The sequence below is a fragment of the Molossus molossus genome, unplaced genomic scaffold (genome assembly GCF_014108415.1).
Source record: "Molossus molossus isolate mMolMol1 unplaced genomic scaffold, mMolMol1.p scaffold_m16_p_4, whole genome shotgun sequence".
NCBI classification, from domain to species: domain Eukaryota; kingdom Metazoa; phylum Chordata; class Mammalia; order Chiroptera; family Molossidae; genus Molossus; species Molossus molossus.
The window spans coordinates 106,743,208-107,031,565 of NW_023425377.1; the positions used below are offsets into that span (position 1 = coordinate 106,743,208).

Here is a 288,358-nt window from a genome sequence, read left to right on the forward strand (position 1 = left end):
CTCTCTACGTCCCAGGACGAAACAGGGCCTAGAATCAAAGCAGTGGTGGGTTTTCTCCATACCTGTAAGAGATTAGCTTTAGTCATCAGGGATGATGCAAGCAGGAAAAAAAATGCAAGAAAACAGAAATGAAGCCAAAAAGGACAATTTTTGATTGTAATAGCTGGTTTCTGTTTCGTATCACTGAGTGAAATGAGAAAGTTGTGCAGGGTTTTGTAGGAACAGCTTCCACAGTACGACAGGATGACCTCACCCTCCATGCCCTGGCCAGGTGCTCAGCCCCACTGTGGAAAACAAAGTTGATTTTCAATGTGAAACAAGCCAGAAGTGTGGAATGACATTTTCAGGTGACAGTTGTGGTTCTATTGCCTGTAATTAACACCTCTTAACCCTCAAACTTGCCCATGCCTTTTTCAGGCTGTTGAAGCTCAAATCCGAAGCTTTGGACAGACGCCTTCGCAGCTACTCATAGAGCCCCACCCTCCCCGAGGGTCCGCCATGCACGTGGTAAGCGCTGCTTTCACTCTCCTCACTTCTTGCCTCTGAGACCAGCCTGACATTCATACCGGCCTTGCGTTGTGTTTGAGATTCTCCACCACGCCTGGGCCTGTTCTCATGCAGTGCTCGTTAACCTGCCAGCAACCAGCCAGCAAGTCCGCGTGCTGCCCAGGAGTCTTCGGGAGGCAGACGCTGCAGCGTCTGGTGCTTCCTCAGCTCAGGTTTTGTGTTACAGAATTAAAAGGTCTGTGTCGTAAGGTAGCCTCACTGCAGGATAAAGACTCAGACGTAGGGGTGGTTTGTTTTCTGGCTTGATCCTATGAGTTTCAAGACTCGTTTTGTTGCTTATATTCTTTATGTCCCAATATGTTTTCCAGTTTGGGGATTTTAAAACGAACCCTATCATGGAAGATATTGTTGCTGAGAGTCAGGGACCTCAGGGAGAAAAAAAGGATGGTTTGGTGTACGCAACCACCCAAAGCTTAGTGGCGTGAACAGGGATTTGTATTTCTCGTGATTCTGAGGCATTTCTTCTGCTCTGCTCACCCTGGCTCCCTCACACACTGCTGCAGGGCAGGCTCAGACGTCAGGGCCTCTCTTTTCATGGAGTCTTTCAGCCTCGAGGACTTAGCCCTGGCCACCCCGTGGAGGAGCAGGCTGGAGCAGAACACCTTGCCAGACTTGCTGGAGCTCACCTTGGAATTCATGCAGCATCAGTATGCCACTTTCTACTGGCCAGAGCTAGTCGGAGGCCAACCCAGAATCAGGAGCAGGGAAATAGACTCAGTCTGCAAAAGAATGTGGCCATTCTCCTTTTAGAGTTTCTGAAATTTCAGGGGTTAAATTTCTCAGATTAAAAAAGATAATGTCTGTAAAGAACAGACTATGGGTGTTATATTTTTTTCTTGAATTGTCCCTCAATAAAACAGGTTGCTCGTTACTGTTTTAAATTAAGACTAGGAACTATACAATCTGTTTCCGTACATATAACGAATAATTTGAGATAGAATGACTCCATGTTGTAGCAGCATTTTGACAGATACTGGGAAGGAGGGAGAGAGCAGCAGCCCAGAGGGTAGAGAGAGGTCGGTCCTTTCCACCTCTGGTTCTGTACAGTTTTTCTTTCTCTTCCCACTTCACCGTCTTTGTGTCCTTTTCCCTTTTACCCTCTTTGTCGTCATCTTTCTTCTTCCGAGCCTTTTTTACCTTTTTTTCTAGTCATATGAATTGGCCATCACAATAAACAAGCATTTAAAAAATTATTTGCATTATCTTTTCCAAGTGATTTTAAATGGGTGAAAGCAGATTTAAATGAACATACAGGATAACTTTAGTGAGCAGAAGACTACACAAAAAGCGAACATTTAGCAAGAACAATGAAAGATAATGCCATAAAAATAGTAATAAAAATAGTAAGAATGATTTATGTTCGGGGTTTGGAATTAGTTTTAGTAATAGCTTGTCAGTGAGACTCCGGCTGTGGTGCTGGCTGATGGAAGCACCTCTGCTGGTCCATTGACTTTCTGCCTGGGTCACTGCACAGCCCTGGTCACTGGGGCAACCCAGGTTCCTGCTGCCAAGCCTCCCTCCCTGGCAAAAGGATTACTGGTTCATCGGGGCAGATCAGCTTTCCTGGCCCTCGGGCGGGAAGGCACATGTTCATGTGAGGATGGAAGACTGTCTCTCCCATCAGCTTTATCCCTCTGAACTGAAAACCTGAACTCCTTTTCAGACATGTGCAAATTGTTTCATCTTACACATATGTGGGTGGGAAAGAAAGGTGTCTCAGAAAGAAACCAGAGTTGTCAACAGTGTGTACACTTAATCTGGGAAAACTGAATGAAATTTGCCTCGTAGTTTCCTACTTCTGCCTCGGACTTGGCTCATGGAGACGTGGGGACTAGATGAGGGTCCGTTTCTGTCATCCTGTTTCACCAGTCAGTGGCCCTGCTCATCCGCAGCCGCTGCTGTCGCGGTAGACGCGCCCCGTTCGCCGGGGTGCTGCTGCTGGTGTGCTCACTCCATCCCGTCAGCCAAAGGCACGGTGGCACTTCCGAGAGCCTCCTGCTGCTCGCTGCACGGGGAGCCCCGTGGGGTCCGCTCGCATGGGGTGCGGGGGCAGTTCCCCACCTGGTGTCCGGGCTCTGGGGGTGGCTCGTCCTTACCATGTGGCTAAGAGTTGCCACTAGAATCACTATGTAAACAAGACATTCTTTCTGCACATTAGAGATTTTTCTGTTTTTTTAAGAGTATAAACATTGGAATTACTTGACTTGAGTCTAATTGTATTTATAGTATGAGCTGTTGAGCTCAAAATATGTACCAACTGCGTTGCAGTGAGGCTTTATGGTGTGTGTTGTACTCTGATTTTCTCAGTCTGTAAATTGACTTGAGTAAGTATTATTTTAAAAATTGCATACTTGAAAAATAAAGCTCGGTAGTCTGAAAGGACGTCCATTTCCTTTTCCTAGGACTTCTTCAAAGCTAACTTAGATTTTGTTTGGTGTTGCTCATTGTTTCTCATTTTTCCCAATTTCCCAGAATTCCTTAAAACTGTAAAAAGGTCCTTTTATGACAAAGATTACTTACTGATATCAGAGGTTTAAAAATGAAAGGCACAAATGTTTATTGTTTTTACTGCCATTCAGATGAGTGCCCCCATCAGCCATCAGTGCACCCCAAAACACAAGCACACACACACACAACCACGCACAATATAGCAGAAATTAAAGCCACCTCGTGCTGCGTTAAGTGCATGAGCCATAATATACACCAGGTGTAGTAATTAGCAGGCACACGAAGGCTGCCTATTTGTCTGGTTTTGCTGCTGTTGCTGTATCCCCCTGTGTTTTCACACCATCAGATAGTTGGATTTAATTGAGGCCACATCAGATGAGGCATTACTGACACCTTTAATTGAATGAGCATCCAGGGAGGATTAACTCATAATATTGATTGGCTTTTAGCCACTTGCTCAGAAGGGTGTCTGGGTAGCTTATTAGTTGCCTTTATTTACACCTTTATGCAAAGAGTGCAAATAGGAATTCTTAGTGCAATATGTTTTTCTAAGTACTCTTAATAACTTTTTTAAAAGGACTGATAATAAAAATGCAAATGTATTTAATTTTTTATTAGCAGTTCTGAATAAATACGTGTTAAATACATGTGCTCACACACATTTACATATACCTGGTGTTTTGAAATATGGCGGCAGGAAAGCAGCCAGAAGCACTTCATCAAAGTGTTTCGGTTCTGAATGATACTAATCAGCTATTAGAAAATGGACGCGGTGGAAGAGAATTGCTGAAAATGTACAGTGCAATTACTGCATGTAGCCTGCTCCACGGAGTATAAATAAAGCCAGTAAATCAGAGTGGGGTTATATATGTCTTGGATTATGACATACGGGTTGTAGAAATGTTCTAAATCCTTAGTAGTCTTCAAGATTTATTTCATTGCTAGTTATTAGAACAGACAGTGTTTTATGTAACATTTTTAATCACTTTCTGTTTTTTGAAAGAGAAATCAAAGGTCTTGAGTTTTAGTTTTTTACCCAGAGGGATGAGGGACATCTCTGTATTGCTCTTTATTCTTGGCTACGGCAGAAAACAGTGGCATTTGCATTATAATAGGGCAGCGTTTATGACTTGGTGCACTATATAAATATATTGTTTTTACAAGTACATTTAATTATGCATTGCTTTGAAACACCTTTATAATTAAGTTTGTGTATTCCATTCATAAGTTATTTCTCTGCTGAAATAATACATGAATATTGCATAACTATTGTTTATAAATATACTTGTTTTAATTATCTCTTTATTAGTTGTCAAAATCTTCATGCTAACTCAATATAATTTTTGATGATCTTTGGGAATTACTTTGGCTTGCTTTTGTGCCTGTTGCCTGTTCTCATGCTTTTTTATTTATTTATTTCTACTTGACACCTAATAGCAATCGGAATGGTTTAACATGATCCCCAATACTTTGCCTGTTTAGAATCTAAATCAAATCATTCTTGTAGTTCTTCGTGGGAGTGGGGTAGGGAAGGGAGCCCATAAAGTTGATTGATTTTTAAAGTGTTTCTGTTAATGTATTCTCCGTCAATCACCAAAAATTCAGCTGATGACGCACATGAGAACACGCAAGCCCTCGGTGCTGTTTCTATGGGCCTCTCTGCTCCCTGCGCCCGCACTTGCACCTGTGTCAATGCGGCCTTCTTCTTCTCCTGCACCCTCTCTCTCTCGTCTTTCTTTGTCTTTTCCTTCCTGTGTATTTGCGTCTTGTTGTGGCCACTCAGTAGTGTCTCCTCCTGCAGAGTCCACTGATGTTCACAGACCAGGCCCAGCAGGATGTCATCATGGTCCTGAAGTTCCCCTCCAACTCCCCTGTCACTCACGTGGCAGCCAACACCCAGCCTGGTTTGGCGACTCCTGCTGTGATCACAGTCACTGCTAACAGGCTGTTTGCTGTGAACAAGTGGCACAACCTTCCTGGTGAGTAAACAGGCATTGCTGTATAAGGCGTGGCAACTGGTGAGCTCTGGATAAAGTATCTGCTTACACGTATATCTCAGCAACTGAGCTTTCTAATTTTCAAGCATTAATCTGAATAAAAATGTTTAATAGTTTGAAAGGCTTAAAGAAGTCCCATATGAAACGTTAAAACAGACTGTTCTTTGGCATCTGGCGGTTTGTCTTTATTCTTAACGAAATAAATATTATTTCTAAGATAATAATTTATTATAATTATATTTTACATTATGTCCATAAATAGTATGTATTTATCACATGTTCCCCTTTTTTCCCCACTTACTCATTTATTCAGTATACACTTCTGATCGTCTGCTGTGTACCTTTTGGTGCATGATGTGATAGTGTTGTTGTGGATGATAGAAAAAAGAACACTTAAATTTTCTGCCTAAACACTGCAAACTCTTAAGTACATTCTCTTCTACCATTAAGTGCTGAGTAGTTATGGTAACTAACGGCAAGATACTGAAATAACCATTCGAACCATCAGAGTATAAAGAGACATGACAGCTCCTCTGGTCCAGTCCCACGCTTCACCCATGAAGACACTGAGCCCAGGAGCTCGCCTTGTTCAGTGTCACATGTGGCCAGGCCGTGGCAGGGCCAGGTTTGAGCCCAAAGTTTTCCGACACAGACTTTATGATCATCCCTCTGTGATTTATTGCCTCTCATTAGAGCAGGAATGTTGGGATCTGGATTTAGCACTGTTCTTTTTGGCCACGAGTTAGAAATTCTTTTTTTAAGAAGGAAAATCTTTTAAAGTCCTGGAGATTATAAGCCCCACCCCCACCCCCGTCATTGTTTTAGGTGGGAAGTTTTTAAAAATAGCTTTTAATAGTCTGTTAACTTGTCATTAAATCTGTGAAGTGTGCACAAAGCACTGCTCATTATAGTACCTGAAATGGTTGCAGAAATGTAAAGTTTTGAACAAGGGCCTCATGCCAAGTTAAATGGCAGTTTTTAGAATGGGACAGAATTGAACTGACATTCAGACAAAAATCAGGTGCACTGACTATGCTCAGTAAGGTTCCCATGATGAAGACTCTGTGTTGGTGTCAGAATTTATTGGATATAAGACATTTTTCTGGCCACTAGACATGAAATGAATGACAGCATTTGATTAAAGACTAGATTTCAGAAAAAGTGCATAAGGTAAAAATTGAGGCAGGTAGATATTGTCTCTATTATTAGGTCTTCTTACTCCTTTTTCTTCAAGTGAACTTACTTTACACAGGTAAATACTCATTCAAAGGATGTATTTTGGAACCAAAGATTGTAATTTGATTAACAGATGTGATTTTTGGATTCTCTAAATGGTGCTCATTAGAAGCACATGCTGGTGGTGTGTGTATCAGATACACTGGAGGGTCGGCCTGCTCTGTGTGCAGCTACCCTTAGAGCTTGGCAGGGCCACCAGGATGCTTGCACTGGTGGCTGTTTGTGGCAGCTCGGAGAACTTCTTCAGTTTACACAGTGGCACCCTATGTGGGGAGAAACCACTTTTCCTCTGCTGGAGAGGCCTGCCCACTCCTGCCCACGTCTATGTGTTAGCAGAGAGCTCGGTGGGAGCTGAGCTGGCTCAGCCAGAGCACTGCCAGGCCCACAGCTGGCCCGCAGTCTGCTGGGCACACCGGCTGAGCACTGAAGACCGAGCTCCTGACTCCCCTTTGGCGCAGGCCCCCTTCCTGACTGCAGAGCTTGCTCCCCTTGCTGCTCGCTGGTCAGGTGTCCTTCTCCCTGCTCCCAGGGTTTCTATGGCTGTGGGGCCAGCACCCTGTGCGGAAGTACTGCTCGCGGTGCATCCGCTGTGCCCAGCCCAGCCCTCCTTCCTGTAAGATGAGCTTGGGGAACTGCATATGTTTTGCCCATTTTTTTTCCTATAATTCTCCCGTGAGCCTTCTTTGTGCCTGTGCTTTGTGTCTCTCTTGGTTTCTGTCCCCACCCTCCGGCTTCACAGTATGACCCAGCAGCTCTTCACCAGATAAACACAAAGAATGGCAATGTGGTAATACGCAAGTGCTTAGCTTTCCACGGTGTGCTCTCCAGTTCTGAACTACACCTACACCTAAAGAAATTAAGCTTCCGTCTTATTAAATCTGTGCCTCATCTCAGGTATGTTTACATAAATTCGATCTTTCATCCTGTCCGGTGCTGCCTTCACCTGTCAGTGTGCCGTGATTTACAGTCAGTGTCAAAAATCCCTAACAGTTTTTCTTCAAAGAATATCGAATTATTTCATACTAATTTTTCTATTCAGATTCTGATTCTTTCCTGAGAGCCTGTGATTTCCACAGCTTGTTCATTAGATAGCTCCTGTCGTTCATTTCCGTCGTATCTGAATCCTGATTTAGAAAAGAAAGTCATCTTCACCCCTCCTCCTCATTTAACAGCCCTTGCAGAACCTCCAGGGAGGGAAAAGGAGCAGCTAACATTTATATTCTAGGTTCAGAATACTGTTCTGGTCACTTTACATGTACTCCCCTCAACAACCCTGGGATGTAGATTCTGTATTTAGGTTGAATCTTATGAAATTGCCATTTTTAATCAGTCAAGATGTCAGGTATTGATATTTCCTATGGTTTAACCTGATGAATCCATCCAACCCATTTTACAGATCAGGAAACAAACACAGAGACTGTATGACTTGCCCAAGGTCACACAAGCAGTCACTGGCAGAACTGGGGTTTGAGACATGACCAAAGATCGTTAACCTCCTAAACCTCTTTCACTGACAGTTTGCTTTTAATATTTCGATGAGCCCAGAATCTCAAGAAGTAGAGGTTTCTCCAGGTGTTAGTGTTGGTGGGCACTGATATTACTGGAAGTCAGTGGCCCTGTTGGGTAAATCAGAGTCTATGGTACATTTTCCCTGGTCGTTCCCTGTATGTGTCTTGTGATTTCGTTACTGGCAGAGCCAGTAATCAGCAAAGAGAACACCTTCAGTAAAAAAAAGAGTCATGATTTCCTTTCTTCAGCTATGTTAATTTCTTATAAACACTCAACTATAATCTTGAGTGCTGTTACTGGACTCGGTTATTTTATTTTCCGAACATCTTTGAAAAGTTGGTGTTTACTAACGGGGGAAATGGTGACATAATAAATTTAGAAACTAATGCACTCGTTGGAATGCACCCTGTTTTTATGTCCAGCCCCTCAAGGACAGTCAGAGATTTCCTAAAATCTGATGGTTTCAAGCAGAGCTCTGATACCAACCAAGCAGTTTAAATGCTTGAGTCTATAAAAGGCAGATACTGACCAGGACGAATGACTGAGTCATTGGGGGAAAATGATTTGGAAAATGGCCCAGAACTTAACTATCAGAATTATGAAGCTGAAAGCATCATCTATTCCAGCCCTTCATTTTTGGGTTTATGACTTGCCCAAGGTTGCATCGCTAGCCACCAGCAGTACACTTCTCTACCTAAGACCTCTGCCCTTCACAGGGAAACAGCCTACAGAATCTCTTCTCAATTACCAAATAAGCACGGCTGAGTCTTAGAACCATTTAAGAATTGAACAAACTATTCTTGGTGTGGATTGATTTTTGTTATGCATTTGCTTCCTAGGGTATTTTAAAATAGAAACCGTGGAAATATTAAATATTAATAAAACTTTTTTTTTAAAAAACCCTCAAACCTTTAGGAAAATATTTCAGTCAAATGCATTTAACTAAAACATTTATCTGCAGATAGCTTTCTTTATTTTTATTCAAACTTTCAATTGATTGATTTTAAGTGATGGATGAAACAGTAAATGTTCCCTGACGTCGAGCCTTCCCTTTCTCCATCATAAATTGACGTTCTGGTGGATCCTTTGTGTTGCAGCATTCAAAACTGCCTCTTAAAGAAGTAACGAAAAAATAGTATTTGCTACAGTCAGCAGATGGTTGTCACATTTTGTTTTCAGCGCACTTTACCACTTAATTTTGTTTTGTTGCAGCATCAGAGGATGCCAGTCAAGCATCTGCTGTAGCTTATGGCCCAGGACTGGAGCCACTGGGATGGCACAGGTTCAGAACAGCACTCATCTAAAATAAATGTTTAATAAGCTTGCCAGCAAAGCACCTGGATGTTTTTTCTTTAAATTTCATGAAACTGTATAATTTGAAGGTTGGAAACAGTTGTACCTAAGATTTGACTTGTGCATTTTTATGTAGCTTATATATGAAAAATAATGCTTTTCTTTTTTTAATATCTTTTGTGAATTCCAGCTCATCAAGGTGCTGTACAAGACCAGCCATACCAGCTGCCAGTGGAAATCGATCCTCTCATAGGTCTGTCACTTCCTTCTCTCTTTGCGATTCATTAAGCTCTGTATGGTGGCCCTGAAGTGTAGATTACAGTTGTTTTTCACTTGCTGGTTGCTGGGAATGGAATTTTCCTGATAAACCATTTGCATGCAAATTGGAATGCAATGAGCTGTGGCTATGCTGGTATTTCATCAACTCCCCCTCGTTGGTTTGCCTAATTTGAACAGGCCTAGGACGCGTGTCACTGAAAATTAATATGGATGCTGTAATAATGTGTGATTGAGAATGCGCATGAAGTACTGTCAGGATAATATTGGATCTTTTCATCACTCAGACTTGTTGATGAGCAGGAGCGAGGCACGTTATGATGAATTGGTGCACCAGTAATGTGATGGAGCTCCTTTGCTAGGGAAATTTTCATAATAACAGTGGGGTTCTTAGCAGTACTGTGCTGTGAAAAATAAAACTGTAGTGCCAGGGTTTCATCATTAAAGGAGATCAATCCTTTCTTCCTGGACCCTCTGTTCAGTCTGAGGGGATTAATGGGCAATTGCAGAGCAGTTTCAAAGTTGAAATATATTGCCTAGCCAATGGCAGTGTTAAGATATTCGTATTCATTTTCCTAGGGTCCTACAGCCCAATAAATTGACATTGGAGGTTAAATTTGTTCAGGGGGAAAGAAAAAGAAAAGGGAGGAGACCAGAAAGAGCCATTGGGATGAAATGAGTATTGGCAGCAGATGACTTAGAATACATACTCGCTGTTCTGCCTTTTGAGTAGGTCGGTTGAATTCTCTAGTTTTAGTACTTGTCATCTTCATGGGTGGGGACTGTAGATGTGGCCTCACTAAGAATTTAAGCCTACATATTGAAGATGCTATTCAATAACTTTTAGGACTAAAAAAAAAAATGTAATTGCATAGCGTAGGGGTGTGCTACTAGCATGGATGCTTGCTGGTGACTGTCAGGTTTTCCTGGCACAGATACATCTGTTAGAATTTAAAGTCTTTAAATAAAGCTTATAAGTAAACTGATTTAGTATTTTAAAATTCAAGTTATTCCCTCTGAGTATGTCACCTGTTTTGTGTTTAAAAACCATTGTTTCACTAGAGAGCTAAATGGCTATTTTCAGATAAACTATCAAAATGAACTACAAACCAAGTCGTTTATCATTTCCCCAAATATAAGCAGAAATCTAAGAAGTATCTCCCTATGTGTAAGATAAATATTACTCATTCCTAAATATTATTTTATTTTGAGTAGATATGATTTACCATATATTAAAAGTTAAATGCTCACTTTGGTAAAGTTTTAAAAGTCAGGAAAATAATAAAGCCCATTTGCTAAGTCACATAAAGCATTTTTTTCTGAAGTGTAGACTTATTGTTTGCCTTAAAACTTGGCAGTGAATATTCTATAGTATAAAGTCTTTAATAAAATGAGTTTAGCTATTATAACCCGTAGGATTGGGCATGGATAAACATTTTTGTTAAAGGATCAGATAGTGGATATTTCAGGCTTTGTAGGCAATAAGGTCTCAGACACAACAACTCAACTCTGCTGTTACAGCATAGAAGCAGCCATGTACAGTATGTAAACAAACAAGCATAACTGTGTTCTAATAAAACTTTATATAAAAAACAGACGCCTGTGGGCCATAGTTTTCTTCCGTGCTCTAGATCACTGGTCAACAGATGGTTTGCTTTTGCTTTTATATCTCCTAAAATAATTGTTTAAAACCATGTATCTTCCCACACATTTTTAAGTTGACATCTGAAAAGTTTTCATCACAAGTTTAAATAGCTGCACAATGTATAAAAATTTAAATATATCCAATGGAATTTAAAAATGAAAGAAAATTGGTACATTTTCTGTTTTTAAAAAATGCGTAAAAATCTCTAGTTGAAAATTTTACATTATTCCTTTTTCATTTTGAATTTATATTTTCATTTTACTTCCTCTACACAGTTCTAACTTTTGAAAATTGATTAAAATTTATGTTTTAATAAACATTAAGCAGAAAGAAACATTTATTAGAAGTACATATTTAATGAAGTGGCGCCTGTGTTCATGGATGAACATTGTTGCTGAATGAGACAGGATTGTCGACAGTTCTGTTTTTTTGATTTTTATAGATGGGAGCTCTGAGGAATGTCATTCATACAAGAAAATAAATGGGAAAGGAAAGAGTTTTGTTTTAATAATGTCACTCAAATCTTTGAGCTCTTTCTGGGTTATGTGAAAACATTCATATAGTGGTCTATTATTAAGAATTATTTTTATGGTCTATCATTCAACAGTCATTTTAACAATCTATCACTGAAACTTATTTTGAACGATCTATCAATTGACAGCCTGATTCGACCCTCCTTCCATTTGATTGAAAGCAGTGAATTTGCTGCCTAAGCATTCACTTCTCAGCATCACGTTAGTATTTTGAATTGTTCCTTTATTTGGCTCTCAAAGAATTTTTATACCTTGAGGTGAAGCACCAGGTAAGATTCTGGGTAGGAGAGAGATATGCCTTCATTTTATCCAGTAGGAGAAGAGCATGCGAAAGGGGAGGTGAGAAAGGAACACTCAGGAGAGTTCTCAGGCAAATCGGTTTCAGGCAGGAGAACATATGAGAGTTGAGGAACTAGAAATTGATTCCCTTAAAAACCATCTGTGCCTGTGTGTCCCTGGGGTAATCTTAAACCCCCAGGGGTCTGCACACCCCAGTTTGAAGACTGCTTCTCTAGACAAATATACCTAATTTTCATTAAATAAAAATACTTTCAATACTGAATCTCAAGAGGTTTACCAGAGAAAACAATTAGATAAAGGAAAGGCTGTTGTGAGATACGTAGGCTGTCTAGATTGGATGGATGGATGGATGGATGGATGGATGGATGGATGGATGTTGTGATGTTAACTTACAGGTGAGCACTTACTTGGAAGAAAATAGACCACTTGAATGCTCAGGGGGCATCAGCCTTTGCCCATGGGCAGTTTGTGTGCACTTGTTTCAAAATTATGCACATGCCCAGATCTATCGAGCAAGGTTCTCCCATGAGATCACACCCCAAAACAAGACCAGTATCAAAGTTTATATCACAGGAGCAAAAGTCATATAAACACTGATAAAAAGGAACATATTTACAATTTGCATGTGGAATAAAATACTGTAATAACCAGTCTAGAAAGTACTACATATCTTGTTTTTAATTGCTAGGTTTCTTGGAATTAAAAAAAAAAAAAAACTGAATTGGATCACACAGCTTTACTCCAGTGGGTACTAATGTCTCTGTGATACACTATGATACCATAAAAGTTTTTCTCATCTTTTGAGAGTTGAGGGAGGGAGGAAATGATCCTAAACAAGAATTCTGCCCTTTTACCTACTGTTGTCACTTTCTAGCCCATTAATCACCCCCAAAAATATGAATCTTATTATGGAACAGTTATCTAACAATTTTACATGGTTAAGTTGTGTGGTCAGACAATAGCAGAATCTTGCGGTAGTTTACATGTGTGTGTATATGTTTGCTATGTGTGTATGCCCTGAGGGCAGGGAAAATTTTATTTCTCAATGTCCCCAGGGGTTCCCAGCAGCGCATTGGAGAGTATTTTGAACAGATTTTTCTTCTGTGTGTTCTCTAAGCCTTCAATTAAATTGGCCACATTAACTTAGTTATTATAAACAATGAATATAATATAAATATTTTCCTATTTTTATTTTATCAATAATGCATTTATGGTATTTTTAAAACTGAAGACAGTGGTACAAAGTACATAATAATCAGATCATAGATTTGTTTTGTTTGTTCCAATTTCTGATACAATCAAGATTCTTTAGCAATATAAGAATCATTATTTATGTTGGAAAGTTGGTGTAAAATACCCCTTAGATGACTAGAAACAAAGCTTTCTCTTGGGCTGGCCTTATCATGCCAAAAAAAGGCACCTCAGTGAAAAGTCTTTTCCTGATAATGACACACTTGATAGTGTGTTTCTAGAGGATTGTTACTCTTCCCATGTGCTTGGTGTCACTCTGTGTCCGACCTTGTGCCTCGTGACAAACCCCATCTCAGGTGCTCTGTAGCACTTTGCAAACACACTGCTAGGCTGTCTTGTTTTATTGCTTACACAAGGGGTAAGAAAGTGGCAGTGTGCTGTGCTTTGACTTTTTCAATTACAAGTATCTTTAATAAATAGTGTTCTCCCCTTTCCTCACATGCAAGTGTGGCTGTAAACAGGAGAAAAGGGAGTTCACATCTAGTCAAATTAAAGACCTATTACAACCAAAGTAGTACAAGATGCTACAGTATTTCAGCTCTATGACATTTAAATTCTGATATCTCTTCCTTGTGACAAAAAGTTAAAGGTAATGGATTGTCACAACATGAATCCATTCTCATGGCAATAGATGTAATGAGATTGTCAGAAACACAAACCTGACTGTGATACAATCTGCAGATTGTAATCTAGTTTGGTCCTGCCCAAGAGCTAGGAAGCGTGTTCCGAGAGTCATACACTATTTTTAAATTGTAGTGTGTTATTGTTGCTTTCCTCTAGGCAAGATTTCTTGCTGAGATGTTGAATTTAGGTGCCCACATTCTTCCAACAAGCAGATGTGTTTTTCTGTTTGGTTTTTCAAATATTACTGAATTTAAAATTAAAGATCAAATATTCTTACCCTGGAACGTGCCCCCTCTTTTCCCTCACCCTCATCCCCAGTATGACAGACTGCAGGATTTCTTTGCACACAGGGGTTTTAGTAAGCTTATTTTTTCTCTCCCTCTATTCTCACAGCCAGCAATACAGGGTTGCACAGGAGGCAGATCACTGACCTTCTGGACCAGAGTATTCCAGTCCATTCCCAGTGCTTTGTCGTCACTTCCGACAGCCGCCACATCCTCGTCTGTGGCTTCTGGGATAAGAGTTTTCGAGTCTATTCTACAGACACAGGTAACTGATTTTCTTCACCCATGAACTGAAGTTTACTACAGGTAACATTGAGACACTTAGAATGCTTTCTCATCTTCTTCCTTTCAAAAAAGAATTCTAACATTTATAAAATAAGGAAAAGGCGCTTTTTCCCAATCTGCCCTATAGTCCACCGTTAACTTCAGCATGTTTTTAAGAGGCAGTTTTTTACAATAGATTTGTTCCCCAAGCATGTGATGATAAGTAAATACCATATGCACATGTATTTGTATAAACCTATGACAAGTGCGTGCGCGCGTGTGTGTGTATTTTGCACTTTTGTGTTATTTAAAGGATTTTTTTTCCTTACTGAAAATTCTCATTAGGTGTATTGCTTAGGAGTAAAAATCTTCCTCCACCCAATTCTGCATAGAATCTTGATGAAATCTACACCATCATGAAGAAAAGTAGTTGACTCCTTGATTTGCTATGACGGCTCATGTTCAACTATAAAAATTTAAGTCTGTGTATTCATTTGCACACCATCTGAAGGGTGTCTCCTTCAGATGAGCCAGGCTCAGCTCCGTGTTATCACAGGAGATGCAATCTAGTAGACGTCTGTATGTTTTTGCATCGAGGAAAGTTAGAAACATTGAAAAATTTAATGGAGTCTCTAAAATATTTTAGAAACTATTAGAGAATTAAATAAACTTACAGTAAATATATAGCTGAATATTTAAAAATAATTAAAATTAGATATTAATTCATTAGAACTTAATGGATACTGTGGAAGTACGTATTTCAAGTAAAACAAGTCTTTACAAATATCTTGATTTAAATGTGGGAATAGGAAATTCTTTTAATCGAAATTTTTAATTTATTAAATGTTTTAGAACAGATCATCTTTCAGTCTTGTTAATAATGTTTATAAAATGTATGAGTCCATTCTCCTGCCGTAGTAACAGTATATTGAAAAGTTAACTTCTGGTTAGTGAAGGAGTTTGTTTTGTCCTAAGCGTATTTTGATGACAGTACTGTAACAGCTATGAAAGAGTAGGGGAAATGGTTGAACATGGGCTGTTCACAAAATAAACCCTACAAGTTGTTTTTAGGAGTGATCTTGTTCATTTTTTGTTTATGGAATTGATGATCCAGGTGTTTGTTTTTAATAACTTGCATCTTTATTCTGTGGGTCTAGAAAGCAAACATCATCCCTCAAATCATTCTGATTAATTAGGTTTTTATTACATGTTTAGGTGTATGAGGTTGATTACTGTTGAACCTAAAACTCCTTTAGAATTTATTAAAAATGCAATGGGGATTGATACGTTTTCCTAAAATATCTGTATAACTATAGTGAATTTCCTCCGATGTATTAATTAAATTTAAATGTTAACCTTTTCTTTCACTACATGGTAATGACAACCCTAGCATTACTTGACCTTAAGTTGTACTTCCTGTTTGCACGAATTTTCAGATTACAATTGTTTCACATTCTTACAAGATTTTCTTAAACATCCATTTATAGTGCATATGATTTTTTTACACATTTTTGAAAATTATTTTTAATTGGATAGGCAGTACAATTCATTCTTTGGTCTACAGTTTCATTCGTTGGGGCAAACTGCAGAGTTCATAACCACCGTCAGGGTCAAGGTGCACAGCAGGTCTTGCCCCAAATTGCCCTGGGCTGCAGCTCTCCTCCCTCCTCAGCCTCCTCGCAGCCCCTGAGCTGTGCTCCTCCCCAGGGTTCTCTAGACTCTGCTCTTTCCACAATGTCATGTTAATGCAGTTATATGTTGCGGCAGTCTTTAGTTTTGATGTTTGAGGTTTTTTTAGTTTGTTGTCTATTCATATCATTTTTAAAAGGCAGTGAATATTAATATTTGTAAAGCTAACCTTACATTATATAATAGTTAGGATTAAAATACTTCTTCTTACACACACAGTTTTTTAGAATTTACAAAATTATTTTACATGCATATTGTTCCAGCCTCACAATAATGCTGTGAAATAGAACAAGTGCCCTATCCTCATTTTCCAGATGAAGAAACTGAGGTTTAGATAGGTTGACTTGTTGAAATTTGTGTAGATGACGGTGACAGAACTGGGCATTGGAGCCAGCTCTTCTGACTTCAGATGTAGCATTTTGTCCCACATTATCTCCTCTAGGTGTTACCTGTCGCTCATTGGCTAATTTGGAAAACACTGAAATGTACAACACTAAGTTCTTAGTGTGTGTGCCGTGTTACATTAGACCTAATAAATGAGATAACATTTCTTCCCCTCTTTCCAAAACCTTCCACTTTACTATTTTCTCAGGGTGTGTGTGTGTGTGTGTGTGTGTAAAACATTTTCATCATATGTAACCTTATTTTAAACTTCATGTTAATGAGACTGACTTGGCTTGTGCAATAAAAATATTTACATTTGCCAAAAAGGTTGTGAAAAAAATTCTCTAATGATAGCCCTCGTATCTTTCTTCATATCTTGTATACAAACTCAGATGCTAGTTTTATTTAAAATAATTTCAGTTAGCATACCCATGTGCCTAACAATATGTGTATATGACAATAGGAATATTACATATACTCCCCTAATTTTGGCAGAGAAGCTAGAGAAAAATTTTATGATCGATAATATATAATGGCTAAGCCATCATAAGTGTTCAATTCAATTATATTTTAACACATAAGGCCCCCCTCCAAAAAAATCCTTCTCTTACTAGGCTTGGGAGGGGGAGGGGAAGAAACAGGGTTGTAACAGGAAATTCTTTTAACATAAATCATGTTTTCGGAACACAACCTGAACAGCAGAGGCAACAATAAAACCTTCCCTCGGCAGTGGGAATTATTTTCAGGCCACATTTTAGATTCAGTGGCGCAGAGTCCTGAGCTTGAATTTTTTTTATTTGTAGCACAGCTGTCAAATAAAACATTAACTAGAAAATTTGTTCTGTCAAAAAAGGGATATTCTAGTGCTTGTGGTAATATTTGATATTAGTGTGTGGAGAGGTGGACTGGTATTAAAGGAAACAAAAAATAAAGGTAGAGGAACACTTATGAGATTATCAGAAAATAATTTACCAAAAAAGCAGCAGGTATTTATATGCTGTGATTTATTTAGGAGTGAACCTCAACCTCGTAACTATAACAAATATTACTGAGGAAGGCTGCCAGACCAGGAAAAAGTAAACTTAAAAAAATAATGTTTTCCAGAGTTTAGCCCAAAGTATAAATTATAGAGAATAAAATTAATTTGATTAATTTGTATTAAGATGTGAAACCCTTTAGATGTAAACACTTAAATGTCACTTGCTCATTTTGATTACCCCTGACACCCATTATACATTTGTTCAACCATATTGTTCTCACTCATCCTACCTTACACTTTACTTTTATCAAGTAATCACTGTTCCTAATTATAATATCTGTTTGTGCTTGTTTAATGTCTGTCTGTCCCACTAGACAGTAAATACTCTGGGGGCAGGAACCATGTCTGTCTGCCATGTCTATTTACCACTACACAGATGTAAGAAGGCCTCCTGCTTGGCACTTAGTAGATGCTCAGTAAATGTTTGCTGAATGGAAAATCACCGTGATAACTCTTGGGGTGAAATTGAAAACACTAGGAAATTTTAGTTGAAAAAGAAACCACAACGACTGAGTATCCATTTCCCTAACCCTGGTGTTCTAGGTACACAGTGATGACTTAACTGAGAGAATTAATACATGAATCTTGGGTAACTCTGTCACTATACTTGCTCCACCCCACTTTTACAGATTAAGCCTTTCACTTTGTCTTCACGTAAATTCAAAATTACACAAGTTACCGAGTGAGTAGCTGCTCGTTTGCAAGTGTCCTGGTGCATGTGGAGGGCTCGGTCCCTCTGCCCCACGCTCCTCACAGACCTAGTTGTAGTTGTTTCACTCCGGCTCACTCCTGCAGCCGCTGCATTGACTGGCATCAGATCTTAAATGAGCTGAGCCTACCCTGAGTGCCCTACTTAAATCACTCCTCGTTTACACACGCTCAGCCTTTGGGCACAGGCTGAGCCAGAAGTCGCTGTGCATACTCCGTGATCAAACCCATCACCATGCTGTGGTTTTGTTGCTTCAGTAGTTAACACTCACTGATGGTAGCCTTCAGTGTTCTGACCTATGCTGAGAGCACCTTCAGCTACTGACTTCTCTCTGTCCTCGGAAAGGCCTGCCTGGAATTCAGCCCCGCCCATTTCACCACCACACCTCCACTTTGTTCTGCATGTAAATTGGAAATGATGTGAAAATTATTACATTTCTTTCATGTTTAACTTGCTCTTTTTCTTTTCCATTTTTTATGCTACAAAGTCCTGGATTCTCCTTACCATATTCTTTATTGATACAGCTAGTTTTTAAAATGAAATGGTTTGGTGTCAGTTTAAAAGTCTGGAGAAATTTTAAAAATGAACGTTTTTAACATTTTGCAGTTAAAACACCTGCTTTGACTAAAGTATTCACAGGAGAAAAAGATATACTTCATTAATTTTTCAATTTGAGATGGAAATGAATCTGACGTAAAGTTACCAGTAGTAGTCTTTGAGCAAGAGTGAAAACACTGAATTTGACTTGTCATCTGATTTAGATAAAGTATATCTCAGTATTTTATTTCTAAATTTGTAGCACTTTATAATAAGCTTTGGGTTTATTACAATAGAAAAACTAAAACAATGTAAATGCTTTTTAGTTATATTTATTGTCATCTTAAAAAGTTAAATACACCTAGATGCCAATACTTAATTGAGACCTTAAGCTTTTGAATAGGTTATGATGTGTTCCAAATTAGGCACACAGACTTTTTAGTCATAATAATTTTTTTTCAGCTTAGTGGTCTTTTTTCCATGAACATTTGAGTTATATTTTTGGTGAGCCCACTAAACACTTATAAAAAATAAAGAAACTCATGATGAATATTAAGGGTAGACTTTCTGAGACATTCATTTTTAGATTGTGGACATTTCAAAGGAAAATATTAGCTAGAAACTGTAGGAATCGAAGGGAAGGTTTGCTACAGGTATTTAATTGTTTGGACAAGTTTGTGTGAATTATAAATACCATATTTGATTAAACAAAGAACCTAAGAAATGGGGCTTTACTTTTTTCTGACACCAGTACATGAACAATTTATCCTGTGTTTGAAGCCCTCGCTATATATTAAGTTTGCTGGGTTCCTCCCTACCACCCTCAGTCATTACTATTAGATAAACACATCTTAATTTCATCATCACCCCTCCTAAGGAATTTTCATTATTCAGATGAAATTAAAACAAAGAGCCCGGCCAGTGTGGCTCAGTGGATTGAGCGTCATCCCATGGACTGAGAGGTCCCTGTTCCATTCCTGGTCAGGGCACGTGCCCTGGTTTCGGGCTTGATCCCCAGTAGGAGGTGGCATGCAGGAGGCAGCTAGTCGGTGTTTCTGTCTCTCTCTCTCTCTCTCTAAAAAAATCAATAAAAACATAACACACATGCGCACACACACACACAACAAAACAAAGAAAGAATGACCTGGTTCAAATTGCAATCACAATGTATTAGTCCTTTTCTCAAAACTTAGTTCATGTAATCCTGATTTTAAAAAACAGAAGCTCTTCAAAGTGACTTACATTGTCCTTTTATAGATCACTTTAAAAAGTAGAAGAAGCCCTGGCCAGTTTGGCTCAGTGGTTAGAGCGTCGGCCTGTGGTCTGGAGAGACCCGGGTTCGGTTCCCGCTCAGGGCACGTACTTCGGTTGCAGTTTGTCCCCGGCCCTGGTTGGTCATGCGGGTGGCAGCCACTCGATGTGTCCCTCCACGTTGATGTTTCTCTCTCTCTCCCTTCCTCTCTCTCCCTCCCACTCTATCTGTACAAAAAATGGAAAAATATCCTCGGGTGAGGATAAAAAAATAAATAAAAAAAAATAAAATAAAAAGTAGAAGAAATACATTAAATCTGTACTAATTCAGAGATGGGTTTGTGTTGGTGAAGTCTGAATTGTAAAGTACTACAGAAATGCACCTAAGTTTTGTTGTGTTTTGAATCATACACAGTAACTTACGGTAATGTTGAAATGCTTTCCAGGGAGGGCTCTCCTGGGCCGGCTTTCATCAGTAGATGATCCACTTGTAATTTATAGTAGCTGTTATAATGCTGTGGTGTCATGGTCCTTAAATAGTATTTGAATTGAAAATAGTTTTTGCCTTTTAAAAAATTATTATCACTGTTCAAATTATTTATTTATTTTTTGTTTGTGTTACTATCCAAAGAAAACTTTCAGACTGGACCAGATCAAATTTTATTTTAAAATCTGAATTATCAGGATCCGTATTACAAGGCTTCATTATCTTATAAGCGAAATGGTCGCTGGAAATTTTTTTAAAAATTTATGACAACTTTAAAGAAAATTGTTTTGTGTTTCAGGAAAATTGATCCAAGTTGTGTTTGGCCATTGGGATGTCGTCACTTGCCTCACTCGTTCCGAATCATATATTGGGGGAAATTGCTACATTCTCTCCGGGTCACGTGACGCCACCCTTTTGCTGTGGTACTGGAATGGAAAAAGCGGTGGGATCGGAGATAACCCAGGCAGTGAGTACAGTCCGTTTAATAAGCCAGCTCTCACAGCGATGTGCAATAACAGTGTGCGGTGCAGTTATCTTTTTCATCCTGGTGACTGTGAGGCTGAGTCACCAAGTAGTTTTAATTTCTTAGTTAAAATTTAAGAAAGGTCTGGAGAGCCTCGTTATTGACATTTTGTGACCGCTGATCATTCAAATCCAAGTGTGAAACCTCATTTTTCATGTTATAGGTTATTCTTATGACCTGAAAATACTAGTTCTTCATTGTAAATGGCTGTCATCACATAAAATAGAGGTGTTTCATTCACAAACAATAAGATATAACATAAAAGGGAAAATCACATTTTCTTATTTATTGAATTCATATTTTAAAAGAGCAAAATTGTAATTTCGTGGAAGCAAACCAGTCTTTATAAAAAAAAAAAATGCTTTCATTTACATATTAAAAGGTAATGCAGGTCATAAAAGGCCAATATGGAATATTCAAATAGCTCTTGGTTTTTCAGTTGGGAAATGAAAATGTTCAGCAACAGCCTTAAACATCTTTATGAAACTATGCTGAAGGCAGTAAAACAAAAAATGTGTAACCATTTAAAATTGTAATTCACAGAAGGCAAAAAAGGAAGCAGCTACCATTAAAACCAATCACACACAGCTGCAGAAAAGAAATGGCTTTAGAAAAACACATTAAGAAGTAGGAAAAAACAATTAAAGGGACCACCTGAAAAATGAGAATTTAATTAAAATGATTATGACAACACTGAAGAGTTCCTGCAAAAATAGCTTTAGATTTTTACTTCATAAAGTAGAGCTTTTTAGCTGCTCTTAAATATTTACAGTTTCTTAATTTAAAGCAAGTTGCAGTGTATTTGGTTAAGGAAGGATCAAGTTGTTCCTGATTACTTTACCTGAATCCTACGGTACTTCTGTCACTCAGCCCCAGGTTATGAAACAGTCTGAATACATTTAAGTCCATCGTATTTTGGGTTGACTGCTTTGAGTTGTGCTTATTAACTGTGTAATATTTGTATGAAAGTGAAACTTTATCATTGAAAGCCAGTACAATTTTAAAAGAAGTATATGCAAAATGTTTTATCAAAGCTGGTTCTGCTTTGTTTGTGTGTTGTTTGGTGTGGTTTTTATTCATTGAACCTCTACTATATATTTCTTACTTTAATCAAAACACAGATCGGCCCCTGTGCAAATAGAATATAAAAAAAAACTTGAAGGCTGCGACGCTATGGATAATACAGTCTTTGTGATCAGATCAAACTTTAGTGTGTGTCCGTATGTGTGTATGTCACATAGAGAGTGTACATGTGTGTATTTCACGTATTTACACAGACATGTCCAGTTTACATATAATTGTGATAAAATTTTTAAATTTTAAACTTAAGGGATTTTTGTTTCTCACTTTCTTTAGAACAGTGCTTCATGTTGCTCTCATTGTGGCCTCTTACATTCAGCTCCTTTTCCTTGCCGGCCTTTTGGGATGAGGGCTGCCTCCGATTTCTTTTTCCCCGTATCTATGAATTCAGTTACCGAGATTCACTAAATGTACGCAGACCGACCTAGATTAGACATAGATAATGAATATGCCATTTTTTTAATTATCAGAAAATATTAAAGAAGACTTTCTCTTGCCTTAAAATAGTGTACAATGTTTCACGCACGGAAAGCAATCCAAATGCAAGAAAAAAACTTGTTTTTTTACTTGCTTCAACGTAATTGTGTTCTGTATGTTGTTATCAGTGTGTATTCTGAGAAGTAGCTGAAGGCTTACTAGCTATACTTACAGGGAATTATTGTTACATTTCACAGATTTAAGTATATTTTAAAGCTAGAAATATTCAGCTTTTCCAGAAGAGTGAAATATATTTTTACATATTTAAATACCTTATGAATCACCCTAGAGATGATTTTTATATACATGTCCTCTAAAAAAAATGAATCAAGTAGGATTGATCACACTCTGGAGTTTGGTGTAAAACATATCTGAGTTCTAAGCTTTGCTGTGGTTCTTGTGTCTTGTCTGCAAAATGAAAGCAACAATAGGAACTGACTGTAGGTGTTATCAGAAGCACTGGATGCTTAGAGCAAATAAATCACCACACAAACACCATCTTGTTGGCATTAGAGTATATATTATAATGTTGTATTTTTCCTGAAGCACTTCATCTGTACCCTCTCATTGTCTGCAGTATGGTGACGTTAACTCCTAGCACTACTGCAGTGCAAAGGAAAGTAAAAGAAGAACATACCAGCACAGCTAATAAAAATTTTAGGAAATTGTAATGTATCTTGACTAAATTAAATTACCTTTCTCCAAGCGAACCTCATCCTTTCTGGCCCTTTTCTAGTATCTGATGTTCCAATTTAATTTTGCTTTAGTTTTCAAGGGTGAATCTGGGAGAAAGACAAATAGGCACTTTTTCATATGATGAGAATTTCCACACATTAGAATAGAAAAATGAACAAGGCATTCTAAGCTTTTCAAAACAAAATGACCAAAAAAAAAAGAGGGACATTTTTACCGTGTGTTTTAAACATTCACCAAGCTGATTTGGATTTTCTAAGCCTCGGGCTCGCTGATGGCTCCGCGATGCAGCCGCCGAAGTCAGAGCCTTTCAGTGAGGAATTTTAGGCGATGCCTGTTCCTGCATTGTATCTCTTGGATGGATGCCGTGTGAACGTCCTTCAGGAGATGGTCAGGCTTCTACATATATAATTGCAGTGTGGTCTATAGAGGCACACAATGCCCCAACTTAAAATTCTGAATTTACACTTTTCTCACTTGAAGGGAAAATAGGTAAATTAAAGAAAACTAGGCTGTTTCTTTTGCTGCACTTCATAGGTCTCATTCAAGTATTTTGTTGTTTTTTTATTTCAAAAATTATAAGCATAAGTTAGTAATTTTACTTGCTAGGGTCACAAGCGTACATCATTTCCTCCTAATTTTAGTACTTTAGCGCTAGATATAAAGTTGATAGCTTAATTTCTATTTTTAAAATCATGTTGCCCAGTATTAATAACTGGTTGGGCACAGTCAGGCTAATACTGACTGGATGAAATCTACACGTAGCCAACTTGGGTTTGCGAAAGGGTGCACGGGTTCTGTGAAGTCTCCGAGACTGGGGAGAGCCTGTGTCCTGCACACACAGGCTGCCCTCCGAGTCCGCGGCTCGTGCGAGCTGTCTCCTGCGGGGTGCAGTTTTCCCAGTGAGAATAGCATTAACCTAGGGTTCCGTTCAGTTGTGAGGTGTTGAAATAAAATCGGCCAAGAACATTTCAGTGAAAGATGTTTTTTGTTTGGAAGCATATCTCTGCCCAAGCACTCTGTATGGTTTTGGACTGAATCTTGTCCACCAAAATGCTTCTCCTGAAATATTACTTTTTCCTTCGAAATAAGGCTGTCCAGATTGTACGTTTCCAAATTTTGGAGAAAATGTATCCCAATGCTTTTCATTGACATTTACTTTAAATCTTTGAAATAATATTATAAGCAAGATGAAAATTTACAAAATAGTTATTACTTATCCACCATTTTTATACTGTATTAATAGAGCATAAAATTAAAATTAAATGCTCATTAAAAGTAAGTACTTAAGTATGTTTAGGTATCTGAGTAATTTTTTTTAAGCCACAGTTGATTAGATCTAGAAGCAAATGGTTGCTGACTGAGGGTGTTGCGTAGATTTGTGTGTGTGTTTCGGCAAAGTAGTTTTCCATCCTCACATTCTGTTTTTGATTTGATTGAAAGGTGGCATTTTTTTTCCTCTTTGCAATCAGACATGCTAATGTATGTCAGCTTTCTCCTTTATGGGAATGGCGTCTACTGAAAGAAAAAAAAAACTACGTTTTTTTCATAACACCAGGATTCTGTTCTTTAAGAATATTTCAGCACCGTTAATTAGAAAGAAGGTTTTATTAACCATAAGGCTAGCACTAACAGACCACAGAGCTGCTTTTTAAAGTACTGTGTGCCATAGCTGCCCTGCTTTTTTTCTCTGTCTAAAACTTCATTTTGTTATACTCTCATCAATCACTTAAGTCATTACCGTAAATCCTACTGTTGTTAATTTTACTAGTATCACCCTAATGAGACATTCCTGCTATAATTAAAAATGAATTCTAACTTTAAGGCATTCTAAATTTTTTTTTTAATGAATTTAGAATGATCTTGCCATATGACCATAAATACCACTGATATACATGGACTACTCATCAAGTCTGTAACAAAAGTAGTGTCATCCAGGTGTGAATTATTTACTGGTTGCCTCTGTGTACAAGTCTTATGCATATGTATTTTTTGTGCACATATTTAGAAATTATGTTCTTTTTATCATAAAGCCTAATATGTTTTACTGAAGCCACTGATAAATCCTTACTCTTTGTCTTGCCTAAGTAAGGTAGATGTAACACAAACTGTAGGTGTCCTAGAGCACCATCTGCTGGATGCATTTGGGGACTTAATGTTAGTAAATCTGAAAATCAGTACATGATAAGACAGGTGTGCTTTGTTTGTGACTGCCTGTGATACATTATTTATGGGTCACACTTGTCAAGATATGTGCCTTTGTGTTGAACCACAAGAGTTTGTAAAATAACTCTTCCTTTTGCCCCACACTGACCTGGATTTGGAACTTGATAATAAATATTATGTTTAAGGAAAAAGTAAGCGAAATATATGCCTAACGAAACAAAGCATCCCAGTGTGTCATGAGATAGACATTTTTCTTATTGATTGCAGGTCTTCAGTAAGCGACAGTTGCAGAAAATTGTTGGGATGCTATTTTAACTGTCGGTTCCTTACATTCATTGTGTTGTGAATAGGAAAGCAGTGCTTGCAACAAGTAGCCTTTCAGTCCTGGGATCTGAGTCTTGATCCAGTCTTTGTCAGGAGCGTGAGTTCTGGTGTGTATCTCATGAGCAGCTTCCCCGTGGCCGTTTTCGGTGTGCACCGCTGCACTAGCACTAAGACCGCCCTGGGGTTTATTTCCCTTGAAGAATTCATCAAGTAGGGTTTGAAACAATATGTTGGCAGTGTTCGAGTTCAGGTGACATTAAAACTACGTCTATGAAATTCTCCAGAAGGTCCAGGATGTTTAGTGCTCCATGATGTAATGCAGGCCCTCAAGTTCCAGCAAAACAACTCTGTATTTACTGCTTGTAACTAATAGTAGATGTGGTAAAAGGAATTATATTCATATGGCAAATGAATACAACCTTAATGTGCACCATATGCAGAGTGGTGGGGTGATGTGCCAATATATCACATTTATTTACCTTGTTTAGTTGCAGAGAAAAATGACTATACCATTCAGCCCGTAGGCTATAGCCATATAAATATGAGAACAGAAGAACTGATGATTTATGCCCTCAAATTGAAACTGAGTGTCTTCATATGTAGACTTGCATAGTGCCACACCAAAGAAAGTTGTTTGTCTAATACTTTATGCTCAGATGGGAAATTTAATTTCAAACAAGTGCTGGAATTAATCTAAGAAGGTACAGATTCTCTTTGGTCAACTAAGTGTCGTTGTGTAGGCTCTCAAAGAACATTTTGAATGTCTTCTTTCATTTAATTGAGCCTGAATATACTCTGAAATTGTAAGCTACTTCCTCCCCACCTTTAAAGCCTAAAAGCAGGATTTTTCTACTTTTAGAATATTGTATAAGTGCATGTGTGTGTATGTGAGATTATTGTAGAACTACTAATGATACATTCAATTGATACCTCCTGGAAAAATATAGTAGACTGATTTTATCACCTTCAAGAAGTTGGCCTCATCAGAGAAATTACATGACAGCTTTGTGCCTATGTACCTCATAATATACTTTAGATAGTCCTGAGAATTTGTGAGAAGAGACCCATTTTTATATGAAAGTAAATACTTAAATACCTCTGTTGATTTCTCTTACGAAACAGCAGTTGCCCTATCTTTTAAAGTACTTTTTCTGACATTCAGATAGGTTCTGTCAGACTTCCGCGTTAGGATTTGAAGTGTTTTTAGAGAGGAAAACACCTTAGAAGTTGTTATTCCCCTTGTGGCTTAGGGCTTCAAGACTGTTGAACTTTTTTTATTTTAGCCTTGTAGTTTGTAACTTTCTACACCTGAGAGATTGCTTTATTTCCTTGGGGTGAGTGGGTTCAGGATGTTTTCCCTTTTTTTTTTTTTTTTTAATAATTGACATATAACATTATATTAGTTTCAGGTGTGCAACATAATGATTTGATATATGTATATATTGCGAAATGATCACCACAGTGTCATTAACATCATACATCACCACAGAGTTACAGATTTTTTTTTCTTTCATGAGAACTTTTAAGATCTACTCTCAGCAAATTGCAAATATATAGTACAGTATCGTTCATTGTAGCCACCCTGCTGTGCATGACATCCCCAGGACTGACTTACTCTATAAGTGGGATTGTCTGCCTTTTGACTACCTTTACCAGTCCCCCCCCCCCCCGGCCCTTTGGCAGCCTCCAATCCGTAGTCTGTATCTACAACCTTTTTCTTTTTTTCAGATTTCACATATAAGTGTGATTCTACAGTATTTGTCTTTTTCTGTCTGATATTTAGCATAATGCCCAGGTCTCTTCATGTTGTCTCAAACGGCAGGATTTCCTTTTCCTTTTGTTCTCTTGTTGAACAATATTTCCTTGTGTGTTTAAGCCACATTTTCTTTATCCATCTATCCATTGCTGGACACTTAGGTTGTTTCCATGTCTTGACTGTTGTAAGTAATGCTGCATTAAACATGGGGTGCAGATATGTTTTCAAGTTCATGTTTTTGTTTCCTGTGGATAAATACCCAAAAGTGGAATTGTTAGACTGTATGGTAGTCTTAGTTTTAATTTTTTTAGAAACCTCCATCCATACTATTTTCCACATGGCTGCACAGCTCACAGCCCCACCAACAGTGCACGAGGGCTCCCTTTTCTCCACGTCCTCGCCAGCACTTATTATATCTGGTCTTTTTTATAATAGTCATTGTAACAACTGTAAGGTTATATCTCACTGTGGTTTTGATTTGAGTTTTTCTGATGATTAATGATGTGAAAACACCTTTCATGTAGCTGTTGGTCATTTGTGTATCTTCTTTGGGAAAATGTCTAGTTCAGAAACTGCCCATTTTTAAATCAGATTTTCTTTGCTGAGTTGTATGAGTTCTTTTTTTTTCTTTTCTTTTTAAATTAAAACATTCATTTTTAATCTTTATTGTTGAATGTATTACAGATGTTCCTCATTTTTCCCCCATTGACCCCCTCCTCCCCACTCCCGCCCCCCTCCCGCCTTTTCCCACACTGTTGTCTGTGTCCATTGGTTATGCATATATGTTCTTTGGTTTACTTCTTCCCCCCCCCCCCCACTCCCCTTCCTTTGAGGTTTGTCAGTCTAGCAACCAATTTGTACTTCTTAATCCCTTCACCTTTTTCACCAGTTCCCCCAACCCCCTCCCGTCTGGCAACCAACAAAATGTTCTCTGTATCTATGAGAATGTTTCTGTTCTTCCTGTTCATTTTGTTTGTAGATTCCATTGTCGATAGATATGTATTCATTGCCATTTTGTTTGTTCATATATTTTATGTTTTTCTTCAAAAAGACCCTTCATCATTTCATATAATAACGGTTTGGTGGTGATGAACTCCTTTAACTTTTTCTTGTCTGGGAAACTCTTTATATGGCCATCGATTCTAAATGACAGCTTTGCAGGTAGAGTAATCTTGGTTGTAGGGTCTTGCTTTTCATCACTCTGAATATTTCTTGCCACTTCCTTCTGGCCTGCAAAGTTTCTTTTGAGAAATCAGCTGACAGCCTTATGGGAACTCCCTTGTAGGTAACTAGCTGCCTTTCTCTTGCTGCTTTTAAGATTCTCTCTTTGTCTTGAACCTTTTGCATTTTGATGATGATGTGTCTTGGTGTGGGCGTCTTGGGTTTCATCTCGTTTGGGACTCTCTGTGCTTCCTGGACTTGTATGTCTGTTTCCTTCACCAAGTTAGGGAAGTTTTCTGCCATTATTGTTTCAAAGAGGTTTTTGATTTCTTGTTCTCGCTCTTCTCCTTCTGGCACCCCCAAGATGTGAATGTTGGCGTGCTTGAAGTTATCCCAGAGGCTCCTTACACTATCCTCATTGTTTTAGATTCCTTTTTCTTTCTGCTGTTCTGATTGGGTGTTTTTTTGCTTCCTTATATTCCAAATCGATGGTTTACTTCTTGGCTTTACCTACTCTACTATTGAATCTGTGTAAATTATTCTTTATTTCAGTGAGTGCCTCCTTCATTTCTGACTGGTCCTTTTTATGCTCTTGAGGCCCTCACTAAGTTTGCTGAGGTTCTCACTAAGTTCACTGAGCATCCTTATAAGCCGTATTTTGAACTCAACATCTGTTAAATTGCTTATCTCCATTTCGCTTAGTTCTTTTGCTGGGGTTTTGTTCTGTTCTCTCATTTGGGACCTGTTTCTTTGTCTCCTCATTTTGGCTGCCTCCCTGTGTTTGTTTCTGTGTATTACTTAACAAGCAGTATGGGGCTATCTGAGACCAGATGCTGCTCGTTTGAAAGAATTTAGGAAAACTTGAGGCAGGATCTGAGACAGGCCAATCCTATGGTAAAGCAAGTGGCAACAGCTTGGGTGGGCTTGAAAGTTGGGTGGGGCGGGGCCTCAGGGAATCACAAGGGCGGGGCTACCAGTGTGAGCCAGGTTGCTGGAGTCCCAGATATGGCGGCTGTCTGCCGCCCCAGGGAAGGGCTCACCAAAGGAACAAAGGTCTCCGACAGCACGTCTGTCCCGGAGAAAACCCCCTCTCCAGCCCTCGCTCCAGTGCCAAACAGCTCAGTTCTTCCCTGTATGTCTCTGGTGCCCCTCGAGCTGCCTCCCCTCCAAGCTTAGAGGGAGAGAGTCCGATAAGTGTGTACGCGGGCCCTTTAAGGAGCTGCCTGGGGATCCAGCTGCCTCAGCCTCCCTGAGCCTCAGTTCCCGCTGGTTTTTCCAGCCAGAAGTTATGGGGACTTCTCTTCCTGGCACTGGGACCCTGAGTGGGGCGCCTGGTGTGGGACGGGGACCCCTCAGTCCTCAGGGAGGACCTTCCCAGCCGAGGTGTCCTTCTGATTTTTATCTGCCACATGTGGGTGTGGGCCCAGCCCGTCTGCCTCCGCCCCTCCTACCAGTCTGGATGTGGCTGCTGCTTTAATTCCGTAGCTGTAGGACTTCCATTCAGCTTGATGTCAGGCGGTTTTGAGTGATGGTTGTTCTGTAGTTTAGTTGTAACTTTGATGTGGTTGTGGGAGGACGCGATACCGTGTTTACCTACCCGCCATCTTGACCGGAAGTCTGTATGAGTTCTTTATAGATTTTGGATGTTAGTCCCTCATCGGGTATGTGATGTGTAATAGTTTCTCCCATTCCATAGGTTTCTTTTCCACGTTGCTGGCGGTGTCCTTTGTGCAGAAGCATTTCCATCTGATTTAGGCCCCACCTGTTTATGTTTTGCTTTTGTGTCCTTTGCTTTTGGGGTCAAATCCAGAATGTTTCTAACAGCTAAAGATGTGAAAACCTTCTGTACTTCTCACTAGGGCCTTATTCATGTATTTTTAACAAAGGAACCTTTAAAATGTTAAGAGGAGCCCTGGCCAGGTGGCTGGAGCATCGTCCAGCATCAAAAGGTTTGGGTTCTATTCCAAGTCAAGCTACAAACCTAGGCTGTGAGTTCTATCTTTGGACAGGGCGCATACAGGAGACAACCAATTGATGTTTCTCTCTCTCCCCTGACCTTGATCTCTAAAATCAATAAACATATCCTCAGATGAGGATTGAAAAAACAATGTTGAGAACATATTACAAAGAGTTTTATGTGACTTAGGTATTTAGGATAGATAAAAATACTTATTAATTTTAATTACTAGTCATAAAAGTCATAATTTTAAGGTTGCATATCAAGAAATATGAATAAGGTTGCATTTCAGTAACTGTTCTATCTGCACTCTTTATTGGAGGCAGAACTTTATGGTGCTTATGTTGCTAGACACCCATATGCATCTACAGAAGCTATCAATGAATTAAAGCCAAAGATGACCCCTCAGTGGGGGATTGAAAAGAAAAAGTCTCAACAAAGTAGGAAGAAAGAAGTACATTAGTAAGGTTGATATAACCACATAATGAAATACTATATAGCCATTAACATATTTGGATTTGTGATATTAACATAGATACGTTAAGTGTGAAAGATCACCAAACTACATGTATAATATGATATATTTTATTTATTTTTTTAATCCTCATCCAAGGACATTTTTTCATTTTTTGTTCAGATAGAGTGGGAGGGAGAGAGAGGAAGAGAGAGAGAGAGAGAAACATCGATGTGAAAGGGACACATCGAGTGGTTGCCACCCACACGATCCAACCACGGCTGGGGACAAACTTCAACCAAGGTACATGCCCCTAGTGGGAACCAAACCCAGGTCTCTCTGGACCAAAGGTCGATACTCTAACCGCTGAGCCAAACTGACCAGGGCTAATATGATATATTTTAAATGTCTGTGTCTGGAAAGAGAAACTGAAATAAACAATCTCATTTACCATCGTGGCAAAAAAAATTAAGGTACCTAGGAATAAACTTAACCAAAGAAGTAAAAGACCTATTTGCAGAAAACTACAGGACATTGAAAATAGAAATAGAGGAAGATATAAAAATGTAGAAGCACATACCTTGTTCATGGATTGGAAGAATTAACATCATTAAAATGTCCATATTACTCAAAGCAATCTATAGATTCAATGCAATTCCCATCAAAATACCAATGACATATTTCACAGAACTAGAACAAATACTTCAAAAGTTCGTATAGAACTCAAAAACAAACAAACAAACAAACAAAAAAACCCAAACATCCACAGCAATCTTGAAAAAGAAGGACAAAGTTGGTGGGATCACAATACCGGAAATCAGGTTATACTACAAAGCTACTGTACTCAAAACAGCCTGGTACTGGCACAAGAACAGGCATATAGACCAGTGGAACAGAACAGAGAATCCAGAAATGAACCCAAGACATTATGCTCAATTAATATTTGACAAAGGAGGCAAGAGCATACAATGGAGTAAAGACAGCCTCTTTAATAAATGGTGTTGGGAAAATTGGACAGCTACATGCAAAAAAATGAAACTAGACCATCAACTTACACCATACACAAAAATAAACTCAAAATGGATAAAAGACTTAAATGTGACCCATGAATCCATAAAAATCCTACAAGAAAATGTAGGCAACAAAATTTCCGTCATCATACGCAGCAGAATTTTCACTGATACATCACCTAAGGCAACAGAAACAAAGGAAAAAATGAACACATGGGACTCCATCAAACTAAAAAGCTTCTGCACAGCAGAAGAGACAACCGTCAAAATGGAAAGGCAACCCACTGTATGGGAGAGCATAATTGCCAATGATACATCAGATAAGGGGTTAATTTCTAAAATATATAGAGTACTCATACAACTCAACAAAAGGACGACAAAGAACCCAATTAAAAAATGGGCAGAGGACCTAAATAGACACCTCTCCAAACAGGACATACAAATGGCCAAGAGATATATAAGAAATGCTCAACATCACTAATCATCAGAGAGATGCAAATTAAAACAACAATGAGGGCCCTGACCAGTTTGGCTTAGCGGTTAGAGCATCGGCCTGTGGTCCAGAGAGATCCAGGTTCGGTTCCCCCCTAAGGGCATGTACCTCAGTTGCAGTTTGTCCCCGGCTCTGGTTGGGTCATGTGGGTGGCAACCACTCGATGTGTCCCTTTCATGTCGATGTTTCTCTCTCTCTCTCTCCCACTCTATCTGAACAAAATATCAAAAAATGTCCTCAGGTGAGGATTAAAAAAAATTAAAACAACAATGAGGTATCACCTCACACTTGTCAGAATGGCCACCATCAACAAATCATCAAACTAGTGTTGGCGAGGGTATGGAGAAAAGGGGACTCTAGTACACTGCTGGTGGGAATGCAGACTGGTGCAGCCACTATGGAAAACAATATGGTGTTACCTCAAAAAATTAAAATTTGAACTGCCATTTGACCCAGTGATCCCACTTCTAGGAATATACCCTAAGCAGCCTGAAACACCAATCAGAAAGAATATATGTACCCCCATATTCATAGCAGCACTATTTACAGTAGCTAAGATCTGGAAACAGCCCAAGTGTTCATCAGTAGACGAATGGATAAAACAGTGGTGGTACATGTACACAATGGAGTACTATGCAGCTATAAGAAAGAAAGATCTCTTATCCTTTGAGACGACATGGAGAGACCTGGAAAGTATTATCCTAAGCGAAACAAGCCAAGCAGAAAAACACAAATACCACATGATCTCACTTATTTGCAGAATATAATGAACATAACAGTCTGAGGAATAGGGTAGACCCAGAGACGTGGAAGTAGGGTACAGACTGACAACCCTTGGAAGAGGCAGTGGTGGGGGGAGGGAAGAGATAAACCACAGAACTTATATGCATGTACACATAACCAATGGACATGGACAACAAAACCGGGGATGGGGAGGAGGGTGTCAATGGAGTGAAAAACGAGAAACATCTGTAATAAAAATATAAATAGATAGATAAATGTCTGTGTCCGTATGTGTATACCTTGTATTCTGTGCATATTTGTGCATAGAAAAAAGTCTGGAATGGTAGCCAACAAAATGTTAGCAATGGTTTTTTATAGATAGTAGACTTTTATAGATAGTTTTCATTATATTCTTTACAATTTACTAGTTTATCTTAATGTTTTCTAATAAGCGTGTATTATTTTGATAATCAGAGACAATAAAGATATTTTATTTGGGAGAAAAAAATACCTAATTATTGTAACATACCTTCTCTTCCTGCTCTAGGGTCCTAGATATTGTAGTTGTAGCAGAATTTATATGGATTGTGTCAGGTAAGGTTAGAAAGTCTAAGAAAAGGACGAATGGCAGAAATCAAAGCATAATTTCTAGAAATTAAGTTCTCTATTTTTTCCTTGACAAACAACAAAAAACAATGAGAACTATCTCTAATTGGCCTTTGGGCAGCACAGGATTGGATATTATACTTTTGCTGAAAGGAGCGTCTACAACAGAGGGTGAACTTGGCATCGTTCTGTTGCTGCTGCTGATGCGTGATCTTGCTGGGTGCTCGGGTGTGCCCGGCTCCATTCTGAGCACCGACACCAGCTCGGTATGCAGCCCTGTGTGCTGACTGCTGTCACCCTCGTTTACAGCTGAGGCACAGAGGGATGAGAGATATGCCTTTACCTGTCCCCTGACCTTGAAGCTCCTACGTCTTACTGTAAACTTGTCCACAGTGGGTCACAAAGACAGCAGTGCTGGAGGCTGAACTCAGACTCAAGTCAGGCCAGTGGCACCATCTGTAACCAATAAACTGCACTGTGTTTTCAGTTGAGTTTAATTGGGCTATCAGCTGTAGGCAAATTGACGGAGCCCTGTCCTAAAGCTCTCTCAGCATCTGCAAAAGACAGTGCAGAGAGAATTTTGTTATACTGCATTCTTATGCAAGTATATGTCATGATAGGATTTTGGTGTTTTTTTAAATATTACACATGAAGGGTTATACTTTACGTATACAGTTATAGATACATATCTACACAAACCCATCTTGTTTTCTTTCATTTTTTTTTTTTGTTAATCCTCACCCAAGGAAAATTGTCCATTGATTTTTTAGATAGAATGCAAGGGAGGGAGGGGGAGAGAGAGATCAGTGTGAGAGAGACTCATTCATTGGTTGAGATAGAGAGACAGAGACATCAATGTGAAAGAGACACATCGATTGGTTGCCTTCTGCATGGTCCTGACTGGGCCGGGGATTGAGCCTGCAACCCCAGCACGTGCCCTTGACCAGGAATTGAACCCACAACCCTTCGGTCCATGGGCCAACTCTCTATCCACTGCGCCAAACCGGTCAGGGTCACAAACCCATCTTCTAATGTAGTCTTAGAGGATGATTCCTGTGTCATAAACAAAGAGGGAGGGAGGGAGGGAGGGAGGGAGGGAGGGAGGGAGGGAGGTAGATAGATATAAACTATATATTATACATATAATACATAATTAAATGTCATAGAGCAAAGAGATTATAACAATTATAACTGATTTTATACCAACATTATCTTGTCTTGCATTAATAATTTTAATATTATTTACAAGAGGAAGCTACCAAAACTTATAATCTGATGGTTGCCACACCCTGGGTGCAGTTATGGCTTTTTTTCTGTAGTCTTTATGTTTAACCAAATTAACATTTTTCCACCAAAGAGACCATGCTGAATGAAGAGGGAAGGGGAAGGGTTGGTGGAGATAGAATGAATAGAATAAATGTTAAGAGTTTCTCTTTGCATAATTAAAACATAGTATTATAAAAATACCTATTGAACAGTTAGGAAGTAGAACCGACTGACAGCTGTCAGAGGGGAGGGGTTTGGAGGGCTGGGTGCAAAGGGTGAAGGGAAGAAAAGCAAAAACATGCCCTGGCCAGTTTGGCTCAGCGATTAGAGCATCAGCCCATGGACCGGAGAGTCCGGGTTCGATTTTGGTCAAGGGCACATACCTCGGTTGCAGTTCAGTCCCCAGCCCTGGTTGTGGTCATGCAGGAGGCAACCAATCCACGTGTCTCTCTCACATCAATGTTTCTCTCTCTCTCCCTCCCTCCTTCTTACTCTATCTGAAGACAAATGGAAAAATACCCTTGGGTGAGGATTTAAAAAAACACACAAAAAAACCCTCATAGATACAGACAACAGTGTGGTGATAATCAGAAGTGAAGGAGGGTGGGGGGAGTAGTGAGGGTAAAGGTGGGGAAATGTGACGAAGACTTGACTTGGGTGGTGAACACAATACAGTATACAGGTGATGTGTTATAGAATTGTACACCTGAAACCTATATAGTTTTATTAACCAGTGTCACCCAAATAAATTCAATACAAATTTAAGAAAAAGAAAACTTAGGAAGTTAATGGGACAGGTTTAAGAAACATATAGCAGCTAACCTCATTTCCACTCCTGAAAAGTCATTTTCTTTCTGATTTGCTGTTGTGCTGAGCCACATGAGGAAGCTTGGTGTTCAGTTGTTACGTGATTTCTCTTTTCTCAACGAATGTTCTCAAGTAATCAAAATGTAATTAAAATGGGACAAAAGGCGTGTGTAAAACAGAAGTACCATCTTTAGGAAATGAATGGCAGATGATGTATCATACTTAGAGTTTTTAAAAAACATACATATATTTAATAACTTAATTATGTATTTAGGTTCTTAAACATTTTCTTTATTTAATTAATCGTATTTTTAAAATGTATTGGGGTGACACTGGTTAATAGGGCCAGACAGGTTTCACGTGCACCTCTCTGTGACTCGTCTCCTCCCACAGTCGGATCATCTTCCCTCACCATATATTTGGCCCCTTTACCCTTTTCTACCCCCTCCACCTACTTCCCTCCGGTAACCACATTTTCTTTCAAAATGAGTATTCTATTGAAATGATTAAAAAAAAATAAAACCAGGTTTCATATTTTGTTTTACCTAAGAGATCAAATGGTATTGGGTTTTACTACTGTGGAAAATTATATCAGTTCTTTTTATTTGTGGACTTTATTAATTGATGTTAAATATTAGTTTTGTATAAAAATTCAGCTGTAATAAATAGTTTGGACTTTTCCAGCTATAGATACATGTTATTTGTAGGTTTATGGGAAGGTCGACAAAACCTGATTCAATGACCGTTTAAAATCAAGGCACTTACAGATACAGGCCACGTTTTATTCCCCTCCTCGTCTCCACAGGGCACTGCGCACGATGCAAGGGAATGAATGAGGAAAGGAATGAATGAATGAACAAATGGCAAATGTTAGCTTCTGGTGCAGGAATCTTCTAAACTAAGCATTACTTTTTGGAGGAATTAATTTTATTTCTACAAAATAAGAGTAGGGAAATGTTGAACCATGCTTCATTTTATAATTGGTAGCATAAAATATTTAAACTGCTAATGAGAACTTCGCAGTGCACTGTAAGGTAATTTAATTTTCATAAGACTGAGTAGATGATGCCAGAAATACCAGAAACTTTATTCATTTTCAAAAATGTAATTCAGAATTTGCCAGAAATGTGTGTCAGGTCTGTTTTTACCTGGATTATTCTTCCCCTTTGCCTTAATAGAGACAGAGCTTTTGAAATACCTTTCTCATTGGATATTTATGAGCAGATTAATAAAGAAAGTACCGTCTCCTCTCCTCTTCTGTCAGGTGTGACTTGAAGTGCTTCAGAGTCTTTTTGATGGAGAAACACACTTAGTGTTATGAGGGCACCAAAGAAACACATTTAACAAAAACATTTGTTCTGCCTAATGGTGTAAAGCATTTCATCCAACATTTTAAAGCACCGATCCCACGTAAACGCTAACTGGACAACATGGAGATCCTGGGCTGCGTGAACGGGCGGGGGCCTGTCACAACCGTGTCTGTGTGCAGTGCCCACACTCAGCGTCGCACCCGGAGAAAAGCACATCTGTGAGGACCGGTGTGTCCTGGTGTCTGTGGCAGGCTTTGGACTGTCTTTAATCTCCGACTTGTTCATCTTCCTTTAAGGCCGTCCATAAAGATGTGCCGAGGATCCCTTTCAGCCTTCGGCTAGGATTTGCATCAGTGGTCATAAACCTGCTCTCTGGACAAAGGCCCCCTTTCCTTTGAAGTAATTGCGTGAGCTTTTCAAAGCCGTCCAAGAGTCTATCCTCTTTCTCTTTTTATTTTTCTTTAAGATGAGTTTGAAGTGTAGCCCCTTAAACTAGCAGCAAGATAAATTTTTCTCTCGGCTTTATTGAGAGCCATGACGATTTCTCAAGCACTAAGACTTTCAAAGGTCCTTAAGGGGATCTGTTCTGCTCTGTGATCTGGCTTTTGGGGGATCCTGCTATCTCAGAAAGCAACAGTGGAGACTTTGGTATCCATTAACTACTGTAAATTTTTATCAGAGAATTAGCCTGATATTTTCCAGAAGACTTTTTTTCCCTTGTTCTTTATTTGGTTTGGAGACTTCAGTGAGATATGGTGATAGCTTTGGGTGTCTTTGAAAAAGTAATATATGGCCCGTATTGTCTTCTTGGAGCTAATTCTGCACTCCCACCCCCAGCGTTCACCCTGCAGGCGGACGAGCAGTCGGCAGGGCAGGCTTGGTGCGCGCTGCAGGGGAAGTTCTGTGGTTCCTAGATCTTGCTTCTGGGCTCTGCAGGCAGAAATCTACATGGTTATGTGAGGTTTGCCTTTCCTCTCTGTATAAGGTTATTGCTGGGGCTCTGTGATCCGGGGCGAGGTGTAACTAACTACAGCGGAGTAGATTCAGGGAGCCACGTAGAAAGTCTGTATCCTGCCTCCAAGTGTGCTCTCCACCCTGTAACTTCATCCTGAATAGTTCCTGAATACCTGGCGAGCTAAACAGTTTGGACCTGTTGGGTTTAAATCTGATATATAATTCTATTTGCTATAGTGAAATATTAATGTTTAAAACATTTGGTTTCTTGGCATTTGTAAAAATCCAAGTATTTATTTTGAACAGATTTTTTTATGAGAAAGTAAAAAGAACAGTCAATCTACACAGCAGATTATAAGAGAATACGAAGGTCAGTCTTTAAAACAAGACTGTAAAGTTTTTCTTAGAGGAAATGATATCTCCCCTTCTGTTGTAGTACGTGGGTTTTTAAAGGCTGTTAATGTGTGTTTGCTAAAGGGAGGGACGTTAAGTAGCACAATCTTTTTACTGGAAATCCAGTGAGTGTTTGTGAAACCAGTTACCTGAGAAGAACCCAATGATTATAACTCTACCCTTATGCTTTTAATTTGTTGTTTTTCTTTTCCTTTCCTTTTTGCTCCCCTGTATTTCCTGAACTGTCTGACCTGCTTCCTGGGTTAGAGAACATTTTGCCAAACTTTGAAGCCAAGGTCCGAGCGTGAACGGTTCTTTATTTAGAGATCGGGCCCTAGCAAAAGAAAAAAAATTTTTTTTTTTTTAGTTTTGAAATTACACAGTATGTGTGTGTATGTCTTCTGATTTGTGGAGGCAAAAATGATTTATAAGTGTGGATTATGGGAAACTAGTATTTTACAAGTAGAGCATATTTATTAAAAATTTAATTGAGTTTACAAAAAACAATGCTTATACTTTAACCCACTTTATGGGGTTAATTGTGAGGCTTCCTAAACTCTTAACTTTATGGTCATAGAAAGTTCTCAATGTTTAAGCTGCTTTTGCATGAAAGAAGTATAGTTGACAGCAATCTGCTCACTTTCTCCCTATGTACCTGAGAAAATATTCGTAGATCGAGAAAAGAAAAAGCTAACACCAACATGCTTAGGTGACAGTGTTCTCTGGGTCCACCATTATCCACCTGTCCTGTGTTTACTTTGGCTGACACTTAGATCGTTTTCAGTTGCCGTCAATTTTCCTTCCAACCTTCATTTGCCACTGAGGAATTCCGGGACAATTCAAATTAAAACACAAAGCTCCACCACCCCCACCCCCACCATAAAATGGTTGACTTATGAAAACAGAAAAGGAACAGTCACTGAAAATTATGCCTTAGATCTTAATGATTTTAATTCTTGACTTTAAATAAGTTGCCAATAGAATTAGACATTAATTTCAAAAATAACATTGTAGCTATTTGTGTGGAATGTAGAGCATCTTGGGGAAGGGAGAAACCATGAATGAGGGCTAAAGTATTGATATCTTATAAATATAACATCTATTTCTAATTTGTGTGGCAAGGCTGATCTCTAACAGAAAATTAAGTCAATTCAGATTGGCTAAATTGTGTGTTTCTTTTCTTAAAATTTACCCCAAATTTGTGTACTTTTTAAGGGGGAAAAAAAGTTGCCCTTGTGATTTCTTTCTTGTTTGGAAAATGTAAAGTAAATTTTAATTATGGTAGGTTTCCCTCCCCAATGAAGTTTTGAAACTTGGAACCAAGTGAAACCAACCATATTCCCTATACCTTTGCCTTTCCATGGGTCTTTTGAGGTCCCCCTTTGTCACTGGCCAGGCCAGTGTGGAGCTGAGTCTGGTATACTGCCCCTCGACTTCAGACTCATCACAAGGACCAGAGTCACCGAAGCCACAGAGGACACTGCGGACACGGCCGTCATTGTGGGCTCCAGTGACACGTTGTAGTGATTAGTACATGCAATGGCGAGACGTGAATTCTCTGCAGACTCCCGGAGGCGTCTTCATAGCAGAGGAAACCTGTCCCCTCCCCCACCCCCACCCCCCAGAAGATCACAGACATGTGCCTGTAGTTTGCTTGGAATTTCAGAGAACCCACTGACGCACTGTAAAAACCACTGCTTTGGGGTTCATTGCTTTGCCTTCCCAGGACCGACCAGATCCCTCTCCTCAGTGTGTGTGACTGCTCAGGGACAGCCAAGGGTCTGGTCAGGATGACGAGCTCTTCCTTTCCGGAGTTCCACAGCTGGTGGCAGTGACCTACTCTGGGCACGTGTCCCGTTTGGGTTACAGTGTCGCTCAGCAGTGATGTTCTAAAACCAGATCAGGGAAATCTAAGAAACTAACAGTCCCGCTCCCCAGTCCACTTACAAAGGCTTCTATGTCTTGGTCCTCAGTGACTGTAAAAGTAGAGGACAACTTTAGTCTTAAAATAGTATTCTTCGGCTAAATATGGAATTCAGTGTATCCTGTGGCTTGGCACGAATCAAGCCACAATGAAGCCCATTATTGTTTTCCTTTTCTGTGCCGGGGCCAGTCAGGGTGCGGGTTCCTTACCAACCAGTCGGTTTTTTCTTTGGCTGGGGACCGAGGTCAAGGGTGGCTGCCACCTGGGAAAAGGCTCGACAACAGCTCCTGTGATTTGGGTATTTCTCCTCTGTCCTGCTCTTCACCCCTCCCCTAACTTCCAAATATTATCAGTAGAATTACACGTAAGGTTTTGTTCTCTTTGTTGTTGGAATGAATCAGAGAGAAATATACTCTGAGGTTTATATATCAGGAAAATACATAAGCTTATTAAAGATAATATATATTTAGGAGAGAGCTTCTCTGTGACACCATGAATTCTAGTTCAGACTGTGTTCACCATGCCGGGGAGGAGGCGGAGGGGAGGAGGTGAGAAGGCGGCTGCGTCTGTTTGAATGTGAATCAAGCCTGAGCCCTACTTTACGGTCATCCACCCGTAAATCATCTAGTCAGGGAGCCCATAGCCTAGTGGGAAAGTATCTGAGGCATTTTATAATGCAGATTTCTGACTTACTTGACTCGGAGCTTTCAACTGTTGCTGCTTGATACATCGTGTAAGGATGAAAAATTTAACATGTAGTCCTCAAACTATAATGTAAAGTTTGGATCCAGTTCTAAAGTAGAGTTGTTGGACAAACTCCCCAACTAGAACCGAAAGATTTAGACATGGTGGGAATTAGAAACAAGTTGCTGATTATTTCATCTGAGTGGGGGGAGATAATCCCCTGCCTGAACTTGAATTAACTTGTCCTTTTTATTTATTTTTACTAAAGGTGGAACCACCACACCGCGGGCCATCCTGACAGGCCACGAGAACGCGGTCACCTGTGCCGCCATCTGCGCTGAGCTCGGCCTGGTCCTGAGCGGTTCTGCAGGTAAATCTGCGGCGGTTTCATTCCATGGTGGCACCAGCCCCATTTCAAGTACTGGATACTCACACGTGACTGGCAGCTACCATACTGCACACACGGTTCGTCTCACCCAGAAAGGTCTGCTTCACGGCACCGCTCTGCGCAGTGAGGCAGAAACAAGGAGCATCTTTGTGTATCTGTTTGTTCTGCAGTCCAGCTGGGCTGGCTTCCATCTCACACCTGAATGGAAAGTCCTGACCCAGTCTGTTCTGACTTCCAAATCTCAGGACCAGACAGGAGCCAGGAGGGCACCCGGGATGGAGTGGAAAGGTACTCAAGCTGCTCTGCTGGAGGCTTGCCCTGCAGCGCCATGAGGCATGGAGGCCGAGGTGCCGCGCGCTTCCCAAGGGCGCACGGCAAACCAGGGTCCGAGCAGGCACAGAGCTGCTCCCACGTGACAGTCTCTGCACCTCTCTGTCCCCCTGCCCGGAGCTGGTGTGTGTTTGAGGCTTATTCCATGGGGAAGCATGGAGTATCTCAGTCACCTTGTCTGTGTTTTGAACTATAATACTTAGTCTAGGTAACAAGACTTACTAAATAGTCAGTGGATTGTGTTTAAAAATTTGGCTGGTCAAAACATTGAAATAGTAATAATGATAGCAAAAATTCTATACTAGCTAGAAATTTTGCTTTCTTATACCCAACAATTTCTTATATCCTGAGTGAGCATGAGATTCTAGACTATATGTGATCCTAACGATACGTAAAATGAGCCTATCACACCACAGGCTGTCCTAGCTGTGCACGTGGTTTGGGACCATGAACAGTACTCTGCAAACTAAAACCATGCACAGTGAGGTTAATAATCAGTGGGAAATTTTTCTCAAAACATTAAAAATTATACACACATACATATTATATGGACATGAAAAAAGCTAGTAAAACTCATATTTACTTATAGTACACTGTAATTTAGGACATTAGGAACACTGAGAGTTCATGTTTTCTTTCTTTGCGAAACCTTCTCAAGGGTACTTTGAACAGCGCCCACCGCCTCCTCCCCAAGGAACAGGACACGGCAGGAGAACCGGGCTCCCTCGGCAGCCCACTCCCGCGGGTCCGCCCCAGCGTCTGTCTTCCGTCCTTTCAGGGTCAGGAACTGTCCCTGGGCTTCCTTCGGTGGGAAGGGTTTTGCTGGCATCGCCCCTGAGACAGCATCACTTTTGTTGGAACTGCTGTCCTAATTCATGCCAGTGAGTTCACCCCCACTGGTGTCCCCGCTGCACCCTCTCAGTGTAAGGGTTCCCACGCCAGCTGTCTGCACGGCCCAGGGACAGTCCGTTCAGACTGACCTCCCCTTCCGCGCTCTGCATTTCCTGCTGCTGTTTCCTCTGCTGGCCACACCCTGGTTCGATGGTCCATGCCTGTCAGTGTCACATGGGTTTATCCCTGAGACCAGCAGGCAGCACAGGAACTGAGAGAAACACGCAGCAGCCACTCACCGACAGACTTGGGAAGAAGCGGTGTGTTTGGTCACCAGTCCTGACACACGTGTTACCGACAGATCTGTGGACTTGGGAGCTAGCCACGGCATGTGTACCATATGCCGTGACTCTGATAGCTGCAACCTGAGCTGCGGTGTAGAAGGGCTGGTGTCATTGAAAGATGGTGCCTGAAATTCACGCATCCTGGTCCCGTGCAAAGCCTGTGTCTGAGAACACTGCACACTCATCACTTCCCCGAGTGGTCAGGAGCAGCTCCTTTGCCAAGGGCGTGCTTGTAGTGTGCTGAGGGGAACGGTGCGGAGCCCAGTGGCCACGAGGACTCAGCCTGGACAGCAGTTGCCCGGGGTCTGACTCAGACGGCCCTTGGAACCTGCTCCACACGGGCACTTTGGGTTCCCTGCCCCTGTGCGCTCCTGAGGGGCGTTGGCGACAAAAGCGAAGCTCTGCGGTGTGCGGGCTCCTCAGCAGCTCGTCCTCCTCAAGCATCTCAGCCGGCTCAGCTGGGGGCGCAGAGACAGAGGTGCTGCTGTTTGCTTTTGGGGCCGGGTCGAGGGGCAGGAGGGAAGTGGGCTCTGGCCAAGGAGCAGGTCAGAGGGCCCCTCGGTGAGCTCATTTGGGAGGGGACGGGGACAGGGGGGCACAGTAGCGAGCAGGGCAGGAACGCGTAGGCCTCGGGCTGCCTGAGGCTCCCCCAGGGTCACAGTGAGCCTGCTGGCAGCCTTCCTTCCCGGAGCTATTCCAGGACCTGACAGGTGTCCTCCCGGTTCCAGATCTGTCCTTAATCATCTCTTGAAGTAATGAATTTTAGAAGTAACTCCCTGTCTCTTGGGGACACATACGTGACTCAGTCCTCCTGTCCCCAGGGACGGGGCTCGCCGGCATGCGCAGGGCACTTGGCAGAGCGACACGTACAAGATGTGTGCCCCTGAAGGCCTGTGGGACGGTGGCGCTTCCGTGACGCTGTGCTCGGTGCTCGGGGTTCGGGTCACACTGGCTGTTCCGTGTTCAGCATGAGTCTTACTGCTGTTTCTCCTCTTTGCAGAAGGACCGTGTCTCATACACTCCATGAACGGAGACTTGTTGAGGACTTTGGAGGGTCCTGAAAACTGCCTGAAACCGAAACTCATCCAGGCTTCGCGAGAGGGCCACTGTGTCGTGTTCTACGAGAACGGTTTCTTCTGCACCTTCAGCGTGAACGGCAAACTGCAGGCGGCCGTGGAGACGGCGGACAGCATCCGGGTGAGCGCCTCCCAGGCTCTCGGAGGGAGATTTGCTGGGGAGGGAGAGGGTTCGTTCAAGAAACCTGTGAGTCACTGAGACCCTCTCTTCCATGCAGCCCCCCCAAAAAACCAAATCAGGTAGCACTCCGGGCAAGGCCTGTGCGGCTCCCCGCCGGTGCTGAGGGGCTGGGGAGCCGTCCTGGGCGCCCTCGCGGGCGTGGCCCAGTGTTTTCAGCTTTGAGTCTGAGTATCAAACCTGAAGTAACGCAGGAGCGTCACCTCAGACTGTCTGGTCTGGGGCTGGTGGTGGGGTTGACCCTTCAGGGCTGCACGGTCCCAGACCCCTGGGCCCGAGACCCAGCCTTGCCCAGGTGGAGCTGGGCAGACACGCCCACGCAAGAGGGGGTGATCTCGTGGGCCTTCCGGGTCCTGCTCCCTTTTCAAGACAGGGCCCCAGGGGTGTCTGGAGGTGCGAGGCCTGCCCGCGGAGGGGTCGGGTGAGAGCAGCCCTGGCGGGCCGGCTGCAGCCGAGCCTGGCGTCTTCTCCGAGGCTGTTCTGGGTCTGCGACTGAAACGGCCCACTCCCCGATCTTTGCTCCCAGTTGTCGCGAGTGAGCGCTGGGCTGGTCCAGAGACCCCGGCTGGAGAGTGCAGGGTGAGCTCGGCCCTGGCTGCCCTGGCCGGCTGTCTCCCCAGAGCAGCAGGCCAGGGCCCGCTGGAGAGTGCACGGTGAGCTCGGCCCTGGCTGCCCTGGCCGGAGCGCTCTTAGCCGGGGCTGTCTCCCCAGAGCAGCAGGCCAGGGCCCCAGGGCCCCCACCACGAAGGCGGCCCAGCTGCTCTGCATTCATTTGCCCTCCTCCCCGTGATACTTCATTTAAACCAAGCACACATCCGAGGGTTCGCCTTCCCTCTTCAGAATAATAATGCTGATAATCTGTCACTTTGAGCTGCGATTATATTGTCAGCTACACTAATAAATCTGTAAAATCATTTGAAATCCCTTGCTGGCTGAAACAGTTGCTACGGCATGTCGGTACCAGCGGCACCGGGGCTCCTGCAGGCCGTCTGCGCGCTCTCCCGCCCGCAGCCACCGTGTGCCTCCGATGTCCCCACCGGTTCTAGGCCTGAACCAGCACTGCTGTCCGGCTCACCCTGCACTGCGCCGCGCTGAGTTGCCAGTGGGGGTGGGGAGAGGCCCGGACCGTGGGGGCACTGCTGGAGGACCTCCTGCCCCTCCTCCACACCCCGAGGACTTGAGAGGGCAGGTGAACACCTCTGGTCTCAGCCCCACCGGTGCCCAGGGGCATTGCCACTGAGCCTCTGCCTGCCCCTGGCCTTCACGGGGAGTGCCGTCCCTCGCAGGCATCTTCTGCCTGTTAACATGCTTTGGATGCTGATGAATATGTAGTCCTAAAAGTCCAAGTTTAATGTCATTCCAAACAGAACTAGGACTAGAGATTCTCTACTAAAAACAGAGTTAAAGATTAATGGTTTTAATTTATGTTTTTATATAGCACTTATCCAGTAAAAAGCCTCAAGCATAAAACTCAAGTGAACCACAACCAGAGGTTAATGGATTTTCATCAGCTGGATTTTATAAGTGTAGCAAATAATTATCGGCCCCAGGGTCCCTTGCAGTCCGACAGCCCCTAGGGGCAGCCCCGTGTGAAATGAAGGGGGGAATAGGATATTGATTTTTACTTATATTGAAAAATCTTACTGTTTGCATTTGGTTTAGATTTAAAGAATACTTCTTATATGTAACTCTTTTCCATACATGGGTTTTTATTTCTTAGATTTTTTGGTGTGTTCTTGAGAGTAAGCTATATTTAAGAGACCACTAAAAGTTGGCATTTATGTGAATTGAATGGCTATGAGACAGTCCTTTTCTACGATTTAAAAAAATTTGTCAAAGGGTAGATTACAGACGGAAGGTGACTAGACTAAAACGGAGTGTAAATACATTCATCAGCGCAGTTTCTCTCCGACAGTGTGCGCCCACAGTGTGCAGGTCACAGGTGTCGGCAGGACCGTGGGGCTCCCGGGGCCCCTCGCTGCAGAGGGGCTGTCTCAGTGAGCCCAGAGCAGCCCAGGAGGGCTCCCGGGGCCCCTCGCTGCAGAGGGGCTGTCTCAGTGAGCCCAGAGCAGCTCAGGAGGGCTCCCGGGGCCCCTCGCTGCAGAGGGGCTGTCTCAGCGATCCGGGAGCAGGTCAGGAGGGCTCCAGGGGTAGGGAGACATTCCCATCAGGCGGCAGCACATGTTTCCGTCCGGGGACAAATAGTAAACATATTAGGCTTGTAATCTGTTGTAATCACTTGTCAGTGGCCATAAATGAAGGGGTGTGGCTATGTTCCAGAAACCTTCGCTATGGGCACTGGAATTCTCATCCTTTATTTTTTTCAATCGTTAAAAAATGTAGACAGTCCTATAAAAACAGGCGCTGGCTGGCCTGCCTTTGTCCTTCAATCCTGCAAATCGGCACGAGGTCCGTGTCTGCGCTGGCAGGCAGCAGTCCGTCCAGACTCTCTGCCAAGTGGCCTTTCCCACCGCAGCCTTGACTGGGGCTTGAGGCCTGCCCAGCCCGCCCCAGAGCACTTAAAAGGCATTTGTAGAACTGGAAGGTTTGCCACCTCATCCTTTAAAAGGAAGAATTAAAACAACTCAAGCATGGCACAAGTTTTCTGTGACTCACTCCCGATTTTCTCAAAACCCGGGAGCCCACACTGTGTCTCTCTGCGCCGCAGTAGGAATTTGTCCAACTTGGACGCCGAGATGTCCCTAGAGCCACATCTCACCTGAACCTTGCTGTGTCTCACAGGCCATCCAGCTGAGCCGGGATGGCCAATACCTGCTCACCGGAGGGGACGGAGGCGTGGTCGTGGTCTGGCAGGTGTCTGACCTCAAGCAGCTGTTCGCCTACCCGGGCTGCGATGCCGGAATCCGGGCCATGGCCCTGTCTTACGACCAGAGGTAAAACTGCAGAGGGGATTGAAATGGGCTGGGTTGTGGGGCTCCCCTGTGCAATGAAAAAGGCCAAGGGATATTGGGGTTTCCATGATACCTTTCAAAAAGTGTGATTTTCTTTCTGATGGCATGGCCACACGGACAAAGGCTGGATTCTTCAGTAGACAAAACCTCCAGTTATGTTGCTGTTGAGCTTTTCATGTTTCTTAAAGTGCCCTTTTCTTAAATAAAATTTTCAGTGTTAACATTTTAATGTAAAATGCCCGTAGCTCTGGTCAGGAGGGTTCCACTGAGAGAGTGGGCTTATTTCCTAAACCTCCCAAGGGTAAATTTGGGAGTGATCATTTTTATTTGGTGTCTCATTTCCTCTTAATATACAGTCACTTATTTTAGTTCCTAATTTTTTTTTTCCCTGGGGCAAACAATTCAGTGGCATTAGGTGCAGTCACATTGTTTAGGGCGTGTTTGTGGCCCGAACTGAGCTTTCCATGGGCATCGGGCATCCTTGTCGCATCACAGGTCCCGACTCGTCGGTGTGTCTCATAGCGGCGTGGCCAGGCCAGCTCCCTCCACTGCCCCCCTCCTCAGCCTGTCTGTCTGTAGACCCAGGGTGAGTCCTGGAGACAGCATCATTCTGCCTTTGATCCGCGTGTCCAGTCTCTCCACACTTACAGTCATTACTGATAAGGACAGACTGACTTCTGCCCTGTTACCGGGTGTTTGTTTTCTGTGTCTCCAGCCTTTTTTGTGTTAGTTGAGTTTGTGTAGTGACACATTTTAGTTCCTAATTTTGATAGGAAGGGGTAGGAGGGATACTGACTAGCACCTCTACGGGCTGAGAGAGGCTTCTCCATCTGCCCCACGCCACCTGCTCAGGGACAGGGGAGCAAGCTGCGGCTCCCGTCAGGAAGTCACTGTGTGAACGAGGACTCGACCCTGCTCGGAGTGTGAGGGCCACGGAGTGCCCTTCTGCAGAGCCCAGCCCACACGGCACCCCTCACTGAGTCTGCCGTTCCAACCGTGGGCTGCCTCCCCACCAGCAGTTACTTTGAGACTGTGATCCTTTCCTTTGCCTCGATACCTGAGGGAGAAGCCGGGCCAGCCCCCCTCAGAAATCATCGAGCCTGCTCAGGCTTCAGTGCTGGCCCTACCCAGCTGCGGCCTGGATCCGGCCAGCACCCGAGCTCACTCGGGCTGCCCTGAGGCGTCAGGAAGCTCACCCTGGTTCACGCCGAGCGTAGCTCCGGTGCCGCCTTCCGCACTTGCCCCGTAGACCTGGGAGGGCGGTTCGTTCTGTAGGAGCGGGTGCCCGGGGAGTAACCAGGTGTGAGCCCTCCTCTCTCTGCCCTCCCAGGTGCATCATCGCCGGCATGGCCTCCGGGAGCATCGTCCTGTTCTACAACGACTTCAACCGGTGGCACCACGAATACCAAACCCGCTACTGAGGGGCTGCACCCGGAGACCCCCGGAGACGTAGCGAACACATCCGAATGTAACTTACATTTGCTCGAAGCAGCAAAATATTTTTTAAAGTTAATTGCTATTTTTGTAGACTTTGCTTGACTTTGGGGGGGGTATATAGCAAAGCAGAAAACTGGCTGCTGGGTTCTGTAGTTTAAAAAAATCTATATTTTTAGTCATAATAAGAAGTCTATTTTCACCAATTATGGAACTACACAGTGGAGTAAACCCACTTATTCTAGCTATATTATGAAAAAACACTTCCCATTTATCTGTAATCTTGAGAAATATATGATTTTAACAACAGGGAAATGGGTTATAATGCTGGGATAGGGGAATTTTATGATGTACTTTGGGTCCTGTATTTTTCCAAACAATTGTGCTTCTTATGCGCTAAACTTTCTGGGATTTAAATAGTCATGTTTAAATTATGGTAAATATAATTTAACATCTCCGTGAATTATTTCTATCAATATCCTCCTTCAAGCATGTTTTAGACCTAGAAAAGTATGGTTTGGGGGGAAGCTGTTTTACTGTGTGGTCATAGCAAGTGTGACTGCCTACAGTGCTTCCTGATCTGCTGTCCTCCTAGCTCACCCATGGGACGTGGGGTGCTCGGGCTCATGGTAGTTATTTCCCTTAAGTTGCAAGCACCAAAGTCCCCCAAGGCGCCCCCGGGTCTCAGGACGGCTGGCAGGTGCTGGATGGGGCAACACCACCTACCTTTTATTTGTTATTAAATTATCTCCACCCTCCTTTGATCAGCAGTTTGTACTAAGAAACAGCGTTATTTTGGTGTTGTATAATTCTACTTTTCTAGTAGATTTCTGTGTGGAATTCTGTGAAACATATTTGAGAAAGGGTCCGTATTGCATAAATAAATTCTTTGTATGTTGTGAACTTCGACGCCGCGTCTGCTTCTGCACCTCACCGGGGCCTCCGCAAGCACAGGGTTGGTGAGCGGCTTCGTCTGACAGGTACATGAAATACCCTTGTTATTGAGTCGTTGGAAATACCTTTTCACTCTTAATTTTTAAACATTGATAAAACAATTATATACCCTCAAGAACGTCAAACACTATTTCAGTCACAGATTCTGAATAAAAACCTTCTCTGGCCAGACAGCTCCTTCTTTCGAGACATGGACAAACGAGAACAGTAACCCTCCGTCTCACAAAGGACCAAACAGAGAACTTCGTGGACTGTTCCCTCGAAAACCGCCTTTGCTTTATAAGCCGTTCAACAGCAGAGGGGACTGTGGGGAACTAACTGCACCTCAGACGGAGAAGAGCCCAGCGCCCTACCTGATGTTAGCCTCTGACCGCACACTTTGGGAGCGTCAGGAAATGGTAGAAAATTAGGAATACCCAGTTCAACTATCCCATAATATAAGCCCGAAGCACAGTTAACGGAGCCACGTCCCCTTGGCACCCGAGAGGCCACTCAGTGCCCCACGGGCCTTCCGGTTCACGGGCCCCCAGAGGGCTTCCGAGGACGGGCTCTGTACTACTGCACTGGATAGGGTTCGTCAACATTCACTTACCCAACTGAACTCCCTTCTTAAAACACCATGAGTTTTGAATAAATGTACACCAGTGTGGGAAGAGTCGATGTTGACGTGGCCTGTGATTAAACTGGACGGACTGAACAGGTGGGAACGGCGGCGTGTTCACCAGGTGGGCTCGGAATGCGCTGCCTGGAGAAGTGACGGTCCCCTCCCGGAATGGCACCCCGAGTCCGCGAGGCTCAGATGTAAGGAGGACGCTCAGACCAGCACCGCAGTACCTGGTAGACAGGTCACCCTTGGAGCAGCTCAGGCCCACCGCAGCGGACCTCCCTGAGCGTCCTCATGGAGTCGGCCCCTGAAAGGACCGTCCTGCCCTGACGGGCGCCCACATCAGCTCTGCGAGAGTCCCGCGGGGGAGCCCCGAGAAGCCCTTCCCACTCAGCTCCAAGAGCTGAGCCGAAGGGCCAGGGGCCTGGCCAGCCCTTCCCGGGCCAGGTGTCCGCCCACCTCCCGTCAGAGGCTCGGTGAGATGGCAGAGGTCGTGCGGGTCAGGCTCACAGGCGGCCAGGGAATCCCGGACGCAAGCAGACCACACACCCGCTGTGCGGCCTTCTCAGCAAATGCGGGAGAGCTAAAACAGCAGGCGACATACTGATCTACCCGGAGGGGAATCGGGAGAGAGCCTCACTAGGTATCTGAAGACGACTTTACTGGCTGCGATTTCAAGAGCTCCTGGCCCCGCAAATCCACGCAAATCGTGGACCTGGTGGTGTCCTTCCCCCTGCATCAGCCCTGCCCCCATCTGCGTCCTGCGGGAGAACAGCGGCTGATGACGCAGAGGGTCTTCACAGGAGGAAGGCCCCCGCTCAGCGTGGCAGAGCTTCCCAGGGTGCATCCTAGATCACGGGCAACCGGCCTCACGTCCCCGGAGACTTCGCCTGGGACAGAGCACGCTCGCACCCAGGAGGCGGACACGACAAATCCGTAACTCACGCGCACGAGCATGAGCGCGACCAGCCTCCCCACTCACTTCGTCCCCGGAAAGTGGAGTGATGTCCACCCCGCAGGCGTCAGACTTATCCTGCAGGGGAAGCTGGAAGTGCCACACTGTCCTACCTGTGAAAGGAAGGAAAAGACCGGCCATGGCAAGCCGATAAAATAGCAAAATAAAAAAACTGTTCCCTCTCAGATGGGTAAGAGAAACATGTTTTGGATTTTCTTAGATAGATGGGAAAAGTGTAGTCCATGATGCATTTCTTGGGTCCCCCAAAGTCCTAAGGTCACTATTTAAAAAGCTCAAAGCCACTGTTAGCGACAGTGACACATCGCCGCCAGCCCTGGCTCTGTGACCCAGGCGTGCGGACTGCTCACGCCCAGGGACATCCCATTTTTCTCTGTAATGAGTCCGAGGGTGGTCTGGTCTCGAGCTGTCTTCCCGGACAGCGGGCCCTGCAGCAAGGGGAGAAGGCCATCTACGGACGTCTGAGCTCAGACCTCCACAGCCGTACCCAGAAGCACGAATTCGTTTTCTCTCTCAAGTTCAGGAACACTTTTCTTTGCCAAACCAAGATTTGGGGGCAGCTGGGAAGGCTTGTTATTTCCTCAGACCTGGCAGGAAGCAGCTGGCTGTCTTGCAGCTTTGCACTTGGGTAGGTTGAAAGACACTTTGCAGACCAACTCCAGCCTCCGTGCAGGTGCCAGTCCTCCTGGCGCGCCCAGCTCGTCCGCCGGCTTGAAGCCATCCTGACCACGCCACGGAGGCCTGTGGTGCTCGGCTCTGCCCCAAATGGAAGGGCTGATGTCTGGAAGGGCTGATGTCTGGAAGGGGCATGTCAGCTGCAAACGGCTATTGTTATTGTACATACCCTTTCTTCCCTCGGCCATTCTGGAGTGGCAGTTCTCCCCACGGCTAGCCACCTTGGAGTTCGGGCTGCAGGTCTGATCACCAGCCCTTTCCGGTGCCCTGGGCAAGACCCTCCAGAGCCGTCCACATCAGCCTCCCTACGGAGACCCCACTCTCCCTCTGCGACACACCTCACCGCCCCTGCTCTGATGGCCTCTCAGCCTCCTCTGTGTTCTACCACTTTGCCCGGTATGCCGCCCCCCTCCCAGCGCCACCTGTGACACAAACAGCCCCTCCAAAGCACCCGTGACACCTAGGGGGCAGTCCTGGTATAAGGACAGCTGCCCTGGGAGCCTGTCCCAGCCCCAGCAAGTCTGGGTGAGCCCCGGGCCCTTCCGAGTTTCTGATTTAATGAACAGGGATATCCGCGTCGGTCTCTCTCAGGGCTGCGGTGTGGCAGGATGAGTCACTCAGGGGCGACTTCCTTACTGGGCATCTAGGCACTAGATGGTCACTCCTTTCAAAAGCCGCCACTTCTGTCCCTGGTCTGCCCTGGATTAGAATCTTACTCCAACTGCCCTCACACCTGACCCTTCATGACTCTGCCGCCTGAGCTTGGGCATCATCCAGGGCAGCTGAGTCGGCACCCCTGCTGCAGAACAGGCATCTCAGCCAAAGGCGCCTGGCAGGCACCTAGTTTTCCCGACACCGCCCTCGCTGCCCGAGCTCCGAGCCCTCCCCCCTCGGGCTGTGCTCCCTGCACCGCACCGGGAGGGCGATCCGCAGGCACTCCGCAGGGTTTAAGACGGTGCGAACGTCTGAGCAGCTCTGTTGGCTCCTCGTGGAACAGCGACCCCTGAGAGGCTCCGGTCCCCGTCCGCAGGCTGCGTACCTGGGGCCCCCGCAGTTCTGCGGGCGTCGCAGGACTTAGCCCTTGGGTGTCACAGGTGCACCAGTGCGCTCAGCTGCTGCGGGCATTTGAAAGGCTCACCCGTGTGAGACCACGGAGAGGGGCTTTCTGCACTACGTCGGATGCCGAAGACCGAGGAAGAACCAAGCCGCGGCCGCGGCCTCTCGGCGCACTGCCCGCTGCGGCCTGGGTGCGCCCGAGTGTCGGTCCACACCCGGTCCCAAAGGCGTGGCCCCCAAAATGTCACCTATGCCGATGATGTTTGTTCCCTTAAATCCTCACCCGAAGATATTTTCTATTTATCTTCAGATTGAGTGTGAGGAAGGGAGAGAGAGACATGTTGGTGTGAGCGAGACACACGGACGGACTGCCTCCCGCAGGACCCCGCCCAGGGCCGCGGACCGGACTGCAGGGAGGTACGTGCCCTTGGCCGGAGTCAGACCCGGACTCGGTGGTCCCTGGGCCTACGCTCTGCTCTAACCACGAGCAACCGGCCAGCGCCCAGTGCTTTTTTATATTGATTACATGTTGAAATTCTTCTACTTTGGATATATTTAGATAGATGGTATAAAATAAAATACACCATTACTGTCACCTGTTCCTCTACATTTTTTAAATCTGGCACCAGAAAATGTTCAATTATGAGGCTATTGTTATATTTCCATGGAGGGCAACCCGCTCTGGACCCTTCTCTGAGGCATCACCACCTGTCAGCGGTCTTTCTCTCAATGTGGTTACTCTGCTCTGAACCTCTTCAGTATCCTGCTTCTCACGGCACAGTCTTATCCACGAAATACTCTGGGAAAAGTTTGTCAAATGCTTTTATTTTTTTAATCCTCCCCCCCAGGACATTTTTCCATTTTTTGTTTAGATAGAGTGGGAGGGAGGGAGAGAGAAACATCGACGTGAAAGGGACACATCGAGTGGACACAACCCCAACCGGGGCTGGGGACAAACTGCAACGGAGGTAGGTGCCCTTAGCGGGAACCGAACCCGGGTCTCTCGGGACCGCAGGCCGACACTCTAACCGCTGAGCCAAACCGACCAGGGCTTGTCAAATGCTTTTGACATAGATTCCATCCATTTCCATCTCTCAGCCACGGTCACGGAGAAGGAGACACGCTCACACCCGGCCACCGCCCCCTTCCCTGCCCCATCCCGAGGCCCGCTTCCTCCGGCTGGCCCCTGCCCGAGTGGGGGACGCACGGACAGCAGGCGCCGCCCACGTGCGGGAGCTGGGCGCCAGCCGCCAGGCATCAGCTCGCTCTGGTCCTGAGACCGCAGGGGCTCGGTCGGCCGGCGGGATGCGTGGGCGCAAGGCCTTGTGCTCGGGGTGCAGACCTCCCTTCCGGGTCGGTGTTCAGACGGCCAGAGCCAGGCCGACTGGCGTCGGGATGACGGGCCTGCGCACAGGGCAGGCTTCGGCACTGGGCGGACCTCGAACGCGGGCCCTGCCTCCGCCCATTCCCCGCTGGCTCACGTCACCTAATCCTGGGCCGCGCTGGTCGCACCGCACAGTTCTGGGTGTTGGTGGAATAAAGGTAATTCCGTAAGACCTGCCGGCCACAGCCAGGCCCCGCCACACCTGGCCCGTGCTGCCTCCTCCGGCCCCAGCCCCACACGGCCCTGGCCCTCGGCGGTGGCACGGAGCCTGGGAGCCTGTGCCGCAGAGGTGGTGCTCCTCCATCCTGTCACCAGTGGCTGGCACTGCCCTGGCCACTTGTTTCAGTGTCTAGCAAAAGTCTCTGACCCTCACAGTTGGAGGGACAGGGTCAGGTCCTGGTCAGTGCCAGAGACCTTGTTCCATCACAGTCTTCATTTCTCTCGCCTCCCTTGACATTACATCCTCCATTCCATTAACAAAAATACTGCCATTGGGAGCTAGGAGAAGTTTTGCTCTTCAGCCTGCCAGTAAGGAGGCGTGGTCTGGAGCTGCCCATCACGGCTGTCCGCAAGCCCCGCCTCCCGACGCCCCGCCCCCGACGCCCTGCCCGCGGCAGCTGCGGGCCAGGGGCCCAGCCGCACCGCGCAGCCAGCCAGGGGCACCGCGCAGCCAGCCAGGGGCACGCCATCGCGGTCATCTCGTTCACGGGGCGATGTGCACGTGGGATCAGAGCCCATGCAGAGGGCTGCTGCGGACAGGTGCCTGCCGCTGGCCAGAGCCACAGGCCAGCAGACGATACAAGGAACAGAAAACGAGCCGAAAGCTGAGCCGGGAGACGGACACACACAGACAAGGGAAGACCTGCCCTGACCCCTCATGCCCTGTGAAGCCTCACCTTCCTGCCGGCAGCTCCGTGGGGTCCCCTCTGGTGTCTGCCGCGACCTGTTTATTCCTGAGCTTTCCTGCGTGAGTTTCCACACCTGTAAGCAAATCAACTCCGAGCCAGACAGAGCTCCCCAGGCATCTGTGCCCGTCTGCCTCGGGCCCTGGGCTCCAGGGACAGGCACGGCGCCTGCTGACACCTGGCTTTTGGTCATCGTCCTTCGCACAACCACACAGAAACCTCTGCCCGCCCGATTCTTTCTCAGTAAGGAAGAGTTTATTGCAAGTCGGGTACACTTGTAGGGGAAACTAACAATGCGCAGGAACTACAGGGCCCACCAGGTCAGAGATGAGCAGGTAAAACACTGATTATGTACAATTATTAAAAAGGGCAGGTGGTGGGAGCATGGAAAACTGCCAGCAGCCTTCCAGAGGTCAGTGAGGGGCCTGTGGGCACCACCCGCCCAGCCCGCCGCCCGGCCGCTCCCCGCGGCTCTCTCTCCGGTGACCGAGCAGGCGACAGAGCAGGTGACCACGCGGCCGGGCCTTCTGGGCTGGTGCCGCCTGCACCAGGCCTGTCATTAAAAAGCCCCAAGGACAACATCATTAGCGTCTTTAATTCAGGTGTGGGAAGAGTTGGGGGAAGACACACTGTCCAGGGGAGAAAGAGCCCCTCCCCCATGGCCTGTGTACAAATAAATATCCAGTGTTGTCCGGCCGAGCCAGCACCCACGCTGCGGTGCGCCTGAGCTCTGGAAGGCCGGTGGGGCTGGTGTCCACGACCAGACTGTCCTCGCAGGTCCCGCTTCCTCTGGCCCGGCGGCAGGGAAGGTGCCACCTCCTCCCACGGGACACCCACAGGGACAAGTGCGGTTCTGAATTCTTCGTAAGAAAAGGAGCACTCGAGTCTACTTCAACAGGGGGAGGTCTGGGCTCATCTGAAGTGTCTATAAAAATGCATTAAATGCTGGAAAAAAGTTGCACATTCTCCTGGTGACGTTGTATAAAGTCCATTGAGCTGAAACTCAGATGATTTAAAACCAGTGCTCAGTGTGTCACCAACGCTGAGGCCGCCTGTGGCACGGAGGCAGGGAGGGCGGGGCCGCGGGGCACAGCCGAGGCCAGCAGTCGCGGGCTCAGGCTGCATCAGTCTCGGTGGCGGCGCCAGGTCCCTGCCCGCTGGCAGCCCGGGGCAGCAGGAGGGCAGGGGGTGGTGGGAGACTCCGGAGCGGCAGGGGCCTGGACGGCCGCCTTGGGCACAGCGGGCTCCTGGGCAGGGGGGGGAACTGGCGAGGTGGGCTCCGTCCCGGGCCGGCCGCTGTCCTGACCGTGTTTGCTGCGGAACACCTGTCCCTCCTTATCTAGAGCCGTGTTCTAGGAGAGAGCAGCGACACTGGTTAGCCGGGGCCCACGGCCGGCAGCGCGCAGGAGCAGCATGCACGGGCTCGGAACAGAGGAGGAGAAGCAACCTGGGCCCTCCCAGCAGAGCCTCAGTGCAAAGGGCTCGCCCGGCTGGGCTCGGGCTATGGGTGTGGCCCTGGATGGCGGGTGGGCGGCCTGCGGGACAGCCCTAAGCTGCACCTGAGCTCCAGTCCCCTTCCCTGGCCCAGACCTTGGCCCCAAGGAACCCTGGCTAAGTAACAAAGCCCGGGAGAACGCCAGGACCTCAGGCTGAGCTTTCCCAAACAAAGCTCCATCACGGATGGAAAGTTGCTCCCCGCCATCAGTAAGCAGTCCCCTACGACCCCCGAGGCTGCAGGATGCACCACACGCCCAGGGACCCGAAGCTGCCGTGTCTCCTGTTTCAGACCCCCAGGATCCCTCACCCGCTGTTCTTCACCTCACCGCACCCCCAAAGTTGTTAGCTCAACTCCTCAGGGAGCCCCGAAACAGCCACAGGCGTAAAGAGATCGCCCTGCTCTCTGACCCCAGACTAGGAGCGGACACGTCTCCTCCTTGCTCATTTGGAGCATTTCTCGTTTGTGCAGTGAGGCCCAGCGGCTCTCACCCACGTTAGCCAAAAGGCGCAGCCATTGAAGGACTTTGTAACCGACCTACCCCGGGAGGAAGGTACCCACCACCCCATGGGGGGGAGGTACCCACCAACCACCCACGGGGGGGGAAGGTACCCACCAACCCCACCAACCACCCAACGGGGGGGGGGGAAGGTAACCACCAACCACCCAACCTGGGGGGGGGAGGTACCCACCACCCACCCACCCCAGGGGGGAAGGTACCCACCAACCCCACCAACCACCCAACGGGGGGGAGGTAACCACCAACCACCCAAGGTGGGGGGAAGGTAACCACCAACCACCCAATGGGGGGGGAAAGGTACCCACCAACCCCACCAACCACCCAACGGGGGGCGAAGGTACCCACCAACACCCACCCCAGGGGGGGAAGGTACCCACCAACCACCCAATGCAGGGGGGGGGAGGTAACCACCACCCACCCACCCCAAGGGGGGAGGTACCCACCAACCACCCAACGGGGGGGGAAGGTACCCACTACCCACCCCGGGGGAAAGGTACCCACTGCCCACCCCGGGGGAAAGGTACCCACTGCCCACCCCGGGGGGAAGGTACCCACCAACCACCCACCCCGGGGGGAAGGTACCCACCAACCACCCACCCCGGGGGAAGGTAACCACCAACCACCCACCCCGGGGGAAGGTACCCACCAACCACCCACCCTGAGGGAAAGGTACCCACTAACCACCCCGGGAAAAAATGCACCACTGATCCTTCAGGGCTCTGACTGAGAAAACAAGTCTCAAGAAAATCGGAATAAGCAACAGGGCTTTCTGAGACAGCCGGTGGCTGCCTGCAGGGCCCCTGGTCCGAGGTCCAGTGGGGACCCTCCACCAGCCCGTCCAGGCTCAGCCGGAACCTCCCGGGACTCCCGAGGCGACGGCAGCGACCTGGGCAGAGCAGCTGGAGAAGCCGGTGGAAGCAGGTGGCTCCTGCAGCCCAGGGCGCCGCAGGGGCCCAGCCGCCCCGTGGGAACACTGGGCTCGGAGCGGGTTCGGTTTTCTCCACCAGACGCGCTCCGGGGGAGGACCGCCGCCCGCTCCGGTTCCTTCTCCTCCTCCATTCCCGGGGACGCGTGTGCAGAGCGAGGCCGTGCAGCGAGTACATACCATTGCCTGGGACCTAGTCAGGGGCAAGTGCAGCGGCGGGAGACGCAGGAGAGGGGAGAGAAGCAGGGACAGAAACTAGACTTACTTCAAACAGAAGCAACACGGTTGAAACAGTTTTGTCTGTCTTACATTAACCCAAATCATTCCCAGATCACCCCCGAAAGGAGCACGGTCCCCCTGGGCAGAAAGTCTTCGGGGGGTTTGCTGGCTCCTCGGATCAAGGTTCCCCGTGAGCCAGGGTCTTATCGTTCCCTCCTCTGCCACAAGGTGACACCCTCCAGTCCACGGCTGGGAGGAGCCCGCGGGACAGACAGAAGGCCGGCGGGCAAAGGCCCTGTCCTGTCCTCTGTAGGCCTGTCTGAACCCCAGTCTTGTCCAGTCTTAAGTCTCCCCTCCCCCCGGAGGCTGGCTGACGCTGCAGCTGGAGGGAGCAGCAAGGGCCCTCACAGAGGTGCCCTCTCACGCTGTCACTCACGAAAAGATGCTTTTCCACCGAAGGGACAACGAGCATTTCCCGGGAGGACTCCTGGGGCCCTCGCGCCCTGGCCAGCGCTTCAGCTGCGAAGGCAGGCAGGGCGCAAGCTGAGCGTGCGAGGGTGCGCTGGCGGCTGGGAGGGTCAGTGGGCACAGGGGACCGCACCCCGAGGGCCCAGAGGTCTGAGCGGCGTGCGGGCGGGGCGGGGCGGGGGAGGCGGGTGGGGGAGGCTCTCTCGGGCACAGGGCGGTGAGGACACATCTCTGCTTCAGGAGCCCCCCCCCCCAAGTGGGCCAAGACGGAAACTCAGAGTGTCTCTCAAACTGTCAAATGACACGCAGACAACAGCATCAACCTTACTTTCTCGCACCGTCGCTGACCTCTCCTACCCTGGCCTTTTCTCCCTGGGCCCCCGGCACTGACGGGGGCCACGGTGCAGAGAGAGTCGGGGGACAGTGGGCCGTCGGGTGCGTCTGCAGTCGTTCGGCAGGTATCTGAGGCCCCCTCAAACCTCTGCACGTACTCCCTCTGCTACGGCATCTGTGGGAACCCACACTGACCTCACATACTCCAGGTGTGAGAACGTCCAAATACCGGGGACAGTCCTTTGTGATTGATTATTGTAGATACAGAATGCAGGTCAAACTGTTCCCCAGGGCAGGACACAGACGCACAGCCATGCGGACAGGGCGAGGATAACAACACGGAAGCATTGCAAGCTGCCCCCACACAACTGTGCCCTGGGTCACATCCTCACGGGGGGATTAGCACGTCCCGCAGAGGCCTCCCCGCCCTGCTTTTGGGCACACGCCGAAATTCACAGCTTTCTGGCCGGGGAGAGTGGGTCCCTCCAGAGCAGCAAGCCTGCAGACCTCCCAGGGGGACCACACGGGTGCAGTCACAGCACCTGCCCCGCAGAGGTGTGTGGGGAGCGAGGGGCTGGACGGAGCCCTGCCGCATGGCCGACAGGAAAACACACAGCGGCCACAGTCGCCATCGGAAGCACAAGCAGCAGGCTGCCCGCTCATGGAGACATCTGACTCTGGAACTCCATCGACAAATGGAAAATGCCATCTGTCAGCCATGAGACGCAGGTTTTGTCTGAGGGTGTCTGACATCAGTACCCAGAACAGAACCTGTACTGGACCGTGAGGCAGAGGGCTGGAACATTCCAGAACCTCAGCAGGCCACAGGCCATCTTCGGCCAGCAAGCCCCTGTGGGCCCTGAGTCGACAGGTGTCCCAGGCGGTGAGGGTGAGACCATGAGCCCCGGCCAGGTCCTATCCAGGTCCTTCTCTAGACCGTGCACTTACTCAACACACAGCGATTCGATTTTGATTCTATCAAGTCATTCTTCTTAAAGCTTTTCATTACATGTCAAGTGTGCCAATTCATCATGTTTTTCTAAAATGTCCCAGAAGCTGCCTAACATTGGGGCATGTGGTAAGGCCACAGGCTCCTTATCCTGCCCCAAATGAAGTGTTCATGAGAACACTCACGCTGTGGCTCAACCAGGACAGCTCTTCGGCCATTCTGTGTGTCCCCCCTCTGTCTCTCTGTCCCCCAACTCTGTCCCTCCCTCTCCCTATCTCTGTCCCTCCCTCTCCCTATCTCTGTCCCTCCCTCTCCCTCTTTGTTCTCTCTGTCCCTCTCTGTCTGCCTCCGTCCCCACCTCTCCCCATCCCCTTCCCCCAGGTGTATTTTCTTTGTCTCTGTCCCCTAAGCTCCAAGGGCCCTTCGGCTGTTCTTTCCTGGCTCACCGCTCCTACCCTGCAGCCTGGTAAACAAACTTTCCGCTAGAGTTTGGGGGGGGGGGGTAGCCTTTGCCGCGTCTCAGCTGTAACTCTGCCAACTCCGCTCCGGGGCTGGCAGCAGCACACCGCCGGAACGCCAGGAAGCACGCAGCTTGAGAGGCGGCCCCTATTTTGGCACAGAGCACCCCAAGTCCTGAAACGTGTCAAAAGATCCTGTTTGCAGGCTCTGTCTGGGGGGGCGCAGAGGGGAGGGAGAGGGAGGTGCAGGGGCTCCGAGAGCTGCCAAATGCAGGAGCCGCCCCGGGGACCGAGGAGTGACAGGCCAGCGGCGGCCACGAAGGCGGTGGACACGAGAACAAGCAACTGTTTTCCCTCTAGTTGGTCAGGAAACTGATCAAACCTCCAGAAGGCAAGAGGCCGGCCGGGCGGTGAGAAGGTGCAGCTGTGGGGACGGCCTGGGGACCTAGGGGCCGCCGACACCCCATGTTGTCAGGTGTGGCCAAGATGCTAACAACTTAGGCACCGTTTCCTGGACAGTCTGCCTGTGGAGACACCCCGAGCCTGGGAGGGTGTGGGCAGAACGGAGGTCCCAGCCCCGGCGCTGGCCCTGTGCACGCGGGCGCCGAGGCAGCGAGGAGACGCTCGGGGCGGGGACTGCACAGCCCGTGGGGCGCTGACCGCTCGGGCTGCCTCCTTCGTTCGCCCCACTTCCCTGGCTGCCCGGCCTCCCCACTCACCTCGCTGTGTCTGTGGACCTGGGCTGGCCGCCCTCAACATCTCAGAGGACGGAAGGGCTGACAGATACGGCCATCCTGTGACCGACTGCGAGCATTCCCCCAACCCTGAAAATTCAGTTCTTTCCCATTGTTCTGTACTTTCAAAGGTCTGAATGTACTGATTTTTTAAATGGCATTTGTTTCACTGTGGCTGTTTCTTATCCCAAGTCCAACTGCACCTCAAATAATCTACTCGAGTGGGCGGGGAGTGCCTTCCTCCTGCTGTGAACCCCAGCGGGCTTGGGCACCCTGGCGGGGAGCAGGCGGGGCCGCAGCAGCCGGAGGCTCCAGCCCGGGAGAGGCGGGGGCTGCTGGCTCCTGGGCCCCTGGCCGGGCCCCCGCTCTCTGCACAGCTCCCGCCCCAGGACTCCAGCCTGGGTGCCAGCCAGGCGGGTGCTCTCCCCGTGCCAAGTGAGCTCCGAGTAGAGAGAGGCGCCAGCCGCCATGTGAGGGGAGCTGTTGGCTGTTTACTGGGAAAGCGTCGAGGCTGGCTGAGCGGTCAGGCCAGACACAGCGGCCTCCCAAAGGCCGGGGCGCGTCCCACTTACCATGATCACGGAGACCCCGGTGGTGGTGCTGTTCTGCTTGGGGAGCGCATTGTTAAAGTGCTGCTTGAGTTTACCTGTCACTTCAGCTTGCATATTATTCTCCTGGGAGGCATCGTCCTACAGGGAAGAGCCAGATACAGTGGTTCGGGTTTTCTGGCTGACTTGTCTGTTCCTTAACAGGCACAAACCACCCGCCGCCGCCATCTCTTCCTAACGGGCTCATCTGAACCAGAGGTTAGGGGAACAATGACCCATTCAAAACAATTCCCAACCCGGCAGCCCCAGGCCCCCTGCACCCTTCACCCAGCTCCCTGATCTAACCACAGGTTTTCCCGAGGGGGCTCAGGGACCCGCTGCGGGCTGGGGGGGGGGGGCTTGGGGACCCGCTGCGGGCCAGGGGGGGGGCTCAGGGACCTGCTCCGGGCCCGAGGGGGCACAGATGCCATATAACTGAGTGCAGATGCCTCCCAGGGAAAAAACAAAATTCATACACACTTTATTATTTTAATCAACAATTCAGTTAATTGTTAGTCTCTGTTGTTCATAAGATAATGTGAATTCTCAGCTATGTGGTCCAAGAGCCAATTCTCTTAGCAGGATCCAGAGAAGTTGAACCCAGATGTCAAGACCTGTGGGTCACTGTGGGTGCACGAGGGCCCCCAAATCAGCCAAAGTCCTTGGTGGAGGCAACGACCCTCCCTGTCCCGGAGCCTCCGCTTGCCCCCACCCAGAGCACCGCCCAAGCCCAGGGGAACTCTAGTCAACAGGGCGCGGGCCCCGATGCTCTGCCCGGCTCTGGAAGGGTCTGCGAGGTCTCCTGTGACCATGTGCTGCGAAGACAGAGGGCTCAGCCTCTGAAACATGGTCGCCTCTGGCCAAATCCTGAAAATCCTCAGACCCCAGAGCTCAGAAGCAAAGGCTGAAAAGCTTAGAGAGCCTCCCGGCCAACCCCTTCATCCTGCTGTGGAGGAAACTGAAGCCCAGAAAGGGACAGCGACCTGCCCAGGTCCCTCGCGGAGCAGAGTGAACACGTGGGGGTCCTGGGGCCCCCTGCTTTCTCCCAGAGCTGCCTTCCTTGTGCTGAGCCGGGGCAGCCTGACACCCCTGCGCGGGGGCCCGGGCGAAGCCGGCGGGGTGCTGGCCACTGGACGCACAGGGTCCGCCGGGGGGGTGCGTACTTACTGACACCCAGGGGTGACTCAGGATTTGTCCCGCAGTGCACCGAGCTTCGACGTTTACCTGAAGCATGTGGCTGATTAATTCCTGGAAAGAAAAACAGAAGATGACAGAGGGGACAAAGGGGGCACAGTTGCAGAAATCTGCGTTGGCCCCAAGTACCTCAAAGAACAGCCCACACCACCGCTCCGCCACCAGCCCGGAACGCTGTCCGCCTGCACTCCTGGTGCCCACGGGCGCGTGCGGGACGGGCTCCTGCAGGTCCTGATCACGGCCACCAGCCCACCGCGCAGCGCAGGGCCCCGAGTCCGCCCTGTGCCCTGACGGGCTCTACCACCGCTCTCGAATAAACAGAGACGTTTCGGGCTTAAAGGAACTCGGGGAAGAGAGCCAGCCCAGTTTTCGGAACTGGGTTTAGCGTGTCAGAGACCATACTGTGGCGTGAACTTCGAGGACCACCGTTCGGAGGTGAGGCGGCCCTGGGGTGCAGACCAGCACCCACGTGAGGTGAGCCCCTCGGCCCTGACCCCGCAGGCGCAGGCGTGGACGCACCTTTGCGGAGTCCGTGATGTTATCCCAGTAGGGCGCGGGGAACTCCAGCTTCCCGGCCAAGATCTGGTCGAAGAGATCTTCCTGGAGGTTGTTCTCACTGTCGGTGACAAAGAGACGGGACACGGGCCAAGGTCACCAGAGCAGTCAACACACTGTTCACGGAAGAGCGGGAGTCCAGTCGCCGGCTTGGGCATGTCCCATCTCCACTGCATTTTTTTTCTTTATTGATTTTATTTTATTATTATTTTTTTATCCTCACCCAAAGACTTTTTTTTTTTTTGTATTCATCTTCAGATAGAGCGGGAAGGAAAGATACATCGATGTGAGAGAGACACATTGACTGGCTGCCACCCACACGACCCCAACCAGGGCGGGGACAAACTGCAACCGAGGTACATGCCCTTGTGGGATCCGAACCCGGGACTCTCCGGTCCGTGGGCCAATGCACTAACCACTGAGCAAAAATGGCCAGGGCTCCACTGCATTTTTGATGACACATTTTTCTTTTTAGACATAAACTCAAGAACATTTCCACGGGCCTGGGAATCAGAGAGAGAGAGAGGGAGAGAAGCAGGGAGAGGAGGGGAGAGAAGCAGGGGGAGGAGGGAGAGGAGCTGGGGGAGGAGGAGAGAGGAGCTGGGGGAGGAGGAGAGAGGAGCTGGGGGAGGAGGAGGGAGGAGCAGGGGGAGGAGGGGAGAGAAGCTGGGGGAGGAGGGGAGAGGAGCTGGGGGAGGAGGGAGAGGAGCAGGGGGAGGAGGAGAGAGGAGCAGGGGGAGGAGGAGAGAGGAGCAGGGGAAGAGGGGATAGAAGCACGGGTAGGAGGGGAGAGGAGCAGGGGGAGGAGGGGAGAGGAGCTGGGGGAGGAGGGGAGAGAATCAGGGAAGGAGGAGGGGGGAGAAGCAGGGAAGGAGGAGGGGGGAGAAGCAGGGAAGGAGGAGGGAGAAGCAGGGAAGGGGGGGGCACACCAATCTCAGGGAAGGTGCTGACAGGGTGCAGAGCTGGGCGGGCAGATGGAGACGGAAGGGTGGCGGTGACGGTCACACAGCTCTGTGAATGTTCTCAACGCCACCAATCTGCCTGCTTCGAAGGATCAGTTTTATGTTAGGTCCATTTTGCCAGAACAGAAAAGACAAATACACGGACCCTATAAATCGTCATTGCAGAAGGAAACCGTCTCCGCATCACCCCCGCTCAGTGGCTGCAAGATGCGGAAGCAGGGAGCCGAGTGGGACCTGCTGCCCATCCCCTTCCCACGTCCCAGCCACAGGCCGCGAGGGGGAGCAGCCCACAGGGAGAAGGTTCCGAGTCTGGGTGAAGCCGTCAGGACCTGCTTAGCTCCCCACTGGAGCCGGAACTTCAGTCAAGCTCCGTCGAAGAGAAAGAGTCCATCCAAGGCCCTGACCAGTGTGGCTCAGTGGTTAGAGGGTCGGCCTGTGGTCCAGAGAGACCCGGGTTCGGTTCCCACAAAGGGCGCGTACCTCGGTTGCAGTTTGTCCCCGGCCCTCGGTTGCAGTTCGTGTGGGTGGCAACCACTCAATGTGTCCCTTTCATGTCGATGTTTTTGTCTCTCTCTCTCTTCCTCTCTCTCCTTCCCACTCTATCTGAACAAAAAAAATGGAAAAATGTCCTCAGGTGAGGTTTAAGGAAAAAAATAGAGCCCATCCAAGAACTTCAACTAGAATTGCACAGGTTGAGACAAACTCTTTCCGCCGCCCCGGGTGGGCATCGGTTCCCGACCTGTGCCCACTGTACCACCCTCACAGGGGCACTCACGTACCTGGCTGGTGCCTCAGGGATACATGGAGCCCTGCCTGGCCATGGAGAGAGCTGTGGACACGTGAAACCGCTGCTTCCCAGCCACTGGACGCTAGACTCACAGCCACTGCGCCCCTCGCCCACCGGGGCCCATCGATAGCCAGAGAGAGGACAAAGTCATTATCCTTCAAGGTCACGACAAAGCCTAGCAGAGAACTCAGGATGGACCGCTGGAGTCGAGACCAAAGCCCAGAGTGGCGTCCAGTCTCAGGGGCAGTGTGCATTTCTCGGGGCGCTCACGGGAGACCCAGCCTCTGGGTGGGACCGGGTCATGCCTCCAGCACTGTCAGACTGGGCAAGGACAGGTGCGGTGTCCTTAGCGACCAGGTTGTTTAGGGCAGTGTGATGCTGTGGCTGCTTCATTCTCGTCCTATGCAAAGGAGCCGAGTCTGAGCTGTGCGGACACCCGTGACATCTACCCCAGCCTGCTGCGCTGCTGCTGGCCCTGGGGTCTGGGCCCAGAGGCACACCGAGGAGCTAAGGTCAGGCCAGAAAGTCAGGTAAGGCAAGAGACCCCACCACTCCCCCCAAAAGTGGTTTTCTTTGAGTGCAAAAAAACTATTTCTTTCTATTTTTTCTAAAGATTTTTTTAAAAACTGCTTTTTAGAGACAGTGGAAGGGAGGAGAGAGGGAGAAACATCAATGTGAGAGACATCGACCACCTGCCTCCTGCAGGCCCCTCGCTGGGGATCGAGCCTGCAGCCCAGGCTCCTGCCCTGACCAGGAACTGAACTGGCGATGATGCATTGGATGATGCCCAACCCACTGAGCCACACCTGATAGGGCAAATGTTTCTTTCTAGATGTCTAAGCGCTTCCCTTCCTCTTCACGTCTTTCCCTACTGATTGCACTTGGCTCACCTGTCCTTCAATTTGAGTGAAGGGCACACCTAAAACACCGTGAGGTTTCACAAAAACCTTTAGAAAACCCCAGGCCCCAGGAGACAACATTAGAAAATATAAAGTAAATCACCTATTTCCAGGATTGTTCCTTTTAGTCACCCCTCTCTATTACTCCATTCATCTCCCCTGTTCCCCCCTGGCATCTCAAGTGACTTATATTTTGTTAATACATGTGGCTTTTATTTTGTTAATAAACAGCTAAAAAGTTGGAAGTGAGTCTGCAGCATTCATTCGGTTCTTGGCAACACAGCCTGAGTCAACAAACAAAACCGTGGAATGTCCTGGCAATTAGGATTCACCCCAAAGAATCCATGCTGTGAACCGCAAGTGTTTCGGGCTTCCTTCCCTAAAAGAACAGAAAGCTAAAGATTGTTCATCCTTCTCAGTAGTCACACAAGAAAAGCCACTCTGATTTCATCTACGCTGGATTTATGACCACATTCATACTCTACAACCTGGCTGAGATGCTTCAGGGCACTTTTTTATCCTGAAACAAGGTACCCCCTGGAACAAGGTGCTGTACATCTAAAAAAGTGCATTAAGAAAAATCTCGAAAACAACAGAAGAGTTTGTGCCCATTCTCTCCTTTCAATCATGAGTCAAGGTACGCTCAAAATGTGTGTAAGCTAGTCTGCAAATGAGATTCAAACATCTCATTTATGGGGGGGGGGGTGCCCCATTTAAGAGAAAAATAAAATCTCAGTATAGTCATGCAAATGTCACTCTTTGTCAGAGGTCCTCACACAGACTTGCGTAGGGAATAACTAAACTGTCAGCTCCTCTAGAAAACCAACATCCTCTTAGCAACAATGTGTCTGGGGTTGAAAAGAGAGAAGGAAGAATTCATGTCAGGTTAAGACCAAAACTTAAAAAAAGAAAAGTGAGAGACACCAGAGTTAAAGACTCCGAAACTGTAAATTCCAAGTAATCATTTCAATGAAAAAGCTTTGGGTTAAAGTTAGTGCGGGTATAAAACAAAGAAAATGTTTTGAAATACCTGTTCAAAGAATTTTAGATACAAATGCATGTAACTAATCTATTTTATACCATGGTCCTTTATCATTATTCAAAGTACCATTTCCAGCCCAGCTGTGTGGCTCAGTGGACTGAGCGTCATCCCATGGACTGAGAGGTCCCAGTTCGATTCCTGGTCAGGGCACATGCCCGGGTTGTGGGCTCGATCCCCAGTTGGGGGGTGTGCAGGAGACGGCCTATCCATGTATCTCTTTCACATCAATGTTTCTCTCTCTCTCTCCCTCCTTTCTCTCTAGAAAATCAGTAAGAAACATATTTTAAAGTACCATTTGCATAACGTGCTCTATATGCAGTGTATATTATAGTAGGTTCTGGAATCTCTCCAGAACGCCTCTGTGCTGTGAAGATGCTTCTGCAACTAGCATTTAACATAGATTCCCTTCATCACGGCCTACGAAAGAGGGAAACCATTTTTGTAAATTTCAGAAGTAGGCTACCTGCCTTTGTAGGAGCAGCTTCTGAATATAATGTAGAAGGGCATTAGCTTGACTGCCTTGGATTAGTCAAACTTAACTCCAGATCCCACAAAGAAGCTGCTGTCCACTGGGTATCAAGTCACAATAAATACACATTTGTTTAACCTGAGTCTCACTTTTGTTCAAAAGTAAAAAAAGCAGTCAAAGGATAAACTCCCAGGCTGCACTGACAAGTGGAAACACTAGAGGGAGTTGTGAGCACACATTCCTCTAAAACTGGTCCCTCCGGATAACCTTTTCCCAACTGGTCTCAACTTGGGTCACCCATCATGGAGGGGAATTTCGCTGTAACGGGCCCCAAGATCACCAGCTATTAAAATACACTACTCTCTACATTTGACCAGTTCTCAAAACAGGTCACCACTGAAGCCAGCCAGGGCATGTCACGACTGAAAAAAACTGGCCACAAAGTATTCCCCTCCCTCCAAGTACACATCCTTAATCTTCTCCCACACTTACTCTAGGCTTCGCTATCTGACTTCATTTGTTCAACGGGACATCGATCAAACAGACATTGAAAAGTGCTCAGGCCCTGGCCAGTTTGGCTCAGCGGTTAGAGCGTCGGCCTGCGGTCCGGAGAGACCCGGGTTCGGTTCCCGCTAAGGGCACGTACCTCGGTTGCAGTTTGTCCCCGGCCCTGGTTGGTCGTGCAGGTGGCAGCCACTCGATGTGTCCCTTCACGTCGATGTTTCTCTCTCTCTCTCCTTCCTCTCTCTCCCTCCCACTCTATCTGTACAAAAAATGGAAAAATATCCTCGGGTGAGGATAAAAAAAAAAGAAAAGTGCTCAGGTAGAGGAACCCTCCCTTTCTCCAGCTGCTTTTGGGGAATCCTGAATTCACGTCCTGTGAAACTCGGGTAGCCCACTGGAGGCTGAGCGCACACACACGGCCAAGTTGGGACTGTTGTCCCGGCTGACCTGGGTCAGCTGCCAGGCAGGTGAGCGGGCCACACTGGACCACCAAACCCCACTGAGTCAGCCCAAATCAGAGACCCGACCAACTGATCCACAGAACTGACTGACGGCCCAAACTCTCGCAGTCGTTTTGCAGGAACTGTTAACTGACATGTGCAGTAATCCTACAGCCTGTGTAACCCACCTAGACAGTGACCTGGACAGACCATGACATCGATGCCAGAGAGCTTTCTACCTACAGAAACCCAACCCACGCCACGGGACAAGCTTGCATTTCGTGCCACACCTTCATTAAAGGTTTGTGACTCCCAGCTTGCAACTGGGCATGCCCCCAGGCTCCGGATGGTTTTTTTGATCCATATTCTCGTGATGTTGTCTTTACACCGTAAGACTCTGAAAAGGAAAGACTGACATACCTGTCTCTCTCCTGTGTTTACTGTAGTATCGGCAAAAATGTTCAATTCCACTGATCATCAATAATTTCAAAAAGAGAATACTTTCAACTTGGCTGAATGTTTGAAATCTTTCACAATAAGATGCTGGGTGTGGTGGTGAAATAAGCCTGTTTTTCACTTATTAACCTAACACTACACTGTAAATACCATGACCTCCAAGAACAGGTTGTGTTCACCATTTGCTTCCCAGCACTAAGAAGAGCTACTCAACAAATAGCTGTAAAGTGAACAACAAAGGAGATTAAAATGAAAACTCAGAAGAAAGCCAAACCTGCGTCACCAGGTTCAATGCCATTCATGTTCTCTGAAGGAGACGGAACTGATCAAAAGGTGCCATTGGCGAAGCCCCTGCCAACCTGCGCACACATGCTGCCGAGCGGTGAGCGTGTCCTGTGCCCTCCGTGACACAGCCGGACCCCTTGTGCGGCCCCTGCGCCCTCAGACAAGGGGCATGTTTAGCGAAGACTCCATCTGCTTGTTCCCAGCTCTGTTTATGCTGAAAGTGTCCATGCTTCTACTCCACTAAGTGTTATGTGAATGGCCAACATGAATTCTAAAGTTCTCTGTTTCTATGAGAACTAAGTTGAATGCTTTGGAAAATGAGTGGTCAGAAAGCTGTTCCCAAATTAAGTAGGAGAGACAACCACTAAACACTGGAAAAAGGTGATTCCCAGAAGGATCAGACTGCTTCACAAGGACCCTGCTACCTCACTCCCCTTGCCCTGGGCGGCGTGGCTCCGTGGCGAGCGGCGTCCCACGCGCCAGGAGGCGGCCGGTTCGCTTCTCAGTCTGGGCGCGTGCCGGGTTGTGGGCTCCGTCCCCAGTAGGGGCCCTGCAGGAGGCAGCCAATCCATATTTCTCTCTCCTGCTCCCTTCCTCTCTCTCTCTAAAATCAATAAAAACATATATTAAAACAAACTCTCACTCCCCTTGAAAATAACCGAGAGTGGAAGTTGTAGACACGGGACGATGGGTGTGGTGCGCACAATGACATGAGAAACACGGAGGCCGTGCACAGAGCAAAGGCCCAGGCCTCGCGTCAGAACCCAGCTCAGGGAGCAGACACGGGTAGGCTGTAGGTGCAGGTAAACAGTGAAAGGCGCGTTGACAGCCTTTTCGACTGGCATCTTTACAGACCAGCTCTGGTCCTGGCTGCCGGGGGTAAAATCCCGCTTCCTGACCATGGGAGAGCTTGCAGCTCCAACACTCACACAGAGCCACTGACCTTCGGAACGGCGGGAATCCACAGAGGAGGATGTACGTGATCACGCCTGCTGCCCAGATGTCCACCTTCAGGCCATAGCTGGGGAAACAGGTGGGTGGAAGCAGGAGAGATGACCATACCAGCCCGGAACCCTCATCATTACCGCAGCACTTGTCTTTGTGAGAAAAAAGGGTCTTTTGGGCATCAAACTGTCCATTACAGGGAGAGGAATGAACTGCCCTTGGACAAAGGCATCTGCGTCTCTCCAATCCTTACTACAACCTTGGGGACGACTGCCATGTTCCCAAGACCAGCCTCAGGACAGAAGTCCATGCCCAGGGCTCCTGAACCCAGAAGCACAAACTTAAGTTCCTGAGATTAAAGTTATGGTGCAGGTAGGTGACCAGTTTCTCCCTCCACCTTCCCAGGAGTCCCGTGAACACACAGCTGTGCAAGCAAAATGGACCTTTCCCCACCGAAGATGAAGCACTAACCCAAACCACAGGAGTCTCACCCAGTTTCAGCGATGATTTCCGGGGCCACGTAAGTTGGTGTTCCACAGACTGTGTACAGGGGGCCTTCCACCACCGTGGCCAGACCGAAGTCTCCCAGTTTCAAAGACTTGGTTCCATCGGGATATTCACACACCTGAAACAGAAACCAGCCAACAATCAGAAGTTGTTTTTATGCCTCAATGATTCCAAGAGGGCCCTTGGAAATAGGTAGAAATGACGCAGATACATTGACCAATAAACTCAAAATCTCTCCTTGTGACAGTAACACTATGATTTATCTTTGATGCTTTAAAGCTCTAATCTTCTCTTTTAAACAAATTTTTTTCCTTTATTTTTAGAGAGGAAGGAATGGGAGAGAGAGACAGAAACATCGATGAGAGAGAATATCAATTGGCTGCCTCCTGCATGCCCCCACAGGGGATCGGGCCCACAACCTGAGCATGTGCCCTGACTAGGAATTGAACCAGCGACCTCTTGATGCACGGGTCGATGCTCAACCACAGAGCCACACCGGCCGGGCAAAGCTCTTATCTTGCTCTTGAGAGATGTTTGCCTGGTTGTGTGGAATTTGAAAAAGACATTTTCTACCTCTGCAAAAAAGCGCCTTACCTAGGAGTTTCACGGGCACACGTGCAGGCTCACGCAGCATCCAGGATGCTCGCCTGACGTGGCCCGAGAGGCTCTAAGCCTGGAAGCAGGACACTGACCTGCACTGCGTGCTTTCTGTGAGCGAGGTGCTTGAGAGTCTCAGAAATGGTGTTTATTAAGTGCCACTAAAGCGCTAGGTATTCGCTAAGAGACCTGCATGTTTTGTTTAGAAAATAAAATTAGGACTTGTTCTCTGGAGAGTCAATGATCAATATAAATATTACACGGGGGGGGGGTGGGGGGTGGGATTGGAAGTTTAGACATAAAATGAACTTTGGAATCAGACAGCCTGAACTTGAATAACCAACCATTTGCCCTCATTCTCTGGCTGTGTGACCTTCAAAAGTCACTCACCCTCTCTGAGCATGTTTCTGCATCTGTGAAATGGGATGATACGGGGTTGGTGTGAAGATAAAATGAAACCAAGCTCGGATCAGGCTCCATGAATGTTCCTTCCCTCTCCGGGAAGGTCTGGCTGGTTAGAGCAGATAACTATCACAGAGGAAAAGGTCTAATCATGTTGTTGAAGATGTCAATGATTTTTCTTAAACCGAAGCAACCTCTCTAGACAGAATTTCAGCAGTGTGTACATTTATAACCTTTGATACAGTACATCTACTTCTCAGAACCAAGCCTAAAGGAGTAGAGATGGACTCAAAGGTTATATACAAAGACACCAATCTCAGAATTTATTTATGTTTTTAAAAACAGGAAGCAACATAAGTCATAGAATATTCCTGTAATAAAATATTATACAGTCACTAATAAGCACATTTCAAAAAATATTAATCATATGGACATTGACCATACTACATAAAATAAAAAGGTATATTCAACATTATATATTTATGTTATTATATATAATGTAATTACACACACACACACACATATATGATGCAATTCACCAATGTTTAGTTTATCTCTAAGTGGTAACACTGAGGATTGCTTTAACTTTCTCCCCATACTTTTCAGTAGTTTCCAATGGACATGTATTGGTTCCATAATTAGGAAAAGTTTTTTTTATTATTTTTTATCCTCACTCGAGGACATTTTTGCATTTATCTTTAGATAGAGCGGGAGGAAGAGAGAGAGAAACGTCAATGTGAGAGAGACACATTGAGTGGTTGCCACCCGCACGACCCCAGCTGGGGCCAGGGACAAACCACAACCGAGGCACGTGCCAAACCGGCCAGGGCAGGGAAAGTTTTATGGGTAACGCTTCTCTACGGAATCTGGAAGTGGCGTTCTAAACGGGGGGTTCTGGAAGCACCGCTTGCGTACAGGTCTGACGGTACCTGACGTGCTGGTCTGCTCGTCTCTCGGACGTTCCATTTTGAAAACACTGAATTTCAGAGAGCAAATGCAGAGACCTAACCGGTACTCATGTAATGTCTTTCTCTATGTTTATACTTGAGAGTTTGCTTTTCCTCATATTTTACTATGAAGTAATCAGATTTCCACCTACTTATGAGAGGAGGTGGAAAATTTAGAAAATTATGTTTTCTCAAGATAAGCATGTTACCATCGTTCATTAGTCTGACACTAAAGAGGGGAGTGACTTATACAGCCACTGATGGAAAGCATCAGGGACCTCGGGGCGCCCTGTGTCAACGATCCCCAATCTACTGGCATTTACAGAAGGACAACACTAAACGCAGCCTGGGCGTCGTGTCCACGAGTCTGAGAAGACTCTCTCTCACCCAGTCTGATAACTGCTTCCGAGTTTCTGCACCGAACACACACGCCCCGCACACCGCTCTGACCTCCACCCTCCCAGGCTGCGCCGTGGGGTGTGGAGGCCCTCAGATATCCATCATCCTGGGCCAGCCCGCGACGCAGCAGGACCATATTCAAAGCTCCTAATGACTTAGCCTAAAGCAACAGAAACCAGGTTCCCGTCCCGCTGCCTTTCCATCCGTTATGTCTAATGTAAACACCAGCGGAACACGCCGGTGGAGGGAATTACAGCCAGAATTTATGACGCATTCGCCGAGACCCCGGCTTCAGAAAGAAATTCCCGGAGTAACTGCAGTGATAAGAACACTGTAAGCAGCATTATAATTCTAAATGTATCATGAGAATTAAGGAAAAAATGTTTTATTAATGTCACTGTTATTTTGTTTTTATAACTTTAAAATGCACTCATTAAGTACAGTTTTGAAAAATAGCGTTTATTTTAGACGTTCAATTTAGGGATGCCTGGGGGTACTTAGGGGCCGCTGTCAGGCCCTCAGAGGTCCCAGAGGCCCCGTGTTCAGGTCCCTCCCAGGAATCCGGTCAGATGCAGGAGAGAAACAGAAAGGGAGCGAACAGTCTATAATCGCTGAGTTATGTCTGAGCAAGCGGCGCTTCTTGGCCAAACATCAGAAGAGAAATGTCATAAGGGGCAGACCAGCCTGAAATAACATTTTATCCAATTCTTCTCCCCGCAGTGACGCAGAGGCAAATGTGTGAACGACAATTTGAGCACATTTCATATCTCAGCTGGAGGTTCTCTTTAAAGCAGGACAAACATCTGTCTATCACTCCATATATATGCACACACACGTGTGACTTTGATTCTGACACAGACACACACACGTGGTGCTGCTTTAAGAGCGTGACCTTGAGAAGGAGGTAAGTACAGCGAGGCTCCAGGCCCTGGTCCGGCAGAGGGTTAGGGCTCCCCAGTAACTGACATTCTCGCAGGACTTTGGAGATGTCAGCATTCTCCCTGGACTCATCAGCCACCCACTGGGCCACTAGGAAGAGAAGCGTCGGCCCCATTTCACAGATGGGGAAGCAGAGGCACAGAGGACTCCAGTGACGTGTGGACAGCCCGCGTGCATTCCAGCCTGCACCCCGCACCCCGGCAGGCCCGCGACAGTCTGCTCCGACACGCCGCGGTGGGCAGAGCCCCGACGGCAGGCAGCCCGCACTGTTCAGGTTCAGGTTCGGGTTCGGAGTGGGCTCAGGCAGCCCAGCGGGGGAGGGGCGGCCCCGCAGGCTCAGCCGCTCGGACAGAAGTCAGCCGCTCCGAATGCACACATGAAGAATGTGCGGAATGCAGATCCCACAGACCCGGGAACGCCGCGTGTTCTCTGAACAGACGTCAGCGCGATGATTTAGGAAGGCTCCGAACCGCAGAGACCGACCCCGTCCTCGCCGGCGGAACCCGGGACAGCGAATTTATCACCGGCCCCACAGTTAACGTTGACGGGCACGGCCTGGCCGTAACTCACTGCGGCAATGCCCACGCTGCGCCCCGACACGGAGACCCCCGCAGCCCCCGCAGGTCTGAGTTACCCACGGCCACCAGAGGCCGGCAGGCACACAGAGGCCTGCACGTGCGGTCTCTGAGAACTGAACCTGGTTCTGGAGCAGGAGAGGCTGACAGTCCCTGCGGGTCTCCTTGCAGTGCCTCAACCGCCCGTCCTCACCCTCCGCCCGTCCCCACCCTCCGCCCGTCCTCACCCTCCGCCCGTCCTCACCCTCCGCCCGTGCCCACCTGCCGACTCATCTACAATCTGCCGGGTCTGCCGGGTCCACCGGGATTTCGAAGGCAGACATCTACTTAGGTAAGGGCAGCCGAGGGTGTCCGGAGGCTGACCCGACAGCCCTTCTTTCTACTTCGCCATCAGCTGCATCCAGACATCAGTGTGTGTCCTCCTCCCTTCTCCCCCGGGCAGCACAGGTGGGAAGGGCGGACACGGCTCGGCTGGGCTGTACCAGCAGGAACCCGCTCCCAGTGTCCGGGCTTCGTGCTGGGACACGCGGAGTTGGAGACCCCGCCCCCTCACAGCCGCTCCCCTGGGTGCACAGCAAGCGTTCAGATCTGACTGTAGGCACCTTAACGCCTGAGAGCGGAACAGGCGCCGGTGGACCCAGTGGGCTGGGGCATGGACACGGTGCTTCACAGCGAAGGTCACCTGTGTCTCAGGGAGCTTCCTGCAGGGCCTTCACAACTGGAGCTGGGGTTCGGGCTGGTTCCACAGGAGCCCATGGTTCTCGGGGACCTATGGCTCCTTTGTCCACAGAGAACGTCAATAACTGCAGCATGGGGGTGGGGGGCTCACAGCTGGAGAGATCAAGGGGTGTCCTCGCTACCACCCCAGCATCCGTGGCACAGTCCTGTGTTTGTGAAGGCCCTGGGCCAGATGGTGGGGGAGCCTGGGCCTGAGGGTCACGGCAAGGTCACCATGGCGAGAGGCCCGTTCGCCAAGAGAACACCACACCCTCACGTCCATCCTGCGGCCCCGGCATAGCTCGGGCTCCATTCCTCCTGCAAGTGCGTGAGACTGAATCCATGTGGCCTCTGACTTTACAGAGCAGGGATATTTGTTTTCCTAATAGGAACATACAGAAATAGAACACTGTCCCCTCCAGGCAGAAAACAGTAAGAAAAGAAACTCCCATACTTTCAAATGGACGCTCAGAAACCATAAAACGGTATTACCCAGCGGGGAAAACAGGCGCTCCGAAGGGGCAGGAGGCCCCGGCATGGCCCCAGAGCCCGTCATCAGTGCATTTCCTCCCGACATTGCTCGCGCAGCGCAAGCGTGATGCGGGCCGTACAGACCAGTGGGCCCGGTACCCCAGTGGTCAGTCACCAAACAGCTAGTCAGTCAGCCAGCAGCTAGTGGGCCCAGTACCCCAGTGGTCAGTCACCAACAGCTAGTCAGTCAGCCAGCAGCTAGTGGGCCCAGTACCCCAGTGGTCAGTCACCAAACAGCTCCTCCACCTCCGCTGCTCAAGGCGCTGGGGAGACTAAGACAACTGAGACACACAACTTGCCCAGCGGTGCTCACCGCCCAGAGCAGGAGACAGACGAGCCGATGACAAGATCAGCAGAAACCAGAGGTGGCCACAGCTAACTCTGCCCGGGGGTGAGGTCCAAGAAGACGGGCCTTGGGCTCACTGTCCCACGAGACAATGTGTTTGTCACATTGTGGGAGACAGGATAGTGCAAAGAGAGACCAGCATGGACAACAGCAGGCCAGGCATGATGCTGCGGATCAAGTCAAGTCTCAACTAACTACCGAGTGGGGGAACCCGCGTTGGGATGAACATGGTATAGAAGACGCAGGTACCCTCACCTCCCAAGCAGTCATGATGATGACCGCTCAGGCCTGAAGGCAGAACTAGATAATCCAACTGTCCTGGGTGTGTCCGGGGGTAGGTGCACAGCTAACTCCCCGCTCAGCCTCTCTGCAAAGCCTCTACAATGCAGACACAAGGATGGGCCACTTAGCAAGCTTCGTTTAGTTATTAAGGCCACCAGGAAGGTGACCTGAAGGTGACTGCCACCCGGCCGGATGCATGGGGAAGGGTTGGTAACAAAGAGGAGGCTGGAAGGGTAAACTGGGGCCAGATTATGAAGCACTTTGAAGGCCACAGTACAAGCCTTTCTTCTGTAGAACAATGGGGCAAATGGGACTTTTAAGCAAGAAAAGAAACGGCATCTCTTGGTCTCAATTCCCGTGTCTGTAAAGCCGAGGTGAATGGATTAGATGCTCAAAGTTCTGTCCGGCACATAAATGAACCCTCGCGTTCTCATTCTGTCTCCAATTTATTCTTCAGACTATTTTGCCTCAAAATAATATTCCTGCTCACCTTTCTTCCGTCAGTACCATCATCAAAACACAAGTGAAAACACATTTTCTAAAGTCTGGTGAACAATACATGCAGAAATACAGATGTACTGAAGAAACTCATTAATATTTTGTGGCCACTGACTTGCATCAGATTGACTTTTAAAATTTAAACTCAGTCCCTTCCTGCAGGACTGATGTAATCTTTAAAATGTCATTGTTTGCATGTGATTATGATCATTTTATTTTATTTACTTTTTCATTTTCACCTGAAGATATATTTTCCATTAATTTTTTTTTTTAAGATAAAGTTGAAGGGAGGGAAGGAGGGAGGGAGAGAGAGAGAGAAACATGGATGTGAGAGACACACATCGATTGGTTGCCTCTCACACAACCCCTACTGGGGCCAGGGATCAAACCTGCAACCCACGTACGTGACCTTGACCAGGAATCAAACTCAAGACCCTTTGGTCTGAAGGCTGATGCTCTAACTGCTGAGCCAAAACAACCAGGCCTGATTCTGGTCATGTTAAAGGAGGAGCGGCATGAGATGGAACAGAGAAGCAGAGATGACGTACCAGGAGGTTCTCTGGCTTGATGTCTCTGTGCACAATGCTGAGGCCGTGCAGATACCTGAGGGCACTGGCCAGGTTGTACACCATGGCACTGCCGTCTCGCTCAGTGTACTTGGTTGAGGAGGTAATTGCATCAAAGAGGTCTCCACCCTAGAGGACACGAAAGAACATAGCACAGTATCAACAGTGGCAATCCCACGGAAGTAACAGCGAGGGTTCATTGGCCTGGAGTCAATTTTTTGAAAATGCCGCTAAAATGGATGATTATGAATAAAGTTTCAAGGTAGCAAAACACGTTTCCGATTAGCTCCTTCAACAATGTGGTTAAGTTTTGGGGTCTAGCACCAATATAATGTCTTGAGATCTCTCCCCCTCTTACTTTGACCAATTCCATCACCAGGAAGAGCTCAGTAGCTGTTTCCATCTCCTCCACCAGCATGATGATGTTTGGATGTTTCACCTGGCGCAGTATGGACACCTCATTCTCAATCAGGTGTTCCTGTAAGACAAGGGTTAGAGAGTTGCGTCAGACATCGACCCCCTGCCCCGTCGCTGTGTTCCGGAGAACGTCACAGCCCGCAGATCTGATGCCGAAGGAAGCAGCTCCCTGGTGCAGAGACAGACCACACCCTGGCCTCTCGGGTTCCCATGGGGACAAGAGGAGCCCGGGTGACATCTCATTGCCACTAACAAAAGGAAACAGGCATCCTTCAAACACCCCTCAGCATTCTGGTGGCATGGCCCTGGCACGGAAAGCCTCGTCTCTTCGCGGCCCCACACCTGCTGAGGCTGTGATGCCACGGAAGGGCCCACGCGGCGCTGCGATGCCACGGAAGGGCCCACGCGGCGCTGCACCATGAGCCTCGACTGGAACCACGTTTCAGCTCCATTTCATCCGAAACAAAGACGAGGCATATCAGGAACCTCGGCAGCTGTGGCACATGACGTGGGCATTAAACTCTGTTGTTTGTAAACTACTCCTATGAATTTGAAAGCTACATTGAAATTCACGGGAAAAAAATGCTTTCTTCCTCTCCGACTTGCAACGAAACCATTCACCAGAGGACGCGCCTTACCATCCTGTAGTTCAGAAATCAGAAAACACACAGGACCGTGGGGACCCCGATTCTCATGTTAACGTGACTCACTTCCCTGAAAACACCGCCCGAGTGTCAGTCTGGTGGCTGGGCAGCCGGGACCAGCACCGTAGCACAGATCTACCCGCAGCGTCGAGGGGCTGTTCTCCACGCCCCAACCACAGACTGCGACCGCTGTGCTTTGTCATCGGGAGACCTTTCAACACTGTCACGTTTGTTGATCCTTGTTGACTATAATAACAAATTATTTTGCATTTAGGGTACAGTCTGTAAAATTAACTAATTGCCCTCTGACACATTCTAGAGATGGCATTTGCTACCTAAATACACACGTGTATAGATCCATATGTGTGGGGGGGAGCGTCCCTTGTACGTTTCCTTTTGCTTTGCTATCGTGAATTTCAGAGCTAAATTTGCGTTCCACTGCAGTGGGAACATAATTATCTTATCTCCAGTTCAGGATACTAGTTATGGTTCCTCTCCTATCTTCACCCATCCATGTGTCTAGGTATTTTTACTCCAAGCCAGTGGTTCTCAACCTTCCCAATGCCGCAACGCTTTAATACAGTTCATGTGTGGCGACCCCCAACCATGAAATTATTTTTGTTGCTACTTCATAACTGTAATTTTGCCACTGTTATGTCTTAGGCGACCCTTATGAAAAGGTCGTTTGACCCCCAAAGGGGTCGCGACCCACAGGTTAAGAACTGCTTAGAGTCCAAGTCATCTCAAATGATTTTTTATAAAGATTTTTATTTTTTTAATATATTTTTATTGATTGTTTTAGATGTGAAAGAGAAATATCGATCGGCTGCCTCCTGCATGCCTCCTATTGGGGATCGAGCCGGAAACCCAGGCATGTGCCCTGACCAGGAATCGAACTGGGACCTCTCAGTCCATGGAACACACTCAAACCACTGAGCCACACCGGCTGGGCCATCTCAAATGCTTTTTTTTCCTTTCTTTTAAATCGTCACCCGAGGACATCTTTGCATTTATCATCAGACAGAGTGGGAGGGAGGGAAGGAGGAAGAGAGAAGAGACACATGGAGTGGCTGCCACCCACAGGACCCCAACCAGGGCCGGGGATAAATCGCAACCGAGGTATGTGTCCTTAGTGGAAACCAAACCCGGGGCTCTGGTCCACGGGCCGACGCTCCAACTGCTGAGCCAAACCAGCCAGGGCCTCAAATGCTTTTTGACAATAGTTGGAAGCATAAACGATGACAATAAGTAACATGCAGAGAGAATCTGTTGCAAGCTCCTGCCCGGGGTGGGTGGGTGGGGGGCTGTGTCCTGTGTTGGGTGCACTGTGCTTGTCCAAGCAGTCACTCAAACATGCTGCCACATGCGCAGGCAAATGCTGATCAGAGCGGGCTACAGAAAGAACCAAACTTGACTGGGAATCTAGTCACCATTTGTCTGTCGCTGTGTGGGGTACTGTGCAACGTCTTAACACTTGATCCTTACAGCAGACCTTTGAGGCAGAACGCAGACCCAAGGTTTCTGTCTGTCACCCAAGTCCACATTTTCTGTGCTACACAACGTCACCTTTCAGAGGCAATCGCTATGGTAAAAGTCACACTGGAATTTTTCACCTTGGACTTTTTCACAATGGAAATGGTAGGTGCAAAGCTGTACATAATTCCTCGAAGAGACAGGAACTAGAGGTTGTATCACACTGGGTTGGGTGGCAAGGCAGATCCACACCAGGCTCTCAGCAGGAAGGAAAACCTACGCCCCTTCATGAGCAGGGCAGGGAAGTCTTTGTCCAGCTTTGGACTCAGCAAATGCTTCCAAATCTCTTGGAAAAACGGACCCTAACACACCACGCCTGGGAGGCCAGGGACAGGGCCACCTACCTGTCTCCAATCCCCATGTGTGAATTACAGAGCGGCAGCATGTAGGCAGCAGACAGCCCCTGGCCCCTCCCCAGGGACTCAGCCTAGCAGCCAAGCCCCGCGGTCACAGAGACAAAGACTCCGCAAACACTCCACCTTTGGGTGCTTATTTGGATGCCTCTGCATCCTCTGTGCCCAGCACTGAACAGCAGAGTGAGCTGTACTTTTGTGAACAAGTAAAGGCGAGCAAATACATTTATTTCACTCTCTGTGAAGCCGAGAGGACACTAGTCACTACAGCTGCAGTCAAAGAGGCTTAAAACACACACACACACACACACACACACACACACACACACACTAAAAGGATGTATCACTTTGGTTCTCCCTTTTCCCCATTTCCACCAAAGTTGGAAGAGACTGTAAATTTACCTCTGTTTGTGATGCTAATTTAGAGTGACTGTGTAAAATAATCCCCGACACCAGGACCCAAGAACTCTCTCAAATTGGAGTTAAAATAAGATGTCTACCACCTAAGGAGACCATCCCTCCCCAAAGGTATATTTTCCAATATAAGGCACAACAGCAAGTCTTCTAGGATGTTGGAGAACACTCCCCGGGACCACCAGCAGTGTTGCATTTCCAACAGTGCTGCGGATTTTCTCTACATTATTGATGATCTCGGCTCTCTGTGTCCTACTTGACCACAGCTGGTATTCTAAGCACATCGCAAATGTTGTTGGGGTGTGGGTGCCGTCAGCCTTTGTCCCCAGCCTCTGGCTGGCTCGTGAAGGAACAATCCACTTTTTAAACTAATCACCAACAGAAACAACACAAAAGCAATGCATGAAGATCTTTACAAATGTTACCTTCCCATTTCTTAATCTTTCCTTCTAATAGGAAAAATACTCTCTAGATTACATTTTCCAGGAAAAGATTTCCACATACCACATGAACACCACTTTTGTCTTGAACTGCACTGAACTTAGCATTGTCCCATCATCTACCATTATTTATGTTAAGTGATTCATGGTTCTGACTCCGAATAATTTACATATGAATCATTTCTTGGCCCTGTTCCATGGATCTGTGTGAGCGGCAATGACAAAGAAAACTGCTAACTTGGCAAAGGATACCCCTTATCTTTGGCCCTGGTGGTTTTTAAGGTACAAAAAAGACAGAGATAGAGATAGATAGAGAGACAAAAGGAGGAGGAGGAGGAGGGAAGTAGGGAGGGAGAGAGATTAGGGAATAAACAACTCTCCCAAACCAAACTAATCATCCTGTCTCCACACTTCCCAGCCCCATAAAACAGTCCCTGCCTCCTGGGTCCTGACTCACTGCGTGAACTTGGCTGCCCAAAGCGGACCGAATCCCCCAGCCCCGCCCCCTCCAGTACAGCCCTGCCCCCGCTGCCACCAGTCCTACCTTCCCAATGGCCTCTGAGCCCGCCCCTCCCTTCTGTCCCTATTGCAGTCTCTCACCTAGACCTCTAGGCCTTTGCACGGTAGTTTCTCAGCCAGGAACTTTCTTTCCCCACTTCTTGGTGAATTCCTGTTCACTCCTCAGGACCAGATGAGCTCCCACCTCCTCTAAACAGCCTCCCTGCTCAACCATGGCTGGGGTAGGTATGCTGCTTATTAGCTCTCATTGCCCTCTGTGCCAGCTCCCACCACAACTCTCACTGGGCTGACCTGGAGATTTTTATTTATCTTGCTCTCCAGTAAAGGGCCTAGTGAGCCCCCAAGTGCTTGAGTGAGTCAACACATCATGCATTGCTCTTGACCAGCACTGACTTTACAACTGGCATCCCTGCGCCTACCGAGCACTGCCGAGGGTAATACAACAGCCGGTAGCACTGTGCCTACTAAGCATTGCTGAGGATAATACAATCAGAGAGAAAATGTTTAATCGTCATCTGTGATTTCTGTGGTAGAGATATGTAGACCATTGAATAATGGTCACCCAAAGATATCAAGTCCTTGGAACTTGTAAATGTTGCCTTATTTGGGAAAAAGTTTTCACAGATGCGATTCTGCAAGAGATAACTCCGGGTCAGCTGGGTGCTTATCTCCTTATGTCCTTAGGAGATACGAGGCAGAGGGAGATTTCCCACACAGAAGAGAAAAAATAAACACGCAGGAGAGAAGGGATGTGAAGACGGAGGGGGAGGTTGAAGGGATGTGGCCAGAAGCCAAGGAACACCATCAGCCACCAGAACATACTTAGCCAGAGGCGAGGAAGAGATTCTCCCCAGGGTCACCAAGGGGTGTGGACCTCAGACTTCCAGCCTCCAGAACTGTGAGAGTAAATTTCTGTTGTGGTAAGCCACCAAGTTTGGGATAATTTATTCCAACATCCTTAGGAAACGACCACGACCTTCATTTGGATTTATGTCCTGTCTGGGCTCCTGACGCGTGGATAATGAATGCAAAGCGGTGGGAAGAGAAGGAAGGACCACTTCTAAGCACCTAACAGAAGGCTCAGAGCTTCAGACACTGTGGGAATTCAATAAATATTCATTTAGAATTAATGTTATCTAGACTATTAGACATGGAAGAATTCTCAAATTTACAAACACCATAGCCTTCCCAACAGCCTCCATAAATCTGGCCCCACGGCAGATCTTGCAATAATCTCCTAGTAAGAAGAATGGGACATGCTTTCCTTGCTCAAGGCCTTTGCTCAGGCTGCAGCAGCCTGGCAGGCGGTCCTTCCATGACTTCCTGTTGAAATCCTGCCAGAGCCGGAAGTCCTGCCCACTACCGGAAGTCCAGCACAAAAGCTTTTTCTTTTTTTTAAATTTTTTATTTATTGATTTTAGAGAGAGAGGTAGGAAGAGGGAGAAAGAGATAGAAACATCGATGACAGAGAACATCAATTGGCCACCTGCTGCATGCCCCCCTGGGAATCTGGCCCATAAGCTGAGTATGTGCCCTGACCAGGAATTGAACTAGCAACCTTTTGGTGCATGGGTCGAAGCTCAACCACTGAGCCACACCGGCTGGGCCAGGCCAAACGCTTCTATGGCGTCATCACTGATCATCTCCTTCTCTCTCACATGCTTCCCCCAAACTCCCATAACATTTTTTGAAGAACTGCTATTAATCTATATGCTAAAATGCCCTATTCCTAGCACAGTATCTTGCACATGTGTTAAATATTAGGTAAATGAGCAAATTTACCTAATAATGCTCATGTAAATTACAGAAGAGCAAACAGAAGAGCAGAGAGGTTAAGAATTCCTCCCCAGGTTCTTGTTACATGAACACGTGCATGAATATAACTTGGAGAGGGAGCATGACAGATTGGCCAAGGTTCGGGCTGAGCAACCAACTGGCTCACAGTTCCTCTCGCTGCTCTGCCTCTGTGTGACTGGGGAGCTATCGAACCTGAACCTCTATTTTTTATCTGTAGAACTGGTTCATCTGCTTTACAAGTCATTAAAAGTATTGTGCAAAGTTCCATATGCCCAAGCCTGGATAGATTATACGTTTTAATAAAGGGCAGATATTATTTCCAGCATTATTAATTTTCCACATACAATCCACAAAGCCAGTGTGACCAAAAGTACCCAGTGGTTGAATTCCTTACATTTTTTTTTCTAAAAATAAAATCTAATCGGAAAATCAACTTATTTGGAATAGATCAAGTTTTGAATTTATAATTTTATATAGTTGATGTGGAAAAGTTGTTCAGAAAAAAGTATGAGGAGAGAAATAAGTACACGGTCGTGAAGTATAAAAAGAGAATGTCGTCAGTAACGAGGGAAAACAAGACCAGTGTTGGAGTGACCTACGCTGCTGCCTCAGCACTTTGTGCACTAGAGACTGAATTTTTTGCATAGAAAGATTGTTTTTTCAACTAGTCAAACAGCTGCTTAAATTTTAATCAGGTAAACAATATCCCTACCACAGCAATAATTATTTTTTTGACTTTTTTGGAAAAATACAACAGTTGCTTAGAACTTGGCTTCCGAAAAGTCGACAGATTCTCCTTAGGTCCCACAACACCAGATAAAAAGAGCAACACCTACTTACACCTGGGAAAAGACCTGCAGCGGGTAATTTTAACATTATTGTTAGAACAATAAGTAAAAGGCACACAGAATTAAAGAAAGTTTAGAAAATTCTAAAGAAAAGAGGGGCATGCACAGTCTCTGCTTCATCAGCTGTCCAAAGTAGAGAGAAAAAACTACATATGACAAATACGCCTCTTGGATTTTCCATTCTGGGTTCTGAGATTTTTCTAAAACTTCCCCATAATATATTAAGTTTTCTGTTAAAAATACACAAATTTGTAAATGTCTAATAAAGACCAGTTTAGGAGTTCCATAAATATATAATCACTACTATCACAGAAACATCTTCCTAATTATAAATTCTCAATTCCTCAGGCATAGTAATAATGTTAACAGTCAACATGTTATTATATACTGGTATTGTGTACATACTTCCCACACCTTAATTCCATTAGTTCTCACAATAATCTTGTCTTAAGTACTATTAATAACTATATTTTAAAGAGAGAAACAGAGGTGCTAAGTAATTTCTCCAAGGTCACACAGTAAAAAATTGCAGAGCAAGGATTAAACTTTACGTACAATATAAACTTTACGCACAACATAAACTTTACGCATTGTTCAACAGAATTATAATTATGATCCACATATGTAAATCTAAATTTTCTAATAGCCATGTGAATAAATATACAAAACAGGTAAAATAAATATTACTTATGATTTAACCCAATATATCAAAAATATCATTTTAACATGTAATAAAATATAAAATATATTAATAGGTATCTTACATTCTTTTTTTAGGACTAAGTCTTCAAACCTGCTGTGCATTTAATACTCAGAGTATGTTTCCATTCAGACCAGCCCCTCTGAAGAGCCCAGCAGCCACATGTGGCTAGCAGCCAGGTGCAGAGTGAGCGCTACAGCCCACTGTCCTAACTGCCAGGCTACCGGAATGGACTCTAGAAAGGTCTTTGTTGTCACTTATAAAATAAAAATCTTTTCCAACACGGTTAACATACCAGTTCTCCAGCAGCATTCCTAGCCCCAGCTAGAGTGGGACAGAAGAAAAAAAGGTTCATCTGGTTGGGGAGACACATCTTCACCATGTTTCTGCACCGATTTTGTTACAAACTATCTTTCCAAGGATATTTGTAGAACAAACACCCTTGGAAGATAGAGATAGGGTCTCCCACAGGGGCAGAGGGCAGATTTGTCTTCTGACCATGATAATAAACACAATGTTCTCCTCTGGGGCAAAGGCTGGTCAGGGGTGCTAGCTGCTCTCATAAGATTGGGGTTTTCCTGAGCTTGGGGATCCTCTGCTGCGACACAAACCCACTGTGTGCAGGGCATCCGGCTGGGCCTCTCTGCATCGCCCCCTGTGGGACCAGGGGGCTGCGGGGAACCAGTGCCGATGTGGAGCTCAGGCTGCCTGTGCCATGAGCAATACTATTTTCTTTTTGCCTCTGACCTGGGGAGCTTGTGTCTTCTGCCAGCATCTATAAAGCAGGAAGGCTAACTTCTAAATTTGAAAGTAGGGTCAAGTCTCAGACTCCTCACAGTTCTTGACACACCTGTTGTGTGTTGCTGGGTTTTATTTTGAAATATACATCTCCTAGGGAAGAGAACTTAACACTTTTTAATAGTGAGGACCAAGATCAAATCAATTTACTGTTTTAGGATGAAGATCTCTGAAAAACGGCAGGGGAGGGGGAAGCTTCATAGTATTTCCCCCACTATGATCAGAGGATTAGTCCTGCTATGGTCTTGTCACATCTCCACTGAAATGCCTTCGGCACAATACACATCTTACCAAGGCTTTTCTGTTTCTTTTACAAAGCAGTTATATAGACTGTACCTTTCCACAACATTTGGCTTTGTCTATAATCTTCAGGGCAAACTCCTTTCCAGTGGACCTGTGGAACAATCAGAGGAAGGCCATTTAAAGACATACATCGAAGACACCATCATCGCCCCTGGTGTCCTCCACAGCACAGACTCAGGAAGACAGACCACTCCCTCCTGTGCGCATCGGAGAAAACGCTCAGTGGGGTCCGGGAGAAGGGTACCCAAAAGGGGGAAAAAAATCCAAGGCCACCCTGTCAATCTCCTTTTATAAATATTAGTAATTACATCATTCTTAACTAACTTACATATTAAAATCACTTAAACACTGTTGTATCAGACATGGACAAAAACTGTTTTTCCCATAATTAAATCTCAAGCTAGTTCTCGTAGGTGGCAGCATAAAATTAGGAAAAATGAATCACAGCAATGGAAAATTTCCCATTATCAATATGTCTTCGCATTAATCATTAGTTACTAATTAGTCCACAATTCAAAACTGAAAAGTCCCTAGACTTCCAATATCTTCTCTCTCGGCCCAAACTCCTTCTGGTGCCATCTTATCCGCACCTTTAAATGCCCGCTTCTGGTACCAGAGAGATCATTTACTCAGGCACAAGACTCCTGATGCCATTATTGAATATTTAATCACCTTTAGCATATTTTAATCTGCACGTGCCAAAAAACATCCTTGCAGATAGGAAAATGGTCCGGCAAAGACCACGGCAGGATTCTTGGAATCCGAGTTCTCTGAGGGCCGCTGCTTTTGCTAGGTGGTCATAGCAGACATTGGTGCGACCACCTTGGAAAAACAACTTTTACTGCAAGTGCTTCCCCATCACATGAACCAAACCCTGCCTCCGATTTCTAAGGAGTCTTTAGAAGGCATGTTTTCAATGCTTAATTCGTTATTTGGGTGGCAATCTGTGTACCAGAGCTAAGTGAAAGGCTTGGAGGATGGGAGCTACTGGGTGCGCCGATCTAAGAAGCACTAAAGCCTCACTGGAGATGCAGCAGAACAGAAAACTGCAGTTACCAGAGCTTTCTGGAAAATTCCCCAGGAACAGTAAAAGTTACCATTTGGAACAGGTAGGGAAACAGCATATAAACACAAACACTCTAATCGGAGTCATTCCCAGTTTTAATAATGTTTACAAAAGGCCTGGAATTTAAAAGAAGGGATTTCTTACCATTTGAGGATTTAGGACCTTAAAATAAAGCTGGACAAACAAAAATATAACTCTAATATAGGCAGAAGTCTAAGCAACTGTTCTTAAATGGAGTCAGAGCGCGTGTCTCCTGAACCACCGGTGTATGCAATAAGTATTAACTGAGAGGGTTTCTGTGGGGATTAAATGAGTTACTGTTCTGAGAATAGTGCCTGATACAGGTGAAGGCAAGAGGAGATTAAAAAGTGTGTCTTATTCTTTCCCATTTTTCTCTGGCTCATGGATGAGACCTGATATATTAGTCCAAATACAAAGCAGGTTTATGGTCTTTCTGAATACGTGTTTTTCCCTGTGAAACTGCTTGTGGGCATGCAAAACAGCCGGTCCCAAGGGCAGACTCTTTTAGAAGCCTTTGTCCATTCAGGGAAGAACAAACTGCAAGGAGAAATGTATGTGCAAGTGGAAAATGATCACCTCACCACCCACTCACCTGTCCATGCACTCTTTGACGACCGCAAAATTGCCATCACCAATAACCTTTCCAATTTTGTATTTCTCAAGCAGAGTCGATGACTCAGAGCACCTATTTCCATTCACACCTACCAAAAAGGATAAATGCAAAGTCAAAAGAACACATCAGCATTTCATCTTGATTCCTACGTACTTGTCAAATAATAAATTGCAATGCATTTATTTCTAAATCTATGCGAAAACCAAGGAAAGTCTCTGAGCACATTGTCTGAACAGAACACCTGAATCACCAATTTTCTTTTAACTTGACTGGGTAAAATCAGTCATAATCAATAAACATAACAAATCCCTGAAACAGCAGCTAAAATAAGTGATTAGCTTTGGGTAAAAAAGAAGTTATTTTGTCAAAGTTGAGAAAGGGACGATGTTGGGATTTAATCCTAGAAATTTTCTCAAGATGTCTCCTCAAGATTTTCTAGTAAAGAAAATTCTAGCCAGCTAGGATGCCTTATTAAAGCTACTTCTTGGCTCAGAGAAAGACAAATACTACATGATCTCACTTATACGTGGAATCTAATGAACAAAGTAAACTGACAAACAAAATAGAAACAGAAGCATGGGTACATGGAACAGACTGGCCACTGTCAGCTGTCAGGGGAGGGAGGGGGACTGGATGAAAGAAGGTGAAGGGATTGGCCAAAAAACATACACAACTAACATACAGACACAGCCCACAGTGTGTGGTGATAGCCAGAGGGAAAGGGGGTAGGGGCAGGGGGAGGTGGGCAAAGGGGTGAAAAATGGGGACAGAAGAGACTTTGCTTGGGGAAACTCCTACGTACTTGTCAAATAATAAATTGCAATGCATTTATTTCCAAATCTATGCAAAAACTAAGGAAAGTCTCTGAGCACATTGTCTAAACAGAACACATGAATCACTGATTTTCTTTTGACTTGACTGGGTAAAATCAGAAACCAACATAATCAATAAACATAACAAATTTCCCCAAGCAAATGAGTGCATGATGCAGTGTGTACATGATGTTTTGAGTTGTATATTTGAAAGCTGTATGGTTTTGTGAACCAATGTCACTCCAATAAATTCAATGAAAATACACACACGCACATGCGCACACACACACTAATTCTGGCTCAAAGCCTTCTCAAAAAGGTGGTAGCAGTAGGGGATGGGGGACAGGAGGAGCAAATGGTTAATATCAACTACTTTTCACAATGTACCCCCAGTACCTAGTACACTGCAGACACCATATAAAGAAACTATTTTAGGGGGTCGTGGGGGAGAGATGAACCACAGAACTTATATGCATGTATGCATGAACAATGGACATGGACAACAAAGCTGGGGACAGGGCGGGGAGGGAGTGGGAGGGGGGAATCAGTGGGGGGAAAAAGGAGAAACATCTGTAACAAAAATAAATTAATTAATTAAAAAAAAAGAAACAAACCAACAATAAAAAAGAAACTCTTTTGTTAACTGATTGAGAGAAAGGAAAGTCTACACTTAGGAATTGTGAGCACACTGTCACTAAGTAGAAATAAGGGGGGCCCACGTCTAAACTCTGAAATTGGAACAGCTTAGTTAACAACGCACTAAGGCCAAACTGGTGACATGATCACATCCCTGTTCAGGAAGACAATGTAGCACCAGTGCGTTTGGGGCGGCCACCCAGTTCGCAGGGATGCTCTCCTTCACAGAGGAACCAGCAGACTGAGAACTACCTTCGGGGCTCAGGCAACGCTCAAGTTCGGGTCCACCGTTTATGTTGGAAGAAGATCTGCCATGTGCAGAAATCTGCTGAAAGAGGAGAGTGGCCATCATTTATCAGGAAAGCTGGACACATCTTTAGCTGGCTGACCTCAGACATAGGAGCACTCACAGACTGGGAATATGGCGCAGACAGAGGGAGGACCGCCTCTCTTTCCCCCTCCCCCCTCCCCCTACAACACCCCATGAATGCATCTTTTCCTTCCAGGCAGTATTTTCTGTTAGGCTAGACATCAGGAAAACGGATAGTGCGCTACTCTCTGATACTGTATTTTACCTCAATGAAACAAAGTAAAGGAGACTTATATGGCATGAAAGCTTGACGGGTACTTATGAGCGGCAAAATAAGGCTTAGAACTAGAGATTATTCCAAGCCAGCAATGAATCCCCGGATCTCACGGCCAGCCCTGTGGCTGACCCTAGGGAGTCCCTGCCAGGGGCAAGCCCTCCTGAGAAGCCGGGCCCCGTGGCCCCGACCGTCTCCTGTGAGTTCAGGATCCAGCCAGCAGCCCTGGCTCGCCCCTCATCTTGATGACCCCTAAGGTGGCTGGAAATCCCTCTTGAGCACTGTAAGGATTTTCATTACTAGGAACCAGAGGGAAATAAAGGCTAAAACTAAAAGGTAGGTGCCAACTTAACAAAATTCCCATTCTAACGCAGGAATATCTCTAGTTCTTAGGTAAACTGAGAAACTCACATTACGAGTATTATTCATATTAAGTTTATTATCCTGGAGGCTTACAGAACTTTTTCTTAACCCCCAAGGGCTCTTAAGCTTCTGAACTCAAACTTTTCTCATGGATCTTTAATTCATTCTCTCTCTCCCCTCCCCCACCCCCACCCTCTCGATTACTCCTTTCAGGAGCTTGGGGCAAGGACCTGCGCGTCCTGAGAAGCCCCTCGCCGTTCTGCACCACTGCACCACCTGTGCCGTCCATCTGGCAGCTTCAGGCCCACAGGGCGGCCTCGTCTTCCTCTGCATCCCCCACGTGCAGCACAGCGTCTCATTCACGCGGGACTAACACTAGCTACACAAAAGCAGAAAGGACAGGGGTCCAGGGCGGGGCCGGCCTTCCCAGGGCCCCTCGTGGGAGACACTGGGTCTCCCCTCCTCTGGGCGAGGCGGAGGACTTCACAGGAGCTGAGTTTGGTGCAAAACTCAGGAGAGCCCAGTGCGTATAAAACATCCCTCCACGGGATCAGCCAGAAGTCCTGGAGTAAAATACGAGGCTCGAGAATGAGAGACTCGGACAACCAGGGCTGTTTTCTCGGACCCCGAGTGACCGCAGCCGCAGGTCCTGTTAGGAGCCCGAGGCCACGGAAAGGAAGGCTGAGACGCGCCGGGTCGCCCGTCCTGTGCGGCAGACACACGTCTCACAGGTTTCTGGCCTCTTCACTGCACCGTGACAGCAGTCGTGTGGGGCGGGCGTGCGTGCGGTCCCTTCTGGCCACCCGCCCCGATGGAAATGCTGCCCTCGGCCAAACACCCGACTCCTTCGAATCCAGCCCTTTGCTTCCTCACAATACAGGGTAATTGGTCGACATAAACGTTTTTCAAAATTTAGTCTTTTCATTTGTTTTATTGTGTTTGTTATTTTTGCCACTGAAACAGTGGGCAGCTCGAAAGTAAGTAGGAGCCTACGCTAGAATGTTTAAAAGCTGGACTGTTTAAAACCCAGGCCCAGAGCGGGACATAAAGGGAAGGGAAGAAACCACTCCGTCCACGCAGCTCCCCTGGTCCCCGCCCCCTCGCTCTCCGGCAGCTCCTCGAAGCCTCCTAGTCTCACCCATTTCACGCATTATTGCCAGAGAAACATCCACAGGATAGTTCTGGTATCAGCCCTAGGATCCAAAAACCTCAGTGGGTCTTCGATCCAATAGAATAAGCCCCAAATCTCCAGCCTAGCATTCAGGTCGCGATGTCCCTGTACCTACCTGTCTGATTTGTTTCCACTACCTTTTTCCCATACAGTTTATACTTAGCTTAACTCAAATAATCTCCTCTTTTTTTGAAAAGTTGCTTAAACTTTCCAATTCTTATTGTTTGCTCTAAATATAGGGACAGTAGCAATATCTAGCTCAAAGATTTACTGAAGAATTAAAGTTAGCTCATAGTCAGATTCAGTACAGTTGCTCTGACTGGTTTTGCCCAGCAGTTAGAGCATCAGCTCATGGACCAAAGAGTCAGAGTTTCGATTCCGAGTCAAGGGCATGTTACCTTGTTACGGGTTTGATGCCAGCCCCGACTCTGTGCAGGAGGCAACCAACTGATGTGTCTCACTCACACTGATGTTTCTCTTTCTCTCCCCCTAAAAAAAAAAATCAGTGGAAATATTGAAAAATAAAAAAATTAGCACAGTCACTGACATGAAACACTCCAGTGTTAGTTACTAATAACTTTCTTTAAAACACAGAGCCTCTATCCCACATACAACTTTGAAACGAGTGATTGTGACCTGTTTTTAAATGTTGAATGTGCAATGGTTGAAGAGGCCTTTTTCTAAATAATTCATCCCAAGTCTGTTCCTCTTCCAATCCAACCCTTCGTAGCCTGAAAATTGCCCGTCAAAAGAAAAAGAGATCCAATTAAATTCATATCAGCCAAAATGTTAATGGAATAAAGATGAGAGAAATGCCATCCTTTTGAAAGTTGTATCTCAAAAGATAAATGGAAAGATCCCCTTTGATGGCGGCTTGGCCTGGACTCCAGTGGTGAATGAGGTGGACATCTGTGCCCAAGAACAACAGTGAACATGGACCAGCTCACCTGCATGCCTAAATCTCACCACCCGGAAGGGGCAGCCCCACCCCCTCAGGCCAGCTGGCTGGTCAGGCCTGGGTGCTGGGCAGGAACCACCTCCCTCCCAACCCTCAGAGCAGAAGGGAAGTGTGCAGGTGCCACACCCCATGCGGTGGTCCTGAGACCCACCTGCCTTTGCCTCAGGCCTGCTTGCTGACTTCTCCCAGAAGCAGGTAACTTCTCTAATAAGTGCCTCTCTTCAGCTTGCTGAGGTTCTGCAAGCTGAGGTTCTCTGGACTCAAGGGCTCTCTAAGAAGAAAGTCTTGAAGGGGCTAGAACGCAGCATTTTTACCTCCTTGTACATTTTCACATGGGTGGCTGACCCCTCAGAGTGTTTGAGTTTCTGCACCCCACTGTGACTTCCCCCATGTTCACTCTGATTGGACCCCACTCCCACCTGTCCTGGTTCCCTGCACAGCCCAGCAGCGACAAACCTGGTTTGTGTTGGGATTCGGAGGCAGCAAAGAGCAGAGAAAGAGCCCAGGAGACCGGGCGGGCGGCAGAAGCTGGTTCTCTGGTGACTAAAAGAGGGTGGCAACCAGGCTGCAGTCTTGAGCCTCGGGGGCAGGGGGTGGCCTCACAGAGAGAGCAGGGGCGTAGAGTCAAGTGGAAGCCAACTTTCAAGTGTACCTGACAAAGGTTCCATGAAATCACCAGGAAATGCAGCTGTTTTAGCCAATAATGGCAAAAAGAACTTTTTTCAAAATTCTCAAATGGGCCCTGACCTGTTTGGCTCAGCAGTTAGAACATCGTCCTGAGGACCAAAGGGTCATGGGTTCGATTCCCAGTCAAGGGCACATACCTAGGTTGTAGGTTCGATTCCTGGCCCTGGTCAGGGCCATGCAGAAGGCAACCAATCAATGTGTCTCTCTCACATTGATGTTTCTCTCCCCCCCCCCCAACTCTATCTAAAAATCAATCAATGGAAACATATCCTTAGGTGAAGATTAACAACAACAATTCTCAAATGGAAATATTTTTTAAAAGCATTTACAAAAATAGAGTTAACAGGAGTGACATAAAATTACTTATCCAAAATCTGTTCCTTTAGCTGCAAATAAAGCTTTTGTGCAGAAAACGAAAACCTGAAAAGCTAAGGGGAAGCCTTTCATTCCAGCACAGCTGACGGGGCGGAACAGGACTAGACAAGGGCGGTTTTCCTCTCCTCCCTCGGCAACCACCTGTGCTGGGCCTGCAGAGGCCGCCAAGGGGAAGGGCCCTGCCCTTGGCTGCCCAGAGGTGGCCGCTCTCAGGAAGAGGCTGGTGTGTGCATGGAAAACCCTTCCGGAAAACCCCTGCCTCCCAGGCTGCGGTTCCTCCGGTTCCGGTTCCGGTGGCCCGGGGAGCCGGGAGGGCGCCGTCTGCGCAGGTGCAAGCCCGTCACACGCGGCGGTGATTAAGCTCACTTGACCTCCCAGCAATGAGGCTCGGTGATCCAGGGCCCAAGCGAGCTGGGGATTGCCCAGGATCTCTGGACGGAGCCCCGGCATGTGGGGCAGCTATTGTGAGCTGTGCAGCAGCGCTTGCCCGGTGTCCGGGCGACCAGCAGACAAAGAGCCGTGAACACGGGGGACAAGGCCAGGCTGCGGAATTCTCCGGTTTCCCGGGCACAGTGTACGCTTCCCTGTGCCTTGGGGGAGAGAGAATCGCTCTCTCACTGAAGCAAGGACTGAATTAGCTCCGGAGTGATTAAAATATGGCATTCCTGATGAAACCTGTCCCGTTTCTATTGTCTAACTAAGAACTGTTATTAAAATCTCTTAAAATGCTAATGAGCTTTCAGGCTTCCATCAGCAAGGAGGATGCTGAGACAGCACAAAGAAAGTCCTGGATGCTGCCTGTTAGGGAGGTCCCCTTCAATAAGGCATAAATGGATGACAGCATCTGGGCTCTTTCAAGACAGCTTCCATAATTACTAACTGGTTCAAAGAGATGTGATTGTGTTCAGGGGTGGGGAGGAGAGGGGGACTATTTCCGGATGAGGTCCTGATTGGGCCAGGCGGGAAGGTGATGAAAAGCCTGGAGATGTTGGGAGCATGTTCTCTGTGACCTGCTCCGCTGCCCTACCCACTTCCGCCTCTGGCAGGAGCAGCTCCGTTTTTATGAGGAAGCAGGGAAGGGAAATGCACCAGAATCCGTTCTGCTAAGAAGTGTGTGTGTGTGTGTGTGTGTGTGTTTTATAAAAAAGACTTAAAACAGAGCAGAAAAACCTATAAAGTGTTCTCAACGGCCAGCATCATTTAAAAAGGCATTCCTGGCTGAGTGAGTGTTTCAATAATGAGTAACATTCCCGCTTTCTGCATTTCTAGCCCGCCTGTGAAGTCAGAGTGCCCTACACCACAGGTCTTCGATAAGTGGATTACTGCATTTCCACAAACCTTAACATTTAAAGAGAAATGGCAAGTACTAAATTAAAAATGGGACGTTTTGTTCAGAAATAGGCGATTCTTTTAAAAAGTAGCAAAAATGGCTGTATCAATGCTTTATGGCATGTTACTATTGACTTTGGAGGATAATGCTGGACACTATTTGGATTTTTTATGGAAGGAAGAACTGGAACAGAATCTAGGAGATATTCTTGTGTAGTAAGTTGACTTCCTTGAATGCATCTTGGAAAATGGCACTATGATTCCATTTTTAAGTGGCCTAATGCAGGGGTCAGACACATTTTCTCTAAAGGGCTAGAGAGAGAGACTTTAACCTTTGTAGGTCATACGTTCTCTCTCAGCTCTGCTGTTGTCACATGAAAGCAGCCACAGACCACATGCACACACATGAGCATGGCTGTGTTCCAATAAAACTTTATTTAGAAAAACAGGCACTGGGCCAAATTTGTCACAGGAACCCCTCTGGTCTACATGAACTTTCTTGGGAAAGTTTTTCATCCAACATAATACTTTAAAACTCCAGAACAGAACAACGCTCAGGGTATCCATGCGGCCATGGCAGCTCTCCGTCCTGGGCTGTCCATACTGGAAAGATTTGAAAAACTCTATTGCCAGGCTGTACCCCAGATTAAAGAATCCTTGGATGTAGGGCCCAGGCATCAGTATTTTTTTAAAGTTCCACAGAAGGTCTCATGTGCAGCCCAGGTTGAGAACTGTGGAGGAAGCTCCTGGCAGCCAGTGTAATGAATTGTCCAGCTCCTTTAAGTTCTCTCTGTCCCTCATCCAATAATCTAATCGTTGCAAGTCACCTATAGCCAAAGAATAACGTTCTCTTTGTAAGAAAAGAGAATATGATGCTCATTACAATTTATTAGATGCCTACATTGTGCCAAGTCCTGAAATGAATCCTTTCTGTGTTATGAATTATCAGCATTGTACCCATTGATTTATGAAGACACTGAAGCTCAGGGAGGTTATATAACCAGCCCAAACACCACAGCAAATGAATTTAACCAGGGTTTGACTCCAGAGCCCAAGGGCAATTGGGCTAGTCTCACACTATCCCCTCCTCTAAGAACAGGAGAGAAGTCTTACAAGGCTATTAAATTAACCAAGGGATGTCACCCATAGCAGACACACTGATCAAAATATTCATTGTAGTGTGTTTAGAACATGCTTTGAGATCACAGAACTATAGTCACATTCCTGTAAATCTGTCACATAATATACAAATGACAAATAATCCACAGCCTTTCCCCACATAAAGAGAGCTTAAGAAAAATTTTTCTTTAAAAAGACCTCCTCTGAAATGTACTAAAGATTAAAGAATCAGTATGCTAGATATTACCTGCAAATAGATTTTGCTTCCATTGTCATTTCTGTGGTTTAAAAAAAATTTTTTTTTAAACATTAATTCTAATGAATGGAATTAATGTTTAAAAAAAAATTTTTTTTAACATTAATTCCATTCATTAGAAAGAAAGCCAGTGTCAATGACCACAAATGCTGAATTAGGCATGCATTTAAAAAACAGAAAGCTGCCCTGGCTGGTTTGGCTCAGCAGTTAGAGCATCAGCCTGTGGACCAAAGAATGTCAGGTTCAATTCCCACTCAATGGCATGTACCTTGGTTGTGGGTTCGATCCCTGGTCAGGGTCTTGTGGAAGGCAACCAACTGATGTCTCTCTCACACATCAATGTTTCTCTCTCCTTCTCTTTCCCTCCCTCCCCCCCCCTCCCCACTATCTAAAAAACATCGATGGAAAAATATCCTCTGGTGAGGATTAAAAATAATAATAAAAACAGAAAGTTTCATCACTTTTATATTAGAATCTTTGACAATTTACTCTGAAATACTTTAATATCAGCAGGAAAATATGTGAATAATTAATCTGAATCAGCACCTAGGGGTTGGTGATATCCAACATATTCTCATCTGTAGCCATACTGTGGACCTGGATTCAGTTGGTTAAATCAGTGGCCCTTGAGACTTGTGATTGGTTAACAGTGGTGAACAGTGATAAGCAGAGTCCCTCCCTGTGCCTATACAGGTTTAAGACAACAGCCAGCTCACCAGCCTAAGAAATGAATAGGCCGTGGCACTGGTGACCTGTGCCTTTCTGTTCCCTGGGTGTCGCTGCCACCTCAGTTGACTACACAGTCTGCCAAAAGCCAGCACAGAATCTCAGCACATCCCGTCAGGGAGCTTTTCCAGCAAAGGGTTGGCTTGTTAGATTCTGAGCAACAGACAGGTGGTACGGCCATGTCTACTCGCCAACAATGTCTGCCTGCTGTCACTGTGAGGTATCGCCAATTCCTAGGATGCCAAGGTGGTGGCAGAGGTGTCTGTCCCTTCAATTCCAACGATGGAGGCCAGCAGTGTTGGTCATTGCATCAGGATGGTTCACGACAGTAAGCTCTGAATCTGAGCTCTCAACTCTGCCCAAGCTCTGACGCACTGCCCAGAAGCACTGCTTGGTATTACCACGTTCATGAACAGGGGGGCATGCAAGATGAACGCGTGCGCCTTATATTCAAATAAAGTGTTTACAGTTGATTCCATTTATGCACTGATGTGCTTAGCCTTCCCCCCATTCCCACAAAGGGGTGCTTCAGCCCAGCTGAATCATTTACCCACCAAATGCCTCTATTTACTGAGCAGTTACAACATGCAAATCACTGTCCTCAACCAGAGTCTGAGATTCATTAAGATGATTTATTTTGTTAGGGCACTGACGTCTTCAGAACGGCTTAGTCCCGCTTTTGCTTTTTGATTCTGTCAATAAAACCAATTATATTCAAGGATGAAGTTACCACCCAACCTTTCTGGGGTAATAAAAAGGACCTAAAAGTAGTCAGTCTCCTAGTGCTGAAGATTCTTAACTGGTTTTAAATACCACAGAAAAGCCAAAGCTCCAGGGAAAAGCAAAAGCATCTAAGGTCAGCAGCTACTGTGGATTTACATTTCACAGCTTCGAAAAGAAGTTTTGAAGGTCAGAAGGTCAAAGAGTTACACTTAGCTCTGCCAATCAGTATGAGATACTACCAGCCCTTTCATCACACTTCACAAATCTGGAAAATCTTTCACCACCAGCAGACCCAAGAGACACCATCAGATAAAATATCAGCACACCAGACAGTTTATAATCTCAAGATGTTGGATAATGTTCCAAATGTACATTTTTGTTTCTTCTTTCAACCAACAAGAATGCTCGCAGTAGACAGCCTCTGGGCATACACTTCAGCATCAAAATGTGAGACATTTTATCCTTCAGTGTCCACAGATGTGCCCCCGATTCTGAAACCTTAAGTTACTACAGCCCTGAAAGTCTTAAATTGGGACGTGGATGATGAATTAAATTTCAGAGAAGTGCTTTCTTCATGCATCTGGCAGCTGATGACACATTTAGTACTCTTTATTGCCTATCTGTCCCAAAGAACATGCCGTGATTTAAGCATAGTAAATATTCCCGCAGGGGAAGTCATCAGCTAGATGGAAGGGACTCTGAGGAGCTCGGGCAGAAGAAACTGGAGATCATGGGCTGAGGTCAAGGAGAAACAGAGGGTCAGGAAGATGGGGATTAAGAGGAGAAAATGTCAGTGGAGGTGGGATTCTAGGATCTGAAGGGGAGAAAAAAGAATGGGCAGGGAGTGATGGGTCTGGAGAACAAAGCAATAAAATGAATGGGGAGAGAGACTTTTATGGCCCTCCCAAAGGACATTGCACAGAAAGCCACTGAGGGAGCAGGGCAGCCTCAGAAAGAAACTCTGAGTGGCTGATAAAGAGATGAAAGAAGAGAGAAGGGGTGTATAGCCAGCCTCCAACATGGTTCCCATGAGCCTCACCTCCTGCTCGTCATGCCCTTGTGTAGTCTCTTCCCGTGCTGAGCTGATACACGTGACTACTAAGACATTAAGGAAATGGTGGTGCCTGACTCCCAAGGCGAGGTCGAAGAAAGGGGGCACGGCTCTCTCTTTCAGATCTTTTGCTCTAGGGAAACCTCGCTGCCATGTTCTGAGAGTACTCAGCCAATTACGGAGAGGTTCAAACGCTGAAGAACCGAGGCCTCCTGCCAAGTGCCACCATCCACTCGACACTACATGAGTGAGCACCTTGGAAGGGGATCCTCTGTCCCCAGCCAACCTTGAGATGACTGTGGCCCTGGTGTGCGTGTTGACTACAACCTCATCAAAGAGTTTAAGCCAGAAATACCCAATCTGGTCCTGAATTCCTGTATGAGAACAAAATCTTTTATTGTTGTTTTAAGCTGCTAAGTTTGGGGATAACTCATAGCTAATAGAATTATCTGTAGATGACTAGTAGGATGGAATAGAGAGAGAGGAAAGGAAAGCAGAGACGAAAGACAGAGTTGGGAGGAAAATTGTAATAGGAAAGCAGAGGTGGTAATAAAATCTGGAGTCTGACTTCTCTCACTTTCTCTTTTCTTCTCCTACGCGGCTGCATGTCAATTTCTTTTCGAGTGAAATTCCCCTCAGGTGAAAACTGAACCTGGAAACACCCCAAGGCTGACAGTAAGAAAGAATGACAAAGCTATTCTAAGGCCTTCTCTTTGTTTAGCCAGTGAATCTCAACCCTGTGCTACTGGTCCCATTAACCCCCTTGTTATAGATGAGGGTGATGTGACTTGCCCAAGGACACACAGCTAAGTGAATGGCCGTGTGAATACCAATCCCGGGCATTCTGGAAATGTTTAATTGTTACGGAGGACAAAAGAAAAACAGAATCCTAACAAGCTAGCATCCTCTCGATATGGGCCTAGTACAACTTGGCACAAACTAGCCTTACTGCAAAGGCCTGCGGGCTCCCCATGTGCCCGATGGACCGCCGTGGCGGAGGTGCTCATGTCTCGCCTGCAGAAATGCCTCCTCCCCAGGTGACTATCACCATGAGTGGCGTCACCCTTTAGGAAAGCCAGATTTCCTAAATCCATGCAAAAGCAGAGCCAAAGTCTAATACCAAGGGACTAGGGTCTGGGGATGAGGTCCCATGAGACTTGCCAGGTGGCCTCAGCATCTCGTTTCCAACCATGTTTCACAGGCTGGCCTGGCTTTCTCACTGGGTCCTTGGAGGCTAGTCATGGCTGTGAGCGTGACAGAGAGCAGAGCTGTCTTCCTCTCGGGGAAATTACTGGGAAAACTATGAGTGCTTCTGTGGGAGGATGGCTGCTTTTGTAATTCTCATCTTTTTCGATGAGCAAACAAAAATGCTATTGACACTGTGGCCACAGATGAAACATGCCGACATCACTCTATTTTCATTTCCAATGCTTTATGCTCTCCCTGTTCCCACCACAACACCAGCGATTCCCAGAAACTGGTGCAAAGGGGAACACATTGTGTCAGACTTGTTTGCTTAATTCTCTACTATCTAAAACCCAGACAGGAAAAAAGGAAAAAGGGAAAAAAAAAATCTGCCCAAAGCTGTGTCCTGGCAGAGAGAGAGAGAGACATGAGTGTCACACACTGTCCTGGCCTGGCTTGCTTGCTTTCATCAATTCTCTGACCCTCTGAAAAAAGATGATCTAGCTCCAAAGCCACGAAGCCTCCAACTAGGATAAATAGTGGCAAAAACTTTCTGCCCATGAAAAACAGTCCTCCATTGTCAGACAGTCCCCTCTTAATTGATCTTAATAAGCTATTTTACATGAAGGGGAAGGAAAAAGCGTAGCACTAACACGGGGTAATTAGCTGTAATTCTCCATTTGTGATGTTACTGAATAGAGAAAATAATGCCAATGTGGACAGATGCTGACTAGAGCTTTGCAATGACACAGAAATTAGGGTTATTTTGTACAGTAAGTAACAGGACTAAGTTGTAATATTTCAAAGACAGGTTTTCATCCCAACGACAATATATCCCACGGACTGCTGGGAACTGTAATGGGATAAAATCTCCAGTGGGAATAGGCAGGGGTAGTTTAACACTGTGTCCTAAAGCTGATCAGTGTGGCAGAGACTCGTGTACCTGCTAATATTTGATGTAAAATTCAATGATTCTACATCAGCTTTAAAGTGAGAAGAGAAATAGATCGGTTCTTTGGCTTAAAAGAACTATAACCCTAGCATTTTTAGAGGTAATTTAAAATCAAGTGTCCTTATTTGACAGATGAGAAAAAGAAAACCCAGAGGTCTCACAGGTGTTAGCAAAGCCCCTGGCCTCAGGTGTGGTGGAGAACGGGTGGGGGTGAAGGGTCCTAGAAAGACCACTGTTCTCTATCTTACCGATTTCATTTTACCTCCAACAATCAGCATTTCCCTTTACGTTTTTTTGACACCAATAAAGAATCCTTCGGAATTTGCTGTGTGCCCCAGACTGTGCACTAAATGCTATGGTTACCATAATAATTAAGACAAATAGAGTGAGAATAGTCATCTAATGTCTCAGCAATAATCCAAATAATCACATTTTTTAAATTTCACGAATCTTCAATCCAAAAACGTGAGTGAACTTGTGGGAGTGTGTGTACGCATGTGCGAGGCTGTGGGGGTGCACCCGGAGCACGGAGCAGCATCTAGAGCTAGAGGCACCCACAAACAAAGGACGACACTGGCTTTAGAGCTGAAGCTAGACTAGGAAGAGAGGGGAGCTCGGGTTACCAATGGAGAACAAAAAAGGGGAGGTGAGCAAGACCCTGGGTGAGCAGGGACTGAAGCACCAACCCGGGAAAGCCCCAGGCAGCCCTGCATCGAGGACCCCAGCCCTGCGTGGGGGAGGAGGCCAAAGGACTCCTGCACGTGGTTCACTGGAGGGCTCATGCTGCGTTACCAATGTCCAACACTAGGAGCCGCTTGCTTTTGCTTTAACGATGAAACAACTAGAAAAGAGGTGAACCAACTTGAATTAGTTTTACTTTAGTTCTCTTGAAAGTTACTCAAATGAAAAACAGTGCACCTTTTACCAACTCTTGGGAAAAATAAGTTGGGAAAGAGGAGCTGAAAATACTTAGCTTATTGGTGAATTTTAGTTTCTATAACTTCTTTTGGAATTGACGGTTAAGAATCCGTTGAAATCCTATCACGAACTGACCTAAGCCGATTGACAACTTCAGAAAATGCTGGGTTGTTACAAATATAAGGAGCTCCCAGCACTCAGAGTAGGTGAGACCTAGTGCTTCCAATCCCAAACTGACCTCAGTCCGAACCCTGCCAATCTACAGAAGCAATGATACACAAGAACAGTCTGTCTTTTTCTGGAGGAAGTTTCTTTTCATGCATGACTGCAGGCACATAGATGAGAACTGCAAGTTCCCTCAGGGATAGACCCCACCGTCTCAGGGCAGGATAAGCAAGCTTAGAGCTGGGTGGAGAATGAAACCCTTTGGGAAGCGGGGGAACCACAGATCTCACTGATCTGAAGAGGTCAGGAATCCCAGCTTGGCAGGTTCTCCCTCCTCATTCACTCAAAGGTGGGTGGGTCGGTGGGGCTCTCGCCGTGTTATTTTACCAAAGAAAAATATTTTTCAACATCCTTAAGGCAAAGAAATACCTCAGATGATACCAACCAATTTTGGAGAATATATTCCTAATGAGGGTATTTCCACTGTCAACCAAACATGCCAGGAGCAGGGAAGTTAACGTGTACGTACTTACATGGATGGCACTCTGCATACTTCAGCATTCTTACAGAACATGCCCATAAAGACAGTTTGATTGTTTCTACACATTGTTAAAGAAGGAACCTGTCCTTCTTTAACCTCAATAACTTATTGCTGTTTGACCAGTTTGCTCAGTGGTTAGAGCATCAGCCTGCAGACCCAAGGGTCATGGGTTCGATTTCTGGTCAAAGGCACATACCTTGGTTGCATATTTGATCCCCAGCCCTGCGGCCGTTTGGGAGGCAACCATTCAATGTGGACACATGATGTTTCTCTCTTTCTCCTTCCCTCCCTTCCATGCTATCTAAAAAACAAACAACAAACAAACAAACAAAAACAATGGAAAAATATCCTTGGGTGAAGATTAACAACAAAAAATTATTGCTATTTTACCCAGAACATTCTCTTATAGATTTAAATTACTGAGAGTTACTAAGTCAAATTAAGCTTGAAATTTTTCAGATTTGGTTTTGCTCACCATTCTTCTTTCTGTTAGATAAAATGCCTTTTAAACCAACCAGTAATCATGTAAAGTTACTGTTTCTATAAGAACATTTATTTCTAGGTTCTTCACCAAAATGAACATATTGTTCTTGTGTTGTGACTTGTATATATACGTATTACACCAGTATCTCACTCTATTTTAGACTTTCACAGAGTCAAATTACATTAGCAATATTAAAGTCGTGAGTCAAAATGAGATTTTTAAGAAGAATCATAGCGTTCTCCAAGGCTTCATCATTCCAAGTCATTTTGCTAATAACAGGAACACTGCTACTGCTAGTATTTATCCACGTCATATTCAGTCCTAACCACAACCTCAGATTCTCATCAGTTCAGAAGAGTTCATTGAGTTGGCCAACATTACAAAGTGACACAGGACACAGGATCCAAAGCCATGTCTTCCTGGCTCCAAATTCTGACCTTATTCCTTCTCGTTCTGTTACTGCACCCAAGCCCCTGAAAAACTATTGGATATGCAACTCAAAAAATACCAAAATCACACCACCATGCCACATATGCTATTTCATACCTTCAATCCTCTGAAACTTCCTGGGCTAGTTGGAGAGGAACTGGAGGACTTGGTAGACTTAGGAGTGGAGAGCTGGCTGCTGGGAGTTCCATTCACTGACCAAGAGACACAGAGGAGACAGAGGTCATTGAAACTCAAGACAACCAGACTGAGTCCAAACACTAAGCGCATGCGTAAAGCTTTGATTCATTGAAAGCTCAAAGCAGATGGCAATTCAGCAAAAAAGCAAAAGTAATGTATTGTGTTGTACTGTATTATATTACAGACAAAGCGGTAGACAAATAAGGAGTGAAACTAGGATTATTTTTAATAGTAACTTTGCAACAGTGACATAAACAAAGATACAAAACATTATGGAACTAGAGATGTGAACAAGAACTTGTCCATATATCCTGCCTGCCTGCCAGCAAAGGTAGGAAAATGAATGAGTGGCTGTTACCTCTATGAAGATTGTCCCAGGACCTCCAACATCCCCTGTCTTGGTAATTACCATCCTGAATAACCAAAGACCTTCTCTAGCTCTCCCAAATCAGTTCCACCACAATCCAAACACATTTTCTAAGTACATTCTTAACGGAAAGGGGAAATTCATGGTCATCTTCCTTGTAATATCTACTTATTTGTTTGAAGGTCATAAATACCACTCTTCAGCTTTCTTTTTACCTAGACTAGTTATTTCTAATTCATTTTCTTTGCTTCACAGATTAAGTTCCTCACTATTCAGCAAGGTTCATAGTTTCTTATATGCCCTCCTCCAAATTTCCACAGACTTCAAGGTTGAAAGTTCAATTCAGAGCCTATGCTAGGGAAAGTATGTCCATGCTGTTCACGGGAGAAGGCTCATCACAGCCTCTACACTGCAGAGAGCTGGTCAAACAGCTGAACTGCTGGTGCTTACTCCTAACCGCATCACCCGGATCCATGTCTGCTGTAATTTCACAAAGCTGCTACTTAACATCCGACATTGGTGGAATTTTTTGCTCTTCTAAGGAGTATTTAATAACCCCTTTTGTCATGAATCTTTTTTTTTTTGGACATTTTTCCATTTTTGGTTCAGATAGAGTAGAGAGGGAGATAGAGAGAGAGAGAAACATCGACGTGAAAGGGACACATCGAGTGGGTTGCCACCCGCACAACCCAACCAGGGCCGGGGACAAACTGCAACCGAGGCACATGCCTTTAGCGGGAACCGAACCCGGGTCTCTCTGGACCGCAGGCCAACGCTCTACCACTGAGCCAAACCGGCCAGGGCAGACCTTTAATGCTTTTGCCCAAAGTAGATCAAAACTGGCATTCATCTCTATGGAAAGAAAAAACAAAGTCCAGTTTCTTTTCTTGTTTTTTAGTATGAGGGAGCAGATAACTATTACTTTAAAGGATGCTAGTACAAAATACAGACATAATCAGTTCTTAGTCCTAAGTGATTCAAAGAGGTGAGCACCAGTCCATGAGTAAAGGTACAAGGCCTGGATCTGGTATTTGTGATTAGATAAATCATATGTACACATGGGTTTATAGGGATCTAGGAAGTCATGTTTGCTTATTGTATTGTTCATTTTGAAAATTCAGTGAAAATAAAAATTTTTTTCAATTTATTTCTGGATTACCAAACTTTACTTTTTCTCATTTAAAACTTCTCAAAATAAGTATTGGTTATTTACATTTTCTTAGAGGGCTAGTACAACACAAGTAACTATTCAATAAATTAAAAACTTGTAAGAGTATTTAACAGCTCCGATTTTTTTCTCAATTAAGTTAGATTTCAATTAATGTTATCTTTTTTAAATTCCCTTGAAAGGGAACTGGTGGTAGGAATTCATACACAATAAAGATTATCACAGACACTGACTAGTCAACTTGCTGTAAGTCTAGACATTTTCCTTGTATCCCAGACAGCAGTCTGCACGGGTTACCAGGTCGTCCGCAATAAGTGCTGTTCGCTTTCGGTAATATTCAGACACTACTCTGATCGCAAGGGCTTCCTTGGAACAGAGATAGAAAAGGGACTCAAGGAGAAAAATCAATTCCTGCAAATGGTGACCTGTGTAGCAGGCCAGTCTCCCTGACAATACACCCTCTGCCTAAACATAGTTTCTTAACAAAACTCACTGCCATGGATTTAACTGGTGTCAGTAATGATATGTCCGTATTTTCCCCCAGATAACTCTTATCCTAACGAGATACTGCCGTGTCACCCTCTAAATTCCCGAGAGCATTTGGAAGGTTCTAAAAAATGTCCTCTAATGAGTGGTCCTTAACACCATTTACTTGCACATTTGCCCAGAGTCTTTGGGAGGGTATGTGGGACCTGGGACAGGGCTACACTGGGCCTTCTCCCAACACTGCTGCCTCCCCGTGGAAGGTGATGGAGGACCAGCTGATGCTGCGGTGCTCCCCCACCTTCACTGCACCCCCGATTCTCTCTCCCAAAGTGAGGCTCTCAGTCACTCCTCCCCTCAGCTGCAGGTAAGAAATAAACCGGGGACTTGACTGCTTGTTTGTTTGCTCTGAATGCTTTTTAAAACATTTGGTTGATTAGGGAAGAATCACAAGCTAGAAACCTAAAGAGAGATTTGCGAGGACTCCAGTTATGGTGACTATTTAACCACCGTATGTTTTCCGATTAACTTCTCTGTGCTTATTACACACGATTCAGCTAGAGTGTTGATGAGGAATTCAGTCAACCAGAAGACTTCACTTATGGGAGTATTTCTGTCCCAAGATTGAAAAAAGCACAATATTAAGTTTACAAAGTTACTAGCTCTGTTTGAAATTCCACTTAGTTCCCCGGAATTTTTTAAATGGTAAGAGGTAGACCACACCTGAAGCAGTCCATAAAAGCAAGTTATACTTCTGAGTACTGTAGCCTTTAATAATACAGAGCTCCTTCCTTGCTGGAGGTAGGGAGAGAGCACAACATGAGCAAATACATGGGTGGGCAAAAGTAGGTTTACAGTTGCATTGTGACCTTCTTTTTTATTGTTGACAGTATTATAGAAGTCCCTCACCACCCCCCCCCCCCACTTTGCTCTCCTGCACCCAAATCGTGCCCCACCCCAGGACTTCCCCAAACTACTGTCGTGTCCATGGGCTATGCATATATGCATGTTTTTTGGTTAATCTCTTTCTGTCCCCTACCCCCACCCACTCTGAGATCTGTCCATCTGTTCCATGCCTCTGGATCTATTTTGTTCATTAGATTCCACATGTAAATGGGATCAGGTGATATTTGTCTTTCTCTGACTGGCTGATTTCGCTTAGCATAATACTCTCCAGGTCCAGCACTGGAATTTTTCTGAGTGAATAAAGCTGCTGTGATAACCCAACTGCATGTCCTTTGCGCACGCGCCGTAAGGCTCCTCTGCCCTGCGCAGCCACTGTCTTCAGAACCGCACTGAGTCCAGCAATGGACTCGAGCCTCGGCTCCCCATAACTGCAGGGTGTGGCGGACACGCTTCGAGTTCATCTCTCACAAAGAGGCCAACTGCCCTCTGAAAGACGATTTCAACATCTCACAACTTTTACTTAAGATTTAGTCTATTAACCCAAATCCAAATTATGGACTCAACTGAACATTTCGGGTTCTGAAATGCAGAGATTCTTGAACCAATTACTAAGCATTCCAAATTCAACTTACGAGGATGTATGCATTTATTAGACTATGCTATGTAGCAGCTGGTCTGCAAGACAAACGTGTCTCTGAAACATGTTTCAGTTCAGTGTGTTCATCCCTCTTCCAGCCTCATGGAGACAAAGCTGGAATCATCGTAATACCCGATTCTTGAAGCACTTTCCTGTCTTTTATTTTGCTGTTATACTATACAATAAGCACCTGTAATCCTATCACTAAAATGAAAGCTAAGAACCTGACAAAATCTACCTCTTCCATAGGGTAGGCTCAGTGCATTGCATTTATGCAAATGCCATAGCATGTTAGCTTTCTGGGTGCGTGAGAGACTTTAAAGCACAGGATAAGCTTACCAGGAGAAAGATGCCTTCCGATAAAAGTACTCACATTGTCAGCACTTTTGGAAAGAGTACGTATTGAGCCCAGGAAGCCCAGGGTGGGGAGGAAGGTGGGTAGACGAGGACACTTGCGTCTGTGGCCATTTTCCTATTAGCAACACACTTTAGTCTTTTTCAGGAACAGACTATTTTCCAACTGTGACGCGGAAACAAAGCCCGCGAGGCGGCGCGGTCCGGACCCCTCCCCCGGACTGCTGCCCAGGCAGGCACCGGGCCATCGGACCCGCCGCTCCCGCCGCGCGGGGAGCATTTCATGCCGCACAGATGCACACGGTGCGAGCCAGAGACAGCCATGGAGATGGAGCAGAGGAACAGAAACGTGGCAAAAGACAACAAAAGCCCAGCCGAGTGACACAGCCGTACCAAGCGCGGCTCACCTGGGGATCTGGCTGTCACACAGGCACTGGAGTAGTGGCCACCCCTCTTTGCTGTGCACATGCACACACAGGGAGGAGGAGGAGAGTAAGGAGAGCGGTTATTCAGCAGGTCTAACACAGACAGAAGGGTAACCCCCTGGCCTGGAGAAGGGGTGGGAGCTGAAGGGGGGAGCAGCGACAAGGAGGAAGGCCCCCAACTCAGTATTTTATAACACGTTGGATGCTTGAGACAGTTTTCACTGATTCTGCTTTCACATGCTCTAGATTTCCCACATGTGGAATCAGGGTTTGTCACAACCCTTTCCTTAATGGGAAGTAATATTAGCAGTGTTATTCATGATTATACTATAAACAAAGCTTGTAGGATCACTATATCAAGATGTTTGTGGATGCTTTTATGTATTTTAAATGCCCAAATGGTCCAAATGATGACAAATCTGTAGGCATCAGACCTGAGAGAAATGGAATTACAGGTAAGTCTGACTCTTAAATAACTAACGCACTTCTCTCCAAGAAAAGTCGCTGGTACTATTAAATTGCATGAAGAAGGAAAACCTGTGGAGACCCATCGAGTAAATATCGTTAGGTTAGGTGTGTTTACGTGTAAGTTTTAAGTCAATAAGAGAAGAAAATGTCCATGACTATATAGCACAAAATCTAAAATGTGAAACACTTCTATGTAAATATCAGGAGAAGAATTGAGATAATAAGGTTGTTTTTTTTTAAAAAAAGTTTCAGAACAAGACAAATTAGTTTCTTAGAGGACCTAATATAACGTTGAGAAACAGACTTCAATGTTTGGTTTTAAAAATCATGTCTACATGCAGTTCTGGAAACTGGCCGTATATGAGCAATGGAAAGACGACAAATTCATAATAATTGAAGAAAACAAAAGGAGAATGAGATGCTCCTCCTGTGCCCATCATTCCTTTTCCATTACCTACCTGAGGCTGGTGATTTGCTGCGTCGAGAGGGCCCAGGGCTCTTGGATCCAGAGTACTTAGCGGAGGAGCGAGAGTAAGATGACTTCAAGACCCGGCACTCTAGAAAGGAAGGAGAACGTTAAATAGATCTGGCTGCAATACCAGCCAGAGGAAGAGCACGTGAGAACGTTGACTTCCAGACCTTACCTGATCATTCTTCTATTACTGTCCCAAAAATACACCTGAGGCTCTGCATCTGCGACATCACCTGGGTCTTCCAGATCGACACACAAAGCTATCGTAATCTAAACATGTGCAACTTTTCTTAGGCAGTAGCATTGATGGGCAAAGGCTGTACTTTTATTAGTCTTTCCAAATCTTTATCATATGTTGAAAGGGTATGTTAGGCTCTAATTTATGAATCCCTTACTGTCCCATCTTTCCAAACTGTGGAACACGAAAAACGAGGAAACCAACTTTAAACAAATACCTTTGGTCTTCCCACAAATATCCAAATAATGTGTGGCAGATCAGAGCTAATTACAGCTAAAATAAGCATTTCTAATTTGAATAATTAAGAACATGACTTTTAAAGTCATGGCAGATTTTGGATGACTCATAGATTTGACTTTGTCAACAAGGGGACCCTGGTTAGGTTTCCCCTTATAAATATGGAGTAAGAATAAAATCTGCTCCACAGGCTTGTTCCAAGGATTAAATTAGATAACATACTGTCTGTAATCTACATTAAAATGCTTCAATTTATGTAGGAAGATTAAAACGTGGGTTAGTTTTAATGTATGCCCCAAGGGCAATAAATTAACATGTGAAGTGCACTAATCAGGCGAATACACGCCAGGGGAGGGTAGTTAGCATCTGAAAGATTCTAATCAAAACCTTCTGCGGAGGGGGCTGTAGCTACTTCAGCTTAGTTAATTAGCATTATGGATGTTACTAAGTATTCCACTGTGGAGCGAGTGTGTGGGTGAGTTAGAAACACCTTAAAGGCACAGCCCCTGCTTTATGAGCAGGCTGTGTAAACCTGCAGAGCCAGCGGAAGGACTTCAGAATTCAACTCGGGTTTAGGCACCTCAGCCAGTCCCGCTTCCAGCTGTTAGGATTTTGCTACTTGACTAACCCTAAATTAATGAATTTTAATGCAAAATGTTGTCAGAAACCCAAAGGACAAAGAGTTGGGACTTCATCAAGATTACAACACAAGTTTAAAGAATCGATTGTTTTTAAAGTTGCCTTGAAATGTGTACCTGAGAGAGAATTAGGTCTGAGACCTGCTTTCATTGTAAAATTTTATGACCTGACGGTGGTGGCATAACAATAACATTAACAATAGCAGTAGCACATACAATGTAACCAGGGACCCTTCTAACTCCTTTACATACAGAGACTCATTTAGTCTTCACAGACTCTTATGAAAAAGCCACTATTACTATCCCCATTGCAGAAGGGTAAGGAATTGTTGAGCGGAATCGGTCAGCTTTCACTCATCTCTAATGAGTCTGTAGCCAACAACAAACTACCAATGATCCAACTAGCTTAGGTGAGTTTACAACATACATGTAAGCTGAGTTCAATGCCTAGCACATACATAGTAAGTGCTCAGTAAATGTTTCGTTGCTATTTGTGTTGTTATCCAAATTAACTTTATAACCTAGAACACATCATTGAGTTTTAGTATTATTGAGTTTCAGTGTCTCAATTTTCAAAATGAGCAAGATGGACATCAAAGAAATACTGTGAAATGAAATTATGCTAAAATCAAGATGTGAAATGCAGGTGACATGTAAATGCATGTTTCAATCAACCTACTCATCCATGAGCATCGGGGAGAGCATTACATGGGTAATAAGAAAGAACATCACCTGCAATTCTGTAAGGACTTTCCAGTGATGTTACCAGTTTAAAGCAGGACTAGTCCAATAGACTATATAAGGCAGTACAGAAATACTTAAATTTGGCAGCAGTGAAAAACTAATCAGAAAAACAAAAAGAGTAGATCAATGAACCCCAAGCACAAGGTAGATATACTACCCCAAGGCACTCTGGCCAGTTTGGCTCAGTGGTTTCAAAGGGGTGGCCCACTGGCCTTATAAGGCCTGCAAAAGCAGTCCCAGCTGACATCACAGGCCTCACCAAATTAGCCTGACCAAACATAGCAGGCTAATGTTTAAGTTGATAATTTTGTATGGCCTGCAAATGATGTTATAAACATCCAAATGGCCCTTGGCAGAAAAAAGGTTCCCTATCCCTGGTTTGGCCTGTAGACCTAAAAGGTTTCGGTTCGATTTCTGGTCAAGGGCACGTGCCTGGGTTGTATGTTCAATCCCTGGCCCTGGTTGGGGTCGTGCAGCAGGCAACCAATCAATGTGTCTCTCTCACATTGATGTTTCTCTCTCCCTCCCTCCCTTCCATTTTATTTAAAAATCAATGGAAAAATATCCTCTAATGAGGATTAACAACAAAAATCATGCCAACACAACTGACTTAGTGTAATGGGAAAGAATTACACAAGGAAATTTGCTACCACAGGATTGACCATTTTTAATTAAAAAAAATTTTTTTTCTTTATTGATTTTAGAGAGAGAGGAAGGGAGAGAGAGAGAAACATCGAAGAGAGAGAACACTGAACGGCTGCCTCCTGCATGCCCCTCTCTGGGGATTGGGCCCACAATCTGGGCATGTGCCCTGACCGGGAATTGAACCGGTGACCTCATGATGCATGGGTCAATGCTCAACCACTGAGCCACACCAGCTGGGCCATTTTGAATTTTTAAAAGTCAATGGATCATGGTATTTATTTGGTCATACACTTCTCTAATTCTGGGCTGTCAGAATCAGTACAACTGGAAGGGGTCTGCCTTCAGTCTAATTTTTGAAAAACTAACTTTGCTCATTCATGAAATTAAAGAATGAGATTGTATTTCTAATAACCCTCTTCTCTGTGAAATGTTTTGTCTGTATGATTTTACCTCGTTAAAGATGAAATTGACTTTATCAGTGAAAATAATCACTATTACTGTAATAGGTTTAAATTAATTCAAGACAACAGATTAAAGCACTATTTCCAGAAACAGTAACAATTTGAAATTACTGAGGTTACAGCTAAATAGTTGAAAACTCCATCTACTGGCTAAAATCAAGAGAAAATGATGACCCTACCCCATCCATGAAAATTGCCTTATTTTTTCTGCATATACAAACAATGCATGTAATTGCTTTTTAAAAGTTACAAACAAAACAATAAGGAAAAGAGACACCTGAGACAATCACTATTAACAATTTAGTTGCTATCCTTTTATCTATGTCTTTATGGACATATGTATCTCTTTAAGGACATGGAAAAGTACAACTAATTGTTTCAGGTTCACACTACCCACACATTTAAGGTGGCACAGCCAGCCTCCATTTTGAAAGAGGGCAGAAAATGCTTTTCTGAGGCAAAACAATGCAGTAAAGAGATAGAACAAAACTGCTAAAAAATGATTTTTTTTATCCTCACCCAAGGATATTTTTCCATTTTTTGTTCAGATACAGTGGGAGGGGAAGGGAGAGAGAGAGAGAGAAACATCGACATGAAAGGGACACATTGAGTGGCTGCCACCTGCACAACCCAACCAGGGCCGGGGACAAACCGCAACCGAGGTACGTGCCCTTAGCGGGAACCGAACCCGGGTCTCTCTGGACCACAGGCCTAGGCTCTAACCGCTGAGCCAAATTGGCCAGGGCTGAATTGTTTTGTTTTTTACAACTAGGTAAATACTTTCGTTTTACTCTCTACTCTCATTCACAGAAAAAGGGCACAGCCAATGCCACCGTTCCTCGAAGACGACCCGGGGACCACTTAACATGCAGCAAGTGTAGTGCCGAACCCAGGCCCCCATTTCAGGGTACGGAGATGGCCCACGACCGCCTTACCGCTGTGATCCAGGACAAAGTCATCTTGGGCATAACGGAATTTCTCAGGTCCACAAGCAATAAAAACATCGTCGTCACCAAAAAAGTCCTGTAGGCAAGTAACCTAAGAGCAAAAATTACATCCAGGAAATAAATTAGAAACAGTAGAAATGAAGTAAAAAGTCTGCAAAATTAATTACGTTTTTAAACCTCAACTATAATATTGAGTTGGAATGAAAAGCTGTTTGGCATCACATCTGCAAGAATTTTACTCTTCACAAGGTGCGTTCCCGGTGTCCCCTGACCTCAGAACAACAGAATGAGGTGCTCCCAGCCGGCATCAACATTCCTCTTTCCCGGTGAGTCAAAGGCGTGCACACGGGGTAGAGGGGCGTTTCGGGTTTGCGTCAAGGGCGGCAAAGCTGGGCTGGCGGTGCTCCCTGCTCTCGGCGTGCTGGTCTGTACTGCTACCCTCCTCCCTCTTCCAGCAAGGGACCTCCCACCACGTCACCTTGGCCTGACCTCCCTGCACCTGTGGTACAGCCAACCTTTGGATGTTTGGGGGATTCATGCATGGAAACTGCTCGGAATGGGTGCCAGGCATTTAAGTCCAGTTTCCCTCTTTATCTGCGGGGGATACACTTCATAACCCCTCAGTGGGGTCCTGAAACTGTGGTCAGTACCAAACTCTGTATTTACTATGTCTTTTCTATACACACACCCCTTTTCCCTTAGGGGAGGCACTCATCCTTCTCTTCGGCATATCTGAACTGCCAGCATCACTACTTCTGCGCGCTGGGGTCATGATCGAGTGAAATGAGTGTGACCCGAATACAGCACTGCAAGGCCAGCGAAGGGTTTCCTAACCTTGTCTCCACTGCTCCCCTAGACTCAGTCATCCCTGTTCTCACAGGTGTGGAAATAAAGATCGCAATGTTACCTCCCGCCTCCCAAAGGCACCAGGGTGACCACGCACCGCTTAGGGGCTTCCTTCAGACCAGATAATGCTCCTCCATAGGGCACCCAGGATGGACTCGCCCGACCCCAACCTTGTCTTTGCCGTATCTTCTGCATGTGCCCGCCTCAGGCACGCAAGGCTACTCCAGGTCCCCTCCCTGCACAGTGCTGGTGGCTCTCTTTTGTTAAACAGCTTTATTGATATAATTCATGTACCAGATGATCCACTCAAAGTATACAATTTGCTGGGTTTCAGTGTATTCAGAGTTCTGCAACCATCACCACAACCTATTTTAGAGTATTTTCATCACCTAAACAACCACCCCACGTCCATTAACAGTCATTCCCCATGCCTCCCTCTCCTCATCCTGGGACCCCCATAAAATACTTTCTGTCTATGGATTTGCCTATTTGGGATGTTTTGTGTTAATCAAACCCTACACTACATGGCATTTTGCAACTGGTTTCTTCCACTCAGCCTGTTTACAAGGTTCCTCTACGTTGTAGCACATGTTGGTACTTCATTCCTTTCTATGGCTAAATAAATACTCAGTTAAATGCATACACAGCATTCTGTTTTGCCTCAGTTCATGGGCATTTGGGTAACTCCTGCATCAGGGCTGGTCTTGCCACTGTGTTCCCTCATGCTGGTCACAGCCCAGAGTTGCCTTTCTGGCCTCTCTTTAAAAAATTTTTTTCTTTATTGACTTTTAGAGAGAGAAGAAAGGAGAGGGAGAGAGAGATAGAAACATAGATGAGAGAGTACATCAACTGGCCGCCTCCTGCATGCTCCTCACTGGGGATCAGGCCCACAACCTGGGTGTGTGCCCTGACCGGGAATCAAACTGGCTGCCTCCTGGTGCATGGGTCGATGCTCAACCACTGAGTCACACCAGCCAGGCATTCTGACCACTCTTTAGTGACATGACCTCCAGGTGGGCATGGATATTTCCTACTTATCATTTCCTAGGCTCTAGTCGAGTATTAGCTTTGGTGGATGCTTAATGCGTGTTTGTTGAAGGAACCGTGGCTTGGTATGGAGTTGTTCCCATTGGAGCTGGGTTCACAGACACAAAGTAACTTCTCTGCGATCCGTGCCATCTCCATCGCCATCAGTTATAATCAGGACTTCCTGAGCTTAGGCATTGCAAAGGTGACATTTGAACAAAACAGTATACAAGGTCAGGGAACAAGCCACACAGGTATCTCGGGAAAAGTGTTCCAGGCAAAGAGAACAGAATATACAAAAGCCCTGTGGAGCGATCAGTCTCAGTATGTTTGCATGAAACAGTCCTGGAACAGAGTGGGAGAGGGGAGTCGTTGTGGGAGAGAAGGTGAGAACGGTAAGGGGAGGCAGAGCAGAATGAAGGGCCCTGTCAGCCGTTGGTAAAAACTCCGGCCTTATGCTGAGACGGGAAGCACACTGGAGGCTTCTGAGCAGAGGACAGCGCACATGGCTTGGTTCTGAAAGGGTCACATGTGTTCAGACCACACTGCACAAGGGCAGGGACCAAGAGCAGTGTAGTTAGAGGCCATGGTTACTTCAGGCAAGAGACTGGAGTGGCTTGTGCCAGGGTGTTAGGAGCGGAGGGAGCGAGAAGGGGTCACACCACGCCTTGGCATCACTACGCTTACCTAAGCTATAAACTTACACACTAGGAACAAAAAGCAGCGGCAGGCAGAGACGCGAGTTGTTGAGCACGATTAAAGGTGAACCAGGGAGATTTCTCTTCTGTTTTCACTTTCACTGTATAGAATAATGCACTATGGTATTATCTAAGGGTAGGTGTCAGCCCACGAAGCCCTGGCCGAGCATCAGCTTTGGCTGGGAGCAGGGTACCACGTGTCTGAGCCTGACTGCCTCCTTCCTTTAGACATGTGGAATTTGGGGCAAGACACCCTCTCTGAGGCTCAGTTTATCTGCCTACAAAATGGGCAAGAAACCAACTTCATATACTCTTTTTTTTTTTTTTTATCCTCATCTGAGGACATTTTTGCATTTTCAGATAGAGTGGGAGGGAGAGAGGGAGGAAGAGAGAGAGAAACATCGACGTGAGAGACACACATCAAGTGGTCACTACCCACATGATGCCAATCAGGGCCAGGGACAAAATGCAACCGAGGTACATGCCCTTAGCACAGTGGTTCTCAACCTTCCTGATGCCGCAACCCTTTAATACAGTTCCGCATGTTGTGACCCCCAACCATAAAATTATTTTCATTGCTACGTCATAACTGTAATTTTGCTACTGTTATGTCTTAGGTGACCCCTGTGAAAGGGTCGTTCAACCCCCAAAGGGGTCACGACCCACAGGGTGAGAACCGCTGTACCGGAACCGAACCCAGGACTCTCCGGTTCACGGGCTGACGCTCTAACCGGCCAGGGCCAACTTCATATACTCTTTAAGAACTAAATATGATAGCATGTGAAAGCAGTTGGTACCATATTATTTCTTCATTTCCGTTAATTTAGGCCTCAAATATTTCTTTTTAATTTAACTTAATGGATAATCAAAGTATAAACAAAATAATAAGTAATGCTTTCCTATAAGTTTAATAGATTAGATATTTCCCAAAAAAATATCACTGACAACTTGGAAACATTCCTTTGACAGCCTTCACTGGGAGAAAATTACCATAAAAAAAACCAATGAACAAAATACACTGATGAACTAAACAGAAGCAGAGGCACGGATACCCGGAGCAGACTGACAGCTGTCAGAGGGGACGTGCGGAGGGGGCGACTGGATGAAAGAAGGGGAAGAGATTAGCCAAAGAACATATATGCACAGTCCATGGACACAGACAACAGCGTGGTGAAGGCCACAAAGGGGGGCTGGGGACTGGGTGGAGGTGGGCAAAGGGGAGGATAATGGGGACATCTGTAATGGTGTCAACAATAAAAAAATTTAAGATATCTTAAGCTCCCAGAAATTATATATAAACATGATTAATATTTATATATATGTGGGTCTATGTATACATATAACAGACATGTAAAATACATATAAATATGTTTATATGCATATATTAAAGGATAGATTCTACCAACATCCTCCAAGAATAATTATTTAAAAATCTGACTTTAACATATAAAAGCAAAGCATTGGTTTATATCTATCTATGTAAGCTACACATAACTATCAACATTTTAGATAATGTAGATAGAGAGAACTGCGAGCATAGTTCATAGTTCGTGCTAAAATTACATTTGTGTGATATTAGGCCTCCATGTAATGCAATTATTAATCACCCATGCTTAAATTTCACAAGTATATGGGACTACATATTGCATTGTTTCTAGCACTACCTCATACTCAGTTGGTACTTTTTAAAGCGAAACATCTAATAAAATGCCCAGGGTCTTATGTATGCTAAGAAAACTCTCTTACCAACAGGGCCACGTTAATTTACTACTATACATGCATTCGAACTTGAATCAAGTACCAACCATACGTCAGGCATGAACAGAAGACAAGAAGCACACGGTCTAGTCATGGAAATGGACACGAAAATTAACAATCACAGTTCAAAATGTCTCACTAGGAGAATGTTGTAACAGAACATCTGTTATGGGAATAAGGAAATACAAAGAACTAACTTAGTGAAAAAAGCATCCCATAAAATGAAATATTCAATACCTAAGTATATTTCATATGTTTGGACACTTACATAATTCTATCTTTTTTTTTAAAGGATATTTCTTGTTCTTGAACTCTGGTGGTCTGTTCGTTCCTTTAATCATAAATTTTAAAACTGAGATTTAACCTTGAGTTATCTGACTCAGAAAAAGTAACCTATCAATACCATGAATAAAGTCTAAAGTCATTCTTTTTTTTTTTTATCCTCACCTGAGGATATTTTTCCATTTTTTTGTACAGATAAGAGTGGGAGGGAGAGAGAGGAAGGGAGAGAGAGAGAGAGAAACATCGACATGAAGGGACACATCGAGTGGCTGCCACCCGCACGACCAACCAGGGCCGGGGACAAACTGCAACCGAAGTACGTGCCCTTAGCGGGAACCGAAACCGGGTCTCTCCGGACCGCAGGCCGATGATCTAACCGCTGAGCCAAAGTGGCCAGGGCTCAAAGTCATTCTTAACAAGGGTAAAGGAAAGGGTATCAGTCAGGGAAATCCTCCTGTTTGCCTCTAATTCCTTCTCCAGTGCAAGGAGCATGGTTACCAACGGGGCCACGTTAATTTACTACTGTATATGCATTTGAATTTTAATCAAGTACCAACCATGTGCCAGGCATAAACAGAAGACAAGAAGCACACAGTCTAGTCGTGGAGATGGACACGAAAATTAACAAATCCTCAATGCAAGGAGCACTGGAGAAGGAATTAGGGATAATAGATGTTATATGGCTTATAAAAGAAAGCTACACAAATGAGGGGCAAGTAATATTTCTGCTAAAGTACAAAATTAAAGCAATCAGCAGGATCTAAGGGGGTAACATCCAACTGAGAAATAATGTATCTACGGGAGCATATCTAAGCTTTCCAAATGAATGCGAGCCATTTAAAAACAGTAATTTTTCTGTCTTTCAGTAGACAGATTAATGAGGTCAGGGGAGTAGCTGGTGGCCATAATTTCAGTGCTAGTTCTCTACAGATTGCCACATCCAGTTTGCTTTTTCTTTCCCTACTTGTTCTCTGTTAAAGGATACAGAAAGAGATACAAAGGCTTGAGGTCTGGTAAAAATACTATGTACATACTAGGAGCATAATAAACCATTTCCTCAAAAAGAAAAAAAGGTCAAGCGCACAAAATTGTCACCTTCCCTGGACACTACACTCTGCACCAGAGGAGGTCCCAGTTCCTGACCCATTGGCACTCTTTGGAAATTGTGTATTTCTTTCCCTTTCCAGAGTTACAAAGGAGTTGATGGGAAAACAGGATGGACTTCTCTAAGAGCTCTTCTTCCTACAAAATAAGCCTCTTTTAGTTTCCAAGAAAAGCCTACATATTTATATTTTTGGAGATTTCTTTTAGAAAAGTGGAGTGCCATCTTCTGAGAGGGGGGAAAAAAGGGAGAAACACCATTTTAAGTAGGCAAATAGCATTGTCCACTTGGGATTGATTTCTGTTCGAGTTCAGCTTCGTATGTCCTCAAAGAAATCTTCAACAAAATCTTCATGCACTCCAAATCGAGGTGTTCCCTCAAATCTGTAATTTATCCAACACAGACATTATCATGGAGGTGACTGCCTGGTTTCGTGTCCGGATGTCTTACCAGACTGAGCGGCAGGCACGCAGGATCATGGCCTGGCCCATCACTATAATCCCAGCAGAGCACATGCGCCTAGCATGCAGGGTTTGTTCAATACATTTCTGTTGAATTAAAAAGTGCTCTGAATCCCACTTCCTCCAGGGAACCCACTCTACAGGTGACATCTATATTCTTTCTATGAATTTCTATCAACTCATAATCATACAAGGTAGTCTTTGTTCTGGGACTTATGATGTTAGATTTCTACGCCAAGATAATCTGTGGACTCCTTGAACACACCTGTCAAATATGAGAGCTTCTTAAAGAACTTATTCAGCAAATACTTGATCAAATTCTGGCTCTCATTACCTTAAAATAATTTTCTAAAAACTCATCTTAGACCATGTAAGCTCTTTGAGGAATTACATTTCTCTCATTATTATTTCAGGGTGATTTGAGACAAATTACTTGTGAAATCTACTACGAGAACCATTTCTTAAAGTAGAGGGGATTCAAAGCAAAGTATTTGCTATTCAATCTTCCATTTGGTGCTCTTCAGAGACTTGAGGTTTTTTTTTTTTTAAAGGAAGAATTTTTATTTTATTTTACTTTTTTTTTTTTTTTTTATTGATTTTATGGAGGGAGGGAGGGAGAGAGAGACACTGATGAGAGAGAACATCGATTGGCGGCCTCCTGCATGCCCCCCACTGGGGATTTGGCCCACAACCTGGGCATGTGCCCTGACCGGGAATCGAACTGGTGACCTCTTGGTGCAGTGCATGGGTTGATGCTCAACCACTGAGCCACACCGACTGGGCGAGGTTGTTTTCATAACAGCCTCCTGAGATACTTTCCAAATGTATTTTGTTGAAAATTTCCAAGACCTGACAAAAATTCAAAAGAAACATCACTGGATCTCAGTGAGAGACTTGTTTAAATTGGCATCTACTTATCTAAATATAGTCATGGTCAAAACCTTAGCACCCTTGAAATCTCTCTCTCACAGAACAAGGACCACATTTTTCAGGAAAATAAAATGTTTATGATGGATACCAGGAGTATAATATTTTTGGAATATTTTTATAGATTTTCTTTCATTTTAACTGTGTGTGTGTGTGTGTGTGTGTGTGCACGTATGTATGTGCTTAAGGGGGGGTGGTGTTGAGAATGAAAGTCCACACCTGCTGAAATTAAATGCTTTCATGATTCAGCTTTAAAGAGTTGTCTCTACTGAAGAGCAGTTAAATAAAAAAAAAAATAACAAAAAATATTTTTTTCTAACTCCCTTCTAAAGAGGATTTGAAGGAGCTCAGCAAAGAAGTCCAGTAAATGGTTTATACTTGAAACTAAAATTATTATATAGGCTTTTAATGGAACTGCATTAATATCCTTATTGTTTCTTCCTAGGAAATGGTCACATTACAAGTCTTATGTTGTCAAAAGGGAACTGCACTTAATTTTGAACTCCCCCCAAAGGCTTTCTACCATGTATAATTTTTCTATCATGTATACAATTAGAAATACAGTGCTTTTAGATGTAAAAAAAAAAAAAAATCCAAATGACAATCTTACATACAATAAAGGATAAGCCCAATAGCTGCTGAGCCATCATCTATCTATTGCTAGCAGGGGACACTTTAAAATGAAATAGACTGCCTTTGTAGATGCTTGAAAGCTATAAACTCAGCAGACTGACTTCACCATAACTGACATTATCCCAGACACCCACTGCTACCACCACCTTTTTTTTTTTTTAACCAGTTCTATCTCTAGAATATAAGATCAGCTTAAATGGGGAAACCATATCTGAAATTAAAAAAAAAAAAAAAAGATGAAGTCATTTGGTTCCTCCACACTGCGAGGAACAACAACCAGAAAATAAAATTCAAGATCAGCAAGCAGGGGCTGAGATTCTCTCCCTATTTCTTTACTCGCTACCCAGAATATAATTAGCATAAATATGCTGCTTTGTTCCCAGTAAATGTTGGCTGGTGTACAGTAAGGGAAGGATTCCGTTTTTACAACAAAAAGCAAGCTACTCAGAATAGCAGTGATTTTCAGCTTCCTGTAAAACCATTCAGCCAGGCGCTCCCCAACCATCTGATTGCCATGGAAACAGGACTGAAGCTAAAAGATGACAGTACTTACAGTAAAGGGCTTCTTCACTGCATCTACAGAAAACTCCCTACATTTGGTTTGCTTCCATTAAAAAAATACTGATTCTAACCTTTCGTCTCCCACTGTAGCCTCCTCCTAATGACTGTTCCCTAATCATGACTAATCATAGAATCTTGAGAGCAAAGACCTGGTTTCAGGAAATATCTGTCAATAGGATGGAGAGATCTTGAAAAATGCATAGATATTCAGCTACCAAACGCATTCTGGGAGCAGAGACAATGATCATTCTCCCTGTTAAAGAGGTAATTTCTAAGCTGACCCTCTGACTGTCCCCACGGAGGGTCCCCATCTAAATTCCCACAGGAAAAAGTTCCAAATCTGCTCTAGCGCTTTCTACCCAGGGAGGGAGGGAGGGAGGCTGGAGCAACATTTTAGGAGAATGCAGGTGAGGAAGTCAGAGGAAACCTATTAAGCCACCACCGTGAGATTTCCTCTAATGCTCAATCTGTGACCAGAACCTGAATCAATGCTCTCTAGGACTCAGTCATCTTCAAACAATAAACGAATAAGGAAATCATTGAGCGTTACAAAAGACGCAACTGAAAACCAAAGCAAAAGGCAACAATGTTCTAACCCGCATCTTTGTTTCCAAGAGGAAGGGAAAGGGAACCGGCATGGAGCACCTAACTACACGTTGTACACAATGAGTCTCATTTGCACATGACTTGCACTCAGCCCTCAAAACAACCTTGTGAAGTTGGCATTATGGTTCCCATTTTACACAAAAGAAACAAAAGCTCACAGAGGCTAGGTGAGCTGCTCCAGATCACACAGCCAACAGGGAGGAGCGCCGCCTGTCTGCGTGGAACCTACTTGCTTGACCACACAGTGTCCCTCTAAAGAAGAAAACAGTGTGATTTACAATCTATGAAAAACAACGTAAGACAGCTTATTCAGATAAGCCAGAGAAGTTTTTATACTTGTCTAAAACCCAAACAACCAGGCCATTTTTCTCTGTCTTACTTTTATGAAGTAAATGAGTGACAAGTAAGTAAACTTACATCTAAAAAAAAATTTTTTTTTTTAAGGATCAACTTCTAGGTAATGTCATAAGGTCAGTATGAGTTCGGGCCAACCTCCTACACTTTAGGGAATACTGCGCATGTTCCGAAATTGATATTTTCAGACAAATTGGCTAACTCTTTCTGAAAACAAATTAAAAGCACAAGTTAGAATCATATGGTTTTAGAATAGGACTCCATTTGCTGCCAAACTAGAAATTTTAGGATTACACATATATATTACTATTATAACCTTTGCATTTTTAACAGAAAGGCAAAACCTCCAGCATTTTCCAGAAATTATTCTCTGCGTACAAAAACCCATCAGGCTCGTCCTCCCCTTGGACCTCAGTTTAGCGGATGGTGAGCACCTCCAGGTAGCAAAGACCCTTTCTTGGAATAGAGACGGAGAGAATCGTTACTTAAGGTGGCACAAAACAAACAAACAAAAACACTCCATCAGTAAAGTCTACACTTGTTCTGGAAAACACCAACCACTTAGTACTATCAGCACAAACATGTTACTATGGTCTAATACAGTAGAGCTATTTCGGTTTATAGAAAAATCATCCCTACGTTAAAAAAAAAAAAAAATCATGTCCTCTCTTCATGTTTCTTGCATCTTAATACAATTATTTTCCTCCTCCCTTGCCATCATGCTCTGAACTTTCACCCTTACATAAAAAAAAATCACCCCAACATCCCTTTAAGCAGCCCCTCTGCCCACCTCTAATTTTTTGCACTTTAACATTTGGTGGGCGTAGGGAGAGACATTTCTAGTTTAGAAAATTAAGTGTAAAATAAGAGTGAACAGGATGAGGGTTAGAGACTTGGATTGGAAGGAAAGAAAATAACTTTAGTGCCCAAATTTCACTTTCTAATGACAAAGATCCCTCTGTGTATTTTCGAGGTTTGAGCTGTGGTTCAGTCTGATGAGTAGGCTAGAGCTGAGTCCAAAATAAATGGAGGTGGTTCCGTGCCACAAAAGAAAAAACCCATAAGATTTTGATTTCTCTAGCTGCATCTGTTTTCACACGACCAGAAATCAAAATTTCATTTGCATCAAAATGTTCATTTCCAAACCAGCATGAATCCTAGACGAAAAGCAGCAGGAGAAATTCTCCCCAGGGAGGTCCCTGCAGATGAAGGTCTCCCCGCCACAGCCCAGGAGATCCTCGGAATAGTTGTGTGCCTGTGGCCGGTCGGAGGCGAAAAGCATGCCACCCATTTGAATTATTCATGGCAACATTTTGAAAAACAAAATTGATGTTGGCGGAGGCAAAGACCATAATTAGATTTTTCTGTTTAAAAGGCACCTGTTCCTGAAACACAGCCAAAACTTGTCACCCTAACATATACATAACTGATTTGCAAGCTGTTAGGGTAAATACTTTGTTTAGGAGAATTCAGAGCAGGATACCTCAGCTGTTAGATTCATTGGTTTATCAAGACCCACTCTAAAAAACGCAATACTGCCCTGGCCGGGTTGGTTAAAGCATCATCCTGCTACACCAAGGTTCGGGTATGAGCCCCCATCAGGGCACATGCAAGAATCAACCAGTAAATGCATAAATGGGTGGAGCAACAATGTTTCTCTGTTCTTTTCTTTCTCTCTTTTAAAAAGAAATTCAATGAATAAAATAATTTTTACTTAAAAACCTAAATGTGAATACCCATCGAAGGACCATGTCTATTGACTGTATACCTCTGCTTATATTTATGTGAAATTTCAGAATAAAGGTACAAAAATATTTTTTTGGTTTCGTTTTAAGGTAACATATATACTTAAGTAATTTAGGACCAACGAGTACAGCAAATAATGCCCAGCCCCCAGAATTAGCAAATAATATTTTGTCATGTTTGCCTCAGATCCCTTTAATAAATAGAAATAAAACATTGTAAGTTAAAATCTCTTTTGTTCCTGATCCCCAGCCCAATTCCCCTCCTTCCCCTACTCCCTCCCCCGCTTTCTTTCTTCCTTCTCTACCAACCCAGGAAAATACCATCAAGTATTTTGGGGGGTCCTTCCAAACCACGTTTTTAGACCTTGTGTTACAGATGTATATATATCCACAGACAGCCGTGAATAGGTTTAATATGTTGTAAAAATTAGTTATATCATACTAAATATATCATCCTGAAATTTGCTTTTTTTTTACTCAGCAATTTCAAAACCTAACCAGGTCTTAGTTTTTCTTATTTATTCCCCAATCTATTCCTAAAGTTTTTGTGTTTAAAGGATTATTGTCTTACCATCTGCCATGGTTACTTTTGATACACTACAAAGGTAAATTGTACATACCCTCAATACTTGCAAATTCTTGAAAACAAATGCCACTAAATTCTCAGCTGGAAGAACAATGTGTGCGACAATTCATTCTTTGCCCACAGACTTCAACTCCAATTCGTAGAAAGGAAGCGCATGACATTTAGGTCTAGAGATCCAGGCACAACTGCTAACTCCAAGAAAACTGGGTTTCTCAACCTGACAGAAAGTATGAACTCTGGAAGAAATTTTAATTAGTAAAAAACTTAAAATTATTCACATAGAGCTATAGCTAAGCTTCCAGGAAAAAAATCTGCAAGATGACGTAAAATGACAAATTCATAGATATAGTCCCTTTCTAAAGACAAAGAAAAGGAAGGAAAAATAAAACTATATGTCAGATTTATTCTCCACTGTAACCCAAGACAGGTTTGAAAGGCAAAGGAAACTTCTGTTTCACAGGGAAGGCATAAAAAGAATCCCTCCCTGAAGAACTCCGTAAGCCTGGAAATAACGAGGAACTGTATGCATGCAGAATTTCTTATCTTTTTCTTGCATCCAGAGACATGATATTCTTTTAAAGAAACATATATTTATTATTATTATTATTATTTTCTCTTCTTCTTCTTTTTTTGCAAATCTCCAGGGGTGTCCATTAAACTGGAACTGGGACCAGTGAGTAAGGGAAGTTGTCTGTAAGCATTTATCATCAAGTTGTATGTCTTGCTCGGGGAGCCAGCTGTCTTAAATAACCATCCCCTCCCTGGGGCCACAAGTCTGGGCAAGAATGCTACTCATGTCAGAAACTCATGTCATGAGATTAGATTTGAATGGGAAAGCAAAGGGAACGTGGTCTCTTTTCTCCAGCTGGGATTGATTATTCCCCTCCCAACAAGGAGACTGTTATTTAGCCTGAAAAGAAGAACCTCTTTCCGTCCTGGCTATTTGCCAATCTCTTGTGGCACCTGAATGACCTGGAGAATAACCCCGCCTCACCATGGCTTTAAGGCTGCTGAGCCTCCCTCCAGGAAGACGGCTTGGCGCATTATTTCTCCATCAGTATAAACAGAAGTTACCCTTGGATTCTTGTAGCTGGCAAGGTACCTTGGGAACCTCGTGCATGTAGCCAGATGGACTATCAAGATGGGGCGTGGGTAGGTCAGCATGAGCTGGTAGCAGCCAAGTAGAATGGGCACCTGGAGACTGAGTCTGTCTTTCTCCCTACTGTACCCAGAGTACCCAGCATCGTGCCTGAGTGTGGACACTCAGGAAATATTTATTGAACGAGTGAGTGGGTGAGTAGCACAGAGGCGGGGGCCTCCAGTTCAGCGGCTCCTGGTACTAGACTCACAGTGGAGGTGGGCAGCTTTTACTCCCAACAGGTGTGTGGAGATGGCCAGGAAGAACAGAGGGCTTAGGCAGAAAGCAGATGCGAGGAGGAAAGGAAGGCATGCTGCACAGTGGTGAGAATTTAAACACTAGCAGGGTCCCAAATGTAAGCCAGTGTTATTACTGCAATAAGCTCTATCAACCTGCCCTCTACCACCAGGGCTGGTTTGCCTCCAGCAACTTAAACAACAGGAAGGGAAGACTCGAAGTGTACAGGAAGGACCAAGAGAAATGGGCCCCCAGGGGCAGGGAGAAGATGCTGGGGGACAGGAAGGAGCTGAGGAGGACAGGGCTCCTCTGATGCTGAGAGGCAGGACCACGTCCACCTCCCTAAAACGTGAAAAGTGCCCCTATGGGTTATGGTCATCGTGACATAGTCTACATGCAGTGCGACACATTCTGTAAATACACAGAAGTTACAACTAGACACATTCATTAGGTGATTGTTAAAGACTAAATAGGAAACCTTCACAAATGTGAGGCCTGGGCCAAGTGGCCTATCAGGTCCCCACCGCTGGTGAGCAGCCCTGGTGGGGGACCAGGGACGGTTTCCATCTGGTGGAGGGCAGCCCTGCTCCGTGTCCCCATTTCTCACGTGTTCTGCCTTAGTCAGCCCTGAGTTCCAATTCCGCGCCACAGAAGCGCCGGGCTCGCTCCCCTCCCACTGCAGGAGGAGGACTCTCTCGACAGAGTGAAATGAGTTCCGTCTCCACTCCCCATGTCAGGTGAGTCTCTGCTTTGCTTCTGAGTGCTGCTCACTTCCCTAACAGTATTTGGGACGCCAACATGGGTAACTGTCTTTGGCTGAAATCCTCCTGCGCCAAGTGATCTCACCAACACAGAAACTTGATGACCAAAGTCTGCAACGTATTTTTTAAATGCCATTTCACACACACACAAACATCATTATTTCATGGTTTATTCAGAAACATGGTGTTTTGAAATGAGTATGCTCCTATTTTTAAAAATCCAGCCCCCCCCCCCTAAAATGAAGCATGGTGTAAAGCAAAGAACAAAGTGTGTGTGTTGGGGGATGGGTGGAAAGGGTGCTAGTTACAGTGATACCTCGGTTCTCGAACATAATTCGTTCCAGGAGGACGGTCGAGAACCGAATTGTTCGAGAACCGAAGCAATGAAACCCAATAGGAAAGCGTGACTCCACAAAGCGTGACTCTCTCTCTGCACTCACACTGATGACGCAGCAAGGCGCGCTGGGCCGAATGAACGCCATTCGGCTCAACTCGGCTCATCTCGGAAGTTCGAGTTCCAAATATTTGTTCGGATTCCGAGACAAAAGTTTCTCGAATCTCCTGGTCGAATACCGATTTGGTCGAAAACCGAGGCGTTCGAGAACCGAGGTATCACTGTATACAATTAGTCACAGGATATCAAGTACAGCATAGGGAATATGGTCAAAATATCACAATAATCGCATATGGTGCCAGGTGGGCACCAGACTTATGGTGATCACTCCATAAGGTGTATACATGTCTATCACTATGCTATACACCATTATAATTAAAAAATAAAATTTTAGAAAGCGGCCCCCAGTTGTATTCATTTCCAGAGGCGGTCCCAGCTTCCAAGACACACCAGTGGTTGGGGTATGGCCGGCAGGCACAGACTTGACGCAGCGGATGGACCCCGATATATATATTTTTATTAATTAATTAATTTTTGTTACAGATGTTTCTCCTTTTCCCCCCACTGATTCCCCTATCCCACTCCCTCCCCGCCCTGTCCCCAGCTTACAAACTGTCTATGTCCATTGTTCATGTATACATGCATATAAGTTCTGTGGTTCATCTCTCCCCCACCACCCCCTCTTCTGGGGATTGTCAGTCTGTACCCCACTTCCACATCTCTGGGACTACCCCATTCCTCAGACTGTTATGTCCATTATATTCCACAAATAAGTGAGATCATATGATACTTGTCTTTCTCTGTTTGGCTTGTTTCACTTTGGATAATACTTTCCAGGTCCCTCCATGTCGTCTCAAAGGATAAGAGATCTTTCTTTCTTACAGCTGCATAGTACTCCATTGTGTATATGAACCACAGCTTTTTTATCCATTCGTCTACTGATGGGCATTTGGGCTGTTTCCAGATCTTAGCTATTGTAAATAGTGCTGCTACGAACATGGGTGTACATATGGTCTTTCTGATTGGTGTTTCAGGCTTCTTAGGGTATATTCCTAGAAGTGGGATCACTGGGTCAAATGGAAGTTCAATTTTTAATTTTCTCAGGTAACACCATATTGTTGTTCATAGTGGCTGCACCAGTCTGCATTCCCACCAGCAGTGTACTAGAGTCCCCTTTTCTCCACACCCTCGCCAACACTTGTTGTTTGATGATTTGTTGATGGCGGCCATTCTGACGGGTGTGAGGTGATACCTCATTGTTGTTTTAATTTGCATCTCTCTGATGATTAGTGATGTTGAGCATGTCTTCATATGTCTCTTAGCCATTTGTATGTCCTGTTTGGAGAGATGTCTATTTAGTTCCTCTGCCCATTTTTTAATTGGGTTCTTTGTCTTCCTTTTGTTGAGTTGTATGATACACCACAAAAACAAAACGGAAGATAAAAATCATATGATCATATCAATAAACACTGAAAAATCATTCAACAAAATCCAGCACCCATTTCGGATGGACCCCGATATAAAGAGAGGCATTATCCCTCCCTTCTCCGTGGCGTAGGCCACCACCTGGGCAATGCCGACGCCAGTGAGCACCCGCTTCGTGGAAAGGTCCGACGGTGGGAAGAGACCCCGACACTTCACCCGGACACGCAGGGGCAGTGCGCCCGCAGCGGGGGTCGGAGGAAGGACATCCTGAAACTGGCCGGTGGCAGCCGTGCGCCTGTGCCGTGAGGGAGCACTGTACCTGCGGAGGGGACACGGGAGTCCCGGGCTCAATTCCCCAGGTACTGCTGAAGCGCAGTGAGGACTTACTGCTACGAAGTCATGTTTTGTCATGCCCTTCTCGGCCTCCAGTACAGGGGGGCCGATGACCACGAAGACTCATAACCCGTTCCACTTCACAAGAGTTCCGCAATCCTCCTCCTAAATCACCCACATGGCTGTGGATAAATAACCGGGTGTACTCCCATCGCTGCCCTGAGTGTACACGCGCCCCTCCTTCCACCGGCTCGGCACCGCCCCCCCGGCTCACCCAGGAGCAGCCCCCCGCCTGCACCCCGACGTCGCCCTCCGGGCCAGTGTCCGCAGTTCACGGGTCTTCATGTGTCCGGGAGGACGAGTCTCCCGCCACTACGGAAACAGGTCAAGCTCAGTTTTTCTACTTCAGTTCTGCTGCCCAAAGTGTAGGCTTTTCCTTTTAGGAAAAACAAAGCAATAAAACCCCACATCCTCCTGGGTAGCGCGGCACCTAAAGAGAAGGGACGAGGGCACACTTCTCCCCCGTGGGGCAGCTGCGGGGCTTCCCCCATGAGCCTCAGGAAGAGCCGTCTGTTGGCTCCTTGTGTTCTTATGCTTCGCAGACGTTTAGACACCACACTAGACCACAGGAGAGGGACTGAAGACTGGGCCTCAGACCCCAAAACGAATCTGACCGTCCCAAAGTCCACAGTCGTCCCATGGAGTCGCTGGATTTCCCATCCTGGGCTACCTGGAGAGTGGAGGGCAGGAGAGCGGAAGCCCCCCGTCTGTCTCCGGCTGGCTCGGCTTCACCTGCAAATCCACCTTTCCCCTCGCCGCACTCCCAGTCACGCCCACACTCTTCCCTTTCGGCAAGGGCAGTGGAAACACTGCCTAAGAGGAAGGAAGAGAAGACCAGAACATTTTTAAGTCCTCGGAAAGTCAACATAATTCAGAACTAGTGACGAACTACTGAATGAACGAGAAGGGACCTAGTGTTTACCTGATGCTGAACTCCACGCTCAGCCCATTTACAGATGTGGAAATAGAGGCTTAGAGAAGGTAAGTGAATTCTCTAGGGCACAAATGCAGTGGCAGGGTTAGGAAGGAGCAGGTCCCCTATATCTTAGGGGCACTTTCTGCATTGCTCGTATAACAGGACAAGGAGAAAGGCATACAGAGAGAGAGAGAAAACCAAACACCTTGAATCCAGCTGATTTTTCTTGTACTGCCAGGCAGACATGAGAAAGCATCTTAAAGAAAGAGTACTCGCGCCCTGATTGGTTTGGCTCAGCGGTTAGAGCATCAGCCTGCGGTCCCGAGAGACCCGGGTTCAGTTCCCACTAAGGGCACGTACCTCTGTTGCAGTTTGTCCCCGGCCCTGGTTGGGTCATGCGGGTGGCAGCCACTCAATGTGTCCCTTTCACGTCGATGTTTCTCTATCCCTTCCTCTCTCTCTCTCCAGCTCTATCTGAACAAAAAAAAATGGAAAAATGTCCTCGGGTGAGGATAAAAAAAAAAGTAAGAAAGAGCACTCGCTAGAGTGAGGAGAACTGAATTTGAAGGCCTAGGATGTGTTTGGCCACCTCAAGAAAGTTATTAGCCATTCTGGGTCTCAGATCTCTCACTTATAAAATTAGGAGCTTGGGGTCCATGACCTAGAGATTCCTTCTGGTCACACACATGCATGTTTCCCCGTATGTTTGCTGAGATCAGCTCCATGGTCCTGGCAGGACAATAGGCACAGAGAGGGGTTAAAAACAAAACATGAAGGAGAGAGGTTTTTTTCATCCGAGCGCTTGCATTGCTTCCCTGCTATCTGCTCAATCAAGCCGGGGCTCCCATACGAACAGCAAACAGCTCGGACCAACGATGCCACTGAACACCAGCCATGCCCAGAGCACTGTGCTGGGTACCACAGAAGTAACACATAGATGACAACCTCCTTAAGCAGGAGATAAGATACATGCACGTGAGAAGTGAAACAGTTTAGCAACATTACTGAGCCATATTCAGGATGTGCCGTAAGATGAACTCATTTGCCAATTTATCTTCTGTCCAGCCTGTCAGGGAGGGACCTGGAGGACTCTGGAAAAACCTCCTTAGAGAGGACGGAGGTAGAATGGGTAGACCTGACCAGCCAAAGTGAGGGGTTCGATTCTAATTGTAAAAGGACTGGGGCAAGAAGGGACAGGACAATGAGGTCGTGGGAAGGCTATCTGATACCATTTCCAAGCACAAATTTTATGCTATAGCCAATGTCTGATTTTCTAGAACATTCCGTGATCACTTTTATTTCTGTATCTTGTTCATGCCTTATCGGCCTCTGTACCACTCTATCCCTAACTCTAATCCTCAAACTTGTCTGCCCTCTCAAAGTTGTGTCAACTCAGTCTTCAGGAAGATTCGACCTGGTTAACACGGCTACCTTTAATAACTTTGACTTTCTACATCAAACATACTGAATTTTAGTTAAATTAACTAAAATTAATTTTGGACACCCTGGCTGGTGTTGCTCAGTGGTTAGATCGTTGGCCCATGCACCGAAGGGTCATGGTTCAATTCCTAACCAAGGGCACATACTGAGGTTGCAGGTTCAATCCCTGGCCCCAGTCCAGATATGTGCAGGAGGCAACCAATCAATGCGTCTCTCACATCAAGGTCTCTGTCTCTCTCTTGCTCTCCCTCCCTCCCTCCCTTCCACTCTCTCTAAAAATCAATGGAAAAAATATTCTTGGTGAGAATTAACAACAACAAAAATCAATTTTGACTAATTGTATAATGATCTCTATTTTATATGGTATAAATTTCTTAAGAGATATTCAAATAATATAAATTTTCTTAGTCGCAGACTTAAAAGTTACCACTGAGATTATTTAACCCAAATTCCCTTAATTTCTAAGTAAGGAAGTAGGGATGCTACTTGTAAGAGCCCACGTCAAATAATATATGCTGAAAACATTGTGAATCTGGTCACTGTAGGAGGAAGGGTGCAGTTATTAAAACTGAAAAGATATTTTAGTTATTGCTGCTTCAATTTCTGCAATAGTCACTTTTACACAAGAAAGCTCTCTTTAGATGTCTCCTTATCAAAAGTACTCAACTGTACATGGACGGGCGCTAAACGTATGGTATGTCCAAGTCTTACTGTACAGCTTTCAGAAAGGAAGGGTCAGAGACCAAGGTTTGGTCTTGGTTCTGCTTCTAATGACTATAAAAATGGGACCAGGTAACTCAGCCTCTTAATATTTCAGTTCCAATTCCCTTCTAGGGGAAAGAAAGATGTCAGGTCCAGTGATCGGTAAAGATCCTTGACACTGTAACACGCTGTTTTTCATTTAGAAAGATCAGAGGGAACACATCCTTCTTCTACAAACCACTCAACTCCTTCTGTCTACGTCTTTTCCTTCTTTCTTTCTTTCTTTCTTTCTTTCTTTCTTTCTTTCTTTCTTTCTTTCTTTCTCTCTCTCTCTCTCTCTCTCTCTCTCTTTCTTTCTTTCCTCACCCGAGGACATTTTTTGCATTTATCTTCAGATAGAGCGGAAGGGACAGAGGGAGGAGGAAGAGAGAGAGAGAGAAACATCAATGTGAGAGAGACACATTGACAGGTTGCCACCCACACAACCCCATCTGGGGCCGGGGACAAACTGCAACCAAGGTAAGTGCCCTTAGCGGGAACTGAACCCAGGACTCTCCGGTCTGTGGGCCGACACTCTAACTGCTGAGCCAAACCGGCCAGGGCTGTCTAGGTCTTTTCTAGACATTTCCCTTTCCTCATTTTGTCCAGTCTAACTTTGAAATGTTTTAGTTTCTTGTAAACTGGACTGAAGTCAACTTTTCTTGCAATTGCAGTAACCAGGCAACGCTCTCATGATTCCCCCCTTCCCCACTCCAAATATAAGCAGGGATATTTCTTTTCTTCAATTTATTCTTTTTCTCAACATTACCTGCATTTAGGGTTGTCAGATAAAATACAGGACACCAGTTAAATCTAAATTTCAGATGAGCAACAAATAATTTCTTAGTATAAGGATGGTCTATATAATTTTCCCCTAAACCTGACAACTCTACCAGTATCAATAAATATAATTCTTCAGTTCAGTCCTGTGCAAAGATTTTTTTTTTTTAGAAATTAATTTTTTTTAATCCTCACTTGAGATATTTTTCTACTTATCTTCAGATAGAGTGAGTGGGAGGGAGGCAGGAGGGAGGAGAGAGAAACATGGATGTGAAAGAGACACATCGACTGGTTGCCTCCTGCACAACCCCGACCAGGGCCGGGGACGAACCGCAACCAAAGTACATGCCCTTGACTGGAACTGAACCCATGACTCATTGGTCAGTGGGCTGACACTCTGACCGCTGAGCCAAACCGGCAAGGCTAGAAATTAATTTTTATGTTGAAAACATTTTAGTAATTTTCCATACGGAAAGGTTCTACGTATGTGAGATGAGGGGTTTCTCCAGTCAGAGTTGGCAGTCTGGGGTGTGAAGCCTGTTCTCCTCATCTAGAACCTCCAGAAGAGGGGCCTGGGTAAGTCTTCGCTTTAAGTCAAAGGCTAAAAACAAAGATACGTGAAATCCAACCAACACGAACACGGGACTTGTAGAGGTGGACCCTCCTGAGGGCATGGCAGAACATGCTCTCACTGAGCCCAGGGCGCTCACAGTATCTATGAAACATTTCATTTGCAGATCAAACCAGATCATCCATCTTTGACCTTCAAAGGCTACATCACCTTGGAGAAACTGAGACAGCTCAGCTTGGTTATCAGTTCAATAGTCAGAACAAGCTGAAATCTAGAGAGGATCAGCGAGAAATGTGGATGAGCCATTTCTAGAGCTGACCCGTTTCACGAAGAACACGCCACGCTGTGGGTCACTGCCAACTCATAGCCAAGTTATTAACCTGTAAGTATTAATGAAAGGCTATTAAAGTCTTAGGATTGCAACAGCTGCCACACAGACCGAATTATAGATCTCGGTTCCTGTCTGGGTTGACTGATAACCTAATGGTAGCGCTACACAGAAATACACCCTCTCCCTTTTGGGGCAGGTGATGGGAAACCACAAGATAAAATGCCTTTCTAGTCTTTTCACTCAAGTATTAGATTGAAGTCTCAAACGAGGTCTCAACTAAGTTTTGTTGTATCAGTTGGCTGACACATAACTAGTAGATTGGTGCAAGGTTTGAAGGCAGACACAAACTACTTTCTTCTGCAACTGTATAGGAAACCTGCCCCGGATGTTAAATACATGAAAAGAGTCTCTTTCACGGTGACTCGTGTAGCCACGGGTCTGCCCTTCGTACACTGAGGCTATAACTCTTGCAGAGGCAGGGGAGCTCCCTGTCCGTAGGCTTGACGCCAGGTTTCTGAGATGTTTATTCCTCTCTCCTCCTTCCAGTTGAAATAGATAATTTTTGGCCTTTTTTCGTTTCTTTTGAAATGAGAAAAGCACATTCTAAATTGCCTTAACTAACTGATAGTCCTCTGATGAGTGCAATTTATCTCCTGAATATGAAAGAGAATCCCCTCAACCCCACCCCAGTAATGTGCCTCCCGAGAGAATAATGCACCCAGACAGGCCCACGAAGCTCCTCTTTAATCAGGGCTATTTTACAGGCTCGTACCCATCAGCAGGCACTGTCCCGCCCACCATTTATCCCCCAGACTCGGAGGAACTCTGAAAAGGAGGCACGGCTCCCTGCCATTCAGGGGGATCTGAAAAAAGTCAGAAATGCTGCTTTTGAGGGCTGTCTCCTCATCAGAAAAGGACCAGCAATCAGCCCAGCGAGAGCCCACCTCTTCGTGACAGGATACAAAGCCTGCACGAGCAGAGGGGACTTGTAATCACTACTTGGGGCCTTCTCTAATTACAAACTCAGATACAATATGCATGAACATGTGCATCTTAGGTAGTCGTCTGTCACACAAAGAAAACAGGACAGTGTTTACTCTGCATACAAATCAGCACTCAAGCCCTCCTCCCTTCAGAGATAGAACACCAGGGAAATGTACTCCGCATCTCCCCAGCAACCGGGAACGCCAGGAACAAGTGGAACTTTGGTGAGCTTTGAAAACAGTGTATTGGTAGTAGCTTCCAAACGCACTGCAATCATTAGAACCCGGACACTGAGTGAGCCCACTGAAATGCAGGCAGAGGACACTGTAAACGGAACTGAAGAATTCAGGGTTCTCAACAGGAGATTCACAAATCTAACATCTTATGGCTCAGGGTTTCCATTCATTTTTTTTCTGACTCATGTCCTCTCCCCTCCAAGCAGCATTCCCTAATCCATCCATGAAATGTTCGCCATGTGTTCAAGCTAATGTGCACAGCTGCTTACGGCAACAACTGTGGCTCACACGCCTCGAGTCTGAAAGCAACCGTTAGCAATTGGAGCAAAGTCCGCAATCTAACCAACTTTATGGGGGAAGGCAGATTAAAACAACAAACATCAGCCCTGGGCAATCCAATCAGTAGCAATTGTATATAAAATTACCGCCTAATTTCAGCAAACATCCATGGTATTTCTAACAGCTGCTGGACCTACGGAACAGAAATAGAGCTAAAAGCACCCAAAGGCAGACAAAGATCAGAAGAAACCACAGAAAAAACCCTCACAGCTCAGCGACCACTCTCATTTAATTACAGAACCCCACAGCCCAGACTTGGTGCAAGTCATGTGTTTAAACAAGGAAGTTCTTTCCCAGGAGGTATGCTCCATCATTAGAGACATGGAACAGCCACACCCTCCGGGAATCTTCCCTAAATGTTATGAATGCATTTGCCTCAGGATGACTGAACCCATGCCTTGTCTACACAATCAGATTACTCAAGTAAACCAAAACAACTGTTTTCATAAATCAGTGTGATAAAAATCTTTACAAGAGAACAGCGGGATCTTACAGAGTGACAAGAATCAAGGGAATTTTTGTGTCTATATAATATTATTGCAACTTACGATACATCATAACTACCCAAAGAGACATTTTATGGTTAATCTGCACTTGTCATAACCAGATTTCAAATGCTTTTAAGCGGTATACATACACATTTTTAAACCTGTCTTTTAATGAATAGCTGTGAATTTACAGCGTATCTAGAATTGCTGCAAAGTGCTCCTGAGTTACAGACTTTTAACTTGGAGGAGGGGTAGGGGGTGGGGAAGGTGTGTGTACTAAAAGGAGTATTCCATTGAGTAGTGGTTTCCACCATAGGCGATTTTAAAATGCTGATGCCATGGCCCCTGCCCAAGACCTCTTGATCTCTCTGGGGCATGGGGTCAGGCATCTGTATTTCATCCATGACATCCCAAATCTCCCCCAGGTGACCCCAACAGGCATCTCTGGTTAAAATCCACTGTCTTAGGGAATAGACATTCCACCCTCATTTCCAAGGCAAAACTAAAGGTAGTCGTTACGTTGATGGCATAAAAACTAGGACTGTCCGGAATAAAATGGATATGACAAAGGGTTGGAAAGGTGGTTAATGATTTGGTTCTGTCTTTAACTATGGAAATTTGAGAACATTTAAAAATAAATAACTAAGTACCCAAGATCAATGAGACCTTTGGTGATCCTTTGTCTTAATCACGGTCATTCATTTTCTTTCCTTTTAAAAAAAAAAAAATTTTTTTTTTCTTTATTAACTTCTGTTAAAGAGAGAGAGAAACATTGATGAGAGAGAACATCTATATGCCCCTCACTGGGGATCAGGCCCACAACCTGGGCATATGTCCTGACCAGGAATTGAACCGGCGACCTCTTAGTGCATGGGTCGACGCTCAACCACTGAGCCACACCAGCCGGACCATTCATTTTCTTATTATGAGGTTCAAACGGGAATGCAAACCAGGGCATTTTAGAAACAGAAAAATCTGACACAGATTAAATAAGTGTGCATCTCAAACTCTTTATAATCTTGAGCTTGCCTACACAATGTTTTTGTTACATAGACAGTACTTAATAATAACTAATTTTTACTGAGTTCTTACTATGTCCAAAGCCAAAGAACACACTTTCTGAACGTTCTTTTATTTAATCCTAAGAACCACCTTGAAAAGTGGGCACTATAATTATCCTCTGTGTAGCTGAGGAAAGGGACTCAGGGAGATTCAGTTACATGATCAAGTCACACAGCAGGAGAGTGCAGGTGAGCTAAGATCCTGGGCTCTGCACTAGCATATAATCTAGCTGTCATTAAATAAAAGGAAATGAATGATTTAAACGTCTGGTTACAAAAGTGAGGACTCTACGGGATGAGGTGACTGCCCTACAGAATAATTAAGCAATTGTTATTTCGCCAGTTTTGCAGGAAAGGACGATGTGTCACACAGCCATAGTTCATTCTCGGAACCGCGATCCATCAGACACCGCTACTGTCATCAAACATGGAAACCACATGATGGGAGCTGGAAGCAGAATCGGGGGTAAAAGGAAGATTCTTCCGAATGTGGGTCTGAGTTACTGCCGTCAAGGTTACAACTACTTCCAGGCTAAACATACATCAATACACTTGGAATCAAAAGTGTCTACAGCAAGGAAAGGCTTAAAATAATCACCACAGGGAGAGAAAGCACAGCAAACATCATTAAACATTAGCTGTACCCTTGATTTGAAACTAGATCCACTAGAACCCTTTAAAACAGCTGGATATTTATCCTGTTAACTGAAATTAACATTCTAATCTTTCCTAACCCGGAACTGAAATGTCAGAAGGCAGGCCACACAAATAACCAGAGGCTAATACCATTTAACTGACTTAGGCTGGCCCTCAATCCCCACCCTTAAAAAAAAAAGCAGAGTATGGAGTTACTCCTCTGTCCCTAATAATTCTCCTTTTAATATGTTAAAAGCAAATGAAAATCAATAAACAGAAGGTGGTGACATGAAGAAGTGTCGCAGCAGGAGAAGAGTTCACGGCTCTGCGGAGGCCTGAGGGAGCCAGGGGAGCCCCAAATACACGGGGTACAACCCTGAGGGAGCAACCCCACAACAGATGTAAGGAGTCAGGCCTAACATCTTATGATCATCTGTTTAATTTAAGCTCCCTGGACGATTCAGCTCTCAAATAATTTCACAAACCGTGATTTCTCATCCCCCCAGCCTTTTGTAATTTGCCGATGGAATAAAATACTTACAAATGGAAGCCCTCTGTGCGGATTCCGGGCGCATCTGCGCGCACTTTTAAATGTATGTGATCTGGTTTCCTTCCTTTCCTCACAAACTGTTAATATATTAGAAAACCAAACTGATTCCAGAGATCTTTGGTGAGTTACTGTACTGAATTATGGGGCGTTACACTGTCTTTTATCAGTTTCACATCTTATAAATTATCTGATATAATCTAAAGAAGTAGGAAAGATCTTAGACCCCTGGGAACTAAAAAATTTGTATTTTGTTTCTGTGTGATGCATATCCCAGATATATTACCCTCTGAGCACACAGGCACGGGCTGGTGTCTAGCTCTGGAGGGAAGACCCATCAAGTGGCTCACTCGGCTTCAGATTCGCCCGTATCCATTAATTTTTCTAATTTATGGAGGTGAGCTGAGACTGCAAATAGAAAGCACATTTATTACTGTTTTACAAGACCCTTATGAGTTCAAAGATAGCCTGCATCTAGGTATTTCTATGCTGATTTACATCACAAAAGGGAAGCTTAAACGAAGTCCTCTCCCTCCCCAGGGACTGAGTTTCATGGTTCCCATCCACAATCTATATCATTTAAAGTTCCTACAAGGCAATCAGATGTTTGACCTAGACACGCTTCCCTCCTTTTTCTCGGGCCCTTTTAATGCAAATGGTTTTCACGAGCTCAGTGAGCTTTTGTATGTGGAGACGACTGGAAAAAAACATGAAAACCATTGACTTTGGAATCAGAAGTCAGGCCACCAAATAGCTGTGTTATTTCAACTGGATCTTAATGATCTCACCAATAAAACTGAACACAGAGGATTTCTAAGGTCCTTCTACCTATGACCAAATGCCACACGTGTCCCTTTCTGTTCTTTCTCTCGGAGCTGCGTGCACGGACGGGTACACGGAAAGGTGGATGGGATGCGCGGCCTCAGAGCACCTTGTCCAGCTTCACTTCGGAGTCTCCGAGAATCACCGGTCCTGACTCCCCAATCCACTGTGATACAAAACAAGTACACAAGTTGCTCCGCTCTTCAGCACGGCCATTTCCGTGGCCTTGCAATGACCTCTGTGGAAGATGGGACCCGCCACTGAACATCCTCGAGTTTCAGCTTTTAACCGCCCAGAGACATCAAGAATCCTAAATTATCTGGGTGAAGTTCACTGTCATCCTCAGAGTCCCCGGATCAACATGGTGTTAGAATCCTGAATGTAAATAATCTTCAAAGCTGCAAAAGAACCAACCCGATTACCAGGGGAGGAAATACTCCTCTGAAAGCACTCCCCACAGTGAAAGTCGTCAGGGTGGGTCTTCAAACGAGGGGGGTAAGAAAAGGAAACCACACCTGCTCCCTGTCTTTTACGTGCTGGACCACTGCGAGTTCTACACGCCTCTCTCTCCGAAGCCCCATGCCAGGCTTGCTGCTCTTTCTAGCGAGGAAAAGGAGGAAGGAATTCCCATCTCTTGGCCACCTCCTCACCCATGTCCCAATTCCCACCTAATCAAATTCTGTTTTGCCACCAGGATTACTCTTCCAAAACACTTCCCTGATCATATCACTCTATCATTTCCCCATTGACCTGAAATGTGGAAATTAGAAAAAGGTTCCCCCTTTCCAGGAAGATTTTAATTTAGTAAACAGATTACTGCACACCAGGAAAGCTGTGTTCGGGGCTGTCACGGGCCATAGCTTTTCCTGTGCATACAACACCCCTCCCCCAAAAGCCAGGGCACACAAGCAGAAGTGTGCACATTCCTGGCCCATGTCTTCCAGGTGAGGGGACTGTGTCTGCTTCCAAGTCAGGGAGAGATGAGTACTAGGTCCCTAAGGGTGGTAAATGGGCTAGAGAAGCCACCTTAGGGGACATTCAGAAGGTGGGTTGAGTGGTACGGCAGACACACGAGTGTGCCATGAACGTATGCGTGGGCTCTGTGTGTGCCAGGACACCTGAGCTGGTGGGATCTGTGCAGGAGGTCTCTCCTCTGTGGCCCCCGGGCTCAGCTGAGACGGCTGGCATCTCCCCACCAGCCCCTCTCAGGTTCAGGATGCGGTGTCCTTCTGGAAGGCACAACCTGAGCATTGTACATGACCCCCTTTCTGCTTACCTTGTGGATTCCTCAGGGCTCAGAGAACACAATTCAAACCCTCTAGCAAAATCTTATTCAGTATGCTGCAGAACCTGGCGGCACACTTCACACTTCCTTCCGGCCCTACTCCCTAAGGTTTCCGTCCTCCCTGCCGTGAACGATCTTTCAATAAGCCTCGCACTTCCCCGCCTTCCTGCCAGCGACTCAGCAACTCTCTCGCTTGCAATGCCCTCTTCTGTGTCCAGACACCCCGCTCACCCTTCAGGATCCCCCTCCTCCAATCGCCCTTACCTAGGAAGTTTTTCCTAACCTCCTCCTGGCAGCAGAATTGGGCACCCTAATGCTTCGATTATTCATTCAACACATATTCTTTCATCACCTCAGTCTGTTAGGAGTGTATCTATCATTTCACACCACAGTATTTCCGTGTGTGTCTGAGCATTCCTGGAGGACATATTTATATTCCTAGGGACTGTCACGGCGCCTGACATATATTAGGTGCTCAAATAGCAACGCACCTTTTATCCCCATTCCTCAGTCCGCTGCACAAAACCGAGTCGTCTTTACCTAGGAGTTCATGCCTGCTCAAGAGGGGCAGCAGTGCCCGGAGAAGGGTGAAAATAGGTTCCTGGGGGGGGGGTGCTTATGGACTGATATGTGTCCCCCTCCCCAAATTCATATATCAAAATGTCAGAATGACACTGTGTTTGGAAACAGGGCCTTTAAAGAGGACACTAACATGAAATGAGGTCATATGGGTGCTCCCGAACCCAATGGCTGGTGTTCTTTTAAGAAGAGGACATTTGGAAACAGACAGACACCAGGGAGGTGCAGACAGAGGGACACAGCCAGAAGGCAGCGTCAGCAAGTCCAGGGGAGAGGCCTGGGGAGAAACCGAGTCTGCTGACCCTTTGGTTCTGGACTGGTGGCCTTCAGAATGTTGAGAGAAGAAACTTCTCCCATTTGAGCCCCCCAGGCTGTGGCACGTTGTCATGGCAACCCTAGCACATTAACACAGGGGCCATGTTGTCTTGGATGTTGCAAGGATTTGTGGCCTTCCAAAGTTCAAGCCTGCCTCGCAAGAGGGTTCCTTAGTGCTTACCTCGCGAGGGAGGAACAAAAATATTCCGAATGAATAAATGTGTATATTACTTTAACTTTTTCTCCTCAGAGGGCAATCATGAACACACAAAGAGAGAGAGAAACACTGACGTGGCTGACACGAGTGTCTGCTGTAGTGTTCAGGTCTGGCCCGGAACACACACCCTGGAAACAGTAACGCCCCAGAATCTATGTACACTCCTGCCCTTTCCACCTCCGCACCCACCCCTCCTGCCTCTCCGGACCTTGTCAGCTTTCACTTCTTTATGGGATCGTTTCTCAAGGCTTTCCCACCTCGAAACACGACGTCTCTACCAACCCCACCCAGTCTCCCTGTCTGCCCTCCCTTTCACAGCCAGGTTCTGCAGCCCGGCTGGCCGCTCTCTCATGTCCCCCGCTGAGGGCGCTGTGCTGTGGCTTCTGCCACCACACCTCACAGCAGGCTCCTGACCACCAGCACCCGGCCAAACCCAACGGGCGTGTTTCGGTGTCACCTCACAGTGACGTCACAGCTTTGCCACTTTCCTCCTTCTGCACCTTGGCACCCCCCCCCCCCCCACTGTCTCTCCCCATCCTCCCAGGCCCTCCTCCATCCACCCTCCTCCCTCTGTCCGTTTCCGCTGGACGTCTTCAGGGCTCGGTCCTATGCCCCCTCTGTCTTCTGGGTCTACCCTCGGTAAAGCTGATTCTGTTCATGCCTTCAATTACAAGTCTGACCTTCCTTCAGGGCTGCCCGTTTTCCTAAATGCATCTCTACCTGCCCATCTGCACACTCTTGATGCTGCCCTTGTCCCATTATTTCTAGGGTAAAAACTCAAAATGCCAGGTCTGAGGTACAACGCCCAGCACAGCCTACTTCGTGGGAGCTCTCAAGATTTCCCCCATGTGTAGAGCCTTTCTCAGTATCTGCTTGTCAGTGACCAGGCAGCCTCTCTATCTCCCTCTCGTCCCTCCTGGCCCTCCGAGGGCATCCCCCTGGCCCAGGGCACCTGGCTCGCCTCCAACACGTTTTCAGACGGGCTGTCAGCAGGTGACTCTTCAGATGACACACTGCCATTCTCTTCTTCCCATCAAGTCGTGCTTTGCTATGCGCAAAGGCCGAGCCTCTTGAAAAACACCCCCCCCCAAAGCTGGTATGGACTAATTATCTACTTCAGCTACTATACAGAAGGAAAACAAATGTCTCGATCCACGAGAAAATTATGCAGCATGCATTTATCTGTACATTGGTGAGGCTGGTGAGTTCAACCTTCTCAATTCCCTTTCTTGAGTCATTTTCATGAGTTATTGTTATTTAAATGAGGAAGTGCATTCACATACATTGTTTATTCCTTATAAAAAGAAGCTTTCTGCCTGGCTGATGTGGCTCAGTGGTTGAGCGTCAACCCATGGACCAAGAGGTCGCCAGTTTGAGTCCTGGTCAGGGCACATGCCCAGGTTGCGGGTTCGATCCCCAGCAGGGGTGTGAAGGCAGCAGCCAATCAATGTTCCTCTCTCACTATGTTTCTTTCTCTCTCTCTAAAAAAACAAAAACAAAAAACATATTGAAAATAAATAAATAGGCTTTCTAATACAACGAAGGAAGGGAAAAAAAAACTGATCACCCCACTCTGTCTCTGCACACTTATCTAGTCCAGGCTTCTACAATCAGTTGATTAGTTTCCTTTACATGTTTAAAGGCACATGGTAACAATATGAATGCTTGCTTCTGAAAAGAGGTAAAGTACACACCATTATTCCACATAAAAATCCAAGTTGAATTTGGAATTTAAATCTCTTTACAGGAACAAAGTGTCCAGATATGAAACCTCACCAGTAAAATGGAACATTTAAATTGCCTTTTGGACCTGAGTCATGGTAAGTACCCTAAGAGAACAGGGTCCACACTTGCTTATCTCTGCATCCCTAACACACAGCAAGATTTCTGGTACAAGGTGGGTGTTGACACTATTGAAGGGAATACATGAATCCTGACTTCAAGGAGCTTCTAGTGCAGTGGGGGGAAATGTAATTAAAGGACCCCGTGATCAGTGGCATTAGCAAATGAAGAGAAAGAGCGACAAATGGAAAGACCAGACAAGGAGACTTTGAGCCAAGCTCATCTAGCAGTCTGGGCTTTGGCACCCAGCATCCAGTCCGCGCTTTTCTGATGACAGAACCCACTTCTTCCTTGGGGAACCACGTCTCGCCACTGAATCCAGAATGGCCTTTGATCGGTGCAATTAGAGCAAGTACACTTTGATTCTGAAATTATGCTACGAAGGTGGAGTCCCTTCAGAGCTGCTGGCCGAAGGGATGAAGGGGAACTGGATCTAGGTTAGAACAGCCCTGAAGCTGCTCAGGGGCACAAGGAGAAGAAAAGCAGAGCCACGGTGAATGGTCCGTGACTGCCAGGTGCTCCGTGGACCTGCACACCTCGAGCCTTTGTTGCAGGTCACGTATAGTTCTCCTCCTCCTTCGCCAGCTGAAGTCTTACTCATCAAAGACCCAGTTAAATGTTCCAGCCTTTGAGACCAGGGAGAGCCTCTCAGTCAGATGAGTCATTCCTTTGTTCTTGCAGTATTTTGTTTAATCTCTTCAAGCATGTACCAAGCTCATTACTTGGCTCCTCTCTCCGACAAGTGGATGTTGTTGGCCTTGAAGTTGCTCTGTAAGCCTGTTGCATTTAAAACACTATTTTAAATATTCAAACACCAGTAAGGCAGTTTTTTCCCTATCTTTCTTTTTAAATAAAAAGAGGTGTTTTGTTTTTCTTAAATTGTCTTTTGAGCAGTGGTGATGCGTATTTTTGGTCTTACCGTAGCCATTAATTATAGGCATTTTCAGAAATTCAATCTAAGATGCCAATCAGCTACTTTGGGGGCAGCATACAGGAAAGTCATTGTTTTGGACCAGTTATTGGGCCTTCACTTTCTCTGACGTGTAGAGTTTTTTAAAAATCCCTTATGTCACAGGAGTACTTTCAAATTATGAGTGTATTCCCTACTCAGTTCTATTATTTACCGAAGGCTGAGGTCCTGAGACTCATGGGACCTACATGTTTGGTTGCTATGCTCACTGTTCTCTAAGGTTGTTATTTTCCTCCTGTTCTTATTAAAATATTTATAGTTTACATAATATATACAAAAATGCTTTATCCATTCCAGTGAACACTTTGGTACACGATTCAGACTGACACAAACTATGTGAACTGATTGAGCTGGCAGGACAACATCCACATTCTCGTGCGTAGCACCTCATCTCATTAACTACAGATCTTAACTACAGAGAGACACAGTGATACATTTTTTTAAAATCAATAATTACTAGGAAAACTTCTCTCCAGCTTTGTAGGTCTTATCTAGAGACACATTTTCCATTTCAAGCTTCTTGAGGAATAAAACATTCAAAATGTGATCCACTAGACTTCCGGTGTAATTAATCCAATGGTCCTGATCTACGGGGAATGCCGGTGGCCTCAGGCGAGGAGCTGTTCTTCCCGTGCAGTGACGGTCCATCCCTCTCATCGCACGGCGCGCCCACTAATTACCAAAACTCTGCAGCACACTGAGAAGTAGGTTTTTTGTCAATCGGACCCAAAAAGTAGGTATAATTTTGATTCATTCACGGCGGACGGCTATTGTCATTTTTTTAACTTGACAACCTAAGGGAAAAGGGGTCAGTGCCCCCGGTTATACGGTCAGGTATTGCAGGTTTTAAAAATTCTTGCGGCGCAAGGGTTGAAAATTGCTGCTCTAGCGTCTTCCTTTCTGGGGCGTAGAGAGGGGATATGTGGCCTTCCCAATGTCCACTGAAAGATCGTGATTCTTCCAGGAGGCTGCCCCTGACCCACAAGCCATCCAGTCCTCTGCAAATTCTCTGTTGGCTGCCCTCTCCAGGAATGACAATGCTGTGCTTCCTTCCTGCACAACTGGGGTGGGAGGGATGAGAAGAGATTAGCAAACCACTTGGGGAGCAGCAGAGAGTGAGAGACCTGCAGGGCAGTGGGTGCTGAGGCACTTCTACCCCCAGAGCCCTCCCCAGCAGGGGCAGGTGCTGGCTGCTCCGCCTGGAAGCCTCCCTCAGTGCTGGGAACTGGAGAGGGGGAAGGAAGAGAGCGCCTGACCGGCTTTCCAGCTTTGCCCACCTTCAGATCAGCAGGGGAGGGTCCCACACGGGGCTCCACAGGACAGGCCGAGAAATTCACAGCTCACTCACCAAACAACAAAGGCCAAGATACAGCAGGCAATTGGCTATTAGTCCCTCAGCTATAATTTCACTCTATTTGGGGGCATGAGGCAGGAGATGGGAGGAAACAGGCATGAACAATGTGTCTAGAAGTGCTATTATTCAGCAAGAGGGCATTAAGCCCTACATAAATAGAAGTGTCATGCTCAAGGGTAAAGGCCTGAAGCAATCACCTCTGTATTTTTAACACGGCAAATGCCACATTTATCAAGCACTTACTCTGTGCCCAACACAGTACTAAATGCTTTTAATATGTTATATCTCACTTAATCCTGACAACAGCCTTGTAAGTTGATATAATCACTCCTGCTTTATGAATGAAAGAGGCCTTACTGCCATCATTCTACGGACGAAGGACTCAGGTTCAGAGTGATTAAAGGCCACTCCAGATGTCATGCAGCCCAGGGCTGGAAATCGAGGCGTCTGGCTCCAGTTCTAGTGTCTTTCTGTCCAGTGACCACCCATCTGAAAGACTATTGTAGCCAAATCACGACGATCTGCCTTATTTTTTGACTTGACGGCGGTGCCAGAGTGAAACACAGTGGTAGGAACTGGTTGGGTGAAGCTCTGATGTGTGGTGGGTCAAGTGTATTAAACATTTCCAACTTACGATGGGTGTACCAGGATGTAACCGAATCATGGGTCCAGGAACACCTGTGTTATCCTTCTGACATGGTGACTCTATGCATGAATTACAGAACATAAATTGTTTTCTTTTTTAAAACAATCAATCTCAAACACATTCACTTAAACCTCCCATTAAACAATGGAACTCTAGGGAGTGGGAAAAACCTGTCCACTTCTGAGATGTGAGCTTCTTATAAGAGCACTCACAGGAACATCAGCTGTGTTCTTGGTCAAAATGTTCTTTGAACAAAAAAGTGAAACCATTCACTTGCAAACACAAGCACCTTAAAAATGTCAATGATTTTTTGGGGGGACTAAAATTTGGTTCCTTTGGTTTTATAAGAACCGGATACACAATTCAGTAGCATTTCAAAAGTCACTGGACCACCTCTTCTCCACCCCCCAGCAACCACCACAATTTCTTCCACGCGAGTGGCACAGATTTTAGATATTAGACATGATCCCAAAGCCGAGAGTGAGAGACGTTCACAGTAGCAAAGAAAAATGTGTTCTTGCTTCTTGCCCCAGGAGAAAAAAAGCTTTCATGTTGTGAAACAGCATGTGTGTGCCAAATGATCTTAAACTGCACAAAATGTCAAGCCAAAAAACCACCCAAAAAACCTCCAGAAACCAGGACACAAAACACTTCATGCCAGGCATCCGACGGGCAGTTGCCAAAATGCACACTCCAATAACAGCTTGCCAGATTCTTTCTCCACGATGTTCTCCACTTCTGCAAAACTCTCTGGTTCAACGTGACACCGACAGCTCAGTCCTCGCACGCGGATACCTGGTGCCCCAAACACTGCTGCGCCCACGGGCTGAGCTAAATACCCACTGAGAGGCAGTTCTGCTCCTTCCCAAACCTGCTTCCGGCAGCTGTGCTTGTTAAAATCATAGATGTGAGTATAAAAACAAAGTTTTTCATGGAAACTAATTGGAATGATTTGGAAATGCTCCATAAAGATAGGTTATTAAAATAAACTGCTGTTGAATGAAATGTTCTCAAGACATCTTGGATTTGGGGGATGAGGTCTACTAGAAATTTAAATGGATCCTGCCCTCAGATTCGTTCCCAGGATCTAAGGTCTCACGCCAAAGAACGGAAACTAGCCACTACGGCTCCACCCTGCACACGGAGTTTACACAAGCGCAGTAGGGCAGGACTTTCTTCGGCTGGTCACATTCCAAGCCAAGGCCTTGGCGGTGCGTCAACCATCTATAGAATCAAAGTGCACTTAAAGTTCTAAGTTAAAATCTACTATAAAAATGTAATTGTTTATGATCCTTTCAGGTAAGACTTTTCATCTACTACTCAACTACTGTATCAATACATTAAAATAGGAGGATTTCTACTGCAGCTCTTACTGTGAGAAACTTTTTTTTTTTTAATCCTCACCCGAGGACATTTTTTGTTCAGGTAGAGTGGGAGGGAGAGAGAGGAACAGAGAGAGAGAGAGAAACATCGATGTGAAAGGGACACACCGAGTGGCTGCCACCCGCACGACCGACCAGGGCCGGGGACAAACTGCAACCGAGGTACATGCCCTTAGCTGGAACCGAACCCGGGTCTCTCGGGACCGCAGGCTGATGCTCTAACCGCTGAGCCAAACCGGCCAGGGCTGTGAGAAACTTTTTAACACTATCCCAGTTCACCTCCCAGGGCAACCCTTATTTCAATATCTACCCTATTCCTCATTGGACAAAATGTTTTTCAACACTTTACCAATAAATAGCGCCCAGATTGGTATTTCACGTAACCTGTTTATTACAGCTCTCCATGAAAGGGAAACACATCATGGCTAGAAAGAAGGGGCATGCATTGGCAATGTTCCCCCCAAACCGAGTATACAATGGAAGGCACATCTGACCCTGCACCTCCAGCACCCTTGCACAGGCTGGCTACATCCTGTGAAATACAGGTGCTTCCTCTATGGCCCAGTTTTCCAATGCAATTAATTGTACATCAAGGGGTTGAATTTGCATTGCTGAGGAATAAAACCAGTTATGAGCAGGTCAGAGTCAAGAGCCAGCAAGCACCAATGCAGATATACAAGGAACTTTTTTTAAATCCTCACCCGAGGATATATTTTGTTGTTGTTGTTTCTTAAATATGTTTTTATGGATTTTTTTAGAGAGAGGGGAAGGGAAACAGAGATAGAAACATCAATGTGAGAGAGAAACATCAATAGGCTGCCTCCTGCACGCCCCTCACTGGGGATTGAGCCCGCACCCTGGGCATGTGCCCTGACCCGGGATCGAACTAGGACCTCTCAGTCCATGGGACGATGCTCAATCCACTGAGCCACACCGGCTGGGTCTGAGGATATGTTTTAATTGGTTTTAGAGAGAGAGGAAGGGAGAGAGAAAAACACTGATGTGAGAGAAACATTGACAGGTTGCCTCACATACGCACCCCAACCAGGGATTGAACTCACACCTTGGGTATGTGCCCTGACTGGGAATTGAACCTGCAACCTTTTGCTGTATGTGATGATGCTCCAACCAACCGAGTCACCTGGCCAGGGCTACAATTAACTTTGGTGTCTATGCTTTCTTACCATTTTATTTCCATTTGTTTATCTTAACAATGGTACAGAAATCATTGCTTTCGGTCTGGTCTCTCATACACCAGCTTTAAGTAGGTCACAGCTCCAGCTCTCCACACAAAGATAGCTGTCAGAACCTCAATTCCCACTTGCTACCTTGTAGTGTATAGCCAACCTTTACATTTATGACTTCAAAAGACTCTCAGAAAGCTCTCTCAGGTAGGTAAAGGCACGTATCGTTATCTCCAGTTCACGGATGGGGTTGCTGGGCCTTCAGTAACCTGTCCAAAGTCTTGCAGCCCGTCGGTGGTACAGCCAGATCTGGAATTCAGGCCCTAAAAGCTTCTTTTCTCATATGACTCATCTTCCTTCCCAAATACATCAAATCATACCACAACCTACTTGAACTTTCAGCAAATTACAAACTCTTTATATCTAGGGCTGCTTTAATAGTAAATAACCAGGACCCATGGGAGACTCGCTATGTAGCGGGCACTATGCTAAGCACTGACCATATGTAATTGTCATCACAGTCCTCTTCTAGGGACTTGCCTGAGCTCGCACGTCTCAGTAGGAGATCTGGGAGCTGAGCCAGGCAGTGGGATTCCAACCACCCAGCTCTCAAATGAATAACTGAGCTTTCAACTTTTACACGATAGTGCTGGCCAACTAGTTTATAAAGTCATCCAGGAAATAAACTACGCTTTTGTATTGTACTCTTTTGAACATTTATAGTTAATACAACTGGCCAGGTAAACTGTAGATGGTTTTCTCTTGCATTGTAGTGAGTCCTAAACTTGTGCACAGAAATTAGTGGGAGACTATTAAAAAAGTCGAGTATGACGAAGAAAGCTGAGGCTGAACCTAAGATTCTGCATTTGTGAAAACTTTCAAGTGATGCTGATCCTTGGACTGTACCTTGAATTGTAAGACTCCAGAACACACACTACTTTTCTCCAGCAAATTTTGTAATACGCAACTGACTTTATTAGGTTAGATATTTTACCATTTTTATCTCGGAATGAGTCAAGTACCCTTAACATCAGTGATGGTAAGAAATCAGATGGCCTCAACTACGTGAAGATGAACAGAAGGCTTGGAAGTAGAAATGGGCTCAAAATTTTATCTCAAATTATTACTGATCTGGATGCTTCTAATCTTTCTTAGGCTGCGATCTTTTTCTAGATAGAATTCTTTTGTAATTGTACCAGAATACAGAAAAGACTTCTTGATGAATTTAGGCACATCGACCTCTTTCAGACTATTCCAGATTCCTTCTGAACTGTTAATACCAGATCATTTTGGCCCAGCCGGTGTGGCTCAGTGGTTGAGTGTCGACCCATGCACCAAGAGGTCACTGGTTCGATTCCCAGTCAGGGCACATGCCCAGGTTGTGGGCCAAATCCCCAGTGGGGGGCATGCAGGAGGCAGCCAGTCGGTGTTCTCTCTCATCGATGCTTCTATCTCCTTCTTCTTTCCTCTCTCTCCAACATCAATAAAGGGAAAAAAAGACCAGATAATTTTGTATATGGTATGAAGTGACATCTTGAGTCGTTCTACTTGGTTGATAATAAAATTATTATTTTTCATAAGAAAAACTGTACTATTTGAATAGGTAAATTCTGCTTGTGAACCTGTACAAGCTCTCCAGTATCGGAAGCCTTGGGAACTTTGATGCTCTGTATTGTTTAGAGACGATTCTCATTTGATAGAAAGTTTTGATACTTTGCATTTGAGAGGCATTTCATAACTATTTTAATAAAAATCTGAGCTTCTGGAGTCAAAATATCAAGAGTTGGCATTGCAGCTCTAACTACGTATCTGTGGAGTGACATCAGGGAAGTATGTTCACAGAGGTTAAGTTACTTTGCTATCAATCAAACGAGGCTAAGACTACCTACCTCTTTATGACCTGTCATGAGGATTAAGTGAAATAATATACCTAAACCCTAGCACGGTGTCTGCCCCACGGTAGCTGCCTTATAATTGTTGGCTTATCTAGAAAAAGTATTTCCTACTATGCCAGCCTGTCCCAATGGGCAAAACTGAATGACAACAACAAAATATTTTTGCCAACACTTGGGCTTTCGAAGAAACACAGTGTAAAAGTAGTAACAGGTAACATTTACTCAACATCCATCAGGGCACCAGGCGCTCTCAAGGACACGTCTGTTACCATCACAAGGAAAGAAACAGGTTCAGAAAGATTAAGTAACGGGCCCAGGGTCCCAATCCAGCACTGAGACCCCACCATTGTCCCCGATACTAACCACTTGCCTCCCAGCAACCCACAGTGGGAGGGGGCTGTGCTTGCTGACGCGGGATAAATCAAAGGCAACCCCAAGGAGAGATGAGAAACTGAGTCAGCATCCCTTGGAACATCTGCTCTCACTGTCTGGAACATCTCCTGCCAAGGTTCTTTGTAAGAAAAACCTCACACAGAATTGAGGATTTTAGTCCTTTTGAATGAGGCTGCTTCTTTATACTTATTTTGACAATTCAAACATAAGTTCACTAAAGATATAAGTCACATCTTTTCCATCTGTTAAGCACAGAATTTTGAATTCAGGGGTACTCAAATACTTGATTTAATATATTATTTCCCCTCAAGCTTGGCTCATTCTTAACTCCAGCAGACAATCCATTAATAAAATGCTTAAAGTCAACTCTGATGTCAACAAATAGCAGAGGAAACTGACTCTAATTTGGAGCATTAGTAAAGAAAACAACTGCTATAGAAAATGCCCAGCCAGTGTGGTTCAGTGGTTGAGCATCGACCCATGGACCAAGAGGTCACAGGTTCAATTCTTGGCCAGGGCACATGCCGGGGTTTTGGGCTCTATCTCTAGTGGGGGGGTGTGCAGGAGGCAACCGATGGATGTTTCTATCTGTCTCTCCCTCTCCTTTACTCTTTAAAAATCAATAAAAATATATCTAAAAAAAAGAAAGAAATTTAGCATGCTGAATAATAAATAAAGGACACGAAAAACATCCAGGAAGAATTTTCCTTCTTTTCCTTTTTCCCTTCCCTCCACTTCCTCCCTCCCTTCCCCTACACTCTATTCAACTGAAAGGGTGCAATGGTTTAGACACCGTTATCTACTCTTACCCTTCAGAGAAGGAAGGTCTGGGGTCAGTTATGACACCTCAAATTGCCCAGTCATCCCTGCTGAGTAATTCCGATGACCCCACCTAAGACATGCGCTAGTTACGTCCAAGACGCGGATAGATGAGCTCCTGGAAACAGACGGAGAAGGGGGTCCGAGGGGACGTGAGACTCGCAGAGGGGTCTGCGGCACGCACTGGTGAAAACTGCTCGATAATTACCCCGCTCACGGCAGTCTCATAAGCGTTTTTCATTACTAACAGCAAACAATTCAGACATTTCATGATCTTTTTTTTTCCTAAAAGAAAGATATTGCCCTGGCCGGTTTGGTTCAGTGGTTAGAGTGTCAGCCTGAGGTCCAGAGAGACCTGGGTTTGGTTCCCGCTAAGGGCATGTACCTCGGTTGCAGTTTGTCCCTGGCCCTGGTTGGGTCGTGCAGGTGGCAGCCACTCTACGTGTCCCTTTCACATTGATGTTTCTCTCTCTCTCTCCTCCCCTACTCTATCTGAAAAAAATATCAAAAAATGTCCTCGAGTGAGGAGAAAAAAAAAAAAAAAGATACAATAGTTTAACAGTCTGATTTCACTGTTACAGAAATTTTTCCTACAAGAGGACGGAAGCATTTAACATGTCAAGCATGAAACCTCAGACCCGAGTCGGAGCCAGTTCAGTGTGTTATAATCGGAGCTGTTTGGTTCACCACAAATCACAGTCCAGGGGGGAGAACGTGCTGCTCTCGCGAGGAGAGACTCCTTGTCTTGGAAAACAAAGTTAGCACACTGCACAAACAGAAAACCTTTCAGAGGCATCTTTCAAACTTTGGCAACGTAGTTTGTATTTGCTCTAAAGGCACATTCCCCTCCATATTTTTTTTCCTGCTAGGAAATGGATGTGCACCTCGAGTTCATCATGCTCTAATCCTTACTACCTTTAAGATTCTGCTTTGTGCCATGAACTCAACAGATACTTTTAATAGACTGGTCTTGTAAAGATGCTAATAAAATGGTAAGAGCCCAATGCTAAGAAACTAAAAAACCCTCAGGACCAGGTGTGTTGAATGGTATCCATCTCATAAGAACCCAAACCTACGGCCTGTTCTTCTGCTCCAGCATTCCCCTCTGACCCCCATTTAGATCTGCAAAATGAAACACCCAAAGCAACACCCGAGAAATAAAACCTAACCCTGTCGTCACACCTGCTGCTGGCAGAGACCAGCGCATTCAGGAAAAGAGCCAAGTGCCAAACGCTAAGTATTCCACCCCAACTTACTAAACTTTTCAAATACAACTTTGAAAATGAGTCATGATCTGGGGAAGCAAGGCTAACATGAATCATCCCAGAATTTTTATAAGGTTAAACTTCAGAGAATTTAATAAAATACTGTCCAGCGTTAAGAATTAAGAAAAAGAGGTAATTAAAACTCTTGCAGGCTGACAGTGGGGGTGGAGGGTGGGGAGATTTAGTAAAACAGGAAAAAGACTCGTGGAGGTGGACAAGTGTGGCGACTGTCGGGGGAGGGGTGGGGGAGGGAGAAGAGGGTAAAGGGGGGATACATGGTGACGGGAGACTTGACTTGGGGTGGTGAACACACATACAGTGTACAGATGATGTGTTGTGAAATTGTACACCTGAAACCTATATAATTTTGTTAACCGGTGTCACCCAATAAAGTCAATAAAAAGGAAAAAAGAAACACCTCTTGGGCTACGGAAATGCCATGCCAATGGTCCCCATACAACCAGATCATCCAAAGCCACATAGAGTCTGGAGTTTGGTTTCAAATCCATAAATGAAATAGCTGATTCGCTGAATCCATATGTTTGAAGGACTAGAAGGAACTAGACGAAGCACCATTATTACTCTTTCCCGTGATTAGGCAGACAAGTTTGTAGATTAACACTTCAAAAATCTGACCAATACACAAATTTCCCAATGAATTTCTCAGACATTCTACAAAAGTTTTTTTTTTTTTTTTTAATCCTCATCCAAGGACATTTTTCCATTTTTTTGTTCAGATAGAGTGGGAGGGAGAGAGAGAGAGGAGAGAAACATCAACGTGAAAGGAACACACTGAGTGGTCGCCACCCACACGACCCATCCAGGGCCAGGGACAAACTGCAACCAAGGTACACGCCCCCAGTGGGAACAGAACCCCGGTCTCTCCAGACCGCAGGCTAATGCTCTAACCACTGAGCAACAGTGACCAAGGCTCTACAAAAGTTTTGAAAACCATTTGGTACATAGATACGATAAATATGTGCTTTATTCTAGTACATTTATTTTATTTACCAGTTCCCATCATTTCACTTATTATCAACAAATTATTCTAACCTCTCATACTATCCCCGTCTCAGTATCTAAAGGGATACACTAACAATAACAGAAACATCTTTTCAATAAAGACAAAGCAGCAGCACCTTCAGGGACGTCTGTGAAAAGCGAACAGGAAAAGAAGAGGAAGGATGAAGGGAATATGTTAAAGCTCTCATTAGCACATCGACTACTCTCCCACCCGAGCTTATGTGGCAGTACACAGCTCGTGGGCACCACCAAACGTTTCGTGAAGACATCCGTTTCTCCCAAGCAGTGTCCGTGTGCGACTCAGACACTTTCTCCAGCCAGCCACACAGCATCACCTCTGCTAACCTGGGCCGTGGGGACCCCTCTGCTGGCCTTGACCCACGAGGCTGCAGGAGGGACCTCCATTCTCGCTGGGGGGGGGGAGGGGGGACTATGACACATCCATTTTCTCGTCAGCCCCACTCAGCTGGAGAGAACAAGGTAAAAGTAGCTAATTTCTTTTGTAGGAATTTAAAATTCTAAGAAATAAGGAACTAAATTATAACAAATAGAGAAGATAAAGTAAAAAAATCCTCCCTTTTCTGTCTAGCTTCAGATTTTAAAAAATTGATACACTTTATGAAAAAATCTGTTATGTATATGGTTTTTGTGAAGGGGGGATTATATTCTACACTTCTGTCTTTGACGTTCTACCACTCTTTAATTCTATTAGATACAATAGTTCATCAAAACTTTACTTTTATGCCATATTGAGATAGAGACCCACACCCACCGTTATAGACTATTATAAGGCTAAGCTCTAAGTAGTGACATCCTACAGGCATATTTTGCCTGTGACAATTGCCAAAACGTACAAACAAACCTCATCACTTGGATAAGAAACAGGCAAACAAAATGCATTTCATATAAACTTTGAAATTATACTTTAAAAAAAAAAACAGATTGCAAAGACAGTCACGCTCAAATATACTGAAATAGACTTTGGCTCAAAACGGCATTAGCTTTGGCAAAGCAGAGCCACCAGGCCCTGACGACGCCAGTATCTGCATCCCGGGCACCAGCCAACACCACTTCGTTCTTAATGACACATGACACGTTGGCTCTGTGGGGAGACCCACCTGGCTGCTTCCTGCAACTCCTGGGAAGGAGAGTCTTCAGAAGCACCGCAGGATGAACTGCAAAACTCCCCTTCTCCCGCTGTGGCTTCCCCACTCGGCTGCAAGCACACCTGGGCAGCCTGCGATTCGATGCTGTGTCCCTGCGTAAGTGAGCACACGACCACACTATGCTGTGGCTGACCACCGAGCGGTCACCTGAATCCATGCTATCGAGTTAAGGATATCATGGCACAGCCGCCCGCCCAGCAGTTTGGGCAGACACCCCTCCACAGCTAGTCTGCACCGTGTCACTTAACACCGGCGGCACTTAGATGGGACAATTTTGCTTTCCCCGACTGCCTGCTAGCTTCTTGAAAGTGGAGACCATATCTTAAGGTCTTTGCTGGGTATGACACATTACTATGTGTGTGGCTGGTCCATCGTAAATGTTAATTTCCTTTTGCAAAATAATTCTCACATTTATTCATTTATTTTATTGATTTTCAGAGAGAGGAAGGGGATGCGGGAAGGGAGAGAGAGAGAGAAACATGGATGTGAGAAACTTTGATCAGTTTCCTCCACACGCACCCCTACTGGGGACTGAACTTGCAATCTGAGTATGTGCCTGACTGACGAACGAATCTGCCACCTCTTGGTGTCCAGTATGATGCTCCGACCAACTGAACCGCCTGGCCAGGGCTCTCACATTCAAAAAACTGAAAACCCAAAAGCAGACATAACCCTTTCAACTTTTCCATTCACTTTCTTAAATTCACAAAATGTACCACATATCTTAGACTTGCTTTAAAGATCTCTGAACATTCAGCTGGCGAAATGGCGACTTTATCCATCTTTTATTTAGTGTAGCAAACAATGTTTCCCCTGCAGAGCACTTTCATCGGGTCCAGCACTGTGCCCAGCTAAGAAGCTTCCCCCGACTGCATGTCACCGCATCCTCCCGACCTCCGTCCCTTCTGAACCGAGGAGGAACTGAGGCGCGGGAGATTACCTACCCTGCCCAAATCCCACCGCTGGTGTGACAAGGCAGAAATCAGACCCAGGCTACCTGGCTGTGGAGCTCAAAGCTTAGAGAAACTACTATTTATTACTGGTTTGTGATACTCAATAACCTTGAAGCTACTTTCACGTACTTTATTACCACTGATCTCAATAACTAACCGGTGAAGAAGGGTAGATATCATTACACGTGAAGAATAGGCAGAGATAAACATTTCTTGCACACAGCCCTAATGAAAGTATCAGACATAGTGCCCAACCACTCCATCTTCAAGTCCAATGTTTCAGGCTTCGTGATAGATTGTACTACTGTCTCCTATTCTTCACTCCTCCCCAGACACACATCTCTCACGTGCACTTCATCACCCCTTGACACAGGAGCTCGGCAATGACTCACTGTGGCCAGAGGAATGAGGCCGAAGGGACGTTGCAGCCTCGGCTTCAGAGGACCAAGCGCTCCCACTTGCTCCCTTTGCTGTGGTATTCAGTTAAGTCCTCACTTAACGTCGTCAATAAGTTCTTGGAAACAGATTTTAAGTGAAGCAATGTATAACAAAATCAGTTTTATAATAGGCTAATTGATATAAGCAAGAGTTAAGTCCCCACAGCCTATTTCTGGTCACAAAAACGCCATCAAACTTGTAAACAAAGACTCAAAAAACGTCTACTATTAAACACTGAAATAAATGTGCACCAGACATACATTTAAGAGAGATGAATAAAAACAAGACCATGGCCCTGGCCTGTTTGGCTCAGCGGTTAGAGCGTCGGCCTGTGGTCTAGAGAGACCCGGGTTCGGTTCCTGCTAAGGGCATGTACCTCGGTTGCAGTTTGTCCCTGGCCCTGGTTGGTCGTGTGGGTGGCAGCCACTCGATGTGTCCCTTCACGTCGATGTTTCTCTCTCTCTCTCTTCCTCTCTCTCCCTCCTGCTCTATCTGTACAAAAAATGGAAAAATGTCCTCGGGTGAGGATAAAAAAAAAACAAAAACAAAAAAACAAGACCATGATTTTCCAAGCTGCTTCTTGCAGTTGGTGGTTGCAGGTGGCAGGGATCTCTCCCAGCAGCGCTGGGCACGGGGCAGGACCCCACCCGGACAGGACACCCTTCCACCGAGGGGCCACTCAGTCACACGCCCACGCTCACTCAGACTGAGACAATGTGGACACACCGATTCACCTAACGCCTCTGGGGTGTGCGAGGAAACCAGTCTCCGGAGAAAACCTGTGGGAAGGATGAGCAAACTCCACACACGTGGCCCCCGCTGGGAATCAAATTATTTTTCTCAACATTGTAACAAAATGAAAATGAAAAGGCATAAATCAAGGACCTGGCGCACCACGACAGTACCTGGGCTAGTCTTCTGGGGGAGCAGGATGAGAACGTGGGGGGAAGCTGCCCCCGCCGAGCTGCCCCGCCTGCCACCTCGCGGCTCACTGGAATCCACAGAGCTGCTGCAGCCAACATCGAAAGAATGAGAAATACGTGCTTCTTATGAATGCCCTTTAGTTGGGGTGATTTATTATGCAACAAAAGATAACTGATACAACTTCTGAACTGTAGTTATGCCCTGGGCAATTTCACAAATACCTTCCTTAATCCTGACAAGTTTGGAAAATTTTTATTCTTAGTCCTGCCTTCTAACTCCAACAGTTCATACATAGACTTGTTTAATTTAAATTAGTTGTACAACCTACACCAGGCCTGTGAATGAGAATTCCCTGGGATATGGGGCCTATAATCTATTTTTTCAGAGCTTCGCAGCTGATTTCGCTGTGTGCACTCATGGTTAAGAACCTGTGATTGACAGTCCAAAGGACGAAGGTCCAGCCTGTTCATAGACCAGGTTTGCCTCACATTCACTTTTAGGCAGGGCTTCAAAGTCCATGGGAGACTGAGACTTAAGGCGTCAAGTTCACAGCGAAGAATGTCAAGAGTAAGTCTAGTTCCACTGGGACAATAAATTCCAGGCATTTCCGCAACACGGCTCCCAGGACCTGTGGAGATGCTGATGAGAACCACTGCAGTTATCTGTCGAGTTCAGGGTGCGAGGCTCTGGGCGAAGTGCTTTAGCATACATCTAACTTCACTCGCATTAAGAAAAGAGAACAATGAGGTTCATATGATCTTCAACTAAGGCCACACTGTTAATAACTGCTGAATCCAGGAATGAATCAAATTCAGGTCTGTCCAACTGCAAAGTTCTCATTCTTTCTCTCTAAAGTAAACCGTTTGAGCACCAATAGTTCCCATGAAGGCTCCATGGAAAATGTGTATGAAGCAATGACCTCTCAAAGGTCTCCAGGGATTAGGTGCAGAAAGTCTAGCCAGTCAGGACCAAGGTGGGATGTAAGGGAGAGGGGGCACATGACGGGGGAGGGGGGGGACATGGGGGGGGGCACGTGATCACAGATGAAGAACTGGGAGCAATTGTTTGGAAAATAGGGCAAGTTTTCCAATACTGGGAGGCATTTTACAGAACACTAGTCCAAGGGGATGCGAACAGGGCATTCTGCATGAAAGGGCTCCATGATCAAATAATTTGGAAAATTTTAAGTTTCTTCATTTCAGGACATCTCAAAACCTTTAATGTGCTCATATGCACTGTGAATCTCCAGTAATTAAGCTTTTCCTAAATATAACCTGAAACTTAGACAGGTAGGTAGGTAGAGTGAAAGAGAGAGATTGCTTTTTGGAAAAAAATGTCCTCGGGTGAGGAATGAATGAATGAATGAATGAATAAATAAATAGCAAAGCTAAGCCTGGCTGGTGTGGCTCAGTGGTTGAGCATCGACCCAAGCACCAAGAGGTTGCCAGTTTGATTCCTGGTCAGGGCACATGCCCAGGTTGTGAGCCCAATCCGCAGTGGGAGGCATGCAGGAGGTGGCCCATCGATGTTGTTCTCTCTCATCAATGTTTCTATCTCTCTTCCCCTCTCCCTTCTTCCCCTCTCCCTTCTCTCTCCCAAAATCAATAAAGAAAAAAAATTTTTAAAAAAACAAAACAGAGGTTCTCAACTGGAGGCAATTTAAAAAATAACGAAAGAGCGAAGCTGCCCCAGAAGGGAGGCAGGGCACTGCTGACCTGTGTCCTTGGAGAAGGGGCCGGCTGCACGGAGCAAGAGCCCATGACTTCGGGGGCTGCTGTGAACAGCTGCAAACCCCCCACCGCCCAACGCACACCAGGCTGCAGAGGACACGGAACCTTCGCAGCAAGAGAGCAAGACGCTACCTGGCCTCTCAGGTCCCATCCCTGGACAGCATTGTCTCAGAGGTGATAAGGCGGCTCAGTGAGACCAACCAAAAAAAAAAAAACCAAACTCCCCGCAAAAACATTGGCATATGAGTCCTCGCTGCACACATCCACACAAGTAGACAATAAACCGCTTCTCGTGCGTGACTAAAATTGTCTTCGAGACATTTGCAGTTCCCTTGTCAACACAGCAGTACTGCTGCATCTAATCTGTTTATTTCACACGATAGTTCCTACCATGGGAACATCTCAAAATATTGGGAACACCAAAGTGACATTCAGAAGAGACTGCTTTCAAAATATGTCATCTCATTTTCCTAATTTCCACATTGGATCACCAATACTCACTGAATTCTGTTTCCCAAAGCAACCCCTTCCTCATGAGATCATTAGAGCCCGGACAACATCCAGGGCCACATCAGCTGCTTTCAAAGCAGGGCACAGCCCTCACACTCCACTCCTATCTGAACTCTGTCATCCCCTCACTTTGTCACACCCTGTTCACACAAGAGGACGTGATCTGATGCTCATGCAACCTACTATTAGTTGGACATTTTATTTTTACACATTGTAATTAGTTGACACTTAATGAATGTTATTAGCACAGTCGGTTATCAAACCCACAATACCTCTTCATATTCACTTATCAGAGAGAAGTATATGCATTTCAAGTTTATTTGAGGAAGTTGGACATGTTGCCGTGGTTAATCATATAGATGAAGTACTGTATCCTGCCGCATCATCCCTTCAGAAACAGCGAACTCCTTCTGCCACATTGATAAATGGCTTCGCTGTAAAGATCCGCTCACTATGACATAACAGCTGAAATTCAAAATACACTCGATCCTCTGCATCTGCAGATTCAGTATTTGCGAACTCGCCTACTTGCTCACATTTATTTTTAGTCCCCAAATCAATACCTGTGGCCCCTCTGTGGTCATCTGCTGACATGTGCACAGTGGTGGGAAGGGGAGTCGCCCAGTGAACACAGCCCCAGCTGGGGGAGTCACCCAGTGAACACAGCCCCAGCTGACACTGAACAAGCTGAGGGCTGCTGTCTGGTCTCAGCTCTCACACTTTTTGTGGTCTCCTTAGTGCCACATTATTTGCATTTTTGTGCTTTTTGTCGGTTCTCTGCTTTAAATGGTCCCCGGGCACTGTGCCAAAGGCTGTCTGGCGTGCTGAGCTCACGGACGCCATGAGGTGCCTTAGCAGAAAACCCGTGTGTCAGACACACTGCGTTCAGGTGTGGGCCACAGCGCTGTTGGCTCTGAAGTCATGTGAATGAATCAACAATATTTTTCTATAAGGTGTCATTAAACAGAGACACACATAAAGCAAGATCATATATTGTCTGGCTAATGAAAGGTGTGACCACCCCTCCCAGGAACCTAGCCCTGTCTGGCCCCTGGGAGCACCGACTCACTCGGCTAATTCCGGGTTTGCGACACCTTACAGAACCCAGCTACAGTGAACAGCGAACATCAGCTGCACCACCCCAGCAGTGAAAGTTCCCCAATCTTCCAAGTGTTCCTTAAAATAAACCCCAACACTGCTGGCCACACAAGGTGCACCCCACCTTGATTCACAGCCCATTCCCACTAAGTCTCGACTCTTCTCCTGCGTTTTGTAGCATACAATCTAGCACCAGAACGTCAGAAGTCAACCGATCCTCTGGGAACACCACTCCTATGAACAGAACCAAGCTGCGCCCTGGCCGGTTTGGCTCAGCGGTTACAGCGTCGACCTGTGGTCCGGAGAGACCCAGGTTCGGTTCCTGCTAAGGGCATGTACCTTGGCTGCAGTTTGTCCCCGGCCCTGGTTGGCCATGCGGGTGGCAGCCACTCGATGTGTCCCTTCACGTCGATGTTTCTCTCTCTCTCTCTTCCTCTCTCTCCCTCCCGCTCTATCTGAACAAAAAATGGAAAAATGTCCTCAGGTGAGGATAAAAAAAGAAAAGAACCAAGCTGCGTGCAGAGGGGATGGAGGGAGCTGCCACTCTCCTCACCTCGGATGGACGGTGGACAGGCGTGGGAGGGGCAGCCAGGCTCCGCCCCTTCTCTGTCCAGATGGAAGGCCAGGCAGCCCACCTACACCTCATGAGACCTTGAGAGAGGTCAAGGACTCCGCAGTGCACCCCACATGGGTGTGTGACCTGTGCAGGTGCACAGAGCCCCAGGCTTGCTTTAATATTCTGCTGTTGCTGTCTTGACATTCTTAATAACTTCTGAATAAGCAGCCCTGCATTTCATTTTGCCTTAGGCCCAACAAATTATGTAGCTGGTCCTGCCACAGAATGCCCACACCGCTCCCCAGGGAGTCATGAGGAAAGCAGCTCACCTCTGCCCAGGAGGGGTGATGCATGTTCCCTGGAGAAGGGGCAGACGGGCCTGTCCAGGTGTGACAGGAGACACCCGCGTCTGGGAATGTCTCCCTAGCCTCCTATAGTATTTCCACCTCTAGAAGAAAGGTTTGGGGCAAAACAGAGACTCCGGGACTCGGGCCCAGTGGAAACCTAGGAGGGGTACAGGCTAAGATAAGGGACCCAGATGAACATTAGGGGGGGACCTCAGCAATTTCCCCTTAGGGTAGTGTCACAGGTTCTTACACAAATTCTGCAGCATTGGCTCCAGTCGCTGTAGTCCTTTGTCATATTAGCCTAACATCAAAATAAGGATATTTGCAACATAAACTAGGGTTAAATTTTACTTAAGTAAAAGAGTTTGTTTTATCTACACACACACACACACACTCTCTCTCTCTCTACTTAAAAAAACAACTCCCGCCCTGGCCGGTTTGGCTCAGCGGTTGGAGTGTCAGCCTGCGGTACAGAGAGACCCGGGTTCGGTTCCCGCTAAGGGCACGTACCTCGGTTGCAGTTTGTCCCCGGCCCTGGTTGGTCGCGCGGGTGGCAGCCACTCGATGTGTCCCTTCACCTCGATGTTTCTCGCTCTCTCTCTTCCTCTCTCTCCCTCCTGCTCTATCTGAACAAAAAATGGAAAAATGTCCTCGGGTGAGGATAAAAAAAAAACCAAAAAACTCCCACACGAGCAATTTGTGACATGTAAACCAACAAAACCGTTATTTCTAACTCATTAGGCCAACAATAAAGAGGGTATTTTAATTTTAACTTTTGTTCTTGTTATTAATCCTCACCTGAGGACATTTTTCCTTATTTATTTATTTTTTTTAGAGAGAGAGAAAGAAAAAAACATTGATGTGAGAGACACATTGATTGGTTGCTTCTGCAGGACCCCAACCAGGGCTGGGGATCGAACTTGCAACCCAGATATGTGCCCATGACCGGAATCAAACCTGTAACCCTTTGGTCCATGGGCCAATGCTCTAACCATGGAGCCAAACCGGCCAAGGCTAAAGTGGGTATTTTTAAAAAATATTTAATTTAATCCTAGATGAAAATGAACTAGGCTTTTTTCCCCTACCCTACACTTAACGACGAACGGCCACATCACCTTAATAAAGTGATCATCTTCGCGTACGCGCTCCGGGGACAGACGCTGCACGCGGTCCGGGGACAGACGCTGCACGCTCTCCGGGGACAGACGCTGCCCGCGGTCCGGGGCCAGAAGCTGCACGCGGTCCGGGGACAGACGCTGCACACGGTCCCGGCCTCTGCGGCACGTGCGCCGCGGCCGGCCTGCCCTGCGCCCCCGGCCCACACCCCGCTGCTGGCAGGGTCTTCCCTCCACGCAGCAGCAGCGCAGTGACCGCTGACCCAAAGCACACGTTCATTACCTGGTCTCATCAAAAGTGACATTCTCTCTCCTCACAGCCTTCTGCGTGAACTAAGTCCTCTCCCCCTCCAAGTTGCTCCAAGCTCTGTCCTACTGTGTCCTGACACTGCTCTCTCCCCTTGGCTCTGTCCTCGGGGCCCATCCTCGGGGCTCATTCCGCTTTTCCGCGTGTGGATGGAGGGGGAGGTGCGCGGGGGTGGGGTGGGGTGGGGAACAGTCTGCACCGGCCTCCCCACCTGGGCCCAGTTTGCGTTCGATCTCTTCATGAACTCGTCCCTGCTCCACGGGTTCACACGTCTGTCCTGGAGCTGAAGAGCAGAGTCTCTTAGCCCTTTGTCATTGTTCCATTACGTCCTGGGTCTCTGACTCCCTCACCAAATGGAGTACCAGCGCCTCAAGGGCAGGGGCCTGTCTCCTCTCCTTTAAAAAATCTTAAAATTGAAAATAAAATACCACTTCTTTCCAGTCACTATGAAGATTTGGTCTAATAGTTAACCAAATAATACTTTGTCCATAAACTTAGACCCCACCATCCTGACCCAGTCTATCTTTCTCATTTCCTGCTAACACCAAATATTTACCCTCTGAAACCACTTACATTTCTTTAGGAACGTCTGCTTCCTCACTGCAATAGAGTTTAGGAATCACTTCCCATTAGTATTTAGGAAACTGCAAAACATATTACACCTCTGAGATAATATTATCCAAAACAGCTTCCCACATCCTGGGACATTCGATCAGTTAAGATTGAACATCTTTGTGAACTCATTTTACACTCTCCAGGGTCAACCTTCAAGAAGGCAAATTTGATCCTTAAGAGAATCTTCAAGGCGACCCAAAGCTTGGCGGACGAGGCTTCTACCCCTTGGAAACTCAGTGTACACCACATCATCTCGGCCTTGCCTAACCTCTTAATCTTAAAAATCTACACTTGACCAGACATTCATACCTACATCCCTTATGCTGGCCACTCCAAAACCACTTGCATTTCCTTCAAGATCTCTTTTTCTTTCTTCTTTGTATCCATTACATATCGGCACTACTGATGTTTCGGACCAGAAAGTTCTGTGTTGTGGAGGGTTATTCTGTGCACTGTCAGTAGCAGCACCTCCAGCCTCCACCGGCTACACCCAGTAGCACACTTACCCCTCCTGCAAATGTCCCCCTGGGGGCAAGATTACCTCCAGTCGAGAACCACTGGTTGAGACAGTCACTGAATCCCTGGGTGCCCTCAATACTTAAAGCCCCTCATAAGCCAAATTCATTGCACACAGGTTCGAGGTCATGAGACTCAAAGCACAGCTACTCTTACAAGCAAGTCACGAGTGTCTCCCTAAAAGCAGCCGTTGTAGGTCAAGAACGGGAAGCTAATGGCCTATGGTAGTGCTCTTACATTGGACAATAACCAACAACTCAACCAAACCTAACCCAGGCCCTAGTGTCTAGGGGTTTAATGACAAACACGCTAAGAGACACAGAGACAGAGATGCACGGAAACCAGGAGTCGTGTGCAGTGAATGGGAATCACATGTTTATAGACACACATGGCGAGAACGTGCCTCAGAAGACAGCTGAGAATAGAGGGTCTACCGCGGTCGTTGGCGTACAGGAGTGTCGTACTATTTTCATTTGCGACAGGTGTAATTATGAACCTGACATGGTTCCCTATAACCTTTCCTCCCCTCTGCAGCCCGAAATGTGTCATAAAGACACAGGATCCAACTTGAAAATGGTTCCATTGACCAAATCTAGGATATCTTGAATCACAAAATAAATTGATAATAAGGAGTTATAACCAACCATAGGATAAAATAAATAAAGTCTTCATCATTTAAGGGTGAATATAAGTTTTGGGAAAAGTCTAAGAAGCTATTCAGAGCCAAGCTTAAAGACTAAAGTAAATAATCATCCTATTGAATAGGTTCTGGCAAACAATTGTGAATAATTATAAAGTAGTGAAACTGATCTTCCTTTGAATCTTGAAAACTAGCTCCAAAAGTTTTAAAACGTCTGGGGCAAAGGCAGCCTCATGGGATAAGCACACAGTCATATCCAAGAGGTGTAATTGAAACCGAAGGACACAAGTTCTTTGGCTGTGTTCTGAAACACTCCTTGCATAAAGAGACTGCCATATACCTACAGCAGGGGGGTCACGAGAGTCAATGGCAACATGTGTAAACAGTCGGCCAAAATAGTTGGCACTAAGGATGCGCTTTCCCATCACTAAAAATCTTTAATGACACTCCTTACTGCATAAGCACAAATCCTGTCTCCTTCAATACAGTACTGCTCCTGTGAAATGAATATATTGAAATCAAATTTCAATTTGTATTTTCTGACTCCAGCGCATAGAATCAGTTTCTTAGGGCACAAATCACACTGACCACAAGTCTCTTAGCTCCTAGACGTCAAGAGTTAATTAAGCCGCTGGCTGGTACTGCTTTGGCAGGAATGTTCTGGAAGTGACTATCACTCTTAAAACTTCCAAAAAAGTTTAAAACATTTACCTTTTATCTACATGTAAAGATCTGGACTACCAGATTAGCACAAAGAAATAAAATGTTAAAAAATTTGGATTAAATTACCTAACTGGGCTTTTACAAGTTTCCATTTACACAACCTTTGCTTTTTATAAAAAGAAAACTTTTTAATTTGCGGTTTCACAATGGCATGTGTCAGCCATAATCTTTTAGCACTAAAATATGTGTAACGTAAGTGATCCTAAAGATTAGGTGTTTAATAAACTTAATCCTTCAGAAACACAACCATGTAACTAATGTCAGTTTTAATAGGCACCAATACACAGGTATTGAAATGTCTCCCATAACTCATGCTTACAAGGGCATTTTCATGACTTCGCATGTGGGCAGAGTCATATTTTCAAATATAATCAAATGTCTTTATGCTCACCTTTAGAGAAGCTTGCCATAAATCATTGCAAAACAAAGTTTTCAAAATAAAACTTACTATTTCAAGTCTTAGGAAGAGTCTGAAATGCATAAGGAAGTAAAAGCAGAATGTTCCTTTTGGGTAAGTGTTGTTGCATTTCTAACAGTCCTCCTGCTCAGAGAATTAACTACGGAGGCGAACTTCTCATAACTACAGAGCCTTTCAGCACTCTGAGCTGGAGTCTGGCAGCTGTGTCACACTACAATTAAAATGTCCTGAAAACATTCAGAGAATACTCACGTTTTGAAGTATGGTGCTCTTACACACACACACACACACACACACACACACACACACACGTGCGCAGTTAATTTTTAAATCCGGAAAAAAGGTTACCGAAAAAGCCAACACAGACTCTAGCACTATTTTTCAGTTCAGATTTGATTAATTGTTTTTCTATGAGGCAGCACCCTGAGTGCCGAGGATCATGGTTACACTTAACTTTTCCTCTCTAGAAGAGTCCAGGACTGCAAGGCTGAAAATAAACACTTCCTCCCAACTAAAGGGAACAGAGTAAAACAGGCCGGAGCAGCGGTCTTTCAGTTTGCACCGTGCTCTGCAAATGAGCTGATCACGCACCAGATTCTGAGTCAGGCTGTACCTGGAAGGGAAGCAGAACCGACTTCAACAGGTTCTATGAAGTGAGCAAGCTGGACTAAACACTTTCTACATCAGTCACGCACTCTAACCTACTACACTGACTTTGCACCTGTCCTTGCTATTACCATAAGGCATGATGAGTAAGTGGCCCTTTCATGAAGTCCGATAAAAGTTGTAAAGTGACATTATATATGACACATATTGGTGGAAATTGGGGTTAGCAGACATTCATGATATTTTACAAAAACAACAAAACACATCTAAAAGTTACCTGTAACCCACCAAAAGTCACCAATTAACTTTACAAAGCATCTATTTCAAGTAATCTTGACTCAAAATATCACAAAGCAAACGTTCCCTGAATGCACAAAATACCAGTAATATACTCATGGATTTTGGCATCTGCAAAGGTTAGAAAGCAAACATTAACTGAAGCGTTCGGTCTTTTAGTTCATGATTAAAGCCACACAGCTTCATAATATGGGCTATTTGCTAAAAAAAAAAAGTTTCCTTTTTGGCCCTGGCCTGTTTGGCTCAGCGGTTACAGTGTCAGCCTGCGGTCCAGAGAGTCCCGGGTTCGGTTCCCACTAAGAGCATGAACCTCGGTTGTAGTTTGTCCCCAGCCCTGGATGGGTCATGTGGGTGCAACCATTCGATGTGTCCCTTTCACATCGATGTTTTTCTCTCTCTCCCTCCCACTCTATCTGAACAAAAAATGGAAAAAAAATGTCCTCGGGTGAGGATAAAAAAAAAAGAAAAAAGAAACGGGTTGCCCGTTGTGTTTTGTTTCCTGTTTGTTCTCCCTGATAAGCCTAACATTTTCAAGACTGGTCATGAGCACTAGCCTCTGGTATAAAACTGATACACAGGTCAACTGGCTTTTCTCATTAAACGATTTTCTAGAACAGAAAGTAGCAAAGGCAGACATGGTAAGAGGAATGCATGCAGGTGGGTTTCGATTTCACAGAAGATACGTTTTTCCACGTAACAAACTAAGTATGTACATTGTGCCTGGCTGGCACAACTAACCCTTACTAAGTCTCTCCCAGCTATGGAAATACTGGGGCACATGCCAGGGTATTGCCAACAAGGACAACTTTTTGTCTACAGCTTTGATAGCATCTCTCAAGCCCCCAAATACTTAAGAGTCTCTCCGAGTAATCAAACTCTAGAAATCTATCCTAAGGAAAGGAAATGATCCAAAGCATGTTAAAATCCATAGGCAGCAAGATGATTGGAGACTAAAAGGATGAAAAACTGGAAACCCAAATGTCTAGCAAAAGGTTAGATAAATTATGATACATCTTGCCAATATTTCACTTAAATATCAAATATGATGATTATGTAACATGGAAGGATACGATTAATGAGTGAAAAAGAACAGGACACAGGATTACACATAAAACTACATTTTATAAAAACTATGTGTACACATGTATTTTTATTGTATTAACAAACTATTACTAGTGGTTCTCTTTAAGGGTAGAATGAGGTTTAGGAAGAAAGGCAGATGTGAAAAGAAACTTTCACTTTTTGCATTTCTCTGGATTGTTTACATATTCCCAGTAGCAATGCACTGAGATTTTACTTAGGTAGTTTTCTCTTAAGAACAAAGAAAACACATGTATATAAAAATATAGATAGGAATGCTTAATTATAAAAAACAGTGTTAAAATGAAAAGATTACTCATTTATTTCTTCCCATATTTTCTAAACTTTCTGCAATGTCATAGTCTCTAATTTTAAAAGATTAAATCTATAAAATAACTGAGTCATCTTCTTGTCATGTATATAATCATTCCTTGACCTATTTTTTCATTTTTTCAGATACTACTCAAATAATAATTGTACCATATTTAGATAAACCCCAGGTAAAACTATATCCCTCTAAAACCTAAAAAAATTATTGTGAAATAAAATCCCCTGATTAGCTGATTATTTTCACTGATGACCTTCACATGCTTGGCCACGGAGGGCTCAGGGCACAGCCTTGGAGAGTGTGAGGTCTAGAACCACACTTCCAGGGTGTGAATCCAGCTCCTCCAGCCATGTGATTTTGAAGAGGTTACTTAATTTCTCTCAGTTTCTATTTCCCCAAAGTAAAATAGGAATTGGAGCACCTAACTCTCAAGGCTGCTGTGAGGACGAGTGGAGAGGACTATGGAAAACGCTTTCATAATGCCTGACACGGTACTAGCTTTTACCTATCAACTAATTAAGCTGTTAGCCGTTATTCTAAGCTTGGTAAAATACACATGTAACCAAATATATATTTTAATAACCAATTCTTATAACCACTGCAAAATACATTTATAACAAAAATGAAATGAATTTAACACAATCTTTATGCTCCATGCATTACTCCGGCTTAGATATCAAAAGAATAAATAAGGACACAAGAGTTTACAGTGATGTCATTTTTATCTCACCTACATCTTCCCTGGCATAATTTGCTGTGAGCAAAAATTGTTTTTCTTAAACATCTATTCTGCTGATTTGCAACAGCAGTAACTACTAACAGGATTTCAGTGTTTCCCTCCAAAAAGGAGAATATGTTACTGAAGGTCTGGGGAAATTGCTTGCACAATGGATATTAGAATGGCAAAACACAAACTACTTCAACAAACAAAGTTCTTCCTTCCTTCTGCCCACTCTTTGAAAAGAGGTGTTTGTTAAATCAAAAGCAAAGATCACACCTCCCCCAGACCTTTTCTGCTGACATCAGGGATCAAAGACCAAATGGAATGTTTTTTCCCTTTCTTTACCCTGAACTTGCTGCAAGACTGAAAAACTCCACTATAGTTCCTCCTTAGTCTGTTGATTCCCGATTGACATAATTTTCCATTACTTGCGACAGATCAGAGCGACCCATGCTTCAGAGGTAGGAATGTACCGAGTCAGACAAAACACAGTTGTTTGGATTTCTATTATCTACACCCCTCCTCCTCCCAAATGCATGCATTGGGAGCAATGTGAGAACTAAAATCAAATTGTCCTCATCTACTTTAAGGAAATATTACATCAGGATTAAATGCATTGTAGAAAATATGTGTGAATAGATATCAACCATTTGTAGCAATTTTTGAGAAGAGATTGCTTTAAATAAGAATGGTTGGGTCATTACAAAGAAATGAACCTTTACTAGAAATCGGTGCCAGAAAAGTTCGAGTCAGGTACAAAATAAGTGTTATTTAGATTATGCTATCCAGGAAACAAACTTTTTAAAAAGTGAGGGTGGAAACGTCATAAACCCGTAGATGACTGATAAGTCAGAGGCCCTCCATGATCCCCATGGAGGACCCACTGCACGTGGGCACCCCAAGGCTGGCAGTGGTCCCAAAGTCTGGAAGTATTTTACCCCCCAAAGCATCAACTGCTAGCAATTTCTGAGTCTGTTTTGCCTCTGCCCATGACAAGAATCAACTTGTTCCAAAATTCCACTAAATATGTTTCTTTTATGTTAAAACTCTGCTGTTTCTGGGAAAGCTAAAAGTTAGAATTTTTTACACATGTGGACAAAAGCTATATTTGGACCTTTCAGTCCCTTAACAGAATAAAGACATTTTTAAAAAAGAACTCCCCTGCTGTGGTTTATTATAAGAAACTCACTCTGACTTTTGAAATTTAAAAAAGTAAACCTTGTCCTATACAATTCCTTTAACTTAAAAGTTCAAGGTTTCGTTTATAAAAAGAAAAACAAAAGTAAAGCATTTAATCTAAATTGATTGCAAGTTAAAAAAGAAATTATTGAAGGGAATAGTCATGACTTCTATTTACAGATCCTTTTTTCTAGTCATCCCACCTATAAATACATAGGTTATGTATTTTTTTAAAACTTATAATCATGACATTGCTTTTTAAGTATTAAATACTTAAATCTCCACAAGAGTAACTCATGGGTTTCAGACTTCTCTTTAGATACATGTAAAACCATTTGGGAACGTCTCTGTTTAATCCCATGGGAAGCGGTACTACCCAACTGCACGTAGGCCCCACACAACAAAGACAAAAATTGAAACCCAGGACAACAAAGACTGTAAACCATGACATTCTAACACACCTGCCTCGATTAGACAAAAAGTGGACAGACGGCTAGGAGGACATCTGTAAGTACTGAAATCAAGTTTAGCATGTGGCCTAACTGATAAAGTGAATATTCAAACAAATATCATTTCCCTTTGAATCATTTCACTTACTTTATACTAGGCTTTCTGAATCTCAGCACTATTGACATTGTGTCTGTCTGTCTGTCTGTCCATGTACTGTAGAACGGTTGGCAGCATCCTTGTCCTCCACCTGCTACAAGCCAGCAGAATCCTCATCCCCAGCCTCAAAACATGACTCCAAACACCGCCAACTGTCCCCGAAAGCAAAAATGTACCCCGTTGAGAACCACTGCTCTACACTAAAGAAAACGCAACAGTTAACATGGACAAAATCCTAAAATTTCATTGTGTTTGAATTTATTTTACGAGGGACATAAAATACATGAGTCAGCGGTACTAACCAAGTCAGACCTTGTAAATGGAGTCAATAGCACTAGGAAGACATCATCATCCACACCATTCATTCCCTCTTCAATCAGGAAAGCTTTTAAGCTCATAAAAAGATAATCAGGACCCCTTAAAACTAACATAAGTGTCAGGACGGAATCAGTGGCTGTGCATAATGAACTGCCTATAAATTGTTTAATCTCCATGCTTGTGTCAAAGATCAGATTAATTTAAGATGAAAACGACAAATCTGAGTAGGAAAGAACATAAAAGTTGAGACAGATGGCCAAAAATGTTGCGCAGGAACAACTCATTAAGAGATCATACTGCTTTCTCACTCCTCTGTCTTCACCTAAGCAAAGCTGTCCTTTTCTTAAGAATTTTCAGAAGGCAGATAGTTTTACATACCCGTAAAAAAAATCAATTTATAAAATCGGAATGAACACTGCCCATTTAAAGATTTGCATTAATCTTAAGCATAAGACAAATTTCTTATGCAACTTCAAAGCAAGATTTCATGTCCTCTTTATATTTATAACATATATCAACCAAACAACAGACTTGAAGTTTTAAATTGTAAGTCCACCTAGATACAGATGTTGAATCAGCGCCAAGAAAACTATAGCTTTGAAGGATACCTGGCATTCTGAAAATACAATATCCCAAATTGTGCCTATGAACAAGAAAATCTATAATTTTTCCAAAGAAATATTTACTTGAAAGTTTAAAAGTATCTCTTTTCTTTGCACACGGGAAATAATGTTTAGACATAAACAGTGACAAAAGAGATACTTGTAACATTTTATAGCCACATGCCAAAGTTTCAAGGATTAACTCATAATGTTTTAATTTCCACAATCGGATTGAAGGGAGTCTTTGTTTTCTTTCTTGGTGCTTGGGTTTTGCTTTTAAATAGACATAAAGAAGTAGTGGAAAGCAGAACAGCAAGTGTTGGGTTTCTGATGGCAACTCTAATTGTGTTTCCTTCTGAATTAGCTTTTTAAAAAATTCTTCCTCTCCTTTCCTTTCTTTCTTAACACAAAATTGAAACCATACTACAAGAGTTTATTCCTTGCCTTTTTCACTCAACATTTTCCCGTCTACCAAACATAATTTTCAATGGCCACTTTTATGAATTCTATGGTAATATTGTTTAACAATTTTCTATTTTAGGGATTTTAAATTATTTTCAATCTTTTGCTCTTCTTGCCAGGATGAGTTTTATGCATAATTATGTTCACATCTCAAATTAGTTAAAATACATTCTTATAAGTTAATTTGTGAGTTCAAATAGTAAGAACATTTGTACAGTTGTACAAAACAAATTTCCATAAAGATTATGAAATGTACACTTCCATCATTCTTTGAGCATGTCAATGAACTGCATATTAAAATATAATGGGCATTTTCTTTTCCAAAATTACGTCAATTTTAAATATTGAAAATAATATCTCATTGCTTTAATGTATATTTAGTGAGACTGAATTTTTTGTACTTGGTGTTTATAATTCTACCTTTTCAAATAGTCTGTTTGGTGTTTGAGTCATCTTGCCAGTGCAGTGTTAAGATTTTTTCATATTAAACTACTATAAATTAATATATAAGTATGTCACCCTTGCTTATAACATCTAGAAAGTTCTAACTTTTTTGCTTAGAAAATCCTTTCCCATTTCAACATAACTATTGACATCTTTTCCTTTAGTTCTTTTGTTTCATTTTGACATCAATATTTTTAAAACACCTGGAATTTATTTTTGGTATAGTATGAGAATGGTGATTTAATATCTGGTAGCTTGAGAGCCCATTAATCATTATTTCCAAAATTTCCCTGCCTATTTTTCCAGATTAACTTTTAAAATCATTTTGTCAGGTATCCCTCCCCCCACCTCCCCCAAACTCATTGAAATTGCAATCAAACTATAAATACAAATCGGGAAGAATGTATAGAATGTTGAATACTGATTATCATAGAAATACTTCCAGTATCTCACTTGTATACCAATAACAGACTTTTTGTTTCAGAATGGAGTTTTTTAGTCTGTTAGACAATTCATCTTCGACTTTTATTACTAAATCTCTAACTGAATACAGATTTTGTATTTTGTCAAATGCTTCAGTGACATCTTTTTGGGTTTACATGTGCAATAGCTTTGTCTTCTAGTTCCTATATATTAACGGGTTTCTTAACAGTGAGCCATCCTTTAATCCCTGACATAAACCCTCCTCACAGCAGTGGAGTATTTTCTAGTATGACGATGATGTGGGGTTGCTAATGCTTTATGAACACTTTTACACATAAATATTTCTAGTCTAGAGCCTTTTTGAAGACAATTTTTTTAAATAACTGTTAACATTTTAATGATTATTATTTCAATTAGATATTCAACTTCTCTTTTTCACTTAAAATTTCCCCAAAGAACATTCATTGGGAGATTTCCAAATCTGAGTTTCAATTTTTAAACCTCATCTGCATGTACTGTTTATATGCCACTTTGATCTTCTAATTTGGCATACTTTTGATTTTCATTTTTCCTTTTAAATATATTTTTATTGAGTTTTTAGAGAGGGAGAGATAGAAACATCAATGTGAGAGAGAAACATCAACCGGCTGTCTCCTACACACTCCCCACTGGGGATCGAGCCCACGACCCAGACATGTGCCCTGACTGGGAATCAAACCAGGCCCTCTCGGTCCATGGGACGACACTCAATCCACTGAGCCACTCCAGCCAGGCTTCATTTTTCTTGTTAGGCATCTTAAATATGTCTCTATAGCTCCTGTCTTCACTGTGTCCCCCAGAAATGAGCTATTTGACTTATCAAATCTCCTTTCTGTCTTGTGGTCTAATTTATTTTCACTTACGTGCAGAATAAATCTTAGTGTTTTGTGTTGCACTGTACTATTTACACAACGTGTAAAGTGGCTATTTCCAGTCACACTATGAACCTGTCTTGGGCAGGCAGCCTTCTAATCATTCATTTAATTAATTAAAAAATCATAACTTCACTATACTGGAATTTTTAGAACTTATTTTGAAAAGTTTGTGAATGACTCAGAAAGCAACCTAGTAACTAGATCTGGTCGTAGAGAACTATTTTTTCCAGGAGACACTGCTCCAGTGTTTCCTATTATTCATTTTCAGCACCACATGAGCCAAACATTTCAAAATAAATTATTTTCAAGAGAAGAAACAAGATGAAATGAAGAAACAAACTGAACGCTTGAAACTATGTTTATACAATATAAATATAAACAATTTAACCCGACTGAAATTAGGGAAAAAGACACTTCAGCAACCACATGTTTCTTTTTAGGAATGATAATCTGATTGTGGCGAAACGTGGTATTTGTGTGACTGCTATTCAAGTGTGCTTGCAATTTGCCCAACTTTTTTTTTCAGCCCAACAGATTTCCTGGTATATGGTTACCATAATTTGGCGTGAATTTTCCTGTATTATTTGTGTTTTTTTCAGAAATGCTGATTAATTACCTCCATTCTTCTCTATGAACTTCAAATTGACATACCTATGAAAATATTTTCTTTTAAATACATTTTCCATATTATACATGAGTTGGGAGGAAAGGCTTTTCTAATAAATGTTAAGTATGTTTAACTTTGACTCCTGTGGCTTACCCAAACCCATAATGACTCAAATGGTCAATAGGTGTTCTTATTCTCGAATAGAGAACATCCCACTTCATGTAGGAAGCCTCTTCAAATGACACCTTTCCCTCACAAGTTTACATTTCCCGTCCAGTGACCATAAGAAGTACAGATAGATTTCTCTACATGCCATTTTGGGATATTTGGGTGAAGAGGCAGGTGGGCCACTTACATTTTTCATGATCAAGGCTAACACACACACACACACACACACACACACACACACACCCTCTCTCTCTCTCTCTCTCTCAAGTAGGACTACTAAAATAATATCTAGCAGATGCAAAGTGCATACTGTCAAACACGCAACCGCAGTGGTCCGAGAACAGCTCAGATGGAGAGCTGGGGCGAGGAACATCTTACCTGCTTTCCGTCCAGCGTGCAGAGCCTCTTGACCACGCCCGAGTCTAGTTTAATGGCTTCGGTGATATCTGTTAAGACTTGTTCAAAGGAATGGGCGGTCTTCTTATTGAGAAGGATCCGCACGGCTTTTCTAGGCTTCACTCCACTGCGAATCACAGTCACCAGTTTGGGTTTGATGAAATCTTTACTCTCCTTCACTTCGCTCTTCACCGAGGAGGGAGCAGCCAAGGCTCGGGTGGTCCCACCCTTGATGTTCACAGACCAGTTCGGATTAATATTTTTGGTGTAATCAACTTTACGAAATGGTTCATTTGACGCACACACGTAACTCTCACCTAGAAAGCAAAAAGCAGTTTTATTAGCCAGCTTTCCCCACCACCGAAGAACGCTGGAGACCCATGAGCAGATCCTGCATTTCACAGGTGCACGCACGGGGCCCGTGTCCTTCCCCGGCATTCTGCCCCCCCCCGCTCTCGGCTGCGTCCAGGCTGGTTTGGAGAGCAGCATGCACAGAGTGAACAGCACTGGACAAAGAAAGGAGAGCGATGGATCAGGGTTTCGTTCTCATCAAAAGTGTCTTCCTGGAACATTTCTCTACACGTTTGGTTGTCATCTGTAACATGACGTTATTGAACCAGATGAATTCTAAAGTCCTTCCTAGTTCCAAAGTCTATTAACTAATTTAACTTCATAAATGTAATCTGGAAGAAATAATTATATCACAAAATAATATGTTCATATAATAAGATTATTTTCCTCCTTCCAATGATAGATTTCAGTCCTAATCAAAGAATGATCACTCCATCTTCACCTAACTGACTACATTATATTCACTTATAGGGTCATTTACTCAATTAATGAAGCACCACAAAAAGGAAGAAGAGTTTTGACAGCTCAGAGAAACATAACACAGGCATTTTTTCCCTTAATTAAAGAACACAGGCATTTTTTCCCTTAATTAGAAAATAGTAGAAATAGATTACCCTTTCTATAACTATTTAAAGGGGATAGGATATTAAGTAGTTAAAACAATGTGTACATTACACACATAGTCTTGTGTCTAATTTTTATTATGAAAAACTATACTATTTGGCAATTAGTTTACCAAGTCAATGTTCATTAATTTGAAGTTCCAAAATTCTATGTTGAAAAATATTTTTTCACTGAACAAGCAGAATTATATGCTTAAAGAAATCATACATTTTCTTTTGGGAGATTCAGAAGTCATCCAATTCTTTTAGTTTCAACTTTTTGGCATACGAGGTAAGAGGGTTACATGCTAAGATCTTCTCTAAGACATCTTCTAACTCAAAAAGAATCCACTATTTTTTCACCCATTCCGTGTAACAGTCCCATGAATATATGATGATATGCTACAACCCTGAAATGCTGTGAATGCATAAAACAAAAATAACCAAATGCTGTGAAAGGAAGTCCTAAGGAAACCCATCCATGTAAATATTGTTCGTAACTATCGGATATTCGTGGAGTACTGATTGCTGGAGAACTTAAAGTCTTCGAAAGGCACACGAACAATTCAATAACAGATCAGGCAGACAAGAGGATCTGCAAAGAGGAGTCGTGTCTTCTATTGAAAGGTATACCTGGGTCTCTGTCCAAGAAAACTAGGGGACCAGTCACAGGCTTTAACAGTGCCCACACCAGTCATTTGAAATCTAGCCCAACCATCACCCTATGGAGACTTTTCATCTCTGTAGGTTTATTTGCATCATTTTTCCAGTGTAATCATCTGGAAAAGTGTCGTGTAATTTCAAAATAGGTATAAATCTAACAAAATAGAACTACATAACATATGTATGTATTTATGAGCAAAAATAAACAATTATGATTTTGCTTTAACTTTACAGAGAAAGCAACTCTCACACTGCAAAGCTCTTACGCCTAGCTGGTTTGGCTCAGCGGTTGGAGTGTTGGCCTGTGGACGGAAGAGTCATGGGTTCGATTCTGGCCAAGGGCACGTACCCCGATTGTGGTTCGATCCCCAGCCCTGGTCAGGGTCATGCAGGAGGCAACCAGTCCAATGTGTCTCCCTCACATCAATGTCTATCTGTCTCTTTCTCCCTCCCTCCCTCTCTCCCTTCTTCCCTCCCTCCACTCTATCTGAAAACCAATGGAAAAATATCCTTGGGTGAGGATGAAAAAAAAAAGAAAGAAAGAAAAGCCCTTACTAATTTTACCTATGATAAAAAGTAAATTTTATGTTCTGATCCAAAATATTACAATGAAGGGAAAAAGAAGAACCTCAGCAAGAAAAGGTGATTTTTTTTTTTCCCACCCGAGGACATTTTTCTATTTTTTGTTCAGATAGAGTGGGAGGGAGAGAGAGGAAGAGAGAGCGCGAGAGCGCGAAACATCGACGTGAAAGGGACATATCTAGTGGCTGCCTCCCGCACGATCCAACCAGGGCCGGGGATAAACTGCAACCAAGGTACATGCCCTTAGTGGGAACCAAACCCGGGTCTTTCTGGACCACAGGCCGATGCTCTAACCGCTGAGCCAAACCAGCCAGGGCGATTTTTTCTTTTTTTAAAGAGCAGAGAGAAGTAGGTGGAGAAAAGTCTTTCCCAATATAAAGAGAAAAAGACATTGGCAAAGAGAAACAAAACAAAAATTTTTAATATGTCCGATTTCCTTACCACCTAGTCCCTGCACAGTCGACACGGTGACCAGGAGAGCTGCCTTTACATTTGTCTGTGTTTTGCCTCTTTACACAGGTTTAGAATGTCAAGACAAAAGGAAGCCTGTCTTTTAATTTGCTTGTGTGTAGTTACAGATAACATTTTAATCCCCTCCTTCTCTCCCTTCCTTCCTTCATAATGTTTCCATTTAAAACCTCTAGGCCAGTTCCATAATCACTACGTAAAGTTTTGAAACCAGGCTGGCCAGTGCCTGCTGGACAAAGCCTCACCCCTTCTCCCATCCACAGCAGACAGTAAATAATAATTCTTGGGGTGCTCTTCTGCCAAGCCTAGACCGACCTTCACAAGATGCACGGAATACCTACTATGCGCCAGCTCGTGTGCTAGGTGGTGACATGAGATGAAACCCACTGTGGCATCCTTGGCATTCAACATTTCAACACGGATGATCAGGACATGGTTTAGAGGTCAGCCTTGTGTTTCTTTATACTGGGCACATAAAACTCTACGGTGTAGACGTCATACTTTGGTAGCAATAGCCACCACACACCCAGGCTAGCTTCCCCAGTCGTGTCCCCTCCCAGATCAACCAACCTGACTGTACCCTTGTCACTCACATGCATTTGCCCGCAGGGAGAGCTTTGCCTATGCGCTCACTGTTCCCTCTTGGTCTGCTTTCCAGGGCTCCTGTCTCCCGTTCCTGCAGGCACCGCCCCCCTTACAATCCTGAGGGGCAGCTGCATCCGCCCACTTGGCTTCAACCACCCCTACACCCTGACGACTCACACAAGGAGGACACCCCCAGCCTAGTCCTTTCTCTGGAGTTCAAGTCGCTTACAGAACATCTCTACCGAATAATCTACGGATACCTCACATGCTACACATCTAAAACGAACGTCACGCCTCATTATTGCCATCCTGACCGCAGACTCTCTTCTTACTGAATTCCACAACTTGATTGGATGAAACCACCACCTCTCCAGTCACATAAGCAGAAACCAAGACTTCTGCTTGTCGTGTCCCTTTCCCCACATTCTCCAGAACTGGCGAAACTGTTCACTTTGGTCTAAGCACCCCTGGAGCCCACTCCCCTCAGCCCTGCCTTCTCTCATCCTCCCTGGATTAGAGTGAACTCCCCGTGTCGGGCCTCAGCCCCTGACCCTGAGCAGAACTGCCACGGCAGGTTTTGTGACATGCAGATCTGATGTCTCTTGCCTGTTTTCCTGCCTTTGGAAGACAGGACAAAGTGCTCGGCACATCACGTACCTCCAGCCTCGTCCCCACCTCCTTCCCACAGGACCCGGAGTTAGAGCAACCAGTGGATTTGCACTTCCCTTCCAATCTCATCACTCCCTCTTATTCCCACTCCTTCTGTACACCTGAAATAACCCTCCTCCTCCTTCTGACTTGCCTCTTTTTTCCAACCTGTCAGGATTGCTTGCCACTGACAAGAAAGCAAAGCAGTCGAGCCTGCAGACTGCCGGGAGGATTTTAAGTTGGTTCAATCATGTAGATAAACAGGCTGGCATTATCTATGACCAGGTTTACAACACACATATGACCCAGACGTCCGCCCCTGGAGAGTACTCTAGAGAAATTAATGCATATGGGCACCATAATGTAAATTATCTCCCTGTATATACATACAGTACACATACATGTATGTTCATAGATTTTTTTTTTTTTTTGAGAGTACATTTATTAAAAGCTGGGGACAGTGAAACAAGGAAGGGCTTAAGGTAGAAGAAGCAACAGGAGAGAGAAAGGCAGAGCAAAGGGGCCTTGGAGACAGGTTCAGGGTTAGCTCAGGATGAGCTGCCGCTGCCCATTGCTCCCCTGGTTGCAAGTCTCACGAGGACCTTCTTGGAGAAAGAGAACAGAGATACAAGGCACGGGCTGGCTCTAGTGAAAGCTTGATGTGGGTCCTTTGTCTTGAGTATCTTTCCTTGGCAGGTGAACAATCTAGAGGAGGTCTCAGGGGCAGGTCTTTTTTTTTTTTTTTTTTTTTATCCTCACTTGAGGACATTTTTGCATTTATCTTCAGATAGAGCAGGAGGGAGAGAGGGCAGAATAGAGAGAGAGAGAAAGATCGATGTGAGACACATCGAGTGGTTGCCACCCATGTGACTCCAACCAGGGCCGGGGACAAACTGCAACTGAGGTACATGCCCTTAGCGGGAACCAAACCCGGGTCTCTCTGGTCCTCGGGCCGACGCTCTAACCGCTGACCCAAACCAGCCAGGGCAGGGGAGGGTCTTAATAGAATATTCATTAGCTTTCCAGGTGGGTCCTTCAGTATGTTGATTTATCAAAATGTGTGTCTAGGGAGTTCAGGGTTATTTTCTGGTTGGTTTTAGTTTTAAAGAATGTCATCAAAGAGGAACTTGGGACCAAGGCCTGGGATGGTCTGGACTGTGTAAACCATTTGCTCCTAAGTGTCCTTGGTTAGGGAAGATAAAACCTTGTGATTCATTAACTGGCTGTGAATTACTCAAATTGTTTGGCCTTTTAAAATTATTTTGTCTCAGTTTTCCTTATTCCACTTGTCAAGGAATTCCCCTAGCTTCTTACTCTCCTGCCACATTTTTACTGAGGACCAAATGGACTCCAATTTTGAACAAAAACTGCGCTTGTAAACTTATCTTCACCATGTGGTTCATAGAAATTAACACTCAATAGCCAAAAATGAGAATCAACCCACATCCCAAACATAGATTAAGGTATGGTCATACAATATACTACTGTACGGTAACAAAAATGAACAAGCTATGTGAAGCCAGAGTGAGCAACGATGACAAAAGAATTATGCAGTAGGATTCCATTTCTGTAGAGTTCAAAGCAGGCAAAATGTAACTATACAAACTAGAATGTCTTCACTGGTAGCAAAAATACAAAGTAAAGCAAGAGGCAGACAGCTGTTTCCCTGGAGGAGGTACAGCTGGGGGGGGGGACGGACAGACATGGAGAGTGTCTCAGGTACTGGCCATCTGCTGGTTCTTGACAGGGCTGGTCATCATGAAGGTGCTGCCCTCATAAAACTCACTAGGCTGTGCATGGAAGCTTTATGAACTTTCTACAGGTATATGTTCCATGATTCTGAAATGAAATTTTATAAATTACATCACTCTTGGGTACTCTTGTACTGTGAGCTTTCAATGTGTTCATTTCTCATAATCATGTATGTTCTTTTTTTTGAAATTCTCACCTGAGGATATGTTTTCATTGAATTTTTAGAAAGAGAGGAAGGTGGGGGTGGGGGGGAGAGGAAAGGAGAAAGAGAAACATCGATTGGTTGCCTCCCATACATGCCCTGACCAGGGATTAAACCCATAACCTAGGTATGTGCCCTGGCCAGGAAGCGAAGCTGCACCATTTGGTGTTCGGGACAATACTCCAACCAACTGAGTCACCCGGCCAGGGCCCATAACCATTTATTCTTTATCTGTCTCTTCCAGGGGATGGATGGAGCATTCAGACCTCACCACAGTTCTGATGAAGCAGAATCACTGAAAGGTGGTCTCAGAACACGTGCGTGAGGTTTTCCGATTCCACAAGTGACTCTGAAAACAATCCCTCCTTACAAACCACTGCGTAGACGAGAGTGGCTCCTGGAAAAAACTGTACCTTTTTCATCCCACCCACATCCAGCACAGCACCAGGTAGGTAATCAGCACTCAACATGTTTGTCAAATTCGTGATGAAAATGCCTACTTGCAAACCAAGTGGACCCCTCTCACGTCTGGATTTGCATTACTTTTGTCGCTGTTCACACATAAGAACCCAGGGAGGCTCAGGGTCAGGCTCTGAAAGACGTCGTGTGTGGTCTGAGACACTTTCAGGTCCGGCCAAAGACGACCTAAGGCCTGCAGGAAAACAAGCAGGCACGCGGCCGACCTGCACCTACTCGTGTTCTTTCCCCTCCAACCGCCACAGCACCAAGAGTCCAGGCACCTTCTTAGTCCAGTAAACGTAACGCCTCTCAACTAATGGAAGTGTGCGTGTTTCTATACATAGGTATGTATTATATATAATATGTATTCTACACACACGTTTTTAACAGCCAAATCCCAATAATTCCTAACAGTTGAAGTGTCAGGTTACCGTGAGAAGTCACAAACAGCTATGTGCCCCCATAAGCGGGTGAAAATTCAACAGTATGTTTCAGCCTGTTTTCCTCTCAGTTACTATCAAGTCTCTCATCCACCTCTATTTTTTTTTTTTAAATCCTCACCCGAGGACATTTTTCCATTTTTTGTACAGATAGAGTGGGAGGGAGAGAGAGGAAGAGCGAGAGAGAGAGAAACATCAATGTGAAAGGGACACATCGAGTGGCTGCCACCTGCACGACCAACCAGGGCCGGGGACAAACTGCAACCGAGGTACGCGCCCTTAGCGGGAACCGAACCCGGGTCTCTCTGGACCGCAGGCCGACGCTCTAACCGCTGAGCCAAACTGGCCAGGGCTCATCCACCTCTATTAAAATAGATTTTCCAACTGCCTAACACCATGAATAGTTTGTGACTGGAAACTGCCTTGACATTCCTGGCAGAAAATTAGTTACACAAAATTTGGACATTGAGATTATACCTAAAGTTCCGCAAGCACTGGACTTGACGGTGAAAAGGAAAATGTGTACAAGTCTGTCGGACGAGAACTCTCAGGCTTAGAGCAACCCTATCCAGAGATTAAGTGTGGTAACACAGAAAAGGAAAGACAAAGAGAAAAGACACTTTGCATCTAGTATCAGCAAAAGTCACAGGAACCTAAATTCTTTCTAACTTCCAAAAGTGAGAAAAGTGACTTCCAAAGGAATGTAACCAGAGAAAATAAAGCTGTGGGTAGTTTCCTGCCTTCGTCAGTACAGCCTTTGTGAGATTCTCCTACAGGTGGGTTATAGCGGGCGTATCTCCACCTAAAGCACATCAGAGACAAGGTCCCACGCCCAGCTGCTTACAATAAATACAAGGTGAAGAAACATTAAGACTGATGTATTCCTGTGTGGCAAACAACTTAAAAGTTTTCGGCCCGAACTGTACAGCGCCCAGAATTTAAACTTCTGGGGATCAGTAGATAACACAAAGTTCCTTTCTCTGGCCCGGAGGCTGTTCCCCTCTCTCATTTGCTGTCTCTGGCCCAGTGCAGCCGCATTCACAACCTGAATATCAGGGTCCCTCCCGCAGGGTAGAATGAAGGGCACAAAATGAGATCTTTCACCTCTAAGACCAACGCTCTTTCCACACATCTGAAGGCAAGTGGTTTAAACAAGTCATTTCCCAAAGTCACATCCAGCTGACAGTCCATACCTTCCACGGAGAAAGGGGTCCAAAAGCTACACTGGACATCTGAGTATCTGTGAAGAAGTGTGTCCACAAATCCCTGTTTCACCACTGAAATTTAGGGGGAGTTGAAAGTAAGACCAAAGAAGTTATGTAAAAGGAAAAACAAAAATCCTACTCACTAGCCAGAAAAACCACTCAGTGAAAGAGAAATTGTATCTAATCTCCTGGTAGGATGGAACCTACACATCAGATCCATTATCTGCCTTCTTCCTACATCTGAGCCAACCATGGTCCACAATCTACAAGAGTCTGCCATGGCAATTTTAATTCTGCGCTTCTTTAGATGAGAAGACTTAAAATGCTTGTCTCATCCGAATCTGGAACATCTGAACAACGGCCTCTGAATCAAGGACAGCCAGACCACTCCTTCGGCATCAAGTGGTGTAACTCTGCCGGCAGCTAAGGGGGAAAGAGTGGACTTAGTGCATGTAGAAGATGAGCACAGCCAGTTGAGGCCAGTGGGCATCATCTTACTCTGCATGAACCAAGGTTCCCGAGCGGCACGGCCCCGACCCTCGCCGGCCGTCTGAAACAGCACGCACACACCCCGGCCTTCAGCGCCGTGGGCACGTGGGAACGAGTTCATTTGAGCAAATAGTATCCGCAGCTTTATGTTGCTATTTTGCATTTTTATTGGTTATACAGTTTTATTGGTATTTACATTATCAATCTGGGCTGTATCAGCATGTAAGACCTATATACATAAGTACACCTCTATGTTTATGTTTATAAATATTTGAGTAACAATATGATTAAAGTAATGAAGGCAACACTGGGCGTCTGCAATTTGGCTGTTAGATTTTTACATTGTTTTTATTTTTAAGTGTCCCAAACATCGCTAAAGTTTGGGAAACACTGCAATCTTAAGGAGACTGAGAGAGAGAGAGAGACAGAGAGAGAGACAGAGAGAGAGAGAGAGAGACCGAGACCTTTAGACCAAAATGTGCCCATCAAATAGTATCTGCAGATAAACTGGGGTGTAAAGGATATAGTCAGTTCTCCCATGGGCTCATGATCTGAGCAGAGAGACAGCTTCCTCCTCAGAGTTTCCCCACTTCTGGAAACCTGTTACTACCTCCCCCTTCATCCCTGACACCTCACGTGAGATCTAAGAGGAAGACCTGGGCCCAGTTTTGAACAAGTGACTGATAATGAGGATGCTTGAAAAGTTTCAGGGCAAGTGACAAAAGCCTCGGAAACCAGAGGTTCGTTCAGAAAAGAGGTGATGTTTAGGGGGTGGGAAGGAAGGGGAAATGGTGGAGAAAAACATGACCACTGTTTCCAAGCATCTGAAGGGCTGACCAGCAGAAGCAGGATGACTCTTACGGAGCTCCAGATGGTGGCTCTAGAATTACTGGTGGAGGGTGGCTGGGGGTGACGAGGACACACATTTTGTTTTAAGATGCTGAGGCCCACTACTATTTACCAAAGAACCCTGCATGTTAGGACTCCGCTCAGTGTTTTAGTATAAGGTTCATGTAGAATCTTCTGGCTATTGAGTTTATATTGGGCTATTTCTCAAGTTCTTTCTCGCACAGAGCATTGATGAGCATGAGTCTAACCAGGAGTAAGTTTCCACAGCTCCTTTTCCTTTTCTTGATTCTTTAGCAGCAGAAGAAAATACTGTAAAGTAAAAAGACCAAGATGATGAGCGAGGGTATTGGGGAAAGGGAGCATCAATCACTGCCTTTAGAAATAATTAAGATCATGAGTATCAGCACCAGGCTCAGAGTAAGTGCTCAATAAGGGCTCACCTTTTTTTTAAAAAAAGAAAGAATTACATTGTTATTTAAAAAGTAGCAAAAGTAGCAATCACCCTGGCTGGTTTGGCTCAGCGGTTGGAGCATCAGCCTGCAGACCAGAGAGTCCTAGGTTTGGTTCCCGCTAGGGGCAAGTACCACACCCCCCAAAAAGGTAACAAAATAATCTGAAGTTTGGAAAACATATATAGTGAAGGAAGAGATAAATCAATGACAATATTTTGTTTTATTTTATTATTATTTTTTTTAGAGAGAGAGATAGAAACATTGATGTGAAAGAGAAACATTGATCGGCTGCCTCCTGCATGTCCCCTATGGGGGATTGAGCCTGCAACCATGTGCCCTGACCGGAAACCAACCAGGACCTCTTAGTCTATGGGATGATGTTCAATCCACTGAGCCACACTGGCCAGGCAACAATGACAGTATTTTAAAACTTCCACTATGATATATTTTGGCTGTGATTATAATTTAATCAACATATAAGCAAAAGGTAATTTAGCAGGTCATAATTATAGATTATTGTAGTCACTTTGTTTAAGATGTTACTAAATGTTATAGTATAATCAAAAGTACTTAAATTGACCTCACAAACCACTATTTTCCATACCTTCAGTCTATAAGGCGGTAGCTTCTGACAAATCACACAATGTTCCTAGCCCACTGCTTTAGGTTGCAGAACACATAGCAGATAGAATAAAATACTCTAGACCAGAATAAACATTATAGCATGTTGTAAGGAACAAAAATTCTAGCCTTAAAATACTTCCAACTCATGGAACTTAAAATGGTATCTGCTTGTATTAAAACTACATATAAAATAAATTTGCAAAAGACAGCGCTTAATAATTAGTGCAAAAGATGAACAAAACGAAGTATTAGCTAAGTCAGAAAACTTACTCAAAGTAGATACTGAAGATACCAGGTGGTTTAGAACAACCCTGAGATTTAAACACACACACAAGTAATAAAGGTACAATAAGGTGCTTATGACAGATGTCTAAAGAGAAAAATCAAGTCAGGCATCTCAGACACTAGTGAAAGTAAACAATTATTAAAATATATTGTATCATTTTTCTTGAATAAAAACTTATTTTAAAAACCAAAATGTGAAGGGACAACAAATACATGATTTTCACGTGAACTTATTCTAGTTCTGCAAATCTAGCCAACTGTCCAGCTGGCTGTCTTAACTAAGACAGATTTTTTAAATACCTACATCCACCTATTCCTACCTTTTAAAATATCTTATATATGGCACAAAAGTAAAATTAATTATCACACGTCAAGTGCTAGAAGTATCTGTTGCATGGGATAAAGAAGTAAATGAACCCTCACTGGGTCTATAATTTTTCCTTTCCTGAGAACATTCTAGGAAGAAGATCCTTTTCTAGGTTATTGGGGGTCTGGGAACTCCAGCTAAACCTGGATAACCACATCTGATCGAAAATCTGGCCAACTTTTAAAGAGGACCATGGAGCCAGACAGAGCCAGAAGTATTTCCCAAGATCACTGAACTCTGAAGGGGAAAGGGACTTTAGCAATCGCCTAACCTGTCTTTCATTTACCGGCTGAGAAAACCAAGGTCAAGCAAAGGGACTCTGCAGAATCTGAATGCGACGTCACTGTACAGGTGTGTAGGATGATGCACTTTATTCCAGGAACCACAGAGGAAGCTCCCTAAGATGTCTTTATGCCGACAATGACCAATGCACTACCGCAGTCTTTGTTCCCCAACTATGGATGATTGACAGGCCGGGCTGCACAGTGATGGAGGTTTGGATGGATGATCTGTTATAACCTATGCAAACCTCGGAGGTCAGAATGACCCCGCCCCCCCAATGGTGGTATAACACAGCAGTTAAGAATACAGAAGTTCAAAAGCCAGGGAGAAAGGCCTCACTTCTAGCCCCTCCTCCCAGGATTAGTACAAGGGGGCAATTTCCTTACCCGGAGCCTCAGCTCCCTCATCTGTAAAATGGGGAAGACAATGCAGCCATTTTTCACAGGGTATTACAAGGTGAAATGCAATGAAACATGCCAAGTCCCTCACAAAATGACTGCACATAAAACATCTAATACATAGTTGTCATACTGAGAAGAGAAGCATCTGTATTCCTTAGGGTAGTTGTTTATTTCATCAGAAGAGATAAAAACGGAAGTGATGAGAGCAGGAGTGGGTGGGGGGAGGAGAAAGAGACCCGGCGAGGGGGTGCAGACCTTCAGCAACTCCCCTGGCCCTGCCCACAAAGAAGAAAGTAGTTTGACCACCCCTGCCCAAGGGAATCCTGTTCCCTTTATTTCACATCACAGGACCATAAAATATCCATTTCCATAGTTTAAAACCTCATAAAATATTTATGTTTTCTTATAACTACCAGGGTCTCATTATGGCATACTCTAATCTTATAAATGCTCTCCCAAATATTCCCTTTCTTTCCCCAACCCTTTAGAATTCTTTATTCTCCAAATCAAAATTTCTCTTCCCATCACCTCTGGGAAGAGTTTATTTGCTGCGGTATCACTGCACATCTGAACTCCCTGTTTTAAGTGAATGAGATGAGAAGAATCGGATGCATAGAAGCAGGTCTTAGGGAAGGGGCATTCTCCCCACAATGAGGACTGAGCACAGCACCTGTGATTTAACTGAAATATAATCCAATTTTCCCAAAAATACATATTGTCACATATATAGGAGCCACCAACCCTATTCAAACTTAATTCATACAAAACTTCCTATGATGGCCAGGGGAAATAAAATCACTTTCTTTACTGTTTATTTAGAAGTAAAATGTCTTACTTATCTATAAGTAAAAATTATTTGTTTAGAAGTAAAATACTTTTCTGGACTATTTATTCAATGAATTTGTTGCATGTCCAAGACCCCTGACCTCACGATGTTCTTAGTCTAGTGCACAAGACAGACCCAACATACCACTAACTGTAAAGTGTTATAATAGAGGTCAAGAAAAATGCTGTAAGTAGAAGGAAGAGTTATAAGCTTGACCTCAGACCTTGGCTCCAACATCCATTCCTCTGGGAAGCTTTTGTCATCATCCTGGTCAATGCAGCACTTTCCCTGGGATGAGAGGTGGGGGAGGGGGAGAGAGAGAGAGAGAGAGAAAATGAATATGTGTGTGTACATGTTTGCTATCTGTCTCCCTCTAGATGTGAGCATCTTGAGGGAAGAAACTGGACCCCTCCAGCACCTGAAACAACAACAGATATGCAGATATGCTCTGGATCAACAACTGTTCAAGACCAACATCCGCAAGGTGTGGAAAGAGACGTCAAAGCGGGGAGATAACGAGAAGCAGGTCTTGAAGAACCTGGACGTGGACCAGGTAGAGAAGGCTTTGCAGACCTGAGATTCAGTGTTAAACTGCCATGTCCAATCATCACATATGCCTTTAAGGACTAGAGCTTTGCACTTATGTGTGCAAATATCTTATAACTCACAGTGAGGTGCAAAATGCAGTCCCAGAACCAGTTCCAGGAGCTCAGTTTCTGTTATTACTGTAAAAATGTACTTTGCAAGAGGGTAAAATAAAACCATAATATGGATTCTGAGAGAGATTCATTTTTACTTAAAACCCTCTCAGCAACTGCATATTAGTTTAACACCTTCAAAGACACTGACATAACCAAACAGGTTCAATAAACTAGGTTTAGTAAGAGAAACTCAGAAACTTGAAGTGCTTAATTTCTTTAGAACCTTATTTTTCTTAAATTCAAATTAATTCATGTGGATTTTCAAGTTAACTTGAAGAATGGAAGTAACTTACCAAAATAAAAAAGTGAGCCTTGGCTGGGTGGCTCAGCTGTTTGGAGAGTTGTCTACACTAAAATGTCATGGGTTCGATCCCCCATCAGGGCACATACCTAGGTTGAGGGTTTGATTCCCAGTAGGGGCATGTACAAGAGGCAACTGATCTACGTTTCTCTCTCACATTGATGTTTCTCTCTCTCTCTTTCCATCCCTTCCTCTCTCTCTCTCTAAAATCAATGAAAACATATCCTCAGGTAAGAATTATTTTTGAAAAATAATTCTCTCACACGCCAAAAAATTCAATCAGCTTATTTACTGTTGACTGAGGAGGTAAAGGCAGAGATAACACAAAATGACATTTTACTTTGGAATGAAAGAGGCAGAGGACGGTAGCTACTTATTTTGGCTTCCGGCAAATACTTCACCAGAGCCACACACCCACTCCCTGCTAGGGAGGAGGACATCCGCAGCCTTGTCAATTTTCTGGAAGGTTCTAAGTAGGGAAAGGCAGTCCAGGCTGCCATATACTTAGTAAAAGCCACTTGGGTAGAGAAAGAGCATGTCCTTTTAGGCCTGAAGGGATTTGACTTAAAGGGGGACTCAGCCAACTTTTCAAGCTTTCATTCAACAGAACAGGACACTGAGGCCCAGAGAACTGACATGAGTTTTTCTCAAATCCAGTCAACAGAACCCAGGGATCCTGACTTGGTCCACCATCTTGTCTACTAACCTTGGCCGTCTCTCTTTAGGACATCAAAATTTTATACGTACAGCCAAAATGTTCAGTAGGGGAGAACACTCATGGAACAAGGCGAAGACCAGGGGTTCTGACGCTCATCCCCGAACATGAGAACTGAGTGAGTCATCTGGACATCCTCAGTTACATGTCAGAGATGATACAGAGTTGGCTGGCCCACAGCTGCACATAGCTCAACCTGATTTTCCCAATATTGATGGTTATGGCAAAGAGTCCTCCTCTGAGAGAAGGTCCCCAACCAGTTTTAAAGAATAAACAGGATTACTGGGATACCCAGCACCAACTCAGTGAAATTAATCCAGCAGGTGAGTAAACCAATAGGCTGGAGCTGCAGGAAGAGTGCCAGCCAACACCAGAGCACTGTGTTTAGTTGCCAGACTCTCAAAGTCAAGGGCGGGGTGTGTGGGGGGGAATCTGGGCCATGCAAATTTCTTTTGTCATCTGAGTTCAATGGGATTGGGGTTCTGAAAGAGTGTTCGTGCCATGGGGAGCCTTGAGGCATGACTTTCTCTATTCTTCACTAAACACATTTTAGGAAAAACAATGTTTCCTAAACTACAGACTTCATGGGATAAAAGAGGCAGAGGAGAAGACAGTCGAACATAATGGTGTAAAAAATACTATCAGAGAATCTTGATTAAGAAAGGTGAACCAAGATGAAATAAAGTAGTCCATTTTGACAACATGGGCAATACTACAGACCTATTTTTACTGATGCAAATAAAAACCGTAAGTTCTTCTGCATGATAAATCTAAACACTGGAGCACACAATTTTAACTGAAAGTTGAAACTATTTAAATTCTTGAATAAGTGATATTAGAGCATTGCTTCATTTTTCTTAAGCACTCTCTTGCAACAGGGTAATCCACTCATTACTGGAAAATTCAAGACTTAGACAAAGATCCATTGAGAGAGAAAATGCCACTATGACAAAAGAGGTGCACAAATTTTCTTTTTTTGCAGTAACCGAATACTGCTGGAAACAAGCAGGCAATTGGCAGACCAGGAAAACATTTTTGCTGTGCAGTTATTTGTATTACATCATTATTTATCATATGGTGGTATAATTGGGACTCTATGGGTCCCATCCTCCAAAAATCAGTGAATGAATGATTGATGGGAAGAAAATATGTCAACCTTCCATATACAGTTGAAACTATAGTTTGAGAATTAGACTCAGTGAACCATGTACTGCCTGGGCAATGACAAACTCAGTGTACAATATGTGTTCTCATTAATTAATGTGCACAATGGTCATCTTGACCATCTCCCCTATTGTAGTATTCATCTTTGGAGTACATTAATTTCATGTAGCAAATACACTGTTAAAATTACTTCAAAGAAAGATATGAAAATCCTCAGACCACACCAGGCACAGTATCCCAAGGGCATGTGAGGAATGGGTGTTAATCCCTAAGCATTGCCTTGATCTTTCTGCAGGGCTGCTAATCAGTGGATCAGTCAGAAAATTTGTTACTCAGTTACGAAATATCTAGACAAATGTTCTTTTAAGTTTTTAACACCATGTAGAAAAGTGAGATAAAGCCCTTTTAACAATGTATCATTATTTTACTTACACTTCTCTGGTTGTCATCACCTCCCAGGAACCTTCAAAACCAAAACACACAACTGACCAAGAGAATGTGTGAAGTTGCTAACACACATAAAGACTGAAGACAACTTAACTTTGGCTGGATCCTCATCTAGCCAGAGCAGGGAAAACTGGCAACAGTGACTAAGTAGAGAAACTCAGCCACTTCCGGTGTAGCCACATCAGTTTATTACAGGTGAACTGAAGAGGAAAGGACATATACTGCAGGTACTGTGGGACAAGGCATGCTGCTTACGTTTCCTTGTGTGTAAAATGGGCATAATGCCTTCAGAACATCCCATAAGAACATGATGAAATGAAATAAGAAAAACAGTTGGCTCAAAGGAAGTTCAGTTTCCTCTCCATACCAAGCCAGTATTGCTATGGCTACATGGAATGTGCCATTTGCATTAAGAAGGATGCATGAGGACAGACTGTATGTAAACATGCAGGCAGCAAAAACATGGGTTCTGTCTGACTTTCACAGGCGCTATTCAGACTCGGAACTAGGTTCTTAACTACAGGCATACCTCGTTTTATTGGCGTTTCACTTTATTGCGCTTCACAGGTATTGCGTTCTTTACAAATGGAAGGCAAGACCCTCCACCAGCAAAGAGATTATGACTCACTTCATTGTGATACTGTCTTTATTGTGGTAGTCTGGAACTGAACCAGAAATCTCTCCTAGGTATGCCTGTACTTAGTAATTTTTTTTGTTTGTTTTTTGCTTTTCTCTAAAAAGAAAGACGAGTGGATATTGCAGGAATTCAAGGATGACACAACACACAGCCAATCAGTCCCTTTGAGTGAAGCATGGCCGACACTTGAGTGAAGCAGTTGACAACCAACTGGGGATTCCAATGGCCTCTAATCATCATCCCAACTCGCTAATTTCAGTGGGAGAGAAGGCAAGAGAGATTGACCTTGATTCACCTCATTACCAACCAAATGTGGAAAACCCTTTAGCAAAGTGGTTTTCGACCTTGGCTGCACACTGGAATCACCTGTGGCGCTTGCTTTTACAACTCGGGGTGCCCGGACCACACCCCAAAGCATTTACTTCCCAACATGGAGTGGGGGCAGGCACCTATAATTTTAGTCCCCAGTGACCCAAGATGCTGCCAAGGTTAACAATGACCTAGGAACACCCCTCTTGACCTCATATAACTTCGGCTGCAAACCAACCCAGAGCGGTTCACCACCCCAGCTTCTGAACAGAGCAGGAACAGCGGGGGCCCACAGGCTGGCACCCCACAGGTGCCCCCCCCCCCAAGTCTACACACAGAGAGTTGAACAAACTGCTTATTAGCTATAGGGTTACCCAGATCCTCACCAGAGAGCCACTTTTTCAAATAGTTTGCACTTCAAAACCAAACAAACAAGTTCGCCAATTTTAAGAGATGTCACCAAAGCCCAATGCCTCTTAAGGTTTTTCTTCTTTTTCTTTAAGGCAAATCTCTTGGGAAGGACAGTCAGAATATAGGTGGGAGCTAGACCCCAGGGAAAGGCAGGCATAACCATACAGCTCCCGTGGCCTCCTGGAAGACTCCCCGCAGGCTCCCCCAGCGCGGGGTAGGCGGGTGCGCGCGGGCCCGCGGCCACTGCACCTGCTGGGCCGCACCTGCCGCGCCGGGCCCTCCCCTCCTACCTTCCAGCAGCTCATCGAGGCTGGTGACCTTCCTGCTGCCGTCGATGGTGTAGATGGTGCGGACGCCTTGGGGCAGGTTCACGTTGTCCGACAGGGAGCGGGTGAGCTCCATGAGCAGCGCATCGAAGGACCGGAAGCGGTCGCTGGAGATGGCAAACACCAGGCCCTTGAAGTAGCGGTCCCCATTCCGGTAGAAGCGCGCCTTCTTGGCCTTCTTCTCGGAGCTCAGGGCCTGCAGGGTCCGCGTGCGGTAGAAGCTGCAGTGGGCACTGTGCGCCGGGCTGGGGATGAGCCCGTTCCCCTTGGGGCCCGAGCTGCTGCTGCCCCCGGAGGAGCTGGGCGCCCCTCTCCGCGACCCCGGTCGCGGCCTTTTGTCCCGTTCCTCAAAGTGCTCCAGCTCAATGCTCCTGGTGCTGGCCATCGCGGCTGCTCCGAGGGCCCCCCGCAAAAAATACCGTCCCAGCCAAAGCCTGCAGGTAGCCGGGTTGTCAGTGCGAGCACCAGCTCGGAGGCGCCTGGCCGTGAGGGGCCTTAGGGCGCCGGGACACCTGGCTCTGGCATCCCGCCCTCCTCGCAGGTGGAGCTGCTGAGCCGCGGAGGCGCCGGCCGCCCGCGTCCTCCTATTAGTGGCCGCAGCGTCGAGCTGCCGGGCTCATTGTCCGGCGCGGCGAGCTCGGTCCCTCCCGCCTGCCGGGAGCCCCACGCCCCCACCAAGCGCCTCCCCCGCAGCCACGCCTCGCAACTCCAGCCGGGAGCCGGCTGAGCGCCGCCGCGGAGGGCCGCCCAGGGCTCGCCGGGTCCGCGGGCGCACACAAAGCTCGGCGCCCGGCGCGGCTCGCATCCGCCGGCTCCCCGAGCGCTGCGGGAAGGAAGGAAGGGGGAGGGGCTGGGAGCGTGGGAGCGGCGCTGCGGGCCGTGGGGGCGGCGCGCCCAGCCCGGCCCGCCCACGCGCCAGCCCCAGGCCCGGCTGCAGCAGCGGCGGCGCTGGTCCCCGGGCCCGCCCGAGGGACGGCGCGTGGCCGGGCTGGGAGGGCCTGGCGGGGTCCCTCCGTCCCACAGAGCCCGGCCCTAGCGGGAAATCACGCAGCCCGCCGTCTGCACCGGCGAGCACCGCGCCTGGACTCCCCCGAGACGCTGGCCCGGCCCGCTGTCAGGGCTGCCGGCCTTGCCGCCCCCGAGAGATGCCAGAACCCGGAGGGCGGGAGCTGGGCGAGCAGAAGGGGCCGGGCCGGTCAGCGGAGGAGCTGCAGCGGGACCCGAGCGGCTCCCCCTGGGTCCTAGGCAGCCCCGGCGCCTGACAGCCAGACCCGCGCCGCGTGGGCGCCAATGGGCGCAGCCCCGGCACGCGCTCCAACGCCTGGGAAACGTAGACACGCGGCCAAAAAAAAAAACCCACAAAGGAAGGAGATAACAAGGGCAGGGATCGTATCCCTCAGCCAGCCTCCATATAGGGAACGGAGGCCCAACTAGGCAAGACATGTGAAACATGGCACTGAGTTAGGGCACAAATTTTAATTTTTAAAAGCAGATTTGGAGCTTTACTTAGAAATTCTTTGGCAAAAAACAGCCTCCACAATTTCCACTGAAGATTCACTAACATGGCATGTTCGGTGACTTTGAATGAATGAATGATCAGAAGTTATTGCTTTCTGAGGGATTTATTTAACATACAAATATTTATTAATTAAGGGCATGCTATGGGCTAGGCATTGTTTTCGTCACTGGGGATGCATTAGTAAAAAAAAAAAAAATTCAACCCCTGCAACCCCCCCCCCCTTACATTCAAGTGGCACTTAACGTTGACAATTTCAGCTACTTGCTACATAATAGGTCGAACATTTGTAAGCACCCATCATATTGGAAATCTTAATTTAGTAGTGTCTGGTCAACAGTATTTTCCAAAGGCTTGTGAAAATCTTAGCAACATTTTGCCATCCAGGAACGATGAAACTAAAAAAATATTTGGTCCTAATCTGACAGGTGTGTAAATTCTGAGTGGCCCTAGACAACAAATCCAAAGTGAAGGGTATCCGTAGTTCCTCCAGGGTAGTTTCAGGAACATACCTGGGCATACCTGACTTCCAGAACCAGGACTGGAGTATGCTGGGAAGTCAGAGCTGATCTGAGACTTCAGTGTAGTTTTTCAAGGGGAAACATTCTGAAGGATAATTAGATCCAGGCCATGATAGGCTTCAATCCAAACCAATTAAATCAGAATCTGGGGATGGGCTTCTCCAACAATATTTGTTGAAAGTGCTCCTAATGTATAGCTAGGGTTTCCTTTGGGAGTCAAATCAGTGCTTCTTCTCAAACTCTGATGTACTTACATGTACTGGGAGAATCTCATAAAACACAGATTCTGATTCAATAGGTCTGGGATAGATTCAAAATTCTGTATTTCTTACGAGCTCGACACAAAGAACTAAACGGCAAACTCCTTGAGATAAGGTCCCATTAAGTACTAGTAATCGCAAAAGCTATCAACTTTGTAAATGTCTTAAAATGGGTGTATTCATATGTTTATTAGTATTTCCTGGGGGGGCGGGGGTGAGGAGAGGACAACACCTCTGTAATCTATTGCTGAAGTAACAAATAATCCCAAACTTTGTGATTTTCAACAATAGACATATATTATCTCAGCAGTTTCAGTAGGTCAGGAATCTAGGAACAGCTTTCCTCAAAGTCTCAGGAGATTACAATCAAGATGTTGACTCAGGCTGCATTCATCTGAACATTGGACTGAGGCTGTAGATCCTCTTCCAAGATAGCTCACTCACAGGGGTGTTGGGAGGAGGCCTCAGTTCCCTGCCGTGAGGACCTCCCTATAGAATCTTTTGAATGTTGTCAGATGTCAGCTGACTTTCTCCAGCGCAAGCATCCAAGAGAGAACAAGGTGAAAACTACATTTTTCACGATGTAGCCTTGGAAGTCATTCCCCAAATATCCTGTATGTCACAGGTACGCCCGAGTCAGTGTAGGAGGAGACTATACAAGGGTATGACCACCAGGAGTTAGGGATCACTGGGGTCATCATGCAGGCTGGTAAGCACGGGCTTCAATCATTAACTCTTTAGACTTCAATCATTCAATGTAGGACACTGACATAAACACATTTTCTCTCTCAAAAATTCTTGCTGAAAGATTTTGCCCTTTTAGAATAGTGAATACAATAATGTAATATGCCAGTATTTTAACATTATTCCCTGATGTTATATCCCTAAGTTAAACAAAGATTACTGCTTTTCAACAGGGGTAGAAAAAGAAGAGAAAGCCTTTTTATAGCTGTTACTTAGTTTAAAAAAATATTTTGCTCCTGCTCTTTGCATTAATCTGTTTGAAGAATTTTACCTCTGACCCTTATATAAAAATTAAGATACAATCACTTTTCATAAGACATTTTCTTAGTAAATATAAAATTTATCAAGACCCAGTTGGCAAAAATTTGAAGACTTTTTAAGGTGGAAAAAAAACAGTTTAGCATTACAATTCTAATGCAAACAAAATTTGGGGGCTCTAGGTAGGCAACTATTAATTAATTTGGGTTACTTCAGTTCTCCCCTTTTAAGAGGTTGCAGAACTTGCTGAGTAAAATATTTTAACTGGCTTTCCTTTGTTGAGATAGCCCCCCCCCCCTTTTTTTTTTTTTTACCAAGAAACAGTATCTGATTTCCTAATTATTTGTTCTTCCAGAGATGGCCTAATTCTCCTTGGTGGTTGCAATGCCTTACAATTCTGTCTGCCCCACCCTGATGTGGAAAGGGTTTCTTTGGGAGCCCCTGGCCCTGCCTCTTCACCCCTCAGAAGCTCCTTGACCTTGGCTCTCTGTTGGTGTAAATTCTCTATACTTTTTTCTAACCCCTTGTAATCAAACACTCATCTGAATGAAAACTTTTGTGCAGAGTACTTTAAAAATGGCTTTATTTCTATGTTACAGAAAATCTAAGAATTTTAATCCAAAATCTCTTCTCCATTTTTTTTTTTTTTTTTGCATGATTGGAAATGACCTTTTTCTGCTCTTGATATATAATCATTTTAACTTTCACATCTAGTGGATGTGAACATTTTGTTGGCGATACCCAAGAGGGGGCTTCTCAAAAACGATGTGGGCAGAAAAAGTCAACTGGACATGCAGGAGAGGTGGGCGTGTTCTGTTCTCAATACTTCTCTTTGGCTCACACAGATTAGCAATACCGCCCAGAGCAGCTGTTAGCTCAGTGGTACCTCCCTCTCCCCTTGCTCACCTCCCCACCTCCACCTTGACTAAGAAATACAATGCAATTTTTTCTTTTAGTACAATTTGTTTAAATGAGATTTTATTACATATGTACTTCCTTGTGGAGGTTTGCACAAGAAACTTGCCTTGAATAACTCCTGGTTTTGCTTCGTGCTACTTTATTTCTCAAATGCATTGGCTAATCTTTAATTTTGGCCAGAAATTTCTGCTTTGAAAGGCAGTTTTCCAGCGACTCCATTACTTATTACATAAAGGATGCTGACGAACCTTTTAAGCTGCACTGTGCTGAGACTTTCTGCTGTCTCATGTTTTCATCATTCCTGTTCACAATGTGCCAGTCATTTCTCCCAGAAGCCAAAGTGATGAAACAATTGTTTTTCAGTGGAAGGGCCTGGTGACTATGAACTTGAATTTTTGAAACTGAGCATTATTTTTAATTTCATCATCTTGAATGATTACAAATTCTAGTGTGTTCTTTCAAGCTTTAATGAGAAAAGGTATAAAGCAAAGCTGTTCAGAAAGAGACTCACCCTAGTCCATCACCTGTACCCAGCCTGGAAAAAGGTTCTGACAACTATTCTCTTATCTGTTGTTTCACCTTGGGAGCGTTGCTGTCCTTTGCAGCCATGATTCTTACAGCACTTTACAAACATATTGAGGACTTATTTGCAAACATATATGAGAGGGATGTTTAAAACTAAATTTTCAGGTTCAGAAAATTCTAATTTAAATCACTGGGTAAGTCTTTCAAAAATCCAAGTTTATTTCTTATATAAAGGTATCAGATGAATTGAAGAAAACTTCAAATATGCATACTTTAAGTGTGTATAGTACACAAGCATTTGATTTTTCAAGAGAAAACTGGTTGAATAGTTAGTTCTCCCTATTGGTACATTACACTTCCACAAAATATCTGGAACAAAGAGTCCTACCTTACATGTAAATTCTATATATTCAAAATTATACTCAGTTATTTTGTCATTTGCTAATTAGTTGTAATATTTGCTAAAATGAAAATAGTAAAAGCATTAAAATTCCATAGCCCCTCTTTTTTCTAAAAAATTTATTTATTTTTTCTCTTAAATCTTCCTGAGAAGAAAATCTAGGCAGGTAAGTGGTACTGTCCCTACTTTCCAGGTGTGGGAACAAAGGCGCAGCTGAGTGATTTTCAACAATTATTTCAATAGTATCAAAAGTGAAGGACCATGGGGAAGTATTTTCGCACTCTTGTTTTGTTTCTGTAAAATCATATTTCCCAAACCCAATAGAAAATTTACTTTTTGAACCTAGGCCTTTTGCTTCATTTAAAAATTAAAAAGAATTATTTAAAAATTCATCATGCTTATAGTAGTTTCCTTAGTTCAGTAGCACATTCCATGTTTAGGTAAATGCTGAATGTGACACATCATGTTCATGTCATTCTGTATGTCAGATTAAAATAATGATGATAAAGAGGATTTAAGAGATAATAAAGCTTTTATAATGATTAATAAGTAGATATGACCTAGTTAAAGACACAGGTTGTAGATGAGGAAATAAGACAGGCAGGACCAAGCAGCAGACATAGACATTGACTCCAGGATATGCAACTCTAGAAAATGCTCATTTCAAGCTTTCAAAATTCATTCATCACAGAGGTCTGTTTCTTTAGGATTTATAGTTAAAATGGATGATTTTTATACTTAACCGTAGGTTTATAATGCAAATTAGCTGGTTATTTTAGTACATATGTTCTGTCACTCATATACGTAACTGAAATATTCAAGTGTTAAAACAATGTATTTATCTTATAAATGGGAATACTGATACTACTCAGACTTGTTCAATACCCTTCAGTAAATCTATACTCATTTGGCTATGTATTTAGGTTAAAAAATAGTTTTCTCTTGATACTTTTCAGAGTCCTATCTGAAATAAATGATATTGGTCATGATTCACTGTTCATATAAAATAGTTGATATATGTGTTCTTCTTTCTGTATCAAGTGGGGCTCAATTTGAAATTGTTTCATTACCGATGATACTCCTTTAATCGCCTATTTAAGAGGTACTTGCCTACATGATCTGGCCCTGGCTACTGGTCAAATCTCATGTGTCATCACTCTTACCACCCACTCGATCTGGTCACCTAGAGCAAGCCAAATGTGACCCCACCTCAGGGTCTTTGCATTGCTGGATGCAATGACTTCTGACACTAATTGCTGAGAGTCAAGCCAAACTTCACAGGTTAAGGGCATATTCCTCTGTAAGACTGCCCTCACTTCATGCCACAGCAAGCTCAGGGGTTCTCAGACCACCTACACTTCCAACCAACTGGCTACAAATTCAGGGATCACACTACTCCTTTAGGTTTGGTCATTCACTGGAATGACTCACAGCACCCAGGAAAGCACTATACTTATGATTACAGTTTTATTATAGCTAAAAGGACACAAATTGGTAGCCAGAAGAGATGGATAGGGCAAGGTCTGGGAGGGTTTGAAGTGCACAGCTCTGTGTCCTCTGCCTGCACAGTCAGGGTGCATCACTCTCCCAACATACCGATCTGTAACGATACACACAGAATATTGTTAACCAGGGATGCTCACTCAAGCTTGGTTGTCTCAAGTCTTTACTGTGATTTTATTATGTAGGTATGACTGATTGGCTCATTAGCCATGTAATTGAACTCAACTTCCAACTCCTCTCCTCTCTGTGAAGATCAGACTGTCACGTGGCTCAAATCTCCAATCTTTCAACCACCTGGTTGTCTTTTGGGCATGGACAGCCTCATCTGGCCATTGGTCATCTCCTTAGAATAAACTAGGGACCCAACAGAGTCACCTCATTAGCATAAACAATCAGGGACCACTATGAATAACAAAAATACTCCTATAGCCGGGTTGGTGTGGCTCAGTGGATTGAGCATTATCCCATGGACTGGGGAGTCCCTGTTCCATTCCCAGTCAGGGCACATGGCCCAGGCTGTGGGCTCGATCTCCAGTAGGGGGCATGCAGGGGGCAGCCAATCAATGTTTCTCTCTCACATTGATGTTTCTATCTCTCTCTCCCTTCCTCTCTCTCTAAAAAAAAATCAATAAAAACACATTAAAAACATACTCCTATAACTCAGGAAATTCCAAGGATTAGAGGTTACCTCCCAGGAGTCAGGGACCAGGGCCAATTCTTTATTATATTACACTGGGTAAAGACATACTGACTAGATCTACCCTGAACATTTTGGTGACAAGATCTAATAAAACCCTTATTTGCTCAAGCCAGGTTGAGTTGCATTTTCTGTCACTATCAAGAGTTCTTCATGACACATAGTTCAATTGGTTTTCCTGACTCCTATGTCTTCCCTCTACTCTAGTTCATAGTGTATGTAATTGTCAGTTAAACCAATCCTCCCAAACAACAGATCTGCTCTTGTCACCCCATTGTTGAAAAACCTTCAGCAATGAGTTGTCTATTCATCCTAAATATTTAGTCTGATATTCAAGGCCTGCATTATCTAGTTCTGATTCTCTCCATCTCCCACAACTATGTAATCCTTAGAAATAAACTCTCACCAAAATAGACTATTTGCTTTTTCTGATAGTCATTCTGTGCCTTTGTTAGGTCATCCTGTTGAGACTGCCCCTTCCCTTCTTGTCTCACCGTACTCATTTACCTCTTCATGAACTTTTCTCTATAATCCCAGCTGGAAGTAATTTCTCATTTTTTCACCAATGAGCAGAATCTTTGTATTTCTGTAATGATACCTGTCACATCTTGCTTATTATGATTTGTCCTTTACTGAGATGTAAATACTCATATTAATTAAATTAATATTTAATGAATTCTTATAATGCTCTAAAAATATAAATGTGAAGGAGAAGCATCTATAACAAAAATAAATTAATAAAAAAAATTAAAAAAAAAAGAATATGAATGTGAATAATTCCCTTATGCCCAAAGAAGTCAATTATCTGGTAAAAGAGAAAAGCATATCTTTTATCAACTGATTTGATCAATCAGCCATTATCTCTACAAATATTTTATCTCCCATCTTTTGTCAATTCTTCCCTTCTGGAATTCCTATTAGATGTCAGTTGGACCTTATAATTTATTCTCTACTCCTTTTCATATTTTATACTTCTTTATGTCACACTTCCAGAAAAAAAAAAACCTTGTGTTCAGATCTTTAAGTTTCTTAATTCCTTCTTCAGCTGGGTCTAATCTGCTCTTTAACTCATTAATCTAGAGGTAAATTTAAATGACCATTCATTTCTGGAAGTTCTAATTTGTTCTTTTTAAAGTTTTGTATTTTTTTCATAGTGAATTGCTATCGCTTTATTTTTTCAATGCCATTTATATTTAAATTTTTTTTTAATATTATAGTTTCTATAATACTGTTTTCCTATAGATCAAACTTTGAGATGTTTATTATAGCTCTGTTTATTATAGCTCTGATTTTTTATGCATTGTTTGCGAATTTTTGCCTGTGGTCATCCCATGCCGCAGGGTAGCAGAGTTCAGTATTAACATCCTCCAGGTGCCGCAGAGGCAACGTGGGCTCAGGATCATGATAACGTCTAGGCTTGAGGTTTCCTGTAGGACCAGCTAAAGTAAATTCAGACTCACACCAATGAGCAACAGGCTTAGATTTTTTTTTTAATTTCCTCGAAGAAGACTTATCTTTCTCTTAACAGAGTTAATTGTCATCTTCTTATCCAGTTGGCTCTGTTGTTGTTGTTTTTTTATCCTCACCCGAGGACAATTTTTTCCATTTTTGTTCAGATAGAGTGGGAGGGAGAGAGAAGAAGAGAGAGAAACATTGATGTGAAAGGGACACATCAAATGGCTGCCACCCACACGACCAACCAGGGCCGGGGACAAACTGCAACCGAGGTACGTGCCCTTAGTGGGAACCGAACCCGGGTCTTTCTGGACTGCAAGCCGACGCTCTAACCGCTGAGCCAAACCAGCCAGCGCTTGGCTCTGTTTTTTAGTTCTCTTAGACTGGGATTATAGCTTTTGAGGGTAATAGCCTTATGGAGACACCTCTGTTCCTGCCCTCCCCTCAGCTGGGCATAAAGGGCATCTGTTTCTGATGAGCATTGAAACCCCGGTCATTGCCAAATCAACGACACCGCTTCCATCAGCCGGCCCAGGTTGTTGCAGCTCAGTTCTCATAGTTATCAGTCTATTGATTCCCTCTGTGTTTCTGGCACTTGAAAACTCCCTTTCTTTCTAGAAAGAGCAGCTAAAAATAACTTGGGGGAGTTCTTTATCCAGTGTTCCTAAGGGCTTATAACTAGAAGGCTTCCAAGTTAGCTTAGTTCACCATATTGCTAGAATCATAATGGAAATAAATGTGTATCCAACTGCATAATATCTACCTCGCCAGCCCAGCTGGTGTGGCTCAGTGGTTGAGCATCAACCCATGCACCAAGAGGTCGCCGGTTCGATTCCCAGTCAGGGCACATGTCCAGGTTGTGGGCCAAATCCCCAGTGGAGGCATGCAGGAGGCAGCCAATCAATGCTCACTCTCATCGATGTTTCTAGCTCTCTCTCCCTAAAATCAATTTTAAAAACCCCAAAATTTTAAAGAAAAGAAAAAAAACATCTACCCCACCAGAAACCTACCTAATACATGTCATAACAGAGAAGTGAAAGAAATCCTATGATAATTCATAAAAGGAGTAATTAATTGTGATTGCAGATTTTGAGAGAGTCTTACTGAGTAACTATCTTTGTCTGTTAAGGCTGCTATAACAAATAACAAATGGCTTGCTTGTTCTGTAGTGTGGAAGTCGGGTTAAGGTGCCAGCATGGTCAGCTGAGCACTCTTCCTGGCTGCAGACTCCTCATGTGTCTTCCCATGGTGGAAAGGACAAGGGGACTCTGTGGGATCTCTTTTATAAAAGCATTCATCCTATTTGTGAGAGCTTTAAGCAACTAAGTTGCCACCACCTAAGACCATCATGTTGGGCACTAGGACGTCAACGTGAATTTGGGGGAGGGGGTCACAAGGATTCAGCCTGTAACAATTATTAACAACTGAACTGAGCTGAATAATGGATAGGATTTTGACATGAGAGGGAGGAGTGTAATCTGGTGAAGGAAATCTCCAGTAAGGAATGAACGATCATGAAAGTGGACGTCATTTTGTACAAAGTAGATCACAGTTCTGTGTGGCTAGACTTGGCTAATTAGATGTAGTCTTGGGGCATGTCACTGAGAAGACTCCAGCATTTCCACCCAAGACTTCTCACAGAGCTTCGTGTGTCCTACATGCTAGATATTTACTGGGTAAACAAATGTGTGTGAAAGGATGTCACCAAAGTAAAGAGATGCTGAATGTACAAAACAATACTCAACTCTCTGTATCTTCGTTCCCTCATCCTCAAACAAGAGGGTAGAACGCTGTGACTCTCGACATCCTTTTGGTTCTGATATTCTAGGGTAGCAATTTAGGTAACTTATCGACAATCCTCATTGGTTCCAATTTAAGCAAGGAAGGATAACTTTGTGTTGAGGGGTAAATGAATGTGGTTGTCTATTTGCTACAGGGAGTGAAATGTAGTCTTGAAAAATGCTGTTTAATGCAGTATTGGTCAGAACAAAGAGGATCAGAGGTTGATTCACTACATAGCTCTATTCTCATAACCCACTCGAAGTTGCTGCTATCCCAGGCTGAATAAAGAGCCACTGCCTAGAAATTCCCTTTTGAGATTACAGTTTGCAAAAGCTTTCTCTATACGAAACCTCTAGTTTCTAAAAATAAACAAAATAGGAAGACTTCTCCTTGGAGGAAATATTTAGCAACAACCACAAAGAAAGGGAACCTCCTTGTCCAACAAAAGGAGGAAGAAAAATCTAGCTTTCTTCTATTTTTAAAAATATTTTTTAATTGCTGAGTTTTTATTTTTTATTTTAAAATTTTTTTTTTCTTTATTGATTTTTTGAGAGGAAGAGAGAGAGAAACGTCAATGAGGGAGAACATCGACTGGCTGCCTCCTGCATGCCCCCCACTGGGGATTGGGCCCACAACCTGGGCATGTGTCCTGACTGGGAATTGAACCGGTGACCTCTTGGTGCATAGGTCAACGCTCAACCACTGAGCCACATCGACTGGCCTATTTGCTGAGTTTTTTTTTTTTAAAGTTCTTTAGGTAGAAACAAAAGTAAAACAAGACAATTGAGAAGAGCAAATGCACAATGCACTGTGCAGATGATGTTTTGTTGAGTTTTTTGAAATCTTACGGTTTTGTGATCCAATATCACCCCAATAAATTCAATAAAAAAAGAATATTTCAATTTGTATTTGAAATGAAAGAACAACCGACCATCACTGTATCATTTAAGAATGATTTTAAAAAGGAATAAAAGAAAAAAAGCCAGTCTGGTTCATTTTTATGATGTCCACAATGTGTTTATTCATTGGTTCATTCTTTTATTTATGACATATTGGTTGAACATCTAATATGTGTCAGACATTGTACTAGGCACTACGCTGACGTGAACTAGTAATTCTATAGTGATCACTCAACGTGGTAAACTCAACCTTTCCTTCTGTGTGAACTGATTAGTTCAATTTTTATTTAACGATTATTCTAGTATGTTTTTCTAGACTACAGAGTTTGGGAAGCTGAAAATTTTATTTCCCATAATAGATTCCTCCAATTTGGTGTGCCTGCAAAAGATTTGGTAGGTAGAAGTGAAGTGGGGGCCATTTTTCTGACTTTTGCCTTATTCCATTGGCAAACAAGGTCATAATGTTACCACGGTCATTACTCAGCCTACTGTGTATAGAGAGGAGATTCTATGGAGAGGAAGCAAACGCTACATTCAGCTTCTTGATTCCCACTTCCTAATTTCTCCACTACAGTTATGACCACATGTTCTTGAGCCCAATTGTTCAAATAGTAGCTTCTGAAGAATGGCTTCCCAGCAAGTTGGTTCTAAGGAGTGGTTTTAGGATTCATTTCTAGAGACCAAGCTCTCCAAACATTTTATTAGCACTTAATTTCTTGTGTTAAGTTCTCTCTGTTTAAAATATGAGGAGTGGTTTCTGTTTCCTTCATTGAGTCATGCCCAACACACCCTCTTTGTTATTTAGGGATAATATCAGAACTCTTGAAGAGGTAGCATTTGGGACTGTTTTTGTTATAACTGATCCCTGTATATTCAGTCGTCTTTTCTTACCAAATATTCCCATAGTATAAATTAGAATACACATATATTAGCTGGCCCCTGAAATTGGCAACATGCCACAGGGGTTAAAAGCGCAGGCTCCAGAGTCCCAGGGGAATGAGAACTTCTTAAAGCTGGAACTGTCATTCACCATGGAGTCCCCACGTTCTAGAATAGGTCTGACACCAAACAGACCATTCGAAATAGACTTCTGTTGAATGAGTTAGGGTGACTTCCTCTTCTAACACTTGTTATCTGAATTACATGGCCGGAGCGGGGAAGCCAGACTGTGTGCCTGGGACTATCCTCTACCTGGGGCAGAAATTCTGTTGATCCAGACAAGTTAGGCATGGGTACAGGGCTGCTGTAGGCCCTGCGATGGTGGGAGTAATGAAGACTGCGTCCAAGCCTGGCCTTTGCCCCAGGGGAGTCTGGGAGAGCCCTGGGAATTTAGAGATGCCTGCAATGGCGGAGGCTCTTCATTAAGCAAGCAGGGAGAGCCGAGCAAACCCAGGGGTGTGCATACTGGGCCTTGCGCACTCATTTATATTTACGTGGGGGTTATGGTCAGTCAGACCCATGGTTGTTCTGCCAGCCTAGCCCTGGAAAAACAAAATGTTTTCATTCCTTGGTAACAAGAGGGTTTACGTATCTGCTGATGATCACCTGATAGGCATTGGCCAACCTTAAGTATTATTACAAAGAGAGAAAACATTTCTCCATCAACGAAAATAGCTTCCCAGCAAGATGGAGAGTGTTTGGAGCACAACAAGTAAAACTAGCCATGTGACTTGGGCAAGTTATCAGACTTTTCTATGTTTCAGTGCCCTATGGGCCAAATGGGGAAAGTGATGGCTACCAGGTAGTTGAGAAGATTAAATCAAAGCAGAGGTTCGCCCGTCTTCTTCAGCTTAAAAGGGGACCCAGAAATGTGTGCTCTCCTCCCCTCCTCTCTGAGAATCTTTATTTATTTATTTATTTATTTATTTATTTATTTATTTATTTATTTATTTATTTTTATTTTTTATCCTCACCTGAGGACATTTTTCTATTTTTTGTTCAGGTAGAGTGGGAGGGGGAGAGAGGAAGAGAGAGAGAAACATCGATGTGAAAGGGACACATCGAGTGGCTGCCACCCGCATGACCAACCAGGGCCGGAGACAAACTGCAACCGAGGTACATGCCCTTAGCGGGAACCGAACCCGGGTCTCTCAGGACCGCAGGCCGACGCTCTAACCGCTGAGCCAAACCGGTCAGGGCCTCTCTGAGAATCTTTAATCATCCCTGGACCTCATCTCATCATTTTGTGCAGTATGTCATTCACGTGAGACTTTCGTGCATTCCTCATTGAGCACCGATTACTACAAAATATTGTGATCTAGGCTATGAAGCACACAAAGATGAATAATGCACAATTATTTATTTTTAATACAATAGTAAATAAATACAATGGAATTGAGTTGAACTATATGAAACTTTTGTTTTCACAGGTCAGACAAAAATGGTCAAATTGCTCCAGTATCACATGGTTGAACTTCTCTGCTCTTGGAGTGCTCACGTAGCAGGGAGACACACAGGCGTCTCAGGGAATGCCATGACGACCACACAGAACATGGTGTGGGGGGAGAAGAGAAAGAAAGGCTACTTCTGATGGGGAAGTTATGGGAAGAATTTGTGGAATAGGTGGGGTTTACCACGGTCTAAAATTCCTAGGGAAGGAGTGTGTCAGTTTTATAAGGCAGAAGGCCAAAGGAGGCATTGTCCAGTGTTCTGGCCCAGTGACCCAGTCCACTGCACATTTAGCAGCTGCAAACAAGTGAACTTGGGGGATTTATTTTAGAAGGGCTAACGGCGTTTCAGTTGGGTTAAAGAGACAGGACCAATGTCTCTATAAGGGAGGGTAAGAAATGCATGTCTGTAGTGAGAATAGTAAGATCCCCCAAAGAACTCTTAAGTCTCATTATTCACTAACATCTTACTTTGAGTAAAAATGTAAGATAACAACGAGAAAATGCGATGATGGAGCTCACTTCAAACATAACAGTTAAAGCCTATAAATGACAGGAACTACTTTTAAAAATTATGGTAAGAGAAACATTAAAAGGTATCATGTTAAAAAAAATGTATCACGTGAATCATTTTTAAGTGTACGGTTCAGTGGCTTTAAATACGTTCACATTGCTATGCAACTACCATCCCCATCCATCTCTAGAACTTTCCCACCGTTCACAACTAGCACACTGTGCCAATTAGACAACAACCCCCTATTTGTCCTGCCCTCGGCCCCTGACGGCACCGCTCTCCTCTGTCTCTGAGTCTGACTACTCCTGGCACCTCATCTAAGTGGAATCATACAGTCTTTGTCCTTTTGTGTCTGGCTTATTTCATTTAGAAAAATGTTTTCTAAGTTCATCCATGTTGTAACAGGTGTCAGAATTTCCTTCCCTGTTAAGGCTGAATAATATTCTATTGTATGTTTATACTACACTTTATTTATTCATTTATCCATCATTGGGCTTTTTGGCAGGAGTTTTTATTAAGCCATTTCAGGGAACCAAAACCTAGGCTAGCTTTAGAGAGCTAGTCACCCGTGAGCCCTGGGTGGGAGGCTGAGATGCCCTAAGAAACTGGAGTAGAGCTTGCCAAGTATGCTTTTTCCCAAGCTAGCATGGAGCCAGAGAGGGCCTGAGACTCTGGGCTCCAACCCATGTCCTGATGTCCTTGGAGAGAGTGGGAGACAGAGTGACCTTGGAGACAATATTCCACCAACCCCATCACATCCCACCACCTATAAAAGATCTCAGTATTCTGTTTTATCTATAGATTGGGGGGGGGGCAGAAACTTTATTCTCTGAGAGTCCAATAAAAATCCTTTTTATAAGCAACGCCTCAAGAACAATGAGTATTTTTTCAAAGGAGTAATAAGTGACAGCTCATTAACTCCTCCTGCTTACTTCATACCCCACCGTGTCTTCTTCCTGTGGCATGAGGCAGTCTCAGGAAGGGACGGCGGCATGACTGCTCCAGGGACCCACGAGGTGAGAGAGTTGCTTTTCCTCTTTAGTCCCAACACGTCTTAATTTTTAACATTGTGGGTAAAATCCTCTTGTTCCTTCTGCCAGAGAAGAAAAGGGTGAGAGTTTTCACTTTGTTTTGCAAAAATGTGTTGGTAGGACATATCTTCTAATTACAGCTTCACCATCATGGTTTCATAATGGTTGCTTCGAAGACGGAGCCATAATATGTTGGGGGGAATATAATACCCATGCTCTCTTAGTACATCTGTAATTACTGTACACATTCTAATTACAACGCTTCTTACCTAGGTATTCTTGCTCAAGGAAAAAACAAAACAAAACTGCTTCTATACGTTTAGGCCTCGACCTGCCTACTGATACCTGGGCTTGTCATCAGTGTCCTGTCTAGCAGCCACACAAAGGTGACAATACTGCGTAATTGCAACCTTAAATTACATAAGATTTTTCATGCTAGATCTTAAATGTTAGCCTCTTAACCCGTGATTCTCAAGCATCCCACCCATCAGGAGAAGGGGCTGATTTTTATCCTCACTGTGTAGCCTACTTTGGGGTGTGAATGGGCAGAGGGTAGAGAAAAGGCTCGTGGGTGTCAATACAAGCTCACCCCAATTTATTTCCTTCTAATAAGAATTAATTCACTAATACCACTGGCTAATTTTTCAAAAAATATGCAATAAAACTCATAAGTTAGATTTAAAATTGCTTTTATATTTTAATATTTGCTTCATAAAAAGTATAGAATTTACCCAAAAGGGTCTCGGCAAAACTGGTGACATCCACATTCCCTTATGTTTCTGACACCCTGAGAACTGTTTGAAAGTGTGGGACTAATGAATTATAAAGAGAGATAAAATATTTAGAGTCATTTTGTTTTGTGTCTTAAAAAAATAAAATAAACAAACCCTGAAATGGTGGGAGTCAGAAGAATAAAGGTATAATCTTGGCTCTGACATTTACTAATCTCTCGAGCAACATTCTGAATTGCAGTTTCTTTATTTTTTAAAAAAAATGCAGAAGACTGGTTTCTTAGTGGTATGGTCTAACAATTCTGAAATAATTTACTGTGTTTTTACGGATGAGCAGATAGGTCAATATTTTGAGGATAATGGGAGCCAGGTTTTTCATTGTTGTTAAGAAAAGGGAATTATAGATATGGAAAGAGAGAAATGAGGATGAACCCTGCAATATTGGATTGAAATGGGAGGTTTCAGAATTAATTCATGGCTTTTAGGAGGAAGGGAGAAAGGGGGGGAGAGAGAGAGAGAGAGAGGAAGAAGAAGAAAGAGAAGACAGAGGAGGAGAGGGAGGAGGAGGGAGGGAAGGACACAAGGAGAGAAGAAGGGAGGAAGGGAGGAAGAAGTTAAGTGAGACAAGCCTGATTCAAGGGTTGGGTAGGAAATGGACAAAGGCGCCTTGAATCGCTCCATGTGCCAGAGTAACCAGGCGAACTGAACTCCCTGAGAATGTGAGGAGATTGGACTGTGTGTGATGGGTGGCTTGAGATCATTGTATTTGAATCTCAAAGGACCGGGTTTGAATCTGCCTTGAAAATTGGCTAATCATAGGGAGGCCAAACCAAAGCATTACGATGACAATATTTTTCTTAGATTGTAGTGTAGATATGACAGGACTGAGACCTTTTGATCTCCCTCTATTTTATACCTCTTATCATGAAGTACAAGGTGAAGCAAAAGACAAAAAGGACTTGATTGTATCACTTTCTACATTGTAGTTCATTCTAACTTGGAACCCAGTGGCGCTAACTTGACTCTTCACTTTCATTGCATGTACTCTCTGAGCAAATTTAAGATTCAGTTATGGCTCCTTATCACTCTTAGAATAACAGTCAGAGCCCTTACCATATTCTGTAAAGTCCTGAACAGTCTGCCTCCACTCATGGCCAGCCCTGCGGGCACTGGCCACGCCACCCTACACAGACCTGCCCGAAGGCCTAGCTACAGGCCCAGCTTTCCTCAGGGCCTTTGCTTATGCTGTTTCCTCTGCTTGGGATGATCCTTTCTACCCTCTTCTTGGCTTAACTCCTATTTTTTCTTCTGATATCAATTTAAAGGTCACTTTCTCAAAGATGCCCTTTCTGTCCTCCTAGTCAAGGTTGCTGCTCTTTTCCTTTACAGTATTTAACAAAATTTACATTTAAATGATCTGTTTGTATAATTATTTTTTTGACTTCTGACTCCACACAAGATTGTATAAGTTCCATTAGGTCGGGGATAGTAAACCAGTACACAGCCCCATGTAGGGCTCCATACATATTTGTGGAAGAATAGCAAAGAAAGGGAGGAAAGTCAAGAGATAAATATTTGCTGTGCCACCATGTGAATTCTTTTGAAAAATATCACTACCTTTGCTGAAAGTATCCTATCTGTTTGTCATTACATTGAGAATGACATTAAAAACTGAGGGAATCTTTTTTCAGTATTTGAAAACTATATACATATAAATATATATATTTAATCTTCACCCAAGGGTATGTTTCCATTGATACCTAGAGAACGAGGAAGGGAGAGAAAGAGAGAGAAACCTCGATGTGAGCAGGAAACATCGATTGGTTGCCTCCTGTACGTGCCCCAACAAGGGAACAAACCTGCCACCTCTGGATGTACAGGACCATGCTCCAACCACCTGAGCCAGGGCCATTTGTTAGATTTTTTTCACATTTAAAATTATTATTTTATCTTTAAATCATCCCAAATGGAAATGTTTAAAATTAATATTTCATGCACACTTTTAGTTCATGAATTGCTTTCTTACGATCGTGAACTGTAGATTTACATGCACACGAGGGGTTCTGCCATACAAATGTTTAACAACCAGCCATTTATTTATTTATTTTTATTTTATTTTATTTTTTTATTAATTAATTTTTGTTACAGATGTTTCTCCTTTTCCCCCCACTGTTCCCTCCCTTTCCTCCCTCCCTGCCCTGTCCCCAGCTTTGTTGTCCATGTCCATTGTTCATGCATACATGCATATAAGTTCTGTGGTTCATCTCTCCCCCACCACCCCCTCTTCTGGAGATTGTCAGTCTGTACCCCATTGTCAGTCACATCTCTGAGACTACCCCATTCCTCAGACTGTTATGTTCATTATATTCCACAAATAAGTGAGATCATATGATACTTGTCTTTCTCTGTTTGGCTTGTTTCACTTAGGATGATACTTTTCAGGTCCCTCCATGTAGTCTCAAAGGATAAGAGATCTTTCTTTCTTACAGCTGCATAGTACTCCATTGTGTATATGTACCACCGCTTTTTATCCATTCGTCTACTGATGGACACTTGGGCTGTTTCCAGATCTTAGCTATTGTAAATAGTGCTGCTACAAACATGGGGGTACATATATTTTTTCTGATTGGTGTTTCAGGCTTCTTAGGGTATATTCCTAGAAGTGGGATCACTGGGTCAAATGGAAGTTCAATTTTTAATTTTCTCAGGTAACACCATATTGTTTTCCATAGTGGCTGTACCAGTCTGCATTCCAACCAGCAGTGTACTAGAATCCCCTTTTCTCCACACCCTCGCCAACACTTGTTGTTTGATGATTTGTTGATGGTGGCCATTCTGACGGGTGTGAGGTGATACCTCATTGTTGTTTTAATTTGCATCTCTCTGATAATTAGTGATGTTGAGCATTTCTTCATATGTCTCTTAGCCATTTGTATGTCCTGTTTGGAGAGGTGTCTATTTAGTTCCTCTGCCCATTTTTTAATTGGGTTCTTTGTCTTCCTTTTGTGGAGTTGTATGAGCACTCTCTATATATTGGAAATTAACCCCTTATCTGATATATCATTGGCAATGATGCTCTCCCATACAGTGGGTAACCTTTCCGTTTTGATGTTGTATCTTTCGCTGTGCAGAAGTTTTTGAGTTTTATGTAGTCCCATGTATTCATTTTCTCCTTTGTTTTTATTGCCTTAGGTGATGTATCAGTGAAAATTCTGCTGCGTATGATGTCTGAAATTTTGTTGCCTACATTTTTGTGTAGGATTTTTATGGATTCATGAGTCAAATTTAAGTCTTTTATCCATTTTGAGTTTATTCTTGTGTAGGGTGTAAGTTGATGGTCTAGTTTCATTTTTCTGCATGTAGCTGTCCAACTTTCCCAACACCATTTATTAAAGAGGCTGTCTTTACTCCACTGTATGCTCTTGTCACCTTTGTCAAATATTAATTGAACATATTGCCTGGGGTCCATTTCTGGGTTCTCTGTTCTGTTCCACTCTTCTATATGCCTGTCTTGTGCCAGTACCAGGCTGTTTTGATTACAGTGACTTTGTAGTATAACCTGAAATCACAACCAGCCCTTTAAGTGTGGGTCTACCAGGACACTGGTTAACGTTTTTATTTACATTAATGTCTAAGATAAAATTTGCCTAATCATCCACTTACATCTTTTTATTTGTACCATTCCTTCAAATAAAGTAATTTGGTATGCCCTTCCCCAAAAAAGAGAAAATAAAAAAACATGTATTATAACTTCACTTGTCATGAGAGCAACAAATTTTTGGTTAAGTTGGATAATAGTTTTCAAATACTGAAAAAAGATTCCCTCAGTTTTTAATGTCATTCTCAATGTAACGACAACAGATAGGATACGTTTTTAAATTTAATTTGCATTATTAACATAGTCTCGACTGCTTTCTTGGGTCTAGAGACCATCAACAAAACTAAAGAATCAACCCTGGTTTGACGCACTTGTCGATTTCCTCGGTGTAAACTCCTGTCATGGCAAATTTCACACTATCAATGAGACACCAAATACAGTGAGGTGCTGTAAGTAGAGTGTCACTACATTACATAGTACTTTCACTATAAAGGCATTTGATTAAGTTTCAATAATGACTGTATTTAACAACTGGCTTGCAAAATTCCTAAAAATGTAGCAATTGGCTCTCATAAGCCAGTACAGGTCAGTTCCAGCACATCGCTGTATGTCCATCCCCAAATGTACATGTACAAATTGTGTGCATACAGTTTTAGTGTAGATACAGTTTGTGTTTTACATTTTTCATTTACTTTTTTATTTCTTTAATTATTAAATTGAATAGCCTATCCATTGATAGACCAGGAATATACTTAAACATATCTTTTTGTTAGAAATTGAGTTGATTTGCAATTTTAAATGATTATAAATCTATATTAAATATATTCTTGTATTTATTTTTTTCCTCTGTGATATATTTACAAGAATACATTCCTCGGAGTGAGATTATGGATCAAAAGCTCGTATGATTCTTATTCTTTTAATGACTTAGCAGATCCACATTTTATTTAGTTTATATTTCCACACGTAGAAGGTTTTCCAGGGCCCCAGTAGTTTGAGGGGAATTTATAATCCAGTAGCATTGTAGGACTGCATCAATCACTGATATCAAACGTTCCCTAAGCAATATGACAGTTACAAAGGTGAACAAGTGCTAAGATGTTTTTATTTGTTTTGGGGAAAGAGTGAGTTAATATTTTTAGGGGATAGGGGGAAGTTTTTTTTTTATCCTCACCCGAGGACATTTTTCCATTTTTTTGTTCAGGTAGAGTGGGAGGGAGAGAGAGGAACAGAGAAAGAGAGAGAAACATCGATGTGAAAGGAACACATCGAGTGGCTGCCACCCGCACGACTGACCAGGGCCGGGGACAAACTGCAACCGAGGTACGCGCCCTTAGCGGGAACCGAACCCGGGTCTCTCAGGACCGCAGGCCGACGCTCTAATCGCTGAGCCAAACCGGCCAGGGCGATATGGGGAAGTTTTACACACTTATGACAAGTATTATGTACTGGCTTTATTGTGTCCATTGTCACATAGCCTGTATTGGCCAAATGGCACCATCTATCCAATGTATAAAGTCTCCTCTTCCTGGGGATTGTTTCTTCTGGGTTCTGACTTTTCTCTAGTTCCTAAAAATATTAGCCCCAATCCTGCCCCATACCCCAGAATTCACATATATAATGGGGGAACTTCAATGTACTTGGGCTGTCATAGCTTGGTTTCGAACCACTTGCCAGAACTCATCCCTTCTAACACACGCTCTTCCATTCTGCACCTGCTTGCCTTTTGACCTAATGGCTCACTTCCTCATTGTCAGCTTTTCCTAAAGCATGGAGCTGTCTTCCTGGTTCAGACCATGGGTCCCCTTGGATCCAATTTGGTTTCTCCTTCAATCACACCACATTGAAGTGGCTTGCATAAAAGCCACTTCTGACATAGACTCTTTGGACTCCCCGTATCAGAGTCTCTCTTCCTCCCCCTGCTCTTTCTCACGGTGCTCCCACCCAGTCCTCATGCAAACACGTATGTGCTTGGCTAACAAATATTTATGCTGGGCACCCCTGGGATACATTGCAAATGAGACGAACTGTATGCCGTAACATACATTCTAAAGGTGGAGAAAGATAATTAACAAGTAAATGCATAAATACCTAAGACTTTTAGATAGGGCAGGGACTAGTAAAAGAAGAAAAGGAAGAGGAGGAGGAAGGAGGAGGAGGAGAAGAAGGAAGAGGAGAAGGGAGGAGGAAGAGGAAGAGGAGAAGGAGGAGAAGGAGGAGGAGAAGGAGGAGAAGGAGGAGAAGGAGGAGGAGAAGGAGGAGGAGGAGGAGGAGAAGGGGAGGAGGAGAAGGAAGAGGAGAAGGAGGAGAAGGAAGAGGAGAAGGAGGGGGGAGGAGGGGAGGAGGAGGGAAAGAAAGTAGCACAAAAGAGGGCCATGTGTGTGAGTGGAGTTCGATGTTAGATGAGGTGGTAAGCGAAGGGTCTCTGAGGCGGCAGCATTTGACACACGTGAATGGCTAAAGGAACCAACCAGATGATGCTTGACGGGAATAATACTACAGATAAATAAAACAGCAAGTGCAAGGGATCTGAAACAAAAATGAGCCTGACATGTTGACAGGAGAGAAAGCTCAGTGTGGTCAAAATATTGCTAGAGAGGAAGCAGGAAGGATGAGCTGGGGACAGAGAGGCAGGCAGGGGTCACATCACTAAGAGCCTTACAGGCCATTTGATTTGAGTTTTAGTAAACTTGGAAGCTATTTAATTTTTAATTTTATAAGTCTAGAGAATGCTTGTGTACGCCTTTTGAGCGCAGGGTAATGTCCACAGCAGGGTAGAATAACTGACCAATTCATCCATTACTTTTGTGAACGTTTTGAGCATTAACAATTTACCGTTTTTGAACACTTACTATGTGTTTGACACTGTATGGAATAAGCACATTTTATTATTTTAATTTTTTTTTTTTTTTTTTATCCTCACCCGAGGACATTTTTCCATTTTTTGTTCAGATAGAGCGGGAGGGAGAGAGAGGAAGAGAGAGAGAGAGAAACATCGACGTGAAGGGACACATCGAGTGGCTGCCACTCGCACGACCAACCAGGGCCGGGGACAAACTGCAACCGAGGTATGTGCCCTTAGCGGGAACCGAACCCAGGACTCTGTACCGCAGGCCGACGCTCCAACCGCTGCGCCAAACCAGCCAGGGCTATTATTTTAATTTTTAATCCTCACCCAAGGATATGTTTTTATTGATTTTAGAGAGAGAGAAAGGGGGTGGCGGAGAGAGAGACAGAGAGAGAGAGAGAAAGAGAGAGAGAGATCAAAGTGAGAGAGAAACATCAATCTGTTGCCTCCTGTATGCACTCGACTGGCTACTGAACCCACAACCTAGGTATGTGCCGTGACCAAGAATTGAACTCACCACCTCTTGGTGTATGGGATGATGCTCGAACCAACTGAGCCACCCGGCCAGGGCCACAATTTTTTAAAAAAATGTAATTCTCATAACAACCCTAAGTCATTCTCACGCTCTAGAGAAGAAAATTAAGGAGCCTACAAGCCAAGGACCTTGCTGAAGGTCATACAGCTGGTACATGCCATAGCTAGGATTTTAATTCAGGTTCAATGACAGCAAACTTGGGTATCATTTAGCAAATGAATACTATAGGGCACTTAAGGTGTTCCAAAGATGATCCAGGTTCATTTCCTTTGAGTATGATCCAATATATACATTAAATTGGGAGACACTAGATGGTAGCTAGAATTCCACATGATTTTTGTACATGTCCATAGTATGTTAGCATATGCTGATCAATAATAGGTATGACTTGACAGTTTGTCCTTATCTATTGAAATATCTTCAGTTCTATGTTGGCAGATGTGACAGTTTTTATGTACTTTAAGCTGAAGATCTATTTATGAAAAGTAGGTTTGGTCCAAAATATCTAGATTGCATGTTTATGCTCATCCAATTTATCCACTTACTTTTTTAGTGGGTCAAACAATTAGCATAATAAATAATAAAGTTTCTCACTTAGAATACTATCCAAACATACTGAGACCAAAACTGACTAGAAATTAGTCATTTAAATGCAAACTGAGTGGACACATTGACATCTCATTTTGCATACACATCTCCGAGTGTAAATATTATGTAACCTTTATGTTGAGATTTTTGTTGTCGTATAGAACCTGATGATATGAATAATCATATTGGATAGTGTTACTTACCTTAATGAAAAAAAATTTTTTTTCTACTAAAGAAAATAAATAAGACAGAAGTACATTAATTCCCATTCCTTAATGACACAACGGAGCATGCTCACTGTTTGATAAACTGAAAAAGAAATGGTCTTTGGAGAGATAAAAATGTAATTTATAAACTTTAAAGAGGATGTGATTCCTCTTTTCCTCTCTCTGCCTCTGATTTTCTTCTCTCATTCGGCTCTGATCCTGAAACCGATTGAACGTGACTTTCCCTTTCTGTTCGAATGGAGAGAAGAGGTGCCGGTTACTCCGTCTCTGAAGGTGCTCTCTGTGTCTTCGCTGCAGAAGAGGTGTTTGTCACCTAGGGGGGCTTTAGTGGGTTTATGGAGACCCTGGAATCGTATATAAAATGTTGCCTTTAGGCCCTGGCCAGTTTGGCTCAGCGGTTAGAGTGTCGGCCTGCGGTCCTGAGAGACCCGGGTTCGGTTCCTGCTAAGGGCGCGTACCTCGGTTGCAGTTTGTCCCCGGCCCTGGTTGGTCGTGCGGGTGGCAGCCACTTGATGTGTCCCTTCACATCGATGTTTCTCTCTCTCTCCCCCTTCCTCTCTCTCCCTCCCACTGTATCTGTACAAAAAATGGAAAAATATCCTCGGGTGAGAATAAAAAAATAAATAAATAAAATGTTGCCTTTAGGAGTGTGTGTTTTTGTGGGAAGAGGTTTCTTAGTGTAATCATGGACTTAGAGGGGGTTGCAGCCCCAAAAGGGTAGCAAACACTGCTGCTGACTGTTGAATACGAGGTTGGCATCAATGTGGTGTTACTTGTTATTACACGTAACACTTATATTGCTTTTAGGTACTTTATGTGAACAAAAACAGGACTTTGTAGCAAGCCTGACGAGCTCAGAGGGGCTACCTGGCAGGCCTGACAACTCAGTGACTGAAAGGAACCACACAGGATGGTCTGATCATACATTCCTAACCGGGCAAGTCATGCCGGGTAGTGCTGTCCCAAGCCTGTAACTCCCTTCGTAAAGGTTAATCTCTGCCTGAAGGGAGCCCTGTCCACTGTTCTTGGGCATCTAGGGTAACACGCCTTTGAAATGCTAGAGGGATCTGTTCCAGGCCCTCCTCACTGTTATCTTGTTGCCCACATACCACCTCTATTTACTGTAAACGTCCAATGTTGAACTATCCTGTACCTGCCAATGTAAAAGAAGTATCTCTCCATTTCACCTTTTAATCCAATCCGAGGGATTTCCCCTTTGTTTGCTCCCACCTCCTTAGTCTACCACCAATGGGTTTTGGGTAACTTTCCTTATGTTTTTCTCATTTGATTCTAAATGCATAAAATGACCCGCAAAACTGCCATTCTCCAGAGCACATTCTCAGTTCATCGAAATCCTGCTTCTGGGCATGGCCTCTAATATCAAATATATTCTTCTAAGGTTATTTCATAGGTCTGGGCATTCTTCATCGACATTTACTATAAAAACAACACATTTGAAGATTATTACTTGGCCATAAGAGAGAAAGAAATTTTGCTATTTGCGGCAACATGTATGAACATAGAGGGTATTATGCTAAGTGAAATATGTCATACAGAGAAAGACAAATACCATATGACTTCACTTACATATAGAATCTTAAAAAATAAAATGAATGAACAAACAAAACAGAAACAAACTCATAGATACAGAGAACAAACTGATGGTTGCCCGATGGGAGGGGCATGGGGGGAAGGGTGAAAAAGGTGAAGGGATTAAGAAGTACAAATTTATAGTTGCAAAATATTCATAGGGATGTACAGTACAACTTAGGAAATACAGTCAATAATATTGTAATAACTATGTATGATGTCAGGTGGGTACTAAACTTATTGGGGGGATCACCTTGTAGCTTATATAAATGTCTAATCACTATGCTGTATATCTGACACTAACATAATATTAAATGTTAACTGTAATTGAAAAATAAAAAATAAAAAATAAAAAGAATGTTAGAGTTTTCATGTCACTGTTACCTGTATTTACTCATTTGAAAAATCACAATAATTCTGCACTAAGGCTGGATAATTAATATTAAGTTTTTTAAAAAACAATTTCACATTCTTTTTATAACTTTTTTCTTTGTTATTGATTTTTAGAGAGGAAGGGAGAGGGAGAGAGAGCTAGAAACATTGATGAGAGAAAACATCAATTGGATTGGCCGCCTCCTATATGCCCTTCAGTGAGGATTTCGCCCACAACCTGGGCATGTGCCCTGATTGGGAATCAAACCAGAAACCTCTTGGTGCACAGGTCGACGTTCAACCACTGAGCCACACTGGCCGAGTTAATTAATATTATCTTTATTTTACAGGTCAGCCAATAAAAACACAGAGGGAACAAAAGCAACAGCTTGTTCTGGATGATTGAAAGACTCACAGGGAAAAGCTCCCTTCCCGTCATGACTGGGCTAAGAGTGGCTGTCTGACTCAAACTGGCTCAGTCAGAGGTCCTTCCAAGAGAATTTGGAAGTGTGACCAAAAATCAAATTGTCTGCCCAAGAAGGCCCTGGGGTGTTGCTCTTCTGCCCATCATAGCAAACAGGAGGAGGAGGAGGAGAGGGGCCAGGGGCCGGGGGCCAGGAGACGAGAGAGGGAGAACCGTTTTGGAAGCTGTATCTGCACCTCGTGCCTGATTTGGACGTGCATTTGTGGTAGAGTCTGGAGAGAAATGGGATAGACTAGAGAAGACACCTCTGACTTATAGAATATAATGCTTGAACATGAAGTAAAGAACTTAGTGAACATAACTCTGATGGAAGTAGGGCTCCTACCTGATGCAGTGTTTGCAGGAATCATAAAATAACACACAGGAGATAATTTAAAAGGAACTTTATTCTTACTTTGGGTCTCTTGAAGATCAACTCACAATTTCAAAAAGTCTCCCTTACACTTCAATATGCATGAATTTATGTCTCATTATTCTCGCTTATTTTTCCCAGTCTCTCCTCTCTTGTTCTTTGTTCTCATCATCTTTATTGCCCAGCACAAAAGCCTGGAAATTTGGGAGGGGGTAGAAAAGGAATAGGAGGTTTTGAGAGAAATTGGTACTATTATGCATTAAGAAATATCACTCCTAACACATGCTTATAATACATTTCCCTTTTTTGCCTAAACTGGTATGAGCTGGTTCCTATTATTTCTAACTGAGTTCTAAATAATATATTCTTAGAGTTGATGCAAGAACTCTGGTCTTTTTTTCTTTTTAATCCTCATCTGAGGAAATTTTTTCATTGATTTTCAGACAGAGTGGAAGGGAGGGGGAGGAGAGAGAGAAACATCGATGTAAGAGAGATACATTGATAGGTTGCCTCCCTCACAACCCCAACCAGGGCCGGGGTTCTAACTTGCAAACCAGGTATATGCCCTTGACTGGAATCAAACCCTTGACCCTTTGGTCTGAGGGCTGATGCTCTAACCGCTGAGCCAAATCAGCCAGGGCTGATCTTTTGATTTAAAGTCTATTGTTCTTTTCACACACCCCAGCTATGTCTACATAGACTTCTACTGCCGAAGAACGGAAGAGATTGAAGAGTCAAGACTGGGCACTTCTAAAACATTTTTGTAATTCTTGCTCCATCGGGGCAAGCACTGTCTTGTTCACATCTGCATTTTCTAGGCACATAGTTGACGTGTGAAACATTTGTTCACGCTGAAACACTGATGAATGAACGAAGCCTCCATCTCCAGTCATTTAAGAGATACGGGGTGGGCAAAAGTAGGTTTACAGTTGTGAGTATGAAAAAGTACTGTAATCATACTTACATTTGCGGCATATCATGACAGATGACTATGAACTGCATAATTACCATTGCTGTTACATTTTTGCTGCCTTTCAGAACAAACTTTTAAATTTCTGATAATTTTTCATTGTTGGTCCTTTTTTCCCACCCTGTGGTTTATATCTCAAGGGAAACTTTTCCAATTAACTGTGATTCCTGTTGAAAGTTCTTTTCTCCAAGAGAGAAATCAGTCTTATCTTCGAGTGAAGACTTTTGTGTTATATGTTAACACAAAAGGGAGTGGAAGCTAATTTCGCTAATCAGAAACAGCTCTATTTACATAGCGGAGGTCTAAAAACCTGGGATGGCCTGTAGGCATGGGAGCGATGGATGAAACAGGTTTTCCAGCCACGTTTTCTACATATGTTGCAATGAATCAATATTTGACTTACGATGACGAAAATCATAATTGACTTGGTTCAAAGCCCAATAAGTGTGTTGTGTCATAGGGATCACTGCATTGAGCTGTGAAGAAACCTGCCCTGAGATGTGAAAATCCTTGATGTCTTCTTGTTCTTGGAGCCCACCGATATTTGTAACTTAACCTTAGTATCTACCTGATTCTTCTACCAAACACCTTTCTGACCTGTACTCCCAAAGGCATGAATTTTTCTCCCAGGGACTCAGATCTTCCTGTGTCTCTCTCCAGCCAGTCTTAGATCTTGGATTCAGGAGGAGGTAGGTGTGTTCGAGGGATAAGAAGGGGTCCCGGGAAGCATGGTGTCCTTGATATCTCAAACCGATTGGAGTGTTGGTGTAGAGCGGACAGTGGTCTGGACTGGAAGAGCAGGGTTCAGAACCTAACTCTGGTCCTTTCAAGCTTTGTGACCTTCGGCAAGTTAATTACTTTCCACCCTAACTCTCCTCCACTGTAAAACAGGAATAACGGTATCTTTACAGGCCATTAGTAAGTGAGGTGACATGTTAAATGCCTGGCACAGAGTAGGGCTCCAGAAAGGAGTGTTTCTTCTCCCCACCCCAGTCTCTCTCCTCACTCAGCGTGTACCTCCCTGAAGGACAGCCTGCCAGGTCACCATGCCTTCGGAGAGTCTCCCCTGGGGAAGTGTTTTCCTTTGGCTCTGGGAAGGACTGCAGGGACGGAAGAGGATTTGCTTCTTCCCTGCCCTGGGTCTCCAGGGCCACTGGTTCTCTACAGGTTGGTGAGTTTCCGGGGAACAAGTGAAGCTCAGAAATCTCTAATTACCTTGCTCGCTCAAGCCCTATAGGCAAGGACAAGGTCAACCATTTGAGTCCATCTTATTTTTCGTGTATGAGGAGCCCACAAAGTACCCTAAGATTATGGATTACAATAGGTGAGGATCCAGTAATTGAGTAAAAAGAGCATCATTGACATATTGTAATAATAATTTAGGCTTACATGTTAAGGTAATTTGCCTCAACCAGGATACATTTTTAATAGAAAGTGGATATTAGGACAATTCAAATTTTGCGTTGTGCCCCAAAACTTAATTTTACACACAAAAAAAGTACTTTATTGATGGCCATGGCTTATTATATTTCCTAAAAAATAAGCTAAACATTCTAACTATTAATTTGTGTTGGGGTCACTATTCTCTCAGCTTCCACGATTCTTTGTAAAAGGGGAGAATTGAGTCTCCTCTTTTACAAAATAAATCCACCTTTGACTTATGCAATATTTCCCCCTTACTTTAATTTTCTTTCTAACTTGGGTAGCATGACCAAACAGCTTAGTTTGCTCAGGTTGATCTTGTTTGGAGACTGTTGTTCTTGTATAATTATTAATATAAACCTTTTCCTTTCTAAAGATATTTTGGACAGTATTTTATTAGTACACAAGACCTGGGGCATTACATTAGATATTTTTCATTTGAAATTTTAGAATTAAACTTGTAGTCTGTTTTACCTTTAGAGTAGGAGGAATTCTGTAGAGAGAAGACAAAATTTGGGGAGGACATGAACTTGGAAAGAAAAAAAATATTCAGCTTTGTTATATCTAATCCTAACTGCCTTTCACTTATGAATGTAGGTAACAAACTACAGCGGTATTAATACACCTATGACTTTCCCAAGAAAAACCACGATATTTTCACAGCACATTATAGCTTCTGCAGATATTGCAAAATATCATTTATACTTCATTAGAAAGATCACATGAAATCATAATCTTCATGTCTACAGATATCGTGCAGTGTTGCTGGCCAGCTATTGGTCAACTCGGTACCATCAGCAAACACGAGATCATGTATTCTATGGCAGTGTCTCAGATTTATGCTGCTTCACAGGATTTCCCCATCTACAATGGTTTGCTGATCAATACGAGACATTCTTAAAATTTTACAAAACCAGACAGTTCAGATAAGAATTCTTAACTCTCTGTAAGGCAACAGGGTCTTTTGAACATAGTACATGGGTTCCAATATCAGCCAATGAATACTCTTAGAAATCTACAAACTTTCTTGCCTAGGCTGCTAATGGGAACATCTTGTCAAACGTCAGTGCTGGAGGAGATGCTTTATTTATCCCATAAAGATGAGACGCAAATTTCTGTGTCAGCTTCCCTGAAAAGAAAAATTTGCAAACATCTGGAAACGTCAAAAAGTTTTACAAGTTATTTTATCTTGATGACATCAAAGTTGAACTTGGATTATCATTCCCTTTTCTTTTGGATACAAAATGTATGAAAGATGATGATCTTGCCAAAGAGAAATTCATTAGTCTTAGGATAAAGAACCAAACTAGAATTGTAGTTTAATTTTTCAAAACTTGGAGAATTCAGGTGTTACTTGACAGAAACTATTCTTATCTTGTAAAGTAGCTAGAAAACTTCAATATATTAAAAACAATTTATCTTTACAGGTCAGCATTTTCAGCACCTGTAACAAATACTAGCAAAAACTGAAATCAGTTGTTTATCCAATATGGCAGGCTGGTAGCTTTTTTTCAAAGAGCTCTCCACAGCTTCATGTTTTTCTTCGACCCAGTCACAACGGCCTTCCTCACTGAGAAGTTTTAAAGATAATTTCTTTGTAGCTTGCCTATATCTGTATTTTTTTTTATTTTAATGCATTAATAAAAAACATAGTATTATATCACACATTTGTTTTTCAAAACTCCTTTGATGACTACATTCCAGTGTAACTGTTTTCAGTGTAATTGTAGTTCTATGCATTTTATTTTTTTGCATTTGAAAACCTTATTCTCAAAGGGATCCATAGCTTTACTAGATTTTCACTAGGTTGCCAGTAGGGTTGATGATGCACAAGCTTAGGAACACTGGGTTTGGATCTGCACCGGGAAGAAACTTCCAGGAGGCATGATAGGCAAACTTTTATTTATTCACTGCACAGAATGACAAGATCTTAGATAGAAAAAGGATTTGGAATAGAACACTTACTATACAGACCATGGGTGCATTATTTCAGCACTGGTTAGAAATGACAAGCACCACAGGGAAATACAACCAAGTTCTAAGAACGGAAGAAAGAGAGATCACTATCTCTTAAGAGTGGCAGGGAGCCCATCGAAGAAGCGGTATTTCTGTTGATTTAGGCAGGGTGGGTAAAATCTGAATATTTTTTTAAGTGGGAAAATTCATTTTAAGGTCACTCATAGACTCATCCAAACCAGAGACCTTGGAGCCACCCTTGATGTCTTCCTCTCCTTATCCCTGCATCTGTGATCAAGTCTTGTCACTTAGCCTCTTTTCCTATTTCTTACATTCATCCCTCATGACATTTATGCTTGGCTGCAGGCCTATTTCCAGGACTACTGGAATAACCCCTACCTGGACCTCCATTCCCTTTGTCCAATCCCTTCTGCGCAGGCTATCCTAACTACAGTAACAATAATAGATTATTTGTTTGCAACAGTAACATTAAAGCCCTGGCCGGTTTGGCTCAGCGGTTAGAGCGTTGGCCTGCGGTCTGGAGAGACCCGTGTTCGGTTCCCGCTAAGGGCATGTACTTCGGTTGCAGTTTGTCCCCGGCCCTGGTCAGTCGTGTGGGTGGCAGCCACTCGATGTGTCCCTTCACGTCGATGTTTCTCTCTCTCTCTCTCCCTCCCACTCTATCTGTACAAAAATTGCAAAAATGTCCTCGGGTGAGGATAAAAAAACAACAACAAAAAAAACAGTAACATTAAAGAAATGTTTGCGTTTTAATACTATATAAATAAGCCCCACATTATAATGTTGAATGTCCATATACAATATATGTTAAAATTGAAGAAGACACACTGGAGCCGTAGTTATCAATCTTGGCAATGCATAATAATCACCCATATGGCTACGCAAAGGTCCCGACACAGGACCTTACCCCTTATTCGAATACTCTCGGTGATTCTAATTGAAACCTGTCAGGCAGAACTCCTGAAGTGCCATCGCTGTTCCCGTCCAGCTCTCCAGGTTTGATATTGACCATGCACTCTGTACCCCATCAGGCTTCTGGCGTGTCCTCAGAGTCCCATGACGTCTCCTGACATCCTGCACGCGATGCCCTTTTCCTCCTCGTCTATTCACTCTTTACAGTGTCAGCTGAGCTCTTCCAGGAATCAGTCTTCTCCAGCTAAATCTCTCTCCTTCTGCCCCATCTTTGATCTGTGCATTCTTGTATCCCCACCACTATACATTTTTAATGTGTTCCCCCCTTTCCCTCACAAATAATGACATTGGAAAGGAAGCTACCTCCCTCATGTCATTTAATAAATATTTTTTTCCATGATTTTAAAACCGCGCATGCTCAGGCTACTACTATGTGAAAAATACACGGAAGCTGGAGTACGATTTAGCTATTTTTTTCTGCATTTGCTTATGTAGTATCTTATTCATCAATCCCATTTTATATTAGTATAAGTAATAAGATCCTGTTTTTCTGTGACAGACATATTTGTAATAAAGCACACAGGAGAACTCAACTGGGAATTTTGAGAAATGTATCTTTCTCATTTGTTATTTTAAAAATCCCCCTTGGAATCATTATAAACATAGCATGATAAAGTTTCTATCGAAGCTGAATTAAGCCCAGATGCCAATCTTTTATTTTTCTCCGGAGTTTCGCATCAATATAAACCAGAGAAGCGGCAGCTTCTACTTTTACAAGCGCTAGAATCCCTGGCAGATGGGCTGCCGCAGCCTTGGAACCTTCTGCGGCTGTGGGAGGTGTACGCCCTGAGCTTGCGTTTGCAATTCTGGGCAGAATTTGCAAAGTGACTTCTCAGCAAGGAGTCTATATTTGCATACTCATATTAGATCAGCACAAATATGAGTGCCTCCAACTTGTTTTCCATGTCAAATCACCCCCCCCACCAGCAACACTGATTTATCTATTTTGATTATTTATTATACCCTCTAGCTTTAAAATTTTAACCTTAGATTTTATGTTATTTCCCCTATTTCTTCGTGATTTGCAAATCATTAATCATAGTCTAGAGAAATAGAAGTCTTCACTTCATTCTCTTAAATACCCTAAAGGATAGAAACACTTCCAATAATTAAACTTAGAGGAAATATTTTTAAATGGATTTATTTTTCAAGTAAGTTTTGCTGAATCTCTTTATCTCAGTCTTATTACTGGTGGACTATGTAGTAGAGTTGTAATGAAAAGCCACACATATCAGAATTCCTACTTTCTATACGCTATTTTTAAAATGTACTCAGAAGACCACCTGTGTAAGAATAAAATGCAGATTCTTGTTGCACCTTTGATAAGTAATTTGCACTCCAGATGATTTCTATGAACAATAAAGTCTGAGATTTACTGCTCCAAGTCATTTTGAAAATTGCATTCTTCAGATAAAATGGCTCTTTTAATTTCTCTTTTCATAGTTTGCCAGGTGCGACTCTAGTTTCTGCTGGCATTTTTACTTCTCATGCTGGGCTGGCCATGGTTGGCCCTCAAGATTTAGTTTTAATAGGGATTTAACTCCATGTGGCCAAAGACAGAATCCAATTTTTAAAATGTTTTTTTTTTCTTTTCTTTTATTGATTTTAGAGAGAGAGGAAGTAAGAGGGTGAGAGAGATAGAAACATTGATGAGAGAGAACATGCCCCCCACTGAGGATTTGGCCCACAACCTGGGCATGTGCCCTGACCAGGAATCGAACTGGTGACCTCTTGGTGCATGGGTCGACACTCAACCACTGAGCCACACTGGCCAGACCAGAATTCAGTTATTACTCACCTTATAATTGACTGTTTCACTTTTTGTTATTTTTTTTCGCACTTGACATCTTTCACTTCAAATCTTAGGTTCTTAAAATATGGTTATTCTCTTGCTTAGTCAGCTGTAAGTATTCTTTTAGAAACAGCAAGAATGCTTAAAAATAAAAAAGCCCATATGTTTTAATGTTTGCCCAATCTCCACCTAAATTCCAATAGAAGACTTTTGGATGATAATTGCAAATACTTGCAAGAATTATGATAAATATTGAGTATAGAAATCCTTCACTATTCTTAGTTTCATAATTTTAATTGAATTCTCTCTTTAATTCTAAATGTATGTCCATTTGAGATTTATAAAATGTTCTATTTTTATCATTACTGCCAAGCAGTTATAACAATTGTCAAAAGGTGTTGGAGTGTTTAGATGACTACAACTCTATAAATATAATGTTTCTCTCTTCTTAGGTAACATGTCTGGAATTGCATATTCTCATAAGGAAAAGTCTCTTCACAGTCTTAGAATTACATACACGCTCCAAAGAGAAATCAGAGTATGGTTACCTTGCAAAGGAGCACTCAATAACAATTTAACATTTCCTGCCAAATACCATAGGTTGTGGTAATTTTCAAACATTGTATAAAATGACACACATTCCATATATGAGGTGTGATTAAAACATAAGACAAGTCACACATGAAAATGACTCTCATTACTTTATAATCACACCTCATACATAATCTTAGGCGATCAGTCACGGAATATACTTTTTAAAACCCTCACCCTATGGCCCACCTACCTCTAATCCAACTTCCCCTCCGGCCACCCCGAGGTGAGAGAAAGTAGATTGCTATCCAAAGACATCTGGTTTGGAATATAGGGGGGCAATCAAACATTCTCGGGTGGGATGTCAGTGGGGATCTCCACCACTAAAAACTCAGCACGTATGTGGTCTTGATATTATTTCTGGCTGTTTCATGCAGGGGTAGCCTAGGCGAAACTATGTTGTCAGTGAAGTCTGGCTCCTGCACTTCATCTCCGGTGGCTTCCAGAGCTGGGCGGCCGTTCCCAGCAGCGGGGAGTCCTCCTCCGTGGTGTGTGCCTCACAGTCGGTGTCCCCTTAGTTCCTGTTAATCAACCCGTGGCCATCTCATGTCTTATCCCATCATTTGCTTCATTTCAATGCTGAGAATTTATGCTGAGCCACTGTTCTGTGCCAACGGTGCTTGGTGCTGCAGGCATGAACGTGGAAAAACCATGGCTCAGCTTCGTGGAGTTTGAGGTGTAGCTGGACAACACAAATTTGCAAATTTAGTTCCATGACCTTAAAACGGTTTGTTTAGTTAGTTGATGTAGTCTAGGAGCTAAAACAGTGCATGGTGCATAGCATTTGCTCAATTAATATTTGTTGAGGAAATACAAATATTCTAAGTGCTACGCTAGAGGTCAATACTGGGTGCCGTGGGGCTGTGATGATTCAAGGAACATATCCTGAAAAGATGACACCTGAGCCGAGCCTCAAAGGATGAGTCAATAATTCAGAACAAGGCAGGCTGAAAGGGACTCTGGGCATAGGGAAGAGTGTGACAATGAGCAAGGCCCGGGGTTTTAAGTGACACAGTGTGTGTGAGGACATTGTAACAATTGGGTTTTACAAGACTTTAAGGTACAAAGCAAAGAGTGGTAGGAGATAAGGCCAGAGAGGTGTTTAGGGATGAGGTTACGTAGTATTACGTACACCACACTACAACAAAGTTTGCTTTATTTGTAGTCAATAGGGAGTCATTGCTATGTTTTGCCACAGTTGCTTTTTTAATCTCTTTTATTGTAAATCAAGGAACAGATTGGACGGAGAATTGAGGCAGCATGCACAATTTGGAGGCTGTTGCAATCAATAATTCTAAAGACTGGTGGTATAGATGATGACCTTGAGCTAGTTTCAAGGTGATAGTTAGCAACTCTGATATTTTTACCCTTAGTCAGTGTTAACAAACCTTTATATGTCAAAGACCTTCTCTTTTAGATAAAATATGAACATTCCCTTGACCTTAGTTTCCAGGAAGCTCAGAACTGAATGCTTGCTTACTGTTGTCCAGCTGGGTTAGACTAGTAAGTGGTAAAATCATCCCAACACCTGTATAGTTTTAATATATGTATTTTAATTTGACATTTTTTGAGATAATTTACATACAATAGAATACATAGTTATTAAGTGTATAGTTTGATGAGCTTTAAAATTGTATACGCCCATGTAAACACTACCCAAACTGAGATCTAGAATATTTCTATCACCCCAGAATATTGCTTCTCACCCTCTCCAGTCAATTCTTTCTGCTCCAGGCAATGGCTTTCTGATTTTAATAGCACAGGCATGGCCATTACCAGGGGTCTCGGACTTCTTATAACTGAAGTCAAACTATATATATATATATTTGTGTCTGGCTTCATTCACGCGGTTATGTTTGTGAGATGCATCTATGTTGTTAATTTATCAGTAGTTTTTTTCTTTTTATTGCTGAATAGTATTCTATTCCCTGTTAATGGACATTTGAATTATTTCAAGTTTTTGACTACTAAGAACAAGGCTACTATGAACTTTCTGGTAAAATTAATTATTTTTGTGGACATAGTTTTAATTTCCCTTGGACAAATACCAGGGCGTGAAATTACTTGGTTATAGCATAGGTTCATGTACAGTTATAAGTACTGTCAAACAGTTTTCCAAAATGGTTGTTCCACATCTTTGTTAATATTAATTCATTGCCAGGTTTTTGGATATCAGTCATTTAGTGTGTATGAAATTGTAGTTTTGATTTGTGTTTTCCTGATGACTAATGATACTGAGTAACTGTATGTGCTTGCTGGCCACTGCTATATCTTTTGAAGTATCTATTTAAATACTTTGCTATTTTTATATTGGTTGTAATATTTTCTTATTGATTTGTAGGAGTTCTTTATAATTCTTGACATAAGTCCTTAGTCACATTTGTGTATTATAAACATTGCTTCCCAGATTGTGTCTGGCCTATTCATTTCCTTCATAGTGCTTTGGATGACCAGAAATTTTAAATTTTTATGAAATCCAACTTATAATTTTTTTTTTCTTTTATTGTAGCACTTTTGGTGCCCTAAGACTTCTTAGGATGGTTCATGAAACTATTCTCCTGGATTTTTCTAGAAACACTATGGTTATAAGCTTTATATTTAGGTCTATAATCCACCAGAAATTAATTTTTAAACATAGAATGAAGCAGGGGTCTAGGCTCAATTTTTTTCCCATATGCATATTGGATTATTCCTGCTTGTTATAAAATGTGTCTTTCCCACTGAGTTGCACTGATACTTTTGTGGAAAATAAATCAACCATTTATATGTGACTCTATTTTTATTTTCATCCGAATGATGGGGAAAAATAAAAGGAAAGTAAAACTAGAATAATATAAATCCAGAGAACGTGGGAAAATTATGAGTCCTCCCCGCCGCCCCCCAGCTTCAATGCTCCATACACAATTCCCCTAAATCCCATTTTAAAAACTCTCTTTTCTTCTACTGGGAGGGTTATTATTAGCTACATTTATTCATCAAAATATAAGTTAAGAAAAAGAAGACAGAAGAACAAGTTTGAGTCCTCCTTCCTGTCTGCCTCAGGCCTGCTCTCTGGGTCCCTACGTCCTCTTCAGGGTCTACTTTCTTGTCTGCACAACACTGGGAATTTCCTGCACCCTTCAAGAGAGAAAGGTCTACCACTCAGGTGTGACCTCGGCTTAGAGAATACAATAGGATAACCAAAGCAGTGCAGAATGACCGTAATCAAACAGCAAAATCGACACCTACAACAGCAAATTTTCTTTACCATTAACATACTGTATTATGTGCATTACCAAGGCGAATTATATGAATCTGACATTCTTCTATAGGACAGAGGACATCCTTACTCTTTTGTGACCTCTTTCTGACCTTGATGTTTGTTTGAACCCAGTTTGATGAGTAGAGAGCTGTGAGGGGTTGTGAAGAATATGCTGCGACTCCCTAGGTTCTGCATCCCCTCCACCGACAGGTGCTTTGGTAGGGGAGATATTTCGGGCCAAGACAACTTGTAGTTCTGCCGTGGACATGCTATGAAGACAGCGGCTTACTCTTCCCGCAGCTGTGGTAGGCCTCAGCCTACCTTGCTTGCACAAGGCAGAAGCTTAAGTAATAACACCCGGGATTCAGGCAGATAGAAGCACAGAGCTGGATGAGATCATAGAACAAATATAGACCAACCCAGCTACTTTACGTATGAGAAAGTGGTTTGAGGAACTGAAGTCACGCCAGGCAGCCAGCTGTGGAATGGTAGCAGTGAAGAGGCTTAGCGCGGGTCTTGGTCAGCCACCGATGGTGTCTACCTCGAAGACTATGTTCATTTATTTATTTTCTTATCCTCACCTGAGGACATTTTTGCATTTACCTTCAGATAGAGCAGGAGGAAGGGAGAGAGAGAAACATTGATGTGAGAGAGACACATCCAGTCGTCACCACCCACATGACCCCAACCACGGCTGAGGTACGGGCCCTTAGTAGGAACCGAACCCAGGACTCTCTGGTCCACAGCCAACACTAACCGCTGAGCCAAACCAGCCAGGGCAGACTACGTTCATTTATAAAAACACCATTGATTATATCCTTAATGATCAGCACAGTGTCTAGCACGTCGTAGGTGTTCAAAACATTTATTGAATGAATGAATGAATGAATGAATGAATGAATGAATATATGAGCTGTGCTGAGAGGTGACTTACCTAAAGCCACAGGTCTAGTAAATAACTGAGCCAGGATATGTCTTGAGGCCTAATGTCTTAACCACGGCTATTGGCAAGGAAACAATTGGTTTGTTTGACTTTGCAGAAGGGCTGGACTTGCTTTTAGAGGCAGAATAATGGAGGAGCTGCCAGCAGGAAGTATGGTGGGAAGATGGTGAAGAGTTGAACTACTGGGTGGTTCTACTGTTTCTCCTTATGTGATGACGTGGGTTCCAAGTGTTTGTGGCCATATAACAGTTGGATCTCCCCTCAAAATCTATTGGTCTAGATCCGTGGTTCTAAGTGGTTTTAAGAGAAGGATTCCATCTCTTAAAAAAAAGTTTGGCCCCTCATGCACTATAAATGGACAACTGTGATATTAAATCAAATATTTTCTTGATATCATAGATTTTGAATAAATAGTTATGGATTCTTATTTATTTCATTTGATTGAAAGCATCAATTACTGATTTTTGTTTGCTACACACTTTCAAAACAAATGTTAAAGTCCTGAATCACTTCTAAATAACAGTTACATTGTTTTCAAATCACTGCAAACAAAAGAAATCATTATCTTGAAAACTCTTCTGGTTTAAGGTTTTGTAGCTTTTTTTTTTTTTTTTTTGTTATTGTTGCCTTTTGTTTTTCTCTTCTTACAGATATCCTTAATCTAGGGCCAAGAATTTGTTCATTTTATTCTTTAACTGACTCTGATGTTCTCACTCTCTTTTTTTCCAATAGGGTCTACATTATTCTATGACTGGAAGAAAAAATACACACAAAAAAGGAAAAAGTGACTTGTGAAAGAATATTATGTGACTGGGTGAATTTAAATAAAAGGAGATTATTTTAAAAGCTTTGTTAACTTTTGTGCTGGCTTCTGTAGTGGATAAATATAAAAAAAGACTTTCTCCAAGTCCTTCTAGGAGTAACTTCTGCCAAGCTGTAGGCATGAGCTCAGTGGACAGCTGCCCTGGGCAATTTCAGAATACCTAGAAGGGTGAATACGAAGTCAGAATCTAACGTGGTCTTTGAGAAAAAGCATAAATATCAGGATGGAGCTTGTTAAAAAGTATAAAATGTCATGATTGCTAATGTTAAAAAGTATTAAGCTCTTTTTTTTTTTTTTTTTTAAATGTGTGAGTCTCTGTGCTAAGAAGAGTCTATTAGTTATATCCATCAACAGGTAAGGAAACTGAGGTTTGATCCTGAACAAAAACCTTCCTAACCACTTTCTGTCTCAGAAGAGAATTAGTCTTGGATGCAAATAGGCAGGTAGATAAATTCATAAACCCGATCATAGCAGGGAGTGGATTCTGAAACTGGAAAAAAGGTGGGAGGAGGGTCCAAGAGTGAACAATATAAGAATCTTGATATGCTTGAGTCTTTGTGGTGTCAACTAATATTAGAATACAATGATGCTGAAATAAATGCATTAAAAGCTAACAGAGTAGCATCTGGCATGAGCCTTAACGGTACTTACTTCTGAGTGTTATTTTCCACTTCAGAATCTCATTTGGATTTAAATTTCTGCCTACAGAAAGGGCAGAACAAATCATTCTAATTGTGATGAAAATAAATGTTAAGTTCACTTGCTTCTAAAATTAGGTCATCTTGAACACTGGGTTTAAACAAAAGAAATGACAAACCAACATTAAACAATACTTTTAAAATGTAGGCTGCTTCATCCCCACACTAGATAAAGATTTTAACAGGGTGGTATTAGGATAATGGATAGTATCTAACTAGTAAGAACTTCTGAGAAATGGAATACTACTTCTACTACTACTAATAAAGGATAACCTTCAATAGCAGTTAAAGTATGTAAAGCACTGTGCTAAGAGCTTTATGTGGGTTATCTCACTCTTCATAACACGATCTTATGAATGTGGAATTGAGACTTAGAGAAGTTAGCCCAGCCGGTGTGGCTCAGTGGCTGAGCATCCATCCATGCACCAAGAGGTCACCGGTTCGAATCCCAGTCAGGGCACATGCCCAGGTCGTGGGCCAGATCCCCAGTGGTGGGCATGCAGGAGGCGGCCAATCAATGTTCTCTCTCATCAATGTTTCTATCTATTTTTTTCTCTTTCTTCCTCCCACTCTAGAAATAATAGAAGAAAAACAAAACAAAATAAAAATTAAAAAAAAAAAAAAAAAAAAGACTTAGAGAAGTTAAAGTCCAGCCTAAGAGTAATAAAACAGGTAATCAATGGGGGCTGAAAATGAACTCAGGCAGCCAAAGGTGGAAATATAATCCAATTCAAATAATTCAACAAGTATTTAATTAATGTCTATTGCCCTTAAAGCAGTGAGTTAGGCTTTTTTTCTTTTTTCCTTTTATTTCAGTCACTATCCATAGATATTTAATTATAGAATTTATCTTATATTTGGTCATTCTGGCTAATTTTTCTGTTAAGCCAAAAGGTAATAAAATGTCTCACATTGATTCTCTGAAGGTATGACCCAATGTGGCCTTCCTGAGCTACCAAATTTTATGAAAAGTGGAATGTTAGATACAACCCCTTCTCTGATTGCTTCTCTCCCTGTATCCCTATGCTGTTTGAAGTGAGCAATATTGAATCCATCAGGTACAAAACACTTGTTTTAATTAACAAATTTATAAATGTAGCACTGAGTAAGCATTTTGTTTTTTGTGTATAGACGTTTATTAAATGGGATTATCCTACTTGGTTCTAGGAGTGCTCTCCTATTTGAATTTTTTCTTTAAGTTTCAGCTGTATCAAAACAAAAATTAAAAAGCAATCTAGCCCTGGCCGGTTTGGCTCAGCGGTTAGAGCATCGGCCTGCGGTCCCGAGAGACCCAGGTTCGGTTCCCGCTAAGGGCACGTATCTCGGTTGCAGTTTGTCCCCGGCCTGGTTGGTCGTGCGGGTGGCAGCCACTCGATGTGTCCCTTTCACATCGATGTTTCTCTCTCTCTCTCTCCCCCTCCCACTCTACCTGAACAAAAAATAGAAAAATGTCCTCAGGTGAGGATAAAAAAAAAAAAAAAGCAATCTAGCCCTAGCCCGTTTGGCTAAGTGGTTAGAGCATGGGCCAGCGGACGAGAGAGTCCCGGGGTTCGTTTCCCACTAAGGGCACGTACCTCAGTTGCAGTTTGTCCTCAGCCCTGGTTGGGGTCATGTGGGTGGCAGCCACTCGATGTGTCTCTCTCACATTGATGTTTCTCTCTCTCTCCCTCCCACTCTATCTGAAGATAAATGCAAAAATGTCCTCGGGTGGAAAGTTAAAAAAAAGTCAAGCTAAGTCTTTGATTTAGCTTGAATTAATTTGAATTGGAATCAGACATAACCTTTTTTTTTTTCTTCAGAGAAATTCAGGCACATTTTTCTTTTTAATAGAAAATGTCTCATATTCATTTTATCTTTATCCCCAACAGTGACTTGTATAGATGACTTTTAAGAAATATTTATTAAATCAGACACAATTTCCAAAATGGCCTGTCTTGATTTCGGCTTTCAACCTTGAAAAGATAAACATCTTTCTGTTTTAGAATCTAGTTGAGCAGTTCATATAATTTTTTAGTGGAAGGAGGAATACTTAGCTCTTGTTTATATTTGAGATTTCTAACAGAAATTCCAGGAAGTTTTCAGACTTGGATGGGACATAAATGAATTTAAGGAAACAGTATTTTCCATCTTCAAGAAATTTCTAGTGCCAGTACCTGACTCTCTTTATTTTTTATATATTCTCGATGGTTCCCTGGATGCAACACTCGTTAGGGAAGAGAAACATGCGCTTTCCCCCCAGGAGTCGTGTGTGGCACACTCAGCATGACGGCCTCTCCCCGTGTGCATGGTGGGCCCTTTCCCTGCCCTCCCCGTCAGAGCAGCGCCCTCCCAACCCAAATCTCCCACAACGTGCGATGCACCTAGTCTGTGTCATTTAAAACCATGCTGGCCAAGCCCTGGCCGGTTTGGCCAGTTTGGCTCAGCGGTTAGAGCGTTGGCCTGCGGTCCAGAGAGACCTGGGTTCGGTTCCTGCTAAGGGCACATACCTTGGTTGCGGTTTGTCCCCGGCCCTGGTTGGGTTGTGTGGGAGGCAGCCACTCGATGTGTCTCTTTCACATTGATGTTTCTCTCTCTCCCCCCCCCCTCCCACTCTGTCTGAACAAAAAATGGAAAAATGTCCTCAAGTGAGGACAAAAAGAACAAAACCAAGCCATGCTGGTCAAGATCCACTTGACTGATTGACTGAATTGATTTTACAGCCACTTCGGGTCTCAAGGCCATTTCTGAAAACACTGGATTAAGGTCTCACACCGGGCTAGAGAAAGTCAACCTGAGACGCATGTAGAACCACTTGACCATTTTGCCCTTGCTTTGTATTGTACACTGGGATTCGTGCTTTTCCTGTTGCAAACACTGGCTGTGCATGAAGATGTCTGATACAATTTCCTGTTGTCCCAAACTGTGACCAAGATTAAAAGCTGAAGACAAAAGCTATCCCGTATTTCATACTCGACGTTCACAATTAGGAACTGCCTCTTCACCACACGTTTTCCCCAGATGCCCCCGGCCTGGCTTTCCAACACTCCAGCTCCCACACCCTGAATCTACGAGGAAGTAGTTTGCGTGAGGTGGTGTGCCGTGTTCACTGAATGCCACCCTACTCCACGCAGCAGAGAAGATGCTTCCCCTGATCTGAAACCAACAAAAGCTTCCAGAGTGACACTTGTCAAGATATGGGGATGTGTGCAGGAAGGGACAACTATATCTTGTTCCCCCATTGGTCAACTGGGAAGCCGGCTCACTGCCCTGTGCGTGTGGTACGGGACCAGGGAAAGGAGAGGCGGGGAGGGAGGGCATGGTGGGCACGTCACCCCCGGTGCTGGCGGTCTGCCTCCACCCCCGCTCTCAGTGGCTCAGACGTATGGAAGGTGCAACCACAGGTCTGAAAACGGCCACAGGCATGAAGATGAGACTGGGTCCCTGACCCCTGCTCTCGGGGCTCCTGGCAGCAGAAGCATGGGCAGAGAGGTGACAGTCACAGCAACTGGGCTTGTGTCGTGTGTCAGCTGGAAGAAGTGGCCAGTAGTGCAAGAGGTGACCCATGCTTAGGGGAGCTGGGTGGGTTTCTCCAGCTCTCGGGGACCCATTTTTTGGTCTTAGGACCAGAAACTTGGGCTTCTCTTAGAGGTTTTTGCCATTTGCTCCCACAAAATCCCATGATTCAGCCTGCCCTCCCATCAACGTTGGGAGAAAAATAAGGGGGGGGGGATTAAAGAAATTCAGTGCTATTTACCTTGTTCTTCAAGTTTTAAATTTCTCCTCAATCTTTCTGCTATGGTTTACTTTTCAAAGTCTTTAGGCAGTTTATTTTTGTATCATATTCAGAGTTTTAAGTTTTAGTCAGCGGGAGAGAGAGGCAGCTGTGGACATAATTTATCATGCCAAAATGGGAAGTCCCCTCACTTCCCCCCTTTTAAATACTCTTGTTCTGACTGAAACCTCCAAAAGTAATGAGAGAGTTTCTCAGGGTCACTGGATTTTAAGTCTGTGTTGGAGGGGTCTGTCTCTTACCAATCTGGGCCCAGAGAGCTGTCATCCTGGTGCGGGACAGCCCCACCCTTGCACCTGCTGCTATACCTGGGCTTACCTGACACACCCCTAGGCACGGGCGGTGACATTCCCACGAAGGGCTGGGGCACTCCTGAGGCACCTCCATGTGGCTCTGCAAACTTGGACAGGTGGGTTGGGAACTGGAGCCGGGGAGAAGGGCAGAGGTGAAGGAAAAGGTGCAAGGAAGGTACTTCGTGTTCTGGGGTCAGTCCTGTGGGTTCGAATATTCTCACCAGGGAAATGGACATGTTTCTTCTCTAAGGTTCCATTCCCTTGTCTCTAAATTGGGAACAACTTCCAGCATAGGCAACTGTTAGGGTTAAACACTCACATGTGAAGTGGTCATTAAAATGATCAGCACAGAGTAAGCACTCAATAGCATTTAATAAATTTGAGCTATTATTATTATTGTTATGCTAGGTGCTACCTGCATCTGACAGATTGCATTGCGAGTGCCCAACAGGTACCCCAGAATTATTGGGGGGTGGAGTTTGAGGTGGGGCTGAGTTCCTGCTTTTACTCACACAGTTGTTTTAACATCAGACAAATAGGGTACAGAGTTTGCCCTTGTAAGCTCACAGTCTAATGTAGGAGACAAATAAAAGCACCTTGTGATAACTCAAATCATGGTTACCCCGGGAAGTAGCAAGAGGAACGGAGCATGGGGAGGGCTTCAACTGCACCTATGAAGATGAAAAGAAAAAGACATCTGAAGCAAATAGAGCACAACATTAAGATTTGTGAGGCCTGGGTAAGCTGACATAAGGTTGCTCTTCATATTACATTCTAGATATTTTTATATGCTTGAAATAATTAAAATAATTAATTACATTAAAAAGCCCCCCTCCTTTGTTTTCTATTTCCCTACTGCTTTGTAACATGGACTCACAGAACCAATGCTGTATGAGCAGATGAGTTTTGTGCAAAATAATCAATACATTGGGGGAGATAGAAGATCACCCTGTCTCTTCAGGGAGGTGGGGCCTGGCTGATCTATCCAAGACAGACTGCAGAAGGAGAGAGAAGAAAGGTTGGGAGAAGAAGGATGTCAAAACCCCCCCTTGTCCCTTCCCCAGGAGAATTACTTAACAATTCCAGGGGTGGAGAGAAGGGGTCATAAATATTCTCTCCATTTTTAGGGATACTGAAGAGGTACATTTAGGGGCTAATTTTTCCTGTTTGGGAAGTGTTTTTCTTTTTATTTTAAGCCAGGAAGGGTCATGGCACATCCCAGAGGGCAGCAAGAGAGGAACAGAGCGGAATGGGCCCCGGGCTGGAAGGGCTGGAGGCAGAGCTGACCTTCTATGCTGCGCCCTGCTTGTCTGCCTCGCAGGCTGGGGGAGCCCAGGCAGGCCCCTCACAGCACAGCTCGGAGGAGCAGGACCGGCGCTCTGCCTGCAGCCGCAGGAAGGAGCCCCAGCAACTTGTTCAATGACAAGACTGAGATGTTTTTAGAGATGAGTGTTCTGTCGTCTCCGCCTTTTAAGGTCCTTTCCTTTTTGCAAGCAAGAACAATTCTGGTTTCTCAAGTTTTTATTCTCAACTGGCTCCTAGAATGTGTGATGTAGAATCAAGAGAAATAGATTGGGGGGGGGGAGCATTGCTGAGCTCAGAGGATGGTTCAACCAACATCATAAAGAGATTTACGATAGGAAATAGGGAAAAAAAAGGTGGGGGGAGGAGAGCTGAAATCTGGTTGCCCGGGAGCCTCCTTTGGAGGATGCTATTGAATGACAAGCTTCGGGACAACTGAGGCACGTAAGAAAACTGGGAAGAGAACTTCAGCTGTGCATTGAGTCTCAACTTCTCCAAATGCTCTTCAAGAGCGTAAACAAAGAAAGGAATCTCTTACTTTCTCAGGCTGTTAGACTGTAGATGTTTATGGACAACTTCCAGCAAGACGAAGTATGTAGGGCTCCAGGAATTATTCAGGGTATAGCTGTGCATTTATAGTGTACAATATCGGCTCTAAATAGCCTAACCACAGGCATGAGAATGTCTCTGTGGTGGACAAAAGTACCTATGTTCCAAATACTATGCTGTACCTGTGGGAAAATGTAATTATAACTGTATAAGTTCCTATGAATAGAAAATATAAGAACGGCAAAAATGTTGAAAATTGAGTTAGAAAATAGTAAAAAGGCCAAGAGTGTAAGGACTATTTCTGAAAAGCTCTTAGAATAGAGTTAAAGTAACTGGTGATATTATGAGCTAGAAAGAACGTGTGGCATGTGGTATAGACCTGGGCCATACGGTGTAGAAAGTTGGCAAAGAAGCAGCAAGTGCCCTGGAGAGGTACCCAGAAGAGGATGTTTCTAGAATTATGCTCTGTCTGGCTTCCTGCCCAGACAATCTTCACCCTCACACCTGCGGTCATGTAACCCCTCATGAGGCTTGGCTCAGACCTAGATCAGTGTTTGCCATTAGGAAAATAAAAGAACCCTGGTTGGTGTGGCTCAGTTGGTGGGGTACCATCCCTTGCACCAAAAGGTTGCTAGTTCAATTCCTTGTCAGGGCACATGCCCTGGTTGCAGGCTCAATCTGATTGACGGTCTACTCTCACATCTATATTTCTGTCTCTCTCTCCCTCTCCCTTCCTCTCTCTCAAAAAGTCAATTAAAAAAATCTTAAAAAAAGAAAAATGAAAGAATTCTTGGGCATGCTGATTATAACTAACACATGTTTTGCAAATATACATATTATCGATATATAGAGAAATACAGGCCTCTCTCACTATGCTAGAAACTTTAGATACAATATCTAATTCTCATAACATCTCTTTGAGTCATCTTACGTGAGAAGAGACTGAGGCTTAGAAAATTAAGTTAGAAAGTCACAAAGCTGGTGCTCAGTAGAGGAGACAGAAATGACTGGTGGTTTCAGATAGAAAGGGATTTGGTTTTTCTGAAGTTTGACTATGAGATACCTAGGTGTAGATATTTTTTGTTGTTGTTGTTATTTATCCTGCTTGTTGTTTTCTGAGGTTCCTGGATCTGTGGTTTGGTGTCTGTCATTAATTCTGAAAAATTCCTAGCCATTAATTCCAATGATTTCTTCTGTTCCTGTTTCTTTCTTCTTCTTTTGGTATTCTCATTATGTGTGCATTGTGTCTTTTGTAACTGTCCCTCAGTCCAAGCATATTCAGTTTTGTCTTTTTGATGCTTTTGTCTTTTTGGATTCGATTTTAGAAATTTCTGTTGACATTTCTTAAGGCTTGTTGATTCTTTCCTTGTCTGTGTCCAGTCTGCTGACGAGGCTGTTAAGGCATTCTTCATTTCCATTACGGTATTTTTGATTTCTAGCATCTTCTTTAGATCTTTTCTTTGAGTTCCCATCTCTCTGCTTATATCACCTGTTTTTGTTTTTCTGTTTTTTGTTTTTTTTTTTGCAAGTTGTTCACTCTTTTATTACTACATCTGAGTCTGGTTCTAATACTTGCTTTATCTTTTCAGACTGTTTTTTTTCTGCCTTTTGTCATGTCTTGCAAATTTTTTTTTGAAAGTTGGACATGATACATCAGATAAAAGAAACTGAGTTAAATAGGCCTTTAAAAACATGCCAACTTTATTGAGATATAATTGACAAATACAATCGTAAGATATTTAAGATGTACACCATGGGGATTTGTTGCACGCATACATACAGAGCCTTCACCTGAGGTTTTCTGTGAATTTGCCTAGGAGTGCAGCTGGGGTGGCCGTGGACCACAGCTGGGGTGGCTGTGTACCACAGCTGGGGTGGCAGGCGGACACTGTTCCAGTCCTTGCTTCGTCTCCCTAGTCTGCACGCTTGCGGGAGGCTCCTTCGTGGGGTCTGAGGCTTCTGTTCTCCCCGCGTAATCTCCTGGTGTTTTGCAGGTGTCCTGCTGATGTTGGTGAGCTGTGGGGAGGGAAGCATTCTCTAGTCCTGTGATTAGGTCTGCAGCTGTGTCCCTGGGCTGTATGTAGCCTTCTCTTGTGCTTCTCAGTTCCCCTCCCCCAGCTTAGGTGAGACAGGAATGGCAGAGGGTGCTGGAGATGGGTATCTCCCTCCCCCAGGGAGATCAGGCTTTGGTAAAAGCCCAGTCCATTGGGCTCTCGTAGAGCAGTTTCCCTTGAGAACAGGCCTTATTGAGGATAACAGATCGTCAGGCATATTCCAAAACGGCTCCTTTTCCCTCCATGGGAAGTACTAGAGAATTTCCCTCTGATTGTCACAGGGGCAAACTTTGTGGGGCTCCAAGAGACAAAACTTATGACAGTGTGAGAACTGTTCCCCACTCCCTAAGACTCACCCCCTTGGAATTTTTAACTCTCGAACTAATCGACACTGAGCCTCCAGCAATTCTCAATATAGTTTGAAGCACTCCTGCTAATACTGGCTCCAGGTATGGGCAGCACGTTGACTCCTAACGAGCTGTGATTCTCTCTATGGCCTGTTTCTCTAGTTTCAGGGGCAGCAGTTCGCCCTGTGACCTCCTCTGATCATCTAAGAAGAGGTATTGATTTTTCAGTTTGTTCAGCATTTTTTCTTGTTGCAAGAACAGAGTGACCAGCTTCTAAACTCTTTCCATGCCAAACTAGAAACCAGAAATCTCCCAGAAATAAATTTAATACAAAGGATTAAATATTTACTGGCTCTTCGGAAAGGCTGAAAGAGTGGAATTGGGGGGCTGCCACTGAACTTTGGGTTTTGAGGTCTCACCAGCATCCCTGTGATCTGGCGGCCGGGAAGATACTGCTGTGTCAGACAGCCAGAGCGGCCGCCACCCCACAGCCCGCCCAACCTGCAGTGGACCCTGGTCCCAAGCCCTCATGTCTGCTGTCTGACCTGCTCACCCACTGCAGTAACATTGGGGTGCCTTGTCACCAGTCCCAAGTCTAGTTCATTGTACTCTATTTTGTTTGCATGTTTGTTCTTTCTTCCAACGTGCCAGGTCTCTACCTTGCATTCCAATTTCAGCTCTTGGGTCCCTGTCTTGTTTCCTGATGTCTGAGTCTTTCTCTGTTGTATAGTCCAGGCCATGTCTCTGCTCATCGCACACAGCACCCCGCCTTTCTTCTGGCCATTCCTTCCGGTCCTTTGGCTATTGGGGAAATCAAAGGATTCCTTCCCGCACTGAGTGCTGGGGGTGGAGTCCTTATGCTATCACGAGAAAAAGAATTTTCTGAGACTCACATGGGAAGATAAGTGATTTTTATTTGCAGGGAATTTACATTTCAGGGTTTGCAAAGTCCCAGTTCCCTTAGTCTAATGATAGGAGAAGTGCAGCTGGGGCTTCAGCAGAGCTAGAGGCAAAGCCAGTGTCCAGAGTTTCTGTTCCATACTGTGGCCGGGTCCATTAGTCCATTGTGTGTGGGGACCACATGGCCATGGGCCATGTGGGAAAATTCAGGGCAGCGGAGAGAGCACGCCCCATTCAACAAGAGTCCCAAGAAGCCGAGAGAGCGAACTCCTTTTTTAGGGGATGAAATATTCCAAATTTCACACCCTTGCAGTGGCCATGCCCATTCTGACCAATGACCTGTTCCCAGGTGTGACTGACAGGCATGTACCTTCCCAACATCACCCCAACTTTACTGGGCATGTGTCTATTCTCCCCTCTGTCCAGTTTCTTCCCCCACTGATCTGCAGGGACTAGACAGGTGGCTTCCGGGGGAGTGTAAAGCTGTAGCTTCCTGGTGAAGCTGCCCAAATGACATGCCTATAATTTCTGGCCTTCCCTTTGCTCCCTTCCTGTTTTTCATAACTAGTTAATTGCAACAGTATCACTTTGAGATCTAGCCTGTTTGCCAGATCTCCATTTATCCCCACCCCCCACCCCCAGATTTATCTCTTTATGATACCCATTTTGAGTGGGAAAAGATTCATAATATATTAAATGAAAATAATCTATTATTAAATAGGATGCCATATATAATTCAGATTGTGTGTGTGTGTGTGTGTGTGTGTGTGTGTGTGTGTGTACACACATGAGGCCTGGAATTAAACACATCAAAATATTTAAAACATTTTTTTTCTTTATTTATTTTTAGAGAGAGAAGAAGGAGAGGAAGAGAGAGATAGAAATATCAATGAAAGAGAACATCGATTGGCTGCCTCCTGCATGCCCCCAACTGGAGATTGGGCCCACAACCTGGGCATGTGACCTGACCAGGAACAGAACCAGTGACCTCTTGGTGCATGGGTTGATGCTCAACCATTGAGCCACACCAGCCAGGCAACACATTAAAATATTAACAGTGATTATCTCTTTGTGGCTGAATTAAGATCATATTTTATTTCATTTTATTCTTGATATGGGAACACTTTTGATGTTGATCAGCTTATTTTCTGTGCTTGATAGCCTAGAAACTTTCATTTTTTTCCCCCAGAAGTAAACAAAATAGAGAAACAAGGACAGAAATGTGCTGTGTCTTTGGCAATCAGTGTGTGCAAATATCAAGCTACATAATAAGGTCCACCCGCACTCCCGCTTCCCTTAAAATATAGCACAGAACTGTAGTAACAACCTTGTGAGATCGTTGGAGGCAGAGCTCTTACTGCACCATCAGTCATTTCTCAAAGGTTTACATTTCACAAATGAAATCATTAAACTGGTGAGGGTAACACTGTTTTATTTTGTGGAACTGCATTATCTTTTAGTGCAATCGCAATTTGAGAATTTCTTAAATGACATGAAGTTGTCAGCAGATTTCACAAGAATGAGAAGCTTAAAAGCAATGTCTCTCAAGAACTACAGGGCTCCAGGAAGATCGAAAATCAGGAAAAAACAATGATAATAGTCACCATTTATTAAGCATTTACTATGTGCCAGGAACTGATCTAAACATTTTGTAGGGATGGTAGTGCTGTTATTACTTCCATTTTTATAGATGAAGAAAATGAAATACAGAAAAGTTCAGTCTCATGCACAAGATAAGACCCTGAACTTAGGGGCATATGTTTCGCATCCAGTTTCACAAGCCTAGGAGACATATCAATTATGCTAGCACCAAAGTCACGTAAGCTAAGACTGTGTTAAGAAGTACCCTACTTAGAGAATGCTCTCAATAAATTCTGACTTCCCTCCCCCCTGAGGCGGAGGTCTTTGCAAAACTTAACCTTTATAGCTTATCAACAGTGTCTCCTCAACAATGCCAGTGAAGAATCTGGCATTTAAGTAAGAACAGGTGGGAAACCTTGACTAAGCACAGAGGTTATCCAGCAGGCTGCATTGCTATTCAGATCCATTCCTTCCTTTCCCTTCCCCTTCCTCCCACCCTCCCTCCCTTTCTCCCACCAGAGCTAACACACTGTTGAACAAGGAGCTTTTGGAGTCAAATACCAGAAATTTCTGTTGCAGCTAGGATATTGCTCCCCCTCCCTTTAAATTAGAATGCAGATTATAAAATTCCAAGAACTATGTTACATTTTGTTTGTGATATGAACATGGATGGGTATCAGCAGAAGATGAACTCACAGAAAATGGTCATTTCAATAAAGTGATGCTTCTTAGGCACCTGTAAAAATGACTTCACCCTCCTGAAGAAAGGCCACGTAAAACCCATGATACTCTTTCTCAGAAAAGAAAAGCTTCCAAATACCCAGGATTATTGAGTTTCTAACATTTTTTTGAGGTGCTATTTTGTCATATGCTCTACAAAGACCCTCAAGGTGTTGAGTTTCCGCTTCAGTAGACAGGCATTAATCCATAATCTCAAGCCATTATCAGTTTCTGATGGTACCTGTGATCAGCATACACCTGGTTCTCATTGCTGCTGTCTCCCAACAGAGTTACAGCCGTGCTAAGACACAAAATGTGGGAGAACATTGAGTTATCAATTGCTTACTAATTAAAACCAGTGCCATTCATAGAACATAAGGCCAACAAAGAAATCCTTGACGTTATCAGCATGGCCAAGAAATTCTACAGCCACCTTTATAATCATGCCATTTGTTTTGTATTGATTAATTGAATCTATAGTGACCCTTTTATAAGGATAATCCTACACTCTTAATTAGGTCACAGTGTAAGGAGCCATGGAGACATTTGTTGAGCTCCTATGTCCTGGGACTTGTCTGTGAGCTGGGGAGAGTTATTATTATTTTTTTTTACTAATTAATTTATTTTTGTTACAGATGTTTCTTCTTTCCCCCCACAGACACCCTCTTCCCTATCCCTCCCCCCCAGCATTGTTGTCTATGTCCATTGGTTACGCATACATGCATATAAGTTCTTTGGTTTATCTCATCCCTCCCCCCATCCTCCTCTGAAGTTTGTCAGTCTGAACCATACTCCTTTCTACGTCTCTGGGTCAATTTTGTTCATCAGCTTTTTAAAAATTATTATTATTATTTTAAATACAGATGCCCTGATTTTTGCCATAGGGGAAGTTGGACTGTGCTTTGCTGTAGTGGCTACAAATTCTGCCATTTCATAACTGCCCTGACTCATCTTTCCCAGACGACTAAACAGACAATTGTGAGTTTACCACACTATCTCTGTCTTACACTGGGTGTAGAAGGAATGCCTAGGAGCCTAAGGAATTTAAATAACCTATGCATGAGTTATCTGCTCTGAAAGATGGTTTGTGTAGGAAAATTACATTGTTTCTCAGTACCTATAAGCATTCAATAAAAGTTGAGTCAGTGAATTCTGAAAGAGGATCTTCACATCACCTTAGCCAAATGATAAGAAGTATATCAATGAGATTGTTTCTAAAAGAGCATTAGCTAGAACCTATGTCTAGTAGTGTGGCATTGAGTCTCACTGTGAAATGCATGGTAAGCCATGTAGCTCATTTATTTTATATTTATTGAGCACTCATTATATGCCAGGCTACTTGACATAAGTCATCAATGCATTTATTTTAGGCGAAAAGAGACCCAGGCATCTTGATTACTGTGCAGAAAGGACTTTATTGAGCTGTGGTACATACCTAATAAAAAAGACATAATATACTGCTCGTTTCATCTCAAACCTATGCCATAAAATCACAGCTCTCAGCCAGGTATGTCAGACACGTTTGTGTCTCATAATTCTCTCTATTTTATTCCAGTTCAATTATCTTCAAGCAAATAGTCACACCAAAGACAGCAAAAATTCTAAGGTAGGTTTGAATTGAACTTTTTAGGTCTTTTTTTGTTCATTATGTCCCACAATTTCACTCAGGATTAAGTGTGATTGTCCTGGGTATGAATTCTGGCTCTGTCACCGAAACTGGGATGACCACTTAACCTCCTTGAGCCTCCAAATGGCTAAACTAATACCATCACAGGTAATGCCTATAATTTGGTGAGGATTCTCTACAAAATAGATAGTCTTTCAACTAAGGATAGGCTTTCTTTAGGCAAAGAAAAAAGAATATTTCAGGTAGAGGAAATGTCATGTGGTGTTATGTACATAAACAGTATAATATTAGTTACAACTATACTCTAAGGGGGGGGATCATCACTTGATCTAATTTGGATGCATAACCAAGGAGTGTACACACTGTTGTCTAATGACAACTCTACTCTAGAGGTGGCTACTTCGACTACTTTCGTTCCTTACTATCACTGAAGGTTCTCTCTCCATATGTGGTACCATATATATCATATATTATAATAAATGTTATGTGACTTTCATTGAAATCAAGTGGCTACTTAATTAGCATAAAATATTAGAAGTGGGCTTTCAGTGGTTAAATTAGTGATGTTCAAGATACGTGAACTGGTGAATATATTTTGAGATGCTCCTACCCTGCATGTACAGAGAAACATTGATGTGAGAGAGACACACCAACTGGTTGCCTTCTGCACAACCCTGACCAGGGCTGGGGATGAACCACAACTGAGGTATGTGCCCTTGACCAGAATTGAACCTGTGACTCTTTGGTCCGTGGGCTGATGCTCTAACCACTGAGAAACCAGCTAGGGCTAGCAAAGGTTTTTACTCTTAAAAATAGCACCCCAGATTTTTATTTTTATTTTTTTAAATCTTTATTGTTGAATGTAGAATGTATTACAGATGCTCCTCATTTTTCCCCCATTGACCCCCTCCTCCCTACTCCTGCCGCCCCTCCTGCCTTTTCCCACACTATTGTCTGTGTCCATTGGTTATGCATATAAGTTCTTTGGTTTATTTCTTCCCACCCCCTCAACCCCTTTCCCTTTGAGGTTTGTCAGTCTAGCAACCAATTTGTACTTCTTAATCCCTTCACCTTTTTCACCCATTCCCCCAACCCCCCTCCCATCTGACAACCAACAAAATGTTCTCTGTATCTATGAGAATGTTTCTGTTCTACCTGTTCATTTTGTTTGTAGATTCCATTGTTGATAGATATGCATTCATTGCCATTTTGTTTGTTCATATATTTTATCTTTTTCTTCAAAAAGACCCTTCATCATTTCATATAATAACGGTTTGGTGGTGATGAACTCCTTTAACTTTTCCTTGTCTGGGAAAGTCTTTATATGGCCATCGATTCTAAATGACAGCTTTGCAGGATAGAGTAATCTTGGTTGTAGGTTCTTGCTTTTCATCACTCTGAATATTTCTTGCCACTCCCTGCTGGCCTGCAAAGTTTCTTTTAAGAAATCAGCTGACAGCCTTATGGGAACTCCCTTGTAGGTAACTAGCTGCCTTTCTCTTGCTGCTTTTAATATTCTCTCTTTGTCTTGAACCTTTTGCATTTTGATGATGATGTGTCCTGGTGTGGGCCTCTTGGGGTTCATTTTACCTGGGACTCTGTGCTTCCTGGACTTGTATGTCTGTTTCCTTCACCAAGTGAGGAAAGTTTTTTGCCATTATTGTTTTGAACAGGTTTTCGATTTCTTGTTCGCTCTCTTCTCCTTCTGGCACCCCCAAGATGCGAATGTTGGCACGCCTGAAGTTGTCCCAGAGGCTCTTTACACTATCCTCAATTTTTTGGATTCTTTTTTCTTTTTGCTGTTCTGATTGGGCGTTTTTTGCTTCCTTATATTCCAAATCGATGGTTTGCTTCTTGGATTTACATACTCTACTATTGAATCTGTGTAAATTATTCTTTATTTCAGTTAATGCCTCCTTCAGTTCTGACTGGCCCTTTTTTATGCTCTTGAGGCCCTCACTAAGTTTACTGAGGTTCTCACTGAGTTCATTGAGCAGCCTTATAAGCAGTATTTTGAACTCAGCATCTGCTTTGTTGCTTATCTCCATTTTGCTTAGTTCTTTTCTTGGGGTCTTGTTCTGTTCTTTCAGTTGGGACCTGTTTCTTTGTCTCCTCATTTTGGCTGCCTCCCTGTGTTTGTTTCTGTGTATTACTTAATGAACGGTATGGGGCTAGCTGAGACCAGATACTGCTCATTTGAAAGAATTTAGGAAAACTTGAAGCAGGATCCAAGACAGGCCAATCCTATGGTTAAGCAAGTGGCAACAGCTTGGGTGGGCCTGAAAGTTGGGTGGGGCGGGGCCTCAGGTAGTCACCAGGGCGGGGCTACCAGTGTGAGCCAGGTTGCTGGAGTCCCAGATATGACGACTGTCTGCCGCCCCAGGGAAGGGCTCGCCAAAGGAACAAAGGCCTCTGACAGCATGTTTGTCTCGGAGGAAGCCCCCTCTCCAGCCCTCACTCCAGTGCCAAACAGCTCAGTTCTTCCCTGTGTGTCTCTGGTGCCCCTCGAGCTGCCTCCCCTCCGAGCTTAAGGGACAGAGTCCGATAAGTCCGTGCGCGGGCCCTTTAAGGAGCTGCCTGGGGCTCCAGCTGCTTCAGCCTCCCTGAGCCTCAGTTCCTGCTGGATTTTCCAGCCAGAAGTTATGGGGATTCTCCTCCTGGCACTGGAACCCTGAGCGGGGCACCTGGTGTGGGACGGGGACCCCTCAGTCCTCAGGGAGGACCTTCCCAGCCAAGGTAAACTCCTGATTTTTATCCGCCACACGTGGGTGTGGGACCAGCCCGTCCCCTCCGCCCCTCCTACCAGTCTGGATGTGGCTGCTGATTTAATTCCGTAGTTGTAGGACTTCCATCGGCTTGATTTCAGGCGGTTTTGAATGATGGTTGTTCTGTAGTTTAGTTGTAACTTTGATGTGGTTGTGGGAGGACGCGATACCGCGGTTACCTCCCGCCATCTTGACCGGAAGTCCTCAGCAGCCCAGATTTGATCCGCAGGCCGTTCTGGATCTAATGGCTTATTCCCTGATTCTTGGTTGCCAGAGTCTGAGTGTCTAGTTAGCTGAATCTTGCCACCAGGATTGTCTTATTTGCCTTAGGGGAACATACAAGTGAGATAATGTGACAAAGAGCTCAAACTTTACTGTTTTATGACTGCTTACTAATAAATGTCTGTTGTGGAAGAATTTGGTCTGAGACTTGCTTTCATTATAAATGTTTTCTGGGACTGTTGTTCTCCACCCTAAAGCATGTAAGAGTTGAGCATGGCTAAATTGGCTTAGGTCGAATTGTAGCTAATATAAGGGCACAGAGGCTTGAGAGCACAAGAGACCCAGGGAATAGGCTGAAGTTTTGGTCTGTTTGAAGCATGGGAACCCTCTGGAAGGGAAGAATGGTAGCAAGAAATGAGTTTAGAAAATAAGTTTGGGGCCACCTGGTGGAAGAGCCTTGTATTTCAGTCTAGTGCGTGTGTTCAAAGGAAACATCAGAGATTTTTGAGACTTAACATATGTTCATACGTGTTTAGACAGTCATTTCTGGCTGCCATGTAGAGGGAGAGAGACCAGATAGACTAGAGATTTGCAAACTGTGACCCATGGGCCATATCTTGCCCATCACCTGTTTTGATACAGCCTGAGAACTAAGAATGGCTTTTATATTTTTAAGTGGGGGGTGGGGGGGGTGGGGAGGAGAAGAGTATTTTATGACTTGTGAAATTACATACAGTTCAAATTCTAGCGTCCATAAATAAAGTCTTGTTGGATCACAGCCAGGTCTGTCATTTACATATTGTCCTTTGCTGTGTTTATACTTGGACAATGGAGTTGAACAGTAGTCACAGGACCTGTATAGTGTGCAAAGCCTAAACATGTTGCTCTCTGGCCCTGTACAGACAATGTTTGCTGGCCCTTAAGTTAGACAACGCTGGGCATAATTCACTTGAAAGATGGCAGCTTCCTGGGTGGAATTATAAGAACTTGGAAGTGGATGGAGTTTTGGTGACGAGAGAGGCCGATGACCCCCACCCTCTCATTCATCTTGTGATGCTATTAAACGAGGAAGACTGTTAAGGAGAAGAAATGACCTGGTGAGAGAAGAATGAACAGTCATTTGAGTTAGCTTATTGCACCTGAGCTACTTGTGGAACTCGAGGGAGGGAATCTCCTCTGAATGTCTTGAGGGACAGTGGGTCAGGGGATGCAGTTTTAATATTTGCTCATTCAAGATCCTGTTTGAAACTCTTTAGGATTTGTTAACTTAAGATCTTGTTTGAAAGTTAGAATGAGTGAGTTGGCTTAAAGATAGAGAATGTAAAGAAGAAGAAATAAGGAGGGGAACAGAACAGGAGAGAGAGAGAGAGAGAGAGAGAGAGAGAGAGAGAGGTCGAAGGCAGTCACTCTGAAAATCTCAAACATTTTAAGAGTAGACAGAGGGAGACAAACCCGAGAAGGAAGAAAATCAGAGGGGGCGGTGTTCTAAGCAGAAACCAAAGATGAAGCGCTCTTGCTTCGAGGAAGGAATGACTAACATCTCTCACGCTGTGGAGAGTTCAAAGGGCCGAAGATCAAAATGGACATTATGTTCAGCAAGTGGCATGCCATTGGCAGTATTACTAAAGTTGAGGACGCCTACTAATTATTTCCCACTTGGAAATTTCATGGGTACTTCAAAGTCAATGTATTCTAATTGGAACTCATCCTTTTTCCAAATCTGACACCTCACCAGTGTTTCCTTTTGGGTGAGGACACCAATATATCCATCTGTCCAGCTTTCTAGCCAGAAACCCGGGTTTTCTGGACATGTCCTTTTTCTTCACCCTGGATAGCCCATCAGTCACCAAGTACAGTTAGTTCTTCCTCCTTGACCTTTTCCCACTATTTCCATGACTCTTCCACTGTCATCGCTAGAATGTGGTTATGAAGTCTCTCGGATGAACTCCTATAATAGCGTCTTAACTGTTCTCCCGATTCTCTACAATAAAGTTACAACATTCCTCTTCCAGTTTCTTGGAAATACCACATTTCTTTCTGTCTCACGGTTTTCCCACTCACTAATCCCTTAGCCTGGAATCTCTCTAACCCCCTACTCATGCAGTTAATTCCTCTGAATTCTTTCTTTATCAGGTTTTGCTACTTCGGCCGGGGAGACCTCCGAACCCCAGCCTAGTCAGGCCTCCTTATCATGCTCTCTTATGGCTCTGGAGCTTCTCCTCGATGAAGCAGTGTAGGGATCATTTGTATTGCTGGGTGTCTGTTGTCTTGAGATCAGGAGCTACATCTGTCTGGTTCACTGCGGTGACCCCAGTGCCAGGGACGGACAGTGCCTTTTCACGCAATGACTCCTTGTGGAATGAACACGTGGTAGAAATGCAGAGACGGTGGATTTCAGACGTGTGGGGCTCCATATGTTTTCCATGACTGTGGAGCCCAAAGGGAAGGAGAACAACTTAGTAATGGCAAAAGCAGGTTCAAAATAGAAAATAGGTTTAAAATATTTCTTGATATCCCTGGCCAGTTTGGCTCAGCAGTTAGAGTGTTGCCTTGTGAACCGAAGAGTCACAGGTTTGATTCCTGGTCAAGGGCACATACCTGGGTTGCAGGTTCGACCCCCAGTCCTGGTCAGGGTCAATTTGGGAGGCAACCAATTGTGGTGTCTCTCTCACATCAATGTTTCTCTCTCCCTTTCTCCCTTTCACCCCTCTCTAAAAATCAATGGGAAAATATTCTCAGGGGAGGATTAACTCCCCCCAAAATTATTTTTTTGATAAATGGGGTAGGCTTACATATATTTTCAAAGATATTCAATAGGAGGAGAAGTGAAGTTCTGAGATAGAGTCGAGAGTAGGAGGGAGGAGAGGGAACCAGAGGTCAGACAAAAGTCTGTTAGAGAAAGGAGGAGGGAACCGACGGTCTCCTGATACCGCAGGGAAGTATGTCACACTGGAGTCATAAGAAGTAACTGGACATACAGGCAATCTCTGTCTTCTCTGAGTAGGAAGTTGCTATGCATTGAATTGTGTCCCCACTAAAGGAGTTGCTGCGGTCTGAATCCTCAATACCTGTTAATGGGACCTAATTTGGAAGTAGGTCTTTGTAGGTGTAACCAGGTTAAGATGGGGTTACTTAGGTGGACCTTAATCTGAGAGCTTAGTGGCCTTACCAGAAGAGGACAAACGCCCTGTGACATCAGGGGCAGAGGTGGAGGGATGCAGCTGGCGAGCCATGGGACACCGAGGATGGACGGCTACCACCAGGAGCTGGGGGAGGGTTTAGTTCTCAGAGGGAGGAGCAAGACCCTGCTGGCACCTTGATCTAGGATGTCTAGGCTCCAGCACCGCGAGAGAATCCGTGTCTGTGGTTTTAGGCCGCGCCGTTCAGGACACCTTGTTACAACCCTGGGAATCCAGTACAGATTTATAACCATTTTTCTGAGTGCGGCGGAGTGTAATGTTGGATTCAGGACAGTGATGAAGGTAGAGAAAAGTCACTGTGTGGAAAGACAAAGGATGTTGATTAAAACCTAGCAAAAAGCTAGCTGAATATTTCCCGAGCCTTCAGAGCCGTGATAGGGTGATTAAACAGGAACAGAAAATAAGAAAAGACCTCATGGAACAATGAAACACACTTAGGTAAATATCACTTTCTAAGTATTAAATTTAGCTATCCCTTTCCTGTCAGCCAAGTCTAAAAAGACACGAGTTGTATACGTCTCTTTACCTTTATAAAGAAGTATGACAGCTGTCAAAAGGAGTGTATGTTTTCTCGGTAGTGGTTTCTTATTTGAAAGACCACAAAACACACTAAAGCCACAAATTTCATGAGAGATGTAGATCCAATTCATATTTCTGCATCTACTCTGTGTCAGACCTCTGTGTTATCTCATGGCCTTTAATCATGACCTACCATAGGTATTTTATTCCCTTATTAATATAAGAAAAGTGAGCTTCAGAGCAATCACTCAGCTGGTATGGGCGCAGCATCGAGCCTTAAAAATCAAGGTCCCCTCACTCCTGACTTCTAATACCTTCTAATTCTTCTTTTTACCATATCAGGTTGCTGGAAAGGTTTTTCAGGTAGGTCGTCCTTAAACTGACCTTTAATAATTGCCAAGTTCATGACAATAAAAAGTAAATTCACTGACGATAGTTCTTCAAGGGCCCAAGTACATGCAACCCGAGCAAAAGGCTTTCTGCAGACCTGTTTGATGGAGCGGGCAGGTTAGAATACCTAAGGAGATGGATGATAAACGTCTTGCTCAAATATTGCTTCTCTCTGTTGCCTTTTGGCAGATGCTGCGGAGCAGTCTGTTCAAATTAGGTTCTGGCAAAAATCCTAGAGTGCAAATATCAGGCATTATCGTTCGAAGGACGACTCCCGTGATTTGGATAGCAGAATGCACCAGGCAAGCTTAACGTTCTACTGAAAGTTGAAAAGGCTGCCTTGTGTTCCCGCCTGGATGGAGGGTCATCTCACCTCTATGTCCTCATTAAAAATGCATGAAGTTAAGTTAAAAATTGTATACTAGCAATATTAGCTCAGCGATCATACAATGAGTGCTATGTTGTGGCCGTTTAGAGAAGCACAAACTTTCCTAGCCTTGCTGCTCTTGAACATCCTAATTTCATTGCCTGATCTGAAAGGTCAAGGGTATGAACTTGATGGGAAAGAAAAACCTCCTTTGGGGAATCATTAGAGGAAGTATGCCCCAGTTCATCAGCAGTGATCACAGAGGAGGGGGTGCAAATGGTGCACAGAGCATACTTGCCCTTCAGTGACCCTCAAAGTTCCCTGTGGCTCCATGTGTCTTTGACCGAGTTTACAGCCTTCCACTGCCCTTTGGGTTACTGTGAAGCACCCGGGGGGAGAAAGATGATCTCAGGTAGCCAGGACCCACACTGTGCGAAACTGTCAAGATCACAATCCACAGTGCTGATTATTTACACGCAGGACCAGCAGCATGCTCTTTTTCTGTGGGATCACGAACCACACTGACATGTGTCATCTGGTGCTGCCTTTTGTACCACATCCTCTGGGCATTAAGAGGAGAAGCATTTAGGAACCCCATAGGGGATGCGGATTTTCTAACAACATAATTTCTTTCCAGAAGATCTGAAAAGCAGTGCTGGATGACTCAGCGTTGGATTAAATCAGCATATCTAGTGAATGATCAAAATAAAACCCACCGGGTGCAGGCTTTTTGAAGCCTCTGAAATGTCAGCTGGAATAGAAATATCTCCTCAATACTCACAAAGTTTGAATAGCCCCAAATCATGCTACCAACTCGTCTTTCACCGTGACTCTTATATAAGGGCAATAAATTACACCTGCATTTTAAAAGAGAGAGCTTGGACATTTATTTTACAAGTTCATATAACTTTATTTGCTGTGGGTGATTTCTCTCTTTTCTTGGTTGTGGGGATGGGTCAGAGCATAGATTAATGGGGAGGAGATAGAGGAATCTGGAATATTGCAGTTATATTATCCTAAAATATGTTATCCTAAAACAAAATATATTTATTTACTCTTGCATGAAACTCTTGAGCTAGAATAAAGAGTAGGTAAGAGAAAGTAAAAAAGAAAAGAAGAGTAAGAGAGAATGTGACCAGTTTCTATCTGAATCAAATAAAAGGATACATCTATTTTGGGATGGGAATTATACAGATGAAACAGCAGAATGAGAATATCAACACTGTTTAAGTGGTAGATGGCATAGCCAGTAGCCATCAAGAGACACAATCATTCAAACAAGATTGTTGTTATTGAAATTAGTAGAAAAGTTTATAAAGAAAACTAACAATTTCCTGGAAACAAATTAGCTTTTCTGTTAACATGAAAACTGGTGAAAGAGAAGCGGTTCAGTGGCATTTTAAGGTAAATTTGTTTCATTTTGCACAGAGAAGTAGTAAGATCATTAAAGAAAAATATAAAAAGTAGACACATTTTTCAGTATAATCTATTATAAAATTTTTTTTTCTTTAAATTCTGAGTACATAGCCTTTTGACCTGAATTCCCTTGACTGGGTTAAAAAAATATGAGCAGGCTAGACTGTCCAGCTGATAACTTAGGGGAAGGAATGCTGTTATTTTTAACTAGGCAAATACTTACGGAGTCATCTGTTTTGAACAAAGAAGACTGATAGCCCTGTCCTGCCTTTTCCCTGTGTCTGGAGTCTGAACTTGGCTGACTCCAAATTAGGAAGAAACACCCAACCTTCAACACAACTTTAGAATCAGTTCAGAGTCTCTGTTAGCTATAACATTTAAGGGTTTTCCTTACAAAAATAAGGCATGGACACATTTTCCAAGAACAAATGAAGAAATAGAACAAATGAAGAAATGAGACCCCAACGAGTTGTCTGATAAAAGGGACTCATACTCTGAATAAGTGTTTTCAGCAAATCACTGATTGATAACGCCTAGCTCTGCAGCAAGAGCTAACTGCCCTCCGTAACGTGCTGGCGTTTAAAAGAATGCTATAAAATAGAATCCGTTGTTAGGAAAGTTTACTGCTAACTTCTAATTATTTCTGTTTTATTTTCGGAGATCTACAGCTTGAGGGAGTAGGCTCAACAAAGAGAAAAATACATGCAATTTTTTTTGTTTTTTGATAGTTCATACTCAGAGTCTAAATTTATACAAATATAGGCTACGACCTTTTACAACATTGTTAGGAAATCCTATTTATTTTACTTCGCCACATTTCGGTGTATCGAGGCCAGACTGCATTTTGATAAGTACTATGGACTGAATTGTGTCACCCCCATATTTGTATGTTGAAGACTTAACCCCCAATGTAACTAAATTTGGAAACAGGGTCTTCAGGTGATTAAGGTTCAATGTCATAAGGATGAGGTCCTAATCTCATAGGACTGTGGCCTTAGAACGGTTTTTCTGTCCACCGTGTAAGGACAGTGTTCTAGGTCAGAAAGAGAGCGCTCACCAGCTCAGCCAGCAACTCTGACCTTAGACTTCCCAGCCTCTTTTACTGCAAGAAGTGAATGCCTGTTGTTAAAGCCACCCCGACTATGGTATTTTGTTTTGGTAGCCCAAGCTGACGAAGGTAGTAAGACTCAGCTGCCCTTGACAGTCCCTCTTCCAGGACATGACCCCGCAGGGCTTTAACTCAGAGATGGCACATTTCTATTTCCTTAGCGCCAAGAAGCCAGTGCTTATGAGAGATTTGAGATTTAAGTTTTTAAAGTCTTGCCTCATGCAATTTCAGAATTAGTGAAGGTTTGAATGGTCAACTCGGGGTGTCTGACACTCCTGAATCTCCCATTTCTGTCACTCCAGTCCTGGAACAACTGTCAACAGCTTACGATTTTCTCTGCCTGGGCCAAACTCCAAATCTCTGTCTCAAGCTCCATCCAAAATTAGTAAATGCCCTCAGAACAAAAGAGGCTGTTCCCTCTCCAGAATTTTAGTCCTTGAGTTTCCCTTACTTTTGAAGCTCTTGGATGCTTAAAAAATATATGTAAGTCTTGTATATTATTTGACCCTTTCTGGATAAATTGGTAAGGAACGTTGGTCTGCCTTGAACTATTCCATTCAATGCCATCCACATGCAGTTCCCTTTCGATCTCATTTAATTGATGGTTCAAAAAGTCTTGGAGTCTAGCTCCTCCATTGTCTCCAGACACGGCCCCGAGCTGGATGGGGTCTGAAGTCAGGCAGGCTGGAGTTCTCTTTCTGGCTCTCCCACTTGCTTGCGGGACTCAGGACAACTGTCACGCAGTGGTCAGGAGTCCCAGCTCGAGTAGCAGATGCCTGGGCCATATACTGGTTCTACAGCTAGCTGTGAAATTGCAACATTCACTTAAACTTCCCTCGTCTCTGTTTCACATTACAGAATAGGACAGTCTCTATCTTTAGGATTTTTATAAAGACGAAATGCAATTCAATGCACAGTACCTGTCCCAATAAAAACTAGTTCTTGGTATTATTACTAATTTGGAAAACTTACACAGTCTCCTTAAGTTATTTCCTCATAAACAACAACAAAAATGAGTATAATTCTTGTCTCATAGTTTGAGCATAGAGATGAAATGAAAATGTGTGTTAGTGTGTATGAGTGTTGTGATCTATAGTATTTGGGTCACGATCGCTATTGAATAATTAGTTTGCTTCCTATCCTGCAAACTTTCTCTGAGGCAAATTAAGGTTATTTATGTTTCAAATTCTGCTGGTTTATTTCATATGGATTCAGACTTTTGAGGCACAAACCATATCTTATTCATCTCTGTATTCCGAGCACCTGGCCCAGAGCCTAGTATGCCTATGCATATTTGTTGAAAGAATAAATCAGTTAACACTAACTTACAAGTCTATAGTTCATTATTCACTCCAGCTCCCAGCACATCTCCTTATTCAAAGTAAGAGCCAAACAAATATTTGTTGAATAAATGAATTATTCAGAGTTATAAAAAAAGCTTAATTGTTTATTCAGGAATAATATCAATCGTTTCTTTCAACCTGATTTATTTGACAATGGTTTTCACTTGGACAGTGATCTACTTGGTTCTGAAAAATGCCTGGGGCTTATAAAGTTCTGGGGGTTATAGGGGAAATGGGGCCAAGACTATTTCCTCATCAAATACAAGATCTTGACTTCTATTTACCATTTTTGGGTCACCAAATACATTTATGTATTCTCCCTGGTTATAGGGGTAATGCAACAGGAATGTAAATTAACATGATGGGGCGGTGTGTAGCTGGGTTCACAGTGGAAGCCAGATGGCTTTAGTCCTGAAGGATTAAAACCTAAAACAACAATAATTAAAAACTTTTTTTTTTTTTTTTTTAAGTGCGCGTACCATATGGGCTCTTAATCAGAACACAGGGAGTTTAACATTCAGAGGGTAGACACAAGTATACTTAACTGACTAAGAAAATAATCTCTAAAGCATTATCGGTTGCTACTTAGACTGTTAAAATAATAAAATAACATTTAATATATTTTTATGATGTGCTTGGTATTGTGCTACACGTTTTCTGAACATTATCTCAGTTAATCCTCCTAGAAACAACAGTGCTCTGTGAGATAGGTTCTCCTGGTGTCCCGCTATGTAGATAAAGACATTGACATGATAAATGTTTAAGAACTTTCCCAAGGACACACAGAGAGTATGGAAGGCGGGGGTGGGGTGGGGGCTGGATATTTAAACCAGGTCTGGCTGTCTCCTGGTTTCCTTACTATTAGTCGCTGTTGTACCGATTCTCCCCTCATCAGAACCAACAACCGCTTTTAAAAACAAATATCTTGTAATGTCTTCTTTACTACCCTCAAATGAAATTCACAGATGATAGACGCTCCCTACACACATCATAAAAAAAATTCCCTGGCTTTAATATAAAGGAGGATTTCAAGGGAAGTAACTTTTAATGAAATGATATATAGTTCACTGTGTAAATGCTTTGACTTGATTACACTGGAAGACATGTGGTCAGATGCTTACCCCCATCTGTAGAATCTTCATGAATGTGTCAACAAGAAAAGCAGAATGGTACGGGTGTGATATTCGTAACTGCAATATCAGCTGTGGCACCGCCATTAATTGAAGGTCTTTTTTCCAAAGTGCTTAATAATTTTTGGTAAAGATTCAAATGACTCAAAGTACAGTATTCTATTTATACTTATGTTGTATTCCTGGAAAATTTGGTTTACATAAAACCATGCAAAAGACTTTGTGTTTACAGGTAAAACATGAGATAATTATAAGCAGGCTGTTCACATTCATGAATGACCACTGCAAAGCTGTGAGGGATGAAGAGTATGTTTTTCTTGTGCGGGATGGTTCCACACCTGGCGGGATGCCAAGGATAATGAGTGAGTATCCTGGCTGTCACTCATTAATGCCAGGACCACCCTCCAAATCATTGCCCACAAGGGTGGTCCTGCCGCAGGTGAGAACTGCCTTATTGAATGCTCAGAAGAAACTAGCACTGCAGAACCGAAGGGAATTACATAGTGCTGGATGAGCTCATGGAATATGGGGCAGAACTGCAATCATGTCATTAATTACTGAGTCATATTTAAGCGTAGAAACAAAAATAGGATCTAGAAAGAATGATATTTTGGGAATGAAGAATAAGCCTTTTCAGGAAGGACTTGCGAGAGACCTCATACCCAGCCCCACACCTGGGTCAGGGTCTCTTTTTGTATCTTGTCATAACACCCTGTACAACTGCTCTATAATATATGTGACAATTGCCATTTAAGCAGGTAATTGTCTAGGGCTTATTTGATGTTTGTCCCTCCCATGAGAGGGTAAACTTCAATATCTATATTGTTTGCTGATATATATATGTATATATGTATATACATATAAAAATAAGCAAACAATACATATCCACATACATATATATGTATAGCCTGCTTTGCACTTAGAAGGAGGATCAATAAATATATGTGAAGTGAGTATTTTGCAACATGTTTTTGGAGGAGGATTCTGAGAAGTTTGATTGATATGACCTTGATTCTGGTAAATATAGTTGACGTCTACAAACTGATCTGTATATATCATGATTCTTCCTAGCAAGCTGTTTGAAATCTGGCTAATGAGACACTCAGACATTTAGCAGTGGTTTTGCAGGCATAACTCTAGTGCCACCTTCTGCCAGGCAGAGAAATACGCTCAGATCATTTCCATCCCAAGAATCTGGATTTGAAGCTCAAACAGTTCTTTATGCTACAGAATTAACTAGATATTGAAAAAATGTTAAAATAATGGATGCTATAATTTCCATTTAAAAATGCAAATTTTGAGCAATCAATAAATAATGCTGACTGGAATGAACAAAATTTCTACGATTCAATGTTATTATGCATAGGTTTAAAAATTAATTATTACAGCCCGGCTGGTGTGGCTCAGTGGATTGAGCATCATCCCACATGGGCTGAGAAGACCTCATTTGGTTCTCGGTCAGGGCACATGCCCAGGTTGCAGGCTTGATCCCCAGTAGGGGGTGTGCAGGAGGCAGCCAATTGATATTTATTCTCACATTGATGTTTCTATCTCACTCTCCCTTCCGCTTTCTCAAAAATAAATAAATAAATAAAATACAAATATATTTAAAAATTATTTATTAGGAAACTCTCCAATTATTATGAAAGAATATGTGCAGGTACTTGCTATGGGAAAGCAGCCTTGTGAATAAAATTCTCATTGAAGTCATCAAGAATAGCTCTCATGGAGAGAACAGTTTGAACCCTAGTATCTCTGCAAACATTTCATTAGAAGTTCTGCAAGTCAATGAAGTGTTTCACCTATAATAAAAATAAAATAGATGTTTCTTTATTCACATTCATGGTAAACCAGGCAACTTGAAATGTCCATTTTACCTGATAATAAAATATCTTCTCTTTGTATGTCGCAATGTTAAAAATCATTGTAATCATTCCTTTCATACAACAACCAGAGCTCTCGGAAGGCTTACATGCAGCAGAGTGGATGAACTCAAGTGGTACGTTTCTGCCACAGACTTTTGTAAAGCAAAGAGAATGAATGAACAATAACACAGCTCAGTTTCACAAAAAATGTCCAATAAAGAAATCCAGACACAAAAGCAAACATTGCGTATGATTTTGTTTGTATACAATATACGAACAGGCAGAATTTGTTTATGCAGTTGAAATCAGAACAGCAGTTAGCCTTGGCTAGGAGAGAGAAGGGGGTTAACGGGTGCTGATAATACTCTGTTTTGCGATCTATATGATAATTATCAGAGTGTTCTGTGCACATAAGCCATAAGTGTTTTTCTGCATGTAGATTATATTTTCCTAAACGTTTTCCCCCTTTTTGTTGAATTTATTGGGGTGACACTGGTTAACAACATTATACAGGTTTCAGATGCTCAATTTTATAACACATCATCTGTACACTGTATTGTGTATTCTCCACCTCAAGCTAAAACCCTCTTCTCATGGAGACGCATTCACAAATGTCTACCATTTTTGTTGCTTGGCACTCTTGCAAGGTGTGTATGAATATGCCGCATAACAGAGATGAAATGATAGATTTTGCATAATTCCATCCAGGAAATGCTCTTTATAGTAATTTTAATGGCAACTACTAAGATTTCCTACACTGTGACCTTAAAGCTTACTATAATGTATAATTTAGGTAAAATATTTGTAAAGTGATGGCGCCATTACGTGTTTTGTCATCCTCCCCTTTGCATATGTAAATGGGTCTAGTCTGCCTCTTCAGAACTAATGTGTGTAAACATTTCCAAAAAAATTATTGCAAGCTGTTTGTTATTGCGCATTATGTGAATAAACAATAATATCCCAAGACACTAATGGGGTTAGGTAATGGTTTGTGATACTGCTCTACAGTAGAGGTCTTTGTGCTGAACAAATGAGGGAATCGTTTTCAGTTTTCCTCTAGGCAGGAAGAAAGAGTCTATTCCAGGGGAAGCAAGGTCAGCGCCCTCTTCTCATACAGAAGCATAGAGCAAAGGCTGGCGAACATTTCCGCTAAAATATCAGTTAGCAAATATTTTAGGCTTGGCAGGCCCCGTGATCTCTATCACAACCACTCAGCTCTGAAGTCGTCAGTTGAAAGCAGCCATAGAGAATGTAGAAACAATGAGCATGGCTGTGTTCCAATAAAACTTTATTTACAAAATGCGGGCTGGATTTGGCTTGGGGGCCTCAGTTGCCAACTCCTGCCTAGAGCACCGAGGATGCAGCTTCAGAGGGGAACGTTCTGTTCTCACGGGAGCTGCGGGGCGCCCGGCAGAGTGGGGGCAGCAGGGCCTTCCCACCGGCAGCAGCTACTACTGCGCTGTGACGGAGTGAAAAACCCAACCCTGGGACACCACGGGGCTCAACGGAACACCTGAGACCGTGAAGCTCCTAACAGAAAACACAGGCAGTCAACTCTTTAACATTGATCTTAGCTATATATATATATTTAATATGTCTCCTCAGGCAAGGGCAACAAAAGCAAAAATAAACATATGGGAGTATATTCAACTAAAAATGTTTTACACAGCAAAGGAAACTATCAACAAAAATGAAAAAAAAAAAACCCAACAACAACCTACCAAATGGAAGGAGATCTTTGCAAATGATATACCCCATAAGAAGTTAATATCCAAAATATATAAAGAACTCATACAATTCAAAATAAAAAACACACAAATAATTTGATTAAGATATAGGAAAAAGACCTCAACGATATTTGCCCAAAGAAGACATACAGGTGGCCAACAGACATGTGAAAAGATGCTCAACATCACTAATCGTCAGGGACTGCAAATCAAAACCACAGTGAGATATCACCTCACAACTGTCAGAATGGCTATTATCAAAAAGTCAACAAATAACAGGTGATGGCAAAGATGCGGAGGAAAGGGACTCTCAGTTCACTGTGGTAGGACTGCAAATTGATACAGCTAGTATGGGAAACAGCATAAAGTTTCCTCAAAAAATTAAAAGTATAACTACCAGCCCTGGCTGGTTTGGCTCATCAGTTAAAGCACCGGCCAGCGGAACTGAAGGGTCTCAGGTTTGATTCCCAGTCAAGGGTACAAGATCCCTGGCCATGGTCAGGGCACATGCAGAGGGAGCCAATCAATGTGTCTCTCTCACATCGATATTTCTCTCTTTCTCATCCTCCCTCTCTCAGGTGAGGATTAACAACAACGGAAAAAGTAGAACTATCCTACAATCTAGCAATTTCACTTCTGGGTATTTACCTGAAGAAAATGAAAACAGTAATTCGAAAAGATATGCACCCCTCTGTTCACTGCAGTATTATTTACAATAGCCAAGAAGATACGGCACCCACCTAGGTGTCTATTGATAGATGAATGGATAAAAAAGATGTGAGATATATTACTCAGCTCTGAAAAATGAAATGTTGCCATTTTACAACAACATGGATGGAGCCAGAAACAGACTCTTAGATACAGAGAACAAACTGATGGTAGCCATGGGGCAGGGGCATGAGTGAAAATGATGAGGGGGAATAAGAACTACAAACTTCCAGTTATAAAATAAATAAGTCACAGGGATGAAATGCACACTATGGAATATAGCCAAAATATGTTAATAACTTTATATTATGACAGATGGCTACTAGACGTATGGTGATCACATCGTAAGGTATATAAACATCAAATAACTATGTTGTACACCTGAAACTAATATAATATTGTATGTAAAATATACTTTAATAAAAATAAAACAAAAGAAGAAAAACCAAAACTGCAAATGGCACAGATGAGCAAACATGCACCACAGTAGCTAAGGAGTCAGCAACTAGAGACTAGTGTTAAAGTCTAACCCACAAACCTCTGGAGGAGTGGGTCATCCATGTGTCAGGCACTAGCCATTCTCAATCTTTTTACCTCAATGAACCCTTGAGTAATTTTCGGGTCTCAGGGAACCTCTGCATAAAATTATATCTGCAGCTCATGGTACATTACCAGGGTCAGTAACTTGTAGATATGATAATCCAAGGATAATTGCCAATACTCTTTGAAATAGAGAATGCTATTTTCCTGTGGATGTGTTTATTTTGGCCAGCCTACTATCTGTTTGTTTGTATGTTTCTCATCTCCACCAAGCATGTATCCCCACAAAGCAAATCAGTAGTAGTAGGTAGAGGAAACAGGTTTTCTTGTCTAGTTTTAAAAAATCACCTATTTGATTGTGTTTGTGTTTAACCGTATCAAATTAAGTCTATGTATTAGTTTTCTATTGCTGCTGTAACAAATTACTACATATTTTATGGCTTAAAACAACACAAAAGTATCATCCCACTGTTTCGGAGAGCAGAAGTCTAAACTGAGTCAGCAGGGCTGTGTTCCTCTGGAGGTGATAGGGGAGAATCTATTGCCTTGCCTTTTCTAACTTCTGGAGGTGAAACATTTTAAAAAAAAATAAATAAAGCAAGAAAATTTCCCTGAAATGAATATGAAGTTCTAGATCGAAAGTATCTACCAAATACCCAACACATGAATGGGAAAGAGACTTAAAACAAGGCACATCATTTTGAAACTTTGAGTAAAGAGATGATTGTTAAAATGTTTAGAAAGAAAATAACATAAAGTCATATGTAAAGGACCAGGATTCAGAATGGCACTGGATTTCTCAACAGCAACCCCCAAATCTAGGAGACAATGAGAAGTGACTTGAACAGTCTGAGTAAAAATCAATATTAAATTTGTCATCAACTTATTTTTTTTTCCAAAGATGGTTATAATAAAGTCAGTTTTTTAAACAAGTTGAAGAATATGTTGACTTTCCATGTATCCTTTCCAAGAAAGCCTCTGGAAAGGTATCTACCAAGAGAAGGAAGAAAGAGAAAGATGTGGACTCTGGGAAAGAGGAGTAACAACACAGAATCGTAAAGATGCAAGAAATTCCTAGGACGACAGTGAATAGATATTCTAGGAGGACAGCTGAGCAGTAGGCTGTGCAAGTCCAGATTGGAGTGGGAGGACAGCGCATTGTAGGACAAATATTTCCAAGAAAAACAAAACTGACAGTTTGCTTAATATTTTTTATTATATTGAAAGGAATTTTACAGCTCTGCTGGAGGATTTTCAAGAGGAATTACATAAATAAAAGGGTTTCATAGAAAAAAAGTATTCAAAAAATAAAACCCCAAAACAAAACTCTGAGGCAATGGTTAACTCTAGGAAAAACAAAAGGCTGTTTCTAATAGGGAGTGTAATCATTGTATACCATAAGACTCATCTCTACACAATATTCACATTCTCATAATAAAATATTAAGTAAAAAATTGTGCTTCCTGCCTGGCCACTGTGGCTCAATGGTTGAGCGTCGTCCCATACACCAAGAGGTCACCAGTTCAATTCCTGGACAGGACACATGCTGGGGTTGCAGGTTTGATTCCCAGTAGGGGGCGTGCAGGAGGCAGCCAATCAGTGTTTCTCTCTCATAGATGTTTCTATCTCTTTCTCCCTGTACCTTCCACTCTCTCTAAAAAAATCAATAAAAACATACTTTTAAAAAATTGTGCTATTTTAGGAAGATAGTAGGAGAGAGAGAGGAAGTATATATGTGTGCATGTTAGTGTGTGCGTATTTGTGTAAATAGAGCATCAAATTTACCATTTTACCCATTTTTGAGTGTACAATTCAGTGCATTCACATTGTTGTGCAGCTATCACTACCATCCATCTCCAGAACTTTTTTATCTTTCCAAATTAAAACTCTGTACCTATTAAACAACAAGTCCCCATTGCTTCCGACCCCCAATCCTGACAACCAGCAGTTTACTTCTGTCTCTATGAATTTGACTACTCTAGGTACCTCGTGTAAGTAGAATCATACAAGATTTGTTCTTTTGTGTCTGTTTGGCTTATTTTACTTAGCACAATGTCTTCAAGTTTCATTCATGTTGTAGCACATGGTAGAATTTTCCTTTTTAAGACCAAATAATATTTTATAGTGTATATCTACCACATTTTGTTTATCCATTAATTCGTTGTTTGGACATTTCAGACATTTGAGTTGCTTCCAGCTCTTGGTTATTGTGAATAATGATGCTATAAACATAAGCACACAAATACCTCTTACAGTCTCTGCTTTCAATTATTTTAGATATATACCCAGAAGTAAAATTTCTGGATCATATAATTCTATTTTTAATTTTTTGAGAAATCACCATATTGTTTTCCATGGTAGTTGTACTATTTTATATTCCACCAACAGTTCACAAGAGTTCCAACTGCTCCACATCCTTGCTAAGATTTTTTGTGTGTGTTTTTAATAGTAGCCATCCCAATGACTATGAGGTAATATTTGATTTGCATTTCCCTAATGATTAGCCATGTTGAATATCTTTCACACGCTTCTTGGCAATTCGCATATCTTTTTTTGGAGAAATGGCCATTCAAGTTCTTTGACTGCTTTTAAATGGGTTATTGTGTTGTTGTTGAAATGTAGGAGTTTTTTTTATATATTATGGATATTAACCCCTTATCAAATATATCACTTGCAAAAATTTTCTCCCATTCCCAGAGGTTGCCTTTTACTTTGCTAATTATGTTCTTTGATGCAGAGAAGATTTTACTTTTGATGTAGGTCATATTATCTATTTTTCTTTTTGTTGTCTGTGTTTTTGGTGCCATTTCAAAGAAATCATTGCCAAATCTAATGCCATGAAAATGTTCCCCTGGTTTCTTCTAAGATTTTTATAGTTTTAGGTCTTACGTTAGGTCTTAGATGCAATTTGAGTAACTTGTATATAGTATAAGGTAAGGGTCCAACTTCATTCTTTAGCATGTACAATTTCAATTTTTTAAAGTATACAAATGTATTACTTTATTACAAATAAAAAACGATAAGTTTTAAAGAATAAAAAGCAATGCATTAAAAAAAGTATTTTTGTTAATCCTCACCTGAGGTTAATTTTCCATTGATATACTTTTTAGATAGAGCGGGAGGAAGGGAGAGAGAGAGAAAAAAAAACATCGATGTGTCCAAATCAATTGGTTCCCTCCCACATGTGCCCCAACTAGGGCCAGAGATCAAATCTGCAACCCAGGTACCTGCTCTTGACTGGGAATTGAACCCAAGGCCGTTGGGTCTGCAGGCCGATGCTCTAAATGCTGAGCCAAGCTGGTCAGGGCAATGCATTATTTTTAGTCAGTGTAGAGATATGAGTCATGATTTGAAACTAGTTTATTTGCTATGACATAGTCCTGCTGCATACTCCATAGATTATTATGAAACTGGTGATAGTACAGTTTTAAGTTAGGTATTCAGTATTTGAAGATCTTACCTTAAATATTTTATTTATTATTAAAATTTTTTTGAATTCCAAACTTTTCTGTTTTAGAAGTAAAGGTACTTAGGAAAAATAAAAATCTGTTCTCTAAACGTTACTCTTAAAAATGTTCCTAGATTTTTCTTAGGCCTTTGACATTATAATTTCATCACTATGAAAATAAATAACAAATAAAGGAAAATAAATAGTAACACCTAAGTAATATGAAAAGAGATCAAATACTGGTTTGTTAATTAACAAAGTTTAACAGATTATTAACATGGTTTTCTCCCTAAATAATTATAATTTTCAAGTAAGAATGTGGGATGGGGAATGGGGAAAGAGGAGGAGGAAGAAACGGGAGGGAATTAAATACTTACCTATGGAAACCACTTTTCCCTACACTTTAAGAGGGATTGAATTCTTTTTCTTAAATGATTTTCCAGAAGGATATCTAAATACTATTTAAAATTTGTTTGCAAAAGTAACTCTAATTTTTCTGAATGTAATTGCCTATCAAGAAGCCAATGAAATGTATATTTGAGGCCAAAAGAAAAGAAAACTGATGTTGTTTCCACTATGTTGGTGGCAGAACTCAGGAGATTTCAAATAAATCTTCTTTTTAATGCAAAATTTTATTGCAAACCTTTATGCCTAAAATCTAGACAATTACACTCCAGGATTTCAACTAATGAATACCACATGTTAGACTCAATAACTTCAGCTGCAGGATAGAGAACACTGTGTTAAAGCCATTCAGATAATAAATAGCTATCTAGGTCCATTTCAGCTGGAGCAAGTCAACTGTATTGAATGTGAGTGAAACATTAATTCTTTATAAGAACATACCCAATTGGCAGAAGCTTTGACATGTAATATACATTAGTTCACCGTTCCGCCCCCATGGAATAATTTCATCCTTTGCCTGACTCTGCCCTTGTGTGCATGCCTATCTCCAATCTCCTGAATCTGTCTTTGGGGTATCACTTACATGTACTTACAAAACATACATTTTTAAACAGACACATGAATGAGAATGGTTCTAGTTTTTCCAAAGTGTTAGTTTGTCATTATTTCTATTTGTTCTGAAAATATCACATGGCTCTCTTCTTCCCATTGGGAGTACCTCGGGGTTCCCCTCCCCTATCCTTGGGACTTTGACAACGTTCACCTCTTTCTTTTCTAAAGCCTTATGCAAACAGAGGAAAAAGATTATTACATGTTAGTATTGGACACACAGGACACCTGGGGCTTGTTTTGGCTCCAGAATTAAAAAAAGTTCAAGCAATGAAGAGGGAGAGGCGGCCCTTTCTCAGAGAGGGCTGCCCCATGCGGGCTCCGCTCACAGGACAGCCTTGCTTTTGAAAGCGGGCCTTGCGAGGCAGCAACAGGAAATGCAAAAAGGAATAAATCTGTCAGACTCAGTTTCCTTTCTGTTTCACTGTGGAGTTGTTTTTGTTTTCTTCCTCTTGGATGGAAGCCAGATTTCCCTGTGGCTGATAGACTCCCTTAACCAGAAACAGTTAGGGGCGGCGGGGGCCATGGAGAATGTAAGTTCTCCACATTCCGGGGGAAACATCTCATTTTCTCCACGATACCGATGAGAGGCGTTTCAGACTTTCACAGTTACCTCCCTGTGCAGCATTTCCATTACACTTTTCTTTCATGTTACTGGAAGCTGATTTCATTCTGTTCAGAATTGGAAATATGGATAATATAGATAAATGTATTTATATTTGTATAAAACTATACATACAAAATATGCATTTCAAAATTTGAGCAAATTATATATAATTGATAAATGTAAATACAAAGAGTAGTCTTTGGGTGATATATACATTACTTTACACACAGTAACACTAGATTAAAGGACAATTCTATAAGGTAAGTAGATAACTTAAAACCGAGAATACTGGTCTACAGCGGGCATGGGACTTGCTGAAGGCTGTCAAAGCAGTACCTTTGGCTGAGCTGAGATCCCATGAAAGCCCTCAAGCTCCAAGCTCATTTCTCTTCTCTCCATCAGGGTTTGCAAACTGGCCTCCAAGGAGCTCTTGGCATTGCTCTGCCAGCGGAAGTTCAGGCTGGGGTTCAGCGCCCCGCCCCTCCAGAACAACGCCAGGGTTTACTTGTTTTCATTGTTTATGCTTCTGTGTGACATTTCAGAGACCCATGGCTTCCCAGTCCTCTCTCCTGTTTTAGACTCTGAGCTAACGGTACTTAGCAATGATGTACACAGCTCCCACGTGGGGCAGGGCTAGCCTTCCACCGGGTGACTCTGACATTTCCTTCATTTGTTAGGGGCCCTGCGGTCAGCGGAAAGTTTGCCGAAGCACAGATCTGAATTTCAAGTGCCGAGAGGCTGCTTGGGAGCTAGTCAATTAGCTAGCTAGCGGCCTGCTTAATGTATTGCTTCTGCGGCTCGGCTGGGCTCTGTTGTTTACGATAAACTGAGCAGAGCATTTCGTCTTGGCTTTAGGTCAGGGGTTAGCAATTTTTTTCCGACAGAGGGCCAGATAGTACATGGTTTAGGTTTTGTATTGCAGACCACATAGGATTGCTGTTGAAATGTGCTTCTCTTTTTCCCGTCTGGGTGTTTTTTTAACAACCTGTAAAAATGTAAGAATTAAACTTGTTTGGAAGGAGGGCCTTGGAAACCAGTCCAAGGGAACCAGCTTTGGCCCATGGTCATGGTTTGTCGACCTGTTTTAGGTAATACCAGCCTTACTTTGAGGATTAAGCATCATAGCTTGGGAGGGGAAGTCATCAGTCTGGGTCCCACAGTTCACAGAGAGGCAACCCTTGGTGTGTTGGGCTCCTCATCCATTTGTTTCCCTTTATACTTTGTTATAGTCTATTTCCTACAGGGTTTCCTTTCACGCTTCTCAGAAAAGGAGAGACACCAGTTTCTGGTGGGTTTTCTCTCTTCTAGTTTTGGTTTCCATGATCATTTTCCTGGGACCTCTTAGTACAAGCAACACATCCAGGAGAATGGCCCCATTTCTCAGAACTGTGATGAAAAACGACGGGAAGCAGGTCACAGAACCTCAGTTAGGTTCCAGAGTCCTGGTCTCGTTGTTGTTGGGCAATAAAGATGATTCCAATGGACATCTCATGCTGGGGAATATAGTCCCTTTTAAGTAACTTGCATTCAATGAACACATACTTTTGTTCACTAACTTTAAAACACAAGTTCAACAACATTAATCAAAAATTAATGGGTTCAACAAATGGGTTCAGGGAGGCGCATGAGAGGGATACCTGGGGTGTTTCCCTTTAACACTAGACTTTGGTCTAAGCTTTTTGGGGTCACTTGTTCTCCAGAAGTAGGGGATGAGGTGGTAAAGGACTTGTGGCTCCTTCCTGACCTGCTTGCTTGTTCTGTTCTCTTTTTTATGTTTCTTTTTAATCCTCACCCGAGGATATTTTTTGCATTTATCTTCAGATAGAGTGGAAGGGAGAGAGGGGTGAGGAAGGAGAGAGGGTTGAAGAGAGAGAGAGAGAAACATCAATGTGAGAGAGACACATTGAGTGGTTGCCACCCACTTGACCCCAACTGGGGCTGGGGTCACTGCAACTGAGGTACATGCCCTTAGCGGGAACCAAACCCGGGACTCTCTGGTCCGCGGGCCGACACTCACTGCTGAGCCAAACTGGCCAAGGTATTGTTCTGTTCTTTGTAAGTGGGAGACAGTATTGCTCAGTGGTCCAAAGACTACCTGGCCTGGCTTGCTTCCCGGGTGTGTTACTCACTGTTGTGTCACTGGGCACGTCGCTTAATTTGCACATCTCTGTCTTCTCCTAGGTGGATTGGGACAACAGTAGTACACGCCACTAAATGAGATAGAAAGTTTTAAGCACTTAGCAACAAATGTGCAAAAATGTCAGCTCATTATTTACTGTTGCATCTGCTTCTTCCCAGATGCAACAGTAATTGGTAGGATTCATGGGTTCACACATTCAGGTAGGCTTTTCAGTTGTTATTGTCTGCTTGGCTTCCAAATGTGACTTCTTCCTTTCGTTATCCTTGTTTTGTTCAATTTTTGGATTTTCCTAACCTCCATGCTCTGTGGTTGCAAGAGCAGATGGATCCCTCTATTCCTGGTCCCAATTCCTGCGTTCCCAGAAGGGAGGGGAGTTAAAACAAGAACACATTAATTAATCAACTTAAGAACATGTAGTCAGGCTATGCTAGACAGCACAGAATGACGTAATGCATATAGGAAATGACAAGATTGTTCTAGAATTGATGTGTGTGATACCTTGAAACAGTGAAATTTTAAGCCTGACACCAAGAGACCTTTTTAGCAATTTAGGTTGTGGAGCAGAGCTTCCCAGCCTGCCCAATCATACATAAACTTTACCCGGGGTGCTTGTGAACACACAGATCCCGGGCTGTGGCATGGACCTCCTGACTCAGAGCCCAGAAGACCTAAGATTCCAGACTCTGGTAAATACTACTATTTACTAAGATGGTAAGTTTTGAAAATACTGTGACAAAGCAAATGATAATGTTATTCAGACAGACACGGGATGAAAAACACTTCCGTGGACACTTAGGAGTAACAGCTGCTGCTCCACTGGCCTTCGAGGGCAGAGGTGCCCAGAGGCCCCCCGGCTGTCTGGAACCTGCAGGACCAAGAGGTACCTCTGCCCTCTACGTTCTGGGTGTATGTGTATAATCTCTTTCTCCACACATTTGCAACACTGTGGTTATCAATCTCCACTGCTCATTACCTGGGAAACTTAAACCAAATTCTAATTTGTAAAGTTCATTCCAGACCAATTAAACCAGAACGTTTTAGTTGGGCCCCTGGCTTCTGTCTGAGTTCTCCGGTCATTTGAACGTGTGTCCGGGATCGAGAATGACTGTACCGAGCGCCTTGTGCACACCTCTTGTGTCCTAGCTGTTATTTTTTTTCAAAATACATGTTATTAAGAGAGTTTGCATACAATCTGTTCTAGTTGTTCTTATACCCCAATTAATAAAACACATGTTTGTGGTGCATGCTAGTTCAGGGGTAGGTACAGCTGGCTTCAGATAGTGGCTTTAGAACTGTTTTTAAAACAAAAAAGCCTTTTGCTCGGAATAGCTGGACATAACCTCGCCCTGCTGGGTCAGACCCGACAGAATCCTCTTCTGTGCAGTCACAGGCTGGGGAACAGCAGTCCTCCCGTGTTCTGCCTTTCTAGGGGGTCTGGCCACGCTTCTGGGAGAGGCCAGCAGACAATAAATTCCCAGCGACCGCTGATACTCTCGATCCTGCTTTATATGCGTTGGCTCCGAGAAGCCCGGCAAGGCACTCAGGTTAGTTAAGTGATGACTCAAGATGTCATAACAATGAAACCCTGAGGGCTTTTATGAAATCCAACCCTTGAAAACAGTAGGCCCTCAAATGGTTATGTTATTTTAAAATAATACAACCTTTGACATATCTAAATGGCTGGAGACTATACTTTGTCCGCCCACTACATTGATTTTTTAAACTTTAATCTTATACATTAGGATTGTCTTATTGATTTTCTAAGATGCTAGGTTCTCTGTAGCAAGGAGTGTGATTGTTCTCAAAGGCTAGGTGGCACCTGTGAGTATGTCCTTTTGGAAGGCTGGAAATATTAACAGTGAATCCTCATTAACTGAAGAAACAGGAGCCACTGGGTTAGTAAACCAACGTCAGCAAGGTTAATACCGCCTCAACCGCAGGTTCACACCTGGCCGTCAGCTAAATGGACCGGGGCTGGCAACTGTTGCATTGAAGAAAAAACAGAAACAATGTGTGAATGTTTTGACCATAAAACTTACAGCTGAAGCAACTTCTATGAGCAATCATTAACAGTACGGCTGCTCTTTGTCCTTCCCACCACAATGGCCCCACGTGAGGAGTCAGTGATTTTCTGTCGGTAATTTTCTTTTACCACGATTTTGTTTTAGCTGCCAGTTGTAGCGATGTTAACATCCCTTAGGTGCCATGTGGTCCCTTGTTTTCTGAGGTGAGGCAAACACGTTTATGTTGATGGGGGGAGAGGAATGTGTTGGTATCATGTTTAATGACAACAGTCATTAACCATTGGGATCAAAATTAAAAAAATGGAAAACAGGAGGTTACTTGTTTCAGATGTTAAATTGGGCAATCAACCGTCTTGCAATCAACCAATGCAAATTAGATTCTGATTTCGTGCTTAGTTTTTCTCACTTCCTGTATCTTTAACATTTTAAAAACGGAAATTCAAAGGTACTTTGTGTCGGAACAGTAAGTTTTCATAATAATCAATCTCAACAAGACAATTTACTTTGTCTCTATTTCTGAGTACTCGCCTTTTACCTTGCATTCAGTAATAACACTGACGATAATGATAATAGCTGTGCCTACGTGCCAAGGCCCATTTTAAATACTTTACACGTAGAGTTCTTAGCCCCTGGACGTGATGATATTTGAAAAATGATTTCTATATATTTGTCCCTGAATCTTATTCCCGTTTAACCTCAACCTGGAGAGGGTAAACTGAACCATGAGGGTACGCATGAGGCTCACTTTCCCAGAGAAGGATAAGTGACAGCAGGTAACAAAGAGGTAACACTGCGTTTCTTGACGACACTAGGTCAAGGGGGAAAGGTCTTGAAAGTAAGGCTTTTGGGACAGAGAGATGGGATTTCTAAATTCCAAAACTCATCTTTTACATATCAAGAGTTAGGTCTAGTGGAAGTATATGGTCCTAAAGACACAATTCAACCTAATGGCCCAGTAGTAAGACTTAATGGCCCTGGAACTGGAAATGATGCTGGGAAGTCCAAGGCAGGGAGGACAGAAGTGTAAGCCTGTCTGTCCCTACCTAGGTGGCAGCTGGACAACGAGGGAGGGGCGGAGGGAGGCAGGGAAGCAGACATGCAGCTGTGTCTGGGCTTTCCTGCTTCAGCTGAAACCCCGGAGTGTGTATGTGCGTGTGTGTGTCTCTGTGTGTGTATGTGGGAGAATAATACAGAGTCTGAAGTCAAACGCAGAGGGATCCTTGGTTCTATTGCACTAGGTACCCCAAGAGCAGCTACAACCTCATGAAATTCAGGGTATAACTTGGTTAGGCAGAGGAAGAGCCTGACCTTGGCACCTCAGAGACTCCCTGACCTCCGACGTGGGTCAAGGCATCTAGGAATTCTGGTTTGTCCTGGGGAGGGCGAGGAAGGCTGGTAATCAGGAATGTAGCTGCAGTGGCTGGGAGGGGATCTCGAAACCAGATCCCCTGGTGCAGGATGGACCACTTGGCCTGGGAACCAAAGACCCCTCTCAGGAGGCCCATTCAGTTGAGAGAAGAGCTGGGGCTTTGGTTGCTCCATGAGCAGGGAGGGCTGCAGAGCCCGGGGCGTGGAGAGAGTGCATGTCAGCTGGGGATGTCAGCGGGGTGAGTCTGACCAGGTGCAGAAAAGACTACATTCTCCCAGGCCGGCAAGGGCCTGGGGAACACCTGTTCAACAATGACTTCCACGGCTGAAAGCCCTTCTGCAAGGCAGGCTTCATCGAGACATATGCTAGCCAGAAAAAGGACCAGGTTCCAGGGCGTGCGGTCTAACCAGCAACAGCAGGGCTAGATGGGAAAGACAACCTGTTTTCCTGGAGTCGATGGGCTCTTTTACACATCGTGTTTTGAGAAAGAAATATGTAAGTTATTTTGAAAAAAAGTTTATATTGGATGTGGATAAGGGGGTGGGGTTGGGAAAAGGTGAAGCGGGGGCAGTTCTAGGATAGATGCCCAGTTTCTAGGGAAGAGATACTTACTACGTTTTTATTGGTTTGGGGCAGTAGTCCCAGAAGCTCATAAGCAGAATGCGTGGTCTGGCGGTCAGTTCCTTCTCTAGCCAGACGCCTGGAAGCTCATGCAGACCTCCAGCATCCATCCAGGAATACGAGAAGAGTTTCCTTGGCTGGCCCACCAGCTAATAACTGACTAATTACCTTTGTCTCTTTCTCTCACTCTCTGGCCCACTCGCATCTAATTTGGGACATCTCAGAATTTTTCTCTTGTTGCACTCCAAGGTCCCCAAGGACCTGCAAAGTTTTCTTGACCCCATCCCAAGATGCTACCTGGGAGAAGAGAAGGAAGCGAGGGAGGGGGAACACATCGGAAAAGACTGAGTTTTGGTGGAGAACTATTGCAAACCGAAACCAGATTGCTTAATGAGAAGTGACTGGATATTATTTCCCGGAGAGTTTACAGTTTTCCTTTACCCACAAGGAGGTTGGTAAGCTAGATTACTAGGTAACAGAGAAATGAAGCAGCTCTGTGTTTTTTGCATCTCAGTGTAGTGTGAATAAAGTTTGCCCACTACAGCTTCCATAATATAACAAATGGAAAGAAGCAATCTCATACATTGGGTCCAAGAACATAAAGATTGATATTACTCGAAGCTGATGACTTAGGAAGTCACGAGAAATTGGAACTTCTTAAGATGCTGTATTTTATATATTATATGTATCTTTCAATTTATATATTCATTGTAGAGACCGTAACAGATGCTAAGACATGGAATGCATTATCCAGCCCCTTCCTTATGCTCATTCTCATGCCTCTCAAGTGTTCTTCATCTTTGTCCCTTACCCAGAGAGTGGTATGTCATTAACTATGGAAACAGGCTTTCCACTGCAGGGACCACATTGTGGGGCCTCAAAGGAAAAAGTTCCTTTTGAACACACTTAATAAATGACTCTCTGAGGCAGGACATCAGGAAAGATCCCACATATGTAACAGCAGATGATAAATTCTGGTAATTTACATCCATAGGTCACTCTAAGGACATTTCTGATTTATGACTTGGAACTGAGAAAAATCTAACTCAATTCAGAATGTTACTAAGGCAGAGGCAAACAAATAGCGCTCGTGACTGCCATCTGGTGTAGGTAAGAGGTGAATACAGCCATAGCTTCAGGACTGAATGCAATTTCCCTGTAAATACTGTTTTCCTAACGCCTTTTGTTAAAATTCTTAAACACACACACACACACACACACACACACACCAAAACAAAACAAAAAACCCCAACAACAACGCTTTGTATTCTGTTTTATAATGTAAAGTTTTTCCTTATAGTTTTTTTCTTAGTTCCTTTTCTGCACTTAAGACTTAAAAAAAAAAAAAACATGTTAAGTAGTACTTGAGAACAGGAGGAGCTGGAGTTTATAAAACAAGGATAAGAATGATACCTTCATGCCGATAGTGTATTCTTCATAATTACATTCTCTTTTGGTTGGAATTTATGGGAGTAAAGGAAGAAGCAAAATGAAAGAAGCAGAATTTCCTTGAAAGTTAAAGTAAGTTTTGGGTTTACAGAGCAATGAAATTCAGGGTCAGAAAGAGTGGCCATCATTCTGGTTTTCCTGGGACTGAGATGGTTCTCTGCATGCAGAACTCTGGACATGGCAGGTCACTTTAAATCAGAATCTCAGATGATATACCTTAAAAAACATTTACCAAAGCATACACCGAAGAACCTGTTTAGAAGTGATGATTTAAAACTGGATAACAAAGCGGGCAGCGGATATTTGTAAATATTTCTATTCTTTCATTTCACTTCATCTATATACACTCTCAGGGGCTCTGTGCTTTCGTAAGAGTATGACAGAGCCACCGTCTGGAACACTGGGAAGCCGAGGCAGGCTCTGTTCCGGGACATCTGGTGCTGACTGCATTCCTCTATGTTCTGGGAGAGTGTGTAGGATCGGTGTCACTTCTGCCTTAGCTGTTCCACTGGATCAATCAGTGAGGCAATCTGGGCCATGGGGCTTTGATCCACCTCAGCTTTGGTAGTTCGTATCTTTGCAAGAATCCTTCCATCTTATCAATAAGTTGCTGAACTTATTGGCATAGTCGTCAGCAACATTCCCCTTATTATTTGTTTAACGTCTGCAGAACATTTAATTTCTGATATCGATAATTTGTGTTCTCTCTCTCTCTTTTTTTCCTAAGTAGTTTAGTTAGAAGTTTATTACTTTTTTTTTTTCTTTATCCTCATCCGAGGACATTTTTCCATTTTTTGTACAGACAGAGTGGGAGGGAGAGAGAGGAAGAGAGAGAGAGGGAAACATCGATGTGAAAGGGACACATCGAGTGGCTGCCACCTGCACGACCAACCAGGGCCGGGGACAAACTGCAACCGAGGTACGTGCCCTTAGCGGGAACCGAACCGGGGTCTCTCCAGACCGCAGGCGGATGCTCTAACCGCTGAGCCAAACCGGCCAGGGCAAGTTTATTACTTTTTAGTGACTTTCCCCAACGACCCAAGTTTGGGGATTATTAATAGTTCTCTATTGTTATTCTGTTTTCTATATCTACGATTCCTACTTTTATTTTTATTATTTCTTTCCTTCTACATACTTTGGGCTTAATGTGCTCTACTCTTTTCGAGCATCTTAAGATGGACTCAGAAAATTAATTTTAGGCTGTTCTATTTTCCTTCTTTTACGATTAAACATTTAAACCTATACTATTCCTCTAAGCACTACTTTAACTATCTACCACAAATTTTGATAAGTTGTTTTTATTTTTATTAAGTTAAAGATGTTTTCTAATTTCCCCTGTTCTTTTTTCTTTGACCCATTGGTGAGTTATAAATGTGTTGTTTAATTTCTATGTGTTTGAGGATTTCCCCAAATATCTGTCTGATTTTGATTTTTAATTTAATGCAGTTTTGGTCAGAGAATGTGTATGATTTCCATCGAAATTTGTTGAGATTAGTTTTGTGTCCTGGCATATGGTATAATTTGGTGAATATTTCATGTACACTTGAGAAGTGTCTATTCTGCTGATTTTGGGTATAGTGGTTTATAAATATCAGTTAGGTCAAGTTGGTTGATGGTGTTGTTCAGGTCTTCTGTGTATTGTTCTAGAAATTACTGGGAAATGTGTGTTTACGTCTTTAATTATAAATTGCAATTTTATTTTTCCTTTTAGTTCCATTAATTTTTTTCTTTATGCATTTTGAAGCTCTCTACTATAATTTTATTTTAACATTTTCTTAAAGTATAATTTATGAGCTTTTTCATTTAAGAAAACTATTTGTATTTCTTTCTTTCCCCTGAACTCTATTTTTCTTTGCTTATTTTTTTTTTTGTATGTTACTGTTTTAAATAAGAAAATTAGCTCTTTGCCTTTGATAGTTGCAAACATTTTACTTTGGACTTATTTATAATGGCTTTTATTTTTTAAAACAGAAGTTGTTTTACTTTTATGCACTTGAATTTTGTAGTCTTTAAAAAAATTACTTCTGGGTTATGAGTTATACTTAAAAAGGCTTTCCCACTCTGATATTTCAAAAAAAATTTTTTATACATTTAAAAATTTAATTGTTATACATTATACAAAAATAATTTATATACATTTTGGTTTTAGTTTTTTACATTTAAATTTTGATTTGCATTTCCCTGATGATTAGTAATGTTGAGCATCTTTTTATGTACCTGTTGGTCATCTGTATGTCTTCTTTGGAAAAATGTCTATTCAGGTCTTTCACCCACTTTCACATTGGATGATTTGCCTTTTCATTTTGATTGTTTCTTTTGCTCTGTAGGAGCTTTTTAGTTTGATTTAGCCCCACCTGTTTATTTTTGCTTCTGTTGTTTGCGCTTTAGGTTTTATATTAAAAAAAAAATCATTGTTAAGAGTAATGTCAAGGAGCTTTCCCCCCACATTTTCTTCTAGGAGTTTATGGTTCCAGTTCCTACATTTAAGTCCCATTTACAGTTAATTTTTGTGAGTGGGGTAAGACAGAGGTCTATTTTTGTTCTTTTGTATGTGAAATCTAGTGTTCATAGCATCATTTATTAAAAGGACTGTCTTTTTTTCATTGTGTATTCTTGGCTCCCTTGTCAAATATTAGTTACCTGTACATGAGGAAGCTTATTTATGAGCTATCAATTCTTTTCTATCGGTCTATGTATTTATTTTTATGCTGGTACCATACTGTTTTGTATTTTTTTGTTGTTTTTTTAATCCTCACTTGAGGGCATTTCTGCATTTATCTTTAGACAGAGTGGGAAGGAGAGAGAGAGGAAGAGAGAGAGAGAGAAACATTGATGTGAGAGAGACACATCCACTGGCTGCCACCCACATGACCCCAACTGGGGCCAGGGACAAACTGCAATCAAGGTGCATGCCCTTAGTGGGAACTGAACCCAGGTTTCTCTGGTCTGCGGGCCGACGCTCTAACCACTGAACCAAACCGGCCAGGGCCATACTGTTTTGATAACTATGGCTTTGTAGTATAGTTTGAAATTGGGAAACATGATGCCTCCAACTTTATTCACTTTCTCAGAATTTCTTTCTTTTTTTTTAAATTTGGGATCTTTTCGTTTTAAAGGTTCCATACACATTTTAACAATATTAATTCTTCCAATCCATAAAAACATATCCCTGTCTTTCCATTTGTTTGTATCTTCTTCAATTTCTCTCATGAAAGTCTGGTTTTCAACATGCAGATCTTTTACCTTCTTGGTGAAGTTTATTCATAAGTATTATATTATTTTTGATGTTATTAAAAATGGGATCATTTTTTTTTCTTTTTCAGATAATTTGTTGTTAGTATATAAAATTGCTACTGATTTGTCTGCATAAATTTTGCATCTTGCAACTATTCTGAATTTGTTAATTAGATCTAACACACACACACACACACACACACACACACACACATCCGAGTCTTAGGATTGTCTATATATGAAATCATGTTATTTGCAAATAAAAACAACCTTATGTCTTTCTTTCCAATTTTGATACCTTTTATTTCTTTTTCTTGTCTGATTGCTCTGGTTATGGACTTCCAGTACTATGTTAAATAGGAGCGGTGAGAGTAGGTACTATTGTCTTATTTATTTATTGGGTATGATGTTAGTTTGATTTAGCCCCGCTTGTCATCTATGGCCTTTATTATATTGAGATATGTTTCTTCTAAATTCAATGTGTTGAATGTTTTTATAACAAAAGGATGTTATGTTTCATGACATGCTTTTTCTGAATTTACTGAGATAATCATATAATATTTATATTTTATTTTGTTAATGTGGTATATTACATTTATTGATTTGCATATTTTCAACCATCCTTGCATCCCAGGGATAAATTCCACTTGATCATGCTGTATGATCCTTTGAATATATTGTTGAATTTGATGTGCTAATATTTTGTTGAGAATTTTAGCATTTCTATTCATCAAGACTATAGGTCTGTAGTTTTCTTGTAGTCTCCTTATCTGGCTTTAATATTAGAGTAATACTGGCCCTGTAAAATGAGTTTCAGAGTGTTTTCTCCTCCTCAGTTTTTTGGAAGAGCTTGAGAAAGATTGGCATTAATTATTCTTTGAATGGTTGGTAGAATCCACTAGTAAAACCAATCTGGTCTTGGGCTTTTCCTTGTTGGGAAATTTTTGATTACCTATTCAATGTCCTTACATGTTATTGGTTTCTTCCTTCATGATTTAGTTGGTAGGTTGTATGTTTCTAGAAATTTATCTGTTTCTTCTAGGTTACCAAATTTGTTGGTGTATAATTATTCATAGTAGTCTCTTACAAGTGCTATGTATACTTTTTGTGTTTCTGTGGTATCCTTTGTTATGTCTCCTCTTTCATTTCTAATTTCATTTAAGTCTTTTCTCTCTCTCTCTCTCTCTCTCTTTTTTTTTTTAGCTAATCTAGCTAAAGGTTTGTCACTTCTGTTTATCTTCTCAAAAAAACCTGCTCTTTGATCTTTTAAAATTATTTTTCTTATGTCTATTTCGTTTATTTCTGCTCTGCTTTTTGTTATTTCCTTCCTTCTGCTAACTTTGGGCTTAGTCCATTCTTCTATTTCTATTTTCTTGAGTTGCAAAGTTAGATTGTTTGAGATCTTTCTTTTTTTCTTAATGTGCATATTTACTTCCTTCTAGTAACAACCCATTGGTTTTGGTATGTTGTGTTTTAATTTTCATTTGTTTCAAGATTTATTTCCCTTTTGAATTCTTCTTTGATCCATTGGTTGTTTAGGAGTGTGTTGTTTAATTACCACATATTTGTGATTTTTCCTGCTTTCCTCATGTTATTAATTTCTAGTTTCATAGCATTGTAATCAGAAAAGATACTTGGTATGATTTCAGTCTTTTTAAGTTGCTAAGACTTGTTTTGTTACCTATCATATGATCTATCCTGGAGAATGTTCTGTGCGCACTTGAGAAGAATGTGCATTCTATTGTTCTTGGATGAATATTCTTAAATGTCTTTTAAGGTCCACTTGGTCTACAGTATGGTTCAAGTCCAACATTTTCTTATTAATTTTTTGTCTAAATAATCTGTCCATTTTTGAAAATGGTGGTATTACAGTCCCTTACTATTACTATTTTTTATCGATTTCTCAATTCATTTCTGTGTATTAGTTTAATATATTTAGGTGCTCCAATGTTGGGTATATATATATATATATATATATATTTATGATTATTTTATCTTTTGGAGAATTGGCTCTTTTGTCATTATTTAGTGATCTTCTTTGTCTTTTATTACCATTTTTGGCTTAAAGTTTATTTTGTTGGATATGTGTAGTTATGCTTGCTTTCCCCTCTCCCCCATTTGCATAAAATATCTTTCCATCCCTTCAGTTTGAGACTATGTGTGTCCTTAAAGCCGAAGTGAATGTCTTGTAGGCAGCACATGGTTATGTCTTTTTAAAAATCCATCCAGCCACCCTATTATTTTTAATTGGAGAATTAATTCCTTTTACATTTAGAGTAATTATAGATAGGTAAGAACTTACTAATGCCATCTTACTCTTTTCTGGAGTTTCCTTGTTTTTATCTTCCTCTCTTGCTGCCTTCATTTGGGAATTGATAATTTTCTGTAGTGGTACGTTTCTCTTTATCATTTGTGCATCTACTGTAGATTTTTGCCTGTAGTTAGCATAAGGCTTACATAAAAAATCTTATAGATATAACAGCCTATTTTGTGTTGATAATTTAACTCTGATTGCACAAAGTGTACACTTTTACTCCCCCTTTTATATTTTTGATGTTATAATTGTATCTTTTATAGTGTGTATGCCTTGACAAATTTTTGTAGATATAGATCTCTTTAATACTTTTGTCTTTAATCTTTATATTAGAGTTAAGTAGTTAACACACTATCATGTTATAGCATTAAAATATTCTGAATCTGACTGCATATTTCCCTTTACCAGTGTATTGTATATTTTCACGTTACTAACTTGTGCCCTGTCATTTCTATTTGAAGAACTTCATTCAACATTTCTTGTAAGGTAGGTCTAATGGTGACAAACTCTCAGATTTTGTTAGGAAAAACCTTTATCTCGTGTTCATTTTTGGACAACTTTGCTGGGCAAAGTATTCTTGGTTGGCAGTTTCTTTCTTTTAGCACTTTAAATATATCATCCCATTCTCTGCTTGCTTGCAATGTCTCTGCTGAGAAATCCACTGATATCCTTATGGGGGTTACCTTGAATGAGATATATATTTTTTCCTTTTGCTGCTTTTAAAATCCTCTATTTTCTTTGATTTTTAGATAGTTTTATTACAATATTTCTTGGGGAACATTGTTTTGGGTTAGAATTTGGGGGTGACTTATTTTCATGAACTTGGATGCCCAAATGTTTTCCCAGGTTTGGAAAATTCCTAGACATTTAAAAATAATGTCCCATAAGTCCCACAGGCTTTCTTCATTCCTTTTGTTTTCTGTTTTCTTTCTGCTCCTCTAATTAGGTAATTTCAATTGATCTGTCTTTGAACTGACTTATTGTTTTCTTCTGCTTGATCCAGTTGGCTGTTGAAGCTTTCTACTGAATTCTTTATTCTGTCACTGTATTCTTCAGCTCCAAAATTTCCATTTTTCAAATGTTTTTTATCTTTTTGTTGATTTTTCTCATTTTGTTATTGTATTATTTCCTGATATTATTAAATTGTTTATCTGTATTTTATTTAGCTCTCTGAGCATCTTTATAATAATTATTTTGAATATTTGTAAGCAAATCTTTGATTTCTATTTCTTTGAGGCCAGGTACTAGAGGTTTCTGTATGCCTTTTGTGGAGTTACATTTCCCTGATTTTTTTTTAGCCTCACCTGAGGTTGTGCTCATTGATTTTAGAGAGAGAGAGGAGAGGAAAGAGTGAGTGAGTGAGAGAGAGAGAGAGAGAGAGAACATCAATGTGGAAGAGAAACTTGGATTAGTTGCCTACTGTACATGACTTGACTAGGGATCTAAGCCGCAACCTAGGTATGTGCCCTGACCTGGAATTAAACCCACAACCTTTTGGTGAATCAATGTTCCAAAAAACTTAGCTACCTGGCCATGGCTTCCCTGATTATTTATGATCCATGTAACGTTGGCTAGGTGTCTGTGAATTTGAAGAATCACTTACCTCTTCTAGACTTTATGTACTGACCTTGGTAAGGGGGGAATTTCACCTGTGGGTGGGGTGTGCTGGAACATGCTGTGAACCTGTGTCTAGAGTTGCAGGGTGCCAAGTGCAGGCATGTGTGGTGATACCAGATCTGAGGGGGCACTATGTCTCTGGGTCAGGCTTCTGAGGTCCACAGCATTAACAATTCCGTGGTCTTTAGTGAGCACTGTTGGCTAGTTTGCAGTGGCTGCAGGACTATGAGGGTCCTCAGTGTTGCCTTTAGGTCCAGCAGTCAGGAACTAGTCAACAGTGGTGGCTGGAGCCAGTGATGTGCACATATTTGGTTGCAGGGGCCAGCTGCAGCTGCCTGTGTAGTGGCAGGGGCTGGTTGCAAACACACATCGTGGTGGGGGCTGGGACAGGCAGCAAGGTCCAGGGCTAACTGTGAGCACACTGGTTGTTGGCATGCATTGCTGTAGCTGCTGGATCTCACCACAGGCACATAGCAGTGGAGGTTGATGACAGGTTCAGCAGGGGTGTGCAGGTACATAGCTAGAGGGAATAACTGCAGGTGAGTGCAATGTTTCAGGCCAGTGATGGAAGACACGGCCTGATCCAGCCCCCCACACAGCTGCAGGGGTGCTGGAAGTTGGCCTGCTCTCCTGTACCACCATTTTGGTGACATCACCTCATCCTGGCCATTTTCTCCAGTTTTTTTCAGTCTCATCTTTTTCCAGCCAATTTGAAATAATACCTTTATTATATAACAAATTATTACATATGTTTGGACCTCTTTCTGTAGTTTTTTTTTTTTTTTTTTCTGTTCTTTTGCTATGTCTGCTTGGTTATGCTTTGATATCTCACTTTTCATTATTATTACATTATTATATAGGTACATTTAAAAACTTTTAGGGCTAGCCTTCTACTTTTCTTCTTTTTCAGACTCATCCTATCTTTGTGTATGGTTTTCATCTGAACTTTAGAATCAGCGTGTCTAGTTAAAAATAAATTGGCTTGATATTTTAATAGGATTATGTCTATATACAGGTATATCATCTTCATGATATTTAATAGTGCTGTCAAAGAATATGATATGACTTTCCAGTTGTTCAAGTCTTTTTTTAGGCCTTCATAACATTTAAAACATTTAATAATGTAGATTTTGCATGTTTTAAAAAGTGTATTTCTATCGTAAAATGGCTAGACTTTTTAATTGCTTGTTGGTTTCATAAATGAACTATTGATTTCTTTATATTAATATTGCATTTAGTCACTGATCAATTTTTGTTGTTGTTTGTAATAGTTTTTTTAGTGACTTCTCTGAGGTTTTCCAGGTTTATGATCCTGATGGCAGGATCAAATAATTTAACCTTTTCCGTTTCAATTCACATACTTTATGTATTTTTGTCTTCAATTGCTTTGTCTATTATGTGCAGAAAAATATTGAATAACGGTGGTTTGAATGACATCTTTGTAAGGTTTTGCCTTTAATGAGATATTTCTTGTATTTCCTCAATAAGAATGGCACTAGCTTTGTAATTGGACGCATATATTTTATTATATTAAGGAAGTGTGTATGTGTTCCATTTTATTAAAAACTTAATTTTAGCCCTGGCCAGTCTGACTCCGTAGGTTGAGTGTTGTCCCGTGCACTGCAAGGTTGCTGGTTCAATTCCCGGTCAGGGCACAGGCCCAGGTTGCAGGTTTGATCCCTGGTCAGGGTGTGTATAGGAGGCAACTGATCAATGTTTCTCTCACATTGATGTTTTTCTTCCCCCTCAACTCCCTCCCCATTTCTCTCTCTCTAAAATCAATAAAAACATATATATTTTTTAAAAAGCGTAATTTTATTAAGAGCAGATGTTGAAACATAAAACTTCTTCAGAATTTTTGGAGAATGATGCTTAGATTAAATAATAAGAAACAACATGGAAAATATTAATATATTTGATTAGACTAAAATTAAAAACCTCTGTTCTTCAAAAGAAACCATACGGAAAATTAAAAGACAAACCACAGACTGGGAGAAAATATTTGCCACAGAGGAATTGCATTAGAATATATAAAGCACTTCTACAAATTAATATTTTTCCCATATGAACTCTACAAATTAATAAGACTTATAACCCAACAGAAAAATAGGTAAAAGACATGAACAGATGGATACCAAATTTTATTAAATGCCTTTGCAAAATATTTAGAGATGATCCTCGACAACTTCCTAACATTAAATATATATTTGTGACTAAATATATATATATTTTATTTCTAAAGTAAATTTCACTTGTTCATTTAATATAATTCTGGAATCTGTTTGCTGATACCTTCATTAGGTGATTTATATTGGACATTCTTGAAATGTTCATCTGTAGTTCTGTATTTTTTGTGTGTGCTCTCTAGGTCAGGTTTAGGTATTACTGCAATGTTTTATTTGTATATGCTTAACAAAAAACTTCACTTGAGGATATTTTCCCATTTATCTTCAGAGAGAGTGCGGAGGTGGGAGAGAGAGATCGAGATCTGAGAGAGATACATCGATTGGCTCTACTGCAAGACCTCAACCAGGACTGGGACTAAACTGCAGCCAAGGTACGTGCCCTTGACCGGAACAGGCCCTGCAACTCTTTGGTCCGCGGGCTGACACTCTAACCACTGAGCCACACCAGCCAGTGCTATATATGCTTTTTGCCTATACTCTGAAATAGTTTAGGTAGCACTAGAGTTGTTTGTCTTAAAAATTTTGCTAGATTTTCTCCTATGAAATAACCTGAATAAGGTACTTTTCTAGGTAGTGATTGTGTGTGTGTGTGTGTGTGTGTGTGTGCATGCGCGCGCGTGTGTTGATGTGGGGTACCAAAGAGTAACTCTTTGATAACATTTTCTATTTCTTCTATCTTAATTTTTCCTTTAGTTTTTCTATCTCTTTTAGAATTGGTTTTGTAAATTATATTTCTTAAAACTTACCTAATTTCTACTTCTGTTTCCCTCTTATATGATGTCTTCACAATGAAAATAGCCTTCTAACTTCTCCCTCTGCTTTTCATTGACTTCTCCATACCAGTCCTTCCCCCACAGTGCTGCCAGAGTTACAGTATCTCCAAAACTTGGGTCTGGTGCTCTAATTTCTTCTGCCCAGCAAAACCCATAAAAACCTTTCAATGACTCCTAACTGCTCATAGACAAATTTAGACCAACCTGACTGTTATGTGCTTTGCTATTTTCATATGACACTCTTGCTTCCATGACTCATGTGGTTTACTCCACCCGAAGTGTCCTTCTCATTTTCTTCACTATTTCTTAGTTGGCAAAATATTTTAAGGCCTAGATTCATTATGAGTTCCTGAAATTACAGCTTGTGTTCTATTTATGCTCATATCTCCAGTGTGCTCATAGCTTTTTGTTTTTTAATATGTTTTTATTAATTTTTTTAGAGAGAAGAAGGAGAGAGAGAAACATCAATGTGAGAGATACATATATCAGCTGCCCTCCTGCATGCCCCCCACCAGGGATTGAGCCCACAACCCGGGCATGTGCCCTGACCGGGAATTGAACTGGGACCGCTCAGTCCATGGGAGGACACTCAATCCACTGAGCCACACCGGCTGGGCAGTGAGCTCATAGCTTATAAGTGATCAGTAAATAGTTGCTGAATCACCTTGGCTTTATATATTTTGGTCCCATGTTGATTGGATATACGTGTGGTTATCAAGATGATTCCTTTTAAATATATCTGAGAGGTACTGGGGTACAGACTCGGTTTATGGATATCAGGATTTAGATTTAAGCATATTTGCTATTTGATTAAGGGTGACAAATTTCCTCTCCTACCTAAGTATCAAAACAGACCCACATGCACACACACACATATAAACATGCACGCTTTTAGGGTAGTAACTGAATCAATTAGTCAGCTTAGGTCCATCCACTTGAAAATCTGCCTGAAGTTGGTGATCCAAGATAAAGGTCAAGTCTTAGAGTTTTTTCCTAAGAGCAGTGAACACCCTCTCCCCTGTGGGTTTCCTAATGTGGACTACATTTCCTAATGTAGCTATTCCCTAGTCTGTTCATTAGTACTGAATGAGCATTTTAATTTAGGCTGCTAGGGGCCAGGCTAATATTTCTGTTGGCAGCTTTTTCCCTCTAAGGATGTAAATCTATGTTCTAAGTATAATGTAGAAGTTCAAAAGGAAATGCCACATAGGACACCAGATGATTAACTCTACTTTTCAACATCAGGCTCTGCAGTGTTGCCAGGCAGCCACTAGGGTGAGCAGGCTGGCTCTCTACTCCTCTCCCTGGAACTGTCCAGGACTCGCTTGCCTGGGTAGTGACGCCAACCTGGTGCTGATGCTCCTATTATATTGGTTTATCGGAAGCATAAATAACCCTACAAAACTTTGTTTGAAACAACACTCAAAATCAGATCACTTTAAACTAATGCTTATTGGTGCTTTGTTCTAGAGATGAAGAAAATAAAATACATGAGCTTCATAGATTTTTAGCCTTCTTTCTTTTTTCCCCCATCAAACTAAACCACCCATCTTGCAAATAGTATTTACATGTTTTGATACTCACTCTACTTGGCAGCTCCCACAACAACCTGGATGAGTTATGTTTGTGTATTTCACAGTTGATTAAAATCTAACGTCATTATTAATGTGTACACTAGAACTTGGAAAACATAGTTTTCTAGACCTTATATATATTTTTTATTTGTCTAGAATAGAAAAAAAGCCCACTATACACAATCTATTTTTTTTTTACACATAATCTTATTCCCCACTGAAATTATATTTCGACTTTTCAGTTTTTATCTGTGTACTTTAGGAAATTGTTCCTGTATGAATTCCATCCTAGATAACAGAAATAGAATATCCACAGTAACTCCCAAAATCTTTCAGTGTTTTGTTCTCTTTTGCTCCCTTCACAACCATCTCAATTCTTTTATTGCAGCTTCATAAATATATTTTACAGATCTCACATTCCCCCAAAGTCATATTAGAATCCAAATAAAATCATACCAATACAATAGCAATAAGATCTTGAAACAGAGTAATATATCAGCAGCAGAGCTAAAAATGTTTCCTTTAAGACTCCGAGTCCTAAAATTCTGTTTACATCGCGGTGATAAAGGAAGGAGAGTAACATAATGGATTTGGGCTTTCTCAGCGTGAGATGGCTAGCATTAAGAATTCTTGACATTATGCTTATTGGCTTTCGGGCTT

General features: G+C 43.5%; 2 protein-coding genes and 1 long non-coding RNA gene across 12 annotated transcripts in view; 2 read left to right on the forward strand and 1 right to left on the reverse strand.

Annotated features, from left to right (window-relative positions):
* LRBA (LPS responsive beige-like anchor protein) overlaps positions 1-49,469 on the forward strand; it is a 622,710-nt gene extending 573,241 nt beyond the window's left edge. For 3 of the 7 annotated variants that reach the window (XM_036239773.1, XM_036239776.1, XM_036239775.1), the window contains 9 exons: positions 418-507; positions 4,817-4,994; positions 9,241-9,303; positions 14,073-14,228; positions 20,622-20,789; positions 41,353-41,454; positions 43,978-44,174; positions 46,974-47,125; positions 48,474-49,465. In XM_036239773.1, coding sequence (XP_036095666.1) covers positions 418-507; positions 4,817-4,994; positions 9,241-9,303; positions 14,073-14,228; positions 20,622-20,789; positions 41,353-41,454; positions 43,978-44,174; positions 46,974-47,125; positions 48,474-48,564 — 1,197 coding nt within the window. In that variant the 3' untranslated portion in view covers positions 48,565-49,465. Of the gene's footprint in view, positions 1-417; positions 508-4,816; positions 4,995-9,240; positions 9,304-14,072; positions 14,229-20,621; positions 20,790-41,352; positions 41,455-43,977; positions 44,175-46,973; positions 47,126-48,473 lie in introns of all 7 variants that reach the window. The other 4 variants (XM_036239779.1, XM_036239780.1, XM_036239777.1 and 1 more) reach the window with 3 other exon arrangements.
* Positions 49,470-56,015: 6,546 nt separating this feature from the next.
* Positions 56,016-193,720, reverse strand: DCLK2 (doublecortin like kinase 2). Of its 4 annotated transcripts, none has more exons than XM_036241544.1 (17): positions 192,687-193,720; positions 175,162-175,496; positions 112,967-113,069; positions 109,055-109,153; positions 108,111-108,161; positions 103,708-103,802; positions 89,827-89,902; positions 88,106-88,214; positions 86,460-86,517; positions 78,019-78,138; positions 77,643-77,789; positions 70,846-70,979; positions 70,353-70,430; positions 63,530-63,626; positions 62,984-63,064; positions 61,802-61,918; positions 56,016-56,480 (listed from the first exon to the last, which is right to left on the reverse strand). In XM_036241544.1, the coding sequence occupies exons 1-17, from the start codon at positions 193,105-193,107 to the stop codon at positions 56,253-56,255; spliced, it is 2,349 nt and encodes a 782-aa protein (XP_036097437.1). In that variant the 5' UTR covers positions 193,108-193,720; the 3' UTR covers positions 56,016-56,252. The 4 variants fall into 4 exon arrangements, with proteins under 4 accessions (XP_036097437.1, XP_036097438.1, XP_036097440.1 ...); XM_036241545.1 differs by having other exon boundaries at positions 89,827-89,899; positions 192,687-193,323; XM_036241547.1 differs by lacking the exon at positions 108,111-108,161.
* Positions 193,721-245,283: 51,563 nt separating this feature from the next.
* LOC118643527 lies at positions 245,284-253,587 on the forward strand. Its single transcript, XR_004962003.1, has 3 exons — positions 245,284-245,379; positions 245,957-246,007; positions 253,314-253,587. It is a non-coding gene; the product is annotated as an uncharacterized LOC118643527 (long non-coding RNA).
* The last annotated feature ends 34,771 nt before the right edge of the window (positions 253,588-288,358 follow it).

Bases quoted from the DNA above. Each gene is read 5' to 3' on its own strand.
- DCLK2 (XM_036241544.1), bottom strand. From the start codon at position 193,107: ATGGCCAGCACCAGGAGCATTGAGCTGGAGCACTTTGAGGAACGGGAC. The intron at 108,162-109,054 runs GTAGGTAATGGA...GCATGTGCACAG, and splicing joins CAGCAAATCACCAGCCTCAG to CAAAGAGGGGTGGCCACTAC. The intron at 86,518-88,105 runs GTGAGTGGGTGG...ATTGTTCCACAG, and splicing joins GTCAAAGAGTGCATGGACAG to GTCCACTGGAAAGGAGTTTG.